At 37.0% G+C, this 285,000-nt stretch overlaps 3 protein-coding genes and 2 long non-coding RNA genes across 18 annotated transcripts; 2 read left to right on the top strand and 3 right to left on the bottom strand.

The window, feature by feature from the left end:
- Nucleotides 1–88,011: 88,011 nt before the first annotated feature.
- khdrbs3 (KH domain containing, RNA binding, signal transduction associated 3) lies at nt 88,012–220,425 on the bottom strand. Its single transcript, XM_026289522.1, has 9 exons — nt 219,711–220,425; nt 138,046–138,164; nt 128,027–128,143; nt 124,290–124,436; nt 122,910–123,049; nt 121,609–121,795; nt 107,404–107,486; nt 92,914–92,972; nt 88,012–89,667 (listed from the first exon to the last, which is right to left on the bottom strand). Exons 1-9 carry the CDS (start codon nt 219,799–219,801, stop codon nt 89,576–89,578), a joined length of 1,035 nt encoding a protein of 344 aa, XP_026145307.1. The 5' UTR covers nt 219,802–220,425; the 3' UTR covers nt 88,012–89,575.
- Nucleotides 189,742–201,868, bottom strand: LOC113119838 (uncharacterized). Of its 12 annotated transcripts, none has more exons than XR_003294528.1 (10): nt 201,819–201,863; nt 200,614–200,662; nt 200,312–200,370; nt 199,624–200,222; nt 195,720–198,471; nt 195,563–195,625; nt 194,083–195,121; nt 192,719–192,874; nt 191,043–191,135; nt 189,742–190,583 (listed from the first exon to the last, which is right to left on the bottom strand). XR_003294528.1 is itself a non-coding variant. In XM_026289515.1 (10 exons), exons 7-10 carry the CDS (start codon nt 195,103–195,105, stop codon nt 190,266–190,268), a joined length of 1,590 nt encoding a protein of 529 aa, XP_026145300.1. In that variant the 5' UTR covers nt 195,106–195,121; nt 195,563–195,625; nt 195,720–195,822; nt 198,423–198,471; nt 200,312–200,370; nt 200,614–200,662; nt 201,819–201,842; the 3' UTR covers nt 189,742–190,265. The 12 variants fall into 12 exon arrangements, 8 of the variants coding, with proteins under 8 accessions (XP_026145300.1, XP_026145299.1, XP_026145301.1 ...); XM_026289515.1 differs by lacking the exon at nt 199,624–200,222 and having other exon boundaries at nt 195,720–195,822; nt 198,423–198,471; nt 201,819–201,842; XR_003294527.1 differs by lacking the exon at nt 200,614–200,662 and having other exon boundaries at nt 201,819–201,867.
- A 33,405-nt stretch (nt 220,426–253,830) lies between the features above and the next one.
- Nucleotides 253,831–255,174, top strand: LOC113120288 (uncharacterized). 3 transcript variants are annotated; one of them, XR_003294578.1, is made up of 4 exons: nt 253,831–254,284; nt 254,385–254,428; nt 254,777–254,907; nt 255,059–255,174. It is a non-coding gene; the product is annotated as an uncharacterized LOC113120288 (long non-coding RNA). The 3 variants fall into 3 exon arrangements; XR_003294579.1 differs by lacking the exon at nt 254,385–254,428; XR_003294577.1 differs by having other exon boundaries at nt 254,385–254,907.
- Nucleotides 255,175–256,663: 1,489 nt separating this feature from the next.
- LOC113120287 (uncharacterized) lies at nt 256,664–257,782 on the top strand. The gene is made up of 2 exons (XR_003294576.1): nt 256,664–256,968; nt 257,531–257,782. It is a non-coding gene; the product is annotated as an uncharacterized LOC113120287 (long non-coding RNA).
- Nucleotides 257,783–262,943: 5,161 nt separating this feature from the next.
- On the bottom strand, nt 262,944–267,758 carry LOC113119837 (CMP-N-acetylneuraminate-beta-galactosamide-alpha-2,3-sialyltransferase 2-like). The gene is made up of 7 exons (XM_026289512.1): nt 267,629–267,758; nt 266,072–266,465; nt 264,794–264,987; nt 264,525–264,704; nt 264,007–264,052; nt 263,631–263,756; nt 262,944–263,528 (listed from the first exon to the last, which is right to left on the bottom strand). Exons 2-7 carry the CDS (start codon nt 266,345–266,347, stop codon nt 263,361–263,363), a joined length of 990 nt encoding a protein of 329 aa, XP_026145297.1. The 5' UTR covers nt 266,348–266,465; nt 267,629–267,758; the 3' UTR covers nt 262,944–263,360.
- Between the last annotated feature and the right edge of the window lie 17,242 nt (nt 267,759–285,000).

Below are 285,000 nucleotides of genomic sequence, written 5' to 3'. Positions count from 1 at the left end.
TTTGCACATGGGTGCTGAAAAGGCACGATCATTTAAAACAAAGGCCGGCTAAGTTTAATTTTATGCAAAAATATTATTTTTGGCAGGCTGATTAAATTACGCATTGAAAGTAGATGTGAAGAACTGGAAGCATCAACTGCAATTTGTCACACACTGAAAATTAAAGGTCAAACTGAGTGCATTGCATTGAGCAATATGGGATTTCTTGCATTACATTTTAGCAGATGCAGTGTGTCATCAGGGTATTCCATGTAAACAGAGAGTTTGCACACTGTGCACAGAGGAGGATGTACAAAACAACAGCCGCTGGCATACAGAACTACTACAGCCCGATTAAGAGCTGCCTGTGGGAATTCAGCTATATGCCTGACTAAACACATGAGTCTTTAGTCTAGACTTAAACAAAAAGATCACCCTAGGAGCTACGGAAGAAAAAGCTCTTGCTCCCATAGAGGATTTTGCATATTTCTGGCACCATCTATACACAATGTGTATTTATGCAGGACAGTCCTTCGTGCTGCACCTGCTGTCCTGAGTTAAGGCACTCCTGTAAAACAGCCCTGAATTCTAATCGCAAAGAAAAAGTGTAAAGGACATGAGGCAGAGAATCAGATTTTATATCCAATCGTTGATTCATTCAACAGTGAATGCATTATCCATCAAATCATCATTTAAGTGAATGAGCTACACTGCCTTTGATCTTCCTGAGAGCAGCCTCATCAGGTAAATGGATTTCAGAGGGGAAGTGATGCCGTTTGGGATTGTTTCAGGATGTGCACATTCTTCTTATTTTCATCTTATTTTGTAAAGTGCCTCTTGTCCATGAGCAATAAGTGTGTTTTACTATTATGTTTGACATTCATATTCAATGAACACAACAACACCCTATTTGGTATGGTCTACTGAATATCATTGCAACTTTTCTGATATATAAACCTTTTCTTAAAGACATACAGTAAAATTTAAGCCAAAAAAGGACATGGAATAGTCATGGACATCGTTCAAAAGTTTGGGTCAGTAAGATATATACATATAAACGTAAAGAAATTGATACTTTTATTTAGAAAGAATGCATTAGAATGATATAAAGTGACAGTAAATACATTTATAATGTAATAAAAGATTTCTGTTTCAAATTAATATTGTTATTTTTAAACTTTCAGTTTATCAAAGGACCTGAAGAAAAAACTTGACATGGTCTCCTCGAAAATATTAAACAGAACAACTGCTTTTGACACTGATGATATCAGCATCAAAATCAGCATATTATAATGATTTTTTTTAAGCATCATCTGACACTGAAACCTGGAGTAATCATGCTGATAATTCAGCTTTGCATCACAGGAATAAATTATGTTTTAAATAGATATTTAAATAGAAAACAGTTATCTTAAATTGTAATAATATTTCATTATGTTACTGTTTTTATTGTATTTTTGGTCATACAAATTAAGTTGGCGAGCACAAGAGACTTCTTTCTATACAGCAGTAGTGTATAACATGATTATTCACGAAAAGGCACAACTGGCTCACGTTAAAATGCTCTAAACTGAGCAACTTCTACACAGGACCATAATCTTATAACAGGACGTGCTGCTGTAGCAGTCGGAGCTTGTTAAGCAGACTGATTCTATAGGATGCAGAGGGGAATCTGTCAGAGATCAGCTCCTGGAAGAGCAGACATAAGGTCAACTAGAAAATGTCAAATGTGTTTACCCTCAAGAAGCTGTCAGATTACTGCCAGTTCATCATAAACACTGCAGCTTCCACTACATATTAAATTATGTCAGGCTTTTCTGTACTCCGTGTAACTAGATCAAATGGTATTAATATAAAATGGTACAGCGGCATTAATTATGGTGGACAGAAAGAATAGTTCACCAAATATATGACAGTTTACTCACCCTGATGTCAGTCAAAACATGTCTGACTGTCTTCCATGGAAAACAAGGGTGAACTGTTGAAGAATACCACTGCCATTGAATGAAGACCTCAGATGATGCCAACCCTGAAACAACACACAGAACTACCAAATTTGGCTAGAAGTTTGTTCGCAACATATACTCACTGCTGTTAATAGTGTTCATCGTCTGTTTGATTACGTCATTAATTTATTTTTACCGTACATTTCTGCTATATGTACATCAACTTGACATAGTGACCACTGATAAGCTACTAAATATACTGCATAGACTTAATTTCCTGTAAAGCTGCTTTGCAACGATTTTCGTGAAAAGCGCTAAACAAATTAATTGATTTGAATTAAATGAAATACTAAAATGACATTTAAGACTGAAATTCGCTTTAGATAGTTTTCTCATGAGAAGGGTAGCACTTTATTTTACAGTCCTGTTCCGCATGGAAGTACTATGTATTTATTAATTGCAATTAACTAGATACTAACGGTTAACCTACTGTTAAACTTAAAGGAACATTTTCCAACCCCACTAGAGTTAAACAGTTGAGTTTTGCCATTTTCTAATCCATTCAGACAGTCTGCGGGTCTGGCGGTACCAATTTTATCTTAGCTTTGAATAGCATTATAACAGCACTGCTTTTTTTTTTTTTCTTCACATATGCACGACTGGAAGGAGAGGAAGTGGTCGACTGTGGCATACGTCCTCTAGTGGCAAGAAATTACTGTAGCTCAAGTTTAATCTCTAGTCAAGTCAAGTCAAACTGAGCTTTATTGTCATTCCGTTACATGTGTGGACATACGGTTTAACGAAATGTGTTTCACGGGACCACGGTGCTACATAAATAAAAAATATATATATATAAACATTTTTAAACCTATATAGTTAACTTAATGAAAGCGGTAACCTAATTATACATATACTATAAATAGTTGACTATACATATACATAATCTAAGACAAACTATACAAGCTCTTTAAATAATAACTGTACATGATATTGTGCAAAATAGGTATTTAAGGGCAGAAGCAAATAGTGCAACATGATTTGTGGTGCATCCACAAGTAAACATTTGTGTTATCTTATTAATTTGTAACATGGAGTGTTTATAAGAAAGTGTCTGGTGCATATAAAGAGAAAAGAGTGTGTTTCTACCGGTGGTTTTTCCAGCCCACTCACTGTGTGTAGCGCACTCAGAATTGCACAATGTTTTTGAAGATTTTAACTGTTTTCATGTGGTGTGGTGGGGGATAGTGGATGATTGGAATTTTGTGATGCTGACTCTCCAGAGTCAAGCTGTCAATGGTCAGTGGGGGGTGGTCAACAGGGTTTCTCCTAAAGTCCATGACAACCTCCTTTGTCTTATTTGCATTGAAGGACAGGTTATTTGCACCACACCATTCTACCAGTTGTGCCACTTCCTTTTTGTAGGGTGTTTCAACATTGTTGCTGATGAGACCTACCACGGTTATGTCATCAGCAAACTTAAAGATGTGATTGGAGCTGAACTTGGCAGTGCAGTCTTGATTCAGCAGCGTGAAGAGCAGCAGGCTGAACACACAGCCCTGTGGGGCACCTGTGCTCAGTGGGGTAGTGCTGGAGGTGTTGCGGCCGATACAGAGTGACTGTGGTCTTCCGGTTTAAATGTACAGGATCCAGTTACAGAGGGTGGTGTTTAGGCACAGCAGGTTTAGTCTGTTGATGAGCTGTTGTGGGATTATTGTGTTGAATACTGAGCGGAAGTCAATGAAAAGCATTTTATAATAGGTGCATGACTAACCTCTCAAAACACTTCACCATGATTGGGGTTAGTGCTATAGGATAACAGTCATTCAGACAGGACACAGGTGACTTCTTTGATACTGGAGTAATGGTGGTGGCCTTGAGACATGTGGAGACAATGATTGGCTTAGTGAGGTGTTAAACATTAACCTAACATGGGTTAGGGTTAGGATCAAACCACCTAAACCCTGAGCATGAGCTACATCAATAGTATACATAGCAGGCACCATTAAAACAAGTGGATGGGAAGCTAATTGATGGATAGATTTGGTTTGATTATCTAAATTGGGTTTAAATGAACTTGACAGAGAGCCTGTAGTTGAAAAACAACAAGCAAATATATTCAACTCATTTGAATAATCCTCACGTAATTGTTTGATTTCTGAGGAAAAGAGAAATGGAAACAAGATTAAAAAAATTTAGGAATTGTGTCCATCAAAAATATGTCCAGAAAATAATTGACACCCAAGCATTTTAGGACTTATTTTAAGTTTTTTTTTTTTTTTTTTTTTGCAGCCTTCTCATTACTGTAATGCAAAAATATCTGTACTAAATGTAATTATAAAATTAATTAGCTTTTAAAATAAAAATATACTGTTTTGTACGATCTATAGGGTTAGTTTGAATGTTTTTGAAAGAAGTCACTTGTGACACAATGACAAATTCATTGTAATGTATTAAAATGACATTTACAACAACTGATTTCTACTAGAATATATTCTGAACATATATGTTGTTCTAATATGCTGATTTGAAGTTTAAGAAACATTTATTGTAATTATCAGTGTTGAAAACATTGTTGAAAACTACATAATTAAATTTTTTTTACGATACTTTGATGAGTGAAAAGTTCAAAGAACAGCATTTATTTGACATATAAATATTTTGTAGCATTATAAAATGTAGTCTTTACCATCACTTTTGATCAATGTAATGCATCCTTGCTGAATGAAAGTATTAATTTATTTCCAAAAATAACTAACTATTACTGACCCAACTTTTTGAAATGTTAACATTGACCTGCTTTTGCCAGGTTTCATGAGAATCTGACACAAATCGAATCATACATTCTCACAAACAACAACGAAGCAAAGAGAAAGCAAAAAGCGAGTTCATTCAAATAGTGTTTAAACATTAATGGCAGCAGTGAATACTTTCGTGTTTTCTGGGTATGAAATCGATACAATAGTTTTTGTTGTTGTCCCGATGACAAATGGAGCAGATATGAGCCGACTGAGTGAGATGAATCTCTGTGCAACCCGAGCCAATTATCCTCCATCTGTGCCAGAACGCTACTGAGCTGGACTCGCTTCGTACCTCGCATTCTGTCCAACAGTTGAGAAATCCACAGAGGTGCCACTGTGACCTATGACCCCGCCTGACAGGGGCCGAATCAAGAGCATCGTGAAAAGTGAGGTTCAGAGGAGAGCGCCACCTACGAGCAGCCCATTTATCATACGACTACAAGAGTTAAACGGCCGACGATCGATAGGACAGGAGTTAAGAGCAAGCAGGGGGTGCTGAATGTCATCATTTTAATGAAATATAGATTTGGGTCTATTAAACAGCTTGCTGGTCGTGTATGAGAGAGTGGTGCTCTTTCTCGCGGCTAAATAAAGTCATCTATTAAAGACGAAAGAAATCGATTGCGGGGGTGAAACTTACACACACCTCTCTGATGTGAGCACAGTTTTGCCCTGGTCTGGATAATAGATCAAGGTTAGGTAAGAAGCAGAATGGCTGCCGTGGGTTTCAGTGAGGCCGAACTTATCGGATGCTAGGGTGATGTAGCGGTGTAGTCCTGACTCGCAGTTTCTTCAAGGTTTTCCCATCAGTTCTCAAATTTCATGTCCGTTTGCTTTACCTCGGTTACCTGTGTGTGTATTTCTTTTCCAGAACACAAATGATGATATTTTGAATGGCAGCGTTGTCCAAAAAACGTTCTGATAATCAATGAATCCATTATCAAGCAGCAAAATTATTAATAATAAGCACCATCATAATAACTGATACTAATAATCATTGCCACAAATCAACATCTCAGAATGATTGCTTAAGAATCAAATGACACTGAAGACTGAATAAACTCAGTTTTACATCACAGTAATAAATAACATTTTAAAATATGTAAATCAGTTTATCTTATTTTGTAAAAATATTTCATAATATTATAGCTTTTACATCATTTCTGATCAAATAAGTGGGGCCTTTGTTAGCATAAAAGACATCAAAAACATAAAAAAAAACATAATTATTCCATACGTTTTACCAGTTTCACCAGTGTAAGAAAGTAAGTCATACAATTGGAATTACATGAGGGTTAGTAAATTATTCTCATTTATGGGTGAACCACACCTTTAAAGCTATCAAATATGTTTTTATAAAACAAGATCACAAACAGCTGAGTAAAAAATTCTGCAGCAATGTTTAAAGGTACAGGTTGTGGGACCTGCCACTAGAGGGCCCACTGCCAAAACAATAACAATCGCATGGTTTGATGATGCTAAGAAGGAGCGTGGAATGATGGGATTTGTTGTATTCTACCCAACCGCTGACGGCCATCAATAGGGCGATATGAAAACAATTACCACTTTTTCAACAAATATATACTCGTGTATATTCAAACACAATAATTGGGCATACATAGCAAATGCAAGTTCAATGATTTGCTACAACAGACGTGACGCCCTGCGTTCGGCCTGTATGCCCCATAATAATAATCTTGTTGATCGTTATAATAGCAAACGTTTTCTATAAAGATAAGAATCAAAACAACTCACGTGTCAAGTAAAACACAAGTGAAGCTAGCTAGCAAGCTGAAGTGGTTTCCTGGACGCTAGACACTACTTCTGCGTTTGTCCACGACACTGTTGTCATGTGGTTTCAACGTCAGTTAAGGCGGTAACAAAGGGGAACTAACGTCATTGACAGGCGACTGCACTGCCCATGTCACTGTTTAGAATGGGAATTTTCGCATGATTTACAAGTAGTTGGAAACATTAGAGATATTGTTAGTAATCAGCTGGACAAAATATATAACACTAGCCTAATGGTTTTTAGATATGTTACTATGAATATACAAATTGTACCTTTAAAGCATGTATATTTATGTGAGAAATGAGAAATGATGACTAACATTACAGCAGAATGTCATTCATTACCTTAGTGATTTTCAGTTGCCACATGATCACCAAAACTCTTCAACATGCAGAATGGTGGTCTCCAGGTTGGGCATAAATGGATTGAATTCATTGTCCCATCATGCCTTGTGTCGACGGAACAAGCTGTTGGTGGTGATTTTTTGAATGTTTCTTCAGACATCTTTGTGCCGATAGCAGCTCATTGATTAAGTGCTGTTGTTAACCATGGTGGGCGCCGTCCCTCTGTAGCCATTTCCAAATGGATTGCTCCATCACCATAAAGCACACATTGCCCTAGACGACAAAGTCAAAATTCTTCAGCCCGCTGATCTCAGTTCAATAAACCTATGCAATAATTCTGTGAACCAGTAGAATCCTATATTCCTATAGAATCAATTCTTCCAGTTGATGAAAAATCTGCATTGTACAATATGCTTAAGATTTGATCATGATTCAGATAATCAGAAATGATGCAGCTAAGCTCTTGAAAATAAATAAAATGACTGTGAAAAAGTATGATACTTGGCTAAAGCAGTTTTAAAGCAATAATAAAAAAAAGGAAAAATCAATAAAAAAAGGTTTTTTTTTTTTTGAAAAACAGTAAGTTCTTGTCAGTTTTTTTCTAAGAAATGTTAAATAAGCATAAAACCAATGTAATTTCTAAACTTTAAATTACATTAAATTTACACTATCACAAAAAAAAATATTTGTTTGTGTTAAAAAATAAAAAGTTTTATTAAGAAAGGATGCGTTAAATTGGTCAATGTATATATATATATATATATATATATATAAAATAGAAAAATAGAAAATATAAACACTTATTTAGCAAGTATGCATTACAGTATATTGATCAAAAGTGTCAGTGTAATTGTTATGTAGTAGAAAAAAACTACTTTAAAGAAATGCTGCTCTTTTGAGCTTACTAGTGATCAATTTTGAAAAAAGAAAGAAAAAAATCACAGTTTCTAAATTCAGCTTTGCATCACAGAAATTAATTACATTAAAACATTAAAACAGAAAACATTAACAAAATATTGTAATAATATTTAAGAATATTATTGTTTGTACAATATGTTTCATCAAATAAACACAGCTTTGGTAAGCATAAGAGACTTTACAACTAACTAACTAACTTAATAAATAAATACCCCATACGTTTTAAGGGTAGTGCAATTTAAATATATACAGTACACTGTATGTTTTACTCCCCATCTCCACTGCAAGCACCCCAGTGAGACACAACTACAACACTCCCATTACAAACACATGGTTTAGGGCAGGCTGATAGCACGGTACAGATCCTGAGTGTTACAAATGATAGGAGTGAAAACATACCATAAAACATATGACAAGGATCTTTCCCTAGGTTCAATCATGCTACATGATGTCAGGCATGTCATGCAAGACAGTGGTCATGTTTCTAGAATGGCTTTTTCAGCCCATCATCTGTTCAGTGAAAGCACACAGTCTGTTTTTGAGTGGTATGAATGGCTTTCTAAAAGCCATTCGGACAGATTACTCTAACATCTGCGTGACAAGGACACGTTTCATAACTTATCTCTTCTTCTTTCAAACACACACTCACATAAGTGGTGCCTTCACAGCAACACAGTCACAAAACATTTACAGCGGGTTTACAAATCAATGCACACAGCATTTCATATTTACACACCACCTGCAATCCAATGGAACCAGTGATAATACAGTGTTATAGTAGATTAATATTCAGAAATTGTCAGTCTTTCAATAGACTGCAGACTGCACAATTTTCAGGTATCTACATATTTTCTGTAAATTTTAATCAAACCATTATTAAAAGATGGAGAAAGTCTTTTAATCAGGCATTAAGTTTTAGGTTGGAAAGATTGTTTAGTCTTTACACTCACTAAGGCTGCATTGATTTGATAAAAATAAAAAATAAAAATAAATAAATAAATAATTACAGTAAAAACAGTAATATTGTAAAAAATATTTGTAAAAAAAAAAAGTAAAATAAATTTCTTCGGAAATCATTCTAATATGCTGATTTGCTGCTCAAAAAGCATTTTTCTTTTTTATTAATGCTGAAATCAGTTAATATTTCTGTGGAAACCATCATTATCAGGATGACTTGATGAACAGAAAGTTCCAAAGAATAGCATTTGTTTTAAATTTGAAATATTTTGTAACATTATTAATGTCTTTACTTTTAACCATCGTTGAAATGTATATATATAGTGCGACTTATCAAAATTAATTTGACATTTTGAACCAAGAGAAAACATTACCGTCTACAGCTGCGAGAGGGCGCTCTATACTGCTCTATGCTCCTGTAGCCAACACTGAGCAGCATAGAGCGCACTCTCGCCGTTGTAGACGGTAATGTTTTCTCTTGGTTCTTGGTTCTAAATAAATGCGACTTATAGTCCAGTGCGTGTGACTTACGTTTCTTTCCTCATCATGACGTATTTTTGGACTGATGTGACTTATAGCTACTCAGGTGCGACTTGTACTGACTCAAACAGACATGCAAGGTAGTTCAAGCACATTTATTAAAGGGACAATAAGTAACTTTTTAGGTATTTTATTATCTAAAATCAATATTTTTATTCATAAATATGCCCTCAATGGTGTACAAATACCTATGCCAATGTTTAAACTAATCCTTGTAAATGAAGAATTTATTATCTTTATATACATGGGACAGGTAGGTCAACGGAGGCTTCCATGTAGTTCCGCCATCTTGCAAAACTATAATAGCAGAGAGGGACAAAAAGTACTAAGCCAACGCGTTTCCACAGCTCGTTTTCGGTCAGAGCCAGAAACGCAGGTGCAGAGCAGTGAGAGGCGCTTGAAACTGCACCGGCAAGTTTAAAAGTCTGGATTGCATTCTTATTATGGACCATACATATGCCGCGCCACAGGAGAAGAAAACATTGTCGCCAAAACAGTCAAAAATAGAACGTAAAAGGAAACGTGACGGTAGATTACAGAAAACAAGAGTTAATGTCGCGGAAGCTTTTTCTAGGTGGAAAGAGCTAATGCTTGATAAAGATTTCAAAAGAGACGCTGAAGTGGCCAGTTTTCTTCTCGACAGGTAAGTCAGTGTTACAGTCTATATTATAATATTTTTTTTTATATCTAACAATGCATATAATTCAGAAAATATAACGAATAAATTAGACATAACTACTAATTACAATATTTCATGTTTTCCACAGTCAGTAATTCATACTGTAACATTCGTTTGTTAGTTGTCATGTTGCAGTTTGTTTGAAATAACACACCTGTTCACCTGAAGGAAAACTCGACGAAGTGCTATTAGAATACATCCTGTCAAAGCTTTTTGGTACATATCGCTTACTGTAGATGCAACGCGCATTTGAAAAAGCAAGGCGCTGGAGAGCAAAATTAGTTTGAATGCAAAATACAATTTCACCACTAGATGGGAGTAATTCCTACTCAGTGTCCCTTTAAACATTTAAAAAAGTCAAAAATTAGTAACTCAAAACTTGCATGCAAAATGTGACCCAGGACCACCAAACCAGTCATAAGACCTACAATATACCCATTCTACTTATAAATGTCTTCGTGCTCCAGGTTCATAGACTATTGTGTTGTGCAAATGCAATATTTTGGTATATTTGTAGCATTACCTAATTTCCATAGTTACTCTTGTCCCAAATAAATGCTATCAGTGGGTTCAAATCACACATACACTAACAGAAGTTTCAGTTGTCGAAAGGTTTTAAAGGCTTTGATATGTAAGTATTAAGCAGCTCTTAAACTAAGTCAATTTAAACCCCGCTAGCTCACGTCATCTCAGAATTGACATCCATCTGTGAAGCCCATGGGGAAGAGTCTCGGAGTATGGCGGCTGATAAAGAGAAAGCATATTTCAACCATTACAAGTCATGCTGCAGTTCTGTGCTATAAACTGCAACAAGCCTGAAGCTGCACAGGTCAGCCAGCGATTGTATTTAATTGTAACATGCATTACCTCTCATCAGAGCTTGTTATTACATCAAAACATAAAAATAATAGGCAATATTTCTAAAAATAATTGCTGCTCATCATGACTAGTGACTGACATCGGCTGGTGACAGGTGACAGCAGCTGCTTCCTAATGACCTGCACAGGAGGTGGTGACAGCGCCCTGCAATTCAACACATTATCATGCAATTATTACCCAAAATAAGTACAAATGCTTCACTTGTTACATGCATTCGTCGCTATGTAGACAAAACTTGAAATCTGTTACTGTCTAATAGCTGAAGGGACTCATCATGTCGGAGGAGAGAACTGATATGTGAGCTAATTTAACGAGCAGATATGTTTGTCTGGCAGCATGTGGCATATGGCAAATAAACAGTCGTGATTTTTTTTTAACACCTTGGTTTGAATGTGAAAAGCAGCCTGACACCTGTCGCTTGTTTATTCATACAGCACAGAATCAGCATCTACGGACAGGTAAATATCAGTGAAACTCATAGAAATTAATCAAAACAATCCAAAGATTTTATTTAGCACAGTGGCTAGATTAAAAAATAACCAGACGCCACCTGATCTAAATATCCCCTCACAGTTTAATAGTAATGATTTTATGAATTTCTTCACTGATAAAATAAAATAAGAGATAGAAATAGCAAATTTAGATTCTACAACATCTAGTACTTTGGCTTCATTCATCGCACCCAAAGAAAAACCGCAGTGCTTTACAAAAACAAGACAGGATAAGCTAAATAAACATCATTTCATCTAAACCAACAACGTGATTTCTGATAAATTATTGTAAGAGTTGTTACCTGCAGCAGAAGAACCGCTTCTCAATATTATTAACTTATCATTATCTTTAGTTGTCTGCTAAATTGTGATCCTTCCTGCAAAAAAAAAAAAAAAAAAAAATCAAAAAAATCTGTATGAAGATTTTCAGTCAGGTTTCAGGCCCCACCATAGCACAGAAACTGCACTTTTGTTAAAATTACACATTACTGCATCTAATTGCTAGTTTTACTATCTTAGTGCTGCGTTCGACACCGTAGATCACGACATACTCATAGATCGATTACAAAACTAGGCAGGTATTCAAGTCCAGGCTTTAAGATGGTTTGATTTGTAAGTGATTGCTGTGATTTTTAAGATTTGTTTACCTAAACGGGGAGTCAACTCAGTTATCAGAGTGCCACAAGGATCTGTCCTCGGTCCTCTGCTATTTTCTATATACATGTAATATTATTAGAAAATACGGAATTAGCTTCCATTTTTATGCTGATGATAGTTAACTATATATCTCAACAAGACCAGATGAAACTTCTAGATTATCTAAGCTAACAGAGTGTTTTAAAAATGTAAAAGACTAGATGACCAATAATTTTATCCTATTGAATTGGAATAGCAGCTACGCTAATTGTGTCTCAATTTGTTTCTCTGTTAACTACCAAATGTAGCTACAAGTTTGATTGCAACATATAATCATTGCTGTTAATGGTGTTCATCGTCTGCTTGACTATGTCATTAACTTAATTTTACCATACATTTCTGCCATATGTACATCAAATAGTCACAACTTATAAGGCACGTAAATATATTGTAGAAACTAAATTTTCTGTAAAGCTGCTTTGCAACTATTTGTATCATGAAAAGTGCTATACAAATAATTTTGAATTTAACAATTGAATCTCTTTCACATATAAATCAACCTTTGGTGTAGATTTATTTATTTTAAGTTAAAATTAATCCACAGATGCAATGAAACAAATGGTTTAAAAGAATCAAATGGGCAAAATGAATGAATGACAAACTTGTAAGAATGTAGTGTATGTTATAAACATGCATGTAGAAATAAATAATAATAATATAAAAATAAATAAATACATTTCTTATACTTATACAATAGCATGAATAGGATGCATTGAGAATGGAGAAAAATACAGTAAAATTTAATGCTCTTCTATCTACAGGTTTTTTAATTTATTATTTTTTTTTTATTTTCTGTGCAGGAGTACAGATGGAATTTTGTTTACTGCTTTTCCTTGCATCTCATATTTGTAGGTCACTTTGGATAAAAGTGTGACCTAAATTAATGAATTCAAATGTAAGTTGTTAGAGAAGGAAAACATCTCACAGGTAAAGGAGAAATGTTGCATCAAAACATGCAGCACTAATTACAACAGATATTAGCATTTCTAAGATCGTAGTGCCCGAATAGCAGCTCAACAAATCACCTTGTGGTTGTGTGTGTGTGTTGTTTAAGCTATTCTTTGAGGACACATTTGCAAGATTAATCTGACAAAACATTCCTTTGGAGACATTCTCAAAGTTGAAAATGATTCATAAATCATGTATTTGTTATTATTTAGTCAATGCAAAGTCAGGTTAAGCAGGAATTATAATAAGCCTTATTTTCCCCAGTTTAAACATTATATAATATAAATATGTAAATATTAATATGTGTGTATATAATAAATGTGTATGTTTTTAAGACATCCTCAGGTTTGGACTAAATAACAAATGCACACACATACACAAACACACACACACACACACATGAAAATCATTGTGTTTTGCTGAAAACCTGTTAAATGCATGTTGTAATTAATCCGCACAGCTAAAAGAGACTGTGCCACTATCCATGCTAAATCCTGTGACATATTAGTCATTTTCAATACTATTTAGGGCAGATAGGGTAGAATGTATGCACATTGGGACAAAGGGTTTACTTCCAGACAAGACCAAACAGGTCCATGTCAACAAAAGCTGCATGTGTGTCAGATAGAGGTCTGCATGAGTGGTATCACCTCGTTGAAGCTCTAGTTCAGTGAGGGGGCGTCCTTTCGATGCTCCCCGTCAATCCGTCTGGAAAGCTCAGCTGGTGGGTAAGAGGTTCCCAGCGTGAGTCTGGAGAAGTATTGTCCACGCGCTCCACTAATTCATATTGTGATCAGAGACACAGACTTGCATGCGAGGTTACCGGAGTGACGGAAAAATAATGAGAAATTCTGTTCTAGATCAGTGAACACGGACAGCATGAAAATTCATTAAACACTCAATTTGTTATGATACATGTATTACCAAAGCTATGCCCAAGAGAGGGATGTCATCTCATAAACATCTGAAGATAATGGTTAGAATGACAGACAGACAGATAGATCGAGACAGAGCGATTAAAAATGTGTTAGCTAGATAGAACGGTAAATAGAATGATAATGAATGACAGAATGACTGATAGATTGATAGGACAATAGCTAGATAGAATGAATGAAAGATAGATAGAATGAATGATAGAACGATAGACAAATAAAAAAGAAAGAAAGAACAGAAAGAGTGACAGAGTGATATATAGACCTATAGACAGACCATATCTTATTTGAATATGATGTGAAAGTTCTGTAGATTTCACATTAAACAAAGTTAATTTCATACGAGTTTGTATAACATATTGTATGTGTGGGCATAAAAAGCAGATAATGATTTTCTTCATTTCAACCAGACAGAAAGTGACACTACAATAAACATAGATTGCAAATTAATATAGCAACCTTCCTCCCCGTCTTGCTTTTATGACTATGGATAGCTGTTCTTGCAGACTGTTATAGTATAGCTCCATCCTCGAGGGACAAAAGTGGTTCCATACCAGTCGAGCAGCTAACAACCGTTCCAAATTTCCAGTGAAGAAACCTATTAAGGGCAAGTCATGCATAGTTGATTGAGTGTCTCGTGCGAGGGGCCGGTACGATGGTGGGATTGCTCGGAGGAACTGATACACTCCCGCGCCGTGGAGGAGTCTCGCTCCTTTCTGGGTCAGTCTGCACACTGTTCTTTCCTGTAAGTCATTTACAAAGGACGTGGAGTAAGGATCCGTAACATCTTTGTAGGGCAGGATGTCAGAACATGTTGACTTTTCTGCTGGGAGAAAAATAAAAATATCTTCTTATTAAAATGTATCACTGGGTGCATGCTGAATGGATGAACAGACAAATGGACAGATAGATGGGTAGGCATATAGACTGGGGGACAGAGAGGTAAAAATCTGTTGCGTAGATAAATGGATAGAGTGACGGATGAGTGGAGGGATAGATGGACAGACAGCTAGATAGAACAAAAGGAACAAAAAATGATAGAAAGAGCAATAAAACAATAGCTGATTGAGTGATCAAATAATACAGAACCACAGATAGAATGACAGAATGTCACGGTAGGAAATCCAGTGTTTCCTCCGTGTCATGTTTTGTTATTGTTTTTGTACTTACGTTGTCTCCATGTGTTCGTTTAGTTGATTGTCATCACCTGGGTGTTGATTGTCTCGCTCCAGCTGATCGTCATCATACCTCTGCTACTTATACTCACCTCGCTCTCTCTCTGTTGTCAGATCCTCTCTTATGTCTCCACGTACTAGCTGGATTACCGTCTTCCGTGTTTGTGTGCTGGTTGGATTCGTGTTGTCGTCCGCGTGTCAGTGTTCCGGTCTGTTCCTGGTTCTAACCATTGACCACCTTCACCTGCACCGCTGACTTCACCATCCCGCTCTTCGCACGCCACCGTAGACCTTCCTTGCCATTGCCAACACTCTGGACACTCCTTATCAATAAACAACATCTGATTGCCTGCAATTGCTTCCTCCTCTTTTATCTGTCGTTACAGTAGGATCTGACCATCATGGAAGCAGCAGGCGATCGCTCCCCATCTCATCTCGAAGAATTTCTGCAACGAGCTGTGGGTCGTATGGATCGCCAAGACAAGGCGATAGATGAGATGGGTCGAGCCTTCCAAGCAATGGTGACGAAGGTGTCCGAGCTCGTTCTCCAGACGCAACAACAACAACAATCGTCACCCGCTGCGCCTCCCACGCCACCCACACCGCCGATCGTCTCCGGGGGGATTTCCCAGCCCGATCCACGCCTCCCCATCCCGGAGAAATATGCGGGTGAGCCAGAGTTCTGTCGATCTTTTCTGTCTCATTGTTCTCTGCACTTCGCCCTGCAGCCCCGCACGTTCTACACCGAGGAAATGAAGGTGGCATTCGTCTTATCTCTACTTACGGGAAGGGCTGCCCTCTGGGGGACGGCGGTGTGGGAGAACCAAGACAGCTGCTGTGCCTCGTTCCACGCACTTTCGGAAGAGATGAGACGGGTCTTCGACCGCTCCGCCGCCGGGAGGGAAGCGGCTTGGCTTCTCACGGACCTACGTCAGGGGGAAAGGTCCGTTTCTGATTATTCGATTGAGTTCCGCACCCTGGCGGCGGAGTGTAAGTGGAACGAGGAGGCGCAGTGGGATCACTTCCTGCATGGGTTGGCTGACCGCATCCAACAGGAGATCCGCGCCGTCGAACTCCCCACTTCTCTCAACAGTCTGATTGACCTAACCATCAGAGTGGAGAATCGACTCGATCAAGCCACCAGACGGAGGGGGAGAGCAGTTCTCGCGAACAGACCGGAGGCTCAGCATCAGCGCTCAGATGTTGCGGTCAGCCCACCGGGAGATCTTGAACCCATGCAGGTGGGGCGAGCTCGGCTCTCCCGGGAGGAGAGGATCAGGCGGAGATCCCTGGGACTATGTTTATACTGCGGCAGTCAAGAACATCACATCCAGCGTTGTCCGGTAAAAGACCAAGCCCGATAGTAAAACGGAGGCTACTATCGGGTGGGATCTCTGCCAGAAAGACCTCATCTACATCGACACTCCTTCCGGTGAGTCTACGGTGGTCCACCCACGCACTCGAGCATCACGCCTTGTTGGATTCTGGGGCAGAGGGTAATTTCATGGACTTCCAGTTCGCTAGTAAGCTTAACATTCCTCTCACCTCCCTCAAACACCCCATTGCACCCTTTGCTCTCAATGGACACAGACTACCAGTCATCACTCAGACCACCTTACCTGTTTCCCTCACCACATCTGGCAATCATACTGAGGAGATATCATTCTACATTACGGACTCACCTTCATCCCCCATCGTTCTCGGTCACACCTGGCTTCAGAAACACAACCCCAGCATCAATTGGCGCCTTGGATCTGTGGTTAGCTGGAGCGAGGAATGTCATTTGTCTTGTCTTTTGTCTGCTGGTGTTAATGTTTCTGAGTCTGTGTTTCAGGGGGAAGCAGTGGATTTGGCTAGCGTGCCCGCGGAGTACCACGACCTGAAGGAGGTGTTCAGTAAGTCTCGTGCTGATTCTCTTCCTCCTCATCGTCCCTATGACTGTGCGATAGAGTTATTGCCAGGTACTTCTCCGCCTAAGGGCAAGTTATATTCTTTGTCTGTTCCAGAGACGGCGGCCATGGAGAAATATATATCCAGTTCTCTAGCAACGGGGTTTATCCGCCCTTCCTCTTCTCCAGCGGGGGCGGGGTTCTTTTTTGTGGGAAAGAAGGACGGATCCTTGCGACCTTGCATTGACTACCGAGGGCTGAACAACATAACGGTAAAGAATACCTATCCTTTGCCGCTTATGTCTTCAGCTTTTGAGAGGTTGCAGGGAGCGTCCGTTTTCACTAAATTGGACTTACGTAATGCTTATCATTTGGTCCGCATCAGGGAGGGGGATGAGTGGAAGACTGCCTTTAACACCCCTAGAGGCCATTTTGAGTACTGCGTTATGCCGTTCGGGCTAACCAACTCGCCGGCAGTCTTTCAAGCACTCGTTAATGACGTGTTGCGAGACATGGTCGATCTGTTCATATATGTTTACCTGGATGACATATTGATCTTTTCTTCGTCTCTCCAGGAACACGTGCAACACGTACGACGAGTGCTTCTGCGGTTGCTAGAGAATGGATTGTTTGTCAAGGCGGAGAAATGCGTTTTTCATGCACAGTCTGTTTCTTTTCTAGGACACATCATTTCGACTGAGGGTGTTCGCATGGATCCTGAGAAGGTTAAGGCTGTGGTAAATTGGCCATCCCCAGAGTCTCGCAAGGCCCTGCAGAGATTTCTGGGGTTCGCCAATTTTTACCGGCGTTTCATTCGCAATTTCAGCCAACTAGCCGCTCCTCTGACCGCCTTGACCTCCCCTAGTTTGACGTTCAGGTGGTCAGACGCAGCTGAGGCTGCGTTTGCCAAACTGAAAGGCTGCTTTGTTTCAGCTCCCATTCTCGTCACCCCTGATCGCTCACGTCAATTCATAGTGGAGGTCGACGCGTCAGAGGTGGGGGTAGGAGCAGTGTTATCCCAACGCGCATCCTCAGACGGAAAGGTGCATCCGTGCGCGTATTATTCTCACCGTTTATCTCCTGCAGAAGTTAATTATGACATTGGCAATCGAGAGTTGTTGGCAGTCAAACTTGCACTGGAAGAATGGCGTCACTGGCTTGAAGGGTCGGGTGTACCTTTCATTGTATGGACGGACCATAAGAATCTCGAATACATTAGAACCGCCAAAAGACTTAACTCCAGGCAGGCTCGGTGGGCATTGTTTTTCGGTCGTTTCGATTTTACACTTTCTTACCGGCCGGGTTCCAAAAACATCAAACCCGATGCTTTATCCCGTCTTTTTGAGCGTTCCGATCGTACTGCTACTCCCGAGCCCATTTTACCGGGGACCATCATTATCTCCGCGCTCAGATGGGAGGTCGAATCGAAGGTGTTGACCGCCTTAGAAGGGGTAACGCCCCCGGCTCGTTGCCCACCGAACCGATTGTTTGTACCGGAGAGGTTACGGTCAGACGTTCTCCAGTGGGGTCATTGTTCCAGTGTTGCTTGTCACCCAGGGGTTAGTAGAACTAGATTTCTGGTCAAGCAACGATTTTGGTGGCCTGGTATGGCTCGTGACGTCCACGATTTCGTCTTGGCTTGTTCAGTTTGCGCTATTGGTAAGACTTCCAATCGACCTCCAGATGGGTTACTCTTACCGCTGTCTGTCCCTTCAAGACCCTGGTCCCACATTTCGCTAGATTTTATCACCGCCCTCCCGCCCTCTAAAGGCAATACGGTGATTTTAACCGTAGTGGACCGGTTCTCGAAGGCGACTCATTTTATTCCCTTGCCCAAATTACCTTCAGCCAAGGAAACAGCGGTAGCTGTCATTGACCACGTCTTCCGTATACATGGCCTTCCGACAGACGTGGTTTCTGACAGGGGTCCCCAATTTGTGTCCAAATTTTGGCGAGAGTTTTGTAAATTGTTAGGAGCGACTGTTAGTCTTTCTTCCGGGTTCCATCCCCAGAGCAATGGTCAAACCGAACGAGCCAATCAGGATGTCGAGAGGGTTTTGCGATGTTTGGTTTCCAATAATCCTTCGTCCTGGTGTCAGCAACTCTCAGTTGTGGAGTACGCACACAATTCTTTGCCAGTGTCATCTACGGGCATGTCTCCATTTAAGTGTAGTTTAGGGTACCAACCACCTAATTTTGTTAGTACGGAATCCGAGGTTTCGGTCCCCTCCGCACACGCATTAGTCCAGAGGTGTCACCGCACCTGGACCAGAGCTCGCAGAGCTCTGCTCCAGGCTAGGTCGCGCACCAAGGCTAAGGCCGATCGCCACCGGTCGAAGCCTCCCCGTTACGTCGTCGGTCAAAGAGTGTGGCTTTCTACCCAGAACATTCCTATGCGGTCCGTTTCTAACAAACTTGCTCCCAAATTTATTGGCCCGTTTTCTATTACCAAGATTATTAATCCGGTTACCGTGCGTCTTAGCCTTCCTCCGGCGTACAGGAGGATTCATCCCGTGTTCCACGTCTCCAAAATTAAATCGGTGATTTCTTCCCGTCTTAATCCGCCTGCTCCGGTTCCCCCCCCGCCTCGTCTCGTTAATGGGGAAACCACCTATTTGGTTAATCGTATTCTGGACTCTAGACGGAGGGGACGCGGTTTTCAGTACTTGGTGGATTGGGAAGGTTACGGTCCGGAGGAGAGGAGTTGGGTTCCTGCTCGGGACATATTGGATCACCACCTTATAGATGATTACAATCTACAGGTAAAGCAGGCTGGGAACGTCAGGTGACGTCCTAGGGGAGAGGGTACTGTCACGGTAGGAAATCCAGTGTTTCCTCCGTGTCATGTTTTGTTATTGTTTTTGTACTTACGTTGTCTCCATGTGTTCGTTTAGTTGATTGTCATCACCTGGGTGTTGATTGTCTCGCTCCAGCTGATCGTCATCATACCTCTGCTACTTATACTCACCTCGCTCTCTCTCTGTTGTCAGATCCTCTCTTATGTCTCCACGTACTAGCTGGATTACCGTCTTCCGTGTTTGTGTGCTGGTTGGATTCGTGTTGTCGTCCGCGTGTCAGTGTTCCGGTCTGTTCCTGGTTCTAACCATTGACCACCTTCACCTGCACCGCTGACTTCACCATCCCGCTCTTCGCACGCCACCGTAGACCTTCCTTGCCATTGCCAACACTCTGGACACTCCTTATCAATAAACAACATCTGATTGCCTGCAATTGCTTCCTCCTCTTTTATCTGTCGTTACACAGAAGGACCAGTGGAATGATAAACTGAATGACAGAATAATCGAACCATAGTTAGATAGATAGAACAATAGAATAGTAGACAGAATAATAGGACAGAATGATCAATGGATAGAATGATAGAAAATATAAATAATGATAGAAAGAACAATTAACAGATAGAAAAAAATCAACAAAAATGGTTAAAAGTTAGAAAGAACGATAGAAAGAATGAAAGAACAATAAATAGAACAATGAAAAGAACAATAAATTTAAACAATATATAATAGAAGAAAATGAATAGATTGGAAATAGATAGTGAAAACAAATTGCTGAATGATAGAAAGAATAAAAGAACAATATATAGAACAATAGAATGATAGGACAATGGAAATATTGATAGATAGAACGATAGAATATATAATATAGATATATAATAAATATAATAAATATATAATATATGATATAGAACATCAGATAGAATGACAAAAACAACAATGAAATAATGACAGAATAGAAAAAAAAATAAAAGAATGAAAGATTGAGAACTAGAAGAATGACAGAATGAACAATAGAATGTACAGTACAAGGAACGGCATATGGAATAATTAATACAATTATAGAAAGATCAATAGAAGGATCGACAGATTTAAGAATATACAGAAAAACAGACAGAATGATTGAAATAAAAATATAAATAATAACAAAGAATAGTAGAATTATAGTAATAATGACAAAGAAAAATAGAAAGAACAGTACAAAAAAGCTAGAATGATAGAAGGAACGACAGAATGATAGAAAGTGATACAACAAACGACAGATTGTGACCAACTCTTAAGAGGACTTGACCTCAAATCCACCTCTGAATTGACCCTTGACCCTTTCCCCTTTCAACTCCATCATTGAAGAGACTGAGTGAAGGGCTGTTGTTTGAGTGGCACACGGATGGGACAGGACAAGACGGGACGGGGCGGGACGCTCTGCCAAGGACAGCAGCTTGGGGGTGGCACTGCACCCGCTCAAGCATGAAATCACCTCTCCTCAATTTAAAGGGCTAACATGGCTTTTTAATGATGAGCCAATATCTTTTATACACCAAATATGCTCAATGGCTCCATTCTTTTTAATGCATATTTAAAGCTGGTAGGGAGTGCAGGCCCGTATCAAGATTAATGGCACGATCACTCTTAGACGCTGAGTCTGGGCTCTGCTAGATTACCTTTAAAGCCTTTTAAAGAGCTCGGGCCTTTCTTAATAAAACCACTGCTTTTGATGAATCTGGGAATAAACAGTGTCTGCGCTTTACATTAGCCAGCAGCTGATTTTGTTTATTCACACTTTAGCGAATAGAACAATTTAACACAGCCACGGCAAGTAAAGCAGAATGTGCTGAACCACAAATATTCATTTGCAAAAACTAAACTGGTATCAGCATAGTGGTGGACCTTCTTATGATGTTAAATAGGAGTGGTTTTCAAAAAGTAAATTTTAATGCAGATATCGACATGAAAAAAAAGTACAGTAATTGCTGTATTTTGTACACAATCCTGACTTTTCCCCTCTCTCCTTGCATTTTTTCTCCCAAATATTATTATTATTTTTTACAAAATTGGGGGCTATAAACTTAGAATTACAAGAAATTTTAATTACAGAATTACAAGATCCGCAAGATTTATGAATTCTAATGACTATCTCATTTTGAGTTTACATCTTGCAATTCAATTTTCTTTGCTTCTGCCACAGAAAAAAAGTAGGTAATTTTCTCACAATTTTAACTTTTCCTTGCAATTCAGATTTGTACATAGGTTTATATCTTTAATTCTGCATATCTTGCAATTTTACAATAATTTTAAAACTAATTTTTATCTTGTATTAAAAAAACATCTGAACTGCGAGGAAATTCAGAATTGTGAAAAAACTGCAGTTACCTTTTTTATCTTGAAATAAGCTTTTATATGGTTATGAGATAGATAGATTAGATAGATAGATACTTTGTTTGTATTTTTACTCATCTCTCTTTTTCTCTCTTATAAACTCACAGACTTCCATCAGTCAGCACAAAAAGGGACCACAAAGTGAACGAGCCAATCAGACCAGTCGAACAGCCGAGGGGGCGGAGCTGACAGACAAACACTACATTCACATTCTTGACAAAACCTGCCGCCTTCTGACTGTGCCGTAATGGATTTAATGGAGCTCCCCTGTTGCTCTCTGCCTCGCTCTGCCAATGATGGACATTGTTGTTGTGTGACAATACACGGTCCGCTGGAACGCAGGGTCTGTACCTGCTCCTGTGGACGGAGAATTACAGCTATGACTCACAGCTGTAATTAAAAGCACTTTCTCGAGACACCTGCTGCTGGTTTTTGACGCTGACTCTAATAAGGTTTGATGTAGCAGAGCACAAATCACATCAGTTTCCCACGCAAGACCACCAATGGATTTTCTCTGGTCAGACAATACTATGAAACTAATTTATTTTGTGATAAAGACATTTACGATTTATTTTGATTCGATCTATTCATCTATTTCCTGTATCGGGTCATTGGCTCTGTATAGATGGGTTTCATGATTCATGCTTGAACAAGAAATCGGAAGTGCAGGGCACAAAATTGCAGAAAAATACATGAATCACCAGAAACACTACGGCCAAAAGAGACATGACATATCTAATATACTCTGAAAAAGACACAAATTAAATAAGGAGTTTTCCTAGAACAGATTTGGAATCCAGTATCAGTACAGATACTTATTTGCATTAACGGGAAATAATTTAAAACAAAACACTGTTGTCAGTTTCTTAGAAATAAAGCTATCTAATATATATATATAGTCATTCTTTCAAAACCTGATTTCATTGTAGTTGCACACAAAAACTAAAGATTACTGTGGTATGTTTAGAGAACATTTGAATAAATCACCAAAACACAACAGTAAAATCTTCTTTCAATTTAGTACTTTTAAAAATCAGTTCATTCAAGAGCAAACAAACAATGCAAGATTCATGTGTCAAATCACCTTTGTTGCAGAAATAATTACAGTAATACAGGCAGTATAGCTTCATGTTAGAAAATACACTTACATTGCATATCTCACATAACATCAAGAGTTTGTAAAAGTATTTATGCAGTGTGTTATCAAAAGGTGTGATGAAGGTATACATGGCCATAAGGTTTCTGAGAGTTTATTCTCAGTGCAGTCACTGTGCCACACGACTGAATCTATATTCTAGCTGAACTTTGCAAATGAAGGGTGAGATATACTCATGTGCTAATGTGCTTCTATATACAGTATCACATGGCATAATGTAATGTAAAATGCTGTATTTGATGCCATCTGTCTCCCTTCTTCTGATACATCTCTGATCAATCTCTGATCAGTTCCTCTCTCTTGTGTCCTGCTGTAACGCACGGTTTTACAAATGAGACGTCCTCAAAGGAAGGTTTTAGCTGATTTTGTCAAGTTTTGCTTACTTAGATTTGCGGAGACATGTTGTCCCCCATAAAATAAGGTTTGCCTGAACCACACACAAACACCCTAACAAAATAATGGTTATCATCTTAAAACAAGTCACTGCATTTGGCTAGCCCTAACTTGCAACTGTGTTCTAGAAACTAAATATCTATTGAATCTATATCTGTAGATGCACCAAATGATCAAATGGTTAACCATTAAGATGTTTTAGGTTCAATAATAGACAAATGTATTAAACTGAATGAGAAGGAAAAAAAGAAAGAAAGAATACCCTGAACGCAACAGATTTGCTAAAAAGAGTTCACTATATGCATTCATAAATGTATAAACGCATAAATATATAAATGTATACATTAGTCTAAAATGCACTAACTGTAACTCTATCTGATTCATTTGCACTTCAGTAAACACGAAATGGTCTGTGGGATCTTTGCTTTATTTGCTTATTTTTGTTTTATTATTATTTTTAATAATAAAAATATTAAAAATATTTTTCTTTTGTACACTACTTGTGCATTTCTTTTTCATTTATAATTTTTATATTTAATGTTAAAGATTATTTAATTATTTGAATTATTAAGGTTATTTAATCTTATCGGTTTTATTTTTCTTTAAACTTTGTACATTATTTTGTGTTTACTTGCTACAGTAAAGTACTGTTGTATGTCATTTTTCATTTATTTCTTTATTCTTACACACTGTTTTTCTGTAAACCTCTCTAACTTCGGGCCACAGTTTGAAAACCCCAGCCATAGAGCATAGCTTGGTAAATCTGTCACATGTATTATTATTCCTAATAAGACATAAAATGCTAAATCAATTGCACATTAACATACACAATAACAATTTATATGGTATAATAAAATGAACTATCCCCATTATATTTAATTTACAAATCACACAATGACATCAAGGAAAGTGTTTGATGTTGCTAATGCACAAATCAAATATTTTATTTGCATATGGTTACTGTAATCTCTCTTTAAATGCATAATCAGCCCAATTTCTAATTCTAAACTGTCATGAATGCATCCATAAATGTGTCACAGTTTGCTGATTTCTGTCATTTATAATCTGTGGAGGAATAACGCACAGCAGCAAGTGTGTACGAGAGAAAGAGAGAGAGAGAGAAAGAGAGAGAGGTCATTAGTAGCCAAATGAGACACTGTAAATCCGGAGCAATGTCTCTCATTAGACCTCTCATCTTTCTCTCTCTCCTTCCATCCGGTCCTGACAGGAAAAGTCCATTAAAACAGAGCAGTCACCAGATTATATTTCACTGTACAAACCCAAAAGGACATTATTCCTGGATTACCGAATTAAACTGAAGTTATTATGTGACCAAATCTTTAGATTTAGAAGGACATAAGATCACAAGAAGATGGAAGATTGCTGTCTGATCTCATGGACAAGTTTTGATATATAAGAAGAGCACTGTGCTTCTGCTATGATCAAAGAGAGAGAGAGAGAGATCTGTATAAGACGTGTGAGCTTCACAATCAATTCATTTTTTGGATCTACACCTTTTTAAAATTAAAATTAAAATTAAAAATAATAATAATAATAATAATAATAATAATAATAATAATAATAATAATAATAATAATAATAAACATTTAGTGGTAATTTTCTTCCAATACATTATACATTAATTATCCATTAATTTTTAAAGACATTTCCATTAAAAAAAAAAAAAAAACACTACACATGAAAAACATAAATATAAATATAAAAAAATCATTAATTTCCTTATTTGCATATTCTGTGCCTTATTTTTTACTGATTTTTTGTAACATTATATAGAGTTCTCCAAATTATCCGACTGCATGTATGATCCATAAAAATAAAAGCAACAATTATTATGAAAAACATACACACACACACACACATACACACAGTACAGACCAAAAGTTTGGAAACATTACTATTTTTAATGTTTTTGAAAGAAGTTTCTTCTGCTCATCAAGCCTGAATTTATTTGATCAAAAATACAATTTTTTTTTTAATATTGTGATACATTATTACAATTTAAAATAATTGTTTTTAAATGTATTATACTTTAAATTATCATTTATTTCTGTGATGCAAAGCTGAATTTTTAGGATCATTATCACATGATCCTTTAGAAATTATTATAATATGATGATTCATTATCAAAGCTGGAAACAGTTCTGCTGCTTAATATTTTTTCAGAACATGTGATACTTTTTTAGGATACTTTGATGAATAAAAAGTAAAAAAGTAAAAAAAAAAAAAAAAAAAAGCTATGTTTTTAAAATATAAATATTTTGTAATAACAATATACACTACTGATCAGTAATTTGGGGTCAGTAATTTTTTTTCTTTCTTTTTTTTAATAAAATCAATACTTTTATTCAGCAAGGATGTGTTAAATTGATAAAAAAGTGATAGTAAAGAAAATATATCATTAGAATATATATTATAAGATTTTTTTTATATATACATTTTGAATAAATGCAGTTCTTTTTAACCTTTTATTCATCAAATATATTAGCAAAATTGTTTCCAACACTCATGACAAATCAGAATATTAGAATGATTTCTAAATGATCATGTTGTGACAATTCTAATATCAAAGACAAAAATGAAACAATAAGGGGGGAATCACATCCAAATACAATTGCCAACCACCAGCTCAAAATGAATATATAGCAAAATAATATAAGCACAACACCAAACAGCAATAAAAGCTTACAATCACCCAAAACCTGGTCCAATGAGACCTTCAACATTAGTTCAATCCATACAAGGTAAACACATAACATGTGTGTAATGGAAATAATGAACCTGCAATCCAGCGATGATCAATCCTCTTGTTAGTGCACAAAAGTTCAGTTCAAAATTAGATCCGTTGCGACCAAAGACTCATCACCGGAAAAATTCACTCGCCTCCTGGCCAGGTTGGAAAAAAATATATATAATCCACCCAAAAAAAAAAAAATCCAATCGAAGAAGATTTGATGCTGGGGTCCGTATTGAACACCAGGATTCCGGCTAACACCAAACAACACAATTGAGGAAATATGGCCTACATTGAGTATCGCGAACACACTGTTCCTCAAATAATAGCCAAAAGAGGCATAAACATTGAGCCTCAACTCAAAACCCCTCTTAAGTAAAAAGAGTGAGCCCTCTTTCAATCAAGCCCCCACATGGCCCTTTTTCAGCTAGATCACTCATTCTTCTTTATATGGGTATTCTCAACCCCTTACCTGAGGGCGTTGCCCCCTGGTGACCAGGAAAATAGTTCCAAAACAGCCAGTAATAGTGAACACACTCTGGAACTGTTACAATGTGATAAACTGGATGTTACATGTGACACTGAAGGCTGGAGTTATGATGCTGAAAATTCAGCTTTGCATCACAGGAATAAATTATTTTTTAAAAGTATATTCAAATAGAAAACTATTATTTTAAGTTGTAATAATATTTCACAATATTACTGTTTTTTTCTGTATTTTTGATCAAATAAATGCAGGCTTGATGAGCAGAATAAACTTCTTTCAAAAACATTAAAAATAGTAATGTTTCCAAACTTTTGGTCTGTACTGTATATAAATATATATATATATATATATATATATATATATATATATATATATATATATATATATATATATATATATATATATATATATATATATATATATATATATATATATATATATATATATATTTAATTCCTTCAGTGCAAGAATATTTTAGTCTAATCTAATTACGGTGAATAATAATAATAATAATAATAATAATAATAATAATAATAATAATAATAATAATAATAATAATAATAATAGGACAAACTGCTTGAGTTGACAAGCTGAATTGAGTTACATGCCAGTGTTTAATATTTACAGTTAGTGATCTGAACTAAGCTTCAGCAAGAGTATAGTGAAGCTGTTCTTGGCCTTGAGCAGACCTGAATAAACAAGCTTTGTTTTCCCCCACTGTTTTTATTTTCCATCCTGCACTCTCAGCTAATTCCCAGTCTTTATATTGTCATGGTGCCATAATACTGTCCTCCATTGTGCTACTGAGATGGGTGCACTGATTTTATACATTTTGTACGCAGAGGAGAGAGGAGCAAAATCAATCCAGAATGCATTTTAAGCACACTCCACGGACATAGCAATGTGGAGAGATGCTTTGAATAAAGAGAATTAATGAATAGTGCAGCGCTGTGCTATTGGACACAAAAGCAACATTTACACAACAACAACTTTTATAATGAGACGAAGAGAAACACTCGAGTCCATGTGATTGTGTGCTCTTTTTTGTTTGACTCATGACGTGATATACAAGAAACCAGTGTTTTAACCTCGATTTAGAGTCACACACACACTTACAGATAGCTATCGAGACAAAAACGCATTCATAGTCTTCCAAACGAATGAGCAGATTGTGACTCAATCACACACACACAAACCACAGAAAACTTTCATTATCTAGATGTTGTTCTTTTAGCTCAAACTTAATGTAGTTCTTACAATGTGAAAAATCTCTTATTAAATTTACAGTTAAGCAAGTGTGGTCACCAGAAATCCACTGTAAAAAAAAATAATAATACAGTGACAGTGTTTACAGCGCAAGCTAGATGGGGTGCTGAATCTGTGAATACTGTATATACAAAAAAATAGATAAAATTTTCCTCTGTAGAGATTCTTCCCCTATAGTTTATAATTATTGAGTGAAATGGTAGGTTTTTTAAAATAAAGCCAAAATCTTATAATATATATAACCATTGCCAATTCTTAATGTAAACAGAACAACATAATTTGTAAAAATCTAAATGTGTGAAGTGTGAGATTTCCAGCAATCTTCTTTTAGTTTTTCATGCAATTTTCTACAGAAAATCTAAATAAAGCAAAAGCCAAAACATTAATGAGATACTGCGATTTCTTTTCTTTATCTTTTTTCTCTATGTATCATATGTGAAAAATGAACTGACCTGACCTGAAACTTTGGGCTCAAGAAATCTCTGCTTCCCCTGTGTTTTTCTAATAAATCAAAAGAAAATATAGTCTGTGCAGCTTTACACTGAGAGGTCTTGTGGCTACGACAATGAAAACTTTCACCTGAATGGAGCAGCGTCCAGCGTGCTGAGCTTTCAAATGGCCTTCAGCCCAATTAAAACCTTTAGCAGGGCACCATTCAACACAGCCGCGTCTGATGGAAATCACACAAGCACAATGAAATAATAAAAAGCATTCTTCAAACTCAGCCGCTTCAGAAACTCTTTGTCTAAGTGTGCGTTTCACGAAAACATGTCGCTTTTCAAAATCCAAAGAAAAACAACTAATTATATTATGCATAAAGAAAGTGGAGTCTGTTAATAATAATCCTGTTAATAATAATCCTTTTCCATTTTTAGGACAATTAAGCACATTTACCATAATCACATTATTTTCCACATTACAGTACTGAAAAACAGATATATTTTTTGTGAAAGTATGCAAACTTCCATAAAGCTGTTGTCACAACGCAAATTTATAATGCCAAAATACAGCAAAATATAATCCCTTTCCTCGTTCTTTGGGTTCTGGGCTGAAATATGACCCAGACGTGTATCTCACAGGTTTAGTGAGATTCACTCCTAACAGCAGATGAATGTCTTCGTGCATCATTATTTATAGTCAAACCACCAAAAACAATGTCAGCACAAACACTGCTGCTGTTTCTCATCTTCATGTATGTACCTCTTCATCACACTCACGTGTAGTGTCAAATTCAGTGCTTTATCCATTTACATGATCACCCTGTAAAGTCACAGAGATCAAACAACACAAAGAAAAGATAAATGATCTCAAGAACTCATGACCTCAAAATCACTGTTATTCAAGTTATTGCATATGCAGGGTGTTCTCATTCATATTCATTTCTATATAAATATGCATTTGAATAAACACTAAAAGGTAAACAATCTAAATTGTGAAGCTTTTATACAGAATACTGTAAGCAATCATAGAGGCTGGTCAAACTATACAAATACACAGTTTTATTGCTATCATATATAGTACAAATACGCATTTAGAAGGATACTTCATAATGAGATCATACTGTATGACATGCAAAAACTAATAAATCACATAAATTGTTCACAGTGTGACGGATCATAAAAATAGCTTATTAAAGTAATCTATAAGAGACATGACAGTAAATACATCGGCAATGTTTTTATTAAAGACGATTGTGAATATTTCATATAGCTACATCTGCAGCACAATGCAGGCAAGTATCCATATCTTGCTTTGATATATATCCTGATCATGCAAGACAACGTTAAATGTTTATGTTCCTTTTAGAAAGAACTTCCCCAAAAGCAGAGCGCTGTCGATTGCCGGTATTTAAGAGATCAGATATTTGTAGAAACATCTTATTTATGAGCTATGGGATATGCCATTATTAATTCATTCACTTGTCCGGCTGGTCTGCGCTGGAGTCTCAGTTATCATTACAGAGAGACAGGGAGGCAAAGACTCGTGCTTTACGGCCGTTTTATATCATGTCACGGCTTTATTTGCAATATATTCTATATATAGCATTGTAGAGCAAATGCTATCAAACAGATGAGAAAGAAATGTGAAAATGTGGTTTAGAGCGACTGTTCACTTGTGTTAGGCTGGTGATGTCATAATGGCACTGAATCATAATGAATCATCTGTCTATGATGTCATAATCCAGCTGATCTGTAATGAGAGCTTGGTCTGTGTGTAAAGGAAAAATGCACTTTTAAAAGTCTTCCTTCTGGCCTCCAAGGAAAATTGCAGTCAGTTAGAGAGGAAGTTGTTGATAATAATCGCTCATACTCTGAGGGAAATGGATGTTTAAAAAAAACTCCACTGTCTGTTCCACAGCATGTAAAATAACACACGCTGACACTCACATTTCAGACAACAATTCATGGGACGCCACGCAGACTCTAAAACGTTCCTCCATTCAGAAGGAAAACAATCCAATGCACAATATGTCCAGACAATTTATATGCTGGGGGAGTTTGAATGCATATTCAAAACACAAAAATATCACTCCATATAGGGTCTAAAAAAAAGTTTGAAACAGGATTCAATATGATATTTTTTTATCGCATGACACATTAACGGTAAAAAAATAAATAAAAATAAAAATAAAAACCCTATTGTGTAAATATTTAGGGTGTAAATCTGTCTCATCTTCAGTGCTCCGCCTATTTTAAATGGAATAGTTCACCCAAAACTGAAAATTTACTAAAAATGTTCTCCCCCTCAGGCCATCCAAGAAGTATGAGGTTGTTTCTTCGTCAGACCAGATTTGGTGAAATGTAACATTTCATCTCTTGCTCACCATTTGATTGTTTGCAGTGAATGGGTGCCGTCAGAATGAGAGTCCAAACAGCTGATAAAACATCACAAGTCCATAATCCATAACGCTTCCTGCAGTGAAAAAGTCCACAAAGTCTGTTGTCCTCACATCTTTTTTTATTACTCGGGCTGTTTCTAATTGATCTGTGCATATTTCTCTCCTGATTCAGATCAACTTTTTCACCTGAGAAAGAAATATTATGAGAGGACTTGATGGAAAGCATTGATGGTTTGTTTATTTTAAACTTTTCACATCACTGGAGGGGTGTGGATTACTTATGGATCATGGTTTTTATCTGCTGTTTAGGCTCTCATTCTGACATCCCCCATTTACCGCAGAGGATCCAATGGTGTGATGTAGCGCTGAACTTCTCCAATCTGTTACGATGAAGAAAAAAATAAACTTTTCTGCAAAAAATAAACTTTTCCTTTAACGAAAAACTTAAACTTAACAGTCTCTGTGAGGTTTCCAGAGATGCTAATGTGTAAATCAATGTTATTATTAATAAACTTATGATTTCAAAAACAAATTAATTTTAAAAATATGTAAAATCTTGCTTAAATTCCAAACATCACTGTGTACAAATAGTTGTCTCTCATGACAGACTGCTTGCCTTGTTTTGCTTTGGATAAAAGCATCTACTAAATGAATAAATGTCAATGAATGAATGTAAACATTAATCAAACCAACCAAACCAGCCATTGATCAAACCAACCTGATCAGTCAGATTGCATTAGCTTTATCGCCATAGTTAATCATTTTTCTTTGTGTGTGTTTTTTACTTTTTATTTTTTATTAAAAACACACCTAAACAAATGAAAACAATGACTATCGTGGTAAAGAACAAATGATGCTCAGCTTCCTCATAAAGTTTTTATAGTAGTGCTTATAGTAGTCAGGGTCAAAGACAATCATGCACACAAACACAGAAACACTAGGGGTCTGTGCTCAGTTGAAGAGTGGACAGATGCATTCAATGGAAAATAAATATTCGGCACAGTTTGTGTCCTGATGTTGAGGCTAAAATGAACATTTGACATCTTTTAAAACAACACTTCATTTTATTGATGAGAGCTGACAGATGGTTTGTGTGTGGTTTAGATACTCTTAAAGCTGCTGGTTGTTTCTCATCTAGCAGAGGAAGAGTATTTCTTTAATTGGATAATCTAAATAATGCAAGAGTTAGAGTTTCGAGTGTCAGTAAAGTGCATTACTGTAAACATGATTCTCTACAAACGGAGGGAAAAGTTGAAATTATTTTCTGTGGTAATCAATAACCTGTTGTCAATAGAGTAGATAAGCTATAAGTTGTTTTGAACCTAAACATTTCCACTGGAACATGGAATTCCTATTTGTCCTATTCAGAACCCCACCAAATCACCAACAGAACAAGGTGCTAAAGATGCCAGGTCATGGGTTATATTCCCACGGAAAGCATAAAACTGTTAAAATGCATCCTCTGAATGCACTGGAGGTCACTTTGAATAAAAGCCAAATGCATGATACATTTATAGAGTTTAAATATGTACACGGTTTCTGCAGGTTTTTTAAGACCTTTAAAGAAAAATTAAGCAAAAATTTAACAATTAAGCAAATTGAAAATGCAACTTCCAACAAATTGAAAATCGATTTTTTTTTTATTTAAAAAAGTTTACTAGAACTTTTACTGCATCTTCTGATCACACTGCAAAAAACTATGTTCTTCTTGAGTACTTTTGTCTTGTCTTCCAGTGCAAATGTTGAGTTACACTGAGAAGTAAAATGACTATTTGTTTTATGTGATACTGATCAAAATGAAACAAGTTTACAATTAAAATGATAACAAATGAACCAACCGGGCCAGAAAAATCTTACTTTAAAGAAAAACTTTTCAAACCCCATTGGCAGATATTGCCTTTGTTTTAAGCATAAACTCATTCTATTTTGTTCAATTTATCAGGACACAAGAGTTCAACAATCTTAATTTTAAAGGATGCTTAAATATTTAAACTAGAAAAAAAGGACAGAAATACTGAAGATATGAATTATTTGCAGAGTATGCAACAGTCAATGTCATGGATATATGACTTTATAATTGGTCACCTTCAATGTATTGATCTTATTTAAAATAAATTTATGTCATACAACACATTTGACAGCTTATTTAGTTGGTATTGTTAATATCAGTGTCTAAATGCAAGTGAAAATAAATAAAAAGTGCTACAATCACAATAGCAAAATCTAATGAGATCACAATGGGTTCGTAACCTGAACAGCACACTGAGGCTTAAATGCTTCTCTCAAAGACATTTATAGAACAAAATATTTGCACGTGATGAATTTCTGTTCAAATTCTTGTGAATTTACCCAACAACCGCAATCCAGTATAACCAGGCCCTAAATGAGGTAAAACCCAAGTCTGGTATTACCAGGCCCTAAATAGCAAAGCAATATCAGAAACTGAGCTGTGCACATGGCATCTAACACAGGGCGCCTTTGAGCCATTACAATATTTGCATAAAACTCTCATAAACACATGCAGAAACGCATTGGGCGTAATTCATTCTTAGCGAATTGCCACCACACTATGTGGGCCAAACAAACCTGGAACTGAACATGCGACCAATGAATAGCAAACCCTCCATTACGCTTACAGCTCCATACCTTATACTAACGACAACAACTGGGCCTTGGAACAACTAATGATTAAAAGATTTTCCAGACATATTTGAAATGAGCGTTAAAGTAGCAGATTCTGTAATTTTGTGAAACTCGACCAGTATAGATAATATTATAGATTACTGTCAACAAAACCAAAGCCTGCAAAAACAGCTTGTTTTGATGAACTGCTGTTCTTGCTGTCTCGTCGCCAGAGAACGGTTTGTGACGCCAAAGAAAAGCTCTCTCTCATGCGCACACATATACTGGCAGTTTCTTACGCCTGCATTTCCTGCCTATCGCACAGTAACGCAGATGGATAATGTGAATTTCTCTCCAAATTCCCCTCACTATGCAGCAAAAACACCTATCGGTTTTATTTATGGGAGTAATAACTGAACACAATGTTTGGAGCATTTGTTTCAGGACTTCACTCAGCATGGATGAATTACAGAGGTAATATAGGCACAAAAAATGTAAAAAGGTACAAGAGAGATAAATGACTTGTTTTCAGTTTACCACAGATATTTATAAACCAAATAAAAATGGCCTGACAAGCACAGGGTTTCTGTGTTAATGTATTTCCAATTAAAATAGGAAGATCCTACAGTATTTCCTTTTAAAATAAGCAAAAATCAAAAATAAAGAAAAATAAAATTCCCATAACCAGTATTTAGTTTAGATAACAGTGAGATGCACGATTTGCTTATTCTTATAGTCATTCAGATGCAGAATAAAAGTAAAAAATAAACATTTACAACCATAATTAGCCATATATTCTGCAAGCATCACATTTATTAATAATAATTCTCAATATTATTTCTAATTAATTGATTGATTATTTATACAACTATTTTTAAAATAAGCATTTAACAATATTTATTATTTATTTATTTATTTTATGATTTATAATTATTTTATAATAATTAAAATCATTTAATCCATTATTATTCAATTAAATACATTTGTGTAAAGGGCTTTCAGCAAAAATATATTATTTATTTATTTATTTATTTTTTCAGGTTTATTTTTGAAGTTTTTGCCTTTTTTATTTGGGCTGGACAGTATTTTAGAGAGGAAGTGAAGTGGGAGTGAGAGTGGATGGACGATATCAGGAAAGGTCCACAAGCCAGGACTCTGGATGGCCAAAGCACAACCGCGCTATAATTTTATTAATATATAACTAATATAAAATGAAGAATCATAATATAGAATGTCTGGTTAAAAGGTTTATAGTAATTTATGAGTGACTTTGAATTTTAAACTTCAGAATAAGAGCCAGTACATTCATTTATAAATAACTGATTTTATGTTGTCTTTAAATTAATAAGAATAACATGATCTGAGAGGAAAAAGCAGTTGAAAAGTCTTTGTTCACCTTTCTGTATCCATCCCAGCCAGCAGAGGGTCAAAGGTCATGGTCTAGAAGGTCGGCGAGATCCTACGAATCGTCCTCGATTGCGTTTTCGGCTCTGACGGATGCCTCTGGAAGTACTGGTGGAAAGACAGAGTCCCCTGCAAGCCGGTTATCTCTTTATCTCACGACATGATGGATCTGTCTGATACAGCCGTTCCCTTCATCAGCCTGTTTCTGTCAGCGAGAGAAACAACTTCTGGGACAGAGGCCCATCGCCCCGTAACAGAAGCAGAGCGCTCGCGAGAGTCCAATCAAATCAATGTCACCTTGGATGATCACTGGATATGATCTGCCTGGATCGGGCTTCAGGGGAAACAAAAGAAGAGGGAATAAATAAGACAAAGGAAGTTAGAGAGCGACAGAGAGATCAGGCTTCAGAGAATGCAGGGAATCATGCTGGACTGGATAGAGCGAGCTGGAGACGAGCGTCGTTATCGTATCTCTCCTTTGAGAGGATGTCACCCCTGTTTTTCTTTCCTGCATGTTCAGGATATTGATCACCCTGCATCAGAGACGTAGACAAAATAGTCTTTATCCGCTAAAGTGAAACCGAGAAACAGAGGACGTTCTCCTCTAAGAAAATCTATCACCATTTCTTTCCACATTCCTTAATTACCACGCAGACATATTTTAATTTCATTCAGGCATTAAGAAAATGACTTTAGGAGCTGGTTTGATTCCTGGAGGGTCTCTAATGACATGATAGCATCTGTCAGAGTCGGGAGAGAGAGTCCCGACGTACAGGAAAGCTCGGCTAATGAAATCTATGTGTTATTAGCTCTGTTCAGCGTAATACCCCTAATGGGTAATTATGTGCAACAGATGTGTAGGTCCCTGCTTTGTTTACTTAAGAAGCTTGTCGGAAGAGTCTATTATTGCATTTGAGGTCACTGGAAAGTGATCCGTCATTGTAAATTAGGCATAATCAGAGTAATGCAAACATAAAGAGGGACGTTCGAACAAGTGCGCTGGAAGGTCTGAGCCAAAATGGTGGGCTCATTTTCTCACTATTAGGCCCTAACGGCGCACTTGATGGCGATTTGTGTATGCGTATTGAGTCTACAAGACTCCCTTTAGTCGTTTAGATTTGGAATGGTGTTCAGTGTTCCCTTTTCTGAGCCCACACCGCTAGAGGCTTTAAAATAGACTACAATACAATGGTAACATGAAGAGACAGACGATTACAACCCAGTAATTTTCATTTAAACATTTTGAATGTGAGGAACACCTGAGGTTACGAGCAAAGGGATTTGTGGCTCCGAAAAGTAAATTATGCATTTTAATGAAAGTAATATGAACAGTAGTGTTCCTGCAGCTCAACTGGTAGAGCGTTGTGCTTTCAAGCGCAAGGTTGTGGGTTCGATTCCCTGGGAACACATGATAGATAAAAATTGATAGCCTGAATGCACTGTAAGTTGCTTTGGATAAAAGCGTCTGCTAAATGCATAAATTCAGTTTTTTATTTAAATTTATTTTAACATGAAAATGATGCTCAAACATTCACATACTACTAGTTTTAACGCCTCTTTTAGTGAATCAAAAACAGTGCAACTGGAATAGTCTGATTCCTTACCAAATGTTTCTAGCGAGTTGATTCAGTTTAGTGAATAAAGAACGACCTGTGAAGTCCGACTGCAGAAAGAATCAGTTCTTTTCTTGTGACTCAGAAACATACGCCACCCATGTAGTCTAATCCAAATGCATTACTAAAATTAATTGCTTATTTTTTGTGAATCCGCTACATACAAACTTAACTAATATGATTCCAGAGTTAAAGTCTCTAATGAGTCAATTCTGCTTAGTGAATCTTGAACATACAGAACAATTTGTATAGTCTGATTCTGGACTATATTTTTTTGATACTGGACTATATTTTTTTATAACTGATTTTGATGAATCAGTTCTTTTCAATGGATACAGTGCTAGCCATTTTGATTCCAAAATGAACTATTTTATCAAAAACATTAGCCACATTTAAATCTAGACTCAAAACTCAACTATAGTGTCTTAAAAAACTAATTATTATTATTTTGTAATACTATCATTTAAATACCAAGATACAAAATCTATGTGGCATTACATCACTGAAGTGTGGAGTCGGTAGAGGACATCAAGGAATGAATGTGGCATTTGGGACAGGCCTATCTCTCTCTCCTTATCTCGCCATTCCTCGTCACCTCCTCCTTCTCTAGGTAGGCCTATATTTCACTGTGTACTTATCTGGGAAGACTGATGTGAGCTGAAATGAAAAACGTGTGATTATAAAGACTTAGATTGATTTAATTAAGATACTTGTCCTACCTAACTGGTGAACAGACATGGGACGGCGGGCTGACAACTCTACGAACATGTCCATATTCCCCCGACACCTGTCAGCACGCTTAAAGAAATAATACATCTCTCACTCTTTTCTAAAAATACCTCCGGGAGAAAAATGTGTGAGGCTGAGAAATCTATAATTAATGTGGTCATATTTAGCAGCCGTTGGAAATATGATGTGCTCTCCGCTCTTGTTCTCTCTCCCGTCTTACCCCTTGTTGTATTTCTCACTCTCAGTTTCTCGACTTCTCTTTCAGGAGGGTTTACGGTGAGGAACCTGATAATCCCAGCGTGAATGAGGCTAGGCGTGAACATAAAGCATCTGAGATTTGTCTGCAATTCCATCATATGTTTGACAGCTGACTGGAGTAATTAGCAGCCGAAGGGTTTTCCATCCTTGTGGGCAATCACACAGACTGAAGGGAAGAGACAGTGAGAACACCACAAGTATAGAGGACTACTGCTAATAAACACAGCTTTATACAATCTGGTGTCTTTATAGACTATAGCACTGTCAATATTACAAACTGGTGACCTGTGATATTAAGATTTGTCTCCCTGATTAGTCTGCAGCCAAGAATCGCCCACTCAGACAGGGAGAACCATCTAACCTACATGAAAATTGATCAACCACAGTTTGCTTTTATTCTTAGCATGCAACAAAGTGAAAAGTTTGCTCAAATTAATGATGCAGGTGTTTCTGTGATCGCTGAAAATTAACAACTTAAAGCCAAGATGAAATATTACTCTGAACGCTTAGCAGATTGTTGCTACGCAATTACTTCAGTGTTCTGAATGTCTGTTAACGCATTGCTATGTGGTTTATAGAAGTTTTATATTTATTTTATGATATCCTTTCCATCATTCTGGTGAAAACAAAAACATTTATGATACCTGAAATGATAACTGATTATGTTCTCATTAATTTTCCATCGTCTTAAAATAACTTGTTTTTCCCCTTGTATTTGTCTAGTGAAATATACATTTTTACTGTACAAATGACTCTGTAATGTACTTTTTAGACAATGAAAAGCATCCAGAGAAACTGGTAAAGTCTGATTACCGAAAACAGTTGATTTCATTATAGTGAATAATACATTTGAAAAGATCCAGCACAACTAGTATAGTCTGATTCCCAAACAAATAATTTTATTAGGTTGGCTTTTTTTTTCCACAAGTCAGCTCCCAGGAGGATGCAACACTTCTAGTTGAGTGAGCTCGCAACCTGAATGGGCAGGGCACAACCTGAGCCTGATAAGCCAGGGTTATGGCATCCACAATCCAGTGGGCCATCCTCTGCTTAGAGACGGCATTCCCCTTCTGCCAGCCTCTGTAACAGGCAAAGAGCTGGTCTGAGGTCCTGAAGCTTTGTGTCCGGTCTACGTAGCATCTCAATGCTCGGACGGGACAGAGCAAAGCCAGGGCTGGGTCTGCCTCCTCCAGGGGCAGCACTTGAAGCGGGATTGGCCGCTTGCAACACAACACAGGGTAGTGCAGCCTGAAGTGTGCAATCCACTCGACACAGGAACAACCGCTGCTAAAGCACCATCTCGCCAACACACAAAGCTTCCCAGAGCGTGCTGAACTTGTAGTTCACAGCAGACACGGTTGAGCAGAACGATACTAACACTCCACTCCGAAGCGAAAAGCTGGTATGCATTGCACCTGCTGCCTTCTTATACTTACGCTGTGTTTAGCAGCAGCTGGATGAAATAATTGCATGCCAATGTGCATTGGCTCATTTAGTTTACACTCGAAGTAGATTGGTTTATCGAAGCGATATCCCATTTTGTGTTAAGTACAGTCAGATTCCTGAAGGAATGTCTGTAATATCACATTTCAGTTTAGTAAAATAAATGTTTACATTTTAAAACATCATGTAATTTAGGAGAACAAATACATAAATCCTTTAACCTACTAACTAGTAAGTCAAAACTTGCTGGTAATAATTATTTTCCAGAGGAAAAACCTGTGTACAATGACTTTGGGAATATGCAAAAAAACAAGACAAGCAGTGACACTAGTTAAAGATGTTCTCACAACCTAAACATTTACAATTTCCATGAGTGATAAACAAATCCAGCAATGGTGAAGTTTGCTGTTCTCAGAAGCAGGCAGTGCTGAAGCTACTGGGGATTTTCTCTGGACATAGATAATAGCTGTAGCCTCATTAATGCAGTTCACACAGATTCTACAGCAAATTTATCACGTGTGGTCATTAAAATACACTCGACCTTACACAGACACATTCTCCTCTGATTTTCTCTTGCTATCTTAAACCTTTTCATATATATATGTGTGGAGCATCGGCTGCTTGAAATTGTAGCAATGTTATACTGAATTGTCCCTGTTAAATAAAATAATAAATAAATACAAATAAATGCTGTGAATAGTGGAGAAAACATTGAATTTCTTCCCTTCTACAAGGTTTAATCATCTGATAGGTTGTTTTAAACGAGGGCTCAGAGGGCAAATGCATACATTCACACATCCTAAGGTTATCCTCCCATGCATCTGTGTCTAATGCACATGTAGATGCTATTACACACACGGGTAAACAAAAACACACACGCATACACTTTTAAACGACTACTCCTTGTCTATTTATTCCAGGCCTGTATAGACTGGTTGACATGTCATCTCATGAGCAGTAATGAGTGTAAATGGTGTGTATTCTGATTGACTCTGGCAGGGAGGTGGATATTCCTGGAGAAGTTTAACAGACTTGGGCTGATGCGACCTGGCAGTGGAAAGCATTACTACTGGAGGTGAAATCTCTGTTTGGCAGATCCCTCCTGCGGCACAGGGCAATTAATAACTGACCTTTAATGTTTCAGCATGTCTCAGCTGTTTGTCTCGATATGGACGCAAGATAACAGCCATCAAATCAACAAAGTCAGAGCATGTCATAGTTGCATGTAAGGTGTAGATGTGATCGCAACCTGCCATGACAAAGAAACAAACTTATAACAATAAAAGTTACATTTAAGGTATCATACCTCTGTTGTATTAAATTAATTATATCATTACATTTTATAAGTAAATGCTGGTAGTGTGAAATTTTCTTCAAAGAACTTTGAAAATATATTAATTGAATTAAAAAAATGACATTTGTATAAATATATGACATTTTAAAATACATTAAAGAAGAAAACCACTATTTGAAATGTCAGTAATATTTCACAATATTAGGGTTTTAAAACAACATTTTTGATATGTATTTTTTTTTTTAGCCCTGTAGAGCATACTGAGATGTCTTAAATAAAACCATGAAATAATCCTACCGACCGCAAAATATTGAACCATTGAACTAAACAATACATAGAAACATCAAATCATAGGACATCAGGTGACAGCTGTAAGCAAACCCTCATGGCCTTAAAGGTTCTTTCTGTGATCTTTCCTGTTGATATTTTGAGCAGCTGTGCCTTGAGCAGTGTGTGGTTTCCCACAGATGTATTAAGAAAAGAAACGCTTTTCTATAATGCATTGAGAGTATTGACTTCTCCTTGGTGCGCTATTTCCTTTTCCTGACAGGTAAGAGAGATCCACCCCCCTCCGGTCTCTAATGCACCTGTCAATCAGAGAACAAATTCAATTTAGCCTCGTTTGTGTGGACATAAAGAGGGCATAGTCGTGTCAAAAAAGAAGGTATTAACCGCTATCACTTGGATAATAATGCATTTTAAAAAGCTTATTGTCAGTAAGAGGTGAGACTGATCGGTCAGAGAGATTAGACACTTCAATACAGCGCACGTCCCCCAAGGCTTTTCACACTCTTAGAGTTTTATGAAATAAAGTCATATTGTGTGTTAGAGGATTGGAAGAGTTTCTTTAATCATTTATCACAGAGTTAGAAGAAACTGAACACAGAAGACAGAAAAATCTTAATATAAAAGGACAATACAACATAATAATCCCTGGGTTTATAATAGCAGCAATATATATATATATATATATATATATATATATATATATATATATATATATATATATATATATATATGTGTGTGTGTGTGTGTGTGTGTGTGTGTGTGTGTGTGTGTGTGTGTATTTATATACATATAATCAAGCTGAAGTCATATATGTATGCCTTACTTGTTGCATTAACTTGGTTCCATATTTAAGTTGGCTTGAGAAAGCCAACTGAAATCCTATTTAAACGTATTATTATTCTTCGTTTTCTTCTTACCCAAAATTTTGCAACTGCTACTCCTCCTAGAGCTTTAACTCTACTTTTAACTGATTGGACTTATGATTTTCATAAAAATTAAGATTAAAAATCATAAAAATCCCATAGACTTTCATTTACAGGATGTTCAGATGACCCAAGCTCCAAATGCCATTAGACTCAATCAAGCTTTAAGGCTAATCAATTTAAACTCATTCAATCTCATCTAATCTATCTATCTATCTATCTATCTATCTATCTATCTATCTATCTATCTATCTATCTATCTATCTATCTATCTATCTATCTATCTATCTATCTATCTATCTATCTATCTATCTGACTATTTCTGTCTACCTATCTATCTATCTGACTGTTTCTATCTATCTGACTCTATCTGTCTATCTGTCTAATATTTCTTATATATCTATCTATTTATCTATCTATTTCTATCTATCTATCTATCTATCTATCTATCTATCTATCTATCTATCTATCTATCTATCTATCTATCTATCTATCTATCTATCTATCTATCTATCTATCTATCTATCCTAACAACATTCTAATCATGCTGAAATCATGCTAGTCGCATGTTAGTCATGCTAGAAACATGCTAGCAAAATGCTAATCATGCTAGCAACATTCTAGTCGCATACTAATCATGCTAGAAAAATGCTAGCAACATGCTAATCATACTAAAATCAAGCTAGCAACATGCTAGTCACATGCTAGTCATGCTAGAAACATGCTAACAAAATGTTAATAATGCTAAAATAATGCTAGCAAAATGCCAATCATGCTGGCAACTTGCTAGTTGCATGGTAGTCATGCTAGAAACAAGCTAACAACATGCCAGCAACATGCTAATCATGCTAAAATAATGCTAGTAAAATGCCAATCATGCTTGCAACTTGCTAGTTGCATGGTAGTCATGCTAGAAACATGCTAGCAACATGCTAATAATGCTAGCAAAATGCTAGTCGCATGCTGGTCAATGTGCTAATCATGCTATAAATATGCTAGCAACATGCTAATCATGGTAAAATCATGCTAGCAACATGCTAGTTGCATGTTAATCATGCTAGAAAAATGCTAACAACATGCTAATCATGCTTAAATCATGCTAGCAAAATGCTAGTCATGCTAGAAACATGCTAACAAAATGCTAGCAACATGCTAATCATGCTAGAAACATGCTAGCAACATGCTAATCATCCTAGAAAAATGCTAGCAACATGTTAATCATGCTAAAATAATGCTAACAACATACTAGTCGCATGCTAATCATTACTAGAAACATGCTAATCATGCTAACAACATGCTAGCGACATGCTAGTAACTTGATAATCATGCTAGAGACATGGCTAGTAACTTGTTAATAATGGTAGCGACATGCTAGCAACATGCTAATCATGCTAGCAACATGTTAGTCACATGTTAATCATGCTAGAAACATGCTAGAGACATGCTAGTAATTTGCTAATCGTGCTAGCGACATGGCTAGCCACTTGCTAATTATGTTAGCAACATGCTAGATACCTTCCTAATCATGCTAAGTACATGCTTGTCACTTGGAAATAATGCTAGCAACATGCTAGTAACTTTGCTAATCATGCTAATGACATGGTAGTCACTAGCTTGTAATGCTGGCAATATGTTAATCACTGTCTTTTTTAACCTTCTTAAACTTGTAAATCTTTTTCAACTTTTGAAACTTTTCACATTTTCAAACTTTTCAAACTTTCAAACTTACTAAACTTTTCAAACTTTCTGGTCAGGCTTTCTCAAGCCAATTTAAAGTTTGTCTTGACAAACCTTTTTATCTAGTTATAATATATAACCAATCATGGATGTGTTATATGCTGTAAAAAAAAAAGAAAAAAAAAAAAGAAAAAAAAAGAAAAGAAAATATATTGAGCTTGTGTTTACAAAAATAAAAATCCCACTGACTTCAGGAGCATGGTATGATGGAACATGAATTGATCAAATAACTTTGTCCATGCGACAAATAAATTAACATGTTTAATTAATTATTTCTCTATATATGTTTAAAGAGGTAATCCATTCTCCTTGAGGCCCTTAGGCAAAACCAGAGACAATAACACACATTATTAAATGTCGCTGCGTTAAACAAAGACTAACATCACCATTTCAAGTTCAGCTCAGATGGGTTTGAGTTTAAAAATCGCCTTTAATTAAGATCACGGCAAAACAGTGTCTTCACGCTAGACACATTCCCTTTAAAAACTGTCGGTTTGCCACAGCCATGTAACAGGAAAGGAGGAAGGACACAAGAAAGCTTTCAGGGACCCAGAGACCCTGACAACAGAGGACAGCTGCTATCCAAATGCAGAGAGACAAGTGCAAAAATCCCATTCAGACTCATTAGGCTGTGACATGTCACGGTGCTAAGACTGTTAACGTTATTCGCCTGGCATATGAATTTTTCAGCTCCTGGCTGTTTTATTCATGGTGACTCGTGGCAGAAACATGTTCCTCTCAGACACCTGTGATTGAGGTAAGCCAGGGGTCATCACCCAGAAAACACACAGTTCTGCGTTCTGCACCTGTATGATGTGTTTTGCTTTTCAATTAACTGATATCAATCTTTCATTTAATAAATAAGGCATAAGGGCGATGCTGGATTCCCTTTGTCTGTTCCAGTCAATGGGAATTTCTCAGGAAGTGCTGATTGTAGATTTGCTAAAAAAGTAACCACATTCTACAACTGAACTGACTCGCGAAAAAATGCAGGTAGCACAGTGCGGACAAAACCAAACTGAACGGCTAATTGCAAATGACGTTTTTAAATGCATATCAGAGTTGCAATGCAAGACATCAAAGGAAAGAAGGTATTAACTGAGTGTTGCTTTAAAAAACAAACAGCAAATAAGAACAAGCTGTAATAAACTATATTATCTTGGAAATAAGACACACACAGCAAAATATTGTGATCTTAACCTTTATTACTTTACTTTATTAATACTTTATGACCACCATTGACTGGATAGACTGGATTTCTTTATCAGCCAAGCCCATACAACAACCCCTAAGATGCTTAATAACCATTGCATATACTAAGTGGACATGGCAACCCCGAAGAGAGCGCACTGCAAAGCAACCTTCCAAAAATAAAATCACAGAACTTCGCTCACTGTACAATTACATTGAAAACAGAAAAACATTGCCATGATTACAGCTTTCCTTGCCATTAATGTCTGGATAACCCCTTACTTACACTGCACACGGCCACCGGAGCTGATCACAACCACTCTAGTCAATGCTTGTGTTGCTTGTGCTAGTGGGTAATCACGCTTCTTTGCTAAAGATACATGTCATTGTCTCCTTTGATTAAAAATAATAGCTAGTGCGCTCACTGCGATGTAAATGTATCAACATCTGTCACCATGACTTCGCGAGACGAAAAAATGACATTTAAGTCACATAACATTGGTTAATAGAAATGCCGTAATTTCCTAAAAGTGTTTTATATTGACATTTATTAATATCGCAAATGTTTTGCCCAAATCTGTAAGGGAAACACAGCTAATCATAGCTCCTTAGCAACCCTAAAAGAATACTTCAGCATCATGGTGAAAATTTAGAAAGCAAGCAAACAACCCTAGAAGATAATGCAATTTTTATAAACATACACTGATAAATTGAAACACTTTAAACTAGATTACCAAATATTTCCCTGTGGAAATATGATACAATCCACCCCACATTTTGAACCCAGACTCTTTCTCCAAGACCTCATTTGTGACCCTGGACCACAAAACCAGTCTTAAGTTTCTGGGGTATATCAATAGCCAAAAATACATTGTATGGGTCAAAATTATTGATTTTAGGATATTAAGGATATTAAGTAAAAATCATGTTCCATGAAGGCATTTTGTAAATTTCCTACTGTAAATATATTAAAACGGAATTATTTATTAGTAATATGCATTGCTAAGAAATGATAGAGAGGAATGGTAATATAGCCTTTATGATTAGATAGGATCCCAGGGGAGGAGTCCAACAGTAGACCGTCACGATAAGTGCATTTACCTTGAACAGAAACACATTATTATTGATGAAATGACACTCCCCAGCACTTCATCTCTTGGCTTCTCTCCCACACATACAGTAAACACTATTTATTGCTCTAAATGTTGCTACTTTAAATGGAATTATGAATCTCAACCTATATTTATTAAATGTTTAGACAATTTTACCTATCAACTCACAAGCAAAGAAAAACAAGCAATTTATCATAAGAGCAAACTGTGTTGTACTATTGCATTTCAAAAGTGAAATAATTCCCAATAGAAATATCAAATCAAGTCAATTTATGTCATACATATTTTTTTCTTTTTTTTTTTTTACAAAATCATTTTTTGGGAATTGGGGTTTTACATGTGACAGATGGTAAATTTAACTGAAAAAAGTATGGAACAAATGTTTTTGTTTTATATTTGTATTTTTGTATTTTCCACTTTTATTCTTATTTTAGTTGAAGAATTAGTTATTTTGTCGAGTTTTTTTGTTGTTGTTTTTTTTTGTTGTTGTTTTTTTTTACAAGTTCTTGTTTGATTTTTTTGGTCTATACAGTTTTATTTATTTTAGTGCATTATATTTGTTTTGTTTTGTTTTGTTTAGATTTTATATTTCTGTTAAAATCAAATTGGTTTCAAATAACTTTTTAATGGTTTTGGAATCCAGTGGGATTTGATCAGATGGAAACATTATTAGCCAATAATGCAATACACTATAACTAATTTCTGTAAGTTAGGATACTCATTATTTAAAAATAAAGTTGTTACGTTTATGAACTTTCTGTTTCCTTATTTGGTCTTCCTGTTCTTGTTTTGTTAATTGATTATTCACCACCTGTCTCCAGTTCCCTCATTACCTCCTGTGTGTTTAAATACCCAGTTTGTTCAGTTCTCGTTTCCGTGATGCTGTTATTTGTATGTTAACCAGATATTGTATTGTAAGTGTATTATATTGTCTGTATTCTCCTTCTATTGTCAGTAAACTCCTCATTTGATCCCGATCCTCCTCAAGCTCTTTGTCTTTCGTTTAGCATACACCCCTTAATTGTAACAAAAGTAATGTGGCATACACAAAAATTCTGAGTACAGTGGATTACAAATAAAATTGATGAACATTTGTTTTTTTTTCCCAGACCATGTTTTGCTTAATTACAAATGTAACTTTTACACCACAGACTGAACAAAATGTAGCATTGCTTGGTGATTGGTTGACCTCAATTGGTATTATCTAATTGTGTTAATCTTACATTCAACAGTAGACAGCTATTCAGCCTAATTCATTACATACCTTTCTATCAAAGTTATCTGACATTATAAAGATGAATTTGTTCTGGCACAGTTTAACTCCGAGTTCTTGTATACTTTTATTACCATTTTCTAAATTATAGCGAATAAACTGTGATAATGTGAGAAATGTTGAAGGTGTCTGAATACATTTTGGTTTGACCGTATTATTTCAGCATTATATGCTTCGTTCAATATGCATTGGTGGCTCTGAAACAGTGAAACACTCCTGCTGCTGGTTATAGACAGTATTTCAATATTTCTCTCAGCATGTCTGTCCCTGCAGAGGTGAAAATAAGGTATGATTCACTCTTACTACATTGAGGAGAGGAAATCGTGTTGGCAAGGTCTCTGTGCACACTCTGGTCAGCTGAAGAGAGTGTTCATGACCACAGACAGCGGCCGACAAAACGAATCAAGAGCTCACGTACTGAAGCCACAGAACAGAAAGACGGTACTGCCAGCGGGTTACGAGAGACAGCTGCAGTCCTTCCAGCGAGGAATGCATTAGAGAGCTAATATATATATATATATATATATATATATATATATATATATATATATATATATATATATATATATATATATATATACACATATAAAAGAAATAAAAAGAGTACAAAGTTGAGTCATATCACCAGCTGCCTTTTCATTCTTTTTGGCCATTGACACAGATTTAGCCTGATATCTGCTTATGTTAAAATTTAGCTCTGAACTTGAGTAGACTTCCATAATATTTCTAATGAGTATTACTATTTATTTATTATTTATTTTCTGTCGTAACATAAATACTAACGTTCCCAAATCACTTGTGTTACAAAAATAGAGCTCAAAATGGAGCTCAGATTTAGTTGATTAATTTGAATTTAATGTTTTGCCACAATGTTATTGTAATGATATGAACTCCATAGTCGTCGGGAAGAAGGAGGCGGGAACCGGCGCACAATCAAAACATCTTTGATAATCAAAAATAAATACAAAACATAAAATAATATCCCAGGCCTGGTCCTCTCTCGTCCTTCACTATAGTCGCTCCAGTTTTATATCCTTCCATCTCCTACGTGGGACTCGATACTGGCGGTGGGGCGCAGGTGTAGCTCATCTCCAATCACTATACTTGGCCTCACTCCTCGTTCCCACGCCTCTCGGCCCCGCCCCACTCGCCACAGTTATTATTATTTACAGTAAATTATAGAGGATGGTTTTGCATAAAAATATAATCGACCATTACAAGTAGACATATTTGGGAAATATGCGAATGATCTGACTACATGATGAAACACCTGAATTCATTTTGCATTAAAAAAGGCAAGAAATTAAATTAATTGGCCAAATTCAATAAAAAAAAAAAATTTTATTTGCCATATTGCTCTGCCTTAAAAGAACAATATCTTTAATCATGCAGGTGCACTTTGACTTCAGTCAGTTGTTTCTAGGGGTTGCTCATCCTAAGCAACTGCTAAGCAAACTTCGGCCTGGGCGATAACACAGTATCTGCATTTTTCGACAGTACACCTTTATTGATAAAGATAGAAAAACAATTCTTAGATATAGCACACGAGAGATTATATAGAACAGCACTCATTTTAATGTGTTCGTGTGTTCTGAATTACAATGTGTATGATCAGCGCTTCATTGAGAATTGTGAGTCATTCAGTGATTCTTTAACAGTATTTTAACTGATTTTCATTCCTCGCTGAATCATTTTGTATTTTTGAAGGAAGAACTTTGAAACAAGAATAAAACTTTACAAACAGTCTGACAACAAAATTTGATGAGATTGTTTTTAGATTTCAACTGATTTAGCATAATCAATGTGTATATATATATATATATATATATATATATATATATATATATATATATATATATATATATATATATATATATATATATTGCTTTAAACACCATGTTTATTATGAACTAATAAACAGTACTTCTGTCAGGACCACTATCGTCAAAATGATAGATACTTTACAAAGTTTGGTTTGGTGGTATAGTTCTGTTCTGGGCAAAAGCTCCCATCCCATCCATGCAGTCTGTCACGAATGAGCAGGGAGAGCATCAATAATAAACAGAAAAGAACAATGCAGATTTCATTAATGTACTTGATATTTAAGTGTAACACTTATTCAAGATAAATGATTCTGATTCAGCAGAGAGTATCAGAAAGCCAAGTCCTGACTTTGGAAAAAGGAGGAGCTGGGGAAGTAGGAGGGTAATTTGCTCCCAAGCAAGCAGAAAAGCTGCTAAATAATACTGAGTAGAGCGTATATAGGAATGCTGCGATAGGTGTCGTACTCCTATAGGTACATGTGATCAGCTGAGAATCAGCTGACGCAAGCTTGACTCACATGACCTGCCAGAACTAATGCTAACACTTAATGTTAACAACATTTATTTATTTACTTTTAATTATACAGTACAGACCAAAAGTTTGGACACACCTTCTCATTCAAAGAGTTATTTTTCATGACTATGAAAATTGTAGAGTCACACTGAAGGCATCAAGGACTATTTGACCAAGAAGGAGAGTGATGGGGTGCTGCGCCAGATGACCTGGCCTCCACAGTCACCGGACCTGAACCCAATCGAGATGGTTTAGGGGTGAGCTGGACCGCAGACAGAAGGCAAAAGGACCAACAAGTGCTAAGCATCTCTCGGGGAACTCCTTCAAGACTGTTGGAAGACCATTTCAGGTGACTACCCATAGTCATGAAAATAAAGAAAACTCTTTGATGAGAGGTGTGTCCAAACTTTTGGTCTGTACTGTACATACTACTACATTTTTAACATTAATGTTTTATGTATGCACATGAATATCAATAACACTTTTTTATTTAACATTAAAATGAGTAAATCATGTTTAAAAATGTGCTTTATTGTTATGAGCATAAACCTAAAACATGAACTAATACACAATTTTCAAAGCATTCTTTTTTTTTTTCGTAATGGAATCAGCTCTGAATAAGACAGATGATGAGCCTACTGCTTGAAAAAGCGTGAAAGTCACCTCAGATGCATCTTGTCCGTGTTATATTACTGATTTGACTTCTACAGCTGCTGTTATTATCTCAAAAAATTTAGACAAACCCAAAACAATTGTAAGAACTTTGTTTTTGGATTTCTCTTCCGCCTTCAACACAATACAGATTGACAGACTGGTGTTAAAACTTGCACAGCTGGGGGTAAATCCTTATCTGATTTGGTGGTATAGATCATTTCTCACTGATAGAGTTCAGAGAGTCATGGTGAATAAAACCGTGTCGTCTGAAATCATTACAAATGTCGGAGTACCGCAAGGTTGCGTTAGCTCTGCTATAATTTTTACTTTATATACTGACGACTGTAGAACGGACATGTTTAATCAGTATATTCTGAAGTACTCTGATGACACTGTCTTAATATCTGTGTTGAATGACTCGGATAGTTCTGAGGTTCATCAACAAGGTGTAACTAAATTGATAGAGTGGTGTGACAATAATGCCCTTATCATTAATACAAGTAAAACTGAGGAGATTGTATTCGGGTCTATGGCGGATATAACTCCTGTTTTTATTCACAACGAGACAATTAGATTTGTTAAGACCTATAAATACTTGGGAGTAATTATAGACGACATGTTGTCATGGAAAGATCACATTGATACTCTATGTAAAAAAACAAAGCAGAGAATCTATTTTCTTCGCCGTCTTAGGTCATTTGGAGTAAGAAGGCAGATTCTTTTGTTGTTCTATAGGTCTGTGATAATGAGCTTACTGCAATACTGCAACTCTATTTGGTATAAAAGTTTATCTGTTGCGCTAAAAAACAAGGTTTTTAATCAATTAAAAATCTGTTCAAAGATAGTAGGTCAGCCGCTTGAGAAGCTTTACGATTCATCCTATTATAAGAAGATGCTTAGGCTTGCTAACAATATAGTCTCTAATCCTACGCATATACTGCATAAAGACTTTGAATTATTACCGTCACAACGGAGGTATAGAGTTCCCAAATTTAAGAAAGTGAAGCTGAAAAATTCTTTTGTGCACCAGGCAATCCTTGCACTGAACAAAAACACCTAATCAGAGATCAAGAGTATTGGGACGGTGTTGCGGATGTATAAATGTTGTATGAAATGTATAATTGTACGTGCTAGAGTGAATGTCAATGTAGAATGTATGTTAAATGTTGTAAACATAAATACTGTTATGCAAGAAAAATTTCAGACACAGTCTGACAATAAAGTATAAAGTTTGTCCATCAGGTTGCCATGCATGAATCAATAAACTCAATCCAGACCATTTATGTTCTTGTCCAGTGAACTGCGAGAAAGTTATGATCCCTTTTCATATGCAGCTTTCGCTGTGGAAGAATTCTAGACTGGTCTCTCTCATAAGAATGACAAGGAATGGAGGGAAAAAAAACTCAAGTGTGTAATTAGCCCTTCAGAGTTATCAATCACTGTGCTGCGACAGGCTCATTTTTTATCATCAATTACCTCGAAAGCATTTGGACAATGATCAGACCCTGGCCGTCTTTCTCTAGCTGAGGCTGTCAACGCCGTTAATGGAATTTTAAATCTCCTCTGCGGGGATCCACTTAAAGTGCAAGTCCCAATTAGTGAGAGGGTAATACGGCTAATCTCACAGGAGACCATGATCAATAACCCAGCCGAAATATGGGCCCTGCCATGGTGGAGAGCCATTTGCTCAATGGATGGCTGCCACCATCAAATTCAACAGGTTTAGTTGGGTTTCCTGAAGACAGGACAGGACAGAACTCATTAGAACACCAACAACAGTTGACAATACAGCAATATACACTCATCAACCACTTGATTAGGTACACCTGTTCAATTGCTTGGTTAAATTGCTAATCAGCCAATAACATGGCAGCAGGTCAATGCATTTAGGCATCTAGATGTGGTGAAGACGACTTGCTGAAGTCCAAACAGAGCTTTAGAATGGGGAAGGAAGGGGATTTAAGTGACTTTGAATGTGGAATGGTTGTTGGTGCCAGACAGTCTAGTCTGAGTATTTCAAAAACTGCTGATCTACTGGCATTATCACGCACAATCATCTCTAGGGTTTACAGAGGATGGTCCGACAAAAAGAAAATATCCAGTGACTGGCAGTTGAAAAAGGCCTTGTTGATGTCAGAGGTCAGAAGAGAATGGACAGACTGGTCAGAGATGATAGAGAGGCAACAGTAACTCAAATAACCACTCGTTACAACCAAGGTATGCAGAATACCATTTCTGAACACACAACATGTCGAACCCTGAAGCAGATGGACAGCAGAAGACCACAACAGGTGCCGCTCCTGTCAGCTAAGAACAGAAAAGGGAGGCTTTAATTTGCACAGGCTCACCAAAATTGGAGAATATAAGAGTGGAAAAACGTTGCTTGGTCTGATGAGTCTTGATTTCTGCTGCAATATTCAGATGGTAGGGTCAGAATTTGGCATAAAGAGCATCAAAGGATGGATCCATCCTGCCTTGTCTCAATGGTTCAGGCTGGTGGTGGTGTAATGGTGTGGGGAATATTTTCTTGGCACACTTTGGTCCCCTTTGTATCAACCGAGCATCATTTAAATGCCATAGCCTACCTAAATAGTGTTGCTGACCATGTGACTACAGTGATCCATCCCTTTATGACTTCAGTGTACCCATCTTCTGATGGCTACTTCCAGCAGGATAATGCACCATGCCACAAATCTCAAATTATCTCAGACTGGTTTCTTGAACATGACAACTTTACTCAATCCAATATAGCAGCTTTGGTATATGGTGGAATGGGAGATTCACATCATGGATGTGCAGCTGATAAATCTGCATCAAGTGTGTGATGCTCTCAAGTCAATATGGACCAAAATCTCTGAGGAATGTTGCTAACAACTTGTTGAATTTATGCCACAAAGAATCAATAGTTCTGAAGGGAAAAGCAAGCAAGGTACCTAATAAAGTGGGCAGTGAGTTTACATATCACAGATGAAAAATATCAATTGTTTTAAAGTTGTTAAGAAGTCTTTTACACTCACCAAGCCTGCCTTTGTTTGAAAACACAGTGCAATCAATAAAATTTTAAAATGTTAAATGGTATTCTATTTTAATATATTTTAAAGTGCATTTTATTTCTAATACAGCAAAGTGGAATTTTCAGCATCATTCCTCTTTCTATTATCATATTACCTGCATTGAAAAAGGTTGTTTCGCTTACTATTTTGTGTTTTCCATAAAAAATAAATACAAAAATAAATAAAAAAAACAGGTAAAGCATGGAATTGTGCTAAATTGCCTGCCTTCTGGAACAAACATTGTGTTGAAACACTTTTTGTCAGTATTTGCCAGTCATTTGCTTTTGTAACTGAACACTTTATCGTCCTTCTTGCCTTTTTTTCCCTTCCTAAAGTACATGTACATGCTGGTTATTACCTAACACTAAAACCATTTTAAAACATTTTAAATATACATTAAATAAAATAATTGTTAACTGAAATAACACTTAAAACTTCAACTTAGTTTACTTTAGCTAGTTACGAAGGAAATATTTCTCATTTTCAATTAGTTTGACATGATGTACTAAAGCTTAAATCAAATTAATAAAAACTATATAGACATTACACGGTTAAAATTAAAATATTACAATACAAGTGATATATAATATATTACAGTGACTGCAGCTGAGTTTTATGAAAACAGTGGTAAATATTACCACCATTAAAACAGTATCTTAGTAATGCTAAAATAACACTGGTGCTTTTATCTGTTGACATATAACATGACTGACTTTTTCACCTAAGTATCAAAAAAGTGGTCAGCACAGTATTCCCCCACATTAATCCACCATAGGGCACTTATTTGGGCAATACTGAAAGTTCAAATTGAACACTTCTGACTGTCATTCTCTATCACATCATTTCAATTAAATTTGCAAAAAGGCCAGAATTAATAAATAACTATGCTGAGTCAAGCTGTTTCTTTAAGAACTGAGGTGCAAAAAAAGTTTTGTGAGTCCGTAAAGTCAAAGAAGACGGTCAAGGGATCAATATAGTTCAATCATGGTGAATGCAACATGACACTGTTAAATACACAAGTGAATACAAATTATCAATATATCCCAAGCAGTTATGAATCTTTTATGGGCAAAGTACAAGCAATCATTGCAAACCAACTCATAAGTGTGTTTACTTTAAAATGCACCATGCAACTTTTAGTATTGATGAGAGGGTCATAAATATTCTATGAGTTAAAAGAAACCCTAACGCTCTTGGCTTAAGGATCACTTTTTCGATTGACTCATTCTTTTTGGAGGCGCAATATCAAATGCTTTGTCTAAATCCATAAAGCCTTCAGTTTAGGACAGTCCAGGCACTCATGAGGGAGTTTGTTATGTCAAGAAATATAGGAACAGCCCAAAATTAGCTTGCCTCATCCACAAAAAAAGCCAAAGATAGAATCTGAATTCATTTCTCCACTGACTCTCCTCTTCCATTTTAAATGAAACTTCGTTGACTTTCATGTTTGAGGAATCTTCTCTCCACAGAGTGCAATCAATACTACTAGACAACAACATGAATTATTGATACGAATATCCATTATTTCCTCTGTCTACGCTGCCGCTGAGAGCTACGGCCTCATTATGAGGAGACTTGCGTCTTTGCTATGAATGGTTCTGCGTTAGCAGGCTAAACGCGGCATCTTTCGATAGATTAAGCGCCATTAAAACTACTTCAGCGTGACATGCTCTTCAAGGTGCCATCGGGCTGTCAAGGACATGGGCATAATGAGCCCAGACTTTATTTTCCAATTTAAAGATGCCTGTAGACAGATGAAAGGTGAGGGCCCTCAGCCAGCCGTGTGGCAAAGTGTAGTTTAGCAGCACAATGAGGCCAGTCTGTCAGCCATATGTTATTCCCGACAAGATCGTTGTGTGTATTAAGGGAACTTACTGTCACCTAAACATGTCTGGTTGAGAGACATGACAACGTTTTGTCCTCAATAGCACTCTGCAGCCAAAAATAAAACTGCATATACAGTCACACACTTGAGTTCAAATTTTACCAAAGGATGTCAAAACATACAGTTGGAGGTTTTAAATGTGTATATTATAGAAGTAGCATTTCAGCCATGTTTTCAAACCGTATTTCTATAAACACAAAAAAAATCCATTACCTAATTTGGGGGAACTGATCTGGCTGAATCATAGACCTGACTGTAAAAAGTTGCGGCTGAGCTGAGAAAACAAACTGAATGGATTGTGCGCTGACAGTTCATCCATAAGTGCTGACATTTTTTGAGTCACCACATGAAATAATGTGCAAAGTTGTCATGTCCTGCGGTGTATCCTCCATTTAATTTGATTTTAAACAGCTTTTTGCTAATTATTTTATAATTATTATGCATGCAGCGTTTATAAACTCATATTAATTGGAATCTACATGGATTATTTGTACTTCAAAAAAAATGCATGTCACACTGTAGGGCAAAATGAACTATTGAAGGCAAAAGATAATTAATACATGCTTTATAATGCACTTCTTTTAAAAAATTAAGAAACATTTTAACCTTTAGTCTTGATGTTGATTGAAAATAAAAGTGTCAACTATACTATTACATATCAAAAATGCATAATTATAATAATAATAAAACTGTCAGTATTAATGGCAACATTAGATTGTTTAGTATTAAAGTCTCAAAGTTAGCTAACTTTATGTTTATATATATATATATATATATATACAGAAACATTTTTTTTTTTTTTTTGGTACACTACAAAAATCACAGAATAATTCGCACACTTTAGAGACAGATACATACACATGAATGCACACAGTCTGGCGTCAGCATTTATTCCCACACTGTATTGTATCTGAAGCTCTCCATACACTGCTGGCCATTAGTAATTGTATTAATCAACACAATGTAATCAACTTTTTCCTAATGATCGTTCCTTCTCGTTAAGATCCTTCCTCATGTTTTATTGAACACCCAATTAGACTGAGCATTCAGCGGTTAATTAGCATGCCAGGGCTCATGTTGTTATTGTGGGCTCCCACTGTGTGTCAAACAGAGATGTGAGAGGATTTGCCAGGGGACGTTTCTAACCGTGGTGCTGGATGTGAATGCCCTACTTCAGCTTCAGCATCTGTGCTATCACATAACCACATAAAGCTTATCGGGAGGATCAACACGGTCTTTACAATAATTCTACCGCTACAACGTCTCTATCCCGATTCCCTAATTAAAAATTGTTAAAATGACAAGAAATTAGATAAGATAGAAGTAAAATGGTTTTTAAAATTTTGGCACTGCTAATTATGTTAGCACCCTTCTCACAAATCACTTTTTTTCTTTTAGATAAAAGCACTTGCTACAAAAATCCACAATTTTTGTCATGCAAAATGTGGTTCTGTGGTATTTCTTACTGATTGTGTTATAGATGGGATCTTTTATGGTTAATGTCAAAAATGACTCCAGATGTCAATTGATGGTCAGTTGATGTCTGGCCACTGACTGAGAATTAGAAGCATAATATGATCATCGAATAATGTGTCTGTTTTCATTTCCATCCAAGCATGTCTTATTATTTTAAGCTCATATTATTGGTGGCAAAAGGTTACTGTTGGTCCCACAAGAAAAAACACAACATGATGAAATTGAATTTTCCTTCAGTTCCTTTTTGCATTGTTGTTTTTCACAGAGACAAAACACACGAATGAAAAAGGAGAGGCATCAGTAAGGAAAGGAGCAAAAAGCCAAAGTCTGAAGACTGAAATAACAGAACTGAGCAACAGAAAGAGTCCATTATAAAAAGAGCAATATAAAGCATGAAATAAAGACCAAAAGAAAAGGCAAAACAAAGAACAAAAATAAAAAAGCAAAAAAAAAACAAAGAGTCAAGAATGTATGTAAGACAAAAAAGGAATGACAAAGGTAATATCAAAAGAAACGATAAAACATCAGAAGAAAAAATCCCAAATCACGAAAGGGCACAAGAATGAAGAAAGAATGAGTCAAAAGGAATAAAAGAATGATTGAGGAAAGAAAGGTTAAAAAAAGAAGAAAAAAAACAACTAATGATGAAATGGCGAAAAATAAGGAAAGAGTTAAGAAAGTGTAAAAGAAAAAAAAACTAGGGATGCACGATATTGGATTTTGGCCGATATTCGATATGCCGATATTTTCAAAATAATTTTGGCCGATGCCGATACCGATATCGATATATATATACAAATATATACTGATATATTTAAACTTTAATTTTACTGAAGAGAAATCCATGTATCTCTTCTGTACTGATTCTACCATAAATTTATTATTTTACAAATGTAGACAGACATTCACTTCTGAAAAACAGGTCAATTATTTCACTTGGAGAATATCGGTTTGGCTCATCGGCAGAAATATTCATATCGGCCGATACCGATAATGGTCATTTTAAGCTTTTATCGGCCGATACCGATATTGTGCCGATATTATCGTGCATCCCTAAAATAAACAAATCATAAGATCGAATGAATGGCATTAGAGCAAACGAATGAGGAAAGAAAGAATGAAGAAAGTACAGAAGTAAAGAAAGAAGAGTGAAAGAGTGAAAGAATGAAAGAAAGAACTGGGAGAACAAAATAATAAATGTATAAATCAAAAGAATGAACAAAGAACAAAAGAATGAGGAAAAGATTAATGATGAAAGGGAAAAAATGAGAAACAAATGAGTCACAAAAGAGCAACAAAATATAATGAAAGAAAGAATCAATAAAGAGCACAAAAAATGAATTACAAAAGAGTGAAAGAATGAGGAAAGTCATGAGACACAAGAATGACCAAGAAAAATCTAGAAAAGGAAGAGCAAAAGAAAAGAAGGGACGAGAAAGGATCAAGAAAGAGTGATCGACAGACTGTCAGATTCAATAGTCACAGATTATGACTTATGTTGAATTTCTTCACTTATTCACACAGGCACATGAAGTGTCAGGGTAATTCTCAGATCAACAAGTGCGGTCACACCGGGCTTTTCTCAATCCCCCTCAGAACCGTCCCTTAAAAACACAGCAGCAGCAGCCATTGGTTTCACTCTCTTCACACCTGACCGGCATGAGAAAAACACGCTTTCTATTTCATGTTGGACTTGAGCTTGAAATAAGGCCAGTGTTGAAGGGGACAACAATTTCTGAGAGCAGAATATCGCCCGTCTGCGTCTATGGAGAAAGCGGCCGCTACCTGCGCGGCTCATGATAAATGAGAGCAGTCCAGAGAAAACGGAAATAAATGCTTCAGAAAATATTGCTTTACAGAGCTCAATGGGCTGACTTCTGAAATGATCGTTATTTATGAGCAGAGGGCCGGCCAGATGACACAGCAAATTATTTTTGGTATATTTCATGCAACGGGATAGCAGTCGAAACCAGACGTGTACGGTCAGTGTGAGAGAGGGCCACATCGAAGGGGAGGGGCGAACAAAATTGGTCAGTGAGCAGCACAGGCAGAAAAAAATAGAAATCAATAACCAATCTACAGGAGAAAAAAAAAAAATCAGCCCTTGGTGTATCGTACGGAGAGGTTATCATAGCAGCTCCTGTAAATGAAGAGTCCTTCAGAGCGAACAGCCACTCCAAGATCGGTTTCACGGGGTTAGTGGGGTCATGGAATGGGCGTCCCTATATCTTTATGCTGCATGGGATACATTAATGTCTTTACAGCTGCTATATGCTAGACGCAACAGCAACCCGTCAACAACAATATCTTAACGTGACAACTGATGGCAGGTGTTTCCACCTCAATGCAGATATTGAACACTTGGAGTTGTGCAAGATTAAACTAAATTCTGAAACTCTGTGGCTATCAATGTTTTTCAGTATCGAACTGAATTCGCCCAGAGCTATTATTTTAACATGATTTCAAAACGTTTTTTCAGAAACAGATACACTATTCCAATCAATGTAACTTAAGAGCTCAAATAACTATTGCTTAAAAAAAATGAAATTAAAAAGTTATAGACTAAAACTACTGGAAGTTTTTCATTAAAAAATTGCAGAATACATTATCTGGATAATTGTTTGAGACATTGGTAGATGTCATTACCCAAATAAGCTCTAGAAATTGAGTTTCTAATAAAATAATGTATCCAGTGTTATTTAAATGCCAACACGTTATTAGACAATAGACAAATACACATCACACAAACCGCTCATACACAAACATATTACAGCCTTGGCTACATACACTCATGTACACAAATCCATTAACCATATGCCATAACACACACACATACACACACACACACAAACACATTTTTTGGGGAGTTGACAGTTGAAGTCATGTTAATGATTTTCACTCTGTTTAATCTAAATTAATATCAGTAACAAACTAGATTGAGAGTCTGCACTGATTACAAATGAAGAGTATGGGATGAGAATCTATCAGTCCTCCAAGAGTCACAGGACATCTGTAGAACTAATCCTCCAGAATAAATCAACAAATCTGTTTACCTAATATGTGTGTGTTGTTTGCAAGGGTGAACATTTTTGAGAACTGAGCTCTTTAAATTACAGTGTCATAAAGTCAACATAAAATGCTATTCAAAGCCCATTATTCAACAATGCACATTTTTGCTAATGGGTTTTCAATGGGAAAAGACTTGATTTGAAGTCTCCTACTCTGTCCTAACTCTGTTTATATCCAATGTGATCTAAATTTACACTAATGAACAATGTATACACTGTTAAAAAGAAAGAGCATGTGAAGAACATTAACAATCCAAACATTTTTCCAATGTATATAAAGAACCCTTTGTGGAATGGAAAGATTCCAAGGTTGTTAAAGGTTCTTCATGGAACTACAAATGCCAATAAAGAAACCTTTAAGAGTGCAGTGTTGTTGCTGTTATTTTATAGAAGCAATAAGCCTTACAACAGCCTGTAAAATGACGGTTACAATGCCTCACATGGCTTAGAGCTTGTATTTAGACGCATAAAGAATAATAATAATATGGCTCTAGTATTCCCTTGAACTGTTTTACCCCAGCACAGTAGAGTCTCGCGGGATGTGACCTCAACTGCCTCCTTAAAGCTTGTCTGGATTCAATCCAGCCTTTCTTAGAACCTTTCAGCATCTCTTTTCATGCCATCCGCTGGGTTCTGCGATGCAGACCTCACCACCTCGTGTGATCAAGAGCAGAGACAGAATAAACAGCAGCTGTAAACCCCCAGAGGAGACAGAGAGGCGAGAGGAGGTGTGAACAGCTCTGATGTGAGGAGCCACACGCGGGAACCTCCAAAAATCCAATTTGGCCCAAAGCCTTCTAAAGAGAATATGCCAAAGCTTGTGGGAGAGATGCTTTAGAAATTAAGCTGTGCGTTATAGAAGGAAACAAGAGGTGGAAAAAAATTAATATTAGCCATTAACCATATATTTTCTTGACCAAAAAAATTGATGTCTTCTATCACAGCTTTCAAACTTTATTCATGTTAGCATGTTTTTTGTTTTGTTTTTTATGTCATGACATGCTGCATAAGGTTTGACGTCAATAACGTTCAGTCGAGATGCGAGAAGTTATGACTTTTGATGTCACTGATGTAAAATCTGACCGTTCGTATTTATATAAACATGCACAAAAAAGATCTGAGAGCTCCGGCAGAGCAGGAAAGAAGTGAAGACAATTTTTGCAGCTCAAAAGCAACTGATGACAGATTTTAACTTTTGGGTGAATTATTCTCTAATAAATTTTTTTTTTTTTTTTTACTTTTAATACTTCTCACTGGGTCATGGTCTGATGGCAATGGTTTATTATCTCTTACGTGCTATTAACTCTGTGACTAAGCCTCGACACAGTGGTTTGGGAGAAAATGAACATCAGGAAGTACACTGCTGCCCTGCTGAATACACACTGACTTGTGTGGTACTAGCTAACACTTTAAAGCAATAGTTCACCCAAACATAAAAATAAAAAATAAAAATAAAATTCTAAAATGTACTAAAACCCTAAATATCACATATTGTAGAAGATGTTGTTTATTTTTTTCAGAGCAGACTTGTAGAAATGGATCCTGTGCAGTGAATGGGTGCCATCAGAATGAGAGTCTAAACAGCTGATAAAACCATCACAACAATCCACAAGTAATCCACACCACTCCAGTCCATCTGTTTACTTAAAAAGCAGCTAGAAGTAAAGTAGTGTGGACTGCTTGTGGATTATTTTGATTTTTTTTATCAGCTGTTTGGACTCTTATTCTGACGGCACCCATTCACTGCACAGGATCCACTTGTGAGCAAATGAGGTAATGCTACATTTCCCTGAATCTGTTCTGATGAGGCAACAACTCATCTACATTTTGGATGGTCTGAGGGAATTATTTTAATTGTTTTTATTGTTGGGTGGTGAACTATATCCTTTAATCAAAAGCAAGCTTTAGTACAGTTCAGTCCCCTGCAGTAATCTGAGGTTAAGCATCTTTCTCAAGAATCAGACTTCTAGGTACAATTCTGCAATCTTTAACCACCCCAAACACAAAGAGGTCAGTGTTTTGGTAAGGAACACTTGGAGTAGAGCTGAGGAAGAGCTATGAAAATGACTCCTGGCCACCTGCTCGCTAAGGATTATGGGAATGCAGACACTAGGTTTTTAGTACAACCTTGACCAGGGTGAGCTATAGAGGAGTGCTGCAGACCACGCTACTGAACTGTGTCAATGCACAGCTCTCAGCGGAGGGGAAACAGACAGAACAAGAGAAAGGGAGATGGCCGGTGGCAAAAAGGGAAATGAGACACACGAGGGGAAATAGAGGAAAAGTATGGAACGAGAAAGCCCAAAAGGTCATTCAGGAAAATTGTGTTATTCATGGTTAGGCGAAACATGCCTGAATAGCCCGTCTCATGTTATTTAAACATTTTCAAGAAGGTAAGAAATGTCCAGGCCATCTCTGGAGGCAAAACTGAAGTCAAATTAGTAAATCTGTCTTAATTCCACGTCATCTGCTGTCATTTTGTACTAACATATTACATGACAGGTTATGTCATTTCCTTTTCTTGACCAGCTCACAGTGATCATAAATCCAATTTACAATGAAGGAGACACAATATCACCATTTATCTCTCTGATTCCAAATCAGTTTAGGCTGATGATATGGAGCTCTTTCCCTCAGAAGGATGAATCACTGCAGCATGAAGAACAGAATTTCCAGCCCATTTCCTCCCTTAGATTGTGCCGTTATGTTCAACTCCATAATAGATTGTTGTGTATCATAAATCTCTTCTTTTCCTCGCCATCTGAGATCCATCGCACAGTCTAGTTAATATATTGTATGGTAGCTCAAAATTGCCCAAATATATAGCCTATATTATCTCAGGATTTAATAATTAGAATATGCATTGTTGGCTTTGAAACAGGATTTGAAACAGTGAAACACTCCTGCGTACGGACATGCTTCCACTATGACAACATATCAAATGATCTTAATTTCAAATGAGCTTTAGAAAAAAAAAAAAAAAAAAAAAAAAAAAAAAAAAAAAAAATATATATATATATATATATATATATATATATATATATATATATATATATATATATATATATATATTTATATATATATATATATATATATATATATATATATATATATATATATATATATATATATATTTATATATATATATATATATATATATATATATATATATATATATATATATATATATATTTAATTCTAAGTAACATTAAATAAATATTAAATATAGTTCATGTTACCATTTTAAATAAACAAATAAATACAATTGCTTATTTGTTATATTACCTAGGTTTATATTAAAGTGTTTTATTTTTTAGTATGTTTTATATTTATATATTAATTAAATATAATATAATAAAATTAAATAATTTTACCAGATTATGGTTAAATATTATAAAATAATTGTGGCTTGTGGCCCAGTCAATAAACAATGAAACTCAAAAAAAATATGCACATTTAATATATTTAAAAAAAAGGAATTAAGATATTGAATAAATACATTTAATATATGTGAGTTTTAACAATGAAATTGAAGAAATATATTATAATATTTAATGGCATTATCAAAATAAAAACTATAATATAGTTAAAAATTAATTATTCACATTAAATTATTATTCACATTAATACAATTGTTAGTACTATTACTAATGCTTAATTTTAGGGAGAACTTGAGGCATAAGTTAAAAGGCATAAAAAAAGGACATTTAATATAATCAAGGCTCTCCAGAATGTGCCGATATGAGGTCTAAAGATAACCATGAAATCCTCCAAAACATGGTCCGGAGATAGCCAAGGCTTTATGAAATGCTCTCAAATGATGTCCAAAGATAACTGAGGCTAAACAGAATGCTGGGAAATGATGTCCCAAGATAACCGCGGGTTTACAGAAAGCTCCAAAATAAAGTCCAAAGATAACAGAGGCTTAACGGGGGTTGCAACAGCCACAGAGCAATATTTTGTTGTGAAGGTGTATAGTCTCAGATAGTCCTTTAATACATGATTTTGTAGATGCTAAATTGTTCTGCTACTTTTTACACTGCCTCTGGAATTCATGTAACTGTCACGTTGAAAAGGCTCATTTCAGGCATTACTCAGATCTATACATCTGTAAGCATTCATACTGCACAACTGGGTTTGACAGGACACATATCAAACTGCAAAGACGTCAGATCATGTGAAGACATTACAAAAAGCCTTGGGCTGAGTCTGACACTGGCCTCTGACCTCTTTAAAGGGAATCTGAGGGTTGCCTCGCAGACAGATTGGCCCTGGAGGGAAGGGAGTCATTTTTATGCTCTGCTGGAAGGCATCTCTCTCGCTCTCCATCTCATGCTCGCCCTCGGGCAAGAAACGCAACGAGACTGATGGTATAGATGAGACCGGGGAGTGCTTTGCTTTCAATGTCTGTAACTCTGTCTGTAACTCTGTGGGGGGTTTCGTGACTCAAACTTTCAAATAATATTCCCATATTTGGGAGGATCTCTAAAGAGTAGTCCAGGACACACTTTATGCCAAACATTAAAAGGAGGAAAAAGCAAAATTACATTCTTACTGTAATGCAAAATACACCGTGACATTAAATGGCTAATATCAAAAGTTGAGAGTTAAGAACTTGTTACAAAACTAGTTTCCGCAATTTCCGGAAGAGTCAAGAAGGAAACAATAAAATACACAAAGACAACCATTATGCAAAGATAATTGGATGGCCTAAATGTCTACAGTTAGAAAACAGCTTTATGTTCATGGAGTGAATCCATTTAAGGCCACAGAGACAGACCGACATCTTGGGAGAAAACAGACCATCTCCGTTTGCTTACAATCAGCCTTATAATGAATTGAATTCTCAAGTACCCCACAATCGTTTTCCCCATCATGACTTTCTTCATCAGTGACGACAATAACAGTACAACATGCTGGACTGATAATGTGCCAAACAGGCTAACTTAGGTTAAATATATCCAAGCTATTTTAAAGTTGGTGAAATTTGCATTTTTGTCTATTTAGAGAAATCTGTGTTACTTTGCATATGAATATTAGCAATAAAATCCCCATTATACACTTGCATTGTGAACGCACCGACAAGACACAACACGACAAATTGAGTGGTGTATCGGAGCGCTTCTCATGAAGAACTGAATAGCAGGTATGAAATTGAGGGTGCAAACTAATTTTGAGATCTCATAGTCTGCGTTTGTCTCTGCATGAAGCACACTCTGTGTTTGTGCGGAGCCAGTCCTGGCGTACACCATTATCACAGACACCCTTCAGCGCTAAAGAGAGGCTCTCAAAAAAGCAGAGACTGCTGACAGTAAGACTTCTTACATGCTAGCGGATTTCTCGGCCACATGAACACCAAAGGTGCAAAGAGAGTCAGTCAAACGTAATGATGGAGATGTCAGATGCGGCGGCTCATTGCTTTGCAAGACACTACATGTGGGGAATAATAATGAGGCTTTGTTTGTTGTTGGTAATTAGCTTGATATGGCTATCTCTCATTTAAAGGTGACTAAAACAGGCTACATTTTACTTAGTCTCCAGTGTTGATGGGCATTCATTCTGCTTCACATTACAGTGTCCAAGTTACATGTAACAATTTTAATTATTTACAAGCTATTCTACCAAATAAATAAAACTATACACAGAGTTACGGCTCTAAAAACCAATATCTAATAAACACACACCAGTAAACAGGTGTGTATTTGATTTTATACTGATGTACCATATAAATGTCATTTAAAAAGTGTAATGAACTGTTGTCAAAAAATCTGGTCAGGCAAAAATTTATACATTAGACAATGAATGTCAATGAATTGGATTACATAGACAGACCACATGGTACCAAAGTCATAAGCTGTGTTTGATTTGAAGCAGCACTGCGCAGACCAATAGATGTATGACATCAGTGTAGCGCAAGAGTGATAGCTCTCACAGTCGTTTGAGGTCATACAATGATATGTCTGTGCAACGCCACTTAAAGCCCAACACAACTAGAAGCAGAACCATAATTAAAGGGGTTGTGAACTGAGAAATCAAATCTTTTGACCTATAAGAGGAGAGTGACCTATATATATATATATATATATATATATATATATATAAAAAAAAAACATCATGTAAGTTTTAGAAATCAAAACTTTCTTGTTACAGGTTTAGTTCACTTTCAAAATAAAAAAAAACTAAATGTGGTTTTATTAACAAAGTTCGGGAGAAGCACGATCAGATAATCATCCAATTTGGTACAGGTGCATCTCGTTTAGCTAATCATCTTATAGCACGCACGCGTATATATATCCAGTCTTCCTACCTCCTGTCCCACGACAGTTTTTCGGCATCCACTCGTCCGCCAGATGTCGGAACTCGAACTCTTCCCTTCAGACAATGAGCTAGAAGCTCCCCAGCAAGCCACCGGCTCTAAAGCAGCTTCCTCTGCTGACCCCATGGCACCTCCTTCTCAACCGGGATGCAGCGCCGAGCCCGAGGCCTCAGCGCGTGGGCGAAGACGAAATAGGCCGGATACGCACACACCTCGAAGTCTCCGTTCACCTCCACCATCGAGACAGCCAATCCAATCACCATCAACATCACATGCATCGGCTTCACCATCCATCCCACCCATTGGAAAATGGACCGTCGCAGGATTAAGACAAGCGCTGTCAAATTCAGATGTCAGGTTTTCTCGCAACATGAGCAAAGCTCAACTCTTTGAGCTTTATAGCACACTGGGAAATAATCCACCTACCTCCAAAAAGGTAACCAAAGCCCACAGGTCTAAACAACGTGTCACACAAATGTCATCTTCTTCCAGCTCAAGTTCCGGCTCCCCCCAAGCGTCAGGACATAGCAGATCATCAGCAGGTCGGGGCCACGCCCCAAATTCGGCCGCTCCTCCCATCGCACTGCCTCCCTCTTCACAACCTATCTCTGCAGCTCCTTCAGCTGCCTCGCCGCATGCAACAGTGCCTACGGGCGCGAATTTCCAACCTCCACTGCTTTCTACTTTACCTTCGGCTGCAAAGACTAGCGCGAGGCTGCCTCCGCTAGCCGCTCAAGCTCAGCCTCCTTACTTTTACCCCTCCACTTTTTCTTTTCCCCACCAATGGCCAGCAGCCCCAGTTGCAGACACCCAAGCTGGGAATCCTCAGATAGCAACACAAGCAGGCTGGCCTCCTTCCTCCTTTCCATCTTCCTCTCCTTACGGGCTTCCCCAAGCACCGGTGTTCAATCCATGCGTGAGGATGCCTCCGCAAACGGGTGCAACCCCTCCCTCATTTCCGCCTTTCTCCTTCTATCATTTTCCCTACGGGCCGACCCCAGCTCCAGGGGATAATCCGTGCGTGAGGATGCCTCCGCAAACGGTTATGGCCCCTCCTCATCTTCCTTCCAACTCCTCTACCCAAGCTAAACCGCAGTATACTCTATTCACAGCGACCCCTCTACATACTCCACCTAATGCCGCCGCTATGGAACCACCCCCCGTGCCTAGTTCCATCAAATCACAGATTCTCGCAGGTGCGGATGTTGATCTCTCCTCTCTTCTCTCTCTGCTCCCTCCGGCTGATTCCTACCGACAAATAGATTGCGGAGATTTCTCAGTAACTTTAAAAAATTCGACTCCCAGTTCATCCCGCCCCCTTTCTTTTTCCGAATTCACGATCGCATTTAGCCGCTATACGGAGGTAATCTGCTCTGCTTTTCCCTATAGACGGCGCGAGCTCAATGACTATCTGGCTATAGTCGCGGAACTCGCGCTGTCTTATGGCGGAACCCATTTTTATACTTACCACAAGCTATTTTCAGCCAAATGTGCAGTACGCGTAGCCCAGTGGAATCAATGCCCCTATTGGGGCGCCCTGGATGCTGATCTTCACAGCCGCGTATTTTTTAGCTGTCGCAACATATCATGCGCAGTCTGCAGGTCAGTTGCTCACTCGACCATCTCATGCCCTCAAATCAATCCAGCTATTATTCCTTAATAAATAAATAAATAAATACAGTATTATAAAATATGTTATATAGATATAAATAAATAAATAATTAAAAAAAAAAAAAAATTAATCGAGTTACAAAATGTGTTTTTGCTTAATTATACTGATGTGCGCATGCACAGTAAATCCGATGGGTAGGATAAAATGTCAGGACCCCGGACCTTTATTTAGTCGGGTTGACGTACCTTTTCAGTTCTGTGTATGTGATGTGACGCTAGTTTTACTTAAAGTCAAATGCTCATGAACTGACTGTCAGAGCAGTTCTGGAGATGTTGTTCATGTGTTCAAGTCCTTATTTAGTGAGACAGCAGACGCAGAAATTACCGTGAGCGTAATGTGCGCTTCAGTGTGTGTGTGAAAAAGGAAGTCGCGCTCCTGCTCCATTCATTAACAGAGACGCACAGAACATGCAGGATTTACATTTAAACACTGTTCCGTCTTAATATTTAGAGCTATTAATTCGTGAATCGGATGTAAGTGCAATTACTTATTTTGATTAATTCATTCAAAAAAAAAAAAAAAAAAAAAAAAAATCATTGCGAAAGAACCTGACGTGAGATTTAGAATAAATTAAAAGAGGCTTCGAAGCAGAGGAATTTGCCTACATCATTTTTTTTTTGTAATCGCGTTACTCGAGGAATCGTTTCGGCCCTAATCTTAAGCAGCTCAAAAGGGGCCTCTCACATAATCCGATAGATGCCCTCGGTTGTTGTTCATCAGACATAAAAAAAAAAAAAAAAAAATAAAAAAAAAAACTATTCCTCCTTAAATCATGTTGTGTACTTGATTAATAGAAGCCTCTCAGTTATCGTTTCTTCGGCCAAAGTAAGGGCCCTCCAGCCATCGTTACAATCTCCTTGCCTATTTCAGCATCGGACAGGGCTCTCCCTTCCGGTGCAGCTGGGCAGTGGCTCCCTTCGGTCGCAGTGTGAGCCTTTCATCTGTCATTGAGTTGCGCTGCGCGCTCAGCAGCAGATGGGGGTATCCCTCCCGGTGCAGCAGAGCCACAGGCCCCCTTCGGTCGTTGTGACAGCCCTCCATCCGATGCATCAAATTAAGCCGCTTATACAGTCGCAAGGGGGACTCTCCCTTCCGGTGCAGCAGAGCCGCAGCTCCCTTCGGACGCAGCGAGAGTCCCTCCATCAGTCGCGTTTTCTTGCCTACTCCGTATCGGACGGGGCTCCCCTACCGGTGCAGCAGACCCACGGCTCCCTTCGGTCGCAGGGTGAACCCCCCGTCTGAGTAATGTTACATGCTCAAGGGCGGACCGGGATCTCCCTCCCGGGGGAACACAGCCGCTGGCTCCCTTCGGTCGCAGCAGGAGCCCTCCATCCGATGCATCAAACCGTTCCTCGAATCTTCTTGCCTATTCTGCATCTGATGGGGCTCTCCCTTCCGGTGCAGCAGACCCACGGCTCCCTTCGGTCGCAGGGTGAACCCCCCGTCTGAGTTATGTTGCATGCTCAAGGGCGGATAGGGTTCTCCCTCCCGGGGGAATAGAGCTGCTGGCTCCCTTCGGTCGCAGTGAGAGCCCTCCATCAGACGCATCAAGCCATGCCTCGCATCGCAAGGGGGACTCGCCTTTCCGGTGCAGCAGAGCCGCAGCTCCCTTCGGACGCAGCAAAAGTCCCTCCAACAGTCGTATTCTAGTTAGCGTCAATCAGGGCTCTCCCCTCCGGGGCAGCACTCCTGCTGCAGAGTTGCGAACCCCCTACGGAGGCTGGGAGAACCCTCAGAGGCAAAAAAACCGTGCCTCCATAAACCCGCAATGGGGGACTCCCCCTTCCGGTGCAGCAGAGCCGCAGCTCCCTTCGGATGCAGCGGGAGTCCCTCCAACAGTCGCGTCTCTTTGCCTTCTCAGCATCGGACTAGGGCTCCTCTTCCGGTGCAGCAGACCCACAGCTCCCTTCGGTCGCAGTGTGAACCCCCCATCTGAGTTATGTTGCATGCTCCACGATGGCTAGGGATCTCCCTCCCGATGGGGTACAGCCGCTGGCTCCCTTCGGTTGCATTAGGAGCCCTTCATCCGACGTGCCAAACCGCGGCTCGAATCTCATTGCCTATTTAGCATCTGACGGGGCTCTCCCTTCTGGTGCAGCAGACCCACGGCTCCCTTCGGTCGCAGTGTGAACCCCCCGTCCGAGTTATGTTGCATACTCTATGGCGGCCAGGGATCTCCCTCCCGATGGGATACAGTCGCTGGCTCCCTTCAGTCGCAGTGAGAGCCCTCCATCAGATGCAACAAACCGCGCCTCGTACTCAGCCGCAAGAGGGACTCTCCCTTCCGGTGCAGCAGAGCCGCAGCTCCCTTCGGAGGCAGCAAGAGTCCCTCATTTCTTGATATCTGGCATTGTGCTCCTCCCATAAGCGGCATGGAGGGCTCGCTGGTAAGACGTTGCGAGCCGCAGCTCTCGTCGAACACTGCACGGGCTCTCCAGGTCGCTCTGCATTTTCTTCCCAACACGCATATTTTGGGGGGCAACTAAATTTTATCTCTCTGGCTGCTGTCCTATGGCTTTAAGCTTCTTTTGGGGAGTTATTTGGGTTCGGGCTATGCTCCGGGCCTGGACCCCTCCCCCAGGACAGCACGCCAAAATATGCCTACTATTTGCCTTCAGATTAGATGTAAGGGTGAACTCGTGAAATGTGGTTTTATTAACAAAGTTCGGGAGAAGCACGATCAGATAATCATCCAATTTGGTACAGGTGCATCTCGTTTAGCTAATCATCTTATAGCACGCACGCGTATATATATCCAGTCTTCCTACCTCCTGTCCCACGACAGTTTTTCGGCAACCCTCCTCCACCCCAACTCCTCACTTCTAATCTATTTATCCCAAATTGGGATAGGGGGAGTTATTTGGGTTCGGGCTATGCTCCGGGCCCGGACCCCTCCCCCAGGACAGCACGCCAAAATATGCCTACTATTTGCCTTCAGATTAGATGTAAGGGTGAACTCGTGAATTTGATAATTTACTCATCAATATGTCATTCAAGATGTTCATGTCTTTATTTAGTTGAAGAAATAAAGTAATGTTTTTGAGGAAATACAGCCTATAGTGTTCAATGCAGTTTCAATGCTGCTTCAAAAGGGGTCTACATAGTCCCACCTGAGGAACAAGGGTCTTAAAGCAAAACAATCGTCAATTTCTTAAATATATACATACTTTAACCACAAATTGTCTTGCACTAGCTTCCTTGGCTGGGATCGTGTAGAGTCCTGAAGCTGGATTGAAATGAAATTTGGACCTTCAACCTGTTTGTTCCTGTTGAAGTCTACTATATGGAGACAAATCCTGTCATGTTTTCCTCAAAACATCAAAAACATAAGTTGGCCCATAGCCAGCTATGATGCCATGGTCACCGTGATTTTGCCAAGTAAGACATCTTCCTGGATCAACATCTTTTGTTGGTCCTGGATCAACATTATTGTCCAAAAATATAGACTTAACCCGATCCCTACCCTTAAACCTAACCCTACCCATAATTTTTTCCTTAAATCAGAGGGAGATGATAGCTGATTAACAATGGTGTAGAAGCACCTAACCCTGATTTGAAGCCTAAAACAGATATTTCCTGAAAAGTCATATCTTAATTCTGATTGGTTGGTTGGAATGTTGTTCCAATATCAACAAGGATGCCACTGAGGTCCGGACCTCTGTAAAATTTTTATGTTCAAAAATGCAATTTGTTCTCTGAGTGACTCATTTGCCTGCATGACATTTATAATTAAGTTTAGACTGTTTTCAAGAATTTTTAGTGTCCGTGATATGAAAACGATCGCTGTTAGACGCTGGTGGATTAAACGAGTCTTCAGAGAGTTGTGAATGAAGGCATGGGCACAGCCAGATCCATCTATTGTAAGCGGTTTTGGACTTGTCTTTTCCACTTAATTTAACACTTTAGAAAGATAATAAAGTAGGATGTTGCAGTTTAGAGTCAGCGATATCTTTATCTTATATGCAGAAGATTGGAAATAATTTTGTTTTATTTGTAGTTTTTGGTTTGTTTCAGTAGCATTATCTGGCAACACTGCTCGTCGGCAATCAAAAAAGCCAATGGACAGGTTTTTCCTGACAGGATATTTGGTAAGGGAAACGTCAAAAGTATCATGATATTCTGTGTCATAAACGTTATCGACACTGTCAAAAACAGAAGAAGAATGAAATGAAACAGTTTATGTAGAAGTTTATGCTATGTGACTCAGTTACATTTTCACAAATCATGCAAAAAACATTCATAAGAGCACTAGACAAAGTTATTGTAGTTATGCATTTTTGCATTAATTATAAACAACTGATCAAATTATCCACCCTTAAATATAGTAAAGTATTAACAAATTAAGCCCAAAAAAGGTTTTGCACATTTTGTACCTTGCACTTATTTGTGACCTCTAGATAAGAGCATTTTGGCCTATTTTTCGCATGCAGATTTTGTTTGTTTCTGATGTTTGAACTATTTTTAGATCTACGCACCACCATACATTTATGAACTTCATTGTTGTTGGGCTTGTGTGTAGCACTACGCTTTTCCAGTCTATTCGTGTTTTCTTCAAAAACCTTCATTTGTTTTTGACTGAAGAAAATAAAAAAGACATAAACTTCTTGGATGATATGGGGGTGGATAAATGATGAGGAAATTTCTATTCTGGAAGTGAATTAATTCCTCTAATATAAAAACAGCTTTTACTGAAACCAAGCAGCCAAAACAACTTGTTTTTGAATTTGTTACATTATCAAATAAGAGTGCGCATCCTGTGTAGACTAGACAGAGGGTAACATTAGGAAAGAGCTCCAGATAGCATCAGTGAAACAGTGTTTTTTTTTTTTTTACATGTAAAAGAGTAAAAGATAGAGTTTGACTATATTGTGTACTGCAAGCACACTTTCATTGCGTCTACTTTTGAGTGCAAGTGCAATGCCAACATCCACTCAACAACCAAAGCACATGACCAAGTCTCCACATTACTTTTTTATTCTTGCTAATCTGTTCCACTCCAATGATCTGTTGCTACAAACAACTGTTTTTCACTTTGAAACAATGCAACTTTAATTTTGCAGTCTAACAAGGCTGCCACCCTTCTTCCTATCTTCATAAATGTCAGTCAGTGATATTCAAAACCAGAAATAGGAGAGAGAAGACAGGAAATGAGAGCACAGGGAAATCAGCACATTGTGCAGGTTCCAGAGAGCACTTCAGTGTTTGTTTGTGTGTGTGTGTGTGTGTGTGTGTGTGTTTTCCCGGGGTTTTCGAGTCCTTGGTCAAGGGTAATGTCAAACGTTCCTGTTTGTCACTGTTGACTCCCTATCATGGACAGCAAAGGCCATGTAAGCAGCGGATTCAACATGCTGAAATGCTGAGGCAGGATTGATATAGTGCCAAAACCCATAGTGTGAAAAAAAAAAAAAAAAAAAACACGAACAAAAAAACCACACCTCACTGTTCCTCGCAGATCTAAAAGCTTGAAAGGACAAAACAAATGCAGAACAAATCTGCAGCAAAAATAAACTCAGACGAACCTCACAATTACCTTAATGCATGACCAAATGGACCACACGGCAGACAAGAAACACCACGCCGCAAATATGAAAATCAAAGCAGCGTTATAATTTGATTCCTGCACACAGCACAAAACTGATGTATTTGAAAATCAGCCTTGTGTTCTCAAGTTCTGCAAATCTCATCTTGTTTTTTTCTTTCTAATTCAGCAGCTGAACGCTGCCTCCACATTTCTTCATTAACTCGGGTTCCTTCATTTAAAAATCACTCCCTCCTGCTTTTGAACTGAAATGACTTCCATTTGAAGGAGCCGTTTTCATTATAACTACTGACTGTCTCAATTGAGTAAGCTTTTTGATAGCCGTAATCCTTTTAAAACGTATAATGGTCATATATGAGGGGAAAAGTCTCAAAGGAACACAAATCAAGTCTTTCAATTTACATATTTCTAATTTATAAACCTTCTCTTTTGACTGGCTATTTTGTGACCTAAGGGGACAGAGATAAGAAAATGGCAGTCTTTTGCCTTGTTATCTTTCTATTGTTTTTATTTTTTTGACAGTCTCTCAGAATTGAAACCACTTATACATAATCTTCAAAGATGAAAGTTTGTTAAGAAAAAAACAGGGAAAAACACGTGTATAGCCTTTAGATGTTTGTAGCCTCTTCGTCTCATGTACTCTTTTCTTGTTGTCTCTCTGTGGTTCTTCTCTTCTCCGTCACTGACCTGTATCTGCGTGTGGTGGCCGTAGCCAGTCACTAGTTCCTCTGACAGGGCAGCTGCAGTGGGCCCCTCATCCTCAGGCCCCAATTAGGCCGTGCCGTCCAGGCAGGTCTCCCCAGAGATGGCGTCTCCCCCTCAGGATTGAAGCGGAGCTGGCAGTCTCTGATGCTGATGAGGGGGAACGGTAGCTGAAGGGGAGGGCAGTTAGAGCTGAGCCTCTGAGGCCTTGCCAGTAATTTTTTTTTTTAGAATAAATGCCACTCTTGTTTTGTTTTTTTTGCAAGCCAGTGCCATAACAGCTCACAGCTTCTGGCAAAGTGAACTGGTCATATCAAACTGTGGGTTTAATAGGTCACTTTTCTATCATTATTTTCTTCCCCTGCCCCCTTCTGTTCATTTTCTTCCTAGTTTTGGTAGACAATGAAAACAGGCAAAAGGTTACTCAAAACAAATCTAGATGTGAATATTGTACACTGTCGACAGAATGTAATTACCTATGAAATGACTGAAAAAAATAAATAAAAATAAAATCTAATTGATGCTAATTGCTTTACTGATATATTAAACATTGAAGCTTTTCTTAGGGCTTTTTTAAAAAACCAATAAGCCACCTGAGGCTATGCATTACACTGATTTAACTCAAAATCTTTGTTTAGTATCACAACAGTTCAATTTTAACAATTCATTGCATCAGGAACATTTGACCCTGAGTTTTAAATCAGAAGTCAATCCATGCAAGAATCACATTCAACAACAGCCGTGTCATTCTTCTGCGTCTTTGAGAGCAGTCTGAAGGACCACATCAAGAGTTGATGGCCTTTTCACATTTTCCAGTCATTAAGGGTTCGTCATTAAATCTATTATATTGAGAAACAATGACACAGAAGCATATCTGCCAAGTAATTAGCATTCCTGAGAGACGTGCATACTATAACCTTCAAAACAATCTGACATGACTCACAAACCCGCCACTGTTTCTGTTTAGAGAAAACTGATAACTTTGCTTAACACTTAACTACTGTATATCCATTTACAGCAGACAAGAACTTACTTTTTTCATCATTCACAAGTCTTTTTTGTTACCATTTTGAGATTCAATCAATATTTTATAATTATTAGTTGATAAGTTCAAGTTGAAGAATAATTAATTTCTTCAATAATTTGAAAGTATTTGTTTGGGAATATTTTAAATTATCTGTATCTTATCATTGTACTTAAGTGTCTTTGCCCAAATGTCTGCTTGCTGCATGAGAGACAGGTGATAATGTTTTGGATTGTGGGGGGTATAAGTGTTATTAGCATGATAAATAAAGGGCACCACAAGCTGTCAGACAGTATTGTGTGAATTCAGTGAATGGCTGAATTCTTTAAAATGTGTAAGTATGTTTGGGATCAATTTGCAAAGATTTCTGTAGCCTGGAAATAATAATAAAAAAGTGTTTTTTGTTTTTGATTTTTTCACATAAGAATGCAACCAGCCAAGAAAGACCATCTTATCATATGTGTATATCACTGATGCTTTCCAAATTAGAGATGCACCGATTGCAATTTTTTTTTTTTTTTTTTTTTGTTAGTGTGATCTGCCACCAATCATCAATGCATTCAACAATACCTTAACATTTGCATGATTTACACATATTAATAATTTTATAGATTTTTTATTTATTTATTTATTTATTTTACATTTTACTTGCTTGAATGCAGATTTATCCGGTCCAGTAAAACAAAATGGTGTGCTTCAAGTGAAGTTTGCAGGTTGTTTTAATTTAAGGCCAGGTAAATAAGCCTATTTTTAGCATCCAATAGCATTGGAAGAATAGGACCCGTTAGTTGTGTAAATGTGGTCTTAGAGAAGAAGAAGAAGAAGAAAAAAAAGCAGCTTTATTTTAGTCAAGCTAAAACTGATGTTGTAATATTACAACAGCGGCCTACAGGGTTAAAGTTCACAGTGCACCCTCCAAAACTAATTAACTGTAATCGTTACCAATCTTTGTCATTATCTTTCAAAACACTAGGTTTTAAATATTTATCAGCAATTTTCATTTAAAACTACAATGTAGAATTGATCACTTATTCTTTTATATATTAATAAGTACAGGTGAGAATAATTAAGTTGTTTCTTTTTTTACATAATTATGCTGAATGGTTATGGAACATTATTTCTTCCATATTTTTTCATTTTGTTTTCCATGTTCATAAATGTTATTTGAAACATTAAAGTTTAGACATTTTACCAGCATGTAACATTTTCTATCTATGCTGCAAAAAAATGAATAAATAAATAAATAAATAAATAAATAAATAAATAATAATAATAATAATAATAATAATAATAATAATAATAATAATAATAATAATAATAATAATTTAGTAAATTCAATTTGCTGCAGACACCAAAATGGGATGTCTTGTCTGCAGGGGCAAAGTAATACCTCTAAGTCTAAGAATTGATATTTAGAAGAAGAAGAAGAAAAAAATACAAAGTGAAATAAAGTGTCATAATTACCTTTTTTATTGTTTTTATCCCGTCAGAAACTTTCATAAAGTTTTCTCTCAGTGTCCACAAACTATCACACAAAAAACTACTGTACGCTTAGAAATCCTATGTATAATTTGTCTAATTATGCTATCATTTGCTAGCCTACCATATATTTTTCAAATAAATGCCTGACATTTAAAGTTTTGACTTTATGATTGTATTTATGCCCATGTGTGATGATGATTAATGGGCGTGTTGTGTTTTAATTTACAAATAAAACTACATAATTGATTAATTCCCCAAAGAAAAACTATACTATTTATAATTATGATCTATTAATTTATCAAAATAAAATGAAATATATTAAATTTATGCTGCATTCCAACAAAAATTTCAGTCAGCAAAATCACAGCTTTATTGCATGTCGAGCATTTACAGTAGGGAAAATGAATATAAACAAATATAAAATATAACCAATAATAATAGGCCAATAATAATCATAATATATAAATATGACAGGAAAAATACAATAATGTATTTATAAGTAGGATGGCTTTTTTTTTTTTTTTTGCATATTTTGTATTATATCATGCACTTTCTGTAGCATTTATTTGTGATGAACTTCATTTGAATACTGACTATTGGATGAAATAAAGTCCGGTAGCCAAGGCCTATGCTTAATATAATAATTTATTAAATAAAGAAACCTAGCCACACATTTCAATTTTGTCTTTCTCATTACGATAAATTGTTATGTGCATTATCCCTTTGAGTCTAAGTGGGTTCATGTGATGCCGAAATCTGTGTATGTGTTTTATTCTCTTCTCTGACCCTCCGGCTTTATTAGTAGCTCTATTTAAATCATGCAACATGGCTTAATCTGAAACCATTAGTCTCCTTTTAAATTTAACCTCTTTCTAAATGACCTGGGTCAAGAGCTTTAGATAAAAAGATTGGAACTTGTCAATACTTGAGATAGAAAGTTCATGTCATTTCCTGATAAGTTCACAGTGAGGATGCTGCAAGTCCAGACAAACAGTGAAACAAACTTTGACCTCTCTTTTTGAGGATGAGGAAGACTCAGAATGGAGTAGTAGTGGGAGAAATGAAATGGCAGTATGCTCATGTCTCTAAGTCTGCTGAGCCAAATGTCAAAAAATATGTGAGGAAGACTGACAGATTGTCAAGCGCTCACTCACAGAAATTGAATGTACGTGTTAAGATAATATAAGAATAATTAACTGTTTTTAAAAATATCCAATATTTTTCTAATTGTAATCTAATTATTATGTATCAGTAAACAAAAAACTGTCAGAAAGTGTTAAGACACCAAACGTTTATGTATTATTATTGCATATTTATGACAGATCGGGGGACACAAATGATCAAAGCAAGGACTTTTGAAGGCATTTTTATTCCATTGCAAATGCCAAAAAATAACATGTATTCTGATGATATTTCAAACACTTCAGTTATTCTGATGAGTGAATGAGGAGCAGTAAATCATGAGGGACTCTCAACCCAAATGCTTCAAAGCTATAAACACTCTGAAGTTACACTTCAAGCTTGATTCATTGTGATGAAGTTGAACAAAGAGAGAAGAAGAGAGACAGAAAGACACCACAGATGGACACATTAGAAATGTTGTACTTAAACATTAAAATGTCACGAAAAAAAATAAATAGTCAAGACAGAAGCAGCAAAGAAACATATTAAACATGACCTCCAAAGGTTGCCTAAAATTAAAACAGTCATGCAAGTTTGATGTTACTGGCTGTTTAAAAGCCAGTTAAACAATCGTCCGAACATTAGAATGAGAAGTTTTCAGACTACATTATTAACCTCACTGTAGATTTGTGGTGAGATGGTTGCTGTCCGAGGTGCTGAAAGAGTTTAAATACAGTAAAAACATTAATATAGTGAGGTTGTATTGCAATGCCATTTTTTTTTTGTCATATTATGTCTTGTAGTAATTTTCAGCAGTCATCACTCCTGTCTTCAGTGTCACATGATCATTAATTCTAATATGCTGAATCTTTATTATTAAAATATATTAATAAGTTCTATGTGAGTGTGATTTTGTACCATGTTATGATGACAACCCCTCAAATGGACAACAAATAAATTAAAAAGAATATCTAGGGGGGACATGTCTCTAACATGGTTTAACTGAATTATGCAAATTATCATAATTATGCGTATGAAACTGGTCCGATCTCCATAATTGTTGCAGGCCTTGTGACACCTTTTAAACGTTGGATGTTTAGGTCTTACCAAACACCAGGCTAATTATGCAGTGACTAAAACCAGTGCTTTTACAGACATGAGGCCATGACTCAGCCCTGATCCTGACCTCTGACTGAAACAGAGGACAGCCCGCTGGCTAAATGTGCATATGCACCGCTGCGCTGTGAAAAACAGCCTCTCCGCCAGAAAACCAACTTCAAACACTCCACTAAAGGTTTATTGATCTTTGCGGATTGCAGCCTCTTAGGAACACAAAGGAACTTTTAAAGTTAATCACAGCAGTTTAATAAAGAAAAGCAAGAGACACTTTGAGTTAATTATCAAATAAAAGTTGTGTGAAATGCATAAATGTAATGAAAAACTGCCTAGGTAATTAAAAAAGCTGTGAATATGTTTGCATAGCATAGAAAAAAATTATGTATAATCACCCACCATGAAAAGATATATAAATTTAACTTTAAACAAGTGTGATCCACTGGTAAATTTGTCAAATTTATATTTCACAAAGCATAAACTTCTTATATTCATTGATGTTTATTCCGTGCTTTAACTATTAATAATAATAACAATAATAATAATAATAATAATTCCTTACATTAATAAAGCACTTTTCTAATCACTTTAAAGCACTTTACATTGACAGGGGGTATCTCCTCATCCACCACCAGATGTAACTTATTAAGTATGAAAAGTCTTAGGGGTCTTTGCGAAGGGTTATTTGCTTCCTGACAAATACTTCATTTGATTTAAGAAATAATAAAGAACCCAGATCATATCCACTCCAAGTTAGCATAACATTTCATTTGTAAAAAATGTAACATCAAATAATTCTAGATGGAACAAAACATAGAACATGGAAATAAGTTTGGCTGAACTCTGTGTGGTCCAGTGGGAACTGACTGAATGAATGTAAATGGAGTCGATTATGATTTCATGTTGACTTGAACTGAAGGATGTTATAGATATGTGTAATGTTGGTATGTGGACGTGTAATCTGTGCAACCAACAATTCTCAAATTCACCTTTCAATGTTTCATGAGACCACATAAAACCATTAACAGGTTGAGAGGTGTACACATCCACTGTATCTGTTTCAGAAGAAGTGAAGAACCAAGATCCACACCGATCAATGGAAACCAGAGGACGAGTAAAACGAGCCTGTGTTTATGGTGATATGTGAACATGCAGTAAAACATACTATACTGTAGATTCCCCATGTGATCATCACCAACAACACTTAACTGAATCTGATCAATATGATCATCACAGGGTGTGCAGTATATTCCACATGTGTGCACTCAGCTCCAAACTAAAGAAAGAACACATTTCTGAATGATTCAATAAATTAAGATTAATTTGTAGGATACCATAACAACAAGGATTGTACTATCAATAAAATTATTTAGAATATATAACGTATATGAAGTCAGAATATTATGATGACTCTATGTTCTTCAGTACATGGTCTGAAAAAAAAATAAATAAAAATGGTTGGTCTTGGTCACTTTTTATATTTCATTATGACTCCAGTTACAATTAAAGTACTATATATATTTTAATTATATAATACATATACAATTAATAATAATAACATTTCAAATAGAACGTATATATATATATATTAACATAACATTTATTTTGATCATTTAGTTTCTTATATTAAAGTAACACTCCATTTACCATTTAATTACCATTTATATGTGTGTGTGTGTGTGTGTGTGTGTGTGTGTCTACATTAAAAAAAAACTCTTTCTACTTGTAAACATTAAAAATAACAATAAAAATGTATTATTAAAATAAAATAACATTTTAACATTTTATTAACATTTTATACATATACAGTTAAAAATAATATATATATATATATATATATATATATATATATATATATATATATATATATATATATATATATATATATATATATATATATAATAAAATGATAATAAAATGAATTGAATAATTAAAATGAAAGAAAGATTATTACAAATTTATAAAAATGAATTTTTTAAACAAAATGTAGCTAAATGGCCTACTAATTAAATTAAGTGAAAGTAAATGATCAATAAATAGTGTATAAATTGTTACAAATCCTAACAGAAAAAAAAGTCTTATTGTTGATCCCTTTTAAATTCCTTTAAAGCTAAAAACCCAAATGCTGAGATTAAAGTTCTTTTATTAGGATGAACTCATTTAACATTCTCATTATGAACTTATGAAAAGTGCATTTTATCTATTTCATTTTTGTGTGAAAGATGTAGTATTCACATTACACTCTGTCTTTCCTACTCTCATAATCACTGGCTGTCTTTCTCTCCCTGGCTCCTATGAGAAGAGTAAAGCCCTGTCTTAATGTGTTAGCACATGACACATGCCCCCATTACCCATAAGTCTGTGCACAGACAGAACTGGGTTCACCCTCAGTGCAGCTTGCTGCAAAATGCATGTAGGAGCCTATATAGTGTGTCTGAGGCATCTGTGAGAGCAGCGTTTCCCCAGCACGTCTCCCCTGAGGACTGCAGAGAGAAGGCTGGACCTCTCATCTATCCATTATTGGCACATTAACACTAAGTGTTGGTGCTTTGTGACTTTGCAGAGGTTCAGAAACCTTTTCCAGAAAGTTCCAGTAGAAACTGAGTCTTCCCTGTGGAGTGGCATGCTCCTCTGTGGGTCACAAGGGACTTTTTAAGTCTGCTCATTGTGTTTTTCTGGCTAAGCACAAGCTCTCAACGGTAGCATCCATGCAGTTTTAGTCTTCAAGATCAGATGATGCCAAATCTCCTTAAAACAGAGAGAAAAATATGAAAACCATCAAAGCTGGATCATACAAACAAAATCAAATGGCAATTGTTGCTAGGCGGCCTGTGTCAAAGAGTGCACCCTCAAAACTATAGAAACCAAAACACTGATCTGAAGATAATATAACATCCCAAAATAGGGTCTGTGGTCCACTGAGAGTTAAAATAAGTTAAAATAAGGGTATTTGAAAATTTGAAATTAAAAGTTTAGAAGACTGTACACTTGAGGTATGTATACAGTTTTGCATCAAGTGTACAGTCTTCTAAACTTTTCATTTATGCACACACACAAACACAAAATTGATTAAATTAATTCAAGAATTAACTAAACATGTTTTATTAAAATAATTTTAATCTAGCTAAAATGTCAATAATAAAAAAAAAAAGTAAAATATTTTAAAATGTAGGACATATATGACACGTATGGTCTGTTTTGGTTTAGTTTTCTGTTTCCTTTCTCCTGCCTTGTTTGTTTCCATGCTTTTTTATTCAATTAGCTCCACACCTGTTTCAGTTCTCCCAATTAAGTTTCTGTTACTTAAGTCTGTGTTCCCCTATGTTCTTTTCTCTGCTTTCAATAGCCTCTTTCAAGCAGTAATACAAGTAAATTGCCGTAAAATTAATAAAACAACTGATGCTGTCGGGAGCTGACCAATTTAGTGAAAATCGGCTTGAAAGGATTGAAGTTGGATACATTTGTGAACGCACCTTTTTTTGCAATGTCGCGCGTCTTACAGACTGCAATTTACAATTGCAACTTTATTGTGTTCGGCATAGATTGACAAAAGTCATAATAGGAACAAGAAATACTTCCACTACTACTTCGTTTTTGATGGTCGTTTATTTTTTAGATATTAAGATGCAATGTTTTCAGTTTATTGATGACCTGACTTTGTCTTGTTAATGCATTGCTCTCGGAGACAGTTAACAGTTATTTTATCATACGTTACTGCATCACTAACAGTTTCTCTCAGATGACGACATGTTTCTTCATCCGCCCGGATAAGGAAAAGCGCTTTAATTTCACTGTTGCTTCGGTTGGATGACATTTATTTAATTTTCTTAAACAGTGCGTGAATGCGTCAAATTGTTATGATTGGCCCGGAGTAGACGTCTTACGTCACCGCATTCTGAACTCGTACCAGTAATTTTCCTTCTGCGTTCACACAGAGCAGAATTCCGGCAATTTACTGGTAATGTTACAACTTCTCATACCGGTAAATTGCCGGAACGAATTTACTGGTATTTTTGAAAAGATCCTGTTCACACATGATCTCTTTACCGGATTTGGATTTGTGTTTGGTTGTGCTTATTCTCTCCTGTGTATTATTAAAATAACTCTTTTGGTTATACTCTGTCATCATGCGCTTTGTTTTGCACACCAGACAGTGATAGAGTAACAGCCCCACAAGGTGAGTAAGAGTAGTAACGTTTTTCTTTCTTTTTTGTTTTGTTTTTCCACTCTCCCTGCCCACAGTCAAGCTGCTTTGCCTGGAGCAGCAGGATCATCTTTTGGAAGGCCACACCAGGGACTTTATCGATCTGGCATGCCTTTATCACTTCCTGGACTGCTCGCTCTGTGTTTTCTACATCACCAGCCTGAGCGAGCAGTGTAAGGCACGCCTGCCAGCGGACGGTCCTAATGAGAATTTCAACGCTTTCATGGAGTGGGTGCTGAAGAGAAATGAACTGTTTCTCCGTCTGCCCAGAATGCCAGAGCCCAGGCCTGCCGCGATTAAGGAGCCAGTGCCATTTAAAGTGACAGAGCCAATCATCGCCCCGGAGTTAGAACTTGAAAGCACGACTGACCAGGTGTGTGAGCCAGCAACACCGTGCATTGTGGGAATACTAGTGGAGATTGAGGGATTGGAGGAAAGTCCCGCCCACACTCCTGCGACTAACGGTTAGACGTTTCTGGGAATTATATGGGAAATATATGGAGGAACTAATGTCCATTTTTTTTTTCAAATGGACTTAAGAGACTGATTTGCTGGTTCCATCCAGCCCAGAATCTTCTGTGTCTCCAGTCAGCTCAAGTCCTCCTGTGTTCCATCCCAACTTCCCTCTCCCACCTCCTCTTAAACCAGCCAGTTCTTCAGCTCCATCTCCGCAGGTGCCCGTCAATCCCTCAGCTCACCCTAAGTTTCCAGCCTTCGAGTCCTGGACTCCACCTCGGTCCTTCGACTCATGAGCTTCACCTTGGCTCCTAGCTCCCTTGTCTCCACCCTGGTCCATCATCCCACCAGCTCCACCAGGCTCTCTTGTCCCTCCGGCTCCAACTTGGTGAGTCCCCGACCAACCGCTGTCTTGGGACTCCACTCCTATGGCTTTGCCTCGTCACTCCGTCCTTCTGGCCATGTCAGGCTCCTCCTTCCCTCTGGCACCACCTCCATCCTCAGTCACTCCAGCTCCACCGCAGTCTTCCAGAGCCCCACCGATTTGGTTGCCTAAGCCTTCTGCTCCACCTTGGCCCTCCGGATCCTCTGTCACCCTAGATCTGCGGCTGCTCTGCTTCATCCTGGGCTCCTACTCCACTGGCGTCATCTCCGTCAGTCGGACCCCTGGTGTTGTCGGCACTATCTCCACCATGGTTCCTCCTGCTATCGACTCTACCATGGGCTGCTATCCTGGTTTTCCTCTGGAACTCCACCTGGCTCGTTCTGCTCAAGGCTCCTTCCTGGCTCCTCCCTCCATCTACTCCACCCTATGAACTATGCCCATTTCCCATTGCCTGCTCCTTGTCTGCTCCAGGCCCCCCTCGTGAACCCCCACCCTCCCTCCTTTGTTGAACTATTTCTGTAGGTGCAAGGATGCACCATTCCGGGAGGGGGCGAACTGTCACATGTATAATCTGTTTTGGTTTAGTTTTCGGTGTTTCCTATCTCCTGCCTTGTTTGTTTCCATGGTTTATTTAATTAGCTCCACACTTGTTTCAGTTCTCCAAATTAAGTTTCTGTTACTTAAATCTGTGTTCCCCTATGTTCTTTTGCCCGCTATCAATGTTTATTCATTTGGATTTTTGTTTGGTTGTGCTTATTCTCTCTTGTGGATTATTAAAATAACTTTTGATTATACTCTGTCATTGTACGCTTTGTTTTGCACACCAGAACTAACATATATCAATTATATATCTAAAAACAATATTAACATTTTAAATAAAATTAAATAAACATTATTAAAACTTTTTAAAACAATTTAGGTTAATATCAAATAAGATCTAAATAAATGTGAAGCTGAAAGTCAAAATGGCAAAAAAAGAAGAAAAAGCTGGAAGCCAAAAAAACAAACATGTTAAAATAAACTACTTCAAAAATATGTATATAAAAAAGTATATAAAAAAATGAATTAAAAAAAAAACTATTTCAAAATATTAATTAAAATTAAATGGAAACAAGTTTAAAACATTTTACTTAAATCAATTCAAATGTACAAATATTTTATTTAAAACATTTAATTGCATTTTAAACATTTAAAACAAGTCAATTGCAAATCAGATGTAGCTGAAACCGACTAAGACATGACTTGTAGAGAAGCACATACCACAGAGTAACACCCTCAGAGATCACAGTAGACCTGTCTTGAAAGGTTTATGATGCTAAAAATCTATTTCTTGCAGGAGAAAATGTCTGTGGGTTTTAAGCATCTGAGTACGCTATCAAAAGAGCCTAGGTATTTTTCAGTGTGATTTTTGTTTGCTCATTCCTTGTGTACGTATGACCAGGATGTAATCTGGACAAAAAAATAAAAAAATTATGTAGCTATTTCTCTGGTCTATCTGCTGTTATATGGAGATAAACGCAGTTGTTTCATCATTTCTCAAGAATGTTATATTGGTGGCGATGCAAACAATACCGTTCTCGATTCAAAAAAGTTTAAGAAAACCTTGAAAAATGACAACAACACAAATATTAATAAAAAAGTTATTTGCTGAAACTCAAGTACCTTACTTTTAGACAAAAGGAATAAATAGAAGACCTGCAGCTGATCTGTTCATTTTGTTTAAATGCATCCACTGATCATTTTCAGATGCATCTACATTTATGTAGACCAATGCATGGAATAGTGTAGCCCAAATCATCGTATGTTGAAAATACGTATGGCAGAGTGTTGTGGCGCAATAATCAGTCATAAAGAGCAGCCGTTCTGATAGGATTACTCTATAAGATCTCTAACCGTCTCTCTCTATTTCTCTCTCTCTCTCTCATGTCTTAATCCTCTCATGCCGTGGAAGCTGTTGTTTGACAGTCGCTGGATGAAAGCATATCTGCTCTCTTGAGGCAGGGATTTAACAGCAGACGCACTTAATAGAACTCTTGCTTTCCTCATCACTGTCAGACGACTTCAGTTAGTTTACACATTAAACCCCTCATTTGTTTTAAAATGTCTCATAATATTACAATAATACTAAAGAACACCTAGCATTTCAAGGGAAGGAGTAAGTGTTTGTTTTGCCTGAACAGCAGATTACACTAGATATTCCTGCTGGAGAGTAGCATTATTTGTTGTCAGGTTGTTTACATATATCTGTTTCATCCAGCACAGCAAGTTTTCAGTTGACACTATAACTGATTTTTAAGCGTTTTAATGCTAATAATTTATTTTAATTACAGTTATTTTCATTTGTTTATGAATTTAAAAGTTCAAATTAATAATAAGAATAAGAATTATTAAATAATAAATACATAAAAATCAGTTCATTAAAATTAATACATTTAAGTAGCAACAAAAAAGCAGTTTAAAGAGTATTTCATTGCAAAATATTTATTAAAACGAATTTCATCAAGATGTCGCAGAAACAGACAAATATTTGGCTTATATATATGATATTGGACACAGAGCATGTACTAAATTTACAAATCGATTCTGAAGAAAATAGGTTGGGTTTTAAGCAAATGTATTTATGTATCTATTTTAAATAATTGCCATAATTGAACAGTTCAAATAATATTAGTTATTAAAATAATAGTTATTTATTTAGTTAATAAATATTTATATATTAGTTATATTTATATATTAGGGGTGAAAAGATACATATATTTGTGTCAAACTGTCATGGTACAGACATCTCGGTTTGGTCCATGAGGCCTTACAACGAATAAAGGCAATTTACCCCCAATCGAGAAGGGAGCGCCTTCAGCAATACAACATTGTTTGATAAACAGCCGCCAACAGAAGAAAAGTTAATGCCATGAGTTGTGCGCTTGAAAACAAAACTCACTAGACCAGTGGTTCCCAACCTCATTCCTGGATGCCCCCCAACATTGCACATTTTGTATCTCTCCTTTGTCTGACTCACCCATTTCATGTCTTGGAGTCTCTACTAATGATCTGATAATCTGAATCATTTATGTTCAGGAGTGCACTTTAAAGGCTTGTATGTTGACATTTGGTTCACTGTATTTTGTTTTGATAAAGCACAAACTGCGCTGTCAAGTTAGCAATGCTGTAATGTGTTTTGTGTGAGTTTGTGTGTATGTGTGTATGTGTGCATGCACGCCCACCGGTGCGATAACTTGAAAGTTGTTTATTTTACCAGCAGAATCAACTTAAACACTCATTGTCTTATTAATAATGCATCCCTGTATAAAGGGCTGCTTTTATTTGTGTACACTTACAATGAAAACAAAACATTGTGCTTTTATAAAATAAAGAAAATAAATAAGATGTCGCTTTCTGCCATTTGATTTTCGTTTCTGTTAACAAATTAAGCGTAACAAAACTTAACTAAAACTTGTATATAGGATACGTTACGTGTATGAATATAGCCTATGTACTGCCGATTTTATATATAATGTAAACATAATGTAATCATATTTAGTATTTTCACTTCTGGGTGAAAAAATTTGTAATTTGTACTAATGTCTGTTCAGAAAAAAAAGAAAAGTATGCCAAGTATAGTATATTTGCTTTTTTGTTTTGTTTTTCTATTTTACCTAAAACATTTCGAACACTGCCCCCCGAACAGAGGTATGTACCGAACCGTGACATCTGTGTACCTTTTTACCCATATATAAAACATTAAACTCACCTTAACCAATCTGAGAAGAGCGTCTGTGGGTTTTCATGGGTTCAGGTCCAGCTATTGTAATCTGAAAAGAAAGGAGAACCATTAAAATTTAAAGTGCAGATAAAAAAACAACAAAAAAAACAACAACACAAGTTTACCACAAATCTGCAATGGTTTAAAAAGCTTATAGTAACTTAGTATTAATCATTCATTTATTTAAAGCTATAGACATAAAAAAGATATACCATTTTATCTCCTCCTTCAAAATAATTGGTTATAATAATGATTTGTTAAAGCAATATTACAGCTATTTATAATTTTTTTACAATTGGACTTCTAATTTAAGTTCCTCAGCAAAACGTAAGCCAAGAACAGCTTTAAATGAACAGGTTTGTTTTGGTTTTAACCAGTTTAAGGGCTAGTTTAGATGAGATTAGATTGTGACGGGTTGTTTACCTTGTGGAACGAAGGCCTGTAAATACAGCTACTGCCATCCTCATCAGCTCTGAGGTCAGCTGGGGTCATTTAGAGGTCATGTGGGGGCGGGCTGTTTAGTGGACTATAGAGACGGTCATGTGACCAGAAGGGGGAAGAAAGAGCAAAAACAGCAAGCAGAAATCCCCAAAAAAGAACCAAGGTCAAAAAGCCACCGCTTACATTATTAAATCTTAAAATATCAAATATGACAATATGTGGAATAGCGTTCCATGTGCAACAGCACTGTATCTATAGAGTCTAGCAAAGTTGCCATTAATAAAACAGTATGATTAAAGATATATTAGTGGATAATTAACTTCTGCGAGAAAGTAGCTTTCATATGCTTTACCACAGAAGAGTCTTGTGTGTTTTCAAGTAGAAAGAAGTAGAACAGATAATAAGGTAAGTTTATAATTGCAAATTTATTTCAAGTTGCTGGGTACGGTATATTACAAATACATTTAAAATTGTGCTGGCTGCAATTAAATTTAATTCTACTATCAAATTAGTTACATTTTTGAAAGAAATACTAGAAAATCAGAGGGGACAAATATACTTTTTGGTTTATTTTCACTTTTATGTGAGCTTAAAGGATTTTTTTTTTTTTTTTCATTTTATTTTCTTATCATAAGATACTGTACAGTACACGTATGATGGTAATACACAGCAGTTGTTAGTTTAGATTATGAAGTTTTACCAAAGTAAACAAGGACAAAATGTGATCTCAAACACAACACTATTTTTTCTTTCAAAAAGTTTATTTTATAATCAAATGAGACGAGAATTAAAGGGCTTACACAAGCTTACAAAGATTATAGCTCTTAACAGAAATATATTAAACAGCCACCACCAGTACCACAATCATTTTCATTACTATTACTTTTTAAACTTTAGCATACATTGGATTAGGCTTTCAATAGTTTTATAAAACATTGCTAGTTAATCTTTAGTCAACAGTATTTGGTTTAGAAATGACCATAGCACTTTGCTGTGCACTTAAAATGTATTTCAACACATTTTCAAGGATACACAATGTGCCAAAAATGCTAAATTGCACAAGCAATGCTTCGGTTTAGTCTTTTCTTGTTTTTTATAATGCTTTGTCGCTATTTTTAACCCATCTGCGCTAAATAACATACTAATGGAAAGCCAACATTAGAGCTGTATAAAGGCCTATATGGGCTATAATGCATTAGAATTGCCACGTAAAGTGTGCAGGAACTCTCATATTTCAACTGAAATATTGAAATTGAATTGGGAATTTTAGTCATTTGGATTAATTGCACAAACTGTCAATTCAGACGCTCTTCAGAAGGTCTAAAATTAGATCGCTCACTAGAAGAAAACACCTATTACCACAGAGCTCATTAAAGGGTTTAAACGCTCAACACAAAAACCAGACAGAACTACACAGGCTTTTCTCATTGCAACTGAAACTGCACATAGTTATTATTATTTTTATTTTTTTATGACATGCTCCTATAAGCCCTTTAACACTGAAGAACTTTCCATTTAGAAAAGAGAAAGGAGGAAGGAAAACAACATTTGCACTGAGATTTTCTTTTACTTTTTTTTCCTCTAGTTAAAGGTAAAATTTACAAGGGACACATTGAAGCTGATCACCCATCAAAAAAAAAAAAAAAAAAGTATCTACAAAAACTGACCTGCTAGATCTAAACGTACATCGTAAATCGCACTCCTCGTATAACTCCGCCCCTAACCGCTAGTGCCCGCCTCCCCCCGACATAAGTAGGTCTTTTTGAATTCTGATTGGTTCTCCGATTTAAACTACATAATCCAGTGATCCGTAATGTTCCGTTTGTGGGGGTCGTCCAGAATCAGTTCCACAGAAACAACATTTTACCCATCAGCTATTTTTGTCATTTTGGTTGATTTTATTTGCAAAAAAAGGAAATAGAGTCCATAGAAAATCCATTACTTGGGAGGGCACATGAAGGATTGTAGCAGGTCAGAACCGGGAATACGGCTGCTCTCTGTACACTCCTTTGCTTGTCCTTGCTGGTGGCGCCTTGTTACGGTTGTTTGTCCATTCCTCCGGGCCTGAAGAGGGAGACAAAGAGCAAAGTTCAGAAAGGTCATTAGCCATTCAGGCCTTGTTAGAATGCTTTAATTAGTGCATTCTGTAGTGAAAGCCGCTAATTAAACTCTGAACAACATTTGTAAGACCTTCACGCAAATGCATGTTTCATAGGCTAACAGTGACGTGTTCGAATACATACTCTAATATATTTTAGTCAATGAAATAGGTAGACCTGTGTGATGGTTGTGTGTATTGCATGGTCAATTGTTGGTGTGCTGAAAACTGTCAAGAATATGCCCAGATCATATTTCACCCAAAAAAAAAAAAAAAAAGAGCGCATATTTTCAAACAAATAAGGCTATTTTGCACTGTGATGCATTTGCAATGTACAAAAAACATGCAATTTAAATGGTAAATTATTAAAACACTGCAATACTTGGATTTAATTTATTTGTATGCTGACACTATTTAAAACATCATGTAATACAATTAAATGAATTAATTGAAACTGAAAATCCACTATTAGACAATAAAAGAAAAAAAAAAAAATCTGATTTACATCTGGACATACTACAGTGGAATGGAAATATATTAATAAAATATAATAATTTCACAATGTAAAAACTGAATAACTGAATTTAAGAAATAAAGCTTATGTTCAGTATTAGTAGTAGAAGTACAAGCTTTACATTATAGACTTACATTTTGTGTTAATGCATTGTCTTAAAAAATTTGGAAAAAATTATGAATTGAAATGAACTAACAGTTTTTACTCTTGTCTCCAAAATGTAATAATCAATCTTTTGATGATGACTTTACTTCTTCAGCAGCCCCTTATATATATATATGTGTGTGTGTGTGTGTGTGTGTGTGTGTGTGTGTGTGTGTGTGTGTGTGTGTGTGTGTGTGTGTATATATATATATATATATATATATATATATATATATATATATATATATATATATATTTATATATATATAGACATGTTATTTGTACTTCCTCCAAAAAGGACTCTGACTGTTGTTGAACATGCAGCAATCCAAAGCACCTTTAAATGTGATTTTTACATAACAACATCAATATTTAAAATAACAAAAACCAAGAGTCACCACACTATCCATCTTCCTCTCTGAGCTCATTGCACCTCTGATAATTTAGCCCAACTAGCACTGACAATCTGAGAGAAACGTCCCCAAACCATCCTGCCTTTGTCCTTCACTTCAGAAAGAACAAAACAACTTTAATTGCAGCAGAGGATCAAATAGCCACTTGAAAGGGCTTTAGTGGAGTGCCCTCGAGCGAGAGGTTACTGCTGCCATTAGCGTAACAGCAGAGCTCATTCACGAGCGTCCATGTCGATGAACGAGAGTGCTATCGATACTAGCTTTTGTGTGATCTTGCTCTTTTTCAGCTCTTCTTAGGGACAGGAAGGCACAAAGGCCGTTGCTCTAAAGTCACTTGTTTTTTTCAGGCTGGGAGCCATAGCCAATATTCTTTAATTAGAGAGCTGTCAATCCCAGGTTAGCCTGTGCTAGCTTCAAGAAAAGGGTTCAAGTGCACTGTCCTTGCGTTTAGAAAGAACAAGGATATGCATCAGCCAGATAATAGGGCGATCTCCTTTGAACTGTCAAGCTGTCTATGCGTTGTGCCACCTGGAAAAGTGTTAAGTTGAGTGTTATGGATTGCTTGTGTGTGTGTGTGTGTGTAGAGCTGTGTGTTTCAAATGTAGTTACAAGTGACAAACGACTGGAAAGCAACATGGAGCAAATGTGAAAGGCAAAAAGAAAATGTAGTCACTTTTAAGATGCAATTACACAACCATTTCCATTTTTATTTCAAATCAGTTCTGTAGTCTAATTTAAAGTTCCCTCATGTCCAAACAAGCCATCTAACATTGTTACAGCTCATTTCCTTGTGCTTTATTACATTTATTTATTGCGTTTGATAACACAAGCACCGCTATTGCTAGTTCTTATACCAACAAAGGTTTACTTTTGAACCTGGTGTAAGTTAAATAAACAAAGACTTAAATCACTGGTCTATATATGTTACGGGAACATTTCTTATTAAGGTGGACATGTCACCACTGGTGAATTTGATCCATTTTTATTTACTCTTTTACTCTTACTTTTACTTTTTTATTTATTTATCACAGTTTCTAAAATATAATCATTAATAGTTTATTTATAATGATATATATATATATATATATATATATATATATATATATATATATATATATATATATATAAAAAATTATTATAAAATTTATATAAATATAAAACCTATACAATTTAAATGTAGAAATAATACATGGTACCTAGTATTAAAATAAAAATTAATATTTATAATGATAATTTGTGTTTTAATGAGGAATTTACATATTTTAAAAGTATCATCTGGGTCTGGATCAAGAATAAAACGTAAAAATAAAAATAAAGCCTATAGAGTTGAGAAAGCCGAGAACATGAAGACTTTTACCATTAAGACATGGTAAAAGTGTCCAAAGTTTTAACACAGCCTACATATTACAAACATTTCTAGGACGTAAAGCTGACCTGAAGAAACCTATAAAATGAAAGTTTTAAAGCTATATGCAGAATAAAACTAGGTTTTGATTCTGCTACAAATGTATCTTATAAATAATACAATTGTAAACATGCCCACGAATGCTTCATCCTGAGAAACTGCCCACTGCAATGCATCTGTACATACACACTTAAAGCACACACATTAATATTCTAGTTGCTGAGAAACACAATTGCACGTCTTATCTTTTTTGCTTGGACAATGAGCATACAAAGCTACATCAGCAGTTTCAGAGAATTGCAATTCTTCTTCAGATATCTCTGCCATATTTATGCTATTCTGTACCTACAGTGTCCGTAACCGCAAACTTGTTTGCCTTTCACAGAGCGTGTGTCCGACGGCATTTTGATTCTTTTGCTGCATCCAAAACCATCTCCCTTCAACATTCATTGTAAATGCCTGTTCATGTAAATACAATACACTGCAACCAAAAGCTTTGCAATGCCAGCAGTATTTATAACAAGAGCAGTACAGCAAGAGCTCTGCGTTCTTTGGGCAAAAGACAGACTCAAAGTTCGTGCTCTAACTGGAAGTATTATAAAACAGACAGCATACTACTTTACTGCACTAGAATGGTGAAAATCTAGCAAAACAGGTTGTCAGTAAACTGCAATAATTTCTACATGCTTATAAAACTGTATAGACAAAAAAAAAAAAAAAAAAAAAAAACTCTTACCGTAGGAGTCATATGATTCTCCGCTGATACCATGGCTGTATTCATAATAATCATCTGAACTGTGAAAAGAAATGAGAGACATGAATTTAAAAGCTCTTCTTAAAATATATATGTAAAGTACAGTGTATATATGATTTCTCATATTCAAAACTGTAATTAAAAATATCAGAAATTAGACATATATTCAGACCAATCCTATCTAAAAATAAATGCATTCAATTGAAATGCTATTCATTGTAAATTTATTAAGCAAAATAAAATTAATGGCTGTAAATATGATTGTAATGATCCAATGCCCACAAAAAGAAAGAAAAACTATCAGTTAACACTGAATATGTTTGTATGTGCATTTATATACAGACAGAGGAAACAAAAGCAATAAAAAGGTGATGGGAGTTCAAGGCATGTGTCTGCTTATTTGACATTGTCTGCTCCCTATTTAAGTTGACAAAGCAACATCTCAGCAGTCACATGAAGAAGAGTAACCCATCAGAGAAGCTATTTTCCGAGCAGATTTGCGGTGCGCCTTCAATTCATTCCTGCATCTCAGAAGTTTTGCTGCTGGGTCTCTGTTCCCTTTCTGCTTCCAAATTGAGTTTTTTTCCCATAGGCCCTCAGCTGAGCTGTCCAGTGTCAATCACAACTGACTGCTAACCATATCCCGGTGTTCATGCTCCCATAATTCCACTGGCTTCAGTAAGGATGGAGTCATAAGAAATAGAAGCCTTGCTGGAAAATAAAAAGATGCTCTCCAGTTCTCTTAGCTTTCACCATTGAGGACCCTTCAGATTTTTTCATTGTGTTTTGTATTCTATTCTATTAATTTCTATTCTATTGCAAATCATTCATGCTTTGTTTTTTATTAGCTTCCTTCATTTCCATAACTCCTACCATCATTTTCATAATTACTCCTTTCGCTGTTTACCATTAATGTGGCAGCCGGCCATTGCGTAATCTGTCCCAATAAAGTTCCATAATGAACAAAACTATTTTTTACACTTGCCTAAACCATACAAAAATACTCTAACATTGTGTTTTCTGCTGTTACCTTTTGGTAAGCATCTGTCAATCAAACTAAAATTTTAATTAGTGATATGGTGCAGTGTACTTAAATACATTAAAATGCATTTAATTCATTTAAAACCATTAATGATTTAAGAACATTTTCTCTGTCATGCTGCAAAGTTTCAAAGTGAAGCACAGCACTGAGTTCATTTGAGCAGCTCATCATGCTTTTCGGTCATGTCACAGAGAATGCAGCAAACTCAACCTCTGCATGGGTTGTGAGTTTAACATGCATTTGCAATGCAACATGCACCAGTTATACTTTATTTTTCATAAATCCTCCATTTTCTCCAATTATACTATCACAACTCCTCCCCCATTCTAATTATGCCATCATAACTCATTCTCTTCAATCAGTCACAATATTATAACCTCCTCTACATTCCAATAATAACACTATTACTCCTACTCCAATTCCAATCATACTATCATAACTCCTCCTCTCAGTCCTATCATGCTATGCTATAACTAGTCCTTACCTCATTCCATTCATACTATCATAACTCCTCCCCTCATTCCAAACATAATATAAACAAACTTCTCCCTTTCAATCAATCACAATATCATACCTCTTCCTCCATTTAATCATTCTATCATAATTCCTCCCCATTACTATAACTCCTCACCCCATTCCAATAATTTGTTCAAAATTTCTCCCTTCCAACCAATCATAATACCATAATTCCTCCTCCATTTAATCATACTATCAAAACTGCTCCCTTTATTCTGATCATAATACTATAACTCCTTCTCACATTCCAATCATAACTCAGTCCCTCATTCACAACAGACACTCACAAACGCATCAATCCAGTGTAAGTGGATGCAGAAAGAGTGTCTTGGTTGTTATGCCAAGATTCCTATCGGCAGCCTACTGTTACTGCTAGTTTCATGCTTAAAATGTGTCTGCACACCAGGGAGAAGAAAACAGGATGAAAAAAGAGAGAGAGGGTTGTGCTGGGATTGCAGTGTGTAGACCAACAACTACAGTCGCTATTCCCACACACGAGCATCATATCACATGCGTGATGAAATTCCCCATTTCCACATGAGGTGAAATTGAAGAGACCTAAAGCTTTTGTGTTCAGTAATGCATCAGTCAACTTCACAACCTGCTGCCAGATGCATCTCTCTCCACGTGTTTCACACCATAAAGAACCTCTTCTCCACAATCTGAACACCAGCTTGGGTTCAAATCTAGTTAGACACCTTTAATTTCTTCCCTGACACATCGTCAATATTCCTTCTTCCCTTTATTCGGCTCTCTCCCTCTCCTCCAGCGCAGAGTTTGTCCTGTTCTACTCAATTACCCTGTTCGGCTTGCTCCGGTCGAGGTAGAGCGTTAGCAGAAATGATGATGCATTTAAGTCACACACAGTCCAATTCCCTCCAATTAGCAACACACATGTGTAAACACTGCAAACATGCTGTCGAATGAGCTACAATCACCCAGGGGAACATTTCACTCATCAGAGAAAACTTAATGGAGTTATCAGGTAAACGGAATGCTTTAATAATAATAATAATAATCCATTACATTTATATACCGCTTTTCTGCTTTTTGAAGCACTCAAAGCACTCCGCATTGTGATGGGGTATCTCCCTGTCCACCACCAGTGTGCAGCATCCAACTGAAAGTGAAAAGTGAAGTGACATTCAGCCAAGTATGGTGACCCATACTCAGAATTTGTGCTCTGCATTTAACCCATCCGAAATGCACACACACAGAGCAGTGAACACACACACACACACTGTGAGCACACACCCGGAGCAGTGGGCAGCCATTTATGCTGCGGCGCCCGGGGAGCAGTTGGGGGTTCGATGCCCTGCTCAAGGGCACCTAAGTCGTGGTATTGAAGGTGGAGAGAGAGCTGTACATGCACTCCCCCCACCCACAATTCCGTCCGGCCCGAGACTAGAACCCACAACTCTTCGATTGGGAGTCCAACCCTCTAACCATTAGGCCACGACTTCCCCGGGATGTCTGGATGATGTGACGGCAGCCATAGTGTGCCAGAACACCCACCACACACCGGCTTATTGGTGGAGAGGAGATAATGGGGATTGTTAGGAGGCCATAATGGTCAGAGACCAATGAGCAAATTTGGCCATGATGTAGAGGTCACGCCTCTTCTCTTTTCGAAAGCCATCCTGGGATTTTGAATGATCACAGAGAGTCAGGACCTCGATTTAACATCTCATAGTGTCCCCATCACTATACTGGGACGTTAGGACCCACACAGACCACAGGCCACCCTAGTAGATCGCTGGCTTTTTGATTACAGGTATCTTTTAAAATCTAACCACAGTTTGATAGTTTGTTGAGATCTGAAACCCTACCACTCAATGGCTACTTTATTAGGTAAAACCATTCAACAGCTCATTAACATCAATTATCTGATCAGCCAATCACATGGCAGCAACTCAATGCATTTAGGTATGTAGATGTGGTTCAAACATCAGAATGGAAAAGAAATGTCATTTTAATGACTTTGAATGTGGCACGGTTGTGGGTGCCAGGCGGGCAGGCCTGAGTATTTCAGAAACGTCTGATATACAGGGATTTACATGCAAAACATCCCTAGGGTTTCATGAAAATTGTTTGAAAAAGAGAAAACATCCAGTGAACAGCAGTTATAGCCTTGTTGATGCCAGAGGTCAGAGGATAATGGCCAGACTGCTTCCAGCTGACAGAATGGCAACAACTCAAACACTTGTTACAACCAACGTAGAGCATCTCTGAATAAACAACAGTAGCTATGTTTCTATCCAAACATTCAAATTTAACTTGGAAAAAACTAAATATAGCATAAAACCTTTGTGAATAACAATGAGTCAAATATAACAAAATCAGCACTTCTTGACTAAGTGGCAGTAGGAGAAGCCACTTAATGTAAGAATACTTCCAGCAGGATAACACACCAATTCACAAAGTTCAAATAATCTGGTTTCCTGAACATGATAATGATTTCACTTTACTCAAATGTCCTTCAGAGTCACCAGATCTCAATCCAGTAGATAGTAGCACCTCTGGGATGTGGTGGAATGGAAGATTCACATCATGGATAAGCAGCCGACAAATCTGCAGCAACTGCGTGATGCTATCATGTCAATATGACCAAATCTCTGAGGAATGTTTCATTGAATCTGTCACAAAGAATTAAGGCAGTTCATACCTGATACTAGCAAGGTGTGTTACAATCTAATTGACAAGCCTATTTAATAAAAACAAAGTAAAATAAGTTTAATGATATAATAAAAACATCACACGGTATGCACGTCTCAAATGTTTGATGAAATGAGTGTTTCCTGAAGACAGGCCCTCGTTGACTTGACATTCACAAGAGGGCCTTGCTCTCTCTCTCTTTTCTTATGAAATAAGATACATTATGTACTTCTCTCTCACACACATAGCCATGTTTAGCCAGCTCGGTGTGTATCTGATGTTCTCCAAACAGATTATATAACAGATTGGCTTGCGAAACATCAGGTTCTCACAATGCTGTACAGAAACACTTCATTTTCTCACTGATTGCTTATGTTTGAGAATCGCTGATGAGTAACTCTGTCACAAAGATCTGAAAACCATGACGTACTGGACAGGTGTTTTCTGGAGTTTTACTACAGGGTAAACATGAAATTACAACACCACTCTGCTGGAAATCCAACTCTAATTTCCTGGCTCAGCTGGTAGGGTCAACAGTACAAATGCTTTCGATTTAGCTTTTTTTTTTTTTTTTTTAAATCAACACATTTTACTACAAATAAAATCTCAACAGCAATTAGAGTGCAAAATGTGTTGTGCAATATGCTTTATTGTTATTTTTTAATTAATTTAGCTTTTCTGACTGCAGCACTGGAGCTGGCACGAACAAAACATGATGATTTTGTTTTTAAGCATAATCTAAAAATGATTCAAATGGAAGCAAAAACATTTGACCTTCTGTAAAAAGATTAACATTATCAATGGCACTAACTTCCTAATTTAATTTTGAGTGAGCAAGAAATAGTGCAGATCAGTAAAAATTCAATGTTTTAATTAAATAAATAGATAAATACTATTTTTTACAATATTTACAATCTAATTGATAAGCCTATTTAATAAAAACAAAGTAAAATAAGTTTAATGATATAATAAAAACATCACACGGTATGCACATCTCAAATGTTTGATGAAATGAGTGTTTCCTGAAGACAGGCCCTCATTGACTTGACATTCACAAGAGGGCCTTGCTCTCTCTCTCTCTCTCTCTCTCTCTCTCTCTCTCTCTCTCTCTCTCTCTCTCTCTGGTGTGGTTAAACAGATGGTGGGGTTAAATCTGAATGATGTACTACATGTCCCAGGTGATCTCTATGTTTCCTCCTTCTCTCGTCTTGTTTTCACAGCTGGTAAATCAGCAGTGGGGCGACTGTGAAGAGTCTCGCTGGTCTAATCTACTGTGAGAGGCTTATCACTAATCACTAATTACTGCCTCATTCTCTCGCGCTCGCTCGCGCTCAAAGACAAAGAGTTTAGAAGATGTTTAGAGGGCAAAAAGGTGAATAAACATCACACCGCGTTAATTATGTTATCCACAGAAGGGTCAAAAAGTTTCCTTAAAGGAACAGTTCAGGCCAAAATTGGAATAGGACGCTACATTAAGCAAACACGCATGTAGAGCATGCATGTATTATGTTAAACCACAGGCCTTTGTCCTCTATTGAGCGTTCTGCACCAATTCAAAGCTGAATTTCCAGGGCATTCAATGTACATTTATTATGTTTAGCATGTTTTGTACACACCATATGCCATGTGCAAATAATTATGTGTGTCCTATTTTCATGGTCTCCTTATATATAAGGAAAAATGCAAGCCCAAATATAAGCATAAAATCCTGTTGGTCATAAATTAATGTATATGCCACTCTCTATTCAAACTAGATGCAGGCCAAATCGTGGTCTGCAAATGCTTGTGGCTTTGCAACAGACACGGAAGAGATTTCACTGTGTTCTTTTCAAAGATGTAAATGAATCTAATTTTAGGTTGTGACAGTCTTCTTGTCTGGCTAAGAGAACTGAAGAGAACCAAAGGTCCACAGAGACAGAAAACGGCGACGAGAATGAAGAAACCAAACCTCTAAAATAGAGCCGAAACAGGTTAAAAATACCAGCCCGTCTGTCTGAAGAAGCTCAGAGAAAGTGGGACAGAGGACAAAACTGGAGAGTAAAAGAAGAGAGAGGAAGAGAGGTGTGGAAGAGAGAGAAAGAGAGGTGTGGAAGAGAGAGAAAGCTGTCGAAGTCTGATGCTTTGAACGGAGGAGTGATCAATCATGATAATCGCAACCTGCAGAGATGTAAGCTGAACTCTGTAATGTTTCTCTTCATCAGGTGTGGAATGGATTATTTCTGTATTGACAGGAGAAACTTAAACCACACAGACAAGATATAAATTTCTAGATTGAGTTTTTACACTGATAAACGAGCCTGCAACTATGGAGAAATAGGAGAACTAAGAATTGAATCACCGATTTATTATTTAAAAAAAATGTGCATAATAAAATAATTTGAAGTATCTAAAATTACAAAGAAATACATTTTACATTTTCAAGCATGCATTTATTGATTAAAAATAAATTCAATTAAAATTATTCACTGTAAATGCATACTGTACTGTATATTAGTAGTAAAAACATTCATCAGAAATTGAAAGTCATGTTGTGTCTGATGTCTTGAAATTCAGCTGAAAGTTCATTGGTTGCTTGCAAATGGAAAAATAAAGGCAATTGTAAAATATGTGATACAAATTACAACTACAAACTAGAACCTTAAAGAACCATAATAATGCTGGAATTCTACAAGATCCAAACCAAACCGTAAAAGAACCCACACAGATCCACAATAATGGTCAAATTCTACCAGATCCAATCCAAAACCATAAAGAACCCACAAAGATCCAGAACAGTGCTAGACTGAACTAGTACTAGTAGCTAGACTAAACTGACACATAAATGTCAACATTAATTCATTTCATCATGTTATCAATAGACAAATACATTATCAGAAAAAGTCATTTATACTATTTTTTAAAAGACTTGGATTCCTTGGATATCTGACTTTTGAATCTAACATTTTATTTTATTTTATTTTATTTTATGCAAATACAAATTAGAAGCTTGCAGTTTCACATTTAACAATAAACTGTGAATGAATATTTTTTTCAATACTTTTCTGAACTTAAAAAAAAAAAATCTAAATCCACTTAAATGTGTGCTTAAGAGTTACTATAAGGATCTGAAAATAAAAACTGCATTTTCACTGAGAGACAAAACTTTTCAAGTTCTCAAACTTAAAGAAGGGTGAATAAAAACACTTATATTGGCCAGAAGGTACAATTATTGGCCTGTGCTAATAATTCTTAAGTGGTCCAATACTTGCCTAGCTGCTATTACTACAGAAAGAATTAAATAAAAGAAGTTTGCAAACATCAATTATTCAATTCAGTTTATTTGTACAGCACATGCTGTTCCAAAGCAGCTTACAAAGAACAGTGGCTTCACAAAGCCCTCAGAGATCAAGCCAAAGGCGACAGTGGCGAGGAAAAACTCCTAATCAATCTCCTAAGAGGGAATTTCTCATCAGTCGCCGCTATAATTGCTCTTCTCCCCTCTAAATCTAAACTCTCGAGTCGAGTCTCCCGAAGCAGTGCTAACCTTTGAAAAGCAGCAGTCTCAGAACTCGCCGCACTGACATTTCCAAAACAAGCTACTCTGTGGAGGCCTATAGCCGCTCTGACATTCTGTGTGTGTGTGGGGGGGGGGGGGGGGGGGCATATGGTGCTCTACAGAAGAAGGTGATGAGCAGTTTAAATGCTGTCAGACACACTCCCGCACTCCAGGGGGATCTTCCACAGGGATCGCAACCGCACATGTGCAGAGTTTCTGGAGTGCAACATGAGAAGGTAACACACCTGGGAGAATCACACAGAGAAAGCTTTTTCATGAAGAATCATAACTTTTGACCTCTGACCCTTTTAATGGTCCTGTGAGAAAAACCTGTCACCTCGGTCAACATTTCACCTCTGCACTCTCCCCTTCCATTCACACAGGGAACACAGCCTAATTCTAGTGTTCAAATGCCATTATAACCGTTCAATTTCATGTCATGACACTTGACAAATTTTTTTTTTTTTTTTTCATTTATGCTCTTTATACGAATTTTCTACAAAGTTTGTAATATTTCATCTTTGTATGGTGTTTTTTGAATTATATATAATGGTATATGTTTTTGTCATGTAAATCTATTTATGTTTCGGTTGAACCTGTAAAATCTCAATTAGTTTTACTGTTCATTTAACGTGTCAAATTATTTTTTTCAACATATTGTTTGTAGATTGGCTTAATAAAACTGTGTGTGTGTGTGTATAAAGCGAATTAAACTTTAGAAAGCTTAAGTAATGATAATAAATAAAAAAACTAATGAGAATTAGAAACTATAAAATATATATATATAATATTAAAATAACACTGTACTGAAAAAAAAAATGGTGTAGGGTATATAATTAAAAAAATTTCAGAAATTTTCGTTCAGAAATTGCTAGTAAATTTCATAAATAATTACAAAGAAACGGCAAGCAACACATTGGAATGAAATTACCAAGAATATATAGTATATGAAGAGTATATACTGAAATACAATTATATTTTGTATTTATACGTAAAGAAAAAAAAAGCACATCACTTTATTTCGATGTAATTCATGTCTATAGCTCATATGGTACGTATTGAATTAAATACAGAAGTTTAAGCATTTATTTAGATGACTGCTTCTAAACACAATAACAGTATTGTTGCCTCAACCAGCAACATCAATAAATCATTATACCAGGAGTAAGTCAATGATAACAAAAGTCTTGTTCAAAAAGTTGAAGGACACACAACTGCTTGCATTACAATATGAAAACCTACAGATGAAATTGAAACTAAATAATATGGCATCCTTTGTTACAAGTGACTAGCAATGCATTCCAGCCATTCATGCATCCTTAGAGATCCAAACCAATGACCTTGGCATTGCTAGCTGAATGCCCATTGGCATGTTGTCACGGTAATTTCATCTAAAAAAGCAGCAGTGAGACTCATCACATGCTTCCTACAACAAGAAGTAGTTATTTTACATCTTTTTTTTGATGCCAGTTATCAAAATGTCTCCATAAGTACATGCAATATGACTCATGGAAGCACGTGGACCACTGAAAGTCATTGTCAGGTGAGAGTAAATGATGCAGGAATGTTATCCGGTAGTGCTGTCAAACAATTAATCGTGATTAATCGTAATCAAAATAAAAGATTTTGTTTACATGGTATATGTATGCTAAGTATATACTATGTATATTTATTAGGCATATATAAATACATGCATGTAAAAACACATGCATGTATATAATAAAGAAAAATATTTAATGTTTATATACTAAATATATTTATATACCAAATAAAATAGAATAATAAAAATATATTAATGCATATACATTTTCGAAATATATACTGTATGGGTGTTTATTTATATATACATAATAATCAAACCCAGTACACAAATATTTATTAATTTAAACATTTTTTTTATGTGATTAATTGCGATTAATCATTTAGCAGCACTATTATCCAGCATCCAGTACATTATTATAGATAATTATATTCACCCATAGATTATATAAAATTCCTAGCCTTCATGTGTTCACTGAGACTGATCTTAAATGAGTAGGTTCCAAAAACTGATCTGAGACAAGGCCTGCTGTGTCTTTAATATAATTTTATAACAGAAAACCCAGGGTAAACCATCTCTGGATCACCACATATTCTATGATTAAAAGGAAAGCTGGTTTACATATCCCTGGATTACATATTACAGGATCAAAGAAGCTTCAGGACAAGGTATGAGGCAATCTACCAGAGCTCAGTAACACACAGACAATGTTTTATGAATCAAAGAACACAGAAACCTGCTGTATAATGAAGTATGTGTAGGCTCCCCAGAAGACTCCTTATTAAATAATAAAAGCGAATCAGTTTAAGTGTCGGTTAAGCTCATAAAACAGTGCTTGATTTAAGGAAGAAGCTAATGCCTGAGATGCAAAAAGAACAGTGCTAGTCTGGGTGTTATGATTACTGTGACATCTTATCAATAGCAGAAATCCAGCATCATGTTCACCAAGTGTTGAGAGCCAGTACTCATTTTCTGCTAAATGAAATTTATTTAAATTTTGTTTTTGTTTTTTGTTTTTTTGTGGAGGAAACTGACCTTTAAAATGTGACCCATATCAAAAATGGTGGTCTAAACAAAAGACAGCTTAAATTCTCAATATGCTGAGTATAAATAATTTTAAACCATATAATATATATATATATATATATATATATATATATATATATATATATATATATATATATATATATATATATATATATATATATATATTAGGGGTATAACGGTTCACAAAATTCTCGATTCGGTTCGATACGATACACTGGTGTCACGGTTCGGTACGCTTTAAATACAGCAAAATGAAAAAATTGGCAGATAAATTTCCTTGATTTTTTAATAAAATGTTTTATTTATTAAAACTAACAACGTATGTTTTTTTTTCCTTTTTTTTTTACATCGAACAATGATGGAGCTATTCTTTACCCATTTTCTATGGTGTTTTCTTAGCAGCATACTGTATAAAACAAAAACAGCTCCTTATAAAAAAAAAATGAAAATGTTATATTGTTGTAATAGTTATGAACAAATAAAAAGATGTAACTTTTTATATGGAACTCTATAACTCGTTGTATCGAGTGTGTTTTTACTCAATTGGTTCTCTATAGGGCTTATGTTTTTTGGAACAAAACAGGAATTACGGTCTGGCTGAAATGGGCTCGTGAAGGAATATAGTAACGGGGCTCAATTACATAAAGCATGTTCTTAAAACCTTTTCCACTATAGGCGCTCGCTCACTCAGTACACTAGTTCGCTAGTGTACCCTATTGTCATGTAGATGCGACATACCGTTGTTTTTTTATCCACCACTCTCTTGCCATCACCATTGCTTACAGGGAATCCAAAGTGCACCCAAACACCAGACCTGTTTGTTATTGGAGGATCTTCTATTTCTGGTCTGTTAAACGCATTGGCCACCGTGTACCGTGCATGAACTGCTCTCTCACTCAGCGCGTTGGTGGTTTTTTTCTACTTCGGGGGTGTCAGGGGCGTTGCCTGTTACGTCGTTTGGGTTATTGGGCTACCTTGTTGAACGCATATCATTATATTTCACTTTTTTTTTTAAATTTAATTAATTAGTCCAACGAACCGTTCGATACATAACGCATATATATATATATATATATATTGAATTGAAACACAGTACTGTTTACATCCTTTTAATGTTAGTATTTAAAAAAAAATATGTATATATATATATATATATATATATATTGAATTGAAACACAGTACTGTTTACATCCTTTTAATGTTAGTATTTAAAAATTGAATGAATAATATATATTTAATTAAACTTAAGTCTTTGTTCGATAAAACTGATTAACTGTAAAAAAACAAACAAAAAAAAAACACCTTAAGTATTTAAAAACTGATCACTATATAGATATATAATGCTATTTCACTGGTAGGTCTTTCAGGGTGGCCTGCGGAGGGGAGGTATCCAAAACACATTAACTGGTCACTGGGGTTCCTCAGGGATCAGTTCTTGGACCCCTTCTCTTCTCCATAAACACTACATCGGTGTGTCCCATCAAATAGGCACATGGCTTCTCCTACTACTGCTATGCTGATGACACTCAGCTCTATCTCTCATTTCAAGCAGATGATCCAATTGTAGCTGCACAGATCTCAGGTTGCCTGGCGGACATCTTAGCATGGATGAAAGAATATCACCTACAGCTCAACCTGGCAAAGACTAAGCTTCTTGTCTTCCCTGCCACTCCAACTCTACAACATGATTTCTCCATCCAGCTAGACTCTTCTACAATTTCCCCATCATCTTCGGTTAGAAATCTTGGTGCAATCTTTGACGACCAACTGACCTTCAAAGACCACATTGAAAATCTTGCAGGTTTGCACTGCACAGCATCAGAAAGATCAGGCCCTTTCTAACCGAGCATGCTGCACAATTTCTTGTCCAGGCCCTTGTCGTTTCTAGGCTGGACTACAGCAGTGTTCTTCTGGCTGGACTTCCATAAAGCACAATAAAACCATTATTCAGAATGCAGCAGTACGACTGGTCTTCAACAAGCCTAAAAGATCCATGTTACACCTCTCTTTATCTCCTTGCACTGGCTACCGGTTATTGCTCACATCAAGTTCAAAACATTGATGCTTGCATATAGAACAGCCGCAGGCTCAGCACTTGCCTATTTCCACTCACTATTACAGATATACATCCCCACCAGAAGTCTGAAATCCGCTAGTAAGCAACGCCTCGTGGTACCTTCAAAGAGAGGCTCAAAATTACATTCCAGAGCATTCTCTTTCACTGTTCCTGGCTAGTGAAATGATATTCCCTCCCCTATCCGGAATGCTGAATTTCTGACAATTTTCACAACTAAATAAAAAATAAAAAGTTTTCTTTCTCTTTATTTATTCCTTCTCTTTCTAGCTTGTACTTACAATGCCAAAACAATGCCTAAAACCAATGCCGAAAATGCGGTATTACATTGCCTAAAACTTAGCTCTTTATGAAGAATCGCTTTATGTATTCCCAATTGTAAGCCACTTTGGATAAAAGCATTTGCAGAATGACTAAATGTACAAACCCGATTCCAAAAAAGTTGGGGCACTGTACAAATTTTGAGTAAAAAAGAAATGTAATAATTTACAAATCTCATAAACTTATATTTTATTCACAATAGAACATAGATAATATATCAGATGTTGAAAGTGGGAAATTTTGAAATGTCATGCCAAATATTGGCTCATTTTGGATTTCATGAGAGCTACACATTCCAAGTTGGGACACGTAGCAATACGATGCTGGAAAAGTTAAATGTACATATAAGGAACAGCTGGAAGACTAATTTGTAACTTATTAGGTCAATTGGCAACATGATTGGGTATAAAAAGAGACTCTCGGCGTGGCAGTGTCTCTCAGAAGTCAAGATGGGCAGAGGATCACCAATTCCCCCAATGTTGCGGTGAAAAATAGTGGAACAATATCAGAAAGGAGTTTCTCAAAGAAAATTGCAAAGAGTTTGAAGTTATCATCATCTACAGTGCACAATATCATCCAAAAATGAAGGCCCTTAGATGGCACTGTATCATATACAGGAATACTACTGTAATGGAAATCAGAACACAGGCTCAGGAATACTTCCAGAAAACATTGTTGGTGAACACAATCCACCGTGCCATTTGCTGTTGCAAGCTAAAACTCTATAGGTCAAAAAAGAAGCGATATCTAAACATGATCCAGAAGCGTAGGTGTTTTCTCTGGGCCAAGAATCATTTCAATTTGACTCTGGCAAAGTGGAAAACTGTTCTGTGGTCAGATGAATCAAAATTTGAAGTTCTTTTTGGAAAACTAGGATGCCATGTCACCCGGACTAAAGAGGACAAGGAAAAACCCAAGTTGTTATCAGCGCTCAGTTCAGAAGCCTGCATCTCTGATGATATGGGGTTGCATGAGTGCATGTGGCATGGGCAGCTTACACATCTGGAAAGTCACCATCAATGCTGAAAGGTATATCCAAGTTCTTGAACAACATATGCTCCCATCCAGACCACATACTGCATCAATTAAAATGACAGATTTTCTCAGTTTTAACATTTGATATGTCATCTATGTTGTATTCTGAATAAAATATTGAAATTTGAAACTTCCACATTATTGCATTCTGTTTTTATTCACAATTTGTTTGTAAAAAATAGATTTATATATATATAAAAATGTTATTTGTCCAACTTAAGACACTAATTCTGTTCTGTTGTAAGGTATTCTATTAATCTATTTTAGAAAACAAGAGCATATGTTGTATGTCAACACCCACTAATTATGAGTCAAACTGTCCCTCACATGACTCAGGTGTTTATAAGGACTTCACTGGTACACAGTTTCAACTGACCCTGACATACAACACTAAATGTCTCCTTTCAAAGTAAAAAGCCACATAAAGGAGTGATTCATTAGCTAGATGGACACTACTCTCTTTTGGACTTTCAAAGCTGCCCCCTACATTAGCCTGAACGATTTCCAATGCAACAGAGCTCCAAATCCAGCTCTGTGAAGACTAACACAAACTCTTTGGTTCGATACAGAGAGGTGAACATTGACCTACATTGTGAATAAACTCTCTTGTTCAGATATAATTTCACCTGCACTCGGAGAGATGGCCTTTCCACGGACAAGACTCAGATGGCTCAGCCTCCACAAAACACACACACACACACACTTACTTCGGTGCCTGATTGTTGTAGTTGTTGTCATATGAGTCATATCCCTGGTCATCATAGGCTGTTCCATATCCATCATCGTATTCCTATGAAAAAAAAAAAAATGTATACTATAAATATCTACAAACCATTTTATACAATATAAAGGTGTTTTAAAAAAACGACTTTAAAAAATCCTGAATGAATCAAATTGAATTGTAAATACAATTACACTTTATACATGTACAATTCAAATACAATTCAATGTTCCTGAATGAGTCAGTGTTTTGAAACATTCATTTAACTACATTATTCAAATACAAAGACTCCTTTTTAGTTACTGAATGAATCCATGTTTCGGACAAATCAGTTGATAGAAAGATTCACTTGTTTTGTTTACAAATGAATTACTGTTTTGAATGAAACAGTTGATTGGAAGAGTCACTTGTTTTGTTCATCTGTGTTTAGTTAAGTTACTGGATGAATCAGAGTTTTGAATGAATTAGTTGATTTACAGATTCAATGACTCACTCAAAAAGATAATCGTTTGTTTTGTTCATGAATGAACTAATGTTTTGAGCAAACCATTTGATTGAAAGATTCAATGACTCACTCATGAAGATAGTTACTTTTGTTGTTCATGAATGAATCCATGTTTCGGACAAATCAGTCGATAGAAAGATTCAATGATTTACTCAAAAAGAGAATCACTTGTTTTGTTCATGAATGAATTGATGTCTTAAACAAATCAGTCAATTGAAAGATTCAAAGACTAACTTATGGAATGATATTGCGGACTTTATTCAAAAGGAATTGCAAATTGTATTTGCAATTGCGTTTTCAATTTGTGAACGCATAAAATGTGACATAATGCAAATGCAAATCGCGCATTACCGTTTTCATTTTCAAATAAGCGAACGCACAGTGTCTGCCAAATTTTAAATGGAAATTCAAAGTCCATTTGTAAAGTAAATAGTGAAGAATATATATCTATTTACATTGCACATAAAGAATGTGATGTTATATATAACATTCTTTCGGTTCAATGAAAAAGAAAAACATTTACTTCATATCTGTGTAGATACAGTCTAGAAGAGTGGTCTGGGGAGAAAGCTTTGTATTGTGAACTTTAGATTCTACATAATATATAATATATATAATATATATATTTAAAAAATCTGTTTTCCTTGCTATGAAAGGTGTTAAAATCAAGTATAATGCAGGATTCTGGAATGATGGACAGTCTCCATAGGACATACTGTACTTCATCAGGGTCAAGAGATACATTCTGATGATGAACCATTTTGAGTCGTCCTGAATCCACACACACTCCCAAACTCTGCTTAGAGGTTAATCTGCTCGGCTGAACCCCAGCTGACATTAATACTCCATATATCTAGAGCAGAAATAGCAGAGAGCTGTGCATGAAAACTGAAAAGCAGCTCTTCACTTAAAATGAAAGGTTGTGAAAGTGCTTCATTAAGTCGAGGGCTGATATGATTTTGACACTGTAATTAACATCGCATAATAACCCTTTAAGAGTGGATAATGAAACATCATGGGAGTTAATATCTAATGTCGCTATTATTGTGACATATCACAGATTGCTTTATGACATGCATGGCTTTGTGGCCTGTTGCCTCGTAAAGCCCAGTGATATGTTTATGAAGACTCGTCTATGAAATGTCACCAGAGGTCAGAAAATCAAGCTGGAACTTTTTAGAAATTTATTTTTATGTAGGCCAACATGGACTTTGCACTGCTTTTCTTATATTTTCTGTGCTGATTGTTGGGGAAAACTTGTTGAATTTATATACACATGGTAAAATGTGCAAATTTTCAGCATTATTATTATCACATGATGATCCTTCAGAAATAATTATAATATACTGATTTGCTGCTCAAGAAACATTTATTATTATTATCAATGTTGAAAACATTTTTGCTGCTTAAAATTTTTTTGGGAAAACCACAATACATTTTTCACAATACATTCTTTTTTCATAACACTGTACATTTTATTGCAACACTGTACATGTTACTACTCATATTTAAAACGATATTTTGAATGTTATTTCAAAGAAAACTACTTTGTTTAGTCATTTTTATTAAAATAGAACTGAATATTAGTGCTGTCAAACGATTAGTCATGATTAATTGCATCCAAAATAAAAAAAAATATTTACATAATATATGTGTATATTGTGCATATGCATTATGTATATATAAATACCAACACACACATGTATATATTTAAGAAAAATATATTATTTTTATATATTAAATATATTTATATATGATATAAAATATAAGAATATAAATGTGTGTGTATGTTTATGTATTTATATATACATAATAAATATAAACAGTACACATACATACGTATATTATGTAAACCAAAACTTTTATTTTGGATGCGATAAACAGTACACATACACATATTATGTAAACCAAAACTTTTATTTTGGATGCGATTAATCTTGATTAATAATTTGACAGCAATATTAAATATATACATTTGCTCAGCCTCTGAAACAAATTTTCTTTTCAGATGACATCATCAAGCCCCTACCCTCCAACCACATGTGCTTTTCACTGTCCAATCAATACCTGGTGCATTAAATCAAGCTCCACCCTTTATTTTGAGCATCATGTTTCATTTCATAATGTCACATTACACAGTACAAATGTTGATTTCAAGCAAAACTCAACACACCTACGCAGTCAAATGATCTCAGATATTCTCACAGAAGTCAAACATCAAAGCCTAGTTCTTTCATTGCTGTTCTCCTAGTAATTTAGGATAAATGTCCTCCAATAAAAGGCTCCGACCCCTCGTCACTGCTCCAACATATCCAGCTCAGTTCCAAATCCATTTGCCCTCAATTCACATTTGTAAAATCCTCCTCAACTAGGAAAACAAAGACGCAAAAACCTTCTCATCACACACCCTGCTGTCTTAGAGCGGCATTACTGTCCGATCAGAGGCATGCCACTGCCAGAGCACTCTATTCACTTTCATCTTTAATCCACAAGCAAAGTGACATTTAAAATGAGTTCTATAATGAAGTTTACTTGAAAAAGAAATTGAAAAACAGACAAAAAGAGAAGTTTTGCTGTTGATGTCGTTAATGTTGAAAAAAAGAATAAATAAATTAAAAAGTGTCTTGCTCAGGGACACATTGGTGTCTCACAGTGGATTTGAACCCAGGTCTCTCACACCAAAGGCATGTGTCTTATCCATTGCACCAACACCACTATGTGGAGCTTAACTATGTGTCCCTAGGACTCTCTTTTGTTTTGTGTCCTATAATGACTTCTTTCTTTTCAGATTATTTTCATAGGCAGTATTAGGGGTGTGACGGTCAGTATATAACCGTGAGACCGGCGGTTATAGTTGAACACCGTCATTAGAACTCTATAACCGCCAAAACCGTGTCATTAAAATATTTTTTACAAACATTTTTTATCAAAAATTATTTTCATTTTTTAGATAGGATCATAAGATGCTCAATATATCGGGAGACATGGTTTTAACCACTTAATGAAGTTTTGTAAATCGTCAGACATCTTAATTTTAATAAATGCTTGAGGTTGGCTGCAAAAGGGGGTCAGTCCCATAGACTCCCCATGTTAAAATGCCCAATATTAAAGCAAAAAAAAACATGTTTACAGCCTGGTGCAAAAAAAGATTTTGGTCTAAATAGCTAATTTTGCCCTTCGTGACAACTGTGAGGGGGATGAATTTTTTTATAACTCATCCGTTTCAATTATATTAAGCCTTAAAGTTCTGCATAATTAAGGGCATTGCCACTTGAGTGACAGGTAGTTTGCCGCTGCTGACACTGCCGTCGCACTAAGTGGGCGTGGCTTCAGCAAGTAGCTCCCGCCTTTTTGCCCATTTTTGATTGCCCAGGAGAGTCGCTCGGTGATGCGCTGCCAAGATGGCGATGGCTCACTCTGCACACTTTAGGCTTCAAAAACACACTTCAGGAGTCTACGGGTGACGTCACGGACACTAGGTCCATGTTTTTATACAGTCTATGGAGAAAACCCATAGTGATATCAGATGTTTGGGCACCCCCATATAGGCAAAATGGCATGATCATAACAACCTGCGAATATTCGACTGTGAGATTAGTGGTCGAATCAGGCTCCTCCTATCGAAGCATCGAATCGTCGACTATTCTGGATCACCCCTAATATATTATATATATTATATATAGTTGACTAATGGCTTGAATGACTACTGACAACTGTTTGACTAGAAATTTAAGAAAATGTTAATTAAGAAACAAATATTTAAGATACAGTGTCTGAAAACAATTCATAATATCTTAATTCTAAATAATAATACAAAACAGTAATAATGCTAATATATAGGTATGTGTGTGTGTTTGGGTACATTTTTCTTTAGAAAATGTGAGTGGTGCTTGGTGCTGAAAGACTGTATGGTTGCTAGGCAGTTGCTAAGTTGTTCTGAGTAATTTCTAAGCACTTTCTATGGTGTTCTGGGTTGAGGATGTGAAGGTGCAGGTTCAAATTCATCCTGTGTAATGTTTTGATCTCACCACCCTGGTCCTCCCACCAATAATTTATTGTCTATCAATAAAAAATGGCCTCGGCCCATGAAATCAAATTAGGCCAAAAAGGAAACTGAAATGAATTTGAAGAAAAGATATAAGAACTGAACCTCCCAGAAAACCTGGAGCTCCACAATGTTTCAAAGGGATTTCAGTTCCTCTCCAGAATAGATCACCTCAGATCTCGACCGCTGCGCTGTGCTGGTTCCAGCTCAAATATTTGATGAGAAGCCTAACAGTTGAATTTCCTTCCATATCCAAAAGGAAATAAGTTGAAATCAAAGCAAAATGAAGGGTTGTAGAATTTGAACCTTTTAATAAAAACACTCAACGGTGAGCAACTCGTCTTCCTTGCAAGCTGCAACAGGACCAGACTCACTCGGCTATTTATAACTGGAGATATTTCCATTGTGCCGTCTCGGCTGACAGTGATCTCTATCTGCAGCATTATGAATATATCATAAGGTAAAAACCTCTCGTATTCTGAAAACCCCAACTCCATTACTTTGGCAGATTAGTTATGAACGGCTTTATGCACTGATCAAATAAATTAGTCTGGTTGAAAGTGAAAACAAAACCAGGTTGTGTGTGAAAATGAGACTTTCTTGAAGAAGGGAAACTCATTCCCAGGCTGCTGCTGTAAAGCAGTTGAAAGCTGCTGACAGCCGCTGTGCCATTTTGATCAGCTCAGGTTTGATGAAGTCTGTCAACGCTTGCACAAGACACTGAAATTAGACGTGTACACATCACACTCCGAGCGCAGAGAAAATGAAATCTCAGTTCGAACGGCACGTCAAATCTTTTTCAAATGTGGTTGTACTTACAACGTCTGGGCTTTGTATGAAAGAGAAAACAGATCTCTCTGGGGCGAGAGACTGCTGGTGGTTTGTTTGGTAAACTTCTCGCTAAGCTGAGGCTGTCGTTAGTGAGCGACGAGCATCTCTGCTACAGATGGATCAAACTCATTTAAACGCCGCGTGTGAAGCGGAGACTCTTTCAGGTTTGGGCTTCATTAGACAAGGAGAAAACTCTCCACAATGTCATGCCCTTTAAACAAGCATAAAAGGAACATGAAGCGCGCTATCAAGTTCACTATCAGTTCACAAAGTAAGCACATAATTAATTCTAGGGAAATTACTAAGAAATAAAATAGCTGTAATAGTAAAAATATCAAAAGTGGCAGTATATTTGTAATGCTACAAAAGATTTATATTTAAAATAAGCAGTTTACTTGAACATTTTATTCTTCAGAGAATCCTGAAGAAATGTATTTAATGTATTAAATGTAAAACCGTAGTTAGTATATATTACAAAAGTTACGTGGTCATGAGATTAGCATATTATTTGTTTTTGAAAGATCTGTAAAAAAATCTAAATAAATCAATAAAAAACATTATAATAATTTGCATTATATTAATTATTAAATATTTTATATATCTTTATATTCTGAATACATATCTAAATGTTTAATTTTATTGACATTTAACAACAATTTCAAGTTTGCATTTCAGCTTTGCAATTAAAGAAATAAATTACATTTTAAAATATATTATAATAATGTACGAATATATTTCATAATATTACTGCTCTTACTTTTTTTTTTAAACAAAATAAATGCAGCCATAGTGAGCAGAAGAGACTGAGCCAAACTTTTTGATATATCAGTTCCTAATATTATGATTTAGATTTAATTTTTGAGTCTTAATTTGTCAAAACATTTTTAAGTATTCAAGAATTACTTTATTGCATTTCGATTTATTCATTTAGCAGACACGTTTATCCAAAACCACTCACAATTTGAGAATATATCAAGTGATACATCTCCAGGGTCGGCGCCAGGACATTCAAAACGAGGGGGCCTCGTTGTGTCACTGGGGGGGCATAACTCCACAGCTGATATATTAAAAAAAAAAACACTTAAAATGTATATTACATTTGAAAATTTTTAGCATTATTGCACCATATACATCAACCTATAGACTTTCAAATATCAAAATATCAGGTATTCATATGTATTTGTGTACAAAATGACATAAAAATACATTTTCCTATTATATTTTGCCTGGAAACGCTTCCAACACGTGCGTGTGTCGCGGTAAAAATAGGCGTCGGTTCTATTTCTAGCATGCACGCGTTTTCCGCGCGGCTCAAGCCGCGTCTGAGACGCGCGTCTCACGCAGGCGGTCTGTATGCTCTAACCTGTTAACATGGGAGCCGATTTAAAAACCAACACGCCACGCTACTGAGACGCTTGCGCCACGCATCCAGTGTGTCGCCGGCCTGAAGGTGGTGTGCTGACTAGAGGTGAGGGGGCACGGTAACCTAGGTGGCCGGGCCAGGCCCCCTGGGGCCCCCTCCTGGCGCCGACCCTGTACATCTCAAAGAGGAAAATAGACACTAAAGTGCTTGTCATAACAAGTTCAAATACAGTGCATACAAGTTAGACAGAGAAAGATGAAAGACAAGATAAATGTTTTTTTTTTTTTATGAAGTCAGATAGTGACGAAAGAGGTGAGTTTTCAACTGTTGCAAGTAACACAACATAAACAGTAATGTGTTGTGTGCAAGTACACAACAGATACAGAAACAAAGTCTTAAGCAAACACTCAGGCACTCGGTCTGCTCTGCTGACTGATCGCTTCTCCCCTTTAATATTCATAAACTGCTCTGTGACATCACAACCACCACATATGTCCACCCAAAACAAAGTTTCCCCACAACTTTTTTTTTTTTTTTCTGAGTTGGTTCATATCACTTTCCCCCTTTGTTACATCAGCAGAGGAGCTTTCAAAGGTTTCTGTAACAGCAGCGGGCGACCTGTTTTCAATCTCACCTGCGCTCTAATTCTGAGCGTGCGATTGACATTGCGGCTGTTTATTGGTGCTGCCAGCTGGGGTCTCGGCGGTGAGTCTATCAGAGCGCTGCTGGCCGGAGCTCAGGTAAGCAGTGTGCAGGAGAGAGCTCTATTAGAGCCCAGTAAAGCCATGTAATCACATTACATTTGCCTCCTCCAGCCCGGTGCCAGAAACGCAAGGCCACATTAGAGACACAGAGAGACCCAGACAAACTCAATCATGTTTAGCCTCTCTCTTGCACACACACACACACACACACACACATACACAGAGAGAGAGAAAGAGTAGCTTTACTTACAGTAAGAGTAGCTTTACTTACAGTAGCTCAATGAGGGTCCAGACTATTTTCTTTATATAAAATATATTTACAGTGACTACAGACTAACCCTAAATGATGTATTTCACAATATATGATGTCTATTACTAGTATTATTAGTATTTTATTAACATGAATACATATTAATACATACTATAAATGCAGTAATACAAGTAAACATTTATTACAAATAAATTTATAATTAAAATAATATTTTTTTATAATAATAAATTAAATGAAAAATAATAGTAAAGACATCAGGGTGAACTCTTTTCACTTGGTCCAGTAAGCAAATACTCAGAACACCCTAGCAACCATTCAGAACAAAAGGTGAGAGTACTGCAGAAAGACATTGAGAAAAGCTGTGTGTTCCAGAATAGACTGAAGTCAGGCGTCGCTCTGATAACTCAACGTCTTGGGTGAAAGAAATCCTTGATCTCTTACTATCATCAGAGCTTCGCATCAGTGTTTGAGGGTCTCCAAAACACACACGTTACATCAGACATAATGAGAACATCGACACGCTTAAGAGACACACGCTGATACTACAGTCTGAATGAGAGACAGAAGCTCCCCAGGTGAGCGTTCTGCTAGAACAGACACAATCGGCTGAGAGACAGGTTGTTAGGAGATAAGACCTGCCCTTAGATGCCACGAGACCTCACACACACACACACACATGTTTGTTTTTGTCAAAAGTGGGGACATCCCATAGGCGTAATGGTTTTTATAATGTAGAAACTGTATATTCTATCGCCCTTCACCAACCCTAACCCTAACCCTCACAGGAAACTTTGTGCATTTTTACTTTCTCAAAAAAACCTAATTCTGTATGATTTATAAGCGTTTTGAAAAATGGGGACATGGGTCATGTCCTCATAAGTCACCCTCTCCTTGTAATACCTGTGTCATACCCATGTCATTATACAAAGTTGTGTCCTGATATGTCACAAAAACATGCCCACACTCATGCATGGCTTTTTTGACTAACTCCATCCCCCCTGCTCATATCTACTCCAGTCGCTGGGTTTTCTGGCACATTTCCTAGTTTCACAGGTCTGCCAAGATGCTCTGAGTGTCTAGACTCTCTCAGAATACTGAACATCTAACAAATATGAACATGCAATTTACAGCACACCAACACTATGAAGGAATATTGTTCTTGCCTTCTTGCCATTTTTAGCAATAGCATTTACAGAGAAAAGACAGGAACTCTATATTTAATTTAGAATTTAGTGTTTGATGACTTCAATTTAAATTTCTGTATATTTCTGCTGAAGGGCATAGGTAAATATGACATTCATTATAATGGGTTTATGTGAAGATTGTTTTAAGTTCAATAAATCTAAGTCTAATATCTGTTAAAATTGATAGCTGTATTTTATTGTATATTTAAACATTTTGATGTTAGGTGGGATTAATAGCGATTCATTTCAGAAAAATGTTGCGATTGATTTGTTTTTTGCTTTTTTTATCGACTGACAGCATGTGTGTGTGTGTGTGAATGTTTTTTTTTTTCACTCGTTTTATAACAATAATTACATTTTCTATTGCCAAAAAGAAAGTAATTACATTAACTCCTGCTGTATGAATTTGTCAAGCTAAATTCATCGCACATAAACACACATACACACAACGACAGCACCAATGAACTCGAAGATGGATGAGCGCATTTCACTCATACCGTCTCACTTTTAAGACTACACATAAAACCCAAACTACACATGTGGTTTAGAGTGGCTCGTGAACTAGACAGCTGCCCAAGACTTCAGGAACATCCTGCACTGCTGGATTAATAAACTTGCGCTGGTCACACAGAGCTAAACAACATCACACTCGTGTCGACTGCAATTAACGTGTGGCTTCTGACATGGAGATCAAACTGAGAGAGGATGGAAGTCATAAATACTGAGCTACCATGGGGCTCGGGCCAAATTTGCATAAACAGAACTGATTTATGGGTACTGGGGTAGTCAGACTGAAACTAGGAGGCGGAAGTGTGCACCACATTATCCGTTTAATGGAATTTCATGCTCTGTCTCTCGCTTATATGATAAGGAATGTTTCTCTCATTAGATATAATACTTCTGCAAGTTTCAGAAGCAGTGACTGGAGGTTAGTGCACATGCTCCAGTCACATCTAATTGTGCAATACATCGATGTAAATGCACAAATGAATGCGAGTTGTTTACACATCTCAGAAGTATCGACAAATACAAAAAAGGTACTTGTATAATTTCAAAGCAAGTGTTTCGGTATTCATTTGCACATTTAATTACAGATAGTAAAACGGCTGTGTGTTTATCTGTGGACCGAGCTCACAAAATATATACTACATATATTTGTATAATTTAATGTGTGAATTTCAGGTAGGTTTTCATATATATTCTTAAAGATTACATATATTTTATACATCATATATTATATTTTTTCCAAATAATTCAGATCAGTCTACAAACTTGCATTTACAAAGCAATGCATTGTGCAAATATATTTATTATTATATATTATGATATATAGTCAACAAAATAATAATAATTCTGATTATTAACAAGCATGTACATGACAAAATAGTTGGATATAGCCATGTGGTGTGCATAAATATTCTTATATATTATATTTGAAATATTTTCCCCAAATAATTCAGATGGATCTACCAACATCTATACATGGATTATTTTTTTTCAAAATTCTTAATAATTGTGCTTATTGAAAAGCATATGCAAGTCAGTATTGTTGATACAGCCATTTGGTGTTCATATATAGTATAATAATAATTCTGATTAAAAAGCACATGGAAGACAAAATATTATTCATACAACAATGCAATGTTCATATATATTTTTATATGTTATATATGTGATAAATAGTATTTTCCAAATAATTATGATCAATTCACAAACATTTATAACCAGTTTTTTTTTCATTCATTAACAATTCTGCTTAATAAAAGCATGTGCATTACAAAATATTATTATTTGATATGAGCATATATTTTCTTACTACATATTATACATTATATACATAGTATATTCTATTACTATTTCAGTCTTTCTACTTTAAAATGTAATGTTTCACTTAAAGTGTTACTGTTTCTATATCTAAATTTTATTCGCTGTACTATACTTTCAACACAATGTGTCAAAAGCCCCCTTAAGAAAAGAAAAAAAAGAAAAAGAAGACATTTCCAGTTGAAGACCCGAGGCTCAGGAATACGTTTTGTGTCGGCACTTACTGAGTAACAACTCTCACATGGGTCTGCATGTCACTAAAGTACTTCAGCATGATAAAAAAGCGGCATGGACAGAATGAAACTCCTAAACGGAGGAGCCCATAGGCAAACCTATGTCTCTATTGAGAACACAAACCTGTGATTTGTGTTTGGTTTGAGAAACATCACACTGGATGCAGCATTCATAACACAACACTGGTGACAAAGAAAATCATTTCAGCACTCGACCAGAGGAGAGATAGCAACCGCAACCGGCTCTGTAATAATGAGGCTAAACCAAAGTGACAAGCGGTTTTGATTGTGGAAGCAGAGGTTCTGTGATACAGACCGGGATAATACATGCTGTAATGCTATTATTGCAACCTTCCGCAGAGAGTGAGTCAGGTATCAGAGCAGCCCTCTCGAGAAAGAGACAAACGGCCGATGCAATTACTTCAAATTAATGACTTACACAAGAGCGGGTGGATCCGCCCTCCACGGCCCACAAACACGCTTCAAATCAGATTCTGTGTCTTTAAAATGTATTTTGGCTTATTGATTTGCAGTAATCTGATCAAGATGTTTTCAAATCGCATAAGACACATGTTAACGCTGACCTCAGTTGATTCTCAGAGAGAGATATGTGGTCACGATTGGGTAAGATATATTAATCGTGTACTGGTTTGATATCTTTTCTTGCCAGAGTAATTGGAAATCAAATGTGATTAGTTGATTCCTGTAAGGTCATACACTGAGAGCGGATGGGACTGGCTGATCTCTGTAAATCTGAAAGGTGAGAGGGGATATGATTGGCTGATGACATTTTTCCTCCACAAAGATCTCCGTAATTTCCTATGAAATGTCTTGAACTCTTTGGCCCTCAGGTCAAAGAAGATCTGAACTCAGAAGATCTTTTTGTTTCCAATACGATCCTGACGGGGAACATCTAAACATTGATTCTCAGCGACAGCTTCAGATTTATCATCCCACAGATGTTTTTGTTTCAGACTCCTGCACAGATGCATGTATCCAGGCCGTGGAAACGATAGGGAACAGCTGGCGACTGAGTCGTTTCCTCTGACCCCAGCACATTCGAACGGCGGCCCCCTAAATAAACCTGTCAGATGTGGTTAGATATGGGCACTGCAGGGCAGAGTGCCAACACCACCCACCTCTTAGGACCCACCATCTGTTAAATATTCCACATGCGAGCCAGAAGACCTCTGAGACACGCAACATCGAGAGGGGCTGGCAAACATTCAGATAAGCTCAATGTATCTGAAGTGGTTGTTTTGCAGCTCTCTCTGATAAAATAAAACTCAAAGCAGTGGAAATCTATAACAGTGTCAGAAGCAGGCAAGCAAATAAGACCATTTTCCAGATAATCACAAAGAAAAACCAGTAAATCAAGCAGATTAAATGATTTAGGGTGTCTCCGATAGACAGACGCACTATGTACTGTTCCATTACGACTGACAAATGAGATCAGCGTCATAAAGCATTCATTTCTGTGAGAGCCTTGGAAAGCTATTGAGTTTGTTTTATAACATTTATCGATATGATAAATGTCAACAATAAAACACTGGCTATTATAGACATATATCACAGATCACTCTTTCTGTAAAGAGTGGTACTAAAATTACAGTAAATGTTCAAATAGAGTAAGTGTCATGCTTATGTTGCTTTTGCATGCCTGGTGGCACCAAACTGTAAAAAATAAATTAAATTTATAATTTTAGAGATTTTTATTTATTTATTTTTTATTTGGAAAGATATTTGCAAAAACATTTTAGGGTTAAAAAGAATAAACTTAGTTAACTATAAAGCAGAAACCAAATTTAAAAGGTTTTACTAACGCCAACACAAACCGTCTTTTGGCGTTAAACGTTTAATGTCAGTTTTTACTAAAGATTTGAAAGTGACGAATTAGTGCTGAAAAGGCATGGTTATTTTTGAGCCTGACCTTATTAAATATGAATTTGTAGAAGTTTCCCATTCAGACACAAAATATATGGGAGGAGAGTATTCAAATGAATCACACCAAAAATTACATTTGCGCTTGTCAAATTACTGGCATTTGCGCCACTATTTAAAGCCCAAATAAAAAAAACTATTTTGGTCTTGAAATGGCTGCAATTATTGTTGCTCGGAGGAGGCACTGCAGAGGAAAGAGAGTGTGTGATAGAAGGGAGAGGAGTTTTTTCCACATGTAGCCTATTAATTTATTTGGAAAGCCAGAAGAACACTTTGTATTATAGTATACATATCGTTTACCAAGCCATGCTATTTTTACGACTTGGAACCCTCAACTAGGAGTCAAGCAATACCAGGTCTAACAAAACTTCTAGCAAGCCTTAATTTTTTTTGGCCTCTGGTTCTTTTCAACATACTGTGGCTTCTTTATTTCCTTGTATATTGGTATATTGTGTTAGTCGATATTTATATGAGTCTGTGTTCATTGTTAGTAAATCACCCGAAGAAATTTCCCTTTCCATCAGTACTGTTTTGCAAATGTGCTCTTGTGCTAGTTTGCACTGTTTAGTAAAACTGGCCCTTAATAAATTTACAACAAAAAAAAAAAATAACAAAAAAAAAATAATAATAATAAGTAAATGAATAAATAAATAAATAATCTGAAATAAAACACAATTAAATAAATATACTTATTAGATGAAGAAAAACATACAAATATTTTATTTCAATTAATTGTTAGGGCATAATTATACATGTATAAATATTATTACTAAATTACTAATTTAATTAATTTAATACCTATTAAAATGTAAGTAATTTAATTACTACTTTATTAAAACTGAACTGAAATAAAATATAAATGTTAAATAACTAAAATAAATAAATAAATATGAAAGCCACATGTCAAAATTACTGTTAATAAAAGTTTATTACGATGAATAAAGTCTAATTAAGTGTATTATTAAATAATATAATGGTATATAAATAATACTAAAATAACACTGGCAAAGACTATGGTTAGATCTGCACTGGTGATGGTACAGTACAATTAACTGACTTTTGCAAAACCAACTGGCATACTGTAGTAAACAACAGTATTGTATTGTGAACAGTATTAGCTTTAAAAATACTTAATATACTTACTTAAATGCATATTTAAAAAATCCTGTATGTCATCCTGCCACCATTTGCTGGATACTAATAATTTGATCATCATTAATTCTGTCCTTGAATTTGATATAGATCCTAAACAGAGTAACGTCTACAGCAAAGCATGTGACAGTTACTTACATATTCGCCATAGGTATCCTGCACCACTGGAGGGGGAGGTCTGTACCCGGGTGGGGGCGGAGCTCCTCGTGCTCTCTGTGAGGGAACACCCCTTACTCTGCTGGACGGAACCCTGCTGGGCGGAGCTCCTCTGGGCGCCACCCCCCGCGGGACTGCAGCCTGAGGAGGAGGAACACCCCCTCTACACCTGCAGGACACATCGCCCAAATATAAATAGAATTAACTAAACATTATGACTGGAGCAAGAATTCTTCATTTAAAATATGAAAACACAATAGTGTGAAAATGGTGTGAAAAACTGCATATACACTGCAAGAGAAATGATTGGACATAAATGAACTAAATTAGTGATGTTACATCTTTTTACCAAAATATACTTAGATTCTTTGCATTACCTTTGGAGATAAAATATATATTGTGCCTACACTACAGTATAAATTACTATTTCAGTTTTTCTACAACACAATTTCATTGCAATTCAATGAATTACTTGCTGTTTCTTTGTATTGTTTAAAAGTTAAGTGAATTTGTGAAATTTATTAGCAATTTTTAAGTGAAATTTGTTCATTGCACATTTGAGTCTCTTTTACAAAAGTAAGTAAATATATTTTTTAATGCATTTATCTATTTGTTGTTCCTTATGTAATTGCAATAAATCCCCAGTTTTGATGAATTTAATAATAATCTAAGGTATGGAACAGTATAGTAAAACAGAAATGTGTCAAAAGGTTTACTCTATACTGTTCAAAAATTCGGGGTCAGATTTTTTTTATTTATGCATTCAACTGAATAAAACTGATGGTATTTTATAGTGTTTCAATGTAAAACCCTGAAATAAAAAGAACACTGGAAATGGCATATCTCAGTTTCTACAAAAATTTAAGCAGGACAACTGTTTATAATAAAGCTTTGACATTTAATAATCATCTTTCAACAGACAGACAGAGAGGTCTAGTCTAGATTTTGGCTATCATTTACTAAGAACAATATGCCGTTGATTATATTCTATCCTCCAGTGGAAGATTACTTTGACGGTTTGATTGAATTTCCCTCTCCAACTATGATGAAAATGAGTCTGGTTTGAGGAAATGACATTAGCGCCAGTCCAAGTGAGAATAAATCTGCCAGTTATACCGCATTAAACTCTCAGTGGAGTTTCAAATCCATTTCTCATTAAACAGCAGAAAAAAAAGTCAATGGGCAGAAAAGGTGAAATTAAGGAGTTTATTAGTCTTGTTTACAAGTTATCCAGCCGTTTCTCGCTCTAGATGTGATTACAGTACAAAGAACCGCTGTCGCACCTGTGTGATCCCGGCGCTGACGTTCCTCTGCTTCGTGTGCTGCTCTTGCCTCTGGCCGCTGGGACTTTGGCGTCCTCCGAGCCGCCGTTCAGATACGTCAGCTCCTGTAGCTGAGCCTGTCTGATCTCATCGTTATAGTCCTGTACACACACGGTTAATGAGCTGGAACGCACAATAATGGTCCACTTGTTTTTCAAGGGGAAATATATGACCCCTGCAACCCCAAACACACACCAACATGTGTTTTTCCCCGAGAGGAAGCATTCTATATATAAATAGTAACATTTAATGTGGCTTTTCATTAGCATAACAGATGTCACTGTGAGATTTTATATACATAAAGTCAATACCGTGCACAAACGTGAACATATGTGTAGTGTTTGATAGAGAATATCTGGAATATTACATGAATCTGAAAACCACTTAACTTCTCCAATGTAATATATTTGTAACTAAAATAGAAAACTTGACAAAGAATGACTTGATTTTATCCACCAAACATTGTAAAACAGAGATCATTAAAGTATGTTTTACAAAAAAAAATGCTATTTCAGTTTTCCTACTTTAAAAGTGTTACGTTATTTACCATTTATTAGCATTTTTATTTTAGTATCGAGATACAAATACATTTTTATTAATATTTTTAATTTAATTTAATTTTTATATGTTCTTCTTTTATTTCCATAAGCTTAAGTTTTAAGTGTTTAATACATTTTGTTATGCGTTAGTCATTTCTAATAGTTTTAAAAAATATGTATCCATATAGATTTGATTATTTTTTTATTTTATTTTAGTTCTAGTTTTTTTTTTTGTACCATTTTAGTATAAAGTTAAGTTAAATGAAAATTAAAAACGTTTCTTAAATATAAAAAGGGTTTATATATATATATATATATATATATATATATATATATATATATATATATATATATATATATATATATATATATATATATTCATTTTATTTTAGTTCAAGATAATTTCAAGGTATTGTATGGTTTTTAGCCCTGTTTCTTTGTAATTGTTAGTGAAATTCACTAGAAATTTCTATGTGAAAATATTTTCTAAACCATTCTAATTAGTTTTTCTCTGGACTGTGGGCTTATTGGACAAAACCTGACTAGTATGAATCCAGTTTTACCAGTTACAACAGTATGTATTTTGGCCTAAGGTAATATTGTAACTGTTCATGGAATGTACAAGTTATGTTAATAGTGAGAATAAACCTCCAAAATAAAATGTGACTAATTGTTTCTGAAGATTTTGAAACAAGTGAATGTGTATTTTTGGTCTAAAGGTAATAAACGCTTCAATCATAACATGAAAGATGATGATGTTGATGCTCAGTTTGTGTTTAGAAGATTGTACAAACAGACGTACAGGAATAAGAAATTTTTTGATCTCCTCTAGAGCGTGACCCATTCTTGCATATGCTTCAGCGGGCGGCGCGAACACCTCGATCAGAACATGAAGATCTTCGTTGAGGTGGTGATACTTTGTCTCTCCGCTCTTTCGCAGTTCTTCTTCCTGTGTATATATAAAAAAAGAAAAATGTACACATTTGCAAGCATTTGCCATACCAGTTGAGATTAGGGCATGCATATTCTATTCAATTAAAATGTAAATTCCATATGCAAACACATTTACACTGGGCAGCGAGTGGGGAGCACTGTTAGCTGGCGCAAAGCAAAAGAGCAATTTAACAGGAACCATGAGACAGAAACATGGCAAAGAATTACATCAGCCCACCTGTCAGATGCACAGATGATGCCTCTTTATTTTAAAAGCAGGGTGAGATTTTCATTCAGCGCGGCTTTTAGTTGGAGAGCAAAGTGTGCTGTTATGTGTGTGCTTGTCTCCTGTGCTTCCTCTGATGTCATACAGTTAATCTGCTCTCTTTAAGACAATCGCAGTTATGCAAATAGTATGCTAATTTCATCCACAATCTGCTGTTTCCTGAAAGAGGTCAGTCTAGTGCAGATATGCTGAGGTAACGGAGCATGTGTGTATGAAAAGGAAGTAAGCATGGGCTAATCAACAAATTGGCAAAAAATCTAGATTGACATTTACAGTAATGTTTTTATTGTTTGTTTTTGTTTTTTAAGTTCGATTTATTCTCTTTAAAGCATTATTTTTGTGGAGTTTTGTGGAGTGTTATGCATAATAAAAAATAATAAAAAGGGCCTCTTTTAACCCTAAAAGGATCTTAAACATTATTTATCTAAAGGTTATTAATTTAACAGGCAGAGCAAGCTGTTTTGATTAGATGACTGATGAATCGTTTAAAATAAAACCAGGAACCTGTATTAAGAAAGTAAAAGTATCAGTTTTGATTTTCAAAATAATTGTCATATTTGTATATAACATTTTGAGAAAACAATGTGAGATGTAAACAAGAAAAAAAGTCAAAATAGCGAGAAGAATGTACACTGAGAATTATGAAAAAAAAGTCAGAACTGCAAGATTTAAACTCGCACACAATAGTCGCAATAGCTAAATATTAACTCAGAAACCAGGAGAAAAGGTCAGAATTTTTATATAAAAGTCTCAATTACCATTTTTTTAAATTCATTTATTAATTTATTATTTGGAAAAAAAACAAGCTTCCATGCAAAAGTGTTTGCAAAAGCATATTTTCCACATTAACCGGTGAACGCACACATATATGTAAAGTTTTCTAAAGTGCTTCCAAAAACAAGCTCTTGTGGGGTTTGGGGCGTGTATGTTTACTATCAACATCGTTTGGCAAATTCTGTGAAATTCATTTCTGCAAATTCTAGTACATCAAAGAGAATGATGAGCTTTAAGCAAATCTCTCCTCTCTGCTGTGGGACGGAGGTGCAGGAGAATCTCCAAACAGCTTAAAACCGTGCAGGTGAGCGTTCCAGATCCAAACCGGCCAATTTGCGGTGCACAATTCCCCCTCTCTCGCTTTTCTCCACAGAGAGCTTGTTCACCAAAATCTGACAGGACCGGAGGAGTGCAGCAGTCAATAACAACACGCCCAATTAGCAGATAAAACCTTCCAGAACACCCTGAGCTCTGGAACAGCTGTCTGAAGGGAGAAGATTGCTCGTGTGAACGCTGAATGTAATTGTGGCACGCTTATACATGCACACATCAAAAAATGGCCAGAAACCAGAGGTACATGCACACAATCTGCTGGGGGAAAATGTCAATACTTAAAAGGGTACATATCATGGATTTTCCTGAACCTTTTAAAATAAATATTGCATGCAACAAGTTAGCCAATTAGAGCCAACTAATTAAAGGACAGTAGCAAAGCAAGGTTGTTTTTTCCCTAAATAAATGTATACTTTTACTCAGCAAAAATGCATTAAATTAATCAAAATTGACAGTAGATAATTTATTACACTTTACATTTCATATAAATGCTCTTTTACTGAACTTTCTACTCAACAAAATATCCTGAACTGTCTCGATGCTGCTGCTACTTTGATGGACTGAAGAGCAAAAGAGCGAGGAGACGTAGGGGAATCCGTGAAGTAAGTTTTTATTAGCACCAAAACAAAGCAAGGCTCACATAGCAGAGGGGATTGACAAACAATACCAGATGCTGGACATGGAAACACACAGGGCTTAAATTATGGAACTCGGACCGACCCCTACAGACAGATCCCTATAACCCCCCCAAAAAAAATCCTTGGGGAGAATATTGGCTTCTGAGTCCCACTGTGGACACATTCAGCACCGTTATCATGTCTAGTCTGCAGAATTCCCGGGTGTACTCGATGAATGTGAGATCTCTGTGGGCCAGGGCGGAGAATCTCATGGTGATTTCCATTATCGCAGCGAGAAAAAATGGAAAACAAAACACCCTCGAAAAAAGGAAACAAAAACACGGAGAGAAGGTGCGCCGCTTATTGTTTATGTCCGGTATTTTGTCACGATGCTGCTGCTACTGTATACTATAATAAATATAAGATGATGTAGGTACAGTTCTGGGGGCGAGGCCAGTGTTAACTGCATTAAAAAATGTAAATCACATTATTCATTATTCAAAACTAATCAATTAAGTTAATGCGTTAAACTGACAGCCCTAATATATATATATGTTAACAATGTAAACTGACAAGCTGTGCAAATCCATGCTGATCATGACTGTGGATTTGTATACATACACACACACACAAACATTTTGGACATTTAGAAGGTTGCAATTTTACAGCTGTATGTGTTTGAATTGAATCTGTATCTAAATAAATTACAGACATGAACTGAAAGGTTAATCTAAAATTAAACTATTGTTTTTGGTGAAAGAAATGTTTAGGGAGAAAAAACAATGACAGGGTCGTTTACACAACAATGTTTTTTACTCAAATTTGATTTATTTTTTATTTTTTATTTTTTTTGGCATTTTGAGTTTTCATTTATATGACAATGGCGTTTTGGGGGCCTGAAAATGCAAACTTTAAACGTTGCAAAGTTTCAAAGTAAAAGTTTTAACTGTAAAAATGCAAATTTGTGAAAATGTGAAGTCATGCGCATGTGTATTGCATGTTCAGTATATGCGCATAACATCGCCAACTACGGGTCTGGCATGAACAATACAGCGTTTTTAGTCTTTTTTGGTGATCTGTGTGAATGGGGATCATTATTGAAAACATTTTTGTCTAGATGAAGCTTTTGAAAAAAACAGTCCCGTTTAACTAGAAGAATGCATCTGAATTACCGCAACAGACAGCTCAAGTGAATTCATTTAGATGCTTTAAGAACTAATCTGCTGTTTGCCAATAACCCCAAAAACCTGTCAGGCTATATATCTCTGTCCCTTTGTCTCTTGTGTTCTTTCTCTCTTTCTCTCTGACACAATGCTGACGTTAGCATGTCTGTATGACATCGTATCCCTCCTTCCAGGAGAGGTGGGGGGAGCGACCCATCAGCAACCATCAATCGATTCAATCAGTGGTGCAGCATGCAGAAACGCAACGATGTGATCGTTCAGATCACTTCTCACCCTTGACAGTGGAGACAATGAAACTATGTGGTGAAAGACGGGACAAAATCACCAGCTCCTGCCTCATATACCCTGATTAACAACCCAGAGACCGATAATAAGCAAAGAAAAACACTGATAATAAGCAAAGAAAGAATACCTTTTCTTTGTCTCTCATGGATCCCTTGCCGAGGATGGACATCTTGGTCAGCGTGTCCTCCTGCAGTCTCTTTAATGAGTTCCCTCGAGGGCCCAGGAGTTTTCCCACAAAATTGAACTAATAAAATAGAGAGAGAAAATTTTATTTTTACTTTCACTTCATAGCACTGTCTTCTAATTACCATTCTCTAGTACATAATTTAACTTTTAGCAAGTTGTTCGCATCCAAACTGCACAAATATGGCAGACACGAGCACAGGTGCGAGACTGCGCATCTGAATCTGTTTTATATATTTTAATAGTTTAGCAACATACACTGTAATTAGCTAACTATAAAAACTCAATGAAAAGTCCCTTCATTGTGTGGCTTTGATAAATTTACATATGTTTTTCCAAACCTCTGACAAGATACTTTGAGTAATGCTGGTAATGTTTTATAGCAAGCTTTATAGAATTGAACCGGAATTGGCCCGAGTGTATTTATGCAATCTGGGCACAGTGTTCCTCTTGACAGAACTGCATCTGTGAAAGACAGTTTACTGAATCACAAGAGACTCCAGATATAAAACACATACTGTTTTGTGTCACATTCGGATGGAAACAGGAGGCAAGGATCAAAGAAACACGAGACAGAAGAAAGAGAAAGAAAGGAAGAAGAATCTCGTCCCAGAAAGAATAGAAAAGAAAGAGGAAGTGTATAGGCTGTGGAGGTTAGACGCTTTCTCTGCTGTTCTTGTTAAAACGCTTCACCTGCGCCTGCTGTCCAGGCTTGTTAGCGATCTCACCGCTGAACCCGGAGCAGAACATCAAACCCTGCCACCCATGAAGACCTCTGAGAAAGCCACAGACACAATCACAGAGCTCAGGTGACACAATCTCAAACTTTCTCGGCTATTTCTTCAAAATACAAAGGCTTGACTGAGCCTGATGGCAAAATTTGAATCCTAGAATTAGCTGAAAGAGCAGAGCAGTTCTAGATTTGTACAACCTTTGTGGCAAGATGAATACATACTATTCAACAGAAATTCTATACTATATATATACTATATAATATGCAGCACTTTTTCTTATAAAATTCACCTGCCTGTCATGAGACAACTGTTGACAGAGTGTAAGATGTATTTCCTTCTTATAAGAATAACGAGAAATGTTTATAATGTTCATACTGAAATCTCTGACTTATGAATGTAAGCTATCTGGGGAAATCTAAGTGCATTTTAAAGTGTGGACGCTTATTTCTGCCACAGGATAAAACAAATTAAAGAGGCAACTGTGACTTTTTCCTCACAATTCTGAGAAAAGAAGGGTTACATTTTATTTAGGGTGGTCTTGTTAAAATGTAATTTAAGTATTGAGTAATGTTAATTAACTACATGTACATTTCCAAAAATGAGGTCTGAAAGCTGAATAAATAAGCTTTCCATTGACGGATGGTTTGATAAGATAAGACAATATTCGATCTTTTTGCATATCAGAAAAAAAAAAAAAAAAAAAAAAAAAATTATATATATATATATATATATATATATATATATATATATATATATATATATATATATATATATATATATATATATATATATGCGACGAAAACACAGAAGAAGCTTAAGGTTTTACCCCAGTTACTCTCAAATACATTCATGCCAAGCTCGATAAACAGAGACGACTTTGGTAGTTGATACGCTGGAGCTTCTTCCTGTTATAGCGTCCTGTGTTTCACACTGCCCATGCGCAGAACGCCTACATGCAATGCAGCGAAAATTACAGCTGTTTGAAAAACCATTTGCATTTTTACTTGGTTTTACTGGCACTTGAAGCCTTCAGAACGTGAAAATATCGATCCTAAAGTATTGTGGCAGAGCAAATGAACACCTCCTAAAAACAAGAGTGCCCAGAGTGCTGCTTATGTGATGGTGGCGCATGTTTGTGTTTCTGAGTTCATTCTTTTGAGTTTCTCTATGCATAATTTCATAGATATGTGGCTATATTTAACCACTGGTTCACCTAAAACTCTTACACTATCTGTAGATAAATGGCATGGTTTGATATAGTGCTCAGGTAAATTTGATTAAGTAAATGCTAAACTTTTGAAAATGAGAATATGTATATGTTTTTTTTTTTTAAGAGAAGGAAGTTCAGCAAAAGTTTCCATTTGCTACTAATATAATCTCACTGATCTCCAAAAGCAACAACTCTGATGTTTAAAAAAATCTCATTTGTGATTTCTCTTTCCAATGGGAACACACTATGATTTGAGAATGCACTAATCCTGATACTTTGGGACATAATCATCTCAAATACTTTATAGCAATGAGGATATGCAAATTATTATTGATAGATAGATAGACAGACAGACAGACAGACAGACAGACAGACAGACAGACAGACAGACAGACAGACAGACAGACAGACAGACAGACAGACAGACAGACAGACAGACAGACAGACAGACAGACAGACAGATAGATAGATAGATAGATAGATAGATAGATAGATAGATAGATAGATAGATAGATAGATAGATAGATAGATACTGTAGTGTCCCCATGGTCTTATTGTCAATCCACACATTGGATGTTTAGAGCGTGGTGGGTTCTGCTGCTGATGGCTGTTTGTGGAGTTGCTTTCATTGGATGTCTGTTATTTACAGAGGCTTTTGTTTGGCTGTGCTTTAATGGTGTAATCTGATGATATTAAGGCTTGTAAATGACAGCGTGGGCCGAACTGCGAGAGGATTTACGAAAAGCTCTAAAGCTGTTAAACACACCCCATCACACACACATTAAAACACACACTGTGGCCTCTCCTCATTGTAGAAATGCTGACATTTACATTCTGTGTCTGTCTGTTTCCCATTGAGAACTTCTGATGAATAGACAATAAATACATAAACTTTGTCAATTTAACAAAGCTTGGAAATGAAGAGATGGAGAAAAGGCTTATTTTAGAACTGTTTTCATTTTAACTTCCAAGTTAAGTTCCAAATGTGAACTACACTTTTGCATGAGTGACTGTGAATCATGTTTGGCCATGCACAAATCACCCAAGTCTTTTTTTTTTTTTTTTTTTTTTGCAGATATTATCCACATGGCAAAATTTGTCTTTCAGAAAGGAAGCAGCTCAACTCTCCTCATCAACACATGGTTTTAAGTGTGGGATACAACATTTAAATGATAATAAATTTAAAGCCAAAATAGTAAAAGTGATGCTTGACTTGGCACGTTTTATTCGTTTTCAAAAAGATCTACCAGAATCTTGAAAACATTACTGTCTCATGACAAACAATGGGGGAAGATGATAACCGTTATCTGATATGAATGCACAAAATGTGTGCAGCTTTATGAAAATACATGTAGGCTTATAAGAAAGGCACAGGCAAATGAAGTAATAGCTCACGGGCAAAATTTGGATATCCCACCATGACATTCATTATGAATTCATTTTAATTGCAGATTACATCAGGTAATGAGGGTAATTTACAGATCGTTCGGCTGATAGTGCCCTGATGCTGATGCTAAATCACATACGGTATTCATTTTTCTCAAACGCTTTCAAAAAGATCTCAGAGATCCACGTGTCACTTATTAAACTCGGTTTACTCTTTATGGAAATATCTCTCGTTAATAAAGCTCTGTTTGTTTGGAAAACACAATGAGAAGAAAGCAGCATTCTCTGTTTGAGATAAAACAGTCGGCACATGGAGGGCTTTTCACTTTGGGTCTCGCTAAACAGCCTTTACAAAGAGACTGACCTTACAGTCAGCTGCCAGAGACTGCACACACACTGCCCGAGAAACACATGAAAAACACTTTAATTTAAAGGACTAATAAACATAAAAGAAAATCCTGTCATTATTTTCTCACCCTCATGTCATTCTGAACCCAAATGCTGTCTCGAGAGAAAATGAAAGGATTTTTAAAGAAACTTTACACAGGTCTACAAAAACAGTTCTGTCATAACACCGTTGAAAAAGTGTCAAAAAGTAAACCTTATGACTGCACTATTTTCAAAGTGTTTTAAAGTCACTCAATGAATTTTTGTGTGAGAAATTAATCATTATTTAGCCTATTTTTCACCAAAAATCTTTCTCTCAAAACCGCTATGTCATGTTGTGAATCTGAACTGGACACAAATGACCAGTGACCATGTCCTCACAAGATGAAATTAGCCAAGAAAGTCTCCCTGTTTTGCAAACATGTGTCCCATAAATGAAGCTAAAGGTGACGTCTGGAGTAAAACTGTTCCAATCAGATTCATCACACTCACCCTTCAAGCTCTCGCTCTCCTTCTCCTCATCCACCTGTCACACCGGACAAATTGAATTTGTCTTCCTCCAGTAGCTCTCTGAAGCTCTAAACAGCACATTAGTGTCTACAGTCATCAGAGCTGTCAAAAGCAATCTGTTTAGTGTGACGCGGGGCGACGTGAATAGCAGCGCTGTATGACATTACACTGGCGCTCTCGCTCCGCCGCTGATAATTGCTTTATTTGAAGTGGCCGATCATTACGGCTCTAACGCTGAGGGCTCATGTACTCTGACATTCCTTTTAGCTCTGAGATGAAGTTTCATTTACAAGACCTGACGTCCCCATCCTTTTTTTTTTTTTTTTTCTCAACAGCTGTCCTATAACGCATCGCTATGACAAACCTGAAGTCAACAGCAAATGCCCAAGACTGAATAGTGGGATCCACAGGTTAAAGCGTGTACTTCCAAAAATACCATGGTTTCACCATGCTACATATTCCAAAATAATAATAATTCTAGTACAATTCCCCTTTATGATAAATTTACTGAATGATTATGTTTACAAGGTATTAATAAAGTACTCCAAGGTACTTCCAATAATACCATGGTTTCACAATGTCAAAAAACATGGTAAATGTACTGAATGATTACATGTACAAAAAGCATGACACTACTACAATTTTTTTTAACTTAGCACCATAGTATTACCACGTAAAAAAAACACAGTAAATCCAATTTAGTACCAGAGTATTTTTCAAAGTACCACATTTGATACATTTGATTTGGTATTATTTTACCATCACAATACTTTTGTGTCACATATTATGGTATTAATATGGTACTCCAAGGTACTTCCAATAATACCATGGTTTTACCATGTCTGAAAAATATGTTAATGTGCTGAAAGATAACGTGTACAAATAAAACTATGTAACTACCAAAATTTGTGGACATAGTACAATAGCATTTAGGACATACCATGATAGTACCATATAAAAAAACATAATACATTCATTTTAGTACCATAGCATTTTTTAATACAACAGTAATACCCTCTAATACCATGGTATCATGTTACCACCACTATGATTTTAACATGGTACGTTTAAATCCATGGTAAACGTACTGACTGGTTACACTTTAAAAGTACGGTACTACCTTGTGTTTTGGACAAGGTATTTTACAATGGTAGTACCATGGTAGCGCCAATTAAGAACTATGGTATGTGAATTTAAGCATCAATATTGGCAATATGTGGTGAATGTTACCGCATACCTTTTTGTAAGGTTATTATATTCACAAACCATGGCATTTAGATTGTGCTATAAGGTACTTTAAATAATGCCATGGTTCTACCATGGAAAATAATCAAAACCTTTGTAATACCATGGTACTTTTTGGCAAATGTACTGAATAATTACACTTACAAAACATATGGTACTGCAGTGGAATTTTGGACATTTACCATGGCAATTACATATAAACCTATATGGTACATGCATAACAGTACCATGGTAAATTTTTAAGTGATAATTAGCATTTGGTACCATTGTATTATGATATTGCCATGGTACTTTTTTGTAAGATTAATTATTATATTCACACACCATGCTATTTATATGGCACTCAAAGGTTATTCAGAGAATACCATAGTTTAACCATGGTACTGTAAATGTACTGAACAATTACACTTACAAAAAGTAGAGTACTATGTTATTTTGGGCCTATGCATTGGTAGCCCCTTATAAAAACCATGTTAAACTAATTCCATCATATGCTGTATTTTAAAGTACCACAGTATTTTACCATCCATACCATGGTATTACGTTACCACCACTCATGATCTAAAGCAGCAAACCTCTTCTATGCCCATGATAGACAGTGGGAAGAGTTTGGCAGGCAATCTACCATGGTTTGTGGTTAAAGCAATCTGCTGATCATCCAGTTAAAGCCAGGGACTCCGGAACAGAAGACAATTATATTCACAACACTGCAGTGCACAAACAGATCCTCCAACTAGATCATTTGACTCACTGCACTGTGACAAATTTCATACTGAATAGATAATAATGTCATTATAAGGCCCTGCTATAATGGAGCCACAGAGCCAACATGCTCCATGATCTCTGGACAACTGGGGCTCCTGCAGCTGCTGGAGTCAGGAGTAAAGCAGACTTGTGTTTAATAACACAAGCTGACATTTGGGTTTGAGTAATATTTACAGTGCAGAGGTCTGGATGGAGACTCATTTGAAGCACAATGATGCGGTTAACAAATCCTGTGACCTGACACAGCCAGTGAGACAAAACCCAACCCCCAAAAAATAAATAAATTAAATTAACTTGAAGGCAGGCTGTTTCCACATAGTAACACCACTGGCAAGCATCCAGAATTCCCTGACGTTATGGAGTTTTGCACTTGAAAGAACCACTCATATTTCCTTATTTCCTTATATATTTTATATATATATATATATATATATATATATATATATATATATATATATATATATATATATATATATATATATATATATATATAATTGAGCTCTGATTCAGACTGCTGCAGTCTGTTGGTGCATGCATGAGCAAAAAGAGTCACATTCATTAAAACTGAAAATGAACAATAACAATAATAATAATAATAATATATTTTTCCATTAATTACAAATTCAATCCCGGTCTGATATTAGGTACCAGACATATATAATATGAGTAAAAAAATGAGAGTAGAGTGTGTGTATCTGTGTGTGTGAGAGATGTTTTACCCTTCACAGCACACTCCCTCTGGGATCCTAGAGCCCATTTACAAACCCTCTTCAAAAAATAGCTCACACACATTATCACTCTCTGAATGTGTGTGTGCACACACAGCTACTCGAATAAATATATACATCATATACAGGTGCACAAAAGTGTGTGTATCCGCACCAATGTATGAGGCTGTCGACGGCCCATCTGTCCTCATGTTAGGAGCATGAATTGTTCATCTTTCCAGGGCTCATTTGTCATGAAGAGGCCAATTCACTTCTTGTTATTGGTTTTATATGCTACCACTGTATAGTAAAACTTTCAAGTATGCTAAAATTGGTTTAAAAAAAAAAAAAAAAAAAATATTATATTATATATATTATATTATATTATTATATTATATATATATATACACACACACACACACACATGCACCACCAAGGTTGTTTTTTTTTTTTTTTTTTTTAAACAAGTCTGTTTTTATTTGCTGCATTTATTTGATCAAAAACACAGTAAAAAAATAAATATTGAGAAATATTTTTCCAATTTAAAATATTTTAAATAAAATTTTAAATGAAATGTATTCCTTTGATGTCAAAGCTTACATTTCAGCAGACATTAGTCCAGTTTCAATATTTATCAATTATTATTGGTACTCAAATATTATGAACAGTTTTAAACTTTTTAATACCATTCAAAAGTTTATGGTAAGAAAAAAAAAAGAAAAATTGTTAAATTAGCAATGATTCATAAATTTGAACCAAAGTGACATTTAATATATTTATACAAGTAACACGTTTTATATTTCAAATAAGTGCTGTTGACTGAAACTTTCTTTTCATCAAATAATCCTGATAATACTACTACTACTACTACTACTACTACTAATAATAATAATAATAATAATAACAATTAAACAAACAAAATACTAAGCAGAAAAAAAACTGTATCAGCATTGATAATAAAAAATAATCATTATTTATAATTGTACCAATAATAATTTTTAATAATTTAGCATCAAATCAGCAATCAAATCATTAGAATGACTTCTGAAGCATCATTTAACACTGAAGACTTGAGCTTTGATCACAGAAATAAATGAAATTTTACAACATATTCAAAACAGTTTTTTTTATGTAATAATATTTCAGAAAAATACTGTTTTTACAGCCTTTTTAATCAAATAAATGCAGCCTTGGTGAGCATAAGAGACTTCTTTTAAAACCATTAATAAATCATAAATAGTTTAAACTAAGGTACATATTTTATTTATTTCTTATACAGAAAATATCAGTAGCTCAGTATAACACTGAAAGTGAATTAAAATTAAGATTATGATACACAAAAAAACATGAGCAGATGCTATTCTCCTTCCACATGTCCTGTTCATTTGCTCATCTCTTTCGTCAATGAAACGCCTCCTCAAACAATCACATAAACACGCTGTTCTAATTATCATCTATAGAAACCCTTTCACTCCCCTAAAAAAGCTTCTTTTTTTTTTCTAAATAGAGTCAGACATCTACACCTGCTGCTTAAATTTCTCTGTTTCTCTCTTTTCTCCTGCTGTTTGTCGCTCTTTCACCCTCTCAGGATGGAACAGTGTGAATTAAAGACCACGCAAACAAAGAAGCCCATTAAATTATGTTGGCAGAACTACGAAAGCACAGACTAAATGAGGTACAGAAAGAATTGTTCCTCGTTTGTGAGTCCTTTGGGAAAACAGCGGGAATATATGCACACGTCACATGAACACAGACACACACACACACACACACATGCTCAGTGGTATGATAATGTGCTAGTCTGCTGTCAAGGTCACGCTCACCTCTACGTCTGCTAAGGGAGCAAAAATCATCAAATAACACACTCAACAGCAACAATATGGAAATTAGGACCATTTTCTGAAATCACCCTGTGCATGCTTCAATATCAAACTTGTGTTCATATTAACATGTAGCTGCGCTGTGAAGTGCTTTTCATCCTTATGAATGACTGTGGTCTGTATGTATAGTGAAGTGCTGGCGTGTGGAGTCGTGTGATAACATACTGAACAAATGAAAGACAAAAAGGTCATCAGCTGTGAAGGAGACATGCCTAACATTAAGAATGTATGTCTACAGCTTCTAATTAGTTTACACTGTAACACTGCCTATAGAAAATCATTTAGATTTTTGACAAATTGCATTGGATATTTATGAAATATTATGATCAGTTTCACTAGCACTGAAAAAACATTAAAGCAATCAGTCATTGAAAAAGAAACATTTGATGAAACCCTACTTAAACCCCTGGTCATCAAAGATGTAGTGTTAATTTTTTTTTTTTTTTTTTTTATCACAACAGATTTGGATAATTTAGAATTGCATCACTTGCTCACCAATGGATCCTCTGCAGTGAATGGGTGCCATCAGAATGAGAGTCCAAACAGCTGATAAAAACATCACAAGAAACCACATGACTTCCGTCCATCACTCTACATCTTGTGATGCAAAAAGTGGCATATTTTGTAAGGAACAAATCTGTTATTATTATGTTTAAACTTTATACCATCACTTCTGGCCAAAATATGAGTCCATAATCCATAATAACACTTCCTCCAGTGAAAAAGTCCATTGCATGTTGTTCCTGCACATCAAAATCCATGTTTGACATGTTTGTTTAGAACTGATTTGTATTGCTTTGCTTGTAAAAGCTGCCTGATCTGTGCATATTTCTCTACTGATTCAGACAAGATGACTTTTCACTGCAGAAAGCAATTCTATAGGCATATTTCAGCTGAAAGCAACCGTTTTAGATGCTTTAATGATGGATTTGTTTTTCTCACTTGATACAGTGTTAATTGATGTAGTGGTGTGGATTAATTGTGGATTACTGTCATGATTCTGACGGCACCTATTCACTCCAGAGGATCCATTGGTGAGCAAGTGATTTAATGCTACATTTCTCCAAAACTGTTCTGTTCTAGTTGGGTTTAACAACTGCATCATATTATACACTGAAAAACAGCTTTGTTGTACTTACTTTGGGAAATTGTTTTACAGGGATCAAAACCTTCTGTCCCAGTTTCATGTTCTTGTTGATGACAACATCAATGAACTTCTCATCCTCTTTGTCTTCATCTTTCTGAACCTTTTCGATTTCTGTTAAGAGAGACAGAGACAGGAAGAGTTCGTCAAATCATTATCTAGGTAGAATAAAGGTTTATCCGTGTGGATCTCAGGTTCAGATAAGCACAGATATCCGATGTCATTTGTACCAAGCGTATTTTGAGTGATCAGTGGACTGTGAAATAGCTTACATTGGCCACGCTGTAATTCAACTGGATGTGCTTATAATCATATCTGATAGACATTTCTTTGTGATTGGTGGATATTTCTGCTGGTGAGGCAAGCGTTGTCTGATTAGACATTAAAGTGTTTAAATGAGCTCTTGGAACATGCACAGAAGTCTTTGTTGTTTTGGAACACAGTGGGGTGCATGGATATTAGTCACATTAATGAGTTCTTGAATGAGGGCGGGTGCTCATGATACTTGCATTATTGGGAAGGAGTGGGTTTGCAACTCATTGATGTACTTAGTGGAAAACAATATGGAAAAGGTCATTTCAGAAGCACTGGCAAGAAGATGGAGAATTTGAAACGTCCATCACACATTCAACATCCACATAAACAGCACAGTGAATGAATTGCTCAGTCAAATGCAAGATTCATCTTATCCACACAAATGTAACCAGACAACTGTTAAAGTGATTTAGCATGTTCTATTTTTAAACAACTTCATACTGAATTTAGTACCGTTCCAGAGAAAATTCTCTACAACAGACCCATTTTCCAGGTCAGAACATATTGATTTGAGTTAGATTAGTGTGCTCTCAAATATTAATAAAAAATGTATGTGCTGTGAAAAAATATATACGCAAACACCAAGTAGGTCTTCTCAGGTTGGTGTGGTACAACTGCAATACAACTTAACTTCCGTCCCATTGCAATAAACCAGTTCTTTTAAAGCTTAAACATGGCTTCTGAATATTAATCAGTTCATGTAACAAGACCTAATTAATAATTAGGAAATAAGCCATCAAAAGAATCCAACAGTGCCAAGTGCACTTTTTCATTTTTCCCATTGGTATTTTAAAGTCTTCTTTTAAGACTTATATGCCATGCACCAAACTATCCACATACGGAGTGAAAGTTAAATTATTATTATTTTTTTAAACATGCATTGTGGTAGTCTCATGAATGATGACAGACTGACCTGGAAAAGATGAAATCATTTAATAAAGTATTTATTTATTAATTTTATTTATTTTTGCACACAAAAAGCATCCTCGTAGCCTTACAAAATTACGATTGAACCAATGATGTCATGTGGACTTTCTTTTACAATGTCCTTGATACCTTCCTGGGCCTTGAACGTGTCAGTTCTCTTGCTGTCTATGGAGGGGCAGAAAGTTTATCAAAAATATCTTAATTTGTGTTCCGAAGATGAACGAAGATCTTACAGGTTTGGACCAATATAAGGGAGAGCAATTAATTATATAATTTTAAAATTATATAAGACACATATTCAAATTAACAGTGATGGAGAAATATAAAACTTTTCTTTTAAAGATGTCGTTTATGTATGTAGGAACAATTAATTTTATGTTTATTTTAAAATACGCAGCGCAGAGCATTTTTGGATTCAAATTCGACCAGTTGTTTTTGTGTAACCAGTGACCAGTCTCAAAGAAAATCAATTAGATTGACTAACTTGTAAGTGTTTTATGCAACTGTGAACTGGTTTCAGCAGTTCCAAACTTCTTCCCGAAACTATTCCCAGTAAACCCTAGTCATTAACTCTTAATGATAACGAGAGCACTTCAAAAGAGTTTAAATATGAAAAGAAATTTTAATGTTCTTTCCACAATCTGTCATCTTTTGATGCTTATTGCAATTCAATATTCAACTCTCTTTTCCATTATCTGTGCTTTGGTGAGGACAGTTTATGCAAAATTAAGACATCCTACATTCCCTCGACTAATCAGGAAAGCACTTCTATTCAAGTTATGAAGAGTCATCAAAAATAAACCCATTCTGTTTAGACTGAATTTAAATGACATTACTTAAGACAATGATTTACTTTATTTTATTACTAATATTATTTTGTATTTCTATAAATATGTAGAAAAAGTATCAATCTATGAAATATTTTTAAGAATAAATAAAAAAAAAACAGTGTATATACACAACATAAAACCCGTCAAGCAAACATTTGCAGAATAAAATATGGTAAATGATCGTTTGTGATAATTGTACAGAACACATGCTAGCATTATCCTCCACAATTTGGTTGCTAGGAAACATTGCTGTCAATCAAAAGACTGTAAAAGCTAATGGTTAAGTCTGAGTTTTTACAGTTTGGAAGCACATTTTCTCTTTAAGTTAGTACTTGATGCTGGGGATTTGATGTTGCCTAGAGTATGTTGTCGTGTCTCATCTGGGATCTATGTGTCAAACTTTATTATAAAATATCAAATTCATATCTGCGTATAGCTATACTCAGAGAGCTCGGAACAAACGCCGCAGCCCTTCCTTGCTCCGTTTCCCAGGTCCACAGAGACAGCCGATTCAGTGGGCTGTGGTTCATCTCATTGTTTCGTATCATTATTCCTGTATTCGAGGGGCACAAAACGCACCCAAGAGAATACTGTGAAAAATATCAAATTCCCTCCTTAGATAACCAGCAGCCTTTCTAACAGAATCTCCGTTCAGAAGATTGTGACCTACCAACAAATCTAAACTCTGCAACAATAACGGCTATATTTTTTTTATTCAAGGATAGACCATAACCTGTACTTTACACATATATCAAACCAAAATAAGTTCAACTCATTTCTACAAATCTGATCTTTCGAATCGTTTTTACGCTTTATTATGTTTATTCAGGCAGATGAAAAAGAAAAAAAATAATTGTTTTATATTAAGGTCTTTACTGCCTCGTTTGATTAATTTATTGCATTCTTGCTGATAAAAGGTATTGATGTAACTTAAGATGATGTATGTGTGTTCACTAAAGGAATTGATGAGAAATGTGTGCATAGAGAGTCTGAAATAAAATAACAGTGACTTACTATAACTGAAATACTCAAGCCACAGCCCTGTATTAGTGCATTTTACACATATCTAAAGACTGCAGGTGCTTTTTGAATAAGATGCAGGGGTTTGCATCCAAAAAAGTGCTGAAGTGCAGTTTATTGAATTCACCCCTCATTGTTGGGGTCTCAAGACTCTCAAGACTCTTCATCCACAACATGTCAAGATAATGTAATTTACGTCCAGAGCTCACAGATTAACATTGTATTTCCAGTGGTGATTGAATGAGTGCAGGGCAGCACAGTATCAGAGCTCGGCTCAGGTGAAGTGAAATTAATAGTGCAATGAAAGAAATTTGGGCTTTTTCATTTAAAATTCATAAACTGGCATGATTTGTGGGATTAGGGCGGACTCCCCCATAAGACTCCAGCAGAGAAGAGGAGCGCCAGAAAACGCTCCATTAACTCCTCAAATTTCACTTCCTGCTCAAAAAGAAGTGGCAGAAAGAGGAGATTGGCAGTAACATCTCAAACAGAAGCTCTGAGAGATGGGAAACGCTCAGCGATCCTGGAACAGACCATACAATGTGGCATCTGCTTCTAGGCAAGATAAAGAAAAATTAATTTTTCATATACAAATATAAATGAAGGTCTGTTTAATACTATCCCAAAAGACAGTATAGCATAATTTAAACCATTCTTGTTACATAATATATAACACATGGGAATGAGTCTGCCACTAATTTTCAGAAAGCTCTGTGGCAAAACAATCTCAGGTTACTGAGGATTAAGCTTGAAAAATCCAATCACACAAAAAACTCCACATGCGTTTAAAAAAACAGCAACAAAAGCACTTTTTGCAGCGGTCTAGAGTACAAAGCCATGCTTCTCAAGACAAAAGATGTGTCAGACATCCAAACTAATACTGGTCATACTTGACAGAACAGCTGACAAATGTTGAACATTACACTCTCTAGTACAAAACATTTCTCCACCCTTCTCTTTTCACTGCGCTTTCTTTGCCATTCATTTTCTGTTTGTGTAGTCTTGCCCTGTAGAAAACCAAACACAGCACAGGTGTGACCAAAGAGAAGAAAACCTGAACCTTTGTGACAGCAAACGATGTCAAAATGCAGAGAATTTGGCGTCAGTCGGCAGCATTCAGCTCGTGAATTCAGCCCGTGTTGCATAAATAAAGCTCTTGTGCTTCCTGAAATGGACACCAACCACAGAGTGCTATAGAATTTAACCAGAAGAAACAGAGGCCTAAGGTTCTTTAGCCTTCTCAATTGAGGAGTTTTCTGCCTTCTAAATGGAAGTGTGGGTTCAATTCCCAATTCTACCAATTGACACAAAGTGAAGGTGCACGGAGGTTAAAGAAATGGGCTTGTAACCAAAACGCTTTAGGTTTAAAGACAAACTATAAACTCTTATTCTAAAATTATACTAATTTCACAGATATTTTTATCCAAATAAGCTTACAAGTGAGAAAAACTAAAACATAAAAACATTTTTGTTTGTTAAAGGTAAAATTTAAAAGACATTTGCAGTAAAATATCCCAAAGCCACTAGGCTAGTGTTACAGTATATATTTTGTCCAGCTGATTACTAACAATATCTCTAATATTTTCAACTACTTGTAAATCATGAGAAAATTCCCATTCTAGACAGTGACACGAGATATGCGGAAGTAGCTTCGCGACAAACTTCAACTGGAAAGAGATGCCAATCTCGCTCGTGTTTTACTCGACAGGTGAGTTGTTTTGATTCGTATCTTTACAGAAATTGTATGCTATTATAACGATCAACAATATTATTATTATGGGGCATACAGGCCAAACGCAAGGCATCGTGTCTCTAGACCTGTGCGAGGACTCATCTGATCCATAGTCTGATCGCGTCTTTGCATTGACTTTGTATGTAATCTATTCGCGCAAATTGTTGAACTAGTGTTAAATCCATGATTTATCTTTCCGTCTGATTGATAGCTGTAGGCAACACATCCCATCATTCCACACTCCTTCTTAGCCTCATAAAAACACACAATTGTTATTGTTTTGCTAGTGCGCCCTCTCGTGGCAGGTCATACAACCTGTACCTTTAAGTAAAGAATTATACAAATTCATGCATTGGCAGTTGCATTGTGTCTCACACTATAAGCATCATCTTGCAGTGTATGAATGTAATTGAAGAGTCATGTAACACTGAAGACTGGAGTAATGATGCTGAAAATTTAGCTTAGCATCGCAGGAATATCATTTTAAAATATATTACAATAGAAAGAATTTTAAATTGTAATAATATTTCACAATATTACTGAATTATTAAAGCACATTAATGTAGCTTTGTTCAGCATAAGAGACTTCATTACAATATAAAAAAGTGTAAAAAAAAAAAAAAATCATTATTTTTTTTTTCAATGCTCAAGCAACTTTGTCACCTACAGCACCATATACAAGATACAAGAGTTAGCCAACATCTCTCAGAAATGCTACTGCACATCTGTCACAAAAAGATTAAGTGATAATATTCTTTATATAGCATTTTCATATTGGTGCTGAGGATATTGCACACATGTGTGCCACATGGAGTACTCCAAAGGAAGAAATAAATAAATAAATAGGATTCCAAATTTATCCTTGAGGCAAAAACTGGACGAACACAAATTGCAGCAATGTATTATGTTGCAAGACAAAACTAACCGACTGGTGGGTAACTCCAACCACTTTTTACATGCATTAAGCGCTTGGTGAGAAATTGTTTCAGACCGTGCCAGTATCTCAGCATCCAAAACATATTCAAGCCACAACTCTAGCCCTGGACTGACATGGAAGTCACTTCTAAAAGGGCAAAACGTTAGTCTAAAATCAAGAGACAAAAGCTTTCTTAGCTCCATGTTGATATTTATCGGCTGAAATTTTTGGCATTTCTGGGCTAGATATTGATTTCCATATATTTCTGAAGTCTCCAGTTCCTCTCTTTTTTATGGCTGCACGCAGTCCAGTTCTCGGCCGGGCCCGTGGAGCATTGGCGTAACAGAATAGCAGCAGAAAATGAAAAATAAGATATGTGTTGTGAAACACTTTAGAGCGCTTTTTCAAGAGTGGGCTGGCGTGACAGATCGCAGATCAATACCAGCGGCTGCCCGCTGTCATCGCCCCATGTCACCCTGCCCACATCTCATTCCTGCAACCCTCCCTCCGGACTCCGGACCGCTCAACGCTGAGAAAGAAAGAAAAATGGCTATAGATTTCCATGACAACCAACACATTTCTTTTTTTCCCCTTGGGAAAAGCATGTTGCGATGTGATGTGTTAAAGCTGCAGACTGGAGTGACAGAGAGTGTGGCCTCCAAGGCTCAAACACTTGCTTTCACTGCGCCTTTCAATGCGGTTTCAAATGTGACACCGTTTCAGCAGGCCCTGTCGAACACCGGCATCTCTCCATATGCAAATGTAACTAAATTAGTGCAATCTTCAGGGCATTTCTTTGTGTCGTAATCTCTGGTGTCTCTCTCGCACCACACTGCGTTCCCACAACACGCTCGGATTGTAAAGCAAATGAGCATGAGGCAGAGTGGAGATATATTTCTTCATTATGAAACAATTCTGTCTACAGGCAAAGCTGTAATGAAAAGCAGATAAATCACAGGGAGATGGTGACGGCGGCGCAGCGGGAGGTCTCACTCGCAAGCACATACACTGATCTACTTTCTATGAATTTCGATATTTCTGCAGCTGCTTTCTAATAAAAAATCATGAATCAGTTTGCATGAATACAATCCATCCTAAATAATAAGACAAGGCTGTGTTTTATAGTAAAAATGCAATTCGGATGGACAGCATGAGGAAAATCTTGTCATGGTACAAATAATTTAGCATTGTGAGTGTGATTGTAAGTGTGTATTACAATGTAGTTATTTTTGCTGGGAATTCACTGCAAAAACTGGCTTTTATATTAAACATACACAAATATGAATGAAACATTTTACAAATAAGATTGCATTGCATTATTCTCACAAGCACAAATCAAACGATTATCAGCAAATACACTACTGCTAAAAAGGTTTGAAATAATATATTTTTTTAAGTCTGTTATTCTCATCAAGGCTATATCTATGTGAACAGAAATACAGTAAAAATAGTAATACTGTGAAATATAAATACAACTCAAAATAACTGTTTTCTATTTGAATATATTTTAAAATTTAATTTATTCATTACTCCAGTCTTCTGTGTCACGTGATCCTTCAGAAATCACCTTATATGCTAATTTGGTACCCTAGTATGAATTACTATTGGTTTCCAACTAATAATAATAAAAATAATAATTATAATTATAATTATAATTATACTTCTCTTTATTTTTTGTGGAAATCGTGATTAAAAAAATATATATTTCCAGGATTCTTTGATCAACAGAAAATGCAAAAAAATGCAAAAAAAACAAAAAAAAAAACAGCATTTATCTCTTTTTCTTTTCTTTTCTTTTAAATTGTAATATTTCACATTATCATGGTCATTTTTTTAACAAATTAAAAAATCATAAGAGACTTTTTCAAAATCATTAAAAATACATCTACATTTTTCAAAATTTTTGAACAGTGGTGTAGAAATAAAATTATTACAGATAAAGACTATTTTCAGAAAGTATTCTAAAGGTTAAAGAGAGCTTGGAATATGGTTGTGAAAAGCAAAAATCACATTTTGGTGCATGAACCTTGCCTAAAATAAAAAATGTATTTCAAGGAAAGAAAAAAAAAAACATATTATACTGTATATGTGGCCGCTTTAAACCCAATATCATCTAATATTCAAGTCCATTCACACTTCCATTCATAAAATGTTTTATTGCCAACATGGCAGAAACATTTTGGTTTACAGAGAAGCATAAATAAACATCTCCTATGAACACAGACCAGAAACATTATTTGCAGTACATTAGAGTCTGAATACCATGTAATTTACCTCCCAAAATAAATACATCTGATCCATGTGATGCATTTATTTTCCCATCATCTCCGAATTACACTGACAAATCCTGATAATATTGAGTGGTTCAAGTAAACGGAATACTACAGGGTTGCAAAAGGCAATCCCTGCGCTATCATCACAATCTATTCTAGTGATATACTGTATATTACTCTTCTTATAGTATAGATCTATTGAAATAAACATAAGTAACCTGAGATCTCTGCTCTGTGAAATTTTTCTTCAGGAAAGTAGTATTTTTATAAAGATCCTGTAGCATGCTGTGCTTCCACATTAAAATTCACAGCACATGCGGAGCACTGGGATGTCATTAAGTGGGGTCAGGCTGCCCTTTTATACTAACCACTTAATGGGTTTGTACAGTAGTGTACTCTACATGATAAATGAACTGAACTGTAGAGATTACTAAAGGATGTTCAGGGAAATCCTGCAGCCTTGAACACAGTTCAGCAACAGCTGGTCTGTTTGTTTATGAATTCTTTATTACACACACACATATATATATATACACACATCCTACAACCAGTCAGTATCTGGTGTGACCACCATTTGCCTCAAGCAGTGCAACACATCTCCTTTGCATATAGTTGATCAGGTTGTTGACTGTGACCTGTGCAATGTTGGTCCATTTCTTCTTAAATGGCTGGCGATGTTGCTGGACATTGGCAGGAACTGGAACACGTTGTCGTATACACCGATCTAGAGCATCCCAAAGATGCTAAATGGGTGACATGTCCGGTGAGTATGCTGGCCATTCATGAACTGGGATGTTTTCAGCTTCCAGGAAATGTGTACAGATCCTTGCAACATGGGGCCATGCATTATCATGCTGCAACATGAGGTGATGGTCGGGGATGAATGGCATAACAATAGGCATCAGGATCTTGTCACGGCATCTCTGTGCATTCAACATGCCATCAATAAAATGATCCTGTGTTCTTTGTCCATAACATACGCCTGCTCATCCCATACGATGCCATACACACTGTCTTCCATCTGCCCTGTACAGTGAAAACCGGGATTCCTTCGTGAAGAGAACACCTCTCCAAAGTGCCAGATGCCATCGGATGTGAGCTTTTGATCACTCAAGTCGGTAACGACAACAAACTGCAGTCAGGTTGAGATCCCGATGAGGATGACGAGCATGCAGATGAGATTCCCTGAGATGGTTTCTGACAGTTTGTGCAGAAATTCTTTGGTTATGCAAGCCGATTGTTGCAGCAGCTTTTGGGGTTGCTGGTCTCAGACAATCTTGGAGGTGAAGATGCAGGATGTGGAGGTCCTGGGCTGGTGTGGTTACATGTGGTCTGCAGTCATGAGGCCGGTTGGATGTACTGCCAAATTCTCTGAAACACGTTCGGAGATGGTTTATGGTAGAGAAGTGAAGATTCAATTCATGGGCTACAGCTATGGTGGACATTCCTGCAGACAGCATGCAAATTGCACACTCCCTTAAAACTTGTGACATCTGTGGCATTGTGCTGTGTGAAAAAGCTGCACATTTTAGAGTGGCCTTTTATTGTGGCCAGCCTAAGGCACACCTGTGCAACAATCATGCTCTCTAATCAGCAACTTGATATGCCACACCTGTGAGGTGGATTATCTCAGCAAAGCAGAAGTGCTCACTAACACAGATTTAGACAAATTTATGAACAATATCTGAGAGAAGCAGGCCTTTTGTGTACATAGAAAAAGTCTAAGATCTCGCTGGGGTATATTTAAATAGCCAAAAAAACATTGTATGTGTAAATATTATAGTTTTTTTTATGCCAAAAATCATTAGGATAAAAAAAGATTATGTTCCATGAAGATGTTTTGTAAATTCCCTAGTGTAAGTATATTAAACTTTTTTTTTTTTTTTTGGCAAATATTCTTAGTATTCATTTGGACAACTTTGAATGTGATTCAAAGTATTTAGATTATTATTATTTTTTTGCAAGCTCAGATTTCAGATTTTCAAATAGTTGTATCTTGCCCAAATATTGTCATATCGAAATGGAGTAGTAAAGTTGATTGGGCTGTGCTTCATAGTGCAAATGAACGACGACCCAAAACAAAGCAAAAATAGTGGATTATCCTGCAATAGCTGAGTCTATCTCTTGATCCCAACCTGATTGATCATGCATTTCACTTGCTAAAGACAAAACTAAAGGCAGAAAACCAACAAATAAACAACTCAAGTCACAATCCTTTAGCTGGGTTCGTGTAGAGCAGTTGTTCCCAACCACGTTCCTGGAGGCTCCCAAACACTGCATGTTTTCCATGTCACCTCAATCAAACACACCTGATCCAGATCATCAGCTCATTAGTAGAGACTCCAAGTCCGGAAATGGGTGTGTCAGACAAAGGAGAGATGCAAAATGTGCAATGTTGGGGTGCATCCGGGAACGTGGTTTGGAACCACTGGTGTATAGCTTTTTGAAGATTCACTGAAACTGCATGGATGACATTCCGGAAAAATTCAGGAAATTGTCAGGAAATTTTATTGACTTATCCTTTAAGTCAATAAGAGTAATATTCAATAATCATTAGTATTCAGATAATCAATAGTTAGGGTGACTTACTTTAGAACTCATTATGATGTCATAAGGTGACGTCATAATGATAAAGAATTCTTCATAATTAGTAGTAGTATGTAGCAATTAGTAATTGGCTAAGGAATTGTTAAGTTGTAAATATACTAATAAATGAAGGTCCGTAACTTTGTTTGTGTTCAAAATGTAGAAAAATGTATATAATAAGCGAGTACACCATGAATCCATTTTCCAAACCGTGTTTTTAGCTTGTCCTGAATCACTAGGGTGCACCTATAATAAGTGTTTATATTCGGACTATTTTAGATTGCTTCGGGGCTACCGCGGCGGAGTAACCCAGTACCTTTGTGATTCTTCATAGACATAAACAGAGAGAAGTAGTTCCGGCTACGATGTTCTTCCTGCAAGACGCAAGCAGTTCTGTTTATTAACCGCTAACCGAGCATCAAAAGTTACCTACCGCAGCTTTAACGGTAGCAGTGAAGTAATTGCTAAGGATAAATTTCAAACCGGTTATTTAGAAGCAATGTCCTTCTTGCCATGAGCGATTTGAGCGCAACATACTTGCTTTGACCTTGTGCGACTTGCATTTATAGTATGATCTTCAGCCTTGGCAAGATTAAGCCCCACATCTTTAGCGTCTGACAGACGTCCCATTCAGAGCCCGAATAAAGAGGCCAAGGGAGAAGTCTGAGACGCCCGGGCCGTAATCTCGCCTTCCCACTGCCTCCCGGATCAGCACGGCTCATCAGAACAGAACTGAGTAAAAAACCTTTGGTAAACATTTGAAGGTTATTACGCCACTGAAAAATCTGCGTGAGATGACAGGAATCGGACGTGTTAATAAGATGGAATGTGAGACAATGTCCGCTGTGGGAATATGAGAAATGCTAATTATTTGGAACACAAACATTAACACACCATTCGCTCATGAATATTATAATGCCGCAGGCACTTGGTGGCAAAAAATTATCTGCCGTTATAATGGATTTTCATGAGGGAAAGATTCGCTGTTTATGCTGTGGAAAAAAAATTCACTTATTATTTTGATGCCTTCTGGTTTATCATTAAGGGCTTAAGTTTTTTTCAAAGGCTGGGCGAAATATTTAATATGCATCTCAACAACAGAACAACAGGGGACCCCAACTTTTTTTGGCTAATAATATTCTTTCATCCCCTCTTTGAAGTCGTTCGTGAAATGTTAATCAACAAGAATGTGCTAAAAGTAACATTTAATTGCACTAATTGAAATTCAGTGTAAGAGATACATTGCAAAAAAGAAAAGAAAAAAAAAGCCTGTTTTAAAGTTTGAAAATATATTTAGAATTTTTTATATATATATATATATATATATATTCTTAAATAAATATCCTAATTCCACCCTAAATACTAACTCTACTAAATCCTATAGTAAACTTTACACTTAAGAAAATATATAATAATTACTTGAGAGAATTGTTAGGTGCTGATATATATTCAATTCATTTAATTTGCCAAACCCCACTGCAATTTTTTAAAATATATTTTAGACATAAACCTCACTATATTTAAGAAAATGCCAATGGGGTCATAAAACTAAATAAATAAATAAAAATCCATATTATCTTAAATCGTTTTGCTCAAAGTAAGTGTATCTTAAATATACTAAAGGAACTCTACTATAATAAATTATATTTAAGACACTGTACTTGAAAAAAAAAGGTGGGGTGACTAATTAAGAAAGTGTATTTTGCACATTAGTTAATTAGATAGCATAACATTTCTATAAAAATCTGAACTATCAGAGCTGAAAGAATATGCACAATGCACAAATACGAAAAATAAGCAATATCAGCTGCATTCTTCTTCTTAAGATTCACTTAACAAGCTTTCCCATTAATTATGCTGTTCTTTAAACAGCAAAAGCATTATAAATATTATTTGCATATTTAATAAGGCTCAGGTCTCTCACACAAGTATATGTGAGTGTGTGAACATGAGATGCGTTATATAAGCAAAAGAGAATTTCCTATGTATTATTAAAGTCTGTCTCTTAATCAAATATTCCCTTTTCTGCAACAAAACAAAACATGAGCAGAGACACAGAGAGACAGACCCACAGTCTCACAGGCACACACTCTATCTGCACACTTTAGAACTTCATTACCTACCTAAGCTTACTGAATGTGTGTGTGTTTAAATGCTGAAGCAGGGTTTAACATCTATCCTGGTTACTTCTCATTTCCATTTGACCTGCTGCATCTATGTGTGTGTGCTTGTTAAAATATGCAGGTGGAGAGACAGACGTAGAGATAGATAGAGAGAGTGACAGATCCAGATGAGATAGGGCATCTGTTCTGCTCTCCACCAGACGTCATATGATATTTCATAAGTCTTATCTTTTTGGTGTTGCAAAAAAACAAAACATTTGCATCAGCATTCTCACTCTGCTTTTCTTTTTTGTCTGTGTGTGTGTAGTTTTTTTTTATGTATATTTTTCTTTTATTGTAATTATCTTTAGATGTGGGTTGTGGATGGTATCAAAACTAACAAACAAATGGCCCAAGCTAATCTAAAGGCGTAGTTAGTCTAAAAATGGAAAATTGCTTAAAATGTAATCACTCCTCAAGCCATCCAAGATGTAGATGAGTTTATTTTTTCATCAGATCTAATTTGGAGAAATGTAGCATTACATCACTTGTTTACCATTGGATCCTCTGCAGTGAATGGGTGCCGTCAGAATGAAGGTCCAAACAGCTGATAAAAACATCAGAGCAATCAACAAGCAATCCACACCACTCCAGTACATCAATGAATGTCTAGTGAACCAAACTGTGGTGTGTTTAAAAGTAACAAATCCATCATTAATTCATTTTAATTTCAAATTGTTGCTTCTAGTCAAAATAAGAGTGCATAATCTATAACAGTGTTGCCAAGTAAAAATATTTCCCCCGTTTTTTTTTACTCTGCAGGTTGAAGCTAAAATCCCCAGCCCCACACAATTTTGACCAAGGTGGATCCACCCAGAATGCAATTTTGTAGCCAATTTCCCCCCGGTCCCTGACTGGGAAAGTTTTGAGTATCAATTGGGTTGGAATTGGTATGCAGACCTGGCAACCCATATCCATTATAACTCTTCCTCCAGTGAAAAAGTCCAACCCCTGTTTTCCTCTAACATCAAAAACCACCAACATATTTGTATAGAACTGTTTTGAAAAAAAAAATGTATTTTTATTTTGGCTTGTAAACGGTGCTTGATCTGTGAAGATTTTGCACATGATTCAGACCAGATATGGCCAAAAGCGACAATTTGAAGTAAAATATTTTAATGATGTATTTGTTTATTAAAAACATGCAGCTTTTTCACTTCACAAAATATGAATTTCTGTACTGGAGTGGTGTGGATTACTTGTGGATTATTGTGATGTTTTCATCAGCTTTTTGGACTCCCATTCTGACGGCACCCATTCACTGTAGAGGATCCGTTGGTGAGCAAGTGATGCAAAGCTACATTTCTCCAAATCTGTTTTGACGGAGAAATAAACTAATCTACAACATGGATGGACCGAGGGTGAGAAAATGCTCAGCAAATATTTCCTTTAAGAATTCCTTCCTACCAACGTCTGCTTTTCAAGCAAATCTCACATAACGCAATTAATATTCATGACCCACGCCGTGCATGGCACAGTTTGAGTTGACAGAAAGTAAACATCCTGAAGAGAGATGTGCAAAACAGAAAAAAGAGAAGTCATCTTAGACATAGATTGTGCATTTTATATTCATAGTTGTCACAACGTTTTAGGGAAAATTATTAAAAGTTTACAGCAAAATATGACAGTGGATGAGGTTTCTGGATAGTTTCATTTGTAAGCTTACAAAAGGCGTTGAAAGCCATGTCATGGCTGTGAAGAGAAGCTGATGAGGCTTACAATGCATTTCCAATCATTCCTACATACCTCGAAACATTTCTCTGGTTTTGGAGCGCACAACATTTCCAGCATTGTTTCAAATGCTAAACCAAATTATCGCAAACTGGCCTAATTCTGAACCCTAAATGTATTTGGACAAACTCAAACACATGCCTGAATTTCTTTGAGTAAAATCTAAAATACTAAACCAAATGTCAGGTTCAAAACTAATTCTGAATAGTATATACACTAATAGTATATACCGTATACCTTCTCTAATACTTTTATTCAGCAACATCAGCTATTATTTAAAAAGTTCTATTCATCCTAGAATTATGGCTGATAAAAATGTACAGGAATAAATATGTCAAAATATGTTAAATAGAAAAGAGTTATTTTGAAGTGTGATAACATTTCACAATATTACTATTTTTACTGTACTTTTCATCAAATACATGGTGAGCATATAAGACTTTTCATATTTTTCTTTTTTAATGAAGTTTTATCTTTCTTTAAAGTACATTAAATGCCACTTTTTTGATATCTTGTTATCTAATGCAGTAACATTCATACATTTTTTATTGTGACTTAAGCTAAATAAGCTTTGGAACATCCTATTTGAAAATTACTTGAGGATCTACAGACCTTTAAGGGTCAGGGTTACATTAAAGAGTGTATTAAAGCAGATGGGAGGGGCTTCTGTTTTCACCTGTCCTATAAACCCCACCCACTAATGCACCTGCACTGCACTTGAACTTCTTAGAAGAAAAAAAAAATCCCTTTTTAATCTGGTCAGGACCTCTGAAGGAGAAATGAAGGAGGGGAATGAAACAGCAGAAAACTCTGGCTGAGCGACAGCGATCCAAATGTTCATAATCATCTGTTACGAATTAAATTTCATACTCTCCAGTTCATCAGGGTTGAGCTCTCCAGCCTGGGGCTCTGACTCACAATACATGCAGACGCGAGGGATGGAAATATAAAGTTTGAAACTTTATGAAAAGTAAAAAAAATAAAAATAATAAAAAAAAAGAGAAAGAGTATTTTTACAAAAACTGAAAAATACTGAAATATGCTGAGTAACAAAAAATCTGCATCACTCACAATCAAAAATATGTACTATGCTAACCCCAAAATGCTCACTTAATGAAAAGTTTGTTATTGTTATAATAAATTAATTTGAAAACAATATGAAAACTTACATTATCTGCTTAAAATGGAAGATTTATATATCTCTATAATCTACTGAGTCTTCATTCATTTATTTATTTGAAAAAGTGATGGCTAATAACAAATAACAAAATGTATTGAAGTACTTTTGTATTTTGGCAGAAACAACAGGTACATTGTATGTTTTTATAAGGCTTTTGAAGGGAAACCATAAATAGACAAATGTGTAAAAAAAAATTGATAAAATATCTGCTACAATAAAATAAAATAGTGGATGATGACAAAAAATAAATAAATTAACAAACAAAAATAGATCTCAACTAGTATTATTTTTAACTAAAACTAAAATCTAAACTTTTAAATATGGTTTCATAATTTGAAATAAAGCTCAAATACTACAATATCAAATATTGTTAAAAGATGGGATTTAAAAAAAAAAAAAGCTTAAAAAAATTAAATTATACGTTAAATTGCTAAAATTATGAAAAATGGAAGTAAAAAAGCTACAAAAAAACTAATAAAAATGTCAAAAGCAGATGAATTTAACAAAACTTTCAAAAAGAAAAATTCACATTGAAAATATGAAAATATATCTATAAAAACATACAATAATTTGTAAATGCTACTAAATGAACACTGCATACAACTCATGAATGTATACAAGCAAACCTCGAAAAAAAGTCATCAACTAGTCATTACTTCTCAGAAGTATTTGAAACAACCTGATTTGTTGAGGGACAGTAAATGACAACAGACCTTTATTTTTTGGATAAATGATATCTATTTTACAAAACGGTTCTGTGTGGGCCGAAGCTCGCAGTCAAACGACACAGTGTTCTTCAAACATCAGACCAAGGTGAAAGAACCGAGGAGAGAGAGAGAAAGGGAAAGAGAGAGGAGGTAAACTACAGGGACAGAGGTACAGTACCCTTCCTGGGTACATGTCAAGCAGAGGAAGGAACCGTCGTCCTGTCAGGGTACAGCTGCCACTCCAGACACAGAAACAGACAGAAAAGAAAGCCTGGCTCTCTTTTCAGGCCAAGGTCAGACCTCAATCCGCCCGGCACAGATCTGTGTGGTCTGACGCCGACAGACAGGCTGCGCCACTTCTCCTCGACTAATAATTAAAGGTAAAGCCCAAAGGAAAGAAAATTCACAAAGGAGATATCTTTAATAGCTCAGCTGGTTCTTCTAAACAACAAGATTGAATGCATATTAAATGCTTCTTTTTTGTTTAGTTTTTTTGCTAAAGCCAGAGATGGTTCTCCTGGGAAGAAGACCCTAGTAAGCTCAAAACATATCCTTTACTTTCTAGCGACACCATAAACCTTTCTATGAAACCAAAAATTGACAAGTCAGAGATCCCGATACAAAATAAAACCATAAAAAATTGTCCTGAAATAAACTAATTCAAATGAAATTATGTATTAATGTCTGTTTATTTTATTTTTTTATTAAATTAATATTTATTAATATTATTAATTTTCTTGTTTTCATTTACTTGAAATTTTAAGATGTTTAATTATTAAAAACAAAAATATATGGTTATTATTATTATTATTAATTTAATGTTGCTTAATTCAAGTAGTTAAAATAATTTCTCATTTTCAAAATTCAACTTAATAAAATAGCTAAAAGCAAAACTGACATTTTTTAAAACAATACATTTCTATTATAATACATTTAATGTCATTTAAATGAAAATGTAATACAATTGCTAAAAGTAAAACTGATTAAAAATCATTCAAATTAAAATGGAAAACAATTATTAAAACAACAAAAACTGCAAATAGCAAAACACCACAAAATTACTAAACTTTAAATTTGAAATGAAAGCATAAAAATTATATATATATATATATATATATATATATATATATATATATATATAACCAAAATATAACACTAATTAAAAAAAGATTAAGAGTTTTAAAACTCTAAAATTAAAATGAAGGCAGAAGATATTAGGTAAATCTATTATAGTATATCAACGATACACTGCTGAGAGCCCAAAATATTTAATCACATCCTTTGAAGATCTGATGTTAATTGTATAGCCCTGAATCTACTTTGTAAACAAGGTATCTATTTTTAGAGCTCCTAAGATATTCAAAGTTGTTACTTCAATAAAAACATACCTTAGAAATCAAATAAGTCTGCTGAGCGATGAAAGCCAATAAAAATTTCCTCTGGGATTCTGAATCGCTGAGCCAGTGGCATCGGTGCTTCCAAAATCACCTTGTGTTTGGAGCTACGTGACAACATGAAGGATACGACAACATTGTTATTCATTAAAAGCCTTTGCTGTTGACAAGCTGTAATGGCCTGCCAGTTGTCGTGATTACAGGAGGCAATTTTAAGGTCTGCTGTAGGGTGAAGCGAAGCCTGTGTAAACCAAATCGCACAAAAGCACAGCCTTTTTATTCACTGCCTTTGTGCAAACTGTTAGAGCTACTCAAAATGTGTAATGAAATTCTTTCATGTTTAATTATTTCACAAATTTACAAGTGTTCAATAGCTTTGCTATTAAAAAAAGTACAGCTTTCTGTTCTTTTCAACTAAAAGAGTTTGACAGACTTATAATTTGTATATAGACGGTTTCATCGGGTGCACGCGCCTGGACCTAAGTTAACTTCCGGTCTGTGTTGTGTATATGGTCTGGCTGCGGTGCCATCTACAAACGCAGTTAAAGCCAAGGTGATGAGTAGACTGAATTTGGGCTCAGGTGGTTGTGCTGCGGGATGTGTTTCCCATACATTTATTTATTTTTGGAGACTCGCAACAATTTTAAAACTGATCGATTTTCAAAAAGACTTTTTTTAATAAACATGAGTAACGTAACGTTTCGTAACGTACTGCACGTTTAATAATAACAATTCCTTACATTTATGTTTAAATATCAAAACGAGGCACAGGTGTTTTTATATCGCTGTATTTCTGAAAGAAGACGTGCATGTTATATGCGTGATAAAGCAGCGTGTGAGCGTACCAGCTCTGCTTTGTTTACAGCTGTTACTGGGGAAACCTCCATTTCTCGCGCTTTATGTCTATGCTTTAAAACATCTCCTGCTGGCAAATAATGAATTAGCATTTTCATTAAGTCCGCCTGATCCACACAGAAAACACATTTTGTTTGTTATCAAAAAATATCTACTCTAGAGGGACTTGGCTGTTGTTATTGATTCTATTTGGAGTCTACCGGAAGTTAAGTTAGGTCGACAAAAGCGCTCACGCGCATTAACGTTTGTTTATGTTGATGCCGTTGAAACCGTCTATTAGACATATATATATAAATATATATATATATATATATATATATATATATATATATGTTTGTGTGTGTGTGTGTGTGTGTGTGTGTATTTTTGATTAACAACAATTGCTAGAAAAAAAATTAATTGTATATATTCATATTTTGATATGCAAAAATCAAAAAGTTGACAATTAACATTGGTGGTTAAGTAGCTTGATTTACTGACCATTTGTTAAAAAAGACAGTTGCAAATCCCATTGTGTACCCCATTCATTCAAACAGCACCGCTTTATTTAATCAGCTGCATTGTCATTTATATATCTCTACGATCCATTTCCTACTGTGCTTTTGTGTCAAGTAATCATTCTGTCAATGCATAACGTCATTTTACCTGAAGATGCACAGCTAAACTTATTAAACTTATAAAGTGCACTTATTATAGGAAAGTCATCCTATTGGTGCCGTAATACGCCAACACAATACATCATTATTAATATGGATTCTGTATATGCGTACGTATCCTTTTCCCATCTAGCAATGCCTGATTAATTATTCATATTCACTAATAGACTGCGACTGCTCGACGCTGGTCCTATAAGACAGCAGCAGAGAGCTGGTGTTGGATCTATTCGATTACACAAAACACTGAGAACAAGAAAAAAATTAAGATCGATTGTCTAAATGAAGGGAAGAGTGGTGGCTGGCCAGGTGATAATACACTTGTATGAGACATGCAGCACAGTGGGACACAGAAAGAGGTGTTTTAACTGGTTTAACTGGTTGTTGTGTACTAATTACCAAATAAACCAGGAAAGATATGAAGGTGTACTTACCCAATAATCTTCAAAAATATAATTTTTTGTCACATGTATAAAAATAATAATATTGTGAAATCAAAATGGAAAATCTTTTTTTCTGGCCATCAAAAATTGCATTACTGGTTGCATTTAAAAGATGAAATTATAAGGATTTATGCTAAAACCTAACTTAAAACCTTGCCTATATTCAAACTTTTGTAGGTATACATTTAATTCAGAAGTTTGTAGTCAGTAAGATTCTTTTTAAGGTTTTAAAAGGAGTTTCCAGTGCTAACTATGGCTGCATTTATTTTATCAAAAACAGTAAAATAGCAATACTGTGAAATATTATTACTACTTAAGATGGCGTTTTATGTTAATATTAAAATGCAATTTATTAATGTGATGCAAAGCTGAGGTTTTAGCAGCCATTATCTTCAGTGTCACACAATCCTTCAGAAATTATGTCACTTTTGATCAATCTAATGCATCCTTTCTGAATCAAATTAATTTATTTCATTCAATCAATCATAAAAAATTAAACTTACCGTATTTTCCGGACTATAAGTCACACATTTTTTTCCATAGTTTGGCTGGTCCTGCGACTTATAGTCAGGTGCGACTTATTTATAAAAATTAATTTGACATGAACTGAGAGAAATGAACCAAGAGAAATTAACCAAGATAAAACATTATCGTCTCCAGCCGCCAGAGGGCGCTCTATGCTGCTCAGTGCTCCTGTAGTCTACACTGAAGACATAGAGCGCCCTCTCACGGCTGTAGACGTTAATGTTTTCTATCGGTTCTAAATTAATGCTACTTATAGTCCAGTGCGATTTATATATGTTTTTTTTCCTCATCATGACATTTTTTTGGACTGATGCGACTTATACTCAGGTGCGACTTATAGTCCGAAAAAATACGGTACCATTTTTTTTGAATGATAGTGTATGTGTTTTAAGTGACTTTAACAAAGAATTGAAAAAAATAAAAAATAAAAATAAAAAAAATAAATAAAAATAGGCCCCACCCACACAGAGATGCGTTTAGTTGTATACAGATCCTGCATTTTTGGAAAGTGAAACTGCTATTTTTTTAAACCCCGTCCCAGAGTGGACACATCTGATTTGGATCACCATTGCTTTTTCATGTGTACAGCCAATCCGTATAGTTTGTGAAACAATGACATCATCAGCACACATCTCACCCATAGTCAGACACTTCTACGTCACGTAACAGCAACAACAACAACAACCTAAACAAACACTGAACAATTGTCTTTTTATTAACTAACATTAACACAGACTTAAAAAAAAAAATGGCAAGGTTTATGTGCATAGTCCAAGTCTTCTTCTCCATTTAAGCATATCTCCATGTCAGAATTACAGTGCCACATACTGGTCTGGCATGTATATTACATCATCTTATGTCAGTTTCATGGTTTTGTGTCTATTCAGATATTTCTTGAGATTGAAGAGTGGATAGGAAAAGCTCTGGCTTTGTGTGGATGTAGCCATAGATTTTTTTACAAAAAAGAGAGAAATTGGGGAGAAATTTGAACTGTTAAACCCCTGGTCATGATGTCTACTCGATATTCCTACATTTATTTTTCATAACATCAAGGGAAATCCAGTTTTCTTTTCATTTTTATGATATGACCACTTTAAAAACAGCAGTGTTCCTGAGCATCGTTCTGTTACTCTAAAATAACAGCTTGACCTTGAGTACGTGAACATGTGCGATGTATCTCTTGTAAGTGTAAACAAAAAAAAACAGATACATGAAGGTTAATCTTTCTCATCTCTCCACACTGAAAACAACACGACTCAAAATCAACACTACACATTCGACGGACCTCACACATGGGATAAAGAGCAATATAAAAATGCATTTGCCTGTAATTGCCAAAGCGCATACAAGCGTTTGTTCCACACAAAAACCCATGGTTTTAAGCAATGCAAGAAATCTGGTTTCTCATCGGACATCGCAGTCTCAGATTCACTGGTATCATTTTGAAAGATGCTCGGATGACAATCTGTTGACACTGACCGCAGACACGAGGTGGAAAATACCTTGTGTATATGTTTCTCTCTCACAGCGAGCTCAAATACACTCATGCCTACAAAAAGGTCCAGCATATCAATTGGCTTCTCAAGATTTCCACCATAAAGAAAAACACTACAACACTATAGCAGTTCTGGACTGAACTAAAGCTGTGAGGCCTTTCCGTCTTCCTAAATGAGATTCCCTGTGACAATCGGATAAGAACGAGATGGAAAGGAAAATATTACAATACGGATGATTGCTAAGCCGAACAGATGAACTTTTGATGAGAAAAAGCTCATTAGGGCTTTCCAGTTATACACATGCATGAAGGCGGTCGAACCGGGCTAATGAACAAAAGGAACGGCTGTTAAATCAAGAGAGGGTGAGGACGGCACGTTCTCCATATCGACATGAGTCATTATCAGAGTTAATGATGATACAGCTATACCATGCGTTTACGCCTGTGGTTTCAATTTGAAAGAACTGAATTCTAAGTAAAACTGCACCAAGTATGGTTTTCATAGCTCTGGCTCTTAGCTTCTGGATATGCTTATTATATTTCTGAGTAATCATTTCCTGCATCCACTATGTGTTTGCTGGTTCACCAATTAGCAGAAAGAGATGATTTTTACATGCTGTTTAGGTCACATTTCTGTGCAAATCTGTGTTTTTTTTTTTTTTTTTTTTTTTATGTTTCAGACTAAAAAAACAAAACAGGTAACTATAAGTCTAAAATAAAGAACAAGAGTCACATAGTGAGAAATAGTCACAATTACGAGAAACAAAGTCACAGTTAAGGGGGACATAAGTCACAATTAGCTTTTTATTGTTTTACTCAGGCGAAAACAGGTTTCCTAACTGTTCCCAAAAAAAAAACCTAAGACCTAAAGAAAATGAGAATAAATTCAAAGCAGGCAAGAAAAGCCCAATGAAGAAAATGTTGTTTGTATTTTAAAAATTGTAACGTATGAAGTCAGTAAATTATACATATTATATATTTCAATATGCTTCTTACATGAAAATCAATGGCTAACACTTAACAAAACGGTTCACTAACAATGAAAAATACTTCTAAAACAGTTATTAATCTTAGTTAAAGTTTATTTCAACATTTACTAATAAATCTAAATCTAAAGTATCTGTATATATTATTTAAAGGAAGTTAACATGAATTTACAATGAATAGTTACTGAATGCTAATAAAGATTAATAAACACCGTAACTAGTTTATTTCTAATTCATATGTAATGTTAATTGAACATCTAATTTAATCTAATGTGACCTTACCGCAAATTATTACCAATAAATGTCACTTAAGCTATGCATTTTTTTTTACCTAAATAGGGCAATTAATATGGCTATTTTGAGATTATCGGCCTTGGTCATTCTTAATATGTTAAATACATTTTTAATACAGATTGTGAAAATGCTACATTTCTGAAATAAACAGCTTTTTATTTAATGACTTGCACTTGTTAAATGTAAAATGCAGAAGAAGAAAAAAACAGCAAAATATTCTCAAGAGTTAGAGTAAAAAGAAAACAACAGTAGTCTAAAATAAGGAACAACATTGCGAGATATAACAGGCACAATTACACAAAAAAAAAAAACACTTGTAAGATGTGAAGTTGCAATTAAATGTCTCAGTGACCTTTTTATTGTTTTACTATTTAAAAGAGCCTTCCAAAATTTCAACTAAAGAAAGAAAGAAAAGCAGCCAAGTATATATTTTTAGGACCATTATAAACCTTTTTTGTGCCTGACATTATTCTCACTATATCGATGCATTCAGAAGTTTAACTTTTGAGTTGTTTTTTTAGTTCCTCTTGTTAAAAATCACACAATTCTCCAAAACACAATTATTATTTCTTGATTTTTAGGAGGTAAAATAACCAGAACATGTTCTTAAAAGGTTTGGTGACGCACACCGTGCTCGTCTGTAGGAGTATACCTGTTAGTGCTCACATCTAGTTAATATAAGAAAGTCTAGGCAAGAACTAAGGACTTGTCTGCAGGTTCAAACAGTGCAGGAAAGAACATGAAAAATGAAAGAGAGACATGCAGGAATAGACAAGGAGCAGGAGAACGAGAGAAAGATCCGTCTGGGATCACGATAGCATGTGTTCACACTCTTTAAACAGAAGCGCAAAGCTACAGCGAGACATCTTGATTAAGTGGGGGTCAGACATCTGAAATGTAGCCAGAGACATCAGGGCGTTTTGCTTGGGGAGCGGAGCACGACCGAAACAACGTGTGCAGTGTTAGAAATAGAAACAAGAGGCAAGAGAGCTCTCGCTGTTCCTACTGTCTCACTAATGCAATTAGCTCAACAGATGCTGCTTCAACCCACAGCTTTTATTCAAGAGACGAGAAATATGATTTATAATTTAGCATCAAAGGCTAGAACACTTCACTAGACAGAGACATCACAAATGAGGCCTCTTGAATGTCACAATGGTTTCTGCAAAAAACAGCAATTAAAGGAATAGCTCTTCCAAAATGAAAATACTGTCATCATTTATTCGCCCTCATGTCATTTCAAACCTGTATGACCTACTTCTGTGGAACACAAAAGGAGATTTATGATTTTATTTTATTTTATTTTATTTTACAATGAAAGTAAACAGCTGCCAAGACGTAGATGAGCATCAGAACAAATACGGATACATTTTGCATCATGTGACTTGCTCACCAATGGATCCTCTGCATTGAATGGGTGCCCTCAGAATGAGAGTCGATCTCTCTCTCTGTATATATATATATATATATATATATATATATATATATATATATATATATATATATATATATATACTGTACTATATTTAATATTAGGGGTGTAACGGTTCACAAAATTCACGGTTCGGTTCGATACGATACACTGATGTCACGGTTCGGTTCGGTTCGGTTCGATACGTTTTAGATACAGCAAAATGTAAAAACATCTCAACTTTTCAGAATGCCGCAAGCGCACCGCGGGTCATGTGACAAGAACCAACCAATCAGCTTCATCCTTTCCCGTAACAACGTTGAGAGCTCAGCCAAGATGAAGGATCAGCTGATCATAGTTGTATATGGATTGCAATTTTGAAATAAATTCAGTAGCAGAGCTACTGCAAGCGATTTTTAGAGCTGCAAATCCATTTATCCTTCGCTGAAATTTCCGCGTCTCATGGAGAGAGCACGTCATTGTTGCTTAGCAAAGACAGACGCCTCATGAGCGCTTCTGCCCGAGCGCTTTGGAAAGGAGGAGAAAGACGCGCTTAGCGTTTTCCATGCGTTTTTAGGCACGATATGTGAACGGCCCCTAAGGCGCTCGCTCACTCAGCACGCGCTGAAGGCTCGTTGCAAAATGTCGAATGCCTTTAACAGACCAGAAATATAAGATCCTAAAATAACCAACAGGTCTGGTGTTTGGGTTGGATTCCCTGTAAGCTATAGTTTCTAAATGCTGCAGGGATAGTTTGCTGCGTGCATGTTTCTCCTTTTTTTCGTCTTTTCCCAGATAGTACTGACGCATATATCCCAGATATTCCCGCTGTTTTTTTTTTTGTTTTTTTTTTTTGTATTCCCGCTGGTGTATCCTGTCATGTTGCAGATGCGACATACCGTTGTTTTTTTATCCACCACTCTCTTGCCATCACCATTATAGCTTAAAGGGAATCCAAAGTGCACCCAAACACCAGACCTGTTGGTTATTGGAGGATCTTCTCATTTCTAGTCTGTTAAACGCATTGGCTATTTTGCAACGAGCCTTCAGCGTGTACTGAGTGAGCGAGCGCCTGCTGAGTAGCCTAACATAAACATATAAGATGGTGTTTTTTTCTTCTTCGGGAGTGTCAGGGGCGTTGCCTGTTACGTTGTTTGGGTTATTGGGCTACCTTGTTGAACGCATATCATTATATTTCTTTCGCTCTCTTTTTTTTTTTTTTTTTCAAATATAATTAATTACTCCAACGAACCGTTCGGTATACATAATGCGTACCGCGTACCGAACCGAAAGCGTCGTACCGAACGGTTCAATACGAATACGCGTATCGTTACACCCCTATTTAATATACTTAATTATTTTGAAGTTCTCGTTGAAAGTTATTTGTCCGAAAGATAAGAAACACTCAAAGTGCAATACAGAATAAATTCAATGTATACAAGAAAAATTTGAATGCCGTTTTTTTTTTTTTTTTAAGATTTTTGCATATTAACAGCAAAATTCAATTCAGTAAATTATCAACCATCTGTATTAATCTGTGAAGATGAAAAAAGAGGAATTTCAATACAGTTCTCTCTTATGTAAATGTCACAAAATATAATTAAATGTCAACTGATGCATAAAAAAATTAGTGATAGACCTAAAAATAAAAAGGCCAATTAATTTGGCTATTTTAGATTATTGGACTCGGTTGATAAGTGGCTAAATTAACTGAAATGTCAGTTATAAAGTTCGCCTAATTCACATTCTCAGTTCCAAATATTTTAATACATTTTTAATACGGTTTATGCAAATAAAACATTCCAGACATAACTAGGTCATAAAATATTGACTTGCACTTTGCTTTTTAACTGTGAAATGCAGAAAACACAAACAACATATTCTCTATGGGCTTTAAAGCTTACTTTGATTTTATTCTGTAGTGTACTTGCAGCGGCTTATCAAATGAAAAACGTTCAATGAGCAACTTCAAAACAGAAATCAATAACCACTTCAATATATTTTAAAAACATTACAAACTAAATGTAAGAAGATACAATACACCTTTAAAGCAGAAAAAAAACTAATTTTATAACCACTCACATTTAAAAAATATATATATGAAAGCTTACGCATACTTGAAATTTAATGGTACATGGTAGCTGATTAATTTGATAAGATCTAAAACATATTAAAATAAATGTTAATCAGGAAACGCTTTAATTAATGCACAAGACCTGCTAAAAGTACCTATGAACTATCTTCAGATTTCTATTTCAGGATATATTTAATAAGCTGTCAGAAATGTAATTAGTATAGGAGATGAATATGATCAAATATTTATGCGAAGAGGAAGATCTGAAAGTTTGGTTGTCATGGAGATTTATCCCAGGTTCCTCCCATCTAAAGACACTTGACCCCTTTAAAATCAAGATTCACTGCCAGAGCACGACATTTCATTAGTGGTCAAAATCAGATCGAGGGTATTTGACGTCATATTCTCTGTAAGATACAGCGCCTGTGCGGGAAAAGAACCACAAGTGCTCTTCAAGAACAGCAGATGAAGACCAATCATATCTGCAGCATTTGGTTGGGTAAAAGCACCTCATCCATGTATGAGGAGAGTCAGTGTGGAAGACAACAGTCCTCTTTTTCCGGAGACCAGCTGCACTTGAGCTCATATGTTCGAAGTCAGAGATTTGTTGTCATGATTAAATCAAGTCTAGGATTAAAGTTATAGTATTGTCTAAATTGCATTCTCGGCAGCAACCTTGAGATATTCTTCCCAGGAACAAGGCACATCTCTGAACGCCTGAGATATTCCCCATCGGCATCTAAAACTAAGACCTCACATAATACACTCTTTAAAATAAAGGTTCCAAAGGGGGGTATCATATAGTGAAGCCAAAGAACCACAATCCTGGGTTCCCCAAAGAACCCTTTTTTCCACTATAAAGAGCATTTTGTGGAATCGAAAGGTTCCATGGATGATCTTTATGGAACCATAGATGTCAAAAAGAACACTCTAGGAAATAAACATTCTTTATTAGCATTGATGGTTCCATAAGAAACCTTTAAGTTCATTGGAACCTTTCCATTGTTTCTGTTATTAAGATTATAAAATGTTCTTCACACTAACAAAAAAAAAAAAAAGGTTCTTTTAAAAGTTAATCACTGAAATGTTCTTTGGGGAACCAGGAATTTTTTTTTTTTTTTTTTTTGGAGTCAACCGTAAAATCGGACATAAAAGTATATATACAATTTTCCTTAAGAGGCCATTATTCTTCACAAATAAAACAGCAGTTAGATTAAGAGTTGTGCTTTCACTTTAACTTCTATAATCTCACGTCTCCTCTAGATTATCAGAACAAGCTCAACAAAATCTCATACTGTTCTCAAACAACAATCAGAGATCTCTAAAGCTCTTTTCCCACTGCCAGAGACATGATCTCGTTCATTTTTAATGAGAGCTGGCGACAACCAGTGACACAAACGACGGCGACAAGACAAAGTTGGGAAAAGTTCAACTTTATGTAAATGAGCACTAACTTTAGGGTCTGACTAGCAATGGAAATGAGCGCACATGTTCTGTCGAATGTCAGATTTTAGCAGTGTAGTGTCAGAGCGATGGAGATCTTCATCCAATCAATCAACATTAAAATTAAGCTTTTTATATTAAGTCAAACTACTCACAAACAAACTGGCAGTTGTTCTCAAAGGGAGATGGATCTGGGTTTGTGTTTTCTTTTGTAATCAAACCAAGTCCTCTCCAGCTTGAAGTGCCGCTGGAACCGGCTTCAACCCTGCTGGTGGTACTCGCTTGTACTGGCTGCAAGCCTGAATGTTTTCATGGACCTAGATCTGTATAGCCTGAGGGTTGCCTTTTCAATTTATACAGATATCCACAAGAACAAAGAGCATGTGCTGTTTCCTGCATCGCATGCACCAACTGAATCTGTAAATAACATTTCCCCTCCAAAATATTTAGATTTTAATTTGACTGTCATTCATAAACATTACTGGTAACACCTATACTAGCAACCCAACTTTCAGAGATTTGCAAAATGCAATCACTCTTGAAGAGTGAATGTTTGTATCTATTTAGAGAGAACAAACACTACCAAAGGTATGGGGTCAATATAATTTTTAATAAAGAAATGAATGTGTTTATTATTTCAAATAAAAGCTGTTCTTTTGAATTTATTTATTAATTTATTTATTCATTCATTTTTTTTTTTTTTTTTTTAATAATCATACTGAGCAGCGCAACTGTTTTCAACATTGATAATATTAAGAAATATACCTTCAGCAGCAAATCAGCATATTGGAAAAATAGCTAAAGGATCATCATGTGACCCTGAAGAGTGGAGAATTGATGCTAGAAATTCAGCATGGCATCACAGAATTCAAATTCTATTAAAAAATAATAGTTTTTTTTTTTTTTTTTTACAGTTTTAGCAATATTACAGTTTTCACTGTATGATTGGTCAAATATTTGCAGCTTTAGTGAGCATAAGTCTTCTCAAAAACATTTTTGATCGTTGTTTTAAATTATTTGTCTTTAATTATAATCAAAAAAGGTTGTTAATACAATGCACACAGTGACAAATACAAAAGATGGTTTGATGTGCAACTCATTTAAATACTCGCAAATCTAAAGTGACGGAAAACTTTCAGCAGACATGTTTATTCAGACGGAGCATGGATTACTCTCTCAAACATGTCATTACAACTGAGCGTTTGACAGATGTGTGTGTTCTCCAACAACATAAATGATGAATAATGAACCGATGAGGTGAACATTTCTTCTGGCTCAATCCTCGTTCGGATCTGTCTCTGATAACCACAGATCCTCTTACAGAAACCTATCCGTCTTAACAGATACAGCATATTCAAACTCTCATCTCAGGAATCAGATCCACTAATAGCGATCTGACTCGCTCTCTCGCTCACTTTTCACTCTCTAATGAGAAACAGGACAAATGACTCTAAATATAGAGCCGAATGCATAGAGGAACAGGACACAGCTCATGTTTAATGAGGCACAGACTGTAAATGCCCTCGTGTCCAGGAAACTGATCCAATATAGACATTTAGCAAACGGACTCTCGCTGATTATGCATTCACAAGCACGGGATGTGGCTCATTTATCTCCTGACTATCCGTTTGTCAGGTGAAAGACAAAGACATTGTCTCCAATATTGTTCTGGCCTCATCCATAAGAACCTGATTGTTCAACTAAACAAATGAAAAACTTAGACAAAGTCTGCTGAGTGATGAAATATCAATAAATAAATAAAATAGCAAGAAACAAAATAAAGAAAATAATTCCCAGGTAAAGATATTACAGTGCTTCTTAAGCTCCTGGCTGGCTTACTGTACTTTTTATTTTCTTTTTTTAGGAAAATCCTGAAAGACATTAAAATAAACGATGAAGTCATCAGTGATTACTCATTAATTTCTTTCATTCCGCACACTCCTATCTCAGGGACTCTTTTTGCTCATGTTTTATCAACCAGAGTATGTGAGTGGTGCAGAGTGGGAACTGTGTGACTTTGCCTAGAGCAAAGACTGTTTTTTTTTTTTTTTTAAGTCAGAGCATCCGTGTTGTCTCTAACTACAAGATCGCTGTGTTACTGCTCCATCACACGCATAACACGAGACAACAGCCAATAATGCATCTGCATGTCAGCAGAGATTAGATTATCAGCAGACTAAAAGAAGAAAAGAAAAGAAAAGAAAAGAAAAGAAAAGAAAAGAAAAGAAAAGAAAAGAAAAGAGGCAAGTTGTTATAAAAAATAACCTGACACTCCACCTGCGTCGTACCTCACCTCTGCTTCTGCTGTGGTTTTGATGAATAGCTGAACATGAAGGTTACTGACACCAGCGGGGGGGATTAGAAGAAGGACTAATGAATGGATGGATGAAGAATGAGGAAAGATGAGAAAGAAAGATGAGAGGTGAAATCTGAGAGAAGCCTACATGAAATGTTCTTATACAGGTAGCAGCCACAGATACGGATCTCTTTTTTTAATTATATGAGCTCTGTTCGAAACCTAGCGAGCTGCCTTGCTGTCTATTGCCTACCTAGGATAGAGCCCAAATACTAAAAGCCCTTGCAGTCCAACAGAATGACACATGCATACCTTACAGTAGAGATTCACAGAATGTTCAGCAACTGAAATTATTCAGCCGAAAATAGCAAATAATATATTTAGGTGTTTGGCGAAGTAAGCAAAAAGACAGAATAAATTGTACCAAACAATGATATGACGCAATCAGATTGAGGTGCGCACTAATGCAGCAAACATGCCTGCAGTGTGGAATCGTTTAAAACTGTCTGAGAAAGATGCAGAAATCATTACAAGCAACAACAGCAAGAGGCTGTTTAATACTGCATTGCATAATGTCTTTAGCCCCTTTCACACTGCACGCCAGACCCAGCATATTGCCGGAACATTGCCGGGTCGCCTTCTGTGTGAAAGCAACCATGTCCAGGGAATGATGCCGGCATTGAACCCGGGTCGGGGACATAGTAACATTGCCGGGTTCAACACGGGACGAGCGCTGTGTGAACGAAAGCCAGATCTAATTCCGCGTCAAAGTGATGACGCATGTTATCGCACAACTCTTTTACCGGCTGTTTTGAAAAGAAGATCAACTATGGCGACGAAAAAATATGTGCAAACAGTAATGAAGCAGAGATCAGATAGCTCCTTATTTTCCGCGCTAACACCGAGATCGTCTGCTTGCTTCAGTGAACGTATAACGTGCCTAATGTTATCGACTCGTACATTACACGTCACGCGCTGATGTCGCGTGTCGTTACGGGATCTTCACGAGTTGTGTGTAAAAGCACGCACATATCCCGGGTCATCACTGGCAGTGTGAAAGTGCGAAATCTAACGACCCGGGTACAATCGCCGGAAAACACTTTACCCGTGTATTTGCCGGAATGGCAGTGTGAAAGGGGCTATTGATGAGAAAAGGAAGGGGTGATTGTTGCTGGTTACTGTATGATGACAAATCTCAAAATGGCCTAACAATTAAATCCACTTCAGAACTTTGTTTTCTAACACATGCACAAATTGCATTAAAAAGCAAGAACTCCATCAACATTCATAGATGTTAGAATCGTAATTTTACAGTTGTTCTGTAAAATAAAGTAAAAAAGTAAGACAATAATAATGATATTAATAATTACAACAGCTCCATTGGTACATTTATTATAACATTCAAACACCTAAAATTGGGTTAATTGGGTATTAGAAAACCCTAATATGTTCTAATGTTTAAAAATAATTCTCTTCTGATCATTAAGTCTGCATTTATTTGTACAGTAAAAAAAATGAATGTTTGATTCAAGATGGGGGTTTTAAAAAATGGTAAGGAAAATATTATTTTAGTCACTTTTTAATTATAAGTTAAATTGTACTTTGGTATGATATCTGCAAGAAAGACGTTTTGTAATTGATTTTTCTTTGAAAAGCAAGACAAAGCAGTAAAAAGCACATTTTCGCTATTTAATTTATGCAATGATGAAAAACCTGTTCGGTATTCGCCCTTTGGCCCAGTGTTTTATTTTGTTTCTATTTCATTTTGGTGCATGCATACCCTACATTCTCACCAACTCAACAACAAAACATACAAAACAACTTTAGGAATTGGGCTTTTGTTGCTTTAGGCATAAACATCACTAAATTGTGGTAGATTTATGCTAAAAACTAGAAAAAAAGCAACAATACAATTTATATTTATTCATATAATCTTTTTAACAATACATATTTCAACGTTCACCTTGAAAGTTCAGACATTTTTACCGGAAAGCAAGGCAAAAGCATCCATTAAGGAATTACTCATTAAGGTTTTGGAAAAGAACCATAGAGTCTCTTCTTACTGTTCAATGATCACGATTGCATATCTAGCACTAACAAAGGCAGCAAAGAAATCATTCGGGAGGCTAGACCATACCGTCAGCCATTGATCGGCTGGCCACTAATTATGAGGAGCAGTATTGTTTTCATATATTTTTATTTTTGTTTCCTCTGCCTCACTGCCTACATGGGCCATTACTCTGCGAGACCGCAGGGGGAGGGAAATTGCTCGGCAAGATGAGATTTGACATCTGTTCAACGCAAGGGTGGCTAGAGATCAGGGGATCAAATCGATGAGGGTATCAGTCTAAAACTGTCTTGTATGTGACCTGGTGAACCATATGATTTTTAATAAGCTGAATCATTTTGGCTATCAGACTTCAAAATGTAAATATCAATGGAATATAACTCCTAACATCAATAGAATCTATCTTTCTCTTGCTTTTCGATTCCTGACAGATTGAGGAGTTGAAGTAAAGTTGTGACATTTGGTGCAAATTGGTGCTTTGCATTTAACCCATCCAAGTGCACACACACACAGCAGTGTGAAGTGAACACACACCCAGAGCAGTGGGCAGATACAGATTTCTTTTCTTTACAAACCAATAAAACTCAAAAATTGAAGTGGTCCTGACAGACTCAAAGTGAGGACGGATGGTATTTGTGATGCCAAAACTGACCAGTGTCAGACCAAGGGCACTATTTTAATGATCCAAGCGAATGGTATAAAGAGCACAGCACAGGTGCACTTACAGTAGGGCGTTTCCGAATTCACTTTTGCTAGTATAACGATGAGAAAAACAGTCTGCGCTCCCAGCATGTGTTCTAAAAGGGTTGTCCCCGTTCTCTTAATGTGTGTGTAATAAGCAAAGTGAATGCTCCTAAGTTTAGACACAGCTTTTGGCTACTTATATAAATAGATAAAACACTGTGCTTTTGAACACACATACAAAGTTGCAACAGTCATTTGAATTCTGAAAAACCACCAAGAATAGAAGGTAGAAAAGTGTATTGCTCCAATGAAAGAGCGAAAGAGTTCAGAAAGCTGCTGCCAAAAAAACTAATGAATAAAAGAGGATGTTTTAGAAACTGGATGCTTTCCAATCTTATGGTCACCTGTCCACACACAGTGCTTTTAGTGTAGAGCTTATCTTTTGTAAAAATGCACTTCGCTTAAAAGTAAGGATTGAAGAGGCAAGGACATGCGATACTGCAAAGTGAGCCAGAGTCATGGTGCGGTTCCAAGAATGCTCAAATTCCTCTTGGGTTCATCTTGTCTAATCTATTAGAAGGTGGAAGGAAATGAGAGATTTTTTTTTTTTTGAACCAGGCTCACCTGTGGGCCCCTGTTCCCCCGCTCTCCATCTATGCGTGGTTAAATTAGCACAGATGTGCTGAGACATGGATCCTGTCAAGACTGCTGTACTGGAGCATGAACACACACGCTCACACACACAGCATGCACTTAATTCCCTGGAAGCCAGCACCAACCAGGGACACCACTGAGACACGTGCAGGAACTCTGCCAATGACGAGATCAACGGGGATAAAAGGAAAGTGACTGTAGCTCTTTTCCAAAACCTAGCGAGCGGCCTGGCATGTTGCATAAAAGGTACTTCAGTGTCTTATTATTTGTTTCTATAGCAGTAAAGATACAAATTAAAATGTTCTTTTGTTCTGAAAATTATTAAATGTAGGTGCTGTTTTGAAAACTCAATCAACATCCCACTGCTGACACTACAGAGGACAAGCGTTTAGTTTGGAGAATGGATATTATAATGTAATTTATTATAATATAATGCTTATCATGGTATCGTATCATTAGCTAAGCACCAAATTCTACTGATATCAATTATGAGTCAAATCTTCAGCATGTCCTTTAAGGCAAGTCAGTTGACTCGGCGGCCATCTAGACAAAAACCCTGGACAGCTTTTCAGTGTAAGACACAGGCATGCAAGTTAATACTGAAAGACAATATAACATTTCCAAAACCAACAATAAAATAATTGATCATAAAATCAATTAACATGAATTTGGATTCTTTACTGCAACTCATGCAGCATTCTCCTGCCTATTTAGAGCACTCCAACTTAATTACTTATGAGGTTGCATTTCCGGTCGGATGGTGCCTTAGAAAACAGCTGCTCATATAGACATCCAGAGATTGGAACAGAGCCTGTGTGTGTGTGTGTATGTGTGTGTCTGGAACAAAGACGGACACGGACAATATGCCTCTGTATGCCGGCATTGTGCTGTGCTGTAAAAAGCCTAACCTGCGGCTCTATCAGTCTCTCTTTCTGTCTGCTGCGGGGGCCTCCAATTACACAGGCTTAAGATTTGCCATATCACAAAGTAATTAACTGATTTCAGCCCAATCCTGTGGAAGCTGCTTAGCTCGGCATCTCTTATTGGAGATCTTACATTACAGGAGCCATGTTTAATTTGGAGAGGGAGATCTCCTTTCCGAACCCTGACTGGAGCTGGTGAGAGGCGACATGTACCCAGGCAGCGGATGATCTCTCTCCGGATAATGAGGCATTGTGCTGAGATCCCTGGAGGAGCCAGAGGAGAGCAGGATATTGAGATGAAAGCTGGATCATCCAGCCAGCTGAGCTGATGCAGTGACGTCCTTATTGACTACATGCTGGTGACTGAAGAGGTGCACATAAACACACACACACACACACTCGGAAGGACTCAACAACCCCTATGTGTGAAGACATGAAGTGAATGTATTCACTTGAAAATTTCTTATCTAACTATGAACCATTCACCAATCAAATAGCTATTTAGACACGGTTTATAGCAAAAAGATTCATTTCGACTCTTCTAGTACATAACATGCAATTTCCACAATCCAATCAATTCCTGATAAATATAAAATCAAGGTCTGCCTTATTATTTCTCATGTAATATCCCATTTCATTCAGAAATGTCACGTAGCTGACACAACTATTTTCATCTGTGCTGTCCTAAAAAAAAATACTTTTGAAAAGAGGTGCATTGAAATTCAAAGCAAGTCTGTGAATGTTTATCATGATACACACAGTCAGACAGATTGTAAATTGAAGTGTCATATTAATGGTGTAAAACCATCTCGACATCACACTGTCATATAAGAGTGCTTGCTCTTTAACTCAAGTCACTTACACACAGCGGCATGTTTTAAGCTGTCTACAAACCTCAGGCTCTTTTGTATTTGATGAAAATCTACAGCTCTTTTTCACAATCTACTAACCTAGGCAACATTTTGTGGCATTACATGTGTCCTGATGCTGTTGTAGTATGTAGGCGGCATAATTATTTTTGCTAAATACTTAAACCTCTTAACCCGTATCGGCCCGTCCATGGGACGTCAGGGCGTGGCTGGGCGTGGCTGTGAATTTAATAACCTTTGTTTTAGAAAAATATTCAATTAACTATCATAAACTATATATCATTTGAAAGCTAAAACACTCAATATCCATGTTCTGAGCTTGATTTTTAAATCAATACAGCAGAGAGGAAAGGGTTAACATGAATGCTGAAGGACCGGTCATTTAAACATGTACAAAGTGCACGGCAGTACTTATGTTTCATCGGCTATAGTTCTGGTCAGCTCGGACTATTCCAAGAAACATCAGCACGCATCTCAAGGTAAGGGTCCACTCTTCAAGATGCATCACACTTTTTAATCCAAAACAACAAAAAATGGGGGAAAAAAACGAAAGACCCTCCTTTGTTTACATGCGCGATTTGAGTTATAGTTGTCGATAGCGTCCATTTGTGACAGCAAAAAGTTTACATTGTTACAAAACAAATCTGTTATTTTGAACTTTGTATTCTTCAAAGAATTCTGAACACATCAGGGTTTCCACAAAAAACAAACAAAAGAACACATTTGAACATTCATAGGAAATGTATTAATATTTCAAAATAAAGTTAGTGTCATAGTGCAGTGTGACAAACACAACAACGAAGATGAATGCAAATGATCTGTAATATAAACCACATAGAAAGAATATAAACCACAGAAAGTAGGCAGTAACATACGCACAACTCAACTTTTAACACTGGACAAAGACAGAAAGCACATACTTGACCAATTATAGGGGAACTTGATGATGGACAGACAGGTGAGGAGGATGAACTAATAATGGCATAATGAGAACAGGAACATAACCAGATATGGGCACAAGAAGCTCACTAATGAAAAGTTTTAGAGAAAAGGCCAAAAAAAAAAAAAGTACTGTAACAATACTCTCCAAATCAGACAAGAACAAACTGAAATATTTATTCTGCACCATATTAGGAAACCCACAGAGATATTTGCTTTCAGAAGACTGGATCCAAAATTGGATTTTTAAATATTTTTTATCATCAGATCTACAGTCAATATCCATGAGCTGACAGTTATTTCTCCTGCTGGGTTTCCTGACATGTCTCCTGTGTGGAGCTGGCAGTCAAAAGGAAAATCACCGAAAACTGCTATAAACAGACGTGTGGTTAATACCCACCTACAATACACAGCTTAATCTGCCAAAAAGTCTAATACAGCTTCACTAAAAGGTACCAAATCTGTGCTGTAGACAACCTGAGAAAACAACAACAACAAAAAAAAATTCAATTAAATTCAACTGAAGACATAAAATAAGTTAACTCAATATCTTAAAAACCAATTATTGCAAAATCACCTTTTGGTTTACAATATAGACCGGAAAAGTAAAAGTTGTGTAATAGAGCAAGTTTATGATGCAAACGTTTTTTTTTTTTTTTTTTTTTTTGTAACGACAGGAACTGTAGACTTGCCCAGTCTCCAAACCTTGAAGTAAATGATTTATCCGGCTCAAATGTGCCACAATCCTGTTATTACAACCGGAGTCAGTTCAGGAAACCAGCAGACCTCAATGGCACAACAGAGCTGTCACCGCTAATCTGAACCATCAAACTAGCACTAATCTTCCAGTGAAATCGCCTGGATTTATTTCAGACAATGAACACAAAAAGAGACTGTCAATCTTTCAGATTCACTGACGTGAATTGAGAGGAAGTCTCAGTGTCAAACTAAGCCATGTTAACACTGTTGATACAACAGGCTCTCGCTTTGGACACAACACAATATAGCCTTCAATCGCTACATTCATTTAGTCAATCTGTCTAAACATATTTGAGCATGAGTCATGATGAAAACTATGAGACAGTGGCTGATTTGAGAAGAGACTCATCTGTTATGATACACGTAACACATAACTTAAACTTGTTTAACAATAAAGGCACAAAATGCACAAAAATGCACGTAATTAACCATCTTAGCATCTTGATGATCAATTAAAGGGGGTTTTAATAATAACATTTGCTAAATATTATATCTTAGACATAGTTCAACAGTAATATATAAAGGTATAAGTACCCTGGAAAACCATGTACCACGGTAAATTGATATGATAATCATGCTACACATCAAGGTGTCACAAGTATCAGTATTGTGCTTTTTATGTGATATATGTTTGGTATATACAGTGATATATATTTGGCAAATATGTTGGCTTACTGAGTGTTTTCCTAGAGACTCGTGGCTTTAATTTTCTTTTGTGAAATTTAATTAAGTAAACGATATGAATTACGGAATAAGACTTTTTTTTTTTTTTTTTTTATGTGAGACTGCTAAGGAAGCTTCATTTAGACTCCATTTGCGCTAGCAATGCAAAAGGTTGTGAGTTTGATTCCCAGGGAACACATATACTGGTAAAAGAAATATAGCCTGAATGCACTTTAAGTCACTTTGGATAAAAGCGTCTGCTAAATGCATAAATGCAAATGAGTCTGAGGTAGGCCTGACTGTTTAGGATCGAAAAAAAAAAAAAGTATTAATTATCAAATACCAAAAAAGAAAAAGCCTTCAGACAGTATTCATAGAAAAATATTTGAAGAAAATGCTTCTAACAACATAGGTAACTGATAGGTACTGTTATATTTTTCACTTTTGATGAAGTTTTAGTAATTTTGTAGTAAGTTTTTGTTATGTTTTTGTTCATATAGTTTCTATTATATTTATTTCAGTTTTGGTTAGTACATCATTATACTAAATGAAAATCATACATGTTGCGTTGGCATCTGAAATCAAATAACTAAGATATTTTTTAATATATATTTCATTTTTAGTTAACGTTAATTCTATTAACGTCAAGTAACATGCACGTTTTTATTGTTTTAGTTTTAGTTAACTATAATAGCCCTCAACAAAACTCATCAGCAGATGATAAAAAAAAAAAAAAAATGTAGCAGTATATAAATCTCGTTCATCTCCTTGATCCTTCATACAATATGTTTACAAGCATAAATCTTACTTTTGATGTACCATATCGCTGTCACAAGCAACAATCACTGTAGGATGGCTCAGGGCAGCTTGATTCCCTCTCGTCTTTTTTTTTTTTTTTTTTTTTTTGCTTTCTGCCAATCTGGGGAGTTAAGCCCACAGGCCTCACTGGAACAGCTTCCTAACTGTGAGGCAAAGCGCCTGCCAAGCGAGTAATGTGTTTAAAGAACAGCACTGGAACATCGCAGGTTTTATGTCCCATTTATCTCTCTGGCCCTATGTTTTATATCCTCTTATTTTAACACACACTATCTGTGAAACATAAGGCAGTGGTTCACAACTGCTGGGTTGTGGCCCAAAAAAACAGGTTGTGGGTTCTGATAAATTTGCTGACAATAGGGGAAAATTGTGCTTAATGCCAATAATAAAATGTAACTAATCATATAACCATGCAAAGTTAGGACAGAAATAAATAAATAAATAAAAATAGGCTAATTAACCAACACTGACCTTTTTAAATAAGCCAAGTCATGTTCATGGTTTATTAAAAATATATCAGTGTCTGGTTTTAAGGATTTTCTCTCCATTTTGTGCAACGATCAATTAGGGTATTGTGTCAATCATGTGTTAAAAAAAAAAAAAAAAAAATGTCTACTGAATTCCAGGATATCTTCATTGTATTGGGGAGATGAAAAAATTTTCCTCTTTTATTCATTACATGTGTACTAGAGACTGCGGGAGCCAATGTAATAATTTTAACCTAAAAGCTCAAACAAGTGTAATCCAAGTCATGCATCAATACCATGCTTTTAGTGGAATTCAACAAAGCTGTAGAGTTTGATCCACTTTAAAATCCAGTAGCATGCCGTGGTAGTATTTCAGGGACAGATGTTGGATCTATAGTCACTAAAACAGTGTGCGAATCTGAGAGTAATTGGAATAAATTTTGACATACATGAACATTAAAAGCGAACTAAACCTCTTCAAAAAGATTCAGACTGAATCTGAGATCTTGGAGAACCACTTCAGTCTTATATCAGTTTTAAATCTGCAGTGGAGTTTGGTTAAAACATGCATTCACTAGCATTCACACAAGTGAAATCAACACAGAAAAATAAAAATAGAAATTAGATCAAGACCCCCTTCAAAACTAAAAAAGCCCAGGGACAGTATGAAAGTGATTCAAGTTTGGTTCCTTTACAGAATGTCTGTGTGTACACTTTTAAACTTCTGACATCCTGAAATCCAAGCCAAACAGGTGACTCTTTTCTATTGACGAGCTGTTCAGATTGGTGATTGATTTCCACAAAGACATCGATGCTTTTCCCTTTGTGCAAACTACAGGAATGTCACCATAAATTCACCTGAGGCGAATCAATAGCTCAGACAAGGTAGGTAAAGAAACCCATCCAACTGCGCTCTCACTCAATACTGCCTCACAAAGACGGATGGATCATCCTTCCTGTCACAGCTGGATGGCGGCCATATCGGAAATGCTCTAGACAGTGACATACAGTCAGTTGTGTAGGTAATGTCACTGTTTAATAGCATGCGTCCTGCTTAAAGCCAAGTGCTACTTTCCTGCAATCAGTATTTGTTAAACACAACAATAAATATTATACTGGAGAGATTATGGCTTTATAGATATGTGTGACAGCAGCAATATACAGTAAATAAATCAATAAATCCACTGCTCTGTTGTCTGCTCTGAGGCTGGGACTCTAAATAGTGTTCTGTGTTCTTCTGTGCAGCAAAAGACAGAACAGTTAGCATGTTTTTCTCAAACTTTCGCCATGGCATTAGAGCTGGTACACCGTTGACGCTTGCAAAGTCAAAATGACGGCACCGTGGGTGAAAGCTTACAGATTAAGGGGCGGTAATTTTATGATGAGATCCCTTTGCCACGTCACCAAGGGAGCAAAATCAGACGCGCTCATTTTCTCAGACGCTTGCAGAAATAGAAATTGGAATGAAGAACATTGAAGAAACAATAAAGAGTTTTGGGATAAAATCAAGTCAAGTGACCTTTATTTATATAGCGCTTTAAAGAAAAAAAATTGTGTCAAAGCAACTGAACAACATTAATTAGGAAAACAGTTTGTCAATAATGCAAAATGACATTTCATCATTGCAATGATAAAGGCAGTTCATCATTGAATTCAGTGATGTCATCATCTCAGTTCAGTTTAAATAGTATCTGTGCAATCATTTGCACAGTAGAGAATCTTTATTTTTTAAACATGTGGAATCTTTTCATTCCACAAAAGTTTCTTTATAGGAAAAAAAAGAAGTTATTTTTAAACATTGCTCGCACAAACACACACACACAAAAAAAACAATTTAGTTTAAAAAAGGTTTATGCTTTTGGGAAGCAAAAATAGTTCTTGCTGTGAAAACCATCTTTTGGAACCTTTATTTTCAAGAGTTTCAAGACACATACACGCATGCAAATTCACAACCCCCTGTGTTTCCTTTCTTCTCAAATCTCTTCACACATTTAGACATCATCTGTGTATCAAACATCCATCCGATCAGAATCAGAGCAATTTATTACAGAGCTCACGGGGTCACAAGACACCATAAATATGATAATTCAGCCGTCTGTGGGGATGGGTGTTTGTTATTTGTGTTTGCCTGACAGAGCTGTACCCAGCTGTTTCGAAGTACGGCAATTTAAATTAGACCAAGACAGGAGTGCAGTGCGCTCCTCTAAACTACACAAGAGCAAAGCCGCCCCTTGAGCGAGTGCACGTCTGTTAATTCTGTGGATATGCATGCGTGTGTTTGTTTGCATCTCATCTCTGTGTGTGTTTGTCATTAATTAATCAGTGCTTGTTTATTCTAGGCGGGGAAAGCCTGGATAAACAGCTTGGGTAATATTTGCCGAACGACAGCAAGGTTTATTTGATGGACGCCGCTGGGATTCCAGTTGAATTCCAGTCTTCTTGCTACACACAAGGAAATAGAAGTCCTTCTAGAGCTGCAGCTGTGTGCATTCTGGAGGTGCCTGCACTCCCCTGCTGCGAATGCACAAATGAATGTGGGAAATCTTACGAAAGTCAACAGCCTGGAAACGCTTCGTGATGATGTGGGGACTTTGGTGGAGTATAAGGAACTTGGGATGCGATCGGTCTTAATAAAGTCAGCATAGCAGATCATGCAAGCATTTCACACTGAGTTTGATGGCATGATCCAAAAAAACATTATCAATGTTGAAAACAATTGTGCTGGAAACCGTGACACAGGATTCTTTGCTGAAAAAGAAATTCGATAGAACAACATTTATTTGAAATATAAATGTTTCGCAACATTACAAATGTATTTATTTCTTTCGATCAATTTAATGCATCCTTGCTGAATAATGGTATTATAATCTTTAAAAAATTAATGAAAAAATAACTGACCCTAAACCTTTAAATGGTAGTGTGTCAATAAAACATAAGGCAAGTTGTATAACACACAAAAACTTTACACCAGACCCTTGTTTGTTTGTTTTTTTTTTTCAACCATTTTAGGTGCGTTTCCCTGGTGCCCATGCAAGTGCATTGAACTTACCAAAAGACACCGTAAGTGCAAGTTTATGAGGGTTTTTTTTTTAGATTACTGATACTGTTATTGTAGATTACACCAGCCTTCAAATCTTAGAGCAATTTTGCACCAGCAATTTAATTTTACAAGATTAAGTCTCATGCTGCATACATGGATATATCATCTAAATCAATTAGACAGATTACTTTGCCCTGAATTTTCTTTACAAATCTATTGAATACCGCCTCTTAAAAAAGCTTTTCATTTACGCTGTGCTCTGAAAACAGTGACTTACAATCCATACAGCTAAAAATATAAAAAGCTCCATCCATTCTTTATTGGATCAGCTTACATTGTATTTTAAATGGTTATTTTTCAAAGAACAGACTATTAGGGTTGAACATAAACAATCTCTCACTCACACACACCTCTCATTACAGCATTAACCCAGTGGATTGTTGTTCTTTTCATAGGCGTTAAGAGTTTGATTTTAAAAAAAGAGAGAATTTTTTGTGCCTCATGATTTCTCATAATGAGTTCACCCGTGGAGCTGATTCGTTATTTTTTTCTTTTTCCATCCTTCTTTTCCCCTCAGCCTCTCACAGCCACAAAACAAGGTCCACGCTCATCCGTCTGGACCTCGTTTCCTTCTCTCGGTCTGAGATGCGGGACTGATTCTTTGATTCGTTCTTCGGCTGAGGCCGGACACTCAATCTTCCAGAGTGTTTGTGTCTCGCTGTGGATTGAGCTCATGTGTCTGGATGTGTAAAATGAGCTCGAATGGCTTTCGTATCTGCTCTCTGAAACCCTTATCTGATTCTACTGAAGGGAGAACAAAGACAACACACACACATAAACTTTCTCCGTCTCCTATCACAGTCATCTCCTGTTTCCAGCAGCATCTAACACAGAGAACATTTGATATAACTACCATCTTGCAAACTTAACAAGTAACTATACACACACCCAACATTCAATACTTTGCGGTCCAGAGGCTTGCAACAAAGCAAAAAAAAAAACTTAAGTTAGTGTGTAATGTAGTTGTAAGAGTATTAATAATATCTGTAAAATTCTACAGCTCAAAGTTCAATGTCAAGCGAGATATTTTATTTAGGAGAATTTGCCTACATCGAACGACGAGTTTGGACAACATCCCTCTACTTCCTACAGTAATGACATCACTAAAAACATTTTTTGACAAACCTCCACCCACAGTAATACACAAAAAAGGGGGCGTGGTCTTGTTGCGCTCGCACGGAGAAGGAGGAAGAGTTGCGTTTGAAGAGTGTCTTTGTCGCAATGTCATCGAAACGCTGTTATTTTCATCTCAAAGTCCAATCACCATTGTTTGGCCTTCCTAGGGACGCTGTATTTAGAGATCAATGGTTACAATTTATTTTTAACTCGGTTCCCGAAAATTATAATCCACATGTAAAACTATGTGCAGCACATTTTGCTGAGGACAGCTTCCTCAATCTCAATCAGTTTAATGGCGGATTCGCACAAAGATTATTCTTGAAAGATGGAGCAGTTCCCTCTTTGTCTGGAGAAGGCATAGTTTATGGACCACAATCGGTAAGTGTATTTTATTATTTAAGTTTAACAGTTTCTGTAACTTATTACACAAAGGTCAATGCTGTTTAGCTTGTGAACTAGGTGGTAGGGCTGTGCAAAAAACCGAATGCGATTTTCTTGCGCCGTAACAGTGCTCCTGTGTTTAGAAGTATATCTCCAGCAGGGAAGGAGGGACTTTATAGAACAAGGAAGTCATCAGCCCGTTTTTATGACAGTGAAAAAAGCAGTATACAGATAAGTGAACTGTGTGGAAAAATACTGTGTTTTTTTACACGCGTAACACGAACACGATATATTGCACACTGTAAACACAATCAAAGCTTAAAAAACCCACAAAAAACGTGACCTTTAAAACAGTGTCCATCATTGCAATCAAAAAGCCCCTGTTGCAAATCAAATTTGAATATACTTAAGAAATAATCTCTAACAAATAAAAAAATATATATAAACATATTTTACATAACTTGCTTACCAATGCAATTTTTTTTGTATATTTTTTTGTGTGTGTCATCATACTAATGTAACATATTATTTCTACTGTCCAAATACCTTCTGTTCTCTCCACTACCTCAGTAAAGTGAAATCACACTTCCACTGCAATTAGAACCAGTGTCTCAACACTTCTAAACCGCAGATCTATAACCAGGATGGTGTCTATCTCGCTTATCTCAGCAACCGCTCACTTACATCGCCCTCACAGGAGCTTTGGGCTGCATGCATGTTCTGCAACGTCTGCAGGATAATCATAATCATGTCTCCAGTGAGAGAGAGATGCGACACTTCAGGCCTAATCAATAGAAATTGTCAGTTATTTTCTAATCGCAGCTTGGAAAGCTAAATCCGGACACGACTCAACAATAAACCAATGTCATAACGAATGATCAATTTAGAAAGGATGTCTTCATGACAGTTTAAGATTGTTGATAAAAAAATATATATCTTTTCATACTTTAAGCCAATCCGTATAAGGCAAAATGATCATCTGACTGCTGGTTCCCTATCTGTCGGTCACTACGAGTTATGTCGACCGACAAATGGGGTCTCACTTGGGAGGCCAATCATCTCTGATTTTATGAGAAAACGCCAATGAAATTGGCAAGTGGATTAACACACCTGAGCCACTCCCCGTGCCAGCGGGTATAAATAGGGCGACAGGTGCATCCACTCATTAGATTTTTGCTTCGGAGCCGAGTGGTTGTATGAAAGCCGTTATACTCCACAAAGCCATTCATCTGCTGTGTCGGGAAGCTGTTCTGGTTGGCGGTACGGCGCAAACAGCGGTGTCCCTTTCAGCGATTCCCCTGGGCGCTTCAACTAAGAGAGCAGATTTCCTAAAAGAGCAAATCGCGGACGATTCGCGTCTTTTTCAAGACGCCGTTTCGTCCGCGTCCTTCTGGATGCGGTCGTTTCCTGTTCTCTGACAACGGCCACGTTCGCTCTCTTCCGTGTCTGGGCATTCAGCACGCTGAAGGCGCGTTCGTGGATGGTTCATGCACGCACTGCGTGTGTGACCATGGCAACGCTGTGATCGCGTCTCCCCTTTCTTAAAGGGAAGGGAGCAGACCCCTCTGTCACTACCCGTTCTGGTTTCTCTGTCTCGAGCAGAGGACCGCCGGCTAGTGCTCTGGGAGATTTGAAGGTGACCGTGAGAGCTTCTCCGCCGGGCCACGCCCCACGGACCTCTTACCCCTTCCGCAGTGTTTGTCCTGTGCAGCTGCTGGGTGATTTTGCTGGGCTGTCTTATGGCAGTCCCAGCGGGTCATTCAGTTTGCCGCCGGAGATCAGATGTCGATTGCAGCATCGGGGGATGGGTTATCGACCTCTGTGGATGAAGGTTCGGCGGGGCTGCCCCCCTCGGGTGTTGTCGCCACTGCCGAATTGGACGCAGAGTCGACAGCCGTGCTTGCCCGGGCAGCTGTGAGCATCAGGATGGAGGTGAATGCACCGCCAGCCCTGAGTGCTCATGGCTGTTTGATTGGTTCTCGGTGTGGAGCGCGACTCACAACCGCGTTTTACTCTGGTTCCTTTCTTCCCGGATGTGCATGGGGAAGTGATGTAGTCGTGGATGGCCCCTTTTACGGCCGGAAGCAGCTCATTTCGTTCCTCCGTCCTCACTACCCTCGATGGCGAGGCAGCTAGGGGTGTGTTGACATTCCCCAGCAGGAGAGTGCGATTGCGGTGCACTTGTGTCCGCAAAACGCCGCCACTGGGAGGGATAGTCCGCGCCCCTCACCCAAGGCCTGTAAGCTGTCGGCCGCGCTCGCTACCAAGGCTTACAGTGCTGCGGGCCAAGCTGTCTCTGCTTTGCATGCCATGGCTATCCTGCAAACCCAACAAGCCAAGGCTTTAACAAATGCACGAGGGTAGGACCAACCCGAGGTTGATGCAGGAGCTGCGAATGGCGACTGACCTCCCCCTTCTGGGTGACGGAAGTCACAACGCAGTCCCTCGGGTAAGCGATGTCCACTCTGGTGGTCCTGTAGTGCCTTTTTTAGGTTCAGCCTGGTCTGTATGAGAGACATTGACAAAGTGCATTTTCTCGATGCTCCCATGTCCCAGGCCGTCCTGTGTGGCGACGCTGTCAGGGGCTGTGCCCAGTAGTTCCTGACAGAACAACAGCAGACTGAGGCCATACGGCACATCTTGCCACGACGTGATCCTCTGGTTGCCACCATTCCGTCGCAGGCAGTGCCTCAGCCTGCTCGTCGCCGAGGGCGCCCCCCTGCGTCCTCCACACCAGCTCCGCCCCGTGCTGAGAGTTCTTCGAGGCCGGCGCGTCGAGCCCCGCGCAGGAGAGCGGCGCCCCCCGTGTCACTCCCGGCTGCAAAGTCCTCGAGGAAGTCGACTAAGCGGCCCTGACACGGGCAACTCGGAGATGCGGAGAACTGCTCTTCAGGAGATGGCGGAGAGAGCGCCACTCCCTCCCCCGGAGGAGGGCCGGGTGGAGAATCTTCTGGTTCTGTTCCGCCGCTGGTCGAACGGCCAGTGGCACCCACATTTTCATTGGAAGAGCAATTTCTCCTTCCTCCGAGTTGCAAGGCTTGTGGGCTGACAATGAGCGACGCACAGCTTCCTCATTCTCACCCACGACGCCCCCTTTCGCCAGCGGCCAAGAGGTCGCGGTTCGGAGACGCAACGCCTCTCCACGCGTCTCTGGCCAGTTCCTCCGGGAACACGGGGAGTGTGGTTGCGATGACCCAGGACGCAGTGCCTTCTGGGCCTTCCGGCACGACTCCCCATCGCTGCACCACTGCGGGTATGTCGACTGTCCCTTTGGTGCCACTTGTACGGTATCTGGGAGCGTGGCTTGCGCTGCCCAACCCGTCACGCTGGCTCATCCGGACGGTTCGACTCGGCTATGCGATTCAGTTCACCCGGCGACCCCCCCAAGTTCAATGGCATGCTCGAGACTTCGGTGGCAGTCCAGGACGCCCCTGTCTTGCGCGAGGAGATTGCTGTCCTCCTGGCGAAGGATGCAATCGAGCCGGTCCCTCCAGCCGAGATGAGGACGGGGCTTTACTGCCCTTACTTCATCGTGCCCAAGAAAAGCGGTGGCCTTCGACCTATCCTGGTTCTGCGAGTCTTGAATCGGGCCCTACACAAGCTCCCGTTCAGGATGTTGACGCAGAAACGCGTTATCAAATGCGTCCAGCCCCAGGACTGGTTTGCAGCGATCGACCTGAAAGACGCGTACTTTCATGTCTCTATCCTCCCTCGTCACAGACCGTTCCTGCGCTTTGCTTCCGAGGGTCAGGCATGGCAGTACAAGGTCCTCCCCTTCGGGCTCTCCCTGTCCCCCCGTGTCTTCACGAAGGTCGCGGAGGGCGCCCTTGCCCCACTTTGGGAAGTGGGCATCAGGATCCTCAACTATCTCGACGACTGGCTCATTATGGCCCGGTCCCGAGAAGAGTTGTGCGATCACAGGGACTTCGTGCTTCGGCACCTCAGTCAGTTGGGGCTTCAGGTCAACCGGGAGAAGAGCAAGCTCTCCCCTGTGCAGAGAATCTCTTATCTCGGTATGGAGTTAGACTCGGTGAGTATGATGGCACGTCTCACCAGCGAGCGTGCCCACTCAGTGCTGAACTGCCTGAGTTCCTTCAGAGGCAGGATAGTGGTACCGCTGAAACACTTTCAGAGGCTCCTGGGGCATATGGCATCCGCAGCCGCAGTCACGCCGCTCGGGTTGCTTCATATGAGACCACTTCAGCACTAGTTACGCTCCCGAGTCCCGAGATGGGCATGGCGCCGCGGTACACATCGTGTCACCATCACACTGATGTGTCGCCGCCTATTCAGTCCTTGGTCGGACCTTGCTTTTCTACGGGCCGGCGTGCCCTTAGAACAAGTGTCCCGGCACGTTGTTGTCACAACAGATGCCTCCAACTCGGGCTGGGGCGCGACATGCAACGGGCAGGCAGCTTCAGGGTCCTGGACAGGACCTCGACTGCTGTGGCACATCAACTGCCTGGAGTTGCTGGCAGTGCATCTAGCTTTGCGACGGTTTCGTCCGCTAGTGCTGGACAAGCACGTGTTGGTCCGCACGGACAACACTGCGGCTGTTTCGTACATCAACCGACAGGGCGGTTTACGATCACGTCGCATGTCTCAACTCGCCCGTCATCTCCTCCTCTGGAGTCAGACGTGGCTCAAGTCGCTGCGTGCTGTCCACATCCCGGGGGAGCTCAATCGTGCAGCCAGCGTGCTCTCACGACAGCTCACTTTCCCCGGGGAATGGCGACTCCATCCCCAGACGGCCCAGCTGATCTGGAGTCGATTCGGGGAAGCCCAGGTAGACCTGTTTGCTTCCCACGAGTCCTCCCACTGCCAGCTGTACTATTCCCTGTCCCAGGCCCCCCTGGGCACAGATGCACTGGCAGACAGCTGGCCTCTGGCTTTACGCAAGTATGCGTTCCCCCAGTGAGCCTGCTCGCACAGACACTGTGCAAGGTCAGGGAGGACGAGGAACAGGTCCTGTTGGTTGCGCCTTACTGGCCCACCCGGACCTGGTTTTCGGAACTCATGCTCCTCGTGACAGCCCCTCCCTGGCGCATCCCCCGGAGGAGAGACCTTCTCTCTCAGGGGCCTGGCACCATTTGGCACCCGCGCCCAGATCTCTGGAACCTCCATGTGTGGCTTCTAGACGGGACGCGGCAGACCTAAGTGATCTGCCCCCAGCGGTGGTAGACACTATCACTCAGGCTAGAGCCCCTTCTTCGAGGCAGGCCTATGCTCTGAAGTGGAGTCTGTTCACGAATTGGTGTTCTTCTCACCGGGAAGACCCCCGGAGATGCCCGGTCAGAGTCATGCTTTCTTTCCTGCAAGGTACGCTGGAGCGTGGGCTGTCACCCTCCACCCTGAAGGTGTATGTGGCTGCCATTGCAGCACATCACGATGCAGTGGACGGCCGGTCCCTGGGGAGGCATGACCTGATCGTTAGGTTCCTGAGGGGTGCCAGAAGGTTACATCCTCCTAGGACACCCCTGATTCCCTCCTGGGACCTCTCTATTGCCCTGGCGGGACTTCAGAGGGGTCCCTTTGAGCCGCTGGATTCGGTTGAGCTGAAGTTCCTGTCTCTCAAGACAGCGCTCCTGATCGCGCTCACTTCCATCAAGAGGGTCGGGGACCTCCAAGCATTTTCGGTAAGTGAAGAGTGCCTTGTGTTCGGGCCGGCCTACTCTCACGTTGTCCTGAGACCCCGGCCTGGATACGTGCCCAAGGTTCCCACCACTCCCTTCCGAGACCAGGTGGTGAACCTGCAAGCGCTGCCCCTGGAGGAGGCAGATCCAGCCTTGTCGTTGCTGTGTCCCGTAAGAGCGCTTCGCATATACGTGGACCGCACCCAGAGCTTCAGAAGCTCTGAGCAGCTCCTGGTCTGCTTTGGAGGTCAGCAGAAGGGGAAGGCTGTCTCTAAGCAGAGGTTGGCCCACTGGATAGTGGTCGCCATCGCCTTGGCTTACCATTCCCAAGGCGAGCCGTGCCCCCTGGGGGCGAGGGCCCACTCCACACAGAGTGTGGCCTCCTCCTATGCGTTGGCGCACGGCGCCTCTCTGGCAGACATTTGTCGAGCTGCGGGCTGGGCGACACCTAACACCTTTGCGAGGTTTTACAACCTCCGTGTAGAGCCAGTTTCCTCCCGTGTGTTGGGTAACAGGTAATTGGCGGGAAGGGCTGGCTGGGTGTCTCGCTTGCTGCGCCATTCCCCCTAACACGGGGATGTGAGCGCCTTCTTCTCCCAGTAGAGTTCCCCGGTTGGCGTACCCTGGTCGAGCATCCTCCAGCACCCTCGGCGTCAGACTTGGCGGAGCAGTCTGTCGCCAGGCCCAGTACTGGCGTTAGCATGCCCGGAGTTCGGTCAGCCCCTGTACTGGGCTAGGTGTCCATATGGCTGGGTTCCCTACGGGTAATCCCATATGTGTATTCTTCCACGGTAAGGTTTCCCTCTTGGCAAACCCGTGTCTTCCCTTGACAGACCGTTCTGTCAGTCTCTTCTGGCAGCCGTTCCATCCCTACTCCAAGGTAGGACCTGCCTCAGAGACCCTTTCCATATGTAGTACTGCCCCCTGGGTCAGTCCATATCGGTATATCCACATGTCACCTCCCTACGGGTAGGATGTGGTCTCCGTAGCGACCTTTCCTAAAGGCTCGCTTCCCCATTGTCTTGCCAGCTGAAAGAACAAATAGGGAAGATTTGAAGCAATCTTTCACTGAAGGTTGAAATCCCTTCCATTTACTTTATGTGGGCGGAACAGCAGCATGGCCTTCTCCAGCAGCGATGTACTCACCCTTTGGCCCCTTCGGTACCAAGGTCAGTGAATTTGCGCTGGGGCTTTGGGAAGGTTACGACCTTAAGCGTAGCTTTTGTGGCACGCCAAGGCTTGTCAACAATTGCAGCGCCTCAGGGTTGTGACGAGGTTCAGGTTATGGCGTTTTCCATAGGACCCCATTTGTCGGTCGACATAACTCGTAGTGACCGACAGATAGGGAACGTCTCGGTTACGTACGTAACCCTCGTTCCCTGATGGAGGGAACGGAGACGTTATGTCCCCATGCCACAACCTTGAACTATTCGCTGTTGCCGGGACACGTTCTCGGCTCCTCAGCGTAAAACCTAATGAGTGGATGCACCTGTCGCCCTATTTATACCCGCTGGCACGGGGAGTGGCTCAGGTGTGTTAATCCACTTGCCAATTTCATTGGCGTTTTCTCTTAAAATCAGAGATGATTGGCCTCCCAAGTGAGACCCCATTTGTCGGTCGACATAACGTCTCCGTTCCCTCCATCAGGGAACGAGGGTTACGTACGTAACCGAGACGTTATGTCAACTGATATAAGAGACCTCTCTCTCTCTCTCTCTCTCTCTCTCTCTCTCTCTCTCTCTCTCTCTCTCTCTCTCTCTCTCTCTCTCTCTCTCTCTCTCTCTCTCTATATATATATATATATATATATATATATATATATATATATATATATATATAAAAAACTTAGAAATCACATTTCCTTGGCAACTACTTGAAAAAAGTTGAAGTACTGCAATTACAAAAACGAATTATGAACACAATAAAGCTAAATTGCAATATTAAATATTCAAAAAGGAATTACATTACATTAAATAACAACTAAAACCATTTTTAAAAAGTATAATATAATAACAACAGTTTACAGTTTACAGTACACTCAAAAAAATAAATCGTTGGTCTAACTTAATATAATTATGACACCTATTTCCACACATTTGAATGGTGTTGTCTCAACTTAATTAAGTCTAATGGAACCCAAGTGCTAAATTCATTTTGAACCAACAAGATCAAATCATTTTCATTTGAATCATATTTTGGAATTTATCTGTAAACAATTTAATCTTGTTGAGCCAATTAATCTTAATCACTTAATTTAGAAAACCAGCAATATTTTGTTAACCACTACTGTTAATTGTACAACTTTATTTACTTTAAACCAACGTCTATCAAAATGTATTTTAAATGCACAAATAAAATGTTCTCAACGTGAATGTCACAAGTTTCTCTTTATTCTTATTTCTAGGCAATTTTTTCTCTAAAACACTTTACCATTGCCAAATTTAAGACAAAAAAAAATCAGAGAAACAATCAACAAAAACAATGTTGAGATACAAGTTGACGGATACTTTAGAAAATACATTTTTTTTTACTACCATCCAAAAAAAAAATCCTGATTTTGCATGTAATTGTCAACCATTGTCGATGCAAAACTGACAATTCAATTTCAATACTGTGAGAAATACAAAAACACCAACATGTGCTTAGTGTTGAGCTACAATTTGAAAGCTAGTATATCTTAGAACAAGATAAAAATAATAAAAAAGTTAAAAGATTGACAAGATCAATTAGATCCAACAGCAGTTTTAAAGTTCCCTGCATATGAAAGGTTTTGACAAAAACATGTCAAACACTAAACAAACAGTGGGCATACTGCAACAGCAATGGGCAGGCCACAGCCACTAACTTCTTGAATCAAGATTTCGTCTTTTGAGACTTCAAATGTAAAGGAACTTACTCCAGCATCTTGTTCTTGAGGGCTTGTACCTTTGGTGAGAGTTTTTGTCCATCCAAGTTAAAGAAAACTTTCTGGATGACCTCAAATGTAGCTTTGAGTTCTCGTGGGTAGCTGAGGTTCAAGGCGTAAGTAAGTCCAAACAGCATGGCCACTGCTACAGCTACATTTTTCAAAGAGCTGAGAACTTCAGTCCCTTCAATCACGATACCAACTTCCACAGGCTTATCCCCTGGATGGTGTCCTTCGGATCGGATGATGTAGATCCCCATTACCATTTGCTCTATGGCTTCTTTGGCATTCACCCAGTCGCAATCCTGTGCAAAACAAATAAAATGTTTCATTTGTATAACAACAATCGGTAACACTTTAGAATAATGGTACATTAGTTAACTACTTTAGTTACAATGATCGAAGCAAGAACAATCCTTCTACAGCATTTATTAATCTTAGTTGATGTTAATTTCTACTGTTTTGTCCACCCTTTTTGATTATTGTTGTTGTAAGGTTTTGTAAAGCTACAGTGCACATCTATCTACTGAAACATATGATCTCTGTTTTCCACATTGCTATTTTAAACAAACCATATTAGCCTACAGATGCATCGTCATTCGAGGTGGACTGCGGTGCAAGTGCATACAGAACCGTAAGTGGAGAACGGTACGGTTCGATTTTAACAAGAACCGTTGCACCCCTAGTAAACATATGAATCCTGTAACATGCGTGCAAAACAATGTTAACATATGAAAGTGAAGAAGAGAAAAGCATTTGCTTACATTGTACTCCTTGAACAGTTGTAAATGGTCCTCATTTAAGTAAACACACAGTGCTTTGAGGATGCATTCTCTTCGTACATCTATGCTGTTATTCTGTTAAAAAAAGGCACAAAAACATTGTATAACAAGTATAACAGTACATAAAATCTGTATGAAAGTTCACCCAATAATAAAAATTGTCATTGACTACTCACCCTCCTAAGACTTTTTCACCTTTGGATGACAAATGAAGATCTTTTTGATGAATTCAGAAAGATTCTGTCCTTTCACAAACTGCTATGCAACTGAGACTTTGACACTTCAAAAAGTTCATAAAGAGATCATAAAACTACCTATATCAATCACTCAACCACTTGATAAAGAGATTTAATTTAGGCTTTTACTCACATAGAACTATTGATCAATTAACAAAATCAGAAGCTCAAACAAAAATGAATGACGGGTGAGAACAAACCTCTTCTGAAAGTTTTAAACGTGCTGTGTAACACACAAGAATTAACCTCATTCTCTGCAATAAATTCCACGTGTTTGAGCTTGCGGAAGAGTTTTTTTCTTTCATGTCATCCAGGTTTGGTTGAGCTATATGTTTGTTGATCAATGCTTATGTGAATAAAAGCCTAAATTAAATCAGTTCATCATATAAAACAATAGAGCTGCTTCAAAAAATTTGGACTAAAGAGCTCTATTCATTTGGATAATTTTTATGATCGCTTTATGAACTTTATAATACCAAGTTGCAATTGCGCAGCTATCTATAAAGGGACAGAATGCTGTCAGATTTTATCAATAAGATCTTCATTTGTGTTCTGAATATGAACGAAGGTCTTGCAGGTGTGGAACAACATGAAGGTGAGTAAATAAAGGATTAGTCCACTTTCAAATAATAATTTTCTAATAATTTACTCACCTCCATGTCATCCAAGATGTTCATGTCTTTCTTTAATCAGTAGAAAAGAAATTAAGGTTTTTGATGAAAACATTCTAGGATTTTTCTCCATATAGTGGACTTCACTGGACTCCAAATGGTCGAAGGCCAAAATATCTTTCAGTGCAGCTTCAGAGGACTTTAAACAATACAAGACGAGGAATAAGGGTCTTATCTAGAGAGACAATTGGTTATTTTCTGAAAAAATAAATAAATACAACTGTATATGCTTTATAAAAACAATTGATCGACTTGCACGTTTCTGCTTTCCGTAGTCTTCAAAAAGCTTACGTTGTATGTTCTACACCTTCCCTATTCTACTTACGGAACAAACGTGGCGCCAGTCATTTTTTAGATTTAGATATATATATTTACACATTTAAATAAAGCATATACAGTTTAATTTTTTTTTTTTTTTCAAAAATGACCAATGATTTATCTAGATAAGACTCTTATTCCTTGTCTGGTATCATTTAAATCCCTTTGAAGCTGCACTTTAACTGTAATCATGAACTTCAACAGTTTGGAGGCCATTGAACTCCATTATAAGGAGAATAATCCTGGAATGTTTTCATCAAAAACCTTTATTTCTTTTCGACTGACAAAAAAAAAAAAAACTTGAACATCTTGGATGACATGGGGGTGAGTAAATTATCAGGAATTTTATTTGAAAGAGAACTAATCCTTTAATGACAGAATTTTCATTTTTTGGGGTGAACTAACCCTTGACGTAATTAATTGACTGACCAACCTGTGAAATGGGTTGCATGATGTTTTTTATTGTTCTGCCAGTGACTCCACCCTTACTCTGAAACAACTTCATCAAGCTGTCCGAATACTGGTCAAGCATAGCAAGAAACTTAAATTCCAATGGGACAGTGGTGATGCGCAAGAACTCAGTATTTATCTGTTAAAAGGAAAAAAAGGCAAACAAAATCAGATTGGGTATTCAACAGGGGTGTAATGAGACGGATAACGAGATGTCATGCAAGATTGAGTTCACAAGAACGAGATGCTGTATTTTAAATGTTAAAAAATCCTCAATGACAAAATGTATTACTAGAAAAATTGTCTGCATTTGAAATGTTTCAACTAATCATATTTTAATGATTGTAATTCCAGCGGAGCACGGATACGTCATATACAGTGCAACTTTTTATATGGAAGAAAACAGGAAGAAATTCACTTGCACCAAGATACTGTCTAAAAGATACTTAATTTATACCACGCAGCGATTTTCACTTACATGTATCAGAGGATTATCATGAACGCAAACTTTAATTCCTGTTTATCAACAAGGTGAGAAGCAGAGCCTTAATAAACCCAAATACACTCATATTAATTACATTAACTGAAAAGTGTACTAATCCAAGTAGTAATAAAGATGTCAGTAGCGCACAAAAGTAGCAGCTGTCCTGTGCTCCGGTACGGTTAGCGCTCACACTGCATGCGTACCGCGTTCGAGCCCAACCAAACCATGCTCTGGCCAACCTCTTCCAAATTTGCCAGGGACGGCTAAACAAACCGCGCCCATGCATGGAATGGAGCGATCACCCTTGTCAAACGAACCAGGCTTTGGGGGTCAAAAGCGCTCGGGCATGGTTCAGAGCATCTAGTGTGAGTAAACCCTCAATTTTCAATGTACAAACAGAGACCAAGTTTTGCCTTTCAGCAAAAATCAGAGATAAGATATGGTTACAACTACACAGCCAAGCCTAAGATATTCATATTGAGAGAGATTTGCATGCATCAGGGAGCCAATTTCCTCTCGTCACATGATCAGTAAACTCTGATTCTTGCTCCACTTCTTACGACTCTGCAGCTCAAGTTGGATGAACCAGATGGAATTAAAGCGATCATTATCCAACTGAATTAAATGGCTTTTATTTTTATAAAAATGACAGTAAAGGTATAATGTAAACGTAGCAGTGGAATATTCTATACTAATTTCACCCTCACACTGTCATGGCAATATCGCATGACAGCTTTTCACCTCAAGAAACCTGGCAAGATCTCATCACACCCCTGGTATTCAAATTTCGAGGTTTAACATAACCTCAAATAAAGTAGCATGTCTGCGTAGAATAGAAATTTTTTTAAAACACTAACACTTACTTTATCAACATTAAAAAGAGCTGGCCATCGACTTTTGAAATCCGCTATCATCGGCTTCTCCTGGACCACTTCCTGTCTTCGGTAAGAAAAGGTTCGCTCCATCTTCTCTTTGACTAATTTGTCATTGTTTCTCTTCTTAATCGCAGCCAAAAGATCGACTCGTTCCCTCTCTAAACTTTCAGACGTTTCTCCCATTGGATGTTGAGGGCAGTAATTTACTTCGGCTCTTCTAGGCTTTTTGATGTTTGAAGCAGCATGGTACTGATCTTGGCGTTTGTTCTTCATTGAGTTTATGCTTACTTCTGAACACCCAACACTTCTGAGCTTAGTACGAAAGTTTGCCATCTTATATTTGAGGCTTATTTTCCACCCATAGCAACCATTGTAGGAGCCTTGTTCTCGCAAGCAAGGGTGTTTATTAATCAATGCTTCTGCCACTGTGTTGAGGTCTAAATCAGTTGGATATGCTTTGTATTTTATGATTTCCTCAGCTAGGACTTCTAGAATGTGTGACTTCAGCTTTGGAGACGGATTGAGACGATTTCCGTTCTCATGGTATTCAGTATTAGCTTGCTGTAGAATTATTTCAGAGTCATAGGAGAAGCGTGGAATTGGGAATACAAGTGGCCATGGAGTGGATCTTGTTGTGGATTGCACTGACCCATCAGGAGAAGAAAGAAGAACAGTGTCGTCAGTTTCAAACGAAGATACAGATGCAGAGTCATCTGCCTGGCACAGCATTAAGCGAGCAGGAGTTGATACTGCAGTTTGGTTTTGTCCTGTAGTCTTGAAGATGACCTTTAAGGTTCCTTTATCTTGAACATCAGTAATTGTTGTTAAATTCACAAACTCGCCACCAAAATCGTCATCTTGATATTGCAAGCGGATATCCCCATCAAGCTGGAACATTTCAGTGATTTTTTGTGCAAGGTCCTCAGTAGAACTAGGAAGCCCTTCAGGCAGGATCAACTTCCTGGCATCATCATCAGCCAAAATTACTCTAAGTTTCACTGGTCGAGCCATTTCTCTATTTATCAGTCTGAAGAGGAGAGGATATATTAAAAACAGAAATACACATAAGAATTAAGGCAATAAGTGCTTTTAAAACAGATGGTTAAAGGAATATTATGAAACTTTTGGCAATCTAGCAGTTAATAAACAAAACTGCATGCATCTTGCAGGAGAACACTGTAGCCGGAGCTACTTCTCTACGTTTGTCTATGACGAGTCACAGAGGTACTGTGCTACTAGTGATTGGCATCCTGCTAGGTCCATAGCTTTTCAAATTTAAACACTTATTAAAGGTGTACTCTAGTGATTTAGGATAAGACAAAAACATGGTTTAGAAGATGGATTCATGATATCCTCAGTCTTTATATAAATTTTAAACCAAAAAAAAAAGTTACATAGTGCACATTTAAATTTTATGATTTTGAATATTTTGAAAAAAAGAAAATAAATAAAAAAATTGAAAACTTACTCTCAAAATTATCTCGCAGTGTACAGCCTTTGAAAGTCACATCCAACTCAAGCCTCTGCAAGCCTATGGGAAACCAATAGTAGTAAAAAAAAAAGTAAATATTTATTGAAATTTGAAAAAAAAAAAAAAAAAAAAAAAAAAAGTACTTTATACTTACAAGAACAAGCAACTTCACACCTATTATGCTGCTACGTGAATGTATCTCTTCAAAGTCAGCATCTGGACAGCCCCCACCAAGTAGCACACCAGTGGATAGTCATCTAACAGTTCAGCATGCTCGACAATGACCAACTCTCTCAGATGTGATGCATTTACTTCAAATGCTCTAAAATGCTCTCTGTACCAGCAACATAACTTCTTGCAAATGAAACTCAACTTGTCTTGAAAAATGCAAATTTGCATAATTTCCACAAATTCAGGGAGGCCTGCGAGTGATCCATGAGCAAGAATCATTCCTGTTTTGTAACTTATTCCATTTGCATTAACAGACTTGGCAAGACTAACTTCCATTACATCTGGGTATCTCTGTTTGATGGTGCAAGCTATTTCCTTGTTCAACACATCAACTGGAATCAATGAAACATTTGTTACTTCAAATAATGGCTTCTTAAGGCAAGAGGAATGCAAATGAAAAGCAATCATTAGCTGGTGCTTTGTTGATAGTGTGAGAGCTATGTTTTTAAAACAGTTGGTGTGACGAGCAATCTGTTTAAAGAAGCTATGTTTTGATTCGAATCTCATCGTCCACATACATACAAGTGGCCCAAAGCACTGTATCATATGTGGGTAGTGCTCCAAAAAGTGGTGCTTTGGTAGCAAATGAGAACTTGGGAAAAGGTCTTGGTAGCGATGTCTGTGCTCACAAATCTTAAACTCAAGGAATGCTACGGTCTCATCAGAATGCACTGGAGCTACCACAAGCTCAACAATGTCTTTTAAGTCCAAGATCAACAACCAAGCAGGTTCATCCTCAGGCACTAGGGAGCCAATCATAAATGGCATTAACCTCAGCAAATTCCAATTTTCGTGGGCATTGCCACCTATGGTTTTCTTGGTTGAGAATGTGCTAGGTATGATATGAGGCTTATTCGTTTTGTCACCCCACTTGTACGGAAAGTTCAGAATCAACTGGTTCAGAAAATCCAGTGAAAAATATTTCTTTGAAATCAATACAGAGAGGCAACAAGCCAGCTCTACTGGCACAACACCTTCAAAGATATCGTGCGCGATATCAGGAGGATATCCTTTTGTGACTTGGAAATGTGAAAGGTGCTGGGTTAGGACACAAGGCCCCTTCACCCCAAAACAATGAGTGGAGGTTTCACCTGCACACTTCACATGTTCTTCATGACATTCCTTTGTACGAAGCCTGAAAGCACCAGATGAAACACTATGAGTTTGGATTTCATGTTTCTGCGCTGTACAAAATCTGCATATGAAGCCTCCTGAAAAACTTTCAACAAACCCACCTAATCCATGTGCAGCTAGATTATCAGCGACAACACACTGAACCGTGCCCTTTACAAACTCGCCAATATGAGAAATGTACACGCCTTGCTCCTCAAAAATATGCAGATCATGCAGAAGGGGTTCAAGCACTTTTTCAAATCCAAATGTCTTAACATCATCTGTCTTGCAAAGTACTGCCAAGTATATTGAATTAAGTGCTGAATTAGAGCCAGGGGGGAGACTACTAAGTATCCAGTAAACTCCACAGAGTTTGTGTTTTTTGCGGGAGGTTCCAAGCGGGTTACAAATTTCAAAGTCATCTAAATATAGAGTTAAAGAGATTCTTAACTCCTCTTGAGACCAAAAGTCTCCCTGAATGTAGAACAGTCCATCTTGAAAAGACTTAAAGTAATGACAGTCATAAGTACCACTTGCTACAGAGGTCTTCTCTTGTGCAATTTTATTCTCAATCACCTGATCCAAAATGTGCTCCTTGCTCAGTAACTGCTGCAAAGACTGTAACACTGGAATATATTGAAATGTTCTGTTTTCCTTGGCATCTAAAATATATTCAACTGGCTCAATAACACAGAAATTTTCTTTGTAGAACTTTTTTCTTCTGAAAGCTGTTGCAAGCAGCCCATCTTTTCCAAAACACACTCCTACAGGGTTGGATACACACACCGCACAAGCAAGCTCTTTTATCACAGCCTCGTCAACCGGTAGTCCATGATTTCTAAAAACATCTAAGATAGTAGCTTGTACAAGTGGTACAGAAGCAGATTTCAACAAAAAGTGTAGTTCATCCACTAATTCATCTACCGCTGCAGCAGGTACATGTAGAATGTTTTCTAACTTCAGTAGCAGACACCCTACTTTTTGCTTAATTACTTTTGGCAGACTCTCAACAGAAACTATTTCACTGTCACCATCTGATTGAATGTCTAAATCAGCTTCGGTTTCATCAGTAGAGCAGGATGGCCTGTTTTCTTCAGAACTCTCCAAAGATGTCCCAGGTTTATTATGAATTGTCACAACACCTGGTTTGAAGTCTTTTAACTTATGATGTTTGTGTTTTCTATTCTTGTGAGAATAGAAAGTACCATAAATGTTGGTCTGAAAACTACAGCCCAGAAACACACAACTACAAGTCTGACCATTTCTAAGATGTGTCCCAATATGAACAAAATAATCTTTCTCTGAAGAAAGCTCAGCACAATCACACAACTGACAGCTGAACGTCGCTAATCCTGATGACGTCTGTGCCGATAATGTGTGGGCACGGTATACATGACTTTTAAGGCTACTCCATGTTCGGAAAGTACAGGGGCAACTCGCATAAGAACATGGATACCGTTGATTTTTACCATAATGACCATGACATAACTTATAATGTCTTAACAATTTGTACCTGCTAGACTCTAATGCTCCACATTCTTTACAAGGCCACATTCAAATAACTAGAAAAAATAAAAAATACAACAATTACAAACACAATAAAATCATGGTTGATTAGTAGTACAAACCCGATTCCAAAAAAAAATGGGACTGTACAAATTGTGAGCAAAAAAGGAATGGAATAATTTACAGATCTCATAAACTTATATTTTATTCACAATAGAATATAGATAATAGGGCTGCACAATTAATCGCATGCGATTACTACACAGAGCAGTAGTTTGCGTTCAAGCTACGCAATATCAGGTTCATAACCAAAAATGCGATTTAATTGCGATTACGATGCTAATGACAGAATCAGATTTACTAACGAGACATGCATGACAATTGCATGCAATTAATCGTGCAGCCCTAATAGAAAACATATCAAATGTTGAAAATGAGACATCTTAAAAATGTCATGCCAAATATTGGTTCATCTTGGAATTCATGAGAGCTACACATTCCAAAAAAGTTGGGACAGGTAACATTAAGTTAAAATTTAAAATTTACATAAGTAACAGCTTGAGGACCAATTTGCAACTTATTAGGTCAATTGGGAACATGATTGGGTATAAAAAGAGCCTCTAAGAGTGGCAGTGTCTCTCAGAAGTCAAGATGGGCAGAGGATCACCAATTCCCCCAATAATAGTAAGAAAAAAAAAAAATTAAAAGAAGAAAAGTCATCATCATCATCTACAGTGCATAATATCTTCCAAAGATTCAGAGAATCTGGAACAATCTCTGTGCATAAGGCCAGAAAACCATACTGGATGCCTGTGATCTTCAGGCCCTTAGACAGCACTGCATCACATACAGGAATGATACTGTAATGGAGATCACAACATGGAAGCCTGCATCTCTGATGGTATGGGGTTGCATGAGTGCGTGTGGCATGGGCAGCTTACACATCTGGAAAGGCACCATCAATACTGAAAAAGGTATACAGTGTCCCAACGTTTTGGAATCGGGTTTGTATGTAAAACTAATAATATTTATATGAAATCAGATAATTTAATTGCACATCTCTATATTGGCCATCAAAACATTAGGAATGTCCATTTATTAAACACTTTTAAACTTTGCTATATTTTATGACAATTATAAACGATACATTTTCTAAAACTATTTAAAGTGTTAGTAGACCCAAAAATGAAAATTCTGTCATTACTCACCCTCATGTCGTTCCAAACCTGTAAAACTTTGTTTTACTCTCTGTTTATCTTCAAAACACAAATGAAGATGTTTTTGAAATCTAAGAGATTTCTGTTCCTCCACTGACAGCTGTGCAACTGACACTTTTGACACTTCAAAAAGTTCATAAAGAGATCATAAAACTAATCCATATGAATAAAGCGGTTTAGTAATTTTTTTTCTGAAGCGACTCAATCGCTTTATTTATTATGAACAGATTTAATTTAGCTTTTATTCACATATAAACATTCATCAAATCACACATCAGTTGTGGTAAACAGAGGCTCAAGTTTTTTTGACGTGCGAGAACAAATGAGGTTCATTCTCATGTGTTACACAGCATGTTTGAGCTTCCGTTTTTGGGCATCAAGCAGATTCGGTTGACCTTCAGTTTATGTTTGCGGATCAACGTTTATATGTGATTAAAAGCTTACATTAAATCTGTTCATTATACTTTCGAACATCGAACTTAAACCATTAAAGTCTCAGTTGCATCGCTGTTCATAAAAGCACAAATCTTTCAGAATTCATCAAAAAGATCTTCATTTGTGTTCCACAGATGAACGAAAGTCTTACAGGTCTGTAACGACATGAGGGTGAGCAATTAATGACAGAATTTTTATTTTTTGCTGAACTAACCCTTTAAGAACATTACTTAACATAACTTACCAAATGAAATAGTAGACTAAAACCCAAGCACGGGATGCTGTTTATTGCTCTTGTAAAACCTGTAAAATAAATAAATAAAATTAGTCTGAATGAAATGGCTAATATTATAACTGAAACAATTTAGTAAAATAACTATCAATTGTATGAAATCAGAAAATTACATTATTAATATCTTTATTGGTTATCAAAACATTAGGTACGTCAAAGCACACACTAATAAAACACTTTAAAATATATTTTATTACAGTAATAATGAGCTAATTTTCTAAACCTATTTAAGATCATTACTTAATACAACTTACCACATGAAAAAGTAGACTAAACCCCAAGTTTAGTATGCTGTTTAATGAGCTATTGTAAAAAAAAAAAAAAAAAAAAAAAAAAATATTATATATATATATATATATATATATATATATATATATATATATATATATATAGGTTACATAAATGTGCAGTGTTCTTGTAATAACCTGTACAGAGATATCATCTACTACACCATGCTCAGCAACAGTCCTCCAAATTAAATGGCTATCTAGTAAAACAACTATGAATTGTAAGAAATGACATAATTACATTATACATTTCTATATTGGCTATCAAAACATAAGGTATGTCCAAATACACACTAATAAAACACCTATTTTATTACAGTAATAATGAGTTAATTTTCTAAACCTATTTCAGAACATTACTTCATACTTCAACGTTTCACGTGAAAAAGTAGACTTAACCCCAAGTATAGGATGCGGTTGATCAAGATTAATGTGTCTTTAAATAATGCTTTAAATACAGCTGATTTAATTACAGCAACTGTAACAATAATACGATGTTGTGCAGTAGCAATTACAACAGAGAGCATAGTGATACGTTTAAACTTTAAAGTATAATATCACAACTGTAAAAAATTACGAATTTGAACACGTAACTTAAAAAGGAGTGAGGGAATCACTTACGGTCAACAGTATTTATCTGTGCGAAATTACAACACGTGCATTCACTGTTCTGACCACTGTTAAGTGACACAGGCCTAGTGCGCATGTGCTCTTTACTGTATTGCTTACCGTCTGGTTGCTCGTCGATTTACATCAACCATATAATTGTCTATTTATATAGACATAATTGTTTGTAATAATTCGTTTTTACATCAATTCGCACTGTTCTCGTATTTACTTGTACAGAAACATCACACTCAACAACAGTCGCCCGAATTAAATGCCCATCTAACTTTATACGTTAATTGAAACAATCTAGCAAAATAACGCTTACAACATGAGTTAGAACTAAGCGACTACCGCATTAATATTAAATTATGTACATGCATGCAGGCGTCTATATCGATTTACTATGTTTCATCGAGTATGAACACGTGAATATGAACATGTAGTTCAAATATTCCAAAAAGCGGTCAAATATCCGCTTAATGTTGAATTCTGACAGATTTAAATATGTTCTACTCTCTATCAGCACAATGCAGACAAAGATGATAAAGGATTTTTCAACTTACCAATTCGACACCATTCCACCATGGACTCCACCACGTTAATGGCGCCCGCGATAACTGACGAGGTCACGTGGATTTCCTGTCATCAGCGCATGCGCAAAAGTAGTAGTTTGACTCGAATCATTATTTTTCGTTGTTTCGACAGAAATGAATTGAGCTCTTTTAAGGTTGTATGGATTTAGTTCTGTCTGATTTAAAATAATTGTGTACATCCATTAAACTGATTGATTTAATTTGTTTCAAAATGCTCTGTTTATTTTCATCAAACAACACCCAGATTTCATTTTTTTGAGTGTATCCAAAAAAAAACCCCATATATTTATATATAAAACATACACATACACACACACACATACAGGTCCATCTCAAAAATATAGTTAATATAGAATATTGTACTTTCATCTATTCTAGATTCAATAAATGTAAAGTAAAACATTTCAAAAGGTTTTTATTTTTTTATTATTTTTTTTTTAGTAGCACACAGCTCATGGAAGCCAAAAATCCAGTATCTCAAAACATTAGAGTGTTTACATTTGAGTTTAATTAAATGACCATCCCTACAGTATACATTCTGGTTATCTCTTGTTCTTTGAAACCACAATAATGAACTTAGCAATGGTCCATAAGACAATAATTGACACCCTCCACAAAGAGGGTAAGTCACAGAAGGTCATTACTGAAAGGAGTGGCTGTTCACTGAGTGCTGTATCAAATAATTTTAAATTCAAAGTTGACTGCAAGGAAGAAAATGGGTAGGAAAAGGTGAAAAAACAACAGGAATGACCACAAGCTTGAGATTATTGTCAAGCAAAGCTGATTCAAATTCAAACACTTGGGAAAGCTTCACAAGGAGAGGACTGAAGCTGGAATCAGTGCATCAAGAATCACCACGCTCAGACGTCTTCAAGAAAAGGGCTACCAAGTCACTTCTGAAACAGAAACAACGTCAGAAGCATCTTACCTGGGCTGAGGGAAAAAAAAGAACTGGAACTGTTTTACATTTTATTTGGAAATCAAGGTCTGGAGTCTGAAGGAAGACTGGAGAGGCACAGAATCCACAGACTTCTGCTTGAAGTCCAGTGTGAAGTTTCTAAAGTCATTGATGATTCGGAGTGCCATGAAGTCTGCTGGTGTTGGTGCACCAAGTTTTATAAAAATCCAAAGTCAATGCAGCCCAACCAAGAGGTCTTAAAGCACTTTATACTTCCATCTAATGACAATCTTTATTGAGATGCCAATTCCCTTTTCCATCAGGACTTAGCACCTGCTCACAGTTACAAAACCACTTCCAAGTGGTTTGCTGACCATGATATTACTGTGCTTCATTGACCAGCCAACATGCCTGTCCTGAACCCCATATAAATTCTATGGGATATTTTCAAGAGAAAGATGAGAAACAGTCAAATCAACAATGCAGAAGATCTGAAGCCTCACTAGTGCTTCAGCAGTTACACAGGCTGATTTCTTCCATGCACACCTCCCAGATGTACCTTTTGAAAAAAGCCTTTTTGAAAACCTAAATCTTGTGTTTTACTTTTAATTATTTTCATATTGCATATTTTTTTCCTATTTTAATTTTTGTTTAATAAAATGTACAAACACATTTTAAATCACATTTAAAAAGGTGCACTTTTAGATATACCTAAATATAACAGGTAGCCCATCTGAATTATATGCCTATAACATTTAGTCTGTCCATTTAATAGTAGCCTACTAAACAAATGTTCACAGTAAACATGAAACCTTATTGTAGTCTTCAAATATGGGTACTGTTTTAAGTTTTAAAATCACTTACAGAGGAAGTTTGTCCCCATCACGCTAACATGACAGTCACAACTTATGACGCTGTAAGTTTTTCTTTTCCTTTTGTTTTCACTTGCAATCTTTACAACACACATTATTTCATGGCACACTCGTTTTACACATATTTGGCGTCAGCTAATGTTGTGGTTGTATTACTGACATGATGACCACGTTTTTTCAGATGTATTTCCAAAGAAAAAAAACACTGTCTTATATTCAGCTCAATACGGTATATTTTAATATTTTGAGATACTGGATTTTTGACTTTCATGAGCTGTAAGCTCTAATCATCAAAATAAACATTATAAAACATTTTGTAATGTTTTACTTTACATGTAATGAATCTAGAATATTTTAAAGTTTCACTTTTTTTAAAATGAGTTACAAAAAAAAGAACCCTTTTACGATATTCTCTTTTTTTTTTTTTTTTTTTTTTTTTGATGCACCTGGATTTAGCAATTCAACAATGAATTGCAGACTGAAAAACCCATAATGGTGATCAACTGTAATTTTTGATTAAAACACATATACTGAGTTAAATTGCAGGTCTGGGGTTTCGTGCAGGTGGTTTTAATTCATCTTAACTCAGCAACCCGTCTGAAAACCCTCGCTGGCTTCAGAACCACCAAGACATCTCGGCTAATGGGCTTTCAGACAAAAGCAGGAGTGAAAGAGCGAGCAAAGAACAGACTGCCTGTCGTGAAAAGTTTCCAGGCGAGAAAAGCTAACTGTGGAGGAGAGGAGGGGTTGCATGAGCGCGAACTGCTGTCTTTAATGAGCTACACCGCTCAAACCTGCTCATGGGTCAGAGATGTAACGAACCAAAAGACCAGGTGCCTGTGCCAACCTTAACGAGCACCAAGTCAGGACTCAAACGTCTTGAATGGAGAACAACAGTAAACAGCATGAGGATCAAGAAGAGTTTCATTAAAAAGAGAGAAGGAGAGCAAGAGAAAATGAACCTGGACAGCCAGGCAGGGAGGTAAAGATAGAATCAGCCTCACTAAATGGAAGACAGCAATACACGCCATAAAATACAGCTGAAGACCCAGTGGGCGAATGTGAATAAAATACAATCGGCTGCTCCAATAATACTGCTTGCTGCCATTAAGTACGTTCTGTGACCTTTGAGACAAAATGATCATCTGTCTGCAGGTTATGTCAACTGATAAGAGACCTTTCTCTCTGTCTCTCCCACTGCTAAAAAGACCGGTGAGCTTTCACTGCCAAGTTCTATGTGGTATTACAAGACAAAGCGAACAGCAGAATACAGTAGTGGGGTTGGATTTATACCAAAATTCAGTATGATACAAGCCTCTGGTACCTCGGTATTTAGCCTCAATTTATACCGTAGTTCAGTGGCTTTCAAAATCCTGTTTCAAAGAGGAAAAATGTGTAGAAGAAACTGCTTCCTTCTGCAGCCTAAGGAATAACTTAAAAGAGTAATACATAAAGGGATACTCCACCCCAAAATGAAAATTTGCTCATTAATCACTTACCACCATATCTCCAAACCCGTAAAAGCTTTGTTGTTCTTTGGAACCCAATTTAACATATTTTGGATGAAAACCTGGAGGCTTGTGTCTGTTCCATAGACTGCCAAGTAAATAACACTGTCAAGGTCCAGAAAAGTATGAAAAGCATCATCAGAATACTCCAACTGCCATCAGTGGTTCAACCGTAATGTTACGAAGTGACGAGAATACTTTTTGTACGCGAGTAAAACAAAAAGTGTAGGCAGCGTACGCTCTTCTGTGTAAGACGTGCCAAAAGGATGAGCTACAGTAAGCACTAGAGGAGAGTTTATCTTCACAATCGAAGAGAAAAAAGGAAGAATGTCTTTGCATGAAAGGATTGTATCTTGTAAAACAGAAATGTTCAGATTTCTAATTATTGGGGGGGTTAGCCCCCATCAATGTCTACTGCAGTTATCGCCCTTATCCGACATTTGCTGTATCACTATCATGCAGTCTGTAATGATAAGACATTAGAAAATATTAAGCGATTTTTTGCAAACATTTCTTTGAGTAATATGACCGTTATAATGAACTCACAATTGAATGTAACATTTAAAAAATGATTACCATATTTTTCGGACTGGTCCTGCGACTTATAGTCAGGTGCGACTTATTTATCAAAATTAATTTGACATGAACCGAGAGAAATGAATCAAGAGAAATGAACCAATAGAAAACATTACCGTCTCCAGCCACAAGAGGGCGCTCTATGCTGCTCAGTGCTCCTGTAGCCTACACTGAAGACATAGAGCGCCCTCTCGCGGCTGTACACGGTAATGCTTTCTCTTGGTTCTTGGTTCTAAATAAATGCGACTTATAGTCCAGTGCGACTTACATATGTTTTTTTCCTCATCACAACGTATTTTTGGACTGATGCGACTTATACTCAGGTGCGAAAAATACCGTATATATTTGTTTATGCCAAAAAAGCTTACATTTATGTGTCTTTTTGTTCGCTGTAGCAGCCATGTTGACGAGATAATTCATAGCCCTTCGTTCGAAGTGTGGTCCCGAAAAATCTTCGTTTGAAGGGCTATCTGGCCCTTCCCACTACCCCTACCCCTCCAACCAAAAGAGAATCTAGACACCCCTACCCCTTCACATGAACGCGCGAAACGGATAGGAAGGGGAAAGCGGAAGAGCTAAGGGGTAGAATTGGGATTGGTTCTAAATGGATAATTCACCCAAAAATGAAAAATCTGTCATTATGTCCTCACCCTCAAGTTGTTCCAAACCTGTATAAGTTCATTTCTTTTGTAAAGCATAAAGACATTTTAAAGAATGTTGCTGGTAGCCATTGACTTCCACAGTATGAAAAAAAAAAAAAAAACATGGAAGTAAATGGCTCCCATCCACTGTTTGGTTAACATCACTGTTTAGACCTTCTGGTGTGTTAAACAGAAGATACTCATAAAGGTTTGGAACAACTTGAAAGTGAGCAGATGACAGATTTTTCATTTTTGTGTGAACTATCCATTTATTGCATGACTGCCCATGATTCACATCAGCACATATTCAGTGTTTGCCAACTGCATAGCTGTAAGTCATAAATCAAAAATCCTTAGGTGTGATAACAAAAATAGCCTGTTTAATATACAGGGTCAGAGCGCTGGTGGATGATGGACAAGGGAATCTAAAATTCACACTTTCGGTGCAAGAAAGTTTGACAGTATAAGTGGACTATGAGAAAATTAATATATCATCTGTATTCGGATTACCCATAATTCAGTAGCATTCAAAAGTGTTGCATCAGCATAGGGCCCAACAATTCAAGTGTATAATTGTTGCAATAATTATTTTGGATTTTATTGACTATGTTATAAAGAAGAAAAATGCCTTGTAATCATGTTTTCACGGCAGAGCAAACCAGACCCGCAGGAGCCGTCGGAAATGGACAGAGGAAGCTCCTCTCCTCTTTGCATGGCTGTATTAAAAAAAACAGCATAAAGCTTCTCTCACAGAGCTTTTAGACCCTCATCCACAAGAGCAACGACATCACACACACCGTTATAGGGTATAATGGGGAAAAGTGAGGATCTCGCCGGGTTATGGAGGGGCATAAATCTTTAATAGCACAGAGGCGAAGAAACAGGATATCAGTAAATGAAACTTAAGTGGATTTTCAGGCTTTTGTAGAAAGACAAGTTATTCGGTAATGTGCTGAGAGTAGCATATAGGAGACAGACAGCCAGAGATGTTTGACTTTTCAAGGCCCTTCCCTGACCACTACAAGCATTATCTTATCCTGACACTTACCTCATTTGATTAGACAGAAGCATAAAAAAAAATAAAAACAAAAAAAAATCACATTTTCAAAACCTCCATTTTCAAAATACATTCCTCGAGCAAAACATCAAATTGCAAAATGTGCTGTCATGTTATCTCGCATTCAGATTCCTGATGTTTTATGAATGTAATCGTGTGAGACAGTTATGAGAGGTGATTATACCTATACCATATCATTTTGATGACAGACTTTAGCTAAGCAATTTTAAAAATTAGTAAAATAACATTTATGCTGGTTAGTTCAGTTCTTCAATCAAATGATCTGTTTAGGTATGTGTTTGCAGAAAAAGAACATTATGGAACATATTCTATAAATATATGCATCATAGTTCACATGCATGTCTTCCTATATGATCCTGGACCACAGTGTCTTAAGTCACTGGGATATATTTGTAGCAATAGCCAAAAATACATTGTAGGCATCAAAATTACTGTTTTTTTCTTTATGCCAAAAATCATTACGATATTAAGTAAAGATCATGTTCCACGTAGATATTTAGTAAATTTCCTGCTGTAAATAAATTAAAACTTAATTTTTGATTAGTTATATGCATTGGTAAGAACCTTATTGGGACTTTTAAGGCGATTTTCTCAATATTTAGATTTTTTTTGCACCCTCAGTTTCCAGATTTTCAAATAGTTGTATCTCGGTCAAATATTGTCCTATCCTAACAAACCCTTCATCAATTAAAAGCTTATTTATTCAGCTTTCAGAAGATGTATATATCACAATTTCCAAAAATGGAACTGGTACCCTTATGACTGGTTTTGTCAGTCATTATCAAATACCTGGTCCAGTGTCACAGGTATTTTCATGGACATTTTTAGAATATGCATGCATCTTGGCACTTCCATCCAGCGTTTTTGATATGATACCCCAAAATTCACATATAAATAGGTGGATGGAAACATAGCTAGTGCCAATGTAATGCACACTTTATCTCAGCACACACAATCACACCCATACGGTGAGTACTGCAGGAGATTTTCAGCTTCCCAGTGAAAGCATCTGGATCTGAGAAACACCCTGTGTTGTGAAAAGAGACAAAAAAAAAACACCTTTTGAACACCTTCCAGTGATACCCAGAGAGTCCGTGGCCCCACTGCCAGATATCCGCTGTCCAAAAGAGTCTCCACCGTGCCATTTGCATCCGAGAGCCATCTTCAGTCACAAAGCAAACACAAGTACCATGAAGAACCATCTTATTTACATACTATCATATTCTATTTCTCATCTTTCTTTCATTCTAGCTTTATTTGTTTCCTATCTGTCCTGCTTGTTTTCCCCCCTCCTATTTTTTCACCCATTACAATTCCAATTTCATCCTTCCATTTCGTTCTCCTATTGCCTACTCCCTACCTTTTGAAATTTAATTTGGTGGCAGTCCTTCATAAATAACTTTCTCCCCACGGAGGAGTGCGGCCTTATTCAAACTGTAGCCTGGAGCACAAAGACATACTGATTAACAGAGTCTCTCTCTCTCTTTCTCTCTCAGTGTCTCTCTAATCCTCTGTTATCCAGGGCTGCTGTTGTACTGTCCCTTGCTCTTCTGAGTGATGCATTAACATCCTGCAGCAGTAAAAGATTAATACTGTATAAATGAGGAGGGGAGCACCAGAGGGGTGGATTGGTGGCCTAGATTAACATTAGAGTGCCGCGGGTTGAAGGTTTGCCAGACAGCCTCACCGTGAGCTCCCTAATGTAAGTACCGAACACTCTTGAGCACAGATTGGGATAATTTAGCTGTATCAAACCCATGTCACATCAGTCCTAAAGCTGTTAACAAAGAGTCTGTGCATTTTATAAAGGAGGAGTTCACCCAAAAATGAAAACTGTCATCATGTGACAGAATTAAGTCTTCTGAAGCCCTAAGTCGACCCAGAAGGAATCCGCAGACTGCATGGATTTTGAGGGTAAATTTGCAGAATGGATTTAAACATAGTAAAATTAAACAGAGCTGAAAGTACAAAATCACCAAATGTTACTGATTGTCATGTCCCAGAATTGAAACTAGCAAGCCAAATTGATATGCAGTATATTAGAATTTTTTTTTTTTTTTTTTTTTTTTACTGCATAAAAAAAAAATGCTGCTCCATGCAGCTCAAAATTTTGGGGTTGATACGTTTTTGAAAATCTCTCATGATCAACTGACCACAAGGCTGCATTTATTTAATTAGCAATATAGTTAAAACAGCAATATTCTGAACTAATATTCCTATTTAAAAAAAAAACAGCTTCCTGTTTGAATACATGTAATTTATTCCGGTGATTGCAAAGCTGAATTTTTAGCATCATTACTCCAGTCACATTATCTTCAGAATTCATTCCAATATGCTGATTTGCTGTTCAAAAAAAAAAAAAAAATATATATATATATATATATATATATATATATATATATATATATATATATATATATATATATATATATATATATATATATACAGTGATGGGAATAACGGCGTTACTAACGGCATTACTTTTTCCAGTAACGAGTAATCTAATTGATTACTCTTCTCATCTTAATAACGCCGTTACCGTTACTGCCAAAAAATGCGGCGCGTTACTATAACAGATGATGAAGCTGTTCTTTTTTTTCATCAGACCAACTAGATCTCTGAGCGAGAGGCAAATATTTTTTTTTTTACTGTTCTTCCTTGGTTAGTGGGCAGAGCACGAAACAAGCCCATAAATGCTGACGATTGGCTGAGGTAGAGTAAAATGTCATTGTAAGCCAATCAGAGGTAGAGTTGGGCGGGTGTTCGAAAGCACGCATAGTAGTGATGGGAATTCGGCTCTTTTGACTCAGCTCACTGAAAAGAGCCGGCTCTTTGGCTCACAAACGGCTCTTTAAATGACTTTGAATATAATATTTCAATTTTTATTACATAATTATTTAATTTCTATAGGCTAATTTTGAAAAAATAGAGTCGGCTCTTCAGATATGCGAGCCAGCTCCCGAAGTTCAACTAAAAGAGCCGGCTCTTAGAGTCGGCTCATTCGCGAATCGCGAACGACTCATCAAAAGCTCATTCGCGAACGACTCATCAAAAGCTCATTCGCGAACGAGTCGATCCATCATCACTAACGCTCATTCGCAAACGACCCATCATCACTAACGCTCATGAATTGCGAACAACCCATCATAACGCATAGTCGGACAGGACAGGACACACAAGGAACAACACAAGCCAGTCAGTCAACGAGAGACAGGTATGGCGACGAGCCCAAATAATCCAACAGTAGCCTTCTCTAAATAGAAGTATACATTACTTTTTCCTTCAAGAAATTAAAGAAACAATAAAAGGAAATATCAAAAGTTCCCAAAAATCTATCGTGTTATTTGCATTGATCCACTATATAAACATAATATCTACATACATGCCATTTGATTGGAGGCTAGTCTCACTTCAGATGTGTGTACAATGTTTCATGTTTCTGTTAATAATGTATTGTATTAAGTGTCCATTTCATTATACTATTCAGATTTATCATAAATAATTGAACATGCACATGTATTTTAAGTTCCTTTAAAGAGGGGTAGAGGTGGGGTCACATTTGAGCATTTAAAATTTAATTTTACTTGAAAGTAACGCAATAGTTACTTTCTTAAGTAACTAGTTACTTTTAAAATTTGTAACTGAGTAACTAATTTAGTTACTTTTTGGAAGAAGTAACTAGTAACTGTAACTAATTACTTTTTAAAAGTAACTTGCCCAACACTGTATATATATATATATATATATATATATATATATATATATATATATATATATATATATATATATATATATATATATACATATATATATATATACACTGACACTGACTTTTGATCAATTGACTTTTGAACAGTAATGTATTTCATACACGTTCAATTTAAGGGAAACAACTTTGAATCTCTTCAAAATAGAACTAGAAAAAGAAACTTAGAAAAAGGTTCAGTTTCGAACTACATTGGAGTCTATTAAAGCAAGACAGGATTATGATTTTTGGTTGAACTGGATAGAATCAGGTTTTCTCTTAGCAGCTCATGGAAATTCTGCAGTCGAGGGGGATTATTGGTCACCACAGGTTGTTTGGTAAGACCACGAGACTAAATATCATGTTACGGATTTCCAGTTCTCAAGGGCAAGGCGTAGAGGAAGGGAGGGGGAACGTAGCGCCTCTCTTCCACGCAGAGACAGTATTTCACAGCTACATGCTCCAGCTCATTATCCCTGACCCGTGTTGTAGAATCAGTGCTCGGCGTCTGAGATTCCAGGCTCATTTGTTTTTCAAGCTGACCTGAGAAAGGCCCCACAAGGAAACTGCTGAGACTGACAAGCGCAGACACAAAAAAACGCAGCTCTTTTCTACCCTCAAATGGAAAATGAGAAGTGTGGTACGTTTTCCACACCGCTGCATTTTATGGGGAATGAGAATGCTTTTAAAATCACCCATCCCATCACGCAAGGGCTGCTGGAGATGATTACACCTGTAGAGGAGTCGCGAAACGACTGCGGCTTGAGATCGGTATGGCGTAATCTGAGGTGACGCGCAAACATCTATTGCATTTTAGTAAATACAAACGTAAAAATAGATTCTGAAAACAATGTCACACCTGACATGCACTGGTTACTCCCTCTCATAAAAGTCCTGTAAACCTGATTCATGATTCTTAAACTGATTTATTTGGTCGTTAAAGGTGAAGTGTGCCATTTCTGCACTGCTAGTGGCATGAAATGAAACTGCAGTCTGAGGAGATTGGACATTGGCTTAAGTTTGAGGTGAGACTAAGCAAAGGAAGACGAAAAACGTGTGCGCACACCTGCTTTGGTGCTGCTAATGGTGGAGAAAATGACATACTTCACCATGAAATATTATTCGTCCCTTGGAGATGATCACCTAGCACAACGCTGGGACATAAAACACAGCTCACAGTAAATTACACTGGCTAGTCATTTCTTTGACATAACTAGGAACCTTAATCAGACGGTAAGGGTAAAATCAATATGTGTTGACTGCAGTTAACGAGCAGTCATTAGATTTTATGAGGAACAATTCAAGTCTCTCAGGAAACAGTTCTCATTTCACACAGAGGAAAAGTGAATAAGAGAGAGTGCACTGCTGCATGTCTAAAATCCTTTCAGTGAAAAGACATCCTGAAATAAGTACTTGTCATTAACTGCCTAAGCAGGATCAACTAGTGACAGAGCAAAACAAGAAAAAATAAAAAAGCAAGATAAATAAATTATGGATGCTTTTAAAGCCAACTTCTGGGAACTCTTTACAAAGATATGAATGTTTGAGAAAATGTATTTATGAAAAGAAAACACTTAAAGCATTCTGTCCATTTGCATTTCTCTAGTGTGCTTTGCATTCATTTGTAGTGCAAACACCATTGTTTTTATCCTTCTGATGTAGTGTTGTCAAAAGTACTAGTACTTTGGTACCAAGTTAACACTTACATTTAGGGCTGCACGATAAATTGAAATGAAATTGAAATCATGATTAGACAGAGGCTGCGATTGTCATGCGTATCTTTCAGTGAAGCACGGATCTGTGTTCAGAAGTAAATCTCCATCTGAAGCAGTGATGGGTCGTTCTTGAACGATTCGTTCATTTTCAATGAATCTTTGATGTGCGTCGGGAAGAACGAGTCGTCTCGGCTGTGATGTGTTCAGTCGTGCATGCAAACAATTCTATAGGTTCTGTACTGGAATTAGTCTAGTAGTTCACCTGTTTCAGTCAATGCAGTCTTGAGCCGGAAAGAGAATTGATTAGTTAATCTCATGATTGTTCGGGTTTTTCATGTCTTTGTTTATCACGTGACAGACCCATTAGCTTTAACCTATGCAGTCTGAGCAGGAAAGAGATGTAATAATAATAATAACCAACTCTTTATTACCTTTGTTAAAACATTCAGTGTATGGAAAATAACCATCATGACAGAAATTGACACATTTATAAACTGTGAAAAGAAAAAAGCTACAATTTGAGTAAATAGTAATTATAATAATGATGATAATGATACACCCATTTGTAAGGAAGCTTATAAATTAATTTCTCTATCCAATGCTGTCACATCACGTGACAAAAGAACGAACGATAGGTTAAAGCCTTTTATACAGTCTTTTTATTTATTTTTGAATTAAACAATATAAACATTAAAACACTAAGGCAGTACACTTAAAATCATAAAGACAAAAATATACACACAGATTTGAGCCAATGTAACTCCTTTTATACAATCTATGGCCAAAGCTTATGTGTCTGTCACGTGATGAAGTAACGACTTAAACTCGATGACTCATGAGATGAACAAATCAATTCTCTTTCCGGCTCAGACTGCATAGGTTAAAGCATAAGGGCTGTCATTTGATGAAAGAACGACTCAAACCCGAAGACTTGTCAGATTAAGTGGTGAGGTGAACTAATCATAACCTGAAGACCCTGGTAAACAATGAATTAATCTTTTCCGTTTCTTATAGCATTATACTTTTGTATTGTTTGTAGTGAGATCAACGTTCGAGTAACTACTAGTAGACAGGTTAGGGAAGTAACACGGAGCATTTTAATTATATTTTGATAAAAATGAACGAAATTAACGAAATGACTCGAAAAAAGGTCTGAGCTGGTAAAATGATCTGAATTTCCCATCACTAATGTGAAATCCCTATAGCAGTTGCTGTAAGAGTTAAATTCTTTCATTGATTCAGTGTGACTAATAAACACAAGACGTGTTCTTTTTCTGAAATGTGGTTTATCTGAGTTCTTATTATTATAATTTTCATTATAACAAAGTATATCTATAATGCAATGCTAATCGACATAGCCTTTATTACCACTTAGAATACTAATGAAATATATTGTGTGCCTTATTCTGTGTAAGAAGCCACATCATCTCACGAAAGGATTTACTTCAAACACTCGACTGACGTTATGAAGTGAGTTGAGTAAAATCATGTTATTAAATGTGGTATTTTCATATGCTTTCAGATGGAGCTACACAGAGCCGTATTTCACTGAGAAGCTACGCAAACAGCTGTCATTATTGCAAACTATTTATGTGATTTCATAATCGTATGATTATATAATCTGTGAATTTTTTCTGCATAGCTTGTCAGAGGACTACTGCTCTGTGTAGTAAATGCTGCTGAAAAAAATCTGAAAGCAGGTGATTGAGATTTTCAACTTTTGCGGCTTATTATTTACAGATAAGGTACATATTGTGATTTGATTTAAGTGTAATGACCTACTTTTGACTGATTGTGACATTTCATGTTGAACCGTGAATTCTGTTTTTATGACTGGATAAAGACTGCGTAATTTTCCCGTTTATCATGTGTCCAAACTTCTTCATCTCATTTTCATGAAATAAAATGCAATAGTAATTAAATTTCCCTCTCCATCAGCAAATGGTGATTCTAAAAGAAAACGCACTCGATGTCCGTTTGCTATAGCAACGAACGCTACTTTTTGAATTTGAGAGGGCAGCACATCTGTCCAGCAATAAAAGAGAGAAGTAAATATAAGAGGTTTGTGATGCATTATCTACAGTGTATTGAAATCATGTTGTCATAAAAAATAACATAAGATTGTCCATAGAATTATAGGTAAGAGATGTAACGTAACCCTGAATCATTAAAAACGTTTTTTAAAGATCTTTTTGATCTGCCAGTGAGCATACTTTAAAACTGAGCTCAGATCTGTCTTCTTTATGCTAGCTTCTCCAGTACTATAATATTAGCACCAACTGACCTGATCTCAGATCAGAAACTCACAGCAACAGCTAGTCATGTACACACATATTAACGCTGCCAGGGGCGTCTGTGAGACAGTTATGATTACCTCAATCAAGTGCTATTCTCTTTGCAATTTATCTCTCTAACTGTCTCCATCTATCTCAGTTCACAAGGCATTTGATGCATTTGCTGGTGGGTGGTTTTGTAAGCCGGCATACAGCCACGGACCAGAGGGCAGAATATTTTTTTATTTATTTTCTACAAATCTCTGTATCATATCAGGAATCAACGTCTCTTCCTGAATCTTAAACGAATATTACAGACCATCTTACAGAGTACATGCTGTGCTCAGAGCTTTGGGAATTTGCACAAGCATTTGTTTTTCTTTTCTTCAACAAGGGATACAGCATACAATGGGCTAAAGGATTTGCTCTTTTTCTCATCACTTACTCTCTTTCTTCTCCCCCATGGGTAAATGGCAGTTTATATAGGATATAAACATGGTAAAACCAAGATGGTCTGTAAGACCTGGAGAAAGTGATTCACTGGCATTTCCAATGATCTCAGTTGGTGAACGCAGAAGGTTGAAGAAGCCACTGCAAATAATCTGTACCTGATAAAACATCTACTATAATATAATTCAATATTTCAATTTATATGCTTGCAGAATAAACCACCAGCAGTTAACTTAACCATGCAAACCAGCTAAATATTGACCGCTAGGTAAAGCTAAATTTCTACCAATGCAAAACTCCAAGTAATACACTACTACACTACATTTTGTATTTGTATTGTATATGTGTAAGCATTCCTTTAATTCTCTATAGTTAAATTAATGTAGAACACTACCTCTAGGACCTGCCATGTTCAAGTGGTGAACAAAAAGTGAAGCAAACGTGTGACACGGCTGAATCTCCAATGCATTTAGTGCACTTCATTTGCAATGCAATAATGACACTGGCATAAATGCATTTAGTTGTGATGTATATCAAGTAATACCCACACTCACCATATATACACAACCATCTTCAAACAAATAAAAATAAAAATGCTGTCTTTAGTATTCTGTAGAATAATATACACACTGCTACAAAAAGTAAAATCAGGTATGTGGTCTAAGTCTTTACTGGAACATTATATTTTACATGTCTAAGCCACAATTATGGATCAGTTTTTAGTTTTAAGGAGCATAATTACACTAAATACATACTTAGCACTTCACATGCTTATAAGAAAGGCATTTCTAAATCAATTAAGCAAAAAGATTGTGTGGGATTTGGGAGTTTAGTGATTGTTGGTGTGCACTGGTTTAATGAAACTCCCACTGCATCGGTTTCCAGCCACGCAGCCAGTAAAGATTCGTTTAGCGGTCTGTGTATCACGCCAAAGAGTGTGAACACCTATGTATGTGCGAATGTGTATTTGTATGTCGCTTTTTCTTTCTCTTCTTCCTTTTCTCCTGCCAATTACATAATTTAGTTAAGGATTCTAAGATGAGAGCTACTCGACATGACATCATGAGCCATCTGTAATATACTGGAGATAAGAGCGGCAAGTTTTTCTCAAGATTTGGCAGCCACGCAAACATCTCCAAACCCCAGGATGCCTATGCTGATATCTGCCAATAAAACATTCAGATATGTTAGCTAATTACTTGCAAATTGCATCTTTCTTAATAAACAAGCAAATGCACTTATGAAGGAGTCTCTTTCTTCCCGGTTTGCTCAGTTTCTCTTTCTCTCTCTCGTTTCCATTGCTGTGAGCGAAACGGTCCCAGAAACTGAAAAGAGGTTTAAACTCTCTCCTTCTGTCATCATGCTTCTCACTACGAGATATCATGGTGCTAAAAGGCCTTCCAATTTCTTAAAGAGAAAAGGAGTGAGATGGAGTGATAAGGCAGAAAAGTGCTGAGTGTGAAAGTGTGAAAAATGTGTTATCTGCTACGCTGGACATAGCCCCAGCTCTTCGCTCTGACAGAAACATTGACATTTTCATGCCAAACCCTACCGGTCTCTGGAGAAATCTGGTGACATAACTCGTCTGAATATCTTCCTCCATGGTACAGTGTGTTGATTTGCCTTTGATGAAGAGATGGAGCCACACAGCTTTTCCTGAGAAGCTTGAGTTTAGCCACATCCCCAATCCGTGAGTTGAAACGTTAGTGTGGAATGACCACTTTTTGACCACATTTTCTAGATATTGCATAGGAAGAAACAAGACTCTTCAGGTTAAGACACATTTCTGATTCAATTTTACACTGTTCCCTGCACATACACTCTCAGTCCTTGTGCCCTTAAATAATTTGTTCACCCAAAACTTACCTCCAAGTTACAAAACAATATGCAATATATATATATATATATATATATATTTTTTTTTTTTTTTTTTTTTTTTTTTTTTTTTTTTTTCTGTGAAACACAAAATGGACTACTTTTATGGTATTTGCTTATTTTGTTATTCAGTTTTGTTTTTTGGAACTTGACATCTGTGGTCACTTTAAAAATGCAGTATAAAAATGTAAAAATTTTAAACTTAAAATGTCAGCTACACAAATACACAGCATGTGGGTTTGAACCAACATGAAGGTGAGTAAATAATGACTTTCGACTATTACTTTAAGAAATTAGGCTCAAACAAGAGCCTCAATCTCATTCCCCATTAATATATGAATAGTTGCTCAAAAAGAACATGCTACATTTTATGCCGATACTGCAGCTTATTATCAAACCCCATATGCCTTGTGTGTTAGAGCTCTTAGACCTTTAGTCACTCCATTGGGCAAAGTGAACTTAAGAGTAACAGCCAGGAAACGCATTCTATTGCAAAAGTGCAGGTTTAATTGAAGAAAGGCTGCACCATGCCTAAAGCTGCAAACGGACTCTCTTTTGCACTGGAACACCAGATTAAAGCTCTGTGGTTTTAGTTGGAGATACTACAGTTGATTCTGCCCATTGAATCCCAGGAAATATTTTCAGTGGATCGCATGACAAGGTGAACACTGCCTCTGTAATAGCATCAAATTTTTTTCATGAGTAAATTACTTTTGATACATGAGAGCAGTCGGATGAGAGAAAAGGATGGAGTGCACATCTATGACAGCTATGTGACAAACTTTTTTAACTGGTATTAAAAAGGTATAAGACAAAATTACATTTTCCCCTACTTTCTTGCTACAGGACTCATGCTACATCAACATTTTGAATGTGAGTCTTTTCAAACCAACTTTCAAACCAAACCTTCAAACTTGCCTCAAGCTGTTCATATAGATAAGACAAGGAAGATTTTTTGCCTTAAAAAAAAAATAAAAAAATAAAAAATAGATGAAATGCTCAGGCATTTAAACGCACTTTACATTCGATGTCCATTTGCCTGAGTGCCCCAAAAGATTTACATCCAATCCAGAGTTGAGAATAACTGCACCTGCTACATTCATTATCAGAAATATCTGATATGTTCTGCGCAGCGCTCTTAAAACGGATTAATTAATGAGTCTCCACTATTTCTGGACTCAAATCTGCTCTGCTTCTTTAGAGAAGCGCAAATGAGCACATGCTCTTGAGAAATAAAAATCCTTAATTCCTCCCAAAGAACAGAAAAATACATAAATACAAAAAAATACATATGCATAATAATACATTTTTAAAAAAACTATCGTCAACAAATCATCTAACCTACATTTGCACCTACAGTTTTAAAGTTCAACACCTAGCAGACACCATTTAATCTCATTTTAACGTATACCAAAAAGCAGGTACATAGTTTTAACATTATTTCTCTAACAAGCTTTTTTTGTTTGTTACATGCTTTAAATGGCAAGTAATTCAATAGTGACAATTCTTCAGTTGTAATGGTAATTAGATACTACTACTTCCAGTAGCAATTATTGTTTATTAAAGTAGACGCTAGTAACATGACACTTGCATAAATATGTGACTAAGTACTAGTATGAGACACTAGAATTTATCACAGCTGTCACTGTTAACATTTCTAGTTACATTTTATTTCACTTGTGAAATGTAATGTTAGTCTAAATGGACACTTTCTGGTTCAATACTAGAAACAATGGGAACATATTAGTGTCTACTAAAGGGGTATGGTGTCTATGTAACTTGTAGGCTACTACAAAAACTTGAAAATATACTAGCGAATATTTGAGGGGGGAAATGCTATTTGTTACCAGCAACAAATGGGACAGTAGGAACGAGTATGTAATGGATAAGCTGTCGTAAGTAATCCAATAGATAAAATAGCTCGACGCTACTGAAACGAGAACTAGTGTATAAAGAATTTATAATTTTATACTGATGAAAATACCAGTCGTTGTTACTCTAATCAAATAAAGTAAAAGTATTTCTTGTTAATACGGCTTGCCACAATACACATGCATGCATTTACAGTATGTTAGAATATGTAACAATAAGGGAATTGGCAAACAACATGACAACAAAATAAACGGATCATCATCGTCAGCTCCTTACTTGGTCTTTCAATCAGTGACCGCGCGAAACAAACACGCAACATCGTGCACAAGAATTTAAGAGGGGGAGACAGCGGGACTTACCTTGATCAAGAAGCCGCAATGAGTGCTGGAAGGACGGGTCCAGAGAATCCTTCTCCGCCATCAGTTCTGGCAAGTACTTTTCGGTATCCATCTCGCCCCGTGCGTTTTGTCCGACAAAAAGCTTGTCAGTTGTTAGAGGAGAAATATAAGATCCTGCTTTTGTCCTATAGCAACCCAGACAAGATGTGCACCAGTCAGTGATTCTATCAGCGGCCGGTGAGCATCTACAAGATAATGTGGAGTTTGCTTTATTCTTTAGGTGCGATGGTGATAACTACTGTCCACGCGCTTCCCAGATGGTTCGCTTTTAGCCCATCTGCAGGAAATTCGCCGATGCCTCTGTCCAGTCAGAGTCCTCCAGTCAGACTGCCGCTCAACTGTAAACAACAGCTTTGAAGCTCCCCCTGTTGTATCCACGGGCAACGACTGCAAGTCCCAGATCCTCAGTTGATTGGATGTAGCTGGTGCCGCTTGGTGAGATATCGGATACCCAGATGTCAATCTTTCCCGAGGGCGGGGCGGGTGTGGAATTGTCCGTGGTGCTGCAGTTTCTCGCGAATGTGGTGATCGGAGATGGGAATCGAAAGGAATCTTGATGTTTGTGATTCTGGTTCAGATTCAATTTTAACATGTCCCGCCCTCAACGGTTCTTGTACTGTATGGTTTTAGCAGTACATCATTTTAGTATGTTGTTCGGGTCCGCATCAGTAGAGGAATGCCTGTTCAAGAACGTTTAATGGAATCTAAAACAGTGAAAACCAGTCTATATTCTTTTAAATGTAATTGTAATTAGTAAGAATGAACAAAAACAACGAATAGCTAATTTAACTAATAATAATTTAATAATTAGTGATTTGCGATATCTTGGGAAGAGGCCTTGCTAAGAGACCATATGTTGATTTGGCAGATTTTACCATTTGTACCTTGAGTCTGTTTCATGCTAACCCGCTATACTTACGTGATTTTTTTTTTTTTTTTTTTTTTCATTGTGGAACAATTCAGAAAAGAGGTGATCACAGCTGTTTCAAAAACAAACAATAATTTCAAGTGTTACTGGAAGTGCAAAACAAGAGTTGTGCATTCCTGTACAGACACAGAGAGAGCATAATGATTCGTGAGCCAAAAGATACAGCTATATACAGACCACATAAAGTATAACAAATATAAACATTCAGAAAAACACATACATCTGTGTAACCCACAACATTAATACTCAAATAAGGTCAAAGTGATCTCATGACTGCTGGCTTACCATCCGGAGAGTTCCTCTGCCTCCATGTCAAAATACAGCAGCATTTGACACCAATCAAAACTGATGTGTTGCTATGAGGGACATGCATGGCCAGTAGCTGCAACAGAGACATGCCCCAAATGTAAGATTTTTTTTAAATGAACAGCTGAAATGTAAGGGGAGAATCTGATCTGTTTTACTGTGGTGCCTGACCTCCACAGACAGCCTGGAGAGGGTTAAACTTAACTCAAGAGCGAGTCGTCTATCTGTAAAATGGTAGCTCAGCAATAACTGATGAGGTCATGCATGGGTAATATGACAGATTGAACACAGGACAGCGATGCTGCCGATATTTCACTGGGGAGCGATCGGCACGCTCATTGAGTTACATTTGGTAGCACCATGTGGTAGTGTTTTACTACATTAATAGTTTGCTCCCTTTGTTGTCTCCTGGATTCAGTAACTAAAAAATGAATTATTTTGATAAAAGCACTCTCAGATTACTTTCCCTAAAGAGACACAACCAAAGGAAGAGCAGAAAATCCATTCACCGCTGTGCCCTTTTTACTATTTGGCGGAGGGGGAGAGTGGGCGAAGAGGTTAAAGATCACTGTGCGAGCATCTCATACACAATTAATCAAAAATCTGAAATAATTTATGTTTTTATAATTTATTTTTCATACCTAATCTATGCATGGTTCAGTTCGGTGTTTCACATCATAAATCTCCTTCCATGAGCAGATCGACGCAGCAATCCAGAATATTTTTGCAGAAATGTATTCAGGAACATCTGGACATGTTCTTCATTTTTTAAATTAACGCAGTAATATTATGCAGTCTTGACTGATCTGCATTGCATTAGATTACATTAGTTTACCCTATCTATCTATCTATCTATCTATCTATCTATCTATCTATCTATCTATCTATCTATCTATCTATCTATCTATCTATCTATCTATCTCATCTTAAACAAAACATTTCACCTTCACCATCTCAGTAGATGCCAATAGATGCCATCAGATTCTTGTGCAGATAAAAGTTTCCATATTTTGCACCATGTGTAGTGTGTGATTAATCAGATCTCAATTCCCATTAGAGGACCACACTCTCAGCAGGTCCTTTCACCTCACTGCTAATGACCAAACTGAGGAGTCACCACAAAGGAGCCCCATTGAGAGCCTTCAGGTCACAGTTTTGTTCAAGACCAATTTCTGTTACCATCAGTGATGATTTATATCCATTTGTCAACAGACGAAAGAGAGGCCGAATAGCCAAATGAAACAAAGTCGTCTAGTGGCGGAATGGGCTGTCTCAGTATACCAGTCAGAGGTAGTTCTCAAGTTTCTGTTGTCAGAAATGGAAAAATAAAAAGGTGGAGGCTTAGGTGGGCGTATTGGACTGTAGGTTGCGGAAACAAGTTGCATAACTCTGAATGTCAGAGTCCTGATGAGCCAAGCCCACTCAAACTTCACCAACCCTGATCCACGGTTCTGAGACCCCCAAAAAAGTCAATGTATATCAGCACTTTTATGTTCATCCACATCAAACTTTGAGGTGACGCTCTGTATGTTTACTGTGTGGACGGAAAACTTCAAGCAATCGATGAAATTTTTATTTATAGGTACTAGTGGGTTGAGTATATGGAGAGGTTAGTTTTGGGAACAGCTAAAGTTAGAGGCAGGAGACAGCTGGTATTGTATAAACTATGCAAACTAAGGAGTGGAAGAAGGCTAGCACTATCTGTACATACCTTATAAAAACAGCATCCAGCTACAATCACACACATTTTAACAAAATTAGCTCTGACCACGCAACACTACAACTAGTGCTCACACATGCATGAAAATATAGTCCGGCGGCACCTTTAAGAGACAAAAAATAAAGGACATGGTATGAATTTATAGAAGAAGACAGCGACCCAGCATACATGATCAGGGCAAATTTGAATTATGGTACCACATGTAAAAAAAAAAAAAAAAAAGAAGTTATTTCAAAGCTTAAAGGGCAATGTTTTAATCTCTGCGAGGGACCATTAAAAACAAGCTCAAAAGCACTAATCTCCTTCTCTGAAACATGACTTATTTATAGATATGGTTGCCATCTGGTGCTGTTCTTCTCCAACGTTTCGGCACAGGATAAATCTGCTCCATTAATGGGCTCTTGTCTTTGCATCCTGCTCCTAATTGCAATACATCACACCATTAAACAATAAATAAACTTTCCTGAGTGGTTTCATTGGTTACGATATGCTGGTTGTTTCACGACGCACAGCTAAACGATTGCATCCCAGTGGTCGTTGCTGTGACAGAGAGTGGTTTTAATCATATCTTAGGGAGGTTACCTGCTTGACAGTGCTGCCAGGAGACTCTCTATTTACTATCTGTCTCATAAACACCACCTTAATTACACAGCCGAGGGGAAATGAGTAACACCCAAGGGCGCTGTGATTCTTTTAGTCCTAACAACAAGAAGCCAAACATCTGCAGGCATTTGTTTTCACTTTAAAGCCATTAGAGTATGACTCAACTGTGTTGTCATTTTAACTTTTTCACTTCGCTTCGTTGTAACGTTAATCCTGTATTTTAGTAATGATGTTAAAAGTTAGCATGTGCATGCCGTAGCGACTAATGAATTAGTCTCCTGACAGGAACAGAGCTCACCTCAGGAATGAAGAGTACTGACATACTTAGCAGCTAATTTGAACGTTTTACCACTGTCATGGGGAGGATCTTACAGCCCGCGCGCCTTTCACTAATATCCTATAGCTCATGAGAAAAAAATCACTCAAAGCCAGCTAAAACGCGACACGCGCACGTCTTCTAGCGCGCGCAAAAAAGGCGCGCCTGCATTGGAAGTGGCAACACTGGCTCCGTGTGGCCATAACAGGTACTTCCGCTCATTTGGCTCAAAGATGGCTAGGTGAGTCAAGCTCACTTGAAGTTCAGTTTAAACCTGATTGACACCTCATTGGGTAACTATTTGATCTCCAACCTGCCTTCAAGACTATAACACCGCAAAAAATAAAATAATAATAATAATAATAATTTGTTTGATTGTCTATGCTTGTCAGTCGAGACTGGTCCGAATTAGTGATGATTATACATTGTGATTATGAATTTTGACAGTTGTTTTTCTAGGCTACATGAATTCTGTGTACTGTTGATAAAGAATAACTTAATTTAGATCTTTTAATCTAGCCATCAGACAAATCACTTTGTTTGCTGTGGTCCCGATTATCTTAGTTATTTATTAATTTATATGGAAAAACAACAAGCTATTTCGAATGGATTTGCACATTTTCTCAAAGAGAAATATTCCCAAGAGCTAAGATATGGTTATTGGACCATTTATCATATGGTGTCATATATAATAAATACAATATGAACTTAAATAATAATTGAAATGCTCTCTTTAATAATGTTGCTACAAACTGAATATGTGACGTATCAGTTCTGTTAGGTACCAGTGACCAAACTGGCTCATTACAGAAACACAGTAGCTCTATGAGTAATTTAAAGAAGGATTTTGCGACACACTCGCACACACACACAACCCATCCGTTAAATGGCCATTCAAACAGACTGATCTCACAGGCTCTGGCCCATCACAGGAATTGATCTCCCTTCCTCCCTTTCCCCCTTATACTCTCTTTCTCTCTCTCATTCTCTAAAGGAAATCGTAACGAGGAGCTGTCAGCTCAATCCAGGTAAACAAATCAATGGCACCTAGACTGGAAGCACTCACAAGGTCAACTGTCTCTCACCCTCCCTCTGTGTTTATGATCTATCTCTCAAACACATTTTCTCTTCCTTTGCATTTTCCCCTTTCACAGCCCCGCTTGAGTTCCTGGTTGCAAGGGAACCTAACCTGACCTCTCCTCTTCTCTGAATCTCAGACAGGAAGACCTGTCAGCAGTCTTTTAATTTATGTCTCCATTTGACATTCCATATGATAATTTTAGGTTTCATATGCATTGGAAATAATCATTTTGCTTTGAAGTCTGGTTCTCTTGAAAGTCTAAATCATTTACGATGCTAAGATAGAGTGCACAGTCTTCAGATGCCAGGGCAAGAAAAATCCCATAATGCTATGCATATTCCATAAAATACACACACCTGCAGTGCTGGGTCGATTACTTAGAAATTCTGTTACTGATTACATGATGGAAATTATAATCAGTAATTTAGTCTAGATTTACTATTACAACAATTTGAAAACTTTATTTTAAGAAGACACACTTTAATTGTTATATTTTAAATAACCTGTACAGGATACATTTAAATAACCTGTACAGGAGTGTATATTAAGGAAGTAAAAAGCATTTAGTAAAATGCATGTAGGATGGCACAAATCAGGCTTTGATTCTCTTCTCTCATTAGAAAAATTCAATAACCAATTTTTAAAAGAGGACTTTACTTTTTCACAACTTATGCAGTATAATTAGGTACAAAAACACTCTCCTCACCGATTCAGACAGGCTGAAAAACACTGGGTTCTTAATTAAATTACACAAACGGCGGTCTCCTCCTGGAGCAAAAACCTTTCATAAGTCAGTCTAACCAGAGATGACTCGAAATGCAATTAACCTGTTTTTCTTATTGTAAGCATTGAATGGAGGCTAGAGGCGACACCTGCATGTCTTGGCCTGTCAGGATTGTAGCGCAATAGAATAGAGTCGGCGAAATCCACACGTCCATCAAACCCTGTAGGAGGAGGGGCATTGGGGAAAAAGAGTGTGAGGAGAGAAATGGAGAATGAGAAAAAAATGGAAGGAGAGTGAGATTTCGAGAGCGAATGGTAGCTGTCAAAAATCCCTGTCAGGCAGCAGAAGGTGATATGGCTCCTTAAGTTCCTGTGATTATGGAGGGAAATCTGTGAGGAACATGCAGTCATTGCCACAGTTAACGAATGAACGCTGCTGCAGTGATGAACGAGCATAAAAATGGCTCCCAGAAAGTGCGATGTCAACTCAATGTTCTTCTGTTGTTGTTGTTGTGAGCTCCAAGATTACTTATAGACTTGATGCTTTGAAATTTGTTTGGCTCAAAATCATCAGTAGAAAAGTTGCTTTAATTTCCAGGCCTTTCAGATGTGATTTTAGGTTGTCAGCGGTATGACAACTGGTTGAAAACTTCAGCCAAATATGACTGAACTAATACTAGTCATTACGGGCCACTTGAATGCAAGTGATTATCTTTTGTGTCGTCAGAAATGAGAATCAGTCTCAGCATTCTGACTCGAATCGACACTAATAGATTGGGTCAGCTTCAGCAAAACCGAAATAGCAGAAAATGGCTGAAATAATTCAACTTCACTGCATTTTCGAGGGGCGCACAGCCATTGATTGGACCAGAGTGGTTCAAAATTGGTCAAAAACTCGGCTTTTTGAAATAGCAACAAAGTTTGAAGCAATTATAAATACTTGTGCATAGTCAAAGTTGCTTTTTCTTTCAGTACAAAATCACATGCAATTCTCCTTGAAACTTAAGAAAGCATCCATGTACCATTTTTCTGTACATTTTGCAAGTTCTTAAGAAGCATATTGAATAACTGCATGAAGCTGTCAGGAGTGGGATGTATGCAAACTTAAAATAGTCGTGATGGTCTGCTTGAGAGGGTTATTAGCAGAGTTTAGAAATAAGGAGAATTCAGGTTGGAGTGCTTCCTCCTCCAGATCTACAGGAACTGCTCACTGTGTGGGAAGCAGGTAGGAGGGAGGACCTGCTCCTCTGCCTCAACTCCTTCCTCTTTCTTTCTCTTTCCCTGCTTCTGCTCTCTGAGGAGTCTTCCAGCGTGAGTATGGGGGCGTATTGATAGATTCAGAGAGTAAGAAGAAATATTGCATTTTTTTTATGCAGTCAAGCTTCTAAATGTTTTGGACTCTTTCTGAAGGCAGTAAGAAATTACATAAAGTAAAGTAAGTATTACTATAAAAGTGTGTATCATATTTTTCATGCTTTGGTCAATGAAATTACCCATGAAATTGTGTTACATCGCCGAAATGACCAAGAAATGGATCACTTTTGGAGTCATTGAAAATGCTGTTATGCTTTTAATGCAAAATTGTAGCATTTGTACTTTTGGAATTGGCTACATACTCAAACGAGCAAAAGGTTATTTATCTCTCAGAGCCAAGTAAGAAGGGGAAATTGAAAGACGAGGAGTGTTTGAGGGAGAGAAACACAAAAACACTGACGACACTCATTCACCACACATTATCAGGCTATTCCCACTCATTTCATCTTCTTTCTCTGGTTTTTCATTCAGTGCCACATCTACAGTACTTTGTCAAACAGTTATCATTTAAAAACCTGAAACATTGTGTACGTACCTTGTCCCGGGAGGTGTCACCTGATAACACAAATCTTGTGTTCCTCTAAAACGTCCTATCTGTAGAGACAGCACTTCAGCACTTCAGAGAAGATAACGCGGGGTTTACGTTAAACCCGCATCCTGAAAGACCTGATAAACGGAACAAGCTTATCTGTTTTCTGTGGAATGTTACACATTTTTCTTAATCTCTCACATTCTCTCTCTTACAGCCCCCCAGTCTACACTAAAAAGCCAGCAACAAAACGTGACAAAACGAAATTGTTCCCATTACAATCGACGGAACTGTCTACACTGCAAGTGTGCATCAGCATCATTGATTATAATTAGAACAACCTCCAAAATCTCACCCATACCCCATATATAGTACACATTTTTGTAGAGGTGTCTGAAAGCCATGGTGGAGAATTAATAGTGCAGTCATTTAATACCATAATGCACAGCAATAAAAAATGCACGGATACACCATTTAGTCTATGAATACAGATGAAAAAACAATTGGCTGTGAGGTACCCCTTATGAAACAAAAATGTATTATTGCATTATATTGGAAAATATCATGTAATATATTAGGCATATATTCTTATATATATTTATTTTTTCCAATATATTGCAATATATTGAAATTGGCAATAATTTGTATATTTTGCAATATATTATATAATATATGTATCGTCAATATATTATTAAATGTATTCAAATATATAAAATATTAGAAAATAAAAAGGGAAAATAATATATTACAATATATTACAATATATTTTAAGAAATATATTGGTAAATATATTTTCCTTTCGTAAGGGTACAGACCATACAACTGAAAAATGATGGAACACACAGCCTCATTTTCCTATTAAAATGAAATATGGAGCTACCCTGACCAACGCTCTTAAAAATAAAGGTGCTTCAAAAGCTTCTTCAAGCGATACTATCCATTTTTGGTTTGACAAAGAACCACTTCTTTAAAGAACCATCTCTTTCTTATCTTTTCATAATCTGAAGAACCTTCTTTCACCACAAAGAACCTTTTGTAAAACAGAAAGGTCTTCAGATGTTAAAGGTTCTTTACGGAAACATAAGCACCTTTATTTGTAGGATTGAAGGTCATTAAAAAAGTATAGCCATAATAATGCACTGCAAAGGTTGTGTTGAATTCTAGCATTCCTTCTGAAGATATTTAAAAAATCAAGTTTATTTTTTTGGCATCTGTGCTTCCATGAGGAAGTTTTAACATTTATGGAATCTTTCCATTTCACAAAAAGTTCTTTACAATGGAAAAAAGGTTCAATAATATTGACAGCTCAAGTGATGTGGTTCCGATGGGGAAAGACGGCAAAATCTAATTCACATATTTTTGATCACTTTCTCCAGCTATATTACAGATCTCTTTGGATACTGCTGTTTTGGAGTGAATAGAAATACCTACTAGCAACCTTCAGAACAGAAAACTCCTGCAACTTGGCCATATTCACTGTGAATGTACCTCGACACGATACTCAGCAACAGCTGAACATTTACACTAGCAAAATTATTCAAATGTTCTTACTTAGACCCACTGTATCAAGTAAAGAGAAAATGTCTATAAATGTCTCTGGATCAGCATGGCTTCAATGTTTAGCTCTTTCTTGTGCCAAGTCTTTTTTTAACTGAAATGCCCTAAAGACAATTTAAGGAGAAAAAAAAAGAGAGAAACATAATTACAGGAACTTCATTAATTAGATCACACAGGAAACTATGGATGGCTCTCCATTCACAAGAGAAGATTCCAACTATTAATACTGTAAGTAGAAAAAATAAACTCAGACCTCACATGTATTATGACTTTTTGAAATTGTTTTCGTTTGATGACATTTAAAATAAAATCCAAAGCAAAGTGTGTAGAATACAGATTGCATAAATCCAGGTCTGTGTGATATGTGTCATTGAGATAAATGGGAATACTAATGGATAGCTGTCTCCAGTTGGAGATAGATGGACTTTCAATTCGATGGATAAAGTTTTAAGTTCAGTTTAACTTCAGATACATGTACATTCTAGGAATTGTGAGTTAGTAACAGCAGAGAGACAAAAATATTCTGTCCATCTTACTGTATTGTGTGTGTGTGTGTGTGTGTGTGTGTGTGTGTGTGTGTTCTCAGGTCAGACGAATGAAACAGAAACCAAATATATAAATCTGACCTCTATCTTTTCTTTCTGTGCTCCTGAGTGAAACTCATCAGTAATCAGAAGCTGTGATTTCAACTACTGAACAGACCACATAGAGTAAGAAAGACAAAAAGATGGAGAAAAAAAGAGAGTGGGATGTGTTACAACACTTTAAATTGAAGGCTTAAACTTTATATGGGTCTAGCCTTCTAATGAGAAAACCATTCAAATTCGGAATTCAACATTTTTAATAGCAGTACATTGATAGACATTAACGGTAACTAGAATACGCATTGAACTGCACTGGGCAGAAGACTTGATTTGGATGAGAAGAATTGTTGAATAAAATATCACAAAAATTATTCTCGCAGCCTTGTAAAATTACTGTTAAACCACTGATGTCTCATGGACAGTTTTACCAAAGTCCTTATTACGTTTTTAGGTCTGGGTTATTTGATTTATGTTGCATTGCTGTTTATGCAGGGTCAGAACGCTCTCGGATTTCATAAAATAAAAAAAAAAATTCCATTAATGGAATTCTTAAGGGTCTGGAATGACATGAGGATGAGTAATTAATGGCAGATTTTTTTTTTTTTTTTTTTTTTTAATTTGAACCCTTTAGAGTGAGTAAAGAATTAATATGTGAAAAGTGCTTATGATTGTGTCAAGACCACCGTCATATACAAGTACACACACACACAAAATCCCCCTAATTCTTTGAACGACACAGTCAAAATACTTACACCATGGCAGAATCACATAGTTCATGGCAGTACTGCTCTAAGAAGACAGAGAGAAAACTTTAAATGAAATGCAATAATACAAATCTCAGAAGATAAAACTAGAGTCACATTTATTAACCTCATTTGGTCAGTTTATAATTACACAGTGGCTGTTTGATCACAGTGGGTAATGGACAGTTTCGAACATAATTTCTTTGCTCTGGACCTTTCTGATATCCCTTGTTGACCTCTTGCTCAGATTTGCTCTCTCAGTAATCTTTTGTGTTTTGAAAATGGTACAGAACTTATACTGCATTGTCCTTGCAGTTAAAAAAGTGATGGTTCACTGCAGCTGGTTGCTCAAAATGTCACTCAGAGGCATAAAAAAAAAATGGGGTGGGGGGATAAATCAGAATAGAAACATACAAAAATAGGCCATGAGCAAGAGCTAGTTTCGGTTTACAGTTGGTCTCACCGTCCAATTACAAACATTTACATTTAGAAAACACATACAGCATTTACATATCAGATGTGAGTAGCTCTCAATAACAGCATAGTCACTGAAGCATCTCTCTCAATTAATTAAAAGCAAGAGTATTTTGTCAAATTGCATTCGATTTTCACATTAAGTCTCGGCCGTTTTTCATGACTTGACTTTTTTTGGAAGGTAGTGCAAGACTTACTGATGCATGCAACACTTTGGAGCATTATAAGGAAAAAGTGGAGAAGCCATTTACAAAATGTGCCCCAATTTCTTCCAGATGCATGCTGGGTAAGTGCTGGCTATGCTGACGAACGAGGTCGCAGGGTGGAGAGAATGACACATAGACGCCAAAAGCAGATGGATTTTGAAATGCACTCAGTTTTACATGTAATACTTTCTCAGATGGAGGTAACAATCACAAATGCACAATCATCACACAATCTACAATTTAATGTTAAATAATAATGCTCATTGAAAATGATGCACTGAGCTATATTGAAATATTCCAGATTGAACACTTAAGAATGAATAAACAACACAAAGAAGGTGGCGATAACAATTTGCATCGCACAATCACGACACAAACTACACTTAAGCATACAATAATAATGCTTTGATGATGATGTATTCAGCAATATCTAAATACTGTATTTCTTGAACATTTAAGAATGAATGAAGCAACACAAAAAAGCAACAGTTTACATGCAACAGGAAAATAATCAATACACTACATGCAACATTTTAGAATGATGCTAAATAAAGAAATCCAGGAAGCAACAGAGCTGGGAAGATGGTAAATATGGTAAACATATGTAATATGTTATATAGAGAATGTTTAAGAGAAAACAAATTAAACTTTTTTTAAAGCAAATCAGACAAATGGTAATAAAGGTGTCTTGACATCATTAAAATAAGGTATATTTATTTTAGAAGCAAAACTCTACAAAAAGTTGTAGAATAAGGCTCTGTTCCAAAAGCCTATAGCGTTCCATGCTGACTACTGTCTACATGGGTAGCAGCTTTCTAAATGACACAACTTATTCCAGTAGAGTTTGACATTAGCATGTTGCCAAGCACCTTTGTAGCATCAAAAAAAAAAAAAAAATTAATAATCTAAAGAGCTTTTTCTGTATATAGTATGTAGTGCGAATGAAAAGTTCGATCAACATTAAAGGTTCTTCATCATGAAAAACCATCAATACCAACATTTTTTTTAAGAGTGACGGATGCTTAATAAATGAAGCTGATGAACAACGAAACTAAAAGAATTAAATAAAAGGTAAAGTTTGTGAAATATATGTCAGACAAAACATTTTTATGTAAATAGCCTTTGATATTTTGTCCTTTAGCAGACAACCCAATTAAGTTAAAGTATTGGTAAATCAAAGAACTGGTACTATGACATTTAACGTAAAAGCAATTAACCGTCTTTTAGCGTGATGTGTGATTATTTCATCAAAGTGCAGTGCAATTCCATCAAGAAAAGGTGATCACACAGTTTGGCTCCGGGCTAAAAATATCTCATTAAACTTGCGGATCTGAAATGGAATCTGTCAAATCAATGTCATGTTATGGCAGCAATAGAAAAATCATTACTGGTGATGGTCTGAGAGTGATAAAAACCACACGTTCGACCACACACACACACTTTAGCTGAAAGACATGCAAATGCACATGGTTGTTTATTCTTGAGCTGGATTTAAGTGCTGCAGATGTTTCTTCTTAATACAAGGAGTTTGTTCCCAAAAAATGAGTAGGAGACAATTCCCCGCAGATAACAGTATCTCATTCCTGTAACAGTGAATAACCAGAGGATGCGATTAAAATCAGACCACAAAGGCTCCAACAACCTGTCCATATACAAGGTTAAAGGGATCTCTACAACTGTTCCTGTCAGGCACACACTCACTGCGAGAGCAGGCTGCTGAGAAGGAGTGCGGTTGATATTGATTGGTGATATGGATCATCTCTCTGCACTCCTGCATGACTCCTGTTCTCTTTCTAGCACTCAATCTATCATAACTCAGCACGTCTCCATCAGAACGTTGCTTTCTGTCTGCCAATGACACCCAGAACTCTCTATCCTCGGCCTTCAACGTGCAGAGGTTATCTGAACAGATTTGCCCAGATCTGCACAGCAGAAACCCACCTTTAGCTTGGGGCTTTGTCCTGTCTCCTAATACGAACAAATCTAAACATCCTTAAAACAAGACAGCTTCAGAAGCAAACTTGTGTGGAATGCTGCCTAAGAAGCGTCGTAAAGGAAGAGTTCACCTGGAAATTTGCTCACTCTCAGGCCATCCAAGATGTAGATGAATTTGTTTCTTCTTCAAAACAGATTGGGAGAAAATCAGCATTGCATCACTTGATCACCAGTGGAACCTCTGCAGTGAATGGGTGCCCTCAGAATGAGAGTCCAAACAGCTGATAAAAACATCACAATTAGCCATAAGTAATCCACACCACTCCAGGCCATCAGTCAATGTCTTGTGAAGCAAAAAAAAAAAAAAAAAAAATGCCTTAATACATCAAGATGTTTTTAACTTCAAACTGTCATATAGTTTACAATGGAGACTTGACTCAACTGATTTCCAAATAATTTAGTGTTCCTAATAAGCATAAAAAATAAACAGCCCACACAAATATTGAGTAAAATACTTTATTTATTTATTTTATTTATTTTAATCACATTGAACTTTTTACATTTGCATTTACATTTACATTTAATCAGTTAGCAGACGCTTTTATCCAAAGCGACTTACAAATGACAACAATAGAAGCAGTCAGATCAACAAGAGAACAACAACAGTATACAAGTGCCATGACAAGTCTCAGTTAGTCTAGTATAGAACGCATAGCCAGTTGGGTCATCTGGCTGGAATGAGAAGTAGAGTTGGGTGTCATCAGCGTTGCAGTTATAAGAAAAGCCATGCTTCTGAATGACAGACCCTAATGACATCATGCAGATGGAGAAGACAAGTGGTCCAAGTACTGAGCCTTGAGGAACCCAAGTAGCAAAGTTTTGTGACTTAGAAACATCACCCCTCCAAGACACACTGAAGGATCTGTCAGAGAGGTAGGACTTAACCCACAGGAGTGCAGTTCCAGAGATGCCAGATTATTTTATTTTTGTTTTCAGTAATGAATGAAAAGTATATACATATTCAACACTTAATTTGTTTATGTGATTGGGATTATATTTTTCAATCTGTTTGGTACAGTACATTCTGGGAATGTCAGAATTAAATCAGTAAAATCAGTAAAATCAAATTAGTAATGTTAAAATTCATATACTTTCATTACGTTTTTCTTTTTAGGCAAAATTAAAGCAAATTAACCATTATGCATAAATGGAATTTGTTTTTAACTATAATATCCAATGGCATCAGAAAAATTTTACTTAATGTGTTTATGCATTTCAGGAAATGTGATTTGAGGGGGGAAAAAAACAGAAGCTGGTTAAATGTCTCTTGAGCAAATGTGATAAGTCAAACAAATTTTTATATTCCATATTATGTATACTCTATATTCTAACACATTTTAAACTCTTTCACCATCATACAGCATGCTTTTCTGTGTTGAATTATTGCATGCATTATTAACTGTCTTTGAAAGAAAGAAAGAATTGAATTATTAGTTGTCTTCGCCCAGACATTATTTTTAAATACTCCCTGCATGTAAAATATTCATAAACTTGTTTCGGAAGCCTGAACGTAATTATTGCAATATGTTGCCGACTGTGTGTGTGTGCGTGTGCGTGTGTGTGTGTGTTGCTGCTTGAAGATGTGGGTTATAAATGCCAAGGCTTCCCTCACTGACAGATCCCACACAATGACCTTTAGCCAGACTTACACAACAACTCAAGAGCCTGTTATTCCTCGTGTATACACAACCACACATATACACAGAAGCAGCTTGGATGTTAGAACAGCACTCCCAGTCGCTGAAGACTTCACTGGATGCAAGCGTTAACTCTAATAGAGGTCACAGCTTCACTTTGGTTCTGGCAGAAACCTGCAGACTTCATTATTGCTAGGTCTTTTATTGTGACCATGGTGTTCAATACAGAGAGTAAAAAGGCAGAGAACGCCTACCTGCTTTTTTGCCCCCCTTGTCATTTCCATCCTCCAAAATCTTACAATCTTCCCGTTCCCACACTATCTACTAGAGGCCTCTAGACTAACAGACACACACTGCTGGGAAACAGTCCATTGACATCATTTTAAATGTTATGAAACAAGTAAAGCTGTGAGGGATATATACATACATTCTGTTCATGGGGTTGTAATGTTGAAAAGCTCTGTGTAATCTGTTTGTACTCAAATTGTTGGTTTGCATGCTCATTTTAGACTTAACTATTAGATAACAACATCTGGCTGTTTCTTTTGCCATTGACTGCCATTCAATAATATCAATCAGTGTGTTCATGAAATTCAATTTTTGCAAGCAACACTTAGACTACTTAAAAAGTTTTGGTCAGTTAAATTATTTTTTTATGTTTTTCAAAAAGTTATTGTAACAGTTTTACAGTTCTCAGGCTGCAATTAAACACTTAAAGCAGAACATGTTATGTCTGTGACTAGTTTGCATGATTTATGGAATTTTTTAAAGATATTCACAATGCACACATTCAAGAATCTCCAAAGAGTCACAGTTTTTGGCAAATAAACTAAATATCCCCAGCTAAAATGGGGAAGTTTTAGAGAACACTGGCCAACAATTTGAGAAGAAACGTTCTTCCAGTAATGTTAATAGAATATTTGTTCAAAGTTATCTGGTCTATAATAACATTCTCAAAACATTAGCACAAAAACATTAATTATACATCATTTGTGGAACTTTTTCAAATGGACATTTTAGAAATAACCTTTTTATATCTTGCGCACAAAACGTTTTCTTGTAGCTTTATAAAAGTACAGTTGAACCACTGATATCGTAGACTTTTTAAAATCTTTACTACCTTTCTGGGCCTTGAACGTGTCAGTTGTATTGCTGTCTATGGAGGCTCAAAAAACTCTCGGATTTCATAAAAAATATCTTAATTTTTGTTATGAAGAGGAAAATAGATCTTACGGGTCTGGAACGATATGAGGGTGAGGGTGAACATTTTTTGTTAGCTGGGTATTTATATTCTGCATTTTTCAGAGTTATAACCCATAATTACTTTTCCAAATATTATGAAATTGGCAGATAATTCTATCCAAAGCAGCTTACATCACCTTCAAGCTATATACAGTATTTTATCAGTTCATGCATTATCACCATGACCATGGTGTTGCATCGTAGCACAATTTTCAACTGTTTGACCTATAGCAATAGCATATAAGCCACAACATGTGCCAGACTTCACAAAAATCTGAATATGCAAGTCTACGGAAACAAAGTCTGTGAGCCATCATTCTGATTCCTCTCCTCCCGTCCCTACACCCTCCCTCTCTTCCATCCCTCCGCTCGATGGGCATCGATTACCCAGAGCCTGACGCCCAGGTCCCATCGAGGAGTAAGTGGATACAGCTCTTTACCTCCTACAAGTTTGCATGCGCCCCTGAAGGGACAGGTCGAGGTAAATTAATAGTGTTCTCGCACATAGTAGATATCGCTAATGTATCTGCTATTGATGAAGTGAGACAACACGAGTAGCTTCGCCTTTACTTAATGCAAAACATAAATCTGTCAGGACAGTGCCAAGGAGCCTAGGCAGATGGCGGGGAGCGTCACTAGATTGTAGCAGCTCTTGTTCATGAAGGTGATCCAAAAAATTCTGTATTATCTACACTAGAAAGGACTTGTAATTCACTACCTTATAGTAAACTGAAGTTGGTCTGGTTGGGCACTGGTTCATGACTTATTTTCTTGCCAAAAAGCCCATTAAAATGTCCAATGACATTGAGTGTACTTGTCTTGAATGACAACGGAATATGACAAAGAATTGATTTTGTGTTCCTGTAGCTCGACCACTAGAGCACAGAACTCATAACGCCAAGGTCATGCTCTTTATTCCCAGCACGGAACGCATGCACTGATAAAGTGTACACTTTGAATCCACTGTGAGTCCCTTCGGGTGAAAACATCTAGATGCATGCATGTTAAATGTCAGTCAGAGACAAAATAAGTCTAGAGATGGAAAAGATGGCTAAATGAATACTGTCTTCAACCATTTTTAAGAACCAAAAACCTAGAAGATACGGTAAATGACAAATGTTAAAAGAGTTTATCTAAAATTGGAAATTCAGAATTTGCTATTCGTTGAGTTCTTGCAGAGAATATGAGAAATTATACAATGTATACCATGAATGCAGTGAAATTCACTTTGAAACAAAGTATCTGGCAAATGCATAAATGTAATACTTGCACAAATGTCTACGTTTCTTGTACACTTTTGATTGTCTATAGCTTTTTTTTTTTTTTTTTTTTTTTTTGGTCCCTTTTAATAATTTGTTATTCTTTATTAATTTTACAGCACGTTGGTCAACTATGCTGTGTTTAAATGCTCTATACATTGATTGATTGGTTAATTTAAATGCAGTTGCAATACTTACCATCATGTTGTTCCAAACAAATATGTTGGTATCTATGTTTGTGTAACATAAAAAGAGATATTCACACAGAATCTTCACACAACTTAAGCTAAGTCAAGTTAAGCACCAAAATAAATCAAACATAAATAAATGCAAAAACAAATCACAAAACAACATACAAGTATAGTCAATATGACTCACGCGCAACATTAAGTAGCCTAATACAAGAGTTTCTTGTGAAAAACCAACTGAAACGATGGAAGATGTCATTGACATTTAACCTGACGAGTTGCAATAAAAAAGCTTTACATTAAAGGTGTTACAGAAAGATAGATACATGCATACATGTGTGTGTGTGTGCATGACTACACATTACATTTTTCCTATATGGATGTAAATCATGCATGTATGCAAGACAAATGTGTGATTTTTCAATTTTTCCTTGTTTCCCGACAGATCCTAACCCCAATGGAGGGCAAATAATGGCAAAATGTCAATTTATGAGTTAACTATTGCTGTCACATCTGTTATTGCATCTGAAATCTTTTCATTTACTTGCAGTAAGCATTCACAAAACTCTGAGCACAGCGTTTGGATTAACTTTAAAACTCATGCAAATCCCAATGAAATAATAAGCACTTTAATTTAGTTTAACGCAACCGTTCCAGCGTTTAGTTCTAAACAAGCGGCAAGCTGCATGTTTGTGTGTTTGCACTGATTGTTCACCGAATCTATGTTGATTGGCTCATATCTCACATGTAGTGACAAGACCAGCTTTTACAATGAACGAAAGGAGCATTACACACACACACACACACACACAAAATTGCTCTCACTCAACAGCGAGGAAAATTACTGTCCACCACAAAATGGCAATAAAATCAATCTCAGGGTTTCACTCCATTACATTTCAAATTGATCTCTCTTCAGATATTTTCTCTCTCCTCTTCTCACCTTCCATCCTTCTTTTTCATGTCTCATGATACAGGATATAATAACATATAAATGGCCTCACACCAGATTCCTTTTTGTTTTGTTTTTTTAACAAACTAGTTATTTTCACACTGTTATTTTTTACGAATGTCCCCAATAATATAATATAATATAATATAATATAATATAATATAATATAATATAATATAATATAATATAATATAATATAATATAATATCATTCATACTTAGACAAGCTTAAAAAAAATAAAATAAATAGAAAAGAATTTATGAAAAAAAAAAGGAAACAAAATTAAAACTGTACAAAGTTGCATTAGTGATTTTATAATACTAGCTCGCTTGAGCTGGGAGCTCAGCCACGTTTCTATATGGAAGCTATTATTTCAATATCAAACCCTTCAATTTAAAGGCCAGGACATATGAATGGGCATAGCATGATACAAAAGCATGTGATTACTGTTCATTTATGTGGCAGTTTCAGACTTCACGAAAAAAAATGTCTTCAGTGTTTTGATCGAAGGAGACATATTCGGTTACACAAGTGGAGGCAGATGGATTGTATTATCGGAAATTCTCAACAAGATAGAAACTCAAATCCGTCCATGCTGAATGGTTTCCTTTTCAATAATGCACACTTTGCGATGTCATCAGGTTGTGTGCTGGCAGATATCAGGGTCATCGTTTTGCTGTCACTGTATTCTTCCTCCAATAGCTTCTGTCTGCAGTAATCAAAGAAGAGAAACATCATGTGAGCGGTTTTGACAAGCGTAGGAGTCATGTCTTGTTTTGGCGCCACGTAGCCTTGTGCTTTGCCAAGACGAGACCGTTTCCTTCAGAAGTCTGTTCCCTTATTTACAGTAGATGCTCGCAGGTGTAACTGCAATTGCAATTCACAGTTTGGCTTCAAAATAACAGTTAAGGTCAAAGTTTATTCACATATAATTTGAAGATGTGGGCTACTAAACAATCATATATTAGAGTCAGTGTCTATATCTTCAGTGGCCTTGGTTCCAGAAGTATTTTTCACATTTATTTTCTCCCTAGAGATTAAAAAAAATCTTCAATGAACAGATCTAAGCCATGAAGCAAACCAACGAGAGCAATACCATATTAGTGCTGATTTTGTCCCGAATATAACAAGTTTAAATGTGATATTATTCAACAGATTGAACAGATGTGTGCATACATGACCACTTGTGTAAGCTCATACAAGAAGCTACATGGTACAAGCACGTACATCTAACGTACTAAGGTCTAAGCATGATGAAAATGTTAGAAAAGTATTTCTTGTTCTAGATATCTGGTGGCGTGATGTTTTTCAGGAACTTGCGAGCATATGATTGATGAAGGCCAGAAGCCTAGGGGATACACTTATATTTCAGTGTTACTTTGGGGTATAAAATGATCTCATCTTATCTGGGGATTTCAACCAGGCAGATTTAAAGTGTTCCCAAAAATACCCCAACACATTGACTTTCCAACACGGAATAACAACACTCTGGACTTTGTTTACACCACTCAGAGTGGAGCCTACAAATCCCTCCCCCTCGCCCACATTGGTGCCTCAGACCAAACCACTGTCATGCTAATGCTTGTATACAGACCGCTCGTTAAAGTCACCAAACCAGTTCACAAACAAATACAAGTGTGGCCGGAAAGGGTCTTCAGAGGCTCTTCAAGACTGTTTTGACACCAGTGACTGGAACATATTTAAGCAGGCTGCCACATACAATAACACCACAGACCTCCAAGAGTACTTTGAGACTGTCAACAACACCAAGTGTATTGATGATGTAACAGTCACAAAGACCATCACTGTCCGGGCCAACCAGAAGCTGTGGATGACAGGGGAGGTCTACAGACTCCTGAAGATGAGAAACGCTACCTTCAGAGCTGGAGATGTGGTGGGCTTGAGGATAGCTAGGGCCAACTTATCCCGTGGCATCAGAGAGGCTAAGAGACATCACTCCAGGAGGATAGCCCATCAATTCAGTGACAGCAGAGACACTCGAAGCCTGTGGCAGGGGATACAGAACATTGCGGACTACAAGACCCCACCACGGACCTTTGACAGCACCATCTCCCTGCTGAACGAGCTGAACACCTTCTTCATTTGATTTGATGAACAAAACAGTGCTACTGCACTGAAGACTCCACCTCCTCCCGTCGACCAGGAGATGACACTGTCCCCTGACAGCATGAGGAGATCCTTCAGCAGGATCAGTGCATGCAAACTCCGGGTCCTGACAACATTCCTGGGCATGTACTGTGAAGTGAAATTCACTGATGTCTTCACAGACATTTTCAACATCTCACTAAGGCAGGAAGAAGCCGTCTCTATTCTGCTTCAATGACTACCGTCCAGCTGCACTTAATCCTATTCTCATGAAGTGCTTTGAACAGTCATGCACCATATCAAGTCTGCTCTCCCCCCTCCCTGGACCCCTTCCAGTTTGCATATCGTCCAACCGGTCAACTGATGATGCCATCGCCACTGCCGTCCACTCACCACTCACACATCTGGACAAAAAGGACTCATACATCAGAATGCTGTTCATAGACTTCAGTTCAGCATTCACACAATCATCCCTCAACAGCTCATTTACAAACTAGTCCAGCTGGGGCTCAACACTTCCCTGTGCAACTGGCTATTGAACTTTTTGGATTGGAAGACATAACTGTATTTTATTTTTATTTTATTAATGTTTTTGCATGCCCATATTTGAATAGTTGTATTTTATATTTAATCTGTATCTATCTGTATTTTTATGATCTATCTGTATGCACCAAGGGTCTGAGAGTAACGCAATTTAAATTATCTGTATGTATGTGCTGTACAATTGACAATAAAGCAGACTTGACTTGACTTGAATGATGTTAGCAGGGACCTGTCTATATCTCCATTGCACTCAAGAGGGTGAAAGTCTGTCTGTAAACTTAATCATTTCTGCAGAAATTAAAACCTCTGTTTGGTTTTTCATTCTCTGTCTTCACAATTATTTTATTGCTTTATCAAATCAGAATTCTGGCAACAAATTATACATATGACAAACTACAAAACACACACACACACACACACACACACACACACACACACACACACACACACACACACACACACACACATCAGTTCAAATGCCTATCTTACATAGGTGTGATTTTATATAGTTTATTGTCTTGGCTGTGGTGATCATATGTAGGCAGGTTTGCAACCTGATTTTTTTTTAGGCAGTTAAACATGAAAATAAAATAAAAATAAAAATATAATAAATAATAATAAAAAATAAAGCATAGCACAGTTCAATGTTCAGCAGCAGCTGTGACATAGTTTGTCAAAGTTTTGTTAAAATGTGTTAATATTCTGACAAAACGTTGATACTTTCATTTAAAAAATAATCTGTAAGGAAGTATATTAGAGTATGCAAGATACACATTTTACAACTTTTAAGCTGAATGTGCCATCTGCTGGACAGATGTAGTTTTTCTGATGATAAACCTGAGAGCCATGTTGTAAATGGTTTTTAAAAAGTACTTTCAGTAATACAAAGAACAATTTCTTTACAGGAAAAAAATAAAAAATAAATAAATAAACGTACTTTTCTGAAGAATGTTTTGTGAAATAAATGATAAGCTCTATTAAAAATGTACATAAGAATGTACATAATTACTTCTCTTTTATTTACATGTGGATATGCAAAACAAAACAGAAATAAACAGACCATATTCACATAGGCTTATTTACAAATAAATCACACTACAAAAAATAATAATGTATACAACTTATTCATTTAATTTTGAACTTACATCACTAACATAAACATAAACTACAGAAATTAGATTGACAGTCAAAACTACATTGACAATGTAACATTAAAAAGTATATATATATAATAATTATCTTGGCCAATAGAGAATCGCTAATAAATAATGTATTTGTTAATTTTTCTATCAAGAAGAGAAAATAGACCCTCCATTTTCTCCTTGCTCTCCTGTGCTCTTCTCAATATAATCGAAATGCGATTTTCATGCGCATCTCGTCAGTAAAGCCAGTGCTTTCAGATGGAGCAGCATTTAATACAAAGAGTCGTAGTTCACTGACAAGCTGAACAATATTGTGTTCATAATCGGCAATAAATTGCCTGGGAATCAGAACGCGATATTGCGTAGCTTGTCAGAGAACTATGGCTCTGTGTATTAAATGTCTGAAAGCACATGCTCTGAAAGCACGTACAAAAAATACAAATATAAAAAGAAAACAAAAAAAGAAAACAAAAAAGAAAACAAAACAAAAGAAAGAAAAAAAAACAGGCAAAGACTTTTGCCTTACATAATCATTGTTTTATTGTTTGTGTGCTTTTTTCTTTTTCTTTTTTTACCTGGCTTTTAACACTTGTTTTGCTAGGTATTTGAGTAAATTAAAACACAACACTTACATTTCAATGTGAATTCCCCCACAGAACTGTCATCCTCCATGTTCTTTGAAAATGAATTCCATTTTCATCTGCACATTCTGTGATATGGTAGGGTAAAAAGTCTTCATCAGATGTGCACTTAATTTCCTGGGAAAAGGAGGGTCCATTTGAAGTCGCTTTCGAATTATGTCAGCCTTTGTCTTGCCGCTGTGACGCAATCGCAAATGGGCACTTCACGTTGGGACCATAGACTGTAAAATAAATGGACACAGCGACCCCATTGGAACTCAATTGAGACAAGTGAAGCCCGTTTTATTTAAAAAATATTTGATTACACAACCACTATGAACACGTTTAACCATGTTCAACCATGTTTAATTTGTGTTTGCTAAAGAAAAATTGCTGATAAGAAAAGGAAAAAAAAAAAAAAAACACTCTATACCCTTACGAAAGGAAAATATATTTACCAATATATTTCTTAAAATATATATAGTGATATATTGTAATATATTATTTTCCCTTTTTATGTTCTAATATTTTATATATTTGAATACATTTAATAATATATTGATGATACATATATAATATATTGAAAAATATACAAATGATTGCCGCTTTCAATATATTGCAATATATTGGAAAAAAATAAATATAAGAATATATGCCTAATATATTACATGATATTTTCCAATATACTGCAATATATTTTTGTTTCATAAGGGTAGGCTCTAAAATGTATACTTCCACCTACAATATTACATGAGAAAACCTAATCAACCTTAATCAACTGTTGGCTTATTAGTTAATCATTGCTCTCACTCACTCAGGAACTAGATGTTGTGTAAATTAGGAGCAGCAGGGCTCAGATTATTAAATTTAATATGTAAATATAGATTCTTAAGCCACGTTTTACACAAATCTGGGAGGCGGGAGCATATTTGATGTCTGTGACATCAGGAATGATTTGCACAGGTGAATCCAAGTGAAATTCACATATGAAGCCTGAACCTGTCATCTTACAGGGGTCCAAGATTTTATGGTGAGATGGAAAAGTGCAAATGTACAGATGGTGTATGTCCTCAGGCATTAGTCTATTCCTAAGGTTCACATCAAATAGCCCTATGTGACACTAAAAACACTGTTTTGCTGTTTTTAAACAGGAGAAGCCATCTGGTGCCATCTAGTGGATTTTCAATGACATTGTTCTCTGTTAGCACCAGGATCAGAGATTTTTTTTTTTTTTTTTTGTCATGACATTTGCCAAGTATGGTAACCTTACTCAGAATTGGTGCTCTGTAATTAACCCATCCAACTGCACACACACAGCAGTGAGAAGTGAACACACCATGAACACACACCCAGAGCCCGGGGAGCAACTGGGGGTTCAGTGCCTTGCTCAAGGGCACTTCAGTCATGGGTATGGGCTAGGTGCACAAGATGGCGCCGGTGAGCTTCAGCGACGCGAGTGTGTGTCGCAATAATGACAAAGTACAATATTGAAAAATCAGGTTGGAGATGTCAAGATGGCTAAAGTTTTGAGAGATGGGAATTTACTAATGATGTGTTTAAATGAAGAACAAAGAGAAAGGGTGTGTAGAATGAAAGAGATAGGAAGACATAAAGTGATAAGTGTGAGTCGTGTGGAGAAGAGATACATGCGGAATAGAGGGGTGATTTGGGGGATACCTGTGGATGTTAATATGGAGGAAATAAAAGCAAACTTGAAAGGAGTAAAATTGAAAAATGTAAGTAGATTACATAACTTTAAAAATGGGATAAGACAAGACAGTGAAAGTGTGCTGCTGGAATTTGAAGATGAAATACTTCCAAACAAAGTAACATTAGGATACATGTCATATAATGTGAGGGAGTATGTCCCTAAACCTTTGAGATGCTTTAACTGCCAGAGGTTCGGGCATACAGCTATGAATTGTAAAGAGAAAAGAAGGTGCGCTAGATGTGGTGAGGATCATGAGTATCAGAAATGTAGGAGAGAAGTACAACTAAAATGCTGTAACTGCGGGGGGAATCACAGTGTGGCGTACGGAGGATGTGAAGTGATGAAGAGGCAGGTAGAGATCCAGCAGATTAGAGTACAAAATAAGATCTCGTATGCAGAGGCTGTTAAGATGGTAAACTACAGGGAGGAGAGAAAGTTAGACAAAACAAATGGAAAACTGAGCAATAATCATCAGGAGCAGACAAAAGATGGTCAGGTACTGATTGATTTAAAGAAGTTAATTATTTTCATCGCAGGAGTCATCAATGCTACAACGGAAACAAAATCAAAAACGGAAAGGATACAAATAATAGTAAAGGCAGCTGTGAATCACCTAAACCTTACTGACTTGTCCTGGGAAGAGGTGAGGAATGAATTAAGTGCTCAGGCTAGTCAGGAGGTTTCAACTGTTGGCTGACATGATGGTTCTTATACTACAATGGAATGGAAGAAGTTTAGTGGCAAACGGGCAGGAATTTAAACATTTTATCAATTCATTACCAATGGCACCTGATGTATTATGTATACAAGAAACATGGTTGACACTAAATTTAGATTTTAGAATAAATAATTATATTAGTGTAAGAGGTGATAGGGAAAATGGTATAGGAGGTGGATGTGCTACATTTATCAAAAGGAATATTCCTTATCAAGTTATCGCAAAAGGAAGGGAAGAAGAGTATATCATAATAAAAATATGGACTAATCAAGGACAGCTTTCTGTTATAAATTATTATAATCCGTGTAGAAAACTAGTTTTTGATAAATTATGTCAGATTGTGGGAAAAGTGGATAATCAGATTTTTTTATGTGGTGATTTTAATGCTCATAGTTCATTATGGGGAGGAGAAAAAACTGATTTAATTAAATGGACAAATAATAGAACAGTTATTGGAAGAAAATGAGATGGTGTGCCTTAATGATGGGAGGAAAACAAGAATAGATGTTCACACAGGCAAAGGTTCAGCACTTGATTTAACACTGGTGTCAAAAGAGGTGGCAGGTATTTGTGAGTGGGAGATATGGGAGGATTCGACTATAGGTAGTGACCATTATCCTGTTTTAGGTAAAATATATGTAGGAAGTGATGAGAGGGTAGAGGAAAGAGAGGCTAAATGGATATTTAATAAAGCTAAGTGGGAAAAATTTGAGTATTTATGCGAGGTGGAAAGTAGTGAAATAGATTTAAACCAAGATATAGATAAAATTGATGTTAAGTTTAGGGAAGTAGTTTTGAGAGCTGCTAAGTTATCTATTCCAAGAAGTAAAGGGAAAATGAATAGGAAAACAGTTCCATGGTGGAGAGAAGAATGTAGTAAAATCATTAAAGAAAGAAACAGGGCATTTAAGAGATTGAAGACAACGCACAACTTTCAAAGATTAATGTAGTATAAAAAGGCTCAAGCACAAGTTAGGAAAATAGTGAAAAAGGCAAAAAGAAATAGTTGGAGAGAATATTGTAGTAGTATAGGTAGAACAACTCGATTGGGGGATGTGTGGGGAATGATGAGGAAAATGAGGGGAATTAGAAAAGATTGGCAGTATCCAGTTTTAAAACCAGGAGAAGTCATAGCTGTAACAAATGAGGAAAAAGCTGAAATAATAGTTAAGGCATTAGTGGAAATTTATAGTTCTAATAATTTGTCAGAGGCAAGTAAACGGGGGAGGGAAGAAACTAGAGATGCATATCCAGAAGCACTAAGAAGAAAGGAAAGTACAGAGGATGCTATGGATACTCCATTTACATTAAGAGAAATGAATCGTGCAATAGATAAGTCAAAAGTAACTGCCCCGGGAAAAGACCAGATATGCTATAGTATGTTAAAGCATTTAGGATTTTTAACTCAAATGAAACTTTTAGGATTATATAATAAGGTCTGGGTAGAAGGCAGATTACCTATAAGTTGGAAAGAGGCGATTATTATACCTATAACAAAACCAGGTAAGGACCCTACAAATCCAGCAAACTATAGGCCTATTGCTCTCACATCGCATGTTGGGAAAATAATGGAAAGGATGATTGTAGAAAGAATGACTTTTTATGTAGAAAATAAGGGACTTTTATCTCTTTATCAGAGTGGTTTTCGGAAAGGACGGGGAACAATGGATCCTGTGGTTTGTTTGGAAACTGAAATTAGAAAAGCTCAAATAAATAAGGAGTGTGTTATGGCAGTTTTTTTAGATGTAGAAAAAGCATATGATATGGTATGGAAAGAGGGATTAATGATTAAATTATATAAAATTGGTATTAAGGGAAGAACTTTTAATTGGATTAAAAGCTTTTTATATGAAAGGTACATTCAGGTTAAAATTGGTACTTCAGTGTCCAATAAATTTAGAGTGGAAAATGGGACTCCGCAGGGTAGTGTGATAAGCCCATTGCTTTTTTCTATCATGATAAATGATGTGTTTTGTAAAATAAAGTATGATATTGGGAAGTCATTGTTTGCTGATGATGCGGCCCTTTGGAAAAATGGCAAGAGTTTAACACTAATTCAAGAGAAAATGCAGGAAACTGTTAGAGTGATTGAAGAATGGTCTTATTCGTGGGGTTTTAAATTTTCAGTAGAGAAGACAAAGATGATGGTTTTTACTCGGAAGAGGGTTAAGGATGCTAGGATTTTGATGTATGGAAGACAAATTGAGCAGGTAAATAGCTTTAGGTTTTTCGGGATAATATTTGACTCCAAATTAAACTGGACAGATCATGTAAGAAAAGTAGAGGAAAAATGCAAGAAGATTTTAAATATAATGAGGTGCTTAACTGGGTCAGAGTGGGGCGCTAGCCAAAGGGCATTGAGAGATTTATATGTTGCTTTAATGAGACCAGTGATAGAATATGGAAGTGTAGTGTTTAGATCAGCGTCGAAAACATCAATAAAGAAACTAGAAGCTATTCAAAATCAAGCACTGAGAATCTGCTGTGGGGCTATAAGGACCTCTCCAGCTTGTGCAGTTCAAGTGGAGATGGGTGAGTTACCTCTAAATTTACGATTCAAGCAGTTGATGATGAATTATTGGACAAACCTAAAAGGGCACAATGAAAGAAGGCACCCAACAGTAAAGTATCTAAACCCATGTTGGGAAAGTACAAAGGGAAAGGTGGAATGTTTTGCTTGGACATCGGGAAAAATAGCAATTGAAATGGAGTTACAGGACAGAAAGTTCAGTCCTACTGTCCCTTATCCAATCACACCACCTTGGCTGTTTCCACCACTAATTATTGATCTCCATTTTCAAGAGGAAATAAAAAGACATAAAGGGAAGGGCAACTGGGCAGAGATAGTGGATGACAGACTAAGGTCAGTATATAAATCTTTTTTAGCAGTATTCACAGATGGATCGAAGGATCCTAAGAGTGGTCTTACTGGTTTTGCATTCACTATTCCAGAGTTGAAGATAAGTATTAAAGAAAGAACTTCTGATCATCTAACAGTGTTTACAGTTGAGTTGTTAGCTATTTTAACGGCATTGCAGTGGATAGAACAAAATAAAATTGGCAAGGTTGTGATTATGTTCAGATAGTTTATCTTCATTGATGTCTCTACAGTCTCTATCATCTAATAACAGACTTGATATTGTATATGAAATGTATGAAATTATGTTCAGACTTCAATATATAAAAACAGAAATCATAATTATGTGGATTCCAGCTCATAGGGGGATTGAGGGGAATGAAGCTGCAGACACGTTGGTGAGTGTGGAATGGAAGAAGAAACCGCAGAACATGTGATTAGCCAATGTGTCAAATATGAAAATCAAAGGATAAAATTAAGAGATGAATTAAAGAAATATGGAGTGAATACATTAAATCTTAAAAACCTATTTAAAGTTGGATATCAGATATATAAAGCTTTGTGTATTTATTTGAAAGAAACTGGTCTAATTAAAAGAATTTAAGTCCTTGTGGATCATTGTATTAATTTAATCATTGGTTTCCTTAATGTTATATAGGTAGTTAATAATTATTATTATAAATTTTTTTTTTTTTTTTTTTTTCTTCTCCTGAAGTATACGTTTCTGGTCCACACTCCAGCACAGTAGGGGGCGGATATGCATCTTAAACGAAGAAGAAGAAGAAGAACGTGGATAGATGTATAAAATTAATGATTTTCAAATTTAACAGCGGATAGTGGGTATATCAAACACATTGGGAAACATCATCCCTACATTTTACGTACCTCTGTGTGGAAATTCATCAAGAGACAACGCGGAGATTGCTTTATTCTTCTGTTGATTATGCGGATCAGCGTCAGGTCAGGTCCACAGGAATGTCTTCTTTCAAACACAAACCTCTCAAATATGCAATACTTTTCATTTTCGAAGAGCTGATTTTGTTCTGTTATGTAAGATCAATGTTTCTGACTGTCAAACAAGACGCACAGAGATTTCAGGACCAGCACAGAGATTTCAGGCTGGAGTGTGGACCAAGGCCCGGGGCGGGACACGAGGAGGGCCGGGAGGACGGGACCTAGGGAGAGGGACAGGGCGAGAGAGAGAGGGGGGAGAGAGAGAAGGAGAGAGAGAGTTAGCAGGTGGGGGTGCGCCGACCCCTGGGCACGCCACCATGTGGTCCTCCGCCAGATGGATGGCCGAGTCCAGCGACGTGGGGCGGTGGCACTGGACCCACTCGGCCGTCTTCTTGGGAAGCCGAGCGATGAACTGCTCCAGCACCACCAGGTCGACGACATGCTCCACGTCACTTCCCTCGGCCAGTAGCCACTTGCGGCAGGAGTCCCGGAGCTGTTGGGCCATCGCGAAGGGCCGGCCGCCCTCGCCCAAATCCAGGGACCGGAAGCGCTGGCGATGTTGCTCTGGCGACCGGCCGACCCGCTGGATAATGGCCCTCTTGAGGTCGTCGAAGACCAGGAGGTTCGCCACCGGAAGTTGTTGCGCGGCCACCTGGGCCTCACCGGAGAGCAGGGGTATTAGGCGTACCGGCCACTGCTCGCGGGGCCACCCGCAGGCCTCCGCCGACTTTTCGAAGAGCTCCAGGAAGGCCTCCGGATCGTCCTGGGCCCCCATCTTGTGAAGCGGCAGGTGCATGCGGTCCTTCTTCCTTCCCGGGTTTCGGCACCAGTGTAGTAAGTTCGTGTGGCAAGGAAGAGGACAAAGGGGTCGGCTGGACTGCTGACGTATTTATTTAACCAAAACTAAACAAAGAACAAAGAAAATCAAAAACACCCAAACGGTGACTCTTATTCTGACACGCTCTGTCAAACTTCCGGTTCACTCCTTCCGGTTTTCCGTCTCCGGTTCGGGTCAGCAGTCCGCCTCTCTCTCGCTTGCATCCGTTTCTCCCGGCGTTTTATACTCTCTCCACGCCAATTACTAGAACGAGAAACAGGTGATGATAATTTTTGCCCAAACCACTCACTTACCGCTCGTCTCCTGATTCTCTCTCCCGCTGCAGACTTCGCTAAACCACGCCCCCCCTGCCACACACACGTGTTCAGCAATGTCTGATAATGCTGTGTTCAAACATAATTCATTGCCTTGTTAGTATTATGTCATAAAAAAGGTCATGGTCATTTTTTGATAAAGTCATTCCGATTCTGTTTTTCCTTGTGAACAGCTGTGTTACACATATTTAACAGATATTTGCATTTCTATATTAATGATAACAACTAGTTTATGTCTGATGGTAGGTTTGTGTTTTTACTTTACCGATGTCAAAATATCAGAAATTCTCTTGATTTTTTTTTAAAGAATTTTATGCTTTTATTCAACAACAGCTTTAAATTGCTAGTAAATACATTTATAATAATGCAAAATATTTACATCTCAAATAAATGCTGTTCATTGAACTTTCTATTCGTAACAAATCCTAGCTGAAAAAAAAAATAAAAAATCTTGTTTCCATAAAAAAGTAAGCTCATCAATGCAGAAAACTTAATTTATTTTGTTGTTTTTAATCAGCAAATCAACCTAGAGAGCCGTATTGCAATTACGCATTTTAATTAAAAAAATAAAGAAAGAAAAAAATAAAGAAAATACATCTGATTGGGACCATGCATTTTGTTCAGGTGGAAAGTTATTCCTAAAGGCTATTAAATACTAACTAAAATTTGTCCGTGTGTAAGAGAGGGAGATTGGGGGTTTTACATACCCTATAAGTCACACTTTTTTCATAGTTTGGCTGGTCCTGCGACTTTTAGTCAGGTGCGACTTATTTATAAAAAATTAATTTGACATGAACCAAGAGAAAACATTACAGTATACAGCCGCGAGAGTGTAGTCTACACTGAAGAAATAGAGCGCCCCCTCGCGGCTGGAGACGGTAATGTTTTCTCTTGGTTCTTGGTTCTAAATAAATGTGACTTATAGTCCAGTGCGACTTATATGTTTTTTTCCTCATCATGACGTACTTTTGGACTGATGCGACTTATACTCAGGTGCGACTTATAGTCCGAAAAATACGGTAATCTTTTTTGTGACACAACAACAGTCCTGCTGACCTTTGTGACCTCTGAAGCCCCTCTGCCCACCCTGAGGATTAAGGTTGTGGGAACTGGACATTTTCAGCATCTGGATGGTTTATGATTGTTCAGCATCTTAACGAAACCATCAGGCCTAGTAGCTACTCTAAAAGGTCATGAAGTATTGTGATAACCTGTAAATGTGTTATAATTTGTACAATATAATATCTTGCACTGTCTGGTGCCACACTGTTAAAAGTGCCATATATTTGAATGGACACATGCAGTATGCAACAGTTTCATTGAAAAATTATACTTTTTTCTGTCTGTTCCTTAACAAGCTATTGCATAATTTAACTGAGAATCTACCTTATATATATATATATATATATATATATATATATATATATATATATATATATATATATATATATATAGACATTTTATTTTTTAACATGAAAATACGCTTTTTCCTGTGAATGTGCAAAACTTCTGGTAAGTGCAGGAAACAGTCAATTTTTGTGATATAAGCCACTGTTTATGATTAGGATAATAAACTAAAATTACATGATAACAAATACCGGTTTGCAATATTAGGCAGCAAAACGGACTGTTTTTACACCTTTACTGTTGTTTAAAAAACTAAAATGAAAGGCTGCAATTGTCACAAAGATTATTAAAGTAAAAAAAATAAATGCCCATTTAAAAAAACATGCAATAAAACAAATATCTCAGTTCTGAGTGGTTTGCTAGATTATTTGTGTATTTGTGTCAGTCACACTTTCCTAAGGTTGGTCTGGACCATTCGTAAGCTCTCTTAACGTTGTTTGAGCTCAAGACTCAAGTCACCGCCTGTACAGCGGTCTTTAGAAATCAGTGCAGCGCTGTACAAGTCAAACTATGGTGTGTTGACAATATTGTGGCTCAACGATGATTTTAGGTTATGGACATTTTAAGACTAATAATAAAATATGTTAGCAATGGATACAGGCCTATTTATGAAGTTGACTTTATTTGGTATCAGAACTAATATGGAGGTAATTAGCCTAGGCTATTTCTTAATGTCATTAAAGCATTTAAATTGGCAATCACTTTTGAGCATTAAAATCTGGCAATTTGGCTCTAAATGGTTAAGATCTATAAATGGGTAAGCATGGTGGTGTCCAGTAAGTGACCAATTATGGCATTGATCCAACGTGTATTCAATGATATTATAATATTGAACATATAAATGAACCTAAATACGTTTTCTTTAATGGCTACAGTAGTAGCTAACGTCAGAGGACTCAAGGCTGCGTTTCTCGAAACCTTTTTATTTAGGCTACACTTTTTGTTTTTTTTAATGAAATTCTGGAAAGTATTTCCAAGAACAGTATTTCATCGCAGCATCACCACAGCAAACAAAAAATGGGAACGAGAAGAAAGCATGTAAAAAATTGAAATGGTTTGGCAGCAATATATGATACAATTTTTTAAATATGTAGGCTAGGCTATTATAGTTTGGATTACTTTTCATAATATCCCACGTGTCCTAATACATGCAATTTCAACTATTTCTGAAGTGATTATTTTAAAAAGTACACCGCTTTCTCACATAACGCAGTGAAGCAGTCTGTGCATGAGAGAATAATTGATTTCCCGTGACTACGAAGGTTTTTATACATTGTTAACTTACAGTTATACCTTAAGAGTCTTCGTAGTGTGCTAAGAGACAATGTTATCGAGAAACGCAGCCCAAGACTCTGCTGCTTTAGTATAATTTCAGGGCTGTGTTTCTCAATAATGTTGTCTTTTAGAGTCTTTACAAAGACTCCTAACGTATAACTTAAAGGTCCCATTTTTCGCGCTTTTTTGAAGCTTTGATTGTGTTTACGGTGTGCAAGATAACATGTGTTCATGTTTCGCGTGTAAAAAAAACACAGTATTTTTCAGACAATTCACCTATCTGTATACCGCTGTTTTCACTGTCATAAAAATGGGCTGATGACTTCCTTGTTCTATGAAGTCCCTTCTTCAGAAATATGTAACGAGTTCTGATTGGGCCAGCGATTCCTGTGTTGTGATTCAACACAAGCTTAGAGCAGGCTGCCCTCCTGGAAACGTGATTGGAACAGTTTTGAGAAGCAAATGGGCAGTAGCATGTGCTGGAGATGTACTTCTAATCACAAGAGTGTATTTACTGACAAGATGCGCATTTAAAAAAAAAAAATTTTGCACAGCCCTAATATCTAATTAATAAAGCTAAACAGCGTTGCCCTTTGTGTAATAAGTTACAGAAACTGTTAAATGCACCAACTTAAATAATAAAATACACTTACCGGTTGTGGTCCATAAACAACGCCTTCTCCAGACAAAGAGGGAACTGCTCCATCTTTCAAGAATAATCTTTGTGGGAATCCGGCATTAAACTGATTGAGATTGAGGAAGTTGTCCTCAGCAAAATGTGCGGCACATAGTTTTACATGTGGAATATTATTTTCGGGAACCAAGTTAAACATAAATGGTAACCATTAATCTCCAAGTACCGCGTCTCTGGGAAGGCCAAACAAAGATGATTGGACTCCGAGATGAAAATAACACCCTGCTGAAAAAAACAATAGAAACCATTACAGAATTTGTAATGGTTTTAATGGTTCTTATTGGAATTCTAATGGTTTTAATGGACACTGTAATGGTCTCTGTGGGTTTCTATTGGTAATTTGCTTTCTTCTATTGGTGGCGTGTATTGTCTATTGGATACCATTAAGGACCAATAGAACACCTTTAGAAACTTCTAGTGGTATCTACTGGACACCAGTAGAAACCATTATGACTCCAATAAATTTAGTGGTTTCTTTGGAAAACTGTAATGGTCTTAGTGGGTAGGCTACTGCTGAAAAAAAATGAACACACGGACAATAGAAACTATTACAAAATTTGTAATGGTTTTAATGGTTATAATGGGAATTATGTTGGTTGTAATGGTCACAGTAATGGTCCCTGTGGGTCTCTATTGGTAAATTGCTTTCTTCTATTGGTGGTATGTATTGTCTTGGATTGCCACCATACGTCATTTGGAAAGGTTATTTTTAATTCATTTAATTTTTTTTTTTTTTTTTTTTTTTTTTAAATCAACTCGACTCGTCATGGCCTTCAAAATTGACTTGAAAAGTTGGTCTTTGTTTTGTCTGTCGGATTTGGTCCAAATTTAGCCCAAAAATAGATGTGAAATAACAGTGAAATTCTGCGTGACTTCCACGTGCTGTAATGTGCGCGCGCGCAGAACTGGAGCGGAGGACGTCACCATGGAAACGAGGCGGCAGCCCAACCGTCAAGCAGCTGATCGCTGACACTCAATGTGGTTTCACTTTTTTTTTAGGTAAGTTTAGTCTATTAAATTACACAAATAGTACATTAAAGTGTTCCTGACACTTTATTTCATGTAAATTATACACTTTCGTTTAATATTTACTTTATAGAAATGGTTTAGCGTCGTCAGAAAAAGTCCGTTAGCATCTCAAAGGTAAGGCTAAATACAAGAGGTAACGATAGACATGAGCTCTTGTTTATTAAGTTTGGGCTTTTAATGTCATCTTGTGTGTAGATGAGCTCGCTCTCTCTCTCTCTCTCTCTCTCTCTCTCTCTCTCTCTCTCTCTCTCTCTCTCTCTCCATATATATCAATGGATGAATGGAAGTAACTTAACCGAATTAATTTAACCCTAAATGTATCCACTGTTTAATCCTAAAATGTGCACTAACGTAACCGGATAACGTTACATCACTTACATAGATCGTGAAAATGGACTGAAACCTTCAGGTTTTGATCTTTCATGGTAAACACATAAATACAAACTTGTTCTGTGATTTCAGAAGTGCCAGAAAAAAAACCTCTATGACACAGGAGAAGTTCCTGATTTTAACATTTCTGAAGGGAGCTGCTGACAGAGAGGATGAAAACATACACATTTTGATGTCCACGCTGTAGGAGCATTACTAAATAAGTAAAACTAAAATATATATATATTTATTGTAAATGATTATATAAATTATATATTCTGTGAATTATTATTTTTCTTTTCTGCATTTCACCTCTGCTATAGTATATGCCTTATACCTGGCATTGTATAATAAATATTGTTGTCTCTGTGACAGTGCTTATGTTCCTAGGTTCTTCCATGCTGATGGCTGTGCTCTAGAGTCATATCTCCTGTCGAAGAACATTTTTAGACATTATGAACCATGAATAGTAAGCAATTCGTCAAACATACACCATTAAAAAATGTAAGGGTCAGATTTGTCATGTATTTCAAAGACATCTTTTATGCTCACCACTGCTGCATTTATTTGATTAAAATACAGTTAAATTGTGAAATTACCATTTTTTTAATAACTATTTTCTATTTAAGTTTGTTTTAATAAGTGATCAAAGCTGAATTTTCAGCATCAGTCTCCAGTGTCACACAATCTTTCAGAAATCATGCTTTGTGAAAACAAGAATAAAATTGTACAAAATATTCACATATAAAGCAGTTATTTGAAATTGTACTAATATTTCACAACAATACCATTTTTATTTATGATCAAATAAATGCAGTTTTCTTAGTGTACATGAGACTTATTTCAGAAACATAAAAAAATCTCTATCTCCAAGCTACACACTCTCACACCAAAGTGACTGTTAAAAATCATTTAAACTTTGTGTCAGTACATCATAAATAGGAAAAGGCATCAGATCACCGTCTGTGATTTGTTGTTTCGTGCCGCATCCAGTGTAGAGAGCATCACTGATTATAAAAGGCTCTGTTGTATTTTGTTGTGCTGTCCAGTGACGACAAAGTGTTAGAACTCTTGTTAAATATCATTACATATGATGTATGTATGATCCAATTCAGCACTGATAGATCTTTTCTATTTCAGAGACTGAAAATCATTGATAAAGCACAAGGTTACTGTAACATTTAAACAATATTAATAAGAATTAATAAAAATGCATCTGTGACTTAATATTGCTTCTTATTCTTCAGTGGAAAGTTATCAGACCCAAGAATGCAGAAGAGCTGAAGGTCACTATCAGAGACACCTGGGCTCTCATAACACCTGAGCAGTGCCACAGACTGATCGACTCCATGCCACACCACACTGCTGCAGTCATTCAGGGGAAAGGAGCCTCAACTAAGTATTGAGTGCTGTACATGCTCATACTTTTCATGTTCATACTTTTCAGTTGGCCAAGATTTCTAAAAATCCTTTCTTTGTATTGGTCTTAAGTTATACTCAAATTTTCTAAGATAATGAATTTGGGATTTTCCTTAGTTGTCAGATATAAATAAATTTATCAGTCTGTGTGTAATGAATGAATATAATATACAGGTTTCACTTTTTGAATTGAAATTATGATATTCTAATTATATGACGAGCACCTGTATACACAGAATGACTAATTGAACTGCTTTTATAGTTTTAATAATTAATTTATTTGTAATGAATAAAGGGATTTTACATTTGATTATTAGTTTTTCTTACTTGAATGCTTTTGTTCGGATGTAAAATAAAAAAGTGAATTATTATTAAGAAAAGAACTGCAGGAAAAGATGCAATGTTGCTCAGTGATTTTGGTTTGGAACCTTTAGAAAATAGAAAAGAGTTGACTTTGCCAACTCTTTCAACTTCAAACGGGTGTAGCTCAGTCATTTTTTATATATATATACAGTTATACATCATTTTGAAGGACTTTTTAATGAGAAAAAAAACCTCAACTGATTTTTTCTCAGTGACTAACTTTGCCAGCACAGGTCACATATGCTACTTAATTTCCACTTGAGAGTGGTCAGATTTAAAGTCTGAGATTAGTCCATCAGTTCTTGAATTTCAATTTTTGTTTATGTGTGTGCGTGTGTGTGTGTGTGTGTGCGTGCGTGTGTATGTGTGTGTTCAAAACAAGAGTGTCTGTCTCAGAAGCTGAAGAAAAAAGGTCACACCTTATAGGAAATAAACGCCTCCTAAGTGTATGGAAATACCTGGCTGAGGAGATCAGTGACATAAACCAGATAAAACTGTCAGTGGTAAGTGTTTGCATATCCATATCCGAATGGAATTGCTACAACCTCTTATCTAATATGACTCGAAGTGAATAGAGACTATGTACCATAAAAAGTAGATAATGTAATTATTCAAGCCTATTTGTGAAACTGGACCACAAAACCAGTTACAAGGATAATTGTTTTTATTTTATTTTTTAGATTTTTATTTCAATAATAATACTAAATAAGTTTTCCTTTGATGTATGGTTTGTTAGGAGGACAATATTTGTCTGAGATACAACTATTTGAAAATCTGGAATCTGATGGTGCTAAAAAATCTAAATATTGTGAAAAATATTTCAAATCCAGAGCAAAGCATTTTATTAATAAAAAATTAAGTTGATACATTTATGGTAGGGAATTTACAAAATATATTCATGGAACATTTTCTTTTTTTAAATCCTAATGATTTTAGGCATGAAAGAAAAATCAATAACTTTTTTGAGACTGCCATATAAATATATGTATGGATAATCTCACATACTGGTAATGTGGTACATTGTCCTAATGAATTGTCCCTTTTTTTTCCTTTTTTTTTTGGCAGGTCTGAGACAGCTACAAGCCACAAAAACAGTTCATAGTTCCTGCATTTCTATAATGCATTAATGAATAACAATAATTAAAATAAAATGTAATGTCAAGGTTTTGTGTTAATTCCAGCTATGTTGAGTATTCTGTGAATAATTTTGATTTTAGGTGCATATTCTTAATTCTTTGCAAAACAACCTGAACTGTTTGCTATTGAAAGGTTGGTATGAAGTTTAAATAAATAAAAACATTATATTCTTGACAAAACCTGTGTACAGTTTGTATTAATAATTTAAATTATTTATTTATATTAATTAATGGCCTAATTACCAGCTATCAGTTAAACATTCAAATCAGAACCAATATAAAAGTGCAACGAAAACTATTAAATATATGCAAATAAAGACCAGTACAAACTTGCAATGGAACCATCAGAACCATTACAAAACTGACGGAAACCATTAAATTTGTTTTAATAAAGACCAATACAAACTTGTAATGGAACCATCAGAACCATTACAAAACCAACGGAAACCATTAAATTTGTTTTAATAAAGACCAATACAAACTTGTAATGGAACCATCAGAACCATTACAAAACCAACGGAAACCATTAAATTTGTTTTAATAAAGACCAATACAAACTTGTAATGGAACCATCAGAACCATTACAAAACCAACAGAAACCATTAAATTAGTTTTAATAAAGACCAATACAAACTTGTAATGGAACCATCAGAACCATTACAAAACCAACGGAAACCATTAAATTTGTTTTAATAAAGACCAATACAAACTTGTAATGGAACCATCAGAACCATTACAAAACCAACAGAAACCATTAAATTTGTTTTAATAAAGACCAATACAAACTTGTAATGGAACCATTACAAAACCAACAGAAACCATTACATTTGTTTTAATAAAGACCAATACAAACTTGTAATGGAACCATCAGAACCATTACAAAACCAACAGAAACCATTAAATTTGTTTTAATAAAGACCAATACAAACTTGTAATGGAACCATCAGAACCTTTACAAAACCAACAGAAACCATTAAATTTGTTTTAATAAAGACCAATACAAACTTGTAATGGAACCATTACAAAACCAACAGAAACCATTACATTTGTTTTAATAAAGACCAATACAAACTTGTAATGGAACCATCAGAACCATTACAAAACCAACAGAAACCATTAAATTTGTTTTAATAAAGACCAATACAAACTTGTAATGGAACCTTCAGAACCATTACAAAACCAACAGAAACCATTAAATTTGTTTTAATAAAGACCAATACAAACTTGTAATGGAACCATCAGAACCATTACAAAACCAACAGAAACCATTACATTTGTTTTAATAAAGACCAATACAAACTTGTAATGGAACCATCAGAACCAATACAAAACTGTGATGGAAACCATTATGTGCAAATCGTGACCAATACAAACTTGTAACGGAAACCAATACAAACCAATAAATCCTAATGGAATATGCCCAAAACACACTACGTAATGGAAACCATTTGGTAATGGTTTTAATGGTTAATTGCTGATGGTTTGTAATGGTTTTGTAATGGAAACCATTAGAATTTCTGTAATGGTTTCTATTGTTTTTTTCAGCAGGGCAAGGTTTCAACGACATGGCAAACACAAATGCAGTTCTTCCTTCTTCTTCGTCGGAGCGCAACAAGACCACACCCCCCATTTTTGTGAATTTCTTTGGTTGCTGGTTGTGTTTGACCATTTGTTTGTCGGAGGTAGCAACAGTAACTAAGGGGAGCGGGGCTCGGCGAAAGGCTAATTAAACAAGGTGTGCTCTTTGTTGGAGCATACGGGAAACTGGGTCTTGCAGCAAAACACGTCATATTAATGTAATGTGAATCTACAAACACTTTTGTGTTTTGACACACGCACACACACACACACACACACACACACACACCAGTGCGTGTCAGTGACCTTTTTTGGAGCAATACCTCCGCGATATCCTCCAGATCGAGGCAAAAGGGGTTACAGTATGCAGTGGAGGGATACATTCAAAATATAAAAATACGCAATGAAGGAGACACGACTACTATGGAGGTTATGCTTACCGGTCTCAAGCGAAATCTGAGAAACCCCATGACCTGTACCTCAAATGCAACCAGCACTGCCTTGTGGACCAGTCATGCTGGTCATTCTCTTTCATATGTTATGGTCTATTATTGTCTGTTGCGAGTAGCGATTTTGTTCAAATACAAGGGTATGTTAGGTAGCTAAACCTACATGTGTGTCAAAGTCATTCAAAGCTAACTAACATTTCTCTGTTGTTTTGAGAATCAGGATCAGAATATTTTATTTCCATTGTTGATGAACAGAATTCACAAATAGAAAATTGCTTTCGCTTAAAAGGTGCATAACAGATAAAATAATAAAATTAGATACATAAAATAAAATATAAGGCATTCAGATATACATTTTTTTTTATTTTATTATCTGTAATTTTGGACGCATTTAACTGGGAGTGGGGCCGTCCACAGTTTTATCCATTGTAGGCACCGCTCACGTTGTGTTTTCGGCTTTGGGAATAGAAAGAACCCAACTCCTCCAGACAATCTCTCGGGGTATCTAGTGTCCGATTTACAAACGCTGTGGGTGCACTGCTTCACCATCTTGCTTGGAGTCAAAGTTTGTCGGAGCTGCTCACATAGTAACGGTTGCTATAATGTGTGATTGGACAATGGCCGTTCTGGGGGAGGGGCCGGCAAAAGGCTAATTACATGACAAATTAAAAGAATTCAGCCACTCCTGCAATTTTCGTCTTGACATAAAAGATTTCACATTTGCAGTAAAAATGTGGAAAAACCTGAATGATGTCACTGCACTTTTTCCGTTGTAGCTTGTGAAATTAAGTGTGTAATTAAATAGCATCTTCAAATAATTAGTTTACATTTTGTATTTGCACATGATGTACATGTACTTACAAAACTATTGCATCATGTACATCACATTATAAATTTGTATATTGTTATTACCTACTTATATGAGTTTTTGTCCTGTCATGCCATTCTGTTACACTGTGGAAGCTTCTGCCAGGAAAACAATTTCCTTGTATGTGTAAACATACTTGGCAATAAAGCTCATTCTGATTCTGATTCTGTTTCTGGTTCTGGTAAGGAAATAAAACATCTCAGAATATTAGGGTGGGAATTCAAGGTAAAGCTAGAAAGCCTACATCTTTATGTCTTATTTACCCCTGGAACACATTTACTTTACAACTTTCAAAGTAAATAGTAGTAATAGTAAATAGTAGGATTAGTAAATAGTAGGACCTAAAGTATACATACAGGTGAATCTCAATAAATTAGAATGCTGTGTAAACGTTAATTTATTTCAGTAATTCAACTCAAATTGTCAAACTCGTGTATTAAATAAATCCAATGCACACAGACTAAAGTAGTTTAAGTCTTTGGTTCTTCTAATTGTGTTAGGGCTCCTTTTGCTTTTGGTTTTGATTTAACCCCAAAATTCACAAGGTTTAGTTATTTTTTCTATTTTCAATTTTTTCGAAAAACCTACTTTTTCAAACTTGTCCTAGACGGTTAGTCCGATTGTCGCGAAAAAAGGCTCAGATCATCTTCAGAACATGCTGGCAAAAAGTTATGGAATTCAAGTTGATTTGTCCAACTGTTCTCGAATGACACGTGGACAAATTTGATGAAAAGCACGCAAAAATGCATGTGAGGCTATATCTCGGCAACTGTCTGGCATATTGAGACCAAACTTGGTGTCTGTTACAATAACCATGACCTGAGACCATCAGCAATGTTTAGATGCAGCGCCACCTAGTAGTCAGGAGATATGAAAAATCCATATTTTGGCTTATAACATCTGAATGGTTTGGCCAAAAAAATAAAATAAAATTTGTTTCTTTAGATTCAGTGAGTCTTGTTGAGATTTCCCATGTCAGCCATTTTAGGCGTCTGCCATTTTGAATTATGTTTTAAAATGCTGTATTTTTTGAACGCATTATCGTATCGTTACGGAAATGCATTTGAGGCTGTATCTCAACAAAGCTTTGACATATTTGCACCAAACTTTGTATGTGTCATTTTCACCTCACACTGACCATGCCACATCAATTTGGTAACAGCGCCACCTAATGGAAAAGAGTAATTAACTATTCATTAGCCTTCAATTATGACATTTCCAAAAATGCTAATAACTTTTGATTACATTAGGCTATTGTAATGAAACTGATCTCAAAATATTCCTTGGGTTGTGCTGACAATAGACAAACCAATTGTTTAGTAGGACATCTGAACTCCCTGTCCGCCATTTTGATTAATGTTGAAAATCTACTTTTTCAAACTCCTCCTAGACAGTTATTCCAATTTTCACTAAATTTGACACGGATCATCTTCAGACCCTATTTGCAAAAAGTTATTCATTTCGTGTCGGTATATGAAACGGTTATCATTTAGCGCATCAACGAATTTGCTGCACTGATGCCAAAATGCATTTGAGGCTGTATCTCTGCAAAGCTTTGGCATATTTGCACCAATCTTTGTATCTGTGATTGGCACCTCAAACTGACCATGCAACATAAATTTGGTAACAGCGCCACCTATTTGTCAAGAGTAATAAACCATGAAGAATTACACTTTTAAAAATGCTAATAACTTTTTAATGCATTAACTTATTGCAATGAAACTGGACTAAACATGATAGGGTCAGGGACTGAGGAGTCATCTTTTTTTTAAAAAAAACAGTTCAGTGAAATGAAAACCAGTTTGCTGATTTGAATCTGACTATTAATGTTTAATCCCTTATTTTCCTCCCTTGTCATCAGTACAGCTGTCATGTGGTGTGTGTGTGGGTCACGCACTCTTTCTCATCTGAGGTGGCGGTGTGCACTGCATCTCCTCAAAAGGCCAACCCTGCCTGCTTTGCCTTTTCTGATGTCTTTAAGTTTGTATTTGGTTTCTTTTTCATCCATTTCCTCATTCCCTGATTGTTATTACCTTTGTCTTGTTTGTCTATTTAACTCTTGTCTGTTCTTTGAGTATTGTTTGTTTTGTTTTAGTAAGCTCTTCTGCATTTGGTTAAAGCTGTCCCTCATTTCTAAATCATTCTGGTGTGACACACACCAGCAAGATCATTAAAGAGTCATGAAAGTAAAAGTAGCTATTTAAAGTAATAGTTCAGTCAGTATGAAAATGACTAACTATCAAGTTAATTAACTGCTGATTTATCTGTTTATTTGGTGATAACAGAACAATGAGGACTGACATTTTAAATGTCACTGTCTTGGACTGCAAAACAAATGTTAATACATAACTCACATGTCATCATGCAGATTTAACAGTGGTCCTTGTGAAGACTGTAGCTTCATCTTCAGAATTTAACAGAGGATTAAAGAACATATGAATACATATGGTTTAACAGTTTAATAATATTTGTGATCATGTGCAAGTACAACACCAAAGGACTGAAGGAAAAACAATGATATGTATGTGCACTTAATATGTTGCCCTCAGTATATCAGTTTTCATTTTAAAATGTTGCATTTACAATACAAATTTAAAGTTAACATTTGATTAAATGACATTAAAAATGTTTGTTGCTTGCTTGTGTACACAAACACACCCAAATGATTGATGCAAAATCATAAAATCAGTATCATTGCTATCTAAACATTCAAAAAGTCAAAAAATAAAATACAAATAAAAACACACACAAAAGATTTCAGAGCCAAAACACATTTTGAACAAGGTGTAAATGCATACAGTATATGCATTTATCATAAATATAATTATTGATAAATTGTGTCACTTCATACTTCATTATCCTTTTCACCACCCTGTGTATAGATGAATCAGCCTCCTTTCGTGAAGTTCTAAGAGGGTTTGAAGCTCAATCCCACCACTGTGTCTACCAGTGCGTTTTAAAGACTTGGGTGTTTTTTCGAAATAGTGGTGCCAGGTGCCTTTATCGTTCGCACCAAAGCCAAACACATTTACCTAAGTGAAGTAAAACAAACGAACAAAAAAACACATCAGCAAGAGTAACTGACATTATAGCACAGCACACAAACCTCAAAAAGTAACTGCTAAAAGCTTTACCTCATCACAAATGTGCAAGGCGTATATTAGCACAAGAAAACCTGTAGATGGATAAGATCTTTGAGACTTAATGTGTAGCCAAGTATTGTGCACATAATGCATGAAAGCAGGGTGCATAACCATCACCTGAAAAAATGAAGGAAAAAAAATTATAAGCCACTTTAGAAACTACAAAGGTGTCTAAAAGAAAAAGTGTTTACAGCATCAATGTATTGGTAATGCTAAAAGATTTTTATCTATTGAATGTATTGTCTTTGTGTCTTAACATTGGTCTCCATAGCTGTTAGGTCTCCTTGGTAAAGTCTGTAGAGACAATTATCTTTTATGGAAAAGTTTATTGTAAAAAAATATATATTAATGATTTTACTGATCTTACTTTGTCCTTGTTGGCTTGTAGCTTGTCTATAACCTTAAACCGTGTTCTGTTAAGTAATACAATAAGAAAAAACAGGTCAAACCAATTCAATAAATCTGTGAGTTAGAGATTGAAATGCAGAATTCCACTGTTTAGATTGTTAAAGAAATATAAGAAATATAATGTCACCATACAGTATCTGAAAGTCAGATAAGTTTCACACCAGGAAAGTCATATTTGTTCTTTCATAACTAGCAGTTCTGCAGGTTATCCTCTCAACTTAATTTGTGAAAAATGTACACATGGCTTAGTGACGTGTAAAAAGAAAAACGTTGTTGATTTAAATAGATATAATTCTGGAAGCATTGTAAAAATGTCTCTTGAAATCTGGAAAAATAACTGTTTAACTGTGATGAAAATGGTGGTAAAAATAAGCTTAATTTTCTTTATTCAAAAATATTTATAAACATATAATTAAAAAATAATAATATTTTAATTTTGTGGTGAAATGTGACCTTGTTTTTGTGATGTTTTCTCACCGTTTGATAGATCCATCAGTTAGAGCACTGGTAATCCACTGGATATCTATTGTTTTAAAGGGCAACAGCACCAGGTGTGTGTTGTTGTCCAGATGGGTTGCACTTTCTGGGTACATTACACGATGGGTCGTCCTGGATCCCACATCTTTCTCATAACCCTGAACTGTCGCCTTATTCATCCTGTAGAAATCAAAATTTGGAAAAATAGCCTATAGTCTCAATGATAATTAGCCTCTTGATTGTAAAGTGTCATGAAAATATAAGTTTACCTAAACACAAAATCGTGCTGGTCTATAACAGGACCATAGTGTGATCCTAAAAGGTTCCCAGAGTTCCCCACCACAGCACAGGTTCGACAGCGGGACGGGCCAGCATCTCTGTACCATTCCTCTTCAGGAATGACAGAAAACAGCTCCTTAATTACTTGGGAGTAATTAGCTTTGCTCTTTGTAGATTGTAGAGACTGTGAATATATTAAAATTGAATCAGTGACTCAGGAAAGTACACTTCTACTATAAGCATGAAACCAGAATCAAATAAAAATCATTATGAATTTTAAGTAAACTAACACTATTGACATTAAAGAAGCTAATTAGTTAAAATATGCATATGTACTACCATTTAAAAGTTTGAGGTTAGTAAGATTGGACCCACTTTATATTAAGTGGCCTTAACTACTATGTAGTTAAATTGTAATTATTAATCTGGTACAATGCACTTATTGTGTCAATACATGTTTTTACATTGTACTTATATTTGAAAAATATCTGCACATAATTACATCTGTAATCAATTTCTGTAATTACATGTATAATTACACGTTGACCCATCCCTTACACCTTAACACACCCTTAAACTTACCCATACCACCAAATCTGTCCCTAACCTTACCTGTTTCCCACCTCAATAGCAGCAAAAAAAAAAAAAAAAAAAAAAAACCACTTGCAATACTATATGAACACAATAAGTACATTGAATTTATTTTTTGATGCAAGTACATAGTAGTTAAGGCCACTTAATATAAAGTGGGACTGTAATATTTTTGTTTTCGTCCAGAAAGAAATTAACTCTAGTGTACACATACACATTCTGTATATGGATATCTACATTTCATACTTAAAAGTAAATAAACATATTATTCGTCCTTGTTCTCCTTTTAAAGTTAAGAATTCAAAGAACTGACTTCTATATGGTGTGAATATGAATGGAATTGGCCACACCTAAAATAGTTAGATTAAAATAGACTGCAATTAAATTCAAGAAGAATTCACTTGTCACAACATAATGGAAAAAAAGTAGAATTTGCTTGTAAATACAATGGAACAGAACTTGGTTTTGAAGAAGTCAGAGTGCTTTCACAATGATTCAGCACACTAGAATGATTTCTGATAAATCGTTTGATACTGAGATAATTGCTCCATTAAAAAAAGGATGCCTTAGACATAAATTGGAAGTATTCTCAGTTAAATTCTGAATTGTGAACAGTCCAGCTTAATGTAAATTAAAGTGGGCTGAAGTAATAAATGAGAAACACATGAAGACAATACCTGCCACCAGTTAAAGATGTGGTCAGGGAGAACACTGTTGTTGAGAGAGAGAACTGGTGGGACATCTTTTCTGAAATGTTCAGCAAACCACTTGTCGTCACTTGCAGCCAAACAGCGCTCCATACAAGCACAGGGTTCTTCATGAAAGAGCCGCTCCACCACACTATTGTTCACCAAAACTTTAAAATGTCCAAGAGGAACTTTATATATGGTCAAAGTAAAGATAGTGGCACATAACAAAACCAAGATGACCTTTAGATATTTACACCACTGCATTTTGAAAGCCGAGGGGCTTCTACAGTTCAACTCTCTGGTGTTTAGAGTGAGGTCAAGATGATTCCAGGTGATTTCTTCAGCACCTTTCTGCACTTTATCTTGAGATCATCTGCAAGACCTTGAGCAATTAATAACAATAAAAACATTTTTTAGGTTTTTTGTGCAATTATTTCAAGACCACATGAGCCATTTTTTGTCACTGGTGTTACCTTCTTTATCAATATAAAAAAGATTTTATAAAATAATTTTTCTTGATATTTTTTCAGCACATGAAAATAATAAAAATGCAAGAAATAAGGAGATTTTGTTTTATTTAATGTGGAAAAATAAACAGTACGGTAACACAGCACAGTAACACCAGTGACACAATGAATCACAAGTGACATACGTAAGACCTGATATACTGATCTTCACTGGTGTTACCCATAAGGAAGGTAACACAACTGACAATTTTCATGAAAAAAGAATTGTACTAAATGTATGCTGTAAGGTATCAAACCATATGTTGTCAATCATTGCATACTCACTAAATTAAGTAGTTTAATCCATTTTTATTATAGTATTTTTTTTAACAATAAATAGGTCATACAAGTGACGTCAACTAAAATCTTCGTATGAAATCGTGAGTTAAATGAGAACATTTCTTATAATTGAAAAGAAACAGTGGACTTTTAACATGGGCTTTTTTCATAGATCTTTAGAAAATAAGGATTAAGTCAAGGGATGTCATCATTGTGATTTATTGAGAATTTTATTTTATTGTGCCATTTATATCATATATTTGACAGTTATGAATACATTTTTGTAATTTAAAAGGTAGAAAACCTTTTGACTATTTTGACTGCAAAATAAAGACCTTTGCCTGTATACATGGCTGTGGTGACAAGCGGTTTTGTGGTTCTTGGAATTCTTTATAATTAATTAAAAACAAATATTACAAAAAGTGTATATTAAGTAACACCGCATTATACCATGATTGTGTCATTTGCCTTTTAGAATTAAAGCAGAACCGCTTTTGATATTTGAAACATACTCATGAAATAAATAAATAAATGCTTTGTGAACCTAATCTTCTAATTTAGAATTATACTTTACAGAAATTAAGGTAAACACATTTACAAAAAAAAGATACGTTTCTATTTATGTATTTATTTTTCAGTCGAGGATGAATGTTTCACTCCACATTGTAAGCAACTGGCATAAAAGATGGACTAAATATCTCTAATTCTTACACCTGAGAAATAAAGAGTTAAGTGTGACAAAGCGAAAACATTTACTCACATTTAGTGTTCAGCTTTGAATCCAGCGATGTGTGCTTGTCTGTGGACATTGATCGTGAATGTCAGCAGGGTGTAGGGTGTGCGACTGGTTAGAGCAGATTTAACCTGTCATTCAAACAGCTTGCTGCTCATTAAAATGATTGATAACCACGGTGTGGACAAATCGAGTATTTTGATTCTCATCATCAGTGTTTTAAAATAATTGATAAATATATGCTCAAAGACTGTGATTCAATATAGCCTACGCTTTTTTATGCGATTAAACATTTCTTCCCTTTTTGGACCGTTTATTCTTACAGTGCCACATATTATCCTCTTTTATTTTATCGGACATAAAACATCTTCTCAGTCTCACCAAAACCTTTTAGGTTATTCATTAAAAACAAACATGTTTAATGATTAAAAAATAACAATAATAATAAAAATACTGAACCTCTAAACGAAATAAATCTTATTTTAGAAATGAGTCAATGTACGTGCATGCTTATTGTCTATATTCATTATTCTAAAAGCCCATCCTTGTGGAGTAAAGGTTGATGGCTGCTATTTGACAGGTAGGCTACATCACCCCCACTCACAATGCTGACTGTGACGCTACTTTTAAAGAACTCACTATGCAGACATATAGGCACAAATAAATCAGATTGAAAGACCTAATTAAATTATGTCAGTACCGTTTATCTAATATCTCCTTGGGTTACAATTTTTATTTGATTTATACCAAGAACTAGAAGCACTGGTTGGGTTTATAGATCATTATTATTGTTGTTTTTCTATTGGTAACTGCACTTTGTGATCATCCCCGAAGGGATGAACAGGTAAAACCAACTGTGCGACAAACTTTAAATACTTTTCCGTTTTCGGTGCAGTAGCTTTTAGATATTTTGATGTATCAGATGTCCAGGGATGGGCAGTATTTCAGATACATGTATTTAAAATACGTATTTGAAATACAAAATACTATTTTGTATTTTGTATTTTAAAGCCTTTGAAAAATCAAATGTAATTTGTATTTAAATACATTTAAGACGAGTATTTTTGTATGTTTCTATACAACCCAGCCATGGATTGGCAACTTTTCTGGAATAAAGTGAGGATGTGCAACTTGTTGATTAAAGTACCTTGTCAAATGTGTTTGAATCATTAACGTTACTGGATGTTAGGGATGGGTGATATCATATGACAATATCATAGATTCGTAGCGATGGTATAAATTGTGAATTGATGGAACTTTTTCTAAATCTTTTATATAGGACTTTCCGCTTTCTCTTTAAATTTGTGCAGTTGAAGCCTTGTTAATATTTTTTGCAATTCGCATGGCTCTACGCCATTACTGCGTGAGCTCCTCAGTAAACCTACAAGGCTTTTATGCTTGACGTGCTCTCCATTGTATAATTCTGTGAAACGACATAAGGCAACTCTGTGTAATTGTTCTCCAAACCACGAAAAAGCAGATTGGCTTTTAATGATGGTGATAAAACATAATAAAAGTTAGTTTTTGTAGTTTTTCATTTCTTACACTGCAGGGGAAGGAAAGAGGTATATAAAATTAAAATGAAAGTTTCTAAGCAGTTGCACACATCTAAATGCTTTTTGGCATTCAGAATAGGCCCAGATAGATTTCAGCCTAATAGGGATGCCTGCACTGAATCTTCAATTTCACATGTATTTTGTGTATTTTCAAAAAGCAAAATACTGTATTTGTATTTAAATAAATTTTTTCACACAGGTTTTTGTATATGTATTTAAATAAATTTTTCCACACAGTATTTTGTATTTGTATTTTAAATACATTTCCATGTATTTATGCCCAACTCTGCAGATGTCAAGAAATAAAGTCTAGAAAAATTTATTACTTGCTTGTGATGGTTTACAGACCTCAATAAATATCGGCTTACAGGAGACAAATAGGATCCTATCCTATCTTTATTCATCATTTTGGTAAGTTTGATACTCTGGGTAATTTTTAAATTGATCATTTGTAATTAAATTCGTTCAGAGAAATCAAATTAATGTTTTTGTCTCTGAAAATCGTAGAATCTGAAACATTTGTATGGGCTACATATTTAACAAGAGTTTTGACAAACTCAGCAAATTGGTCTGAGAATTATTGTTGAACGTGATTAACTCTTCTTTTTGGTAAAACTAATTTAATTTAATTTTAATTTAATTTTTTTTAATTTAATTTAATTTAATTTAATAATTAATGTTTTTAATTTTCAATCGAATTGAAACGATTGAATAAAGGAACCCTTTGACGCATTAATTATTAAATCATAACGAAAAAATATAGAATATTTATTTATTCACACCAAAACAATACATTTACTTAAGTTAAATTACAATGATAAATAATTTGTATTTTTTAAATAAAGGTGTAGTCGAATTTACATTGTATTTGTTTATTGTCTCAATTGAACTATGGATTGAAAATCGAGTTTAAAATCTCAGAACTCAGAAATTGTGGCAAGTTAACCTGCTACATGATCTTGATATTTTTGCGTGTTTGTGGATTCAGAACACAGAACTGTGTCTTTTGAAGATAATGAATAACAAAGTATAACTGTCATTTTTCTATCTTTCTAATAAAACTATTTGTCCACCAGGAACACGACACACGCAAAAGTTGAACATCTTCAATAGACTGACGCCTCGCTACATCACCCTGATTTTCGACTATCCTTCTTTTGTTCACCCAAAACCCGATCGATAATACTGTAGATTCCTTTAGTCCCTTTCACACTGCACGTCGGACCCACAATATTTCCGGTAACATTGCCGGGTCTCATTCTGTGTGAAAGCAACCACGTCCCGGGATTGATTCCCGCATTGAACCCGGGTCGGGGACCTAGTAACATTGCGGGGTTCGACCCGGGATGAGCGCTGTGTGAACAAAAGCCAGATCTAATTCCGTGTCGAAGTGATGACGCGCGTTATCGCGCGACTCATTTACCGGCTGTTTTGAAGGAAGATCAATGTTTGCGACGAAAACATATGTGCAAACTGTAATGAAGCAGAGATCAGTTAGTACGACCCCAGCATTACACCTCTGCTGAACAGAAAAAAACAGTGTGTTACGTCGAGACCCCTACAGATGGTGGAGTGTAAGTCTTTAAATATTAAATGCTAAATATTTTATCTGCCATAGAGTTCCACATTATAAGTAACATTTATATGTAATTATAACAATATAACATTTTTTATATATTAATGGATTTCCTGTCCATTTTTTTATTGTAATGCATAATTTTTCCTCTTTACATATATAATAAAAATACTGATTAAGATTTTTGTTTCAGTATTTCTACTGTAGAGTTTCACATCTTAAATCATATTTATAGTTTAATATAAAGGTAGCAAATTTTCAAGGGACTTAATACTATCAAAGACTTCAGTATCCAGTGTGTAGAACTAGTTTATTGTCTGTTTAAAATCAATTTGGATTAATTTGAGTAAAATGATGTTTTCTTTACCAAGAAAGTGGCAAGATGAAAACCACTATTTTCTGTTTCAAACTTTCACATACCATATTTAGGTTATAATAACATAAACATTTCAAATCCAGATTTTGATTTTCAAATATTTATTAGAAAGACTGATTATTTTCCCTAAAATGGAATAAATCCACTGAATCAATAAAAAAAAAAAAAAAAAGGATTGTGGGCTTTTCTAGGACTAGCATTGTATTATCGGAAATTTGTCCCTGGGTTCAAAACTGTTGCTGCACCCCTTCATGAGTTAACAAAGAAACCACAGCGGTTCCAGTGGGGGCAAGAACAGAAGCAGGCTTTTGAAAGCCTGAAGGAGCCTTTGTGTCATGTGCCAGTCTTGGCCGCCCCAAACCCTAGATTGTCATAAATCTTGGACACAGATTCCAGCAACATAGATCTGGGAGAGAGGGTGAGAGGGTGAGAGGGTGATTTCCTACTATAGTTGGGCCATCAACAGGGCAGAAAATAATTACTATGTGACCAGAAGTGAACTTTAACCACGGAAGAGGCAATCAGCCATTTCAGGCATCTCATTACTGGCCTTTGCTCAGTGATCCGAACACATCATGTTTCTCTACGTTGGCTGTTGTCTTCCCAGGAGCCAGAGGGACAGGTGGTATGGTGGACAGAATGCCTGCAGGAGTTTCAATATATCGCAAGGGGGAGGGGGAGAGTCACCAGAATGTGGACAGGTTGCCAAGGCACACCTGTATGGCATCCTGCCCACAATCTGAGTGACTGGCTGGATATGTGATGCAGACACCGGTTGACAAGATCCCAGAGATGGGGATGGAGGTGTCTTGTTGTGTAGTACTGCTTGATTCAAATGTAACATTGGCCATTGAACAGCATGAAACTGAGTCGAATCTGGAAGGAGGCCTACATGGGAAGAGGTAATGGCTTTTGGATCAGTGGTGAGGGGGCTGTGGTCCATGCGGGATGGGCTGGCATTCAATTTGGGAGTGTTATAGAGAGAATTTGTGGAACCTGTAATGGATGTAACCAAGTGGCAGAAAGCCCTTTCACACATACAGACTTTTCCGGAAAATTACCGGTAAATTGCCATAAAGAGATCATGTGTGAACAGGAAGTTGTAACATTACCAGTAAATTGCCGGAATTCTGCTGTGTGTGAACTATAGGCTGTAAAAAAATATGGACGTAGTGTCCTTGACGTCACCCATAGACTCCTCAATAGCGGTTTTAAAGCCTAAAGTGTGCAGAGCGTGCCGTCGCCATCTTGGCAGCACGTTACCGCACGACTCTCCCAGATAATCGAAAATGGGCAAAAAGGGAGTTTATTGCTGAAACCACGCTCACCTAGCGTGACGGCATTGTCAGCAGCGACAATCCACCTGTCACTCAAGTGGCCACGCCCTTAATTATGCAAAATGTTAAGGCTTAATATAATTTAAACGGATGAGTTGTAAAAAAATTCAAAGGGAAAGGGAATGGGAAAAATTAGCAAGATAGACCAAAATCATTTTTTGAACCAGGCTGTAAAAAAAAAATTTCGCTGTAAAGTTGTGCATTTTAACATGTGGAGTCTATGGGGCTGACTCTCTTCTGCAGCCAGCCTCAAGCAGCCAGTCGACGAATTGCAGTTTAAGTCACTTCCTTATTGGCTTCACGAGAGAGAGCGTGAGGTTGCCACTTGGTGTGAACGCAGAAGGAAAACATCTCGGTTACGTATGTAACCATGGTTCCCTGAATAGCGAACGAGTTGCTGTGGTGACATCACCTGCTATGGGAACACCCCTCGGTGTGACGAATGTCTGAACCAATCCTATTGGCCAAATAGCGCTTGGCACCACCCTACGCATGCGTACGCATCGTATACCTGGGTGCCGCGCGCCATTTCGCTCAGATTTCATGACTGAAGAAGAAGAATGCTACCAAGGTATGGCACGGCCAGGACCGCAGCATCTCGTTCCCTATTTAGGGAACCATGGTTACATATGTAAACTGAGATGTTCTCTTTCATAGGTCACTTCGATGCTGCGGTGACGTCACCTGCTATGGGAATGCTATACCATAACGCCTGACGTACCTGATAGCTGGGATCCAAGGAAGCATCTGTTCAAGCTGAGAGATCCCGGGAGCCAGGAGCCATCCTCACATCCAGACTGTAAGACTTGATAAAAGTGCTCGGTGAGGACCAACCTGCCGCAGCACAGATATCATCCATAGAAGATCCACAGAGAAAAGCTCAAGAAGAAGCCACTGCTCTCGTGGAATGAGCTTTAACTCCTAAGGGCAAAGCGAGTCCGCGAGCCTCATAGGCTAAAGATATTGCCTCCACCAGCCAATGGGACATGCACGGTTTTGTAACAGCATGGTCTTTATTCTTATGTCCAAAACAGACACACATGCTCAGACTCACGCCATGGGGCTGTACGATCCACATAAGTCTTTAAAGCTCTCACAGGGCAAAGACTTAGATATCCAGACCCAGCCTCAGCAGGTGATAAAGACTCCAGGACCACTTGCTGAAAGCGAAAGGGATTAGATGCGACCTTAGGGACATAATTAGGCCTCGGGCACAACAACACCTTCACAGAGCCCAGTGCAAATTCCATGCACGAGAGTGAGACAGAGAGAGCTTGTAAATCTCAACTCTCTTGAGGGAGGATAAAGCCATAAGAAGAAGTGTCTACATAGTCAGGATTTTATCCGGTACAGTTTCCAAGGGCTCAAACGGATGCCCTGATAAACCCTGCAACACAATGGATAAATCCCATGAAGGAACTCGCACGGGGCGGAAAGGCCTCAGCCGTCGCGCACCCTGCATGTCACGGTAGGAAATCCATTGTTTCCTCCGTGTCATGTTTTGTGTTTGTTTTTGTACTCACGTAGTCTCCATGTGCTCGTTTGGTTGATTGTTGTCACCTGTGTGTTGATTGTCTCGCTCCAGCTGATCCTCATCTCCACTCAGCTACATAAACTCACTCATCTCTCTGTCTGTTGTCAGATCCTCATTTATGTCTCAGCTTCCCTGTTGGATTACCGTCTCCCGTGTTCGTGTTCTGGATTGTGTTCGTGTTGTCGTCTTCGTGTGAATGTTCCGGTCTGTTCCTGGTTTCATCCATCGACCGCCTTCACATTCACCACCGACTTCACCATCCAGCACTTCTCACGCCACCGTAGACCTTCTCTCACCATTGCCTACATTCTGGACTTGTTTTCAATAAACCATTTCTGATTGCCTGCAATTGCTTCCTCCTCTCTTACAAACCATCACACTGCATGAAACGAGAAACCAGTGGATGACGGCCCACTGAGGCACCGTCTATATATTCGTGGTAAGCTGAAATGGCTGCCACATAAACCTTTAGAGTGGATGGTCTCACTCCATCCGAAAAAGGTCCTGAAGGAACTGTAAGGGAAACAGGTCGATTTAGCTCAAAGGGAATCATTTAATAATTTAAAGGGAATTTCAACAGAATCACTGTTTCACGGCTGAACAATGAGACGCCCCCGAGAATTCACTGAACAAGCCGTTTAACATCAAATCTCCGCTGGATATTAATATCCAAACTATAGTGAAACACTATCAATTAGCACAGTAACAAGATCGGCAGTTTAAGACATTAAAGATACTTCTCTTTTCAATATGAATAAGGCTTTATTAGATAAATCTAATAAATAATCAATCAATCAATCACCTTTATTTATATAGTGCTTTAAACAAAATACATTGCGTCAAAGCACTGAACAACATTCATTTGGAAAAAAGTGTCTCAATAATGCAAAATGATAGTTAAAGGCAGTTCATCATTGAATTCAGTTATGTCATCTCTGTTCAGTTGAAATAGTGTCTGTTTTTATTTGCAATCAAGTCAATGATATCGCTGTAGATGAAGTGACCCCAACTAAGCAAGCCAGAGGCGACAGCGGCAAGGAACCGAAACTCCATCGGTGACAGAATGGAGAAAAAAACCTTGGGAGAAACCAGGCTCAGTTGGGGGGTCAGTTCTCCTCTGACCAGACGAAAACCAGTAGTTCAATTCCAGGCTGTAGCAAAGTCAGATTGTGCAGAAGAATCATCCGTTTCCTGTGGTCTTGTCCTGGTGCTCCTCTGAGACAAGGTCTTTACAGGGGATCTGTATCTGGGGCTCTAGTTGTCCTGGTCTCCGCTGTCTTTCAGGGCAGTAGAGGTCCTTTCTAGGTGCTGACCCACCATCTGGTCTGGATACGTACTGGATCTCTTGGCCACGGTGACCTCGGAACAAGAGAGAAACAGACAAATATTAGCGTAGATGCCATTCTTCTAATGATGTAGAAAGTACGGTGTTATGTGAAGTGTTTCCGGTTCCGGTTTACCTAATTAATGCAGCCTAAAAATCCTTTAACGGATTTGGATATTAAAAGCATATTAGTATGTTATGTGTATGCCAGGTTAAAGAGATGGGTCTTTAATCTAGATTTAAACTGCAAGAGTGTGTCTGCCTCCCGAACAATGTTAGGTAGGTTATTCCAGAGTTTAGGCGCCAAATAGGAAAAGGATCTGCCGCCCGCAGTTGATTTTGATATTCTAGGTATTATCAAATTGCCTGAGTTTTGAGAACGTAGCGGACGTAGAGGAGTATAATGTAAAAGGAGCTCATTCAAATACTGAGGTGCTAAACCATTCAGGGCTTTATAAGTAATAAGCAATATTTTAAAATCTATACGATGTTTGATAGGGAGCCAGTGCAGTGTGGACAGGACCGGGCTAATATGGTCATACTTCCTGGTTCTAGTAAGAACTCTTGCTGCTGCATTTTGGACTAGCTGTAGTTTGTTTACCAAGCGTGCAGAACAACCACCCAATAAAGCATTACAATAGTCTAACCTTGAAGTCATAAATGCATGGATTAACATTTCTGCATTTGACATTGAGAGCATAGGCCGTAATTTAGATATATTTTTGAGATGGAAAAATGCAGTTTTACAAATGCTAGAAACGTGGCTTTCTAAGGAAAGATTGCGATCAAGTAGCACACCTAGGTTCCTAACTGACAAATAAATATATAAACTAATCTAACACATAAACGCACGCACTCACACATTCACACAAGTTGCAGGAAGATCAAAAGTTAGGAAAAGATGAGTTTAAGAGAATGGAAACATGGAATCCCAAGTTTACAGCAATACGTTAAATTGCATAGACATGAACAACCATCAATCACGTAAATTAGCCCTCGCATTGAGTTCCTCAATGGGGTTAAAATTATATAAGATACACCAGTACAACAAATATCTGGGAATACATTGCCTTCGTTTGCTGTGAAAGGGACTCCCGTCGAAAGGGGTATCCCGGTGTCGCTGATTGGCTGGAAGTTCAGTAGTGGCTGAAGTGACGTCTTGGGAAGCCCGTGGTTGTTGGGCGTTGGCTGAAGGTGCAGAGTCGTGTGCGCTGGTTGAAGTTGAAACGCACAGACGAGGTCGACGTTACAAAACTTAACTCAGAACACGAAACTCTCAAACTGAAAAGAAAAGAAATAAAGTTTGACAAGACAAGGTTGTGTTCCTTCTCATCGTGGCTAAGTAGCAGCAGGCAGGCACGCTGGAACCGCGCTCAAAGAACAGCGATGACTATTCAACATGGCTAATAGCAGCAGCATAGCTGGAGACTAAAAACAGACTAAAAGCAAGGCATGACTGATAGCACAAGCAATGCTAGATTTAAAAGCCGACATGGCTAATAGCAGCAGCTAGGGACTAAAAGCAAAGATTTTATGATGTCCTAGGTATTTAAAGTGGCCTGTTGGCCACACCTCAAATGTTGCCTTGACCAATCAGATATTGTCTTGGCTCGGGGGGTATCATAAATCATTTGTTTATCTTACCAAGCATGTGGTCCGAATTTCCTGCCTCGCAGGGTCTAATTTTGGACATGATTCCTATAACACGAATACGATACATGGGACAAATAAATTATTGTCAGGGCTAATTCAAGCAAGAAGATTCGATCACACACATACCAAGCACAATTATAAATCGTTAAGCTATGCCATAGTTATTAAAAAAAACATACACAATAAGTGATTATAACATGATAGTCAAATGTGTGGGTTACACATGAATGAATATGGAGTGAAGCGATGGACTGATTCATTTATGAGTCTTTTTGAGTTCATTCTGGTCCATATATATGTACAAAAGCAGTTTCTTTGCCATTCTCTTGACAAAAGACTTTTCTGTAAAGACAGAGGTTTAAAGCCCTTCCCCCCTTAGGAATTTCAGTCTGGTTCTGCTAGGTGGGGGGGGGTCAATGGGACTTGTGCAGTACTCTCATGGGTTTTCATGTGATGTCCAGCGCTGCATTTCAATTACGAACAACAAATTTGACAATCTCTTCTTCGAATTGAAATTGTAAATAATTGCTCTAGTGGTGTTCAGGTTGAAAGCTGTTGTGTGAACAAGTTGGTTGGTCATCTTGCTTGGTTCTTGTGGCACTAGAACTGATTTATGACTTCCTGAGGAATTCGGCTCTCGTGTTTCGAACATCTCTTTGATAGACTCTTTAATTTGTCTGGTTCGACTCATTTCTGTTACAGAACTCCAGTACTGAAGCCACTGGGCAGTAAACTGGATCCATATTACGAATATTATCCATATTATCTCCACCTGAAAGCATATAAACATCTCATAGAAGCTGCTCTAGAATTCAGTATAGTCTCGGTAGTTTCAAGAGAAAGACCGGGACATACTAACTCACTCCGCTCAGAGGCCATACCCACAGTATCCATAGATCTGGCCTCGGGTGCCAAATCAGTCCCTGTGCTTGTGATAATAAATCCTGTCTGAGGGGAATCTCCCATGGAGAGCCCACTAACACACTGATCAGGTCCGCAAACCACGGCTGTGTGTGCCACTGCGGAGCCACCAGCAGCAGGTGTTCCACTCTGTCCAGCCGTTTTCTGGATAATACCGCTGGGATCAAACGAATTGGGGGAAAAGCATACAAACTGGTCCTGGGCCAACTGTGAGCTAACGCATCCAAGCCCAAGGGTGCGATGGGGGGCATAGGGAGAACCATAGCGGGGAATGCGTAGTCATGTTCGACACGAATAAATCCACTCTCGCTTCTCCGAAAATCTGCAATAAGAGATTCACCATTTGGGGGTGAAATCTCCATTCCCCGTTGCTCCAGAGTCTGTCTGGATAGCAAATCCGAAGTTCAAACGTCCGGAGACATGAACAGCTCGGATCGACAGAAATTTGTTCTGAGACCAAAGAAGAACATATCTCGCCAGACTGCAAAGGGGCAAGAGCGTAATCCTCCCTGATGATTCAGGTATGACACAACCGCTGTGTTGTCTGATCGGAGCAGCACATGACGGCCGATCAGCAGATTCGAGAAATACTGGAGTGCCAGAAAAACCGCCAGTAATTCCAACCTGTTTATGTGCCAACTGCGTTGTGCCGCTGTCCACACTCCGTGGGCTGGGCGCCCTTGACAAACAGCTCCCCAATCGGTCAAGACGCATCCGTCGTGACAGTCTCTCGGAAAGCACAAATCCCCAGCCGAAACCCGGTTAGGAGAAATTCGGTTGACATCCATAGTTTTAACGACATCACACACCTCCGTGTCACCAAAATCATCCGATGCGGAAGACAACGGGGTGAAATATTTCATTTTTTCGTCCACAACTGAAAAGGGCGCATGTGAAGTAATCCCAGACGAATTACGGGGAATGCCGCTGCCATTAGACCTAAAAGTCTGAGGCACAATCTCACTGTCACTGTGCGACCCACTTTGAAGTGCAGCGCGCATGACGTAATCGACTGTGTGCGCGGGAGAGAAAGCTTTGCTGTCATCGTGCGAGAGTCCAAGTCTATTCCCAGAAAGGTTATCTGCTGAGAGGGAATTAAAACACTTTTCTGGAAATTTGTGTGTAAGCCCAGGCTGTTTAAACGATTCAGCACAAGATCCCGATGAGATTGTTCTTGAGTCTGTGATTGCGCTAATCACCAGCCAATCATCTAAGTAGTTAAAAACACGAACGCCCTGGAGCCGCAACAGGGCCAGAGCTGCGTCCATGCATTTTGAGAAAGTATGTGGAGCCAGAGCTAAGCCAAAGGGAGAATGCGGTATTGATATGCTTTGCCCTCTAAAGCGAATCTGAGGAACTTCCTGTGTCTCTTGATGATCTGAATATGAAAGTATGCATCCTTCAGATGGATCGTGACAAACCAGTCGTTTGGTTGAATCTGAGACAAAATAGACTTTACCGTCAACATCTTGAATTTGCTCGGCCTGATTGCAAGTTTCAGACGACGTAAATCCAGAATGGGTCGCAGTCCGCCATCTTTTGTTTTTTCTTTTGGTACCACAAAATAACGGCTGTAAAACCCTGACTCCATCTGAGAGGGGTGTACTTCTTCTATATCCCCTTTGCTCAGCAGAGCTGACATCTCCTGTCGCAGTTTATCCACCACGCGGGTAGCCACATAAATAGCTCACTGAAGAAGGGGAGGCGCGTTTCTCCTGTCCGCTGGGAGGGAGAGAACCGCGTGTGCCGGCCAGAGCCTACTCGGAGTTCGAAGCCACGGTTGGACAAACATAGTTTGAAAAAGCAAATCTGCTGATTAACATGCTCGAGTGGGGGAGAGCGAGCAAGTGGAAAAACTCCATTGAATCAGTGTATCCATAGTCTAGCCGCACATATCGTCCCTAACCAACACCTCGTGCGGGACCTCTGCGAAACGGCGGGAGTTAGACGTGAGGCGACTTATAGAAATACACTGCAGAGCGCGGATTTTTTTTTTCATTTTTTTTACTATAGCCGTAGGTTATCACGGAGAGAACATGTAGAGAGGCTGCTAGCAAACCTCTCATGAGTGCCTCCTCGTGATAAACCCATTATACGGCTCTCACCTTTCGTTGACTCATCGCGTCCGCGAAAATGAGTTAACACTGCTCGTAGAAACTGCTGGAGAACGCGAGATGAATCTTAGGGCACAGATGAATCGCTTCCCTGAAGGAATGAAATCTGAGCAAAATGGCACGCGGCACCCAGGTATACGATGCGTACGCATGCGTAGGGCGGTGCCAAGCGCTATTTGGCCAATAGGATTGGTGGGATGGTATAGAGCTTCAGACATTCGTCACAATGAGGGGTGTTCCCATAGCAGGTGACGTCACCGCAGCATCGAAGTGACCTATGAAAGGGAATTACCGTTACTAACATGTACGAGTTCAGAATGCAGTGATGCAAGACGTCTACTCCGGGCCAATCTTAACAATGTGACGCATTCAACCAGGCGGCAAGGAAGTCGACCAGAAGTTGAAGAATGCTGCCATCTTGTAGCAGAACTTCACTTGCGTTAGCATTCCCATTGACTCCCATTCATTTTGGCTTCACTTTGACAGCGAATAACTTTACATCTGAGGCGTTTAAAGAATCTGTTTGTCCATTATTTATTTCTAAAGATTCACGACAATGTATAAAGGGCTCCATTACCTTCTATGTTACATTATGGCCCCGTAGAAACAGTTTTTATAAAAAATAGCCTAACGTTTGCATCATAACCACTCGACTCTCTGTCGCATTACCGTACAGACAGGAGGAGAAGCTCGCAGGCAATTAATATGGCGAACTGGCGTTACATTTTAAAATACTATATAAAATAATTAATCAGAATACTTACTCCTGCTCACTCACGCCAAAGAACTCCCCGCTCAAGCTCGCCGTCTCTGCAAGATTAACGATGGCAGTTTGCTTGCACAGCTACTAGAACATTTACATCTGTCAGACAGGTTGCTGACGTCGTCAAGCTTTGTTTGAGTCTGCGCGTCAGAAACGGAAGTGCTAAAAAACGCTAAAAATGGGCTTCAATTGTCTCAGTTGAGTTCCAATGGGGTCGCTGTGTCCATTTCTTTTACTGTCTATGATCTCAACCCGCGATAGGCTACGGCATGAAATCCCACGCGGCCCACCATGACGAACACAATTAAAAATATATATAATAAATAACAACTTCAAGTTTTACAATTTACTTTAGTTTTTGCATAGGTAAAAAAACATAGGGTATAAATGAGAAGTCGGAGCAGTGGAGAAGATTGTTGGACATTCGGCATCAACTTTCGGTTTGCCCCACAACTCATTTGAGGATGTTCAGCCCTTCTTTTTCCCCAATTCTCCCAAAACAGCTTATACTACTGTTTCAGCTATTAAAACAGTTCAGTTTATGTTTGGAGCAGTTTTTGATCATTAAACAGGCCTATAAGTTTTGTTTTTAAAGCGGCCAGCACAGAGAGAGAGTTTACATAGCCTATGTTTAATCAGTTTAGCCTTCTCAAATCATCACGAATTGTCTAAAATAAAATCTAAAGATATAAAACAGTTCAAGCATGTAACAATGTTTTAACGTTAAACCAAGATACATGTGCGATATATCGAATATTTTGTGCTGATAGTGCAAGATAAGGCACGCTTTTTTGGGAGATGTACGTGCCAGCACGATCATAATAAAAAAATAAAGAAATATAAATTAAAGAAAACAAACATGCTTTCTGCCGCCTCGTCTTGAACAGGAGAGCTTAAAAAAATGAACCAAAACTCAGCCAATACATGCCTCACAGACATGATAAATATATCTACAGAAAGCTTTAAATTACTACTTAACGAAATAATAAAAACAAACAAACAAACTCAATACAATTATGCCTAATGAGGAGATGATCTTCATCCTTGGCACACAGACTCAGAAAACACTAGTTTATTAGTAAATAATTCAAATATATTTTTACTATTTCGATCTGTCACATAATATTCATGGTAATTACTTTTTACGGCATCATTGAACTCAATTTGAACGTAGAACTGTTTATCTGCGCTGACAGACTATTTGATATGAATTTGAATCAGCATGGCTACATTCGTGAACGCACCTTTTCTGCAATGTCCTGTGTCTTACAGACTGCAACTTACAATTGCAACGTCATTGTGCTATTAATACTTTTCAAACCGATTTTCAATAAATTGGTCAGCTCCCGACAGCATCGGGTGTTTTATCAATAGTGAGTATACTCTGCAGTGCATTGGACCTCCAGGGTAAAAATTGAGGAAGGGGGGTCTAGACCATTCGTAAGCTCTCTCTTAGCATTGTTTGAGCTCAAGATGCTACTGTACAGCAGTCTTTAGAAATCAGCGCAGCGAAGTACAAGCCAAACTATGGTATGTTGACAGTGTTGTGGCTCAACAATGATTTTATTTTATTTTTTAAAGACTCATAATAAATTATGTTCGCAATGGATACAGGCCTATTTATGAAGTTGACTTTATGTGGTATCAGAACTAATATGGTGGTAATTAGCCTAGGCTTTTTCGTAATGTAATTAAAGCGAATTGGCAATACATTTTTTGATAATTAAAATCTGGCAAACAATTTGGCTCTAAATGGCTAAGATCTATAAGTGGCTAATCATGGTTGTGTCCAGTAAGGAACCAACTATAGCAGCGATCCAACGTGTCATTGTATTGAATCAAAGACGGAGCCGGATGCAGAGCCGTTTAGTCCATGTCAATTTTTTTATTCAGCAAAACTTAAGCCCTTTTGACATTTTGCCTGACGTGGCAATAAAAAAAAATAATAATTGCCTCCCAAGACAACTCATTGTGGAGCTGCTGGACCTTCTCAGACCTGCACTTACAAGGCAAACGCGGTGGAATTTTTCTTTAAGCCACGAAGCCCAGCGCTACTTTTCAGTTTTTTTTTTTTTTTTTTCTTTTTTTTTTTTTTGCTACAGAGAGCTTCATCGAGGTCTTGGGAGAGGGCTACGGCCTAATCAAGAACTCGTGTGGAGGTGCGTCCACACTGTCACCAACGCCCTTCTGCGCCATGCCAGGGATTACATCCTGGTGGATGGCACACTCATCCCTATCGTCAATCCATCAGTGATTGATCAGGCGTATGTCAGCGGCCGAATGGGTCTATAACATTTAACTTTTGTAGCCGACTACGCCACCTAGAGTCGAAACTAAGACCCCAGGAACCCAATATTAAAACACAGGTTCTTTATCGGAGGAGGGAACAGTGGAAACCAACACCCAGAAATGCACAGTAGAACAATTTATTACCATAAAATTAGTTGCAAGAAAAACATCAAATTTATCAAACAACCAGCAAGTCCAAAGTCCAGATCTTCAGCTCGAGGGCAGGGTTTAACTCAGTCTCTACTAGACCTCAGTATTACAGCAGCTGTCCGTTAACACTCAGTCACACATAGAGATCAGTATCAGCCCGATGCTGGAAGACAAGAGGAAAAAACTGCCAGCATACAATGTCCAATTCACATCAACAGTTTAAAAAAAACGTATTAAATACAACTAAAACTTCCTTAACAATATCGGCCGATTCAAGATGTCACTCAGGTACAATTATACACAACAGGATGGTTTTTGTCCGTTATGAGGCAATAAATTAAATTGGATAGGCGCACCGCAAGGTAGAAGTCAGAGCGTACTCACTGCATGACTGGACAGCAACCCTGCTATCCAGTCCAATGTGTTCACGGCAGAAGAACCACGTCGTTTTCTTATCGTCTCCCAAAACTCCCGGTAAGCCCTCGCAGCCGGCCCTCAGCCCGTCTCACACGCTGCTACTCCAACAGTGCTCCGTGAATCGTCAACGTTGTGGTCACTCGTCTACCATGTGCTGCAGTCTCTCATAGCCATAGGCCGTCTCAACATGAGTGAAACACAAACACTCACGCTCTGATGCAGGCACAACGTGATTTCTCACTCACTGTGTTGACTTCAGTTAACGAATACACAATGCTGCCACACCCCGTCAGTCACTGTTACGTCCTTTTATAAGGGAACAAATCACCCGCTCCGCCCAGTATCCATCACTTATTAGTTCATTAATCTATCCGGAATAGAGGTGTGGCTATAGGGAACTGTTTTCCAAATACAAACACAGGCAAATCCACACAGCAAATCCACACGAAAGAAAAACAATTCACTCCAAAGAAAAACACAGCAATTAAACGTGATCATGCATATATATAAAAAATACATTGTGCAACGCCTTTAACTCCACAACACGTACATATCACGAAAGGGATACACGGCCATATAACATGCAGGTTATAGTGGGCCACAGGGGTGTGATCTCCGACCTGGTGGCAATGTTCAGCAAAATTTCAACTTCCTCTGACGAGAGGCTTGGTGCCCTTTTTTACGTTGCTTCCCACCATATTCTGTATTTAACTCTCTCTCTCTGTTCATTGTAGATAGGTTGCCTTTTTATTTAAAAAACATAAACCAATTGCCAATCAATACCGCATTAAACATAAGTAACTGCAGCTGCTTGCCAATCAATTCTGATTGTAAAGTACCTTACCATTATATGAAAGTGTATTATATAATTTTTAAAAAGTCGTTAATCCATGTCAAGAAGCGGCACAAGTGGCACAAGGGGATAAGGAGGGTGGATGATTAGCGAGGGATACCCGGTTTGTCTAACCGTCACAACATATCGTGTGAACATATTACTGACCATCTGATAATTAAATTTATAGTCTATATTCTACTGATAACTTAAACTATGTTCAAATAAATGTTACTGTAATAATTTGAGGAATGTTTCATTTGCATAGAACGTGTTGTTCTTTCTTAAGGCTGTATTTCACCTTAGCGTGAAGTGGGAAAATCGATTCCTAAGCAATCGATGCCAACTAATTCAACACCTTCATTTTGGACAGCGCCCTTGTAACGTGGACGTAAGAGGCAGCGTGTTAAGAAGCTTCCTAAGGGACACTTCGGGGAACACACTTAGAACATTAACAACTTTAGGAAGTGTGGCGGGCGGGCGTGGTTTTGCGAAGTCTGCAGCAGGAGAGAGAATCAGGAGACGAGCTGTAAGTGAGTGGTTTGGGCAAAAATTAT

Source organism: Carassius auratus, chromosome 19 (assembly GCF_003368295.1).
Source record: "Carassius auratus strain Wakin chromosome 19, ASM336829v1, whole genome shotgun sequence".
Lineage (NCBI taxonomy): Eukaryota > Metazoa > Chordata > Actinopteri > Cypriniformes > Cyprinidae > Carassius > Carassius auratus.
The sequence above is the reverse complement of the archived record's forward strand: the minus strand, read 5'-3'. Positions and strand labels throughout refer to the sequence as shown.

Coding starts and splice junctions, on each gene's coding strand:
- LOC113119838 (XM_026289517.1), bottom strand. CDS start 195,105: ATGGCTCGACCAGTGAAACTTAGAGTAATTTTGGCTGATGATGATGCC. Junction 191,136..192,718: donor TCATGCAACCCATTTCACAG/GTTGGTCAGTCA, acceptor TTTTTTTAACAG/AATAACAGCATAGATGTACG. Junction 190,584..191,042: donor AACTGTTCAAGGAGTACAAT/GTAAGCAAATGC, acceptor TGTTTTGCACAG/GATTGCGACTGGGTGAATGC.
- khdrbs3 (XM_026289522.1), bottom strand. CDS start 219,801: ATGGATACCGAAAAGTACTTGCCAGAACTGATGGCGGAGAAGGATTCT. Junction 124,437..128,026: donor CCATGAGAGACAAAGAAAAG/GTATTCTTTCTT, acceptor ATATATACACAG/GAAGAAGAACTGCGAAAGAG. Junction 123,050..124,289: donor TCAAAAAATTTCTTATTCCT/GTACGTCTGTTT, acceptor GTGTGTGTACAG/GACTATAACGATGAGATCAG.
- LOC113119837 (XM_026289512.1), bottom strand. CDS start 266,347: ATGCAGTGGTGTAAATATCTAAAGGTCATCTTGGTTTTGTTATGTGCC. Junction 263,757..264,006: donor TACAAGCCAACAAGGACAAA/GTAAGATCAGTA, acceptor TCATTTTTTCAG/GTGATGGTTATGCACCCTGC. Junction 263,529..263,630: donor CCTTGCACATTTGTGATGAG/GTAAAGCTTTTA, acceptor TACTTCACTTAG/GTAAATGTGTTTGGCTTTGG.